The sequence below is a fragment of the Mobula hypostoma genome, chromosome 3, assembly GCF_963921235.1.
Source record: "Mobula hypostoma chromosome 3, sMobHyp1.1, whole genome shotgun sequence".
In the NCBI taxonomy this organism is placed as follows: Eukaryota; Metazoa; Chordata; class Chondrichthyes; order Myliobatiformes; family Myliobatidae; genus Mobula; species Mobula hypostoma.
Window position 1 is genome coordinate 134,651,275 of NC_086099.1, and position 288,358 is coordinate 134,939,632.

General features: G+C 40.7%; 1 protein-coding gene across 1 annotated transcript; it reads right to left on the bottom strand.

Annotated features, from left to right (window-relative positions):
• Window positions 1-16,300: 16,300 nt before the first annotated feature.
• LOC134344263 (aryl hydrocarbon receptor-like) lies at window positions 16,301-227,995 on the bottom strand. The gene is made up of 11 exons (XM_063043763.1): window positions 227,239-227,995; window positions 209,621-209,808; window positions 122,289-122,380; window positions 81,361-81,450; window positions 72,648-72,771; window positions 58,104-58,234; window positions 54,700-54,902; window positions 50,238-50,347; window positions 40,594-40,735; window positions 36,556-38,707; window positions 16,301-21,239 (listed from the first exon to the last, which is right to left on the bottom strand). The coding sequence occupies exons 1-11, from the start codon at window positions 227,292-227,294 to the stop codon at window positions 21,087-21,089; spliced, it is 3,441 nt and encodes a 1,146-aa protein (XP_062899833.1). The 5' UTR covers window positions 227,295-227,995; the 3' UTR covers window positions 16,301-21,086.
• Window positions 227,996-288,358: the final 60,363 nt, after the last annotated feature.

Sequence of the window (288,358 nt, forward strand, 5' to 3'; positions counted from 1 at the left end):
ACATTTTGCCTTATTATTTATTCTAGAGACTTTAGTGCCTTTCTTGCATTTTCCTTCCCTTTTATTTGATCCATACTTTTCCAAGCTGTTGAACTATTTAGTTTTGAGCACAGAGATAGTTATGTGATTTACCACTCCCCTGGTCCCAGCATGGTTCAGGTGGAACTTGTTGAATCAGAACAGTTCCTTCCTCTCCCAGTACTGGTGCCAATATTCCACGAGCTTAAACCCATTTCTCCCGCACCAATCTTTGAGCCACCCATTTAACTCTCTAATCTTACTAACCCTGTGCCAATATACACGTGGCTCAGGTAATAATCTATTACCTTCTGCATTTTAATCTAGACCCTGGCTGCTTAAATTCCCTCAGCAGAACCTCCTTCTTTGTTCTTCCCATGTTGTTGGCAACTGGATCTTTGCCCTCCACTCCAAATTCCTCTGTCTGTCAGATGGGATGTCCTGAACCTAGGCACCAGACAGGCAACACAGACATTGGAACTCTCGATTCTTGCGACATACAATTGTGTCTATTCCCCTGACTACACTGTACTCAGTTACAACTACAGTTCTCTTCTTGGCACTCCAGACCCACCTTGAGTGGCTCCCTGAACCATGGTTCAGATGCTCATATTTCGTACAGTCCCCACTCCCATCCTCACAGAGAGCAATGACCTCAGACCTCCTGGGCAAACTCAAAGGCTGAGGCTTCTCCAGCACTACGTCCTGAATCCCCCTCCTTCACCAACTCACAATCTCACAGACTGAAATTTAACTACTTAATTTAAATAATGGGTGTGACTGCTTCCTGTAGCAGTGTTGAGATAACTCTCGCCCTCTCTGATGCATCACAGTGCTTGAAGCTCAGATTCCAGGTAATCAGTATTGAGCCTGAGTTCCTCCAGCAACCAACACTTGCTACAGATATGGTCATCAAGAACCACAATGGGGTCCACCAACTTCCACATTGTGCAGCTAGATCACTTCCCTATTTAGTTTAATAAGTTGTATTTTGCCATCTTTTTACTTAAATACTATAAAAAGTACGTCCCTGTTCCTACCTGCTACTGAGAATGGTAATGGTAATTTAATTGCATGTCCTGTATCAGATGTGCATTTTTATAGCACCTAGTAGCATTGAAAGATAAATATGACTAATTTTAAGATATGGAAAGTTGGAAATAAAATTATTAGATTTAGTTCTCCATAGTAGGTGACCTATGAGGTACCACAGAAATTCATAACAAGGTCATGCATATGTAACCCAATTATAAAAAAAGATCTTTGACAATATAAGTAAATCTCCAGCAGAATGGCTTGGGTATATAATGAAATGTCTGCTTCATTCGGTACCTCCAGTACTTCATAGCGGCCACTGAGTGTATGCTTGTGACCTTCTGCTGCTGTATCCCATCCACTTTAAGGTTCAACATGATGTGCATTCAGAGATTTTCTTCTGCACACCACTGTTTTAACGCCTGACTATTTGGGTTACAGTTGCCTTCCTGTCAGTTTGAACCAGTCGAGTTATTCTCCTCTTGTCCTCGTTAACAAGATGTTTTGACTCACAGGAATGCTGCTCACTGGATTTTTTTTGTTTATTTCACCATTCCCTGTAAACTCCAGAGACTGTTATGCGTGAAAATTTCAGGCAATCGGTAGTTTCTGAGATAACCCGTTTCGCACCAACCATCATTGCACAGTCAAAGTCACTTAGATCATATGTCTTCTCCATTCTGATGTTTGGTTTGAATAATAACTGAAATGCTTGACCATGTCTATATGCTTTTATGCAATGTGTTGCTGATTAGATATTAATGAGCAGATGTACAGGTGTATCTAATGAAGTGACAAGGAATGTATATTCTCATAATAATGTTATCTTTTTTGTGCTGAAAGTACCTTGCCATCCAACATAGGTTTGCATACAGTTTCTTATTCTATTTGTCTTCCATATTCTCTCTCCACATTGTTTTGTCTGTGTGCCCTGTATTTGTATTTCCATTGTAGCCTCAATTATTGGTTGGCATTGGTCACACCACATTTAGGGTATTGTGAGCAGCTTTGGGCCCCTATGAGACCATAAGACCTAGGAGGAGAATTAGACCATTTGTCCCTTTGAGTTTGCTCCGCTATTTTCCCCAATTTCCTGCCTTCTCCTCATATCTCTTCTTGCCCTGACTAATCAAGAATCTATCAACCTCTCCCTTAAATGTACACAATGGCTTGGCCTCCACAGCCATCTGTGGCAATGAATACCACAGATTCACACTTCCTTGCTAAAAAAAATCCTCCTCATCTCCATTCCAAATGGAGGTCCCTCTATTCTGAGCCTGTATTCTCTGGTCTTAGACTCTCCTACCATAGAAAACATCCTCTTCATATCCACTCTACTGAGGCCTTTCAACATTCAATAGGTTTCAATGATTTCCCAACCCCCTATTCTTCTGAATTCCAGTGAGTACAGGCACAAAGCCATCAAACGCTCCTCATTTGACAAGCCGTTTAAACCTGGAATCATTGTCGTGAACCTCCATTTAACTCTGCAGTTTCAGCAGGTAAGGCCCTAAACTTCTCACAGTACTCCAAGTGAGGCCTCACCAGTGCTTTATAAAGCCTCAACACTACATCCTTGCGTTTACCTAAGACAGGATGTGCTGGCATTGGAGAGGGTGCAGAAGAGGTTCATCAGAATGAGCCTGGGAGTGAAAGGGTTCAAACATCAGGAATGTTTGATGGTTCTAGATCTGTGTTTCTAGAGTTTAGAAGAATGAGAGGGGATCTCATTGAAAACTGATGAATATTGAAAGGCCTAGATAGAGTGGACCTGGCGGGAATGTTTCCTATATTAGGGGTGTTAGGATCAGAATGCACAGCCTCAGAATAGAAGTACGTCCCTTTAGAACAGAGCTGAGGAAAAAATTTAACCAGAAGGTGGTGAATCTGTAGAATTCATAGCCACAGACAGCTGTGGAGGCCTAGTCATTGGGTATATTTAAAACAGAGGTTATTAGGTTTTTAATTAGTAGGAGCGTCAGTGGTTATGGGCAGGAGAATGGGGTTGAGAGGAATAATGAATCAGCCTTGACTGAATGGCAGAGTAGACTTGATGGGCTGAATGGCCTAATTCTGCTCCTATGTTTTATGGTCTAAAACAGCAATCACTCCCCACCCCTGGCCTTCTCTTTTTTCAAATAATCTTGAGGACATTATCTTTTTAAAATAAATCTGTGTGATCCTAATGTGGTCTTTTCTTTTAAATGGATTTATAAACATTCCTTTGTTTCACTCACTGATTGCAATGCAGGAGGCAATACAGCCTATTAGGTTCAACAGTACACACTCATTCTCCATTTATTTCCCTGTAGCATGTTTGTCTCAGTCTCCCTAAGATGTCTATAGACATGCCACCCACCTAATTAATTCTTAATCACTTTATTATTTTGCCACTTACTTATACTAAGGAGTGATTTACAATAGCCAGCTAAGCTAACAATCAATTTGTGTATCTGTGGAAGGGAACTAGGGCACCTGATTCAAACCAAAGAGAATGTGCAGACTGCACAATAGGTAACACCCAAGACGAATATTGAACTCAGATTCCTGGAGTTATGAGGGGGCACTGGGAACTGCTGCACCACTGTGGCTGGTCTAGGGCTGGGATGTTCTTCACCAGCAATGCTGGAAAAATTATTACCCTTTGGGCTTACGGAAGCTTATCATTTTCTTAGCTTTTATTTTTACTTGCTTTTCTGGTATATGTATCCCAATGGTTGAGTTAAAAGTGGAGGATTATCAATGATTATAGAACAATGGAACCTAGGATTGAATATTTGGCTGAGTGGTGTCATAACAACAACCTATCACTCAGTGTCAGTAAGACCAAGGAACTGAGTGCAGACTTTAGGAGAGGAACCCACAGGTCCAGGAGCCAGTCCTCATCAGAGGATCAGAGGTGAAGTGGGTTAGCAACTTTCAATTCCTTGGAGTTAATATTTCTGGGATTTGTCCTGGATCCAGCACATAAGTGCAATTGGAAAGAATGCACAGCAGTACCTCTACTTCCTGGGAGTCTGCAGAGATTTGGCATGACATCTAAAACTTTGACAGACTTCTGTAGATGTGTAGTGGAGAGAGTATTGACTGGCTGCATCATGGCCTAGTACTGAAACACTAATGGCTTTGAATGGAAAATCCTACAAAATGTAATGCATTTGGCCCAGTACATCACAGGTAAAGCTCTCCCAATCAAAGGGCACATTTAGATGAAACACTGTCATAGGAAAGCAACATCTATCATCAGAGATCCCCACCACCCAGGCTATTCTCTTTCCTTGCTGCTGCCATCAGGTAGAAGGTACTGGAGCCTCAGGACTTGCACCACCGGGTTTGGGGACAGTTACTACCACACAACCATCAGGCTCCTAAACAAAAGCGGGTAACTACACTCACTTCCCATCCGTTGAGATGTTCCCACAGTCAATGATCTCATTTTAAGGGCTCTTTATCTTGTTACTTCATGTTCTCATTATTTGTTGCTATTTATTTATATTTGTATTTGCACAGCTTGTTGTCTTCTGCTCACTGGTTGATGTTTCATTGATCCTGTTATAGTTGCTGTTCTATAGTTTTGCTGAGTATGCCCACAGGAAAATGAATCTTAGGGTTGTATATGGTGACATATCGGTACTTTGATAATAAAACTTGCTTTGAACTTTGAAAGTACATGGTTCATTGCAGGTGATATTACAGGTAGGCGGGGTCATGAAGAAGGCTTTTGTCAGTCAGGGCACTGAGTATAGTAGATAGAATGTTACACTGGAGTTGTACAAGATCTTGCTGAGGCTTCATTTGGAATACTGTATTCAGTTTAGGTTACCCTGCCATTAAGATGCCATTAAGCTGAAGGAATGCAGAGGAAATTTATGAGCATGTTTCAAGTACTGGAAAGACTGAGATTATGGAGAGATAGGTATTTTTCACCGAGAAAAATGATTCAAATATAGAATAAACTAAAAGAGGAAGTGGTTGAGTCGGTGCATTTAACAACATTTAAAACACACTTGGACAGGTAAGGTTTAGAGGGATTTGGGCTAAATGTGGGTTAGATGGCAATCTCTGTCAGCACGGACCAATTGGACAGAAGGACTTGTTTCCAGGGAATGTGATTCTAATATTCCGCAGAAAGATGGGTTACGTCTTTTAAAAATTTAAAATTTTCAAAAAAGCTACAGATGTTAAAAATCAGGATGATTGCTGTTTCTTTTAACAATTTTCTGGAACCTAACATTTTATCTTTATTACTTGAATAGTATAGATTCATTTAAGAGAATAAGGGATAGAGGTTATGCTGGCATATTTACCTGGGGAAAGACAGGAGCCACAAGTGTTGAAGTACTGAATGGAATAAGTGGCTCATTTCTATACAGATATTCTATGTAAACTGAAATCATAAAAAGCAGCCAAGGCTGAAGAGAAAGAAAGCTTAAGATTCTGTGCACCATTGTTCCCTTGGAGATGTTGGATTGCTTTGAGGGAGAACGATTTCAAAAGAAGCGAGTGGGAGCAGTTTGGGCATTCTGTGCTCCACAGCTCCCTTGGAGACATTAAATTTTACATAATTAGGCACTTGGAAAGGGCCAGCAAACAGTTCAAAGTTCAAAGTATATATACTATACACAACCTTGAGATTCCTTTCCTCACAGGCAACCACAAAGCAAAGAAACCCAACAGATCTCATTGAAAAAAGACTGTCAAACGTCCAATATGCAGAAAAAAATCAAATTGTGCGAACAATAAAAGTAAGCAAGTAACATTCAGAACTGAAGTTCACTAAGGTGAGCCCACAGCCACAAAGTCAGTCGTCACAGCAGCTGATTCAGGAGCCCACTTATTGCAAACCACAGCCTCAATTCAGCGCAGAGATGAGTAAACCTTGTGCAGCAACGAGCTGAACACCAATCCATCTTTCTCCTCTGGCCCCAACACCCTCACTTTAAATTCAGCCCGGCGCTTAAATCGGCCAAATCATGTGCCATACCCTGCTCTCTGACCCAGGCCTTGCCACTTTCATATGCTCTCACCCCACTGCCTCAATTTGGCCTGTACCAGACCTTTCCAATATGGCTGGCCACTTATATCTGCCAAACAATGGGCTGTCCCTCCCTCTCGGGTCTGGGCCCCTGCCTCGACTGTGTTCCACCTCGGTTCCCTGCTTCGAATCACCTCAAAGTTTGCTCCAACAATGGCAAAACAATGGTTCATTCCCCACTCTCAGGCCTGGGCACCACCACCTCAACATGGCTCATACCTGCCAGGCTGTAACCATCCTACACCTTCAAGTCTTTAGTTCATAATGCAAAAATGCCAGGTTGTACAGATGGTTCAATAGCTCAACTCCGAAAGGGAGGTTACATGCAATTGATTGCAGTGATCATTTCCGGGAAGAAGTGTGATTAATAAAGTAGCTGTTAGTTTTGTTTGCTATCAGCAGGTCATCACTGTGCTTCACCAGTGCCATCTCAAACCAGAAACAAGTTAGGTTTAGGCAGAGCAGCCATTGGGTGAGTGGGCCAGTGTTAGGCAGGTGAGTTCAGGCTTTAGATCAGAGACTTTGCCAAGGAGAGGCAGAGGCTGTATGTGGATTTTTTTTGTTTAGTTCTCTTGCTTTTTTAATGTGCGGTTAAAGCAATGCGGGTGGTTAGGCAGATTAGTGGAATGCACCTCTTGCGGAATGTGGGAAGGCAGGGAGACCTCCAGTGTCCCTGGTGACAATACCTGCAAGAAATGCACCCAGCTATAGCTTCTTTCAGACCGTGTTAAGGAATTGGAGCTGGAGCTGGATGAACTCCAGATTATTCAGGAGACTGAGGGATTGATCAACAGGATATACAGGAGGTAGTTACACACAAGGTGCAGGACACAGGTACCTGTTTCCACTCAAAAACAGGTACATTGCTTTGGATACTGTTGGGGAGATGACATGGCAGAGGAAAGCCACAACAGTCAGGTCTCTTATCATTGATTCTTACTCTGTAGCACACAAGGCAAGGGGGGAGAAGAGGCGAGCTGTTGTGATAGGGGATTCATTGATTAGGGAATGGATAGGAGGTTTTGTGGACAAGAACATAACTCTCAAATGGTTTGTAGCCTCACAGGTGCCAAGGTCAGGGACATCTTAGATCACATCCACAGCTTTCTTAAGTGGGAGGGTGAGGGTGAGGCTGTGGACAGCGTCGGAACCAATGACATGGGTAGGAAGGGTGATTAGGTCCCACATCATGATTCAGGGAGTTAGGTGCTAAGTTAAAGAACCCAACCTCCGGGGTTGTCAGCTCAGGACTGCTACCCGTGCCAGGTGCTAGTGAGGGCAGAAATAGGAAGATTATACAGTTTAATGCATGGTTAAGGACATGGTAAAGGAGGGCTTCAGAATTTTGTCTTTCTTTCTTTCTTTTCAAACCTTTTTATTGGAAAAATAACATGAGTACATCAAAGTAACACCACTTACAATGCCTCAAAAAAAAATTATCTTAAAGATTGAAAACAAAATTTGTGATAACAAAAAAAAGCTACTAAGCAGAAAAGTGAGAAAAAAAGAAGAACCCATTAGGTGTACAACCCTGGAGTCATGTGTCATACAAAAAGTTTCTAAAAATAAACATCAAACCGCCATCAAGTAAAGAAAATATACTAAAAAAATTTACAATTAGATCGTGGAAAAATTATATCAATTAGCTCAAATAATAATAATGAGCAAATGAGCCCCATCTTTTCTCAAAATCAAATAAATGTTCAAAGGTTCGACTTCTAATTTTCTCCAAACTAAGACATAGCATCACTTGAGAGAACCATTGTGACAAAGTGGGAGCTGATGTATCCTTCCACTTCAACAAAATGGCCCTCCCAGCTATCAATGTAACAAATGCAATAACATTTTGGTCAGACACAGCAATACCATGAATATTTTGAGGAACTATCCCAAAGAGCACAGTTAATTTATTAGGTTCTAAATTATTTTTAAGTGCTTTAGAAATTGTTGAGAAAACTGACTTCCAGAACTGTTCCAATATAGAACAAGAATAAAACATATGTGTCAGTGTAGCTATCTCAGTTTTACATCTATCACAATGACTATCAACATTAGGAAAGATTTTAGAAAGTCTCTCCTTTGTCAAATGATAACGATGTACAATTTCAAATTAAATCAATGAATGGCTAGCACAAATTGAAGAAGAGTTAACCAACTTCAATATTCGCATCCAATCCTCTGTCATAAAAGTCAAATTAAGTTCCTTTTCCCAATCCTGTTTAATCTTAGTTAAAGGACGCTTATCCCATTGCAATAATAAATTATAAGTTCTTCCAATAGAACTCTTAATCAGAGGATTCATACTCAGAATTTTGGATCATCTACCAAGAAAGGTGGGACCTTTACAGACCTGAACTGGAGGGTGACTAATGTCCTTGCGGAAAATTTGCCAGTGCTACCTAGAGGCATTTAAACTAGAATTGCAGTGGGATGGGAAGCAGAGCGCCAGAGCAGATAGAGGAGTGGTTGTGGGGAAATATATCGTAAGTCTACATACAAAGTCAGGAGTGCAAGGATTGAGCATGGTGCGACTACTGTGCTGAGTTGTGTATATTTCAAAGCAAGGAGTATCATAGGAAAGGCGAATGAGCTCAGGTCATGGATCAACATGTGGAACTACAACAGTGAAACCATTAGTTAGACTTGGCTGCAGGAGGGGCTGGACTGGTGACTCAATGTTCCAGAATTCCATTGCTTTAGATGTGATAAAACGGGAAGGATTAAAAGAGGAGGGGTGGCATTACCAGGGAAAACATCACAACAGTGCTCAGGTAGGACAGACAGGGAGCATGTATACTGAGGCTATATGGGTGGACTGGCAAATAAGACAGGGAAGACACATTAATGGGATTAGAGGAGCAAATTTATAGAGAGATCGCAGGCTTATGCAAGAAACATAAGGTTGTGATAGTAGGTGATTTTAACTTTCCACATATTGACTGGGACTCACATTTTGTAAAAAGGCTGGATGGGATGGAGTTTGTCAAATGTGTTCAGGTAGCAGTACATAGATATCCAAACTGGAGAAAGTATGATACTAGATCTCATATTAAGGAATGAGACAGGGGAGGTATCAGAGGTTTGTGTAGGGGAATACTTTGCATTTAGTGATCATAATGCCATTAGTTTCAAAATAATTATGGAGAAGGATAGATCTGGTCCCTGGGTTGAGATTCTAAATTGGAGAAAGGCCAACTTTGATGGTATCAGAAAGGATCTGGCAAGTGTGGATTGGGACAGGTGGTTTCCTGTCTAAGGTGTACTTGGTAAGTGGGAGTCCTTCAAAATTGAAATTTTGAAAGCACAGAGTTTGTATGTTTATGTCAGAATAAAAAGCAAGGATAACAGGTTTCGGGAACTTTGGTTTTCAAGAGGTATTGAGGCCCTGGTTAAGAAAAAGGAGGCACAGAGCAGGTATAGGCAAGAAAGAGTAAACGAGGCACTTAAGGAGTACAAGAAATGCAAGTAAACACTTAAGAGAAAAATCAGGAAAGATAAAAGAAGGCAAGAGGTTGCTCAGCAGGCGATGTGAAGGAGAATCCTAAGAGCTTCTGCAGATATTTACACAGTGAACGGTAGGGCACTGAGGAGTGTGGTAGAACAAAGGGATCTGGGAATACAGGTCCATAGTCATTGAAAGTGGCGGCACAGGAACATAGGGTTGTAAAGAAAACTTTTGGCACATTGGTCTTCATAAATCAAAGTATTGAGTACAAGAAATGGGATGTTGAAGTTGTATAAGATGTTGTTGAGGCCTATTTGGAGTATTGTGTGCAATTTTGGTCACCTTACAGGTAGGATGTCAATAAGATTGAAAGAATGCAGAGAAAATTTACAAGAATGTTATTACGACTGGAGGACTTGAGTTATAGGGAAATGTTGAATAGGTTAGGACTTTATTCACTAGAGCATAGATGAATGAAAGGAAATTTGACAGAGGTATACAAAATTCTGAAGGGTATAGATAGGGTAGAATCAAGCAGGCTTTTTCCACTGAGTTTGAGTGGGACTAGGACTAATTGTCTTGGGTTAAGGGTGAAAGGTGAAATTTTTAAGGAGAATATGGGGGGGAAATTCATCATTCACAAGATGGTGAGAGTGTGGAACAAGTTGCCAGTGGAACAGGTAGACGCGAGTACAATTACAAAATTGAAGAGAAATTTGGATAAGTACATGGATGGGACGTATATAGAGGGCTATTTTCCAGGTGTGGGTCGATGGGACTGGGCAGTATAATAGTTCAGCATAGTCTAGATGGTCTGAAAGGCCTGTTTCTGTGCTGTGGTGTTCTATGACTCTGTGTGGCAGGCAAAAAGGAATGGGGTGAGGGGTGATTGATAAATTCGTGGCCTAAGGTAGAAAGAGTCAATTTTAGAAAACCTAGCACATTTATTTTTCTTACATTTACACACTTAGTCCAGCGGTCATGGAGCATACGGATCCCTTCTTTGTAGAAGTCGCTGTCTTGGACCTCCAGAGTGGTCCACAGCATGGGGTGATTGATAAGTTCATGGCCTAAAGGTAGAAGGAGATGAGTCATTAACTTCAAACTTTCTGCATTTTCACTCAAAGAGTTGAACTGCACGTGCATGTAACGAGAGCTGTATAACTCATCTCATTCTACCTTAGGCCACGAACTTATCAATCACCCCTGCTGTGGGCCATCTGGAGGTCCAAGACGCTCTCGTTACATGCACGTACAGTTCAACTCTTTGAATGATAATGCGGAAAGTTTGAAGTTAATAACTCATATCCTTCTTCCTTAGGCCACAAACTTATCAATCACCCCTGCTGTGGACCACTTCGACAAGGAAGGGATCCGTATGCGCTACAACCGTTGAGCTAAGTGTGTAAATGTAGGAGGGGACTATGTTGAGCAATAAATGTGCTAGGTTTTCTAAAACTGACTCCTTCTGCCTTAGGCCAAGAACTTATCAATCACCCCTCGTGGAAACCAAGGTGTAGGCATAAATCGAGAGATGTTGTAATAGCTCTGTACTTCCACCCTTCTTAAAGCTAAAGTGGAGGTGGTTCTGCAGAATTTGCTTGCTTAATATTCTAAGAAATTTCTCTTTAACCTTGTCACACTGTTTGAAATATTTATGTATAGGTGTCATTAATTACGTTTGTCTTGGTAAACCTCAAAACTGATCCTAGCCTAATAGTTCAGCCCGTCTGAGTTAACTGTGATGTCTTGTAACTCCAGAAACTAATCGAACGAAAAACGCGGGAGCCCAGAAGATTCCTGGTCTACTTTATTTTACTTTTCTTTTGTTTAGTGAAGTGCTCACAGATGACGTGGTGGCATAGTGACCTATGTCATTCATGTAATTCTTACATATATCCAGAATTGAATTATGTAAACAAAGGATGCTTAATCAAACAATATATTTACAATGCAACACACACAAAATGCTGGAGAAACTCAGTAGGTCAGGCAACAGACTGAATAGACAGTCAACTTTTCAGATCGAGACCTTTCTTCAGGACAGGAAGGAAGGCAGAAGACACCAGAACGAAACAAAAGGTGGGAAGGTGGGGAAGGAGGCTCACTGCATGGTGATAGGTGAAGCCCTGAGGGTAGGAAAGGTCAGGGGCTGGAGAAGAAGGAATCTGATAGGAGAGAAGAGTGAACCATAGGGAAAAGAGAAGGAGAAGGGGACTTAGGTGGAAGTAACAGGCAAGTGAGAAGAGGTAAAGGTCAGGGTGGGGAATAGAGGAATGGGGGACATTTGTTCGCTGGAAGGAGAAATTAATATTTATTACATCAAGTTGAAGGCTTCGCAGATCATGTTGCTCCTCCACCCTGAGGGTAGCCTCATCTTGGTACAAGAGGAGGCCATGGACCAACATGAAGGAATGGAAATGGGAATTGGAATTGAAATGTTTGGCTACTGGGTAGTCCCACTTATGGCTGATGGAGCAGAGGTGTTCAACGAAGGACTTTCCCAATTTATGATGGGTCTCACCAATGTAGAGGAGGCTGCATCAAGAGCACTGGATACAATAGACAACTGAAGAAGATGTGCAGATGAAGTGGTGCTTTACCTGGAAAGACTGCCTAGGGCACTGAATGGAGTGAGGGAGGAACTGTATGGGCAGGTGTAGCACGTAGACTGCTTGCAGGGATAAGTGCTGCGAGCGAGATTAGTGGGGATGGACGAATGGACCGGTGAATCACAGTGAGCAAACCCTGTGAAAAACGAAGGTGGGGGGTGGGGGGTGGGGGGGGGGAAGTAAGATTTAGTGGTAGGAGATGATGGAATTTGCTGAGGATAATGTGTTGAATGCAGGGGCTGATGTGGTGGCAAATAAGGATGAGAGGAACTCTCACTGTTAAGGTGGCGGGAAAATGGGGTGTGAGGATGTTTGGGTAATAGAGAAGTGGGAGAGGGCAACATCGACAGTGGAGGGAGGGAAACCTCATTCTTTAAAGACAGAAGACATCACAGATATTGTGGAATGGAAAGCTGTGTCCTGGGAACAGATGAGGTGGTGGCAAAGAAACTGAGAGAAGGAATAGCACTTTTATAGGAGATAGGGTGGGAAGAGGTATAGTCAGGATAACTGTGGGAATCAGTAGGTTTATAAAAGATGTTGGTTGACAGAATTTTTCTCCAGAGATGAAGACAGAGAGATCAAGAAAGGGGAGGGAGGTGTCAGAGATGGACCAAATGAATTTAAGGGCAGGGTGGAATTTGAAGACAAAGTTGATAAAATTGATGGGCTCAGTATGGGTGCATGAAGCAGCACTAATGCAGTTGTCAATGCAGCAAAGGAAGAGTTGGGGTTTATTGCTGGAGAAGGCTTTGAGCATGACTGTTCTATGTAGCCAACGAAGAAATAGGCATGGCTGAAACCCATGGTTATCCCTTAAGTTTGGAGAAAGTGGGAGGAGCCAAAGGAAGAATGGTTCAGAGTAAGGACCGGTTCTACCAGTTGGAGAATGTGGTGGCGGATGAGAATTGGTTGTTTCTTTTGTCAGGAAAGAAGCGGAGAGCTTTGAGACCTTCTTGATGGGGGATAGAAGTGTATAGGAACTGAGGATATAGGAACATGGTGAAGATAAGGAAGTCAGGGCAAGGAACTGAAAGTTATTGAGGAGATCAAAGACATGAGAAGTGTTAGGGATATAGATGGAAAGGGACTGAACCAAGGGAAATGGAATGGAATTGAGATATGAAGATACAAGTTCAGCAAGGCAGGAGCAAGCAGAAACAATAGACCTACCCAGACAGTCCAGTCTGTGGATCTTGGGTAGGAGTAAAAAGCAAGAAGCAAGCAGTGCAGGGTAGAGGAACTAAGAGTTTGGTAGCAGTGGATGGGAGATCCCCAGAGTGGATGCGGTCACTGATGATGCCTGAGACAGTTACCTGGTGTTTCGGATTGGGGTCCTCTTCGTGGAATAGATATGAGGAAGAGTTTGAGAGTTGTTGCCTAGCTTCAGCAAAGTAAAGGTCAGTGTGTTATATTACAGAAATATTAAATACACTACACTCCTCCCTGCTTAGCTATTAACTTCAACCCACTATAGAATGCATCCTCACTATATAGACAGCATACTGTATAATACAACAACTATATAGGCATCCATAGCATAGTAAATTTTAAATTGCCCCATTCAGGCCTAAAGAATTAATCACTGTGGAGGATTTCTTACTCTTGTGGGATTAACGATTTTCCTGATTGGGGGGTGGGGGTCACTCTGCTTAGCAGGTGTGACGTGGCTGTAAAACAATCTCAGGTTATGTGGCCTCCTCCATGGTGGTTGTAGGAGTCAACTCTGGGACTGAGAAAGTGGTTCTGACAGCTCTGGACACCTTTCTTCTGGCCGCTTTGTAGCTGCATCCACTACTACCAAGAAATGTGTGCCCATGAATGGTCCGGCAAAATCCACATGAATCCTCTTCCAGGTCAATCCTGGCCATTCCCATGGACAAAGAGATGCTGCTGTTGGCATCTTCTGGACATTTTAGCATCCTGTAGAGTGCATGGCAATCTGCTGATCTTTCCCAGGCCACCAGACAAAGCTTTGAGTAAACACGCCTAGCCAACCGGTATGTACTGTAGCTCCTTCAACACTTCTGCTCTCAGCTTGGCCGCTACAACAGCTCTCAATCCCCACATAAAGTAAGTCCCATCAAGGGCAGGTTCACCTCAGTGCTAATATTTGCATTAGAGAGAAGTGTCCTCTTTTATAAATCTTTCAGGTATTTCCTTTTCCAAGAGTAAATGGGACAATCCATCAGTTTTTCCATAATTAGTTGTCCTTTTGAGTTTGATTTCGTAATTGTGTCCTTGAAGAAACAGAGCCCATCTCTGCTGCTGTTAGTGGAACACCCTTCGGTGGATTGAAAATAGTCATCAGTGGTTGATCATCAATACTGAGGATAAACTCTCTCCCAGCGAGGTACTGCTTGAAGCATTTTACACCCCAAAGCAGACTCAAGCTCTCTCTGCCAATCTCTGTGCAATCTTTCTATGCATTGGTAAGGGAACGTGATGCAAAAGATATGGGGTATTCACTTCCATTGCTCATAACATGTGACATGACTGCACCTACAGTATACCACAAGGCAAGGTGTCATGGGCAAGCTTCACCAGAAGATATAGATCATAATATGTATATAGTGTCTGACCATTTCCTTTACCTTTTGCAAAGCCACCTCACATTGATTTGTGCATTGCCATTTCTCCCTGATCTCTGGCAAAAAATTCAAGGTGTGGACCATAGTAGCCAGGTTAGAGAAATTGAAAAGGGCCACAACTATGCTTCATCCTTTGGCCTTGGGACAGCCACCATTATTTGAATTTTCTCAGCACACTTGCGTAAACTTTTGTGTCAATGGTGTGACCACTGTGAGTAATGCTTGGTTTAAAGAATTCACACTTCTTGTGGGATGCTCTGTACCCATAATCTTCTAAGCATTTTAACACTGTCTTGAGGTTTTGGCGATGTTCCTTGCTATCCTCACCAGCACCAATGATGTCATCCAGGAAAAACTGAGTGCCTGGGCAGCCTTGCAGCACCTGATCCATAGTTTTCTGCCAGAGCGCAAATGCAGATGCTACTCCAAAAATAAGCCTATTATAATGATAAATCCCATTGTAAGTAATGGAACTCTTCTTCCATCTCCATCTGTAGGTAGGCCTCCGCTAAGTCCATTTGGCTGAAGTGTTTCCCTCCAGAAAGATTTGCAAAGATATCCTCTATTCTGGGCAGAGGGTATAGATCTAATTCCAGTATTGGGTTAATGGCGACCTTAAAATCACCACAAATCCTGACAGGTCCATTCCTCTTGGGCATTACCCATGGGCTCCACTCAACCATGGAAAGAATTCCCTCAGCCTCCATATGATCTGGCTCACTGGCTACTTTATCACGAATGGCATAAGGAACTGGTGAGAGCACTTGGCACGGAGAGGAGAGACTGCCTTTTTTAGTCACTGCTGAGGTTGCTCGGCCCGGAGAGGGGAGACTGCTTTTTTTAATCTTTGGTGAGATCACTCTGCAACAGAAAGGGAGAATGTTGCCCAAGTTTTCTGTTTTGTATGTGGACTTTTTTTTACAGTCTTATGGTTTTTTTTTGTCTTCTGTTTGCTGCCCAATCTTTCTTGTATTTTTTGTGTGGGGGTAGGAAGATTTGAGGGGGGGGGGTTTGATGTGTCGGTTCCGTTTTTGTTCCTTTTTTTGTGCGGGGGGGGAGGGATTTGGGGATTGGTAATGATCATGATGCCTTTTTTTTCTTGCTTGGTTTCATAGCTATCTGGAGAAGAGTTGTATACTTTGATAATAAATGAATCTTTGAAATTTATAATCCATTTTGGTTTGGTTGAAGCAGTTCCCCTTCTAAGCAAATTGTATGCTTTTCCAACTATTGCACTCAATAACACTGGCACTCATTTTTCATTGGCCACGTCATTTGCTTTAAAATATTTCTCAATTCTTTCAGTATACATCAGCCATTTATCTGTTGAGCATTGAACGTATTTTATCTTCCCAATGTATCCAGCCACTTCTGATTTATTTATTATTATCATCACCACCAGGTATTAATTGTTCATGAACCCATGAATTTTGTCTGCTCTCTGCCAGCTTTAAAAAAAAAATAGGAATGTCTTTCTCTACGTAGGTAGGCATTTTGGAGTCATTTTAAACCATGCTCATTGCCACAGTTATATTTTGTAACTCCAGAAACTAATCAAAAGAAAAACACGGGAACACGGGGATCAGAGGTCTAGTTCATTTTACTTTCTTTTTCTTTAGTGAGACGTTCACATATGACGTGGTTGCGTAACGACGTGTGCCGTTCATGTACTTCTTACATACAACTCATAATGAATTATGTAAACAAAGAATACTTAATCAAACAATATATTTACAATATTATCCAAATATTACTGAAATATTAAATATACTATATTAACCTAGAGCTTTCTTCGCACATTCTTCCAGAAGAGCATTCCATGGGTCAGATGAACCTTTAGCTATCTATCAGTTGCTTGTCTTTTTAGTTATCAGTGCAAAGGCTATTCAACCATGCATTTCTTCAAAATATTAAATATTTTAATTTCCCCCTTTGCCTTTCTTTACTCATTTGATTAAAATGACAGTCAACCAAGTTCACATTCAGTGAAATTTTATTACGATACTGAAGTTTCACAAACTTCACTGAAGACCATATTTGAAGAGAAACATTGTACAGTTTGTGTGTGAACATGGCAATTTGTGACAGAAAATATACAAGAAACATGTACAGTAATACTGTTTAAACACCATTTTAACATAAAAGGATAGACAGAATCCAAACTACTTCCAAATTTTTAAGCTGCTAGTGCAGTCATCATAGTCTTGCATAAACCATTTTATTAGGCTCAGCTGCTATTGAATGTATAGGACAAAACACTAATAAGCAGCTACGTATGTAGTACAACAAATAAAAATGCTTGTAAGACAGTACATAAGTCATACTGGATATTTGGCACTTAATATGGGATGGTGGTTTGTATTTGGTTTAAAAGACTATAATATGATACAGCTGTATTTCATAAACAGTACAGTAATGATGCTATCCCTTTAATCCCTTAATACAGTGTTTGTAGACTCAGCTCATCATGTTCACAAACATCTTAAATTTTTTTTTCAGGATTTGCAATGGAAATTAATTCTGCACTTCATTTCAAAAAAATGCATTTGATGCTTCTGGCTGCTATTTTTCAGATTAAGAAAGAAGGTGCTTAAATTGAATTCTCTCCAATAAAGGCTCCGACTAATAGTTGTTAGTGTTGATGGAAATGTTGTTCCCTTTATACACAATTAGGCTAATCTGGTAATAGACATTGCAGATGACACGGAAAATAGTTATTTTATCTTCTGTCCTACAAGAATCAACTGGGCCGCTCTTTGTGAAGGTAATTGTTCGAGAATTTCAAATTTCCATCATCTGCAAATATTTAGTTTTGACCTTAATTGCCTATCACAAAACATTGGAAGTTACAAGTATTTGAACAGAGCTATCAAACATGCCAAATGCAATTGAATATGAGGAAGTAATTGTAGGGATGGATTAACGGGATTAAGGCACTAAGAAGGCTACTAGATCTTATACCACTTGACATAATTCTGAAGGAAGGAGGAAACATGGGAATCACAAGCTTCAGATTCATGTTAGGGGACTGAAACGGTGGCTGTGGTAGTTGTAATACCTAAAGAAAGCAAGTGAATTTATAAAGTAAACATTTGCAAAGGATCAAATTACATTACTAAAGTTAAAAATTACGACCACATGAAGAGTTTGACAGCATACTTTTCGGAAACAGATTATGCCGCATTAACATGACGAAGGAAGGGTCTAAGTTGAGACATATTGGCCAAGGATGATAGGAAGTAGATTTGACATACTTCTGGAAACCAAACTGGTAATGTCCTAGGCAATAAGTTTTGTCAATAACAATTTTTAAACAGAATTTTAAGAGATAATTAACATAATCGACATGGAACTTGCCATTGCAGTTTTGTGAGTGGAGGATTGTCTTTGCTAAAATTAAATCTGTGGAGTTGGGTCACCTGCATAATCTGAAGATTTCTGAATTAGCACTGTTGCTGCTTATCACCTGTAACAAGTTCCAGATGGCACAGTACTGTATACAAATATGCAAAGGTGTTGGGAATTGATAATTAATCATAACTAAATAATCTGAAGTATGGCAGATACCCTTCAATGTGATAAGCCAGCATTATTGGTTTAGGTTTGAAAATTAATGGAATGTTTATACTACATGGGCACCTAATACGGTTTCACACAAAAGGAGAGGCCTAAGACAGACACAAGAGGTTCTGCAGATACTGTTAATCTTGAGCAACACACACAAACTGCTGGAGGAATTCAATAAGTCAGTCAGCATCTATGGAGGGGAATAAACTGTCAATGCTTCGGCCTGGGACCATTAATCAGGACTGAGTTCCTCCAGCATTTTGTTTCTGATGCTTAAGACACAGAGCTGATAAATTATTAAAGTTTTAGAAGCCCTATTCTCAGTCCTGATGAAGGGTCTCGGCCCGAAACATCGACTGTTTGCTCTTTTTCATAGGTGCTGCCTGGCCTGGCCTGGCCTGCTGAGTTCCTCCAGCAGTTTGCATGTGCTGCTATGGTTTAGAAGTGTAATGGAACTGTTGAACATATTGCTTTACTGGGGATAAATAATACAACTCTAAGCAAACACGTTAAGTGTTCATAGAATCATGACCTTCTGCAACAGATTCCAAAGCATGTGTGTATGTAACCAGTGTAATCCTTAAGGGAGGTGGAAGAGTTGTATTTGAATGAGTTTCTATTTCAGAGCCTTTTTGTTCTTCCAAATCTGATTTTCAAATGATGTGTTCCATGGAAGTCTTAGTTGTGCTTGATGGATTATAAATGCTTCTAGACTGCAGTATACACATATTGGGTCCCCTGTTAAGCAACAGGCAAACTAAGTTCATGTGACATCCATCCCAAGATATCTTTTTAAACAGTGAGAGTTGAAATGGGGGGAATAGTTTAAAAAACAGCACCATTAACTTTGCATATTACTGTCTTTTGGTTTTTGCATTTGCAACTAGCAGAATTTAAAAATGTAATAAATGCTTCTTAATAAAATTATCTTCACCAGGACCATTTTGTTCAGAAAATGTTACATAATGCACACAGTAAATTTAAATGTAAAAAAATTAGTAATTATCAAAAGAGATACATTTGCATTACTATTTTAAGTCTATAAAATCTGTCCAATAAAGTAATTGCATTTGAAAAGTATATTTTTGATAAACTGTACATGATAGCTTCTAATAACTAAAGCAAAATTGTATTGTAGTTCTTCGTAATTTTGCACTGAATCGATAAGAGCCTTTACTTTAAATGTTTTATTCCCTAAAAGAGTGCAATATACAAAGGATAGTTAGTAATAACTAAGGCTTGGTACTCATGGAAGAACATACTAACTATATCATTTAAGTACAAATAATAATGGGGAATCCCATGCAATAATCCTCAATACTGTCTTGCTACACGTTGCATGCATGCCACATGTGCCAGAGCTAACCACATGTCAAAACCTGCAACACTACCTGATTACAAACCAGGTAGCTGCATAGATTATGTTTTCTATAAATTAAATAAACACGACTATATCATGGTTCCTAGGATCAGGTACAGACTTTCCAGTAATTGATAAGAGATCTCGCTGTGTAATACAATTCCTGGAAGGTAATTTGTTATTTGATATTTTTTTCACATGATAATTTGTGGAAATATCAGTAATTGTAATGACACGTGCTTAACGGGAAAAATATTGATACTATTATTGGAATTTATATTAGTGCCTCTTACGTAAATGGGATTGGGAGAAAATGCTTCCATAGCTGCTCCCTGTATTCAGTGATAATCCCAAATATTAAATATTTGCTGAAATTTTGAACAATTTATCATAACTCAATCATTTTTGTGGAACGGAACTAACTTAGTTCCAAATGAAATATGCAACACAAATTGTATGCAAGTTTTTCAAAAGAAGGTTATAAAGTGATTAAAAACTCTTCACAGATACTATTTCGAATTAACCTAATTGTTGATCTGAGTCTTCCTATCAACTATTTCAGTGCTCCCTATTCTGAATTCCACTTATGCAGTTTCTGCAGGGTACCTTTCTGTCACCAACATTCACAGCTGCTTTATTACTCCAGGATTCTTCAACCTTCTGTTATAACATGTCAGTTGGTGGCTCACAAGTTTTGAAAAAGTCATCAATGGTGTCAAATGTTAGGAGTCATTGGGATGCGAACTTCTACTACAACACTATCACCATGTATGGGAATTACCACAAATATGTAGGATTGTATCATTAAAGACAAAAAAAACCCCAAATGTCTTTTAGATTTACTGCCAACTGCTCTACATAAGTAAAAAAATACCCTTTCATTTCCATGCAGCAGCCTGTCCTTGTGTTACTACTTTTTTTTTAAAGAAGTGCTACAATGTGTATAGTCCTGAGCAGGCAGGTGAAAAGGGAAAATGATTGTCATAATCTGATCTTACATGCACAGTCCTGGAAGGACCAAATCCATTTGGCAAAAGTACATCTGGCAAATTCATGAACACAACCTTTTTACTTTTAGCATACTGGAATAACCAGCTTCTACAGTTGTTGTAAAAGTAGGTTATTTTAAAATTATACCACATCTCCAAGTCCAACCAACTATTTCAAATGAGCTCATTCAATGTGAAAGAACCTATTGACACTTTCAATATGAATTTTTGGAGCGAAAGTACATGCGGGAACCAGACTGGAAATCCAGCTAAAAAGGTCATCATAGTACTTGAAGACTAGAGAGCCCATAATATGATCCAGTACAGTACTGTCTCTTGCTCATTCACATTCTACATACAAATGTCGGTTCCTTCAGCAAGCAACACAAAAAATACTGCCGCACTTGTCACTGGACAGAAATTTCCATGGTTGCCTATATAAAGTCACTAGATGGTTGATTTGAGTAAGATCCAGGATCTCTCAGATGATCATGTGGTGCCTGGAGAGATGTGTGTGTGTAATTTCTGTTACCAAATATACTTGGATAAACTTCATTCCTGTTTCCATCATTGCATCCTGTTTGGATCTGTTGAGGAAAAGAAAAACATGTTTTGGCATTTTACTTATATAAAGGGACCTACTTGTCAACATGAAAGGATACTTATTGGCTCATGGTGAACTAGCCTAAATTTTACAGTGCAAGTCAAACTGTACTGAATTTAGGCACAGACTGTTCCTTTCAAAGTTCAAAGTAAATTTATTACCAAAGTACTCATGTCACCATATTTAAAATTCATTTTCTTGCAGGCATTTACAGAAAAAATAAAATACAATAGAATTTATTGAAAAAAATTGTACTAACAAATACTTATAAACATACAATGTGCAAAAGAGGTTAAATCAAGCAAATAATAAATAAAAAATGTAAATAAATAATACTGAATTGTAGAGTCCATAGGTTGTGGAATCAGTTCAGTGGTGAGGTGAGTGAAGTTATCCACATCGGTTCAGGAGCCTAATGATTGTATAACTGTTCCTATACTCATTGGTGTGGGATCCAAGGCTCCTGTACATTTTGCCCAATGGTAGTAATGACAGAGAGCATGGCCTGGATAACGAGAGTCTTTGATTTATGAATACTGCTTTCTTGTGGCGTCGCTTCTTGTAAATCTGCTCAATGATGGGGAGGCCTTTGCCTGTGATGGACGTGGCTGTATTCACCACTTTCATTAGACTTTTCTGTTCCTGGGCAATGCCCTCCTATATGTCAATTCGTCACTATCTTTGATTTGGCCAACAGCAGTAAACATATGGCATTGGAGTTGTACTTAGCCACACAGTCATAGGTGTAAAGTGAATAGAGCGGGGGATAAGCACACAGCCTTGTGATGAACCTGTACTGACTGGGGTCTGTCAGTGAGTAAGTCGAGGAACCCAGTTACACAGGGAGGTATTAAAGCCTATAGGTCTTGGAGCTTTCTGATTAGCTTTGATGGGATGACAGTGTTGAATACTGAGCTGCACACAAAGAAGAGTCAATTAAATGGAAGCTGCTGTTGACCTGCTGTGATGATAAGCAAATTCAAGTAGATCCAAGTTATTCCTTAGGCAGGAATTGATGCGCTTCCTGAACAATCTCTCAAACCACTTCATCACCAGGGTTTTCAGAAGGCAAGGAGCTGCATATGAAGTTGCTAAACAAGACTCCATGGTGTAATTAGAGGAAAGATACTTATATGGATAGAAGATTGGTTGACTGGCAGGAGGCAAAGAGCGAGAATAAAAGGGGCCTTTTCTGTTTAGATGCTAGTGACTGGTGGTGTTCTCCAGGGTTCGGTGTTGGGACTGCTTCTTTTCATGATATATGTCAATGATCTGAATGATGGAATTGATGGTTTTGTGGCCGGTGTGCGGATGATACGAAGATAGGAGGAGGGGCAGGCAGTGTTGAGGAATCAGGGAGCCTACAGAAGGATGTGGATGCATTAAGAAAATAGACAAAGAAGTGGCAGATGGAGTACAGTGTAGGGAAGTGTATGGTCATGGACTTTGGTAGAAAGAATAGACTATTCTAAATGGGGGGTAGATTCAGAAATCAGAGGTGCCAAGGGACTTGGGAGTCCTTGTGCAGGTCACCTTAGGTTGAGATGGTAGTAAGGAAGACAAATGTAATGTTAACACTCACTGTGAGAGGGATAGGATATAAAAGCTAGGATGTAATGCTGAGACTTTATAAAGCATTAGTCAAACAGCACTTAGAATATGGTGAGCAGTTTTGGGAGCAGTGTTGTATCTACAAAAGGATGTGCTGGCATAACAGAGGGTCCAGAGGAGGTTTATGAGAATGATCCCAGGATTAAAAGTGTTAACATATGAGGAACATTTGAGCTGGAGTTTACAAAAACAGTGTGGGAGCAGCTCATTGTAAGGGTGTCAAAGGCTACGAGGAGAAGGCAGGAGAATGGAATGAGAGGGATAATAAATCAGCCATGATGGAATGGTGTTTATTATCCAAATGGCCTATTCTGCTCTTATCACTTATGGTCTTATGATCACAGAGGATGTAGGTGCTACTGAACAATAGACACTGAGGCAGGTTATCACGTTTTTCTTGGCCACCAGTATGATTGTAGCCTGCTTTAACTTTGAGCTGTGACTCATAATGGGATTCCTATCTGAAGCAAAGGGTAATCGACCAGCCTGGCCACAGATCCAGACCACTGGTTGAGGACCTTGATGGCTGTGACTCTCTGTGGTTGCAGAGCCTAACTGGTGTGAAGATTCAGGGATTTTTCTCATCCAGACGCTACTTGCTCTCCAATATGATGAACAAAAATGACAGGTACAGTGAATAGAGTGAATTATGCAATCTTGCCCATGGCATTGGCTATGTTCGATATGCAAATTAAAGGAGAAGATTTTTTTTCTTTTGACTAACAAATATGTTCCTTGTCAAGCTCCTAAACCATGACTGCAGGCTATAACTTCCCGAACCACAAGGTGCCTTGCCATACTGATAGATCCAGATGCTAATGCCAACATTTGTTTCTGTCAAACAACAGAAATTCTGCAGATGCTGGAAATTCAAGCAACACACATCAAAGTTGCTGGTGAACGCAGCAGGCCAGGCAGCATCTCTAGGAAGAGGTGCAGTCGACGTTTCAGGCCGAGACCCTTCGTCAGGACTAGACTCGGCCTGAAACGTCGACTGCACCTCTTCCGAGAGATGCTGCCTGGCCTGCTGCGTTCACCAGCAACTTTTATGTGTGTTGATTGTTTCTATCAATACATTTTCCTTTCCTTCTCTTTATTTTGGAAGTGCAGCAGAAGACTGCAACATCGAAACATGTAAATATGTGATCAAGAACCTGAAGACCACTGTAACTCACATCGCCAAAGCACAGACCAGGAACAACTCAAAGTCTGGAGCTCTGCCTGCCACAGGTAGATTCCCGCCCCCCCCATTGAAAATCTTGACATCTACACAATGTCCAATGGAGTGAAGCACAAAGCACTACACACAAAAGCCACAAAGAGGATTGGCCCTTCTGGTTGCAACCCCTCAATCTCTAAAAAAGTAAACTAATCTTCAAATCAAGACCTGTTTATACCTCCAACACTATGAACTCTATCTCTAATCCCTCTTTTCCTATTCACGGAGATGCTGGAATACATCCAAAGTTGCGATTTCCCAAATGAAAACGATTACCCTTCATCTCCAAACTTGGGACACAAGTTTCATAAATTTGCAGGACAGTTCAGCAGAACAAGTTCATGCCCAACAAGTAGTTATGGATGTATCTTGATTAGTAGGGGCAGCCCCTTTACTCTCTGGGTGCTGGGCCTGCAACTGCTCACGATATACATTAACAATCTAGAAGAGAGGACCGAGTGCAGTGTATCTAAATTTGCTGATAATACTAAATTGAGTGGAGAAGCAAATTTTACAGAAGATACGGAGAGTCTGCAGAGAGATATAGATAGGTTAAATGAATGGGCGAGGGTCTGGCAGATGGAGAACAATGCTGATAAATGCAAGGTTGTCCAAGGAAAAATGAAAGAACAGATTATTATTTAAATGGTAAAAAATTGCAGCATGCTGCTAGGTAGAGGGACTTGGGAGTGCTTATGCATAAATCACAAAAGGTTGGCTTGCAGGTGCAGCAGGCTATCAAGGAGGCAAATTGAATGTTGGCCTTCATTGCTAGAGGGATTGAATTTAAGAGCAGGGAAGTTATGCTGCAACTGTACAGGGTACTGGTGAGGTCACATCTGGAGTTCTACGTGCAGTTCTAGTCTCCTTACTTGAAGAAGGATATACTGGCTTTAGAGGAAGTGCAGAGGAGGTTCACCAGGTTAATTCCAGAGATGAGGGTGTTAGACTATGAGGAGAGATTGAGCTGCTTGGGACTGTACTTGCTGGAATTCAGAAGCAGAGGAAATCTCATAAAATTATGAAAGAAGTAGATAATTTAGAGGCAGGAAAGTTGTTTCCACTGGTAGGTGAGACTAGAACGAGGGGCGATAGCCTCAAGATTTGGAGCAGTAGATTCAGGATGATGAGGAGGAACTGCTTTTCCCAGAGAGTGGTGAATCTGTGGAATTCTCTGCCAATGAAACAGTGGAGGCTACCTCAGTAAATATATTTAAGACAAGGTTGGATATACTTTTGCATAGTAGGGGAATTAAGAGTTGTGGAGAAAAGGCAGGTAGGTGGAGAAGAGTCCATGCCAAATCAGCCATGACCTTATTGAATGGTGGAGCAGGCTCGACGGGCCAGATGCTTCCATTTCTTATGGTCTTATGTTCTTTCATCAAGGACATAAGGAATAAAAATGGATCAGGCTATTTAGCCCCTTATACTTGCTCTTGCTATTCAATAAGATCAGCTAATCTTTACCTGTGCTCTCCTCCTGCATTAGCGCATAACCCTTGCTTCCCTCCACCTCTTGAAAATACTCAGCAACAAGCTTCTGTGGCCATCTTGCATAGAGAATCCCAATGATTCACTTCCATCTAGATGGGTGTCTACTTTGCTGTCTTAAAAGGTTGACCACTTTTGATGGATCCATGAGCACTGCTTATATACACTTTCCTCTCCCTAGGATATCTGAAACTATGACTCAGACTCTGCATTTACCTTGGCAGCCCTTTAAACATTTGCTTTTTACATTTCAACAAGATCACTTCTCATTTTTCTAAACTCAAGAAAATATAGGCTAAGTCTATTTATTCTTTCCTCTTCCAAATATTTTCCATTCCAGGAATCAATCCCACTGAATATTTGCTATATTTCCTCCATTGCAAGTTTATCATTTTTATACAAGTTTTCAAGTCTCCCACGGGTTCCATGTGATCATATAGTTGAAGCAAAACGTCTCTACGCTTTTACTTACATCCTTTTGTTACAAAGACCAACATTTCACTTAATTTTCTAAATGCTTGCTGAACCTGCATATTATCTTTTAGCAGCTTGTGCACAATGACACCTAGGTCCTGTGAAAAACAATCTTTCACCACGTAGAATATACTGTACTCCCACTTCTGTTTTCTCCAATGAAGTAAATGACGTCACATTATTACATAATATATTCCATTGGCTACGTCCTTCCCCACTCACATAGTCCTTTCAAATCTCCCTAAATTTTCTCTGCATCTCTTCACCTAGCTTGCTATCAGCAAATTTGGAAAAATTACATTTATTTCCTTCATCCAAATCATTTATATAAATTGTGAACAGCTGGGGCCCCAGCATCAATGCTTATGACACTTTATTGATTACAGCCTTCCAACTGAAAATGACCCATTTGTTCCTATTTTCTATTAACTAATCTTAAATCCACAAATGCCCCACTCTTATCGATTCTGCTAATTATAAACAGAAAAAATTCAAAATCATTCAGCAAAAAATTACATTTCATAAATCCATGTTGTCTCAACCCAGTCCTAGTGTTATTTTCCAAGTACAATGTTGCAACTTCTTTAATAATTCATCTCTGCATTTCTCCTACTATTGATCTTAGTTCCTGTTCTCTTTCTCTCTTAGACAGTGAAATTACATTTACAGCCGTCCAATTTGTGAGAACCATTTGAGAATCTATGGAATTTTGGAAGATCCAAACAGTGCATCAGGCACCATGGCAACCCTCTTCAAAACTCTTAGATGCAGGTCATCATCCTTGAGGACTTGCCACCTTTCATCCCGTCAATTTCTCCAACACTTGTCTCAGCTTATGTCTTCGGTCTTAATTACTTCAGATGTATAATCTATTTTGGGAGGGGTTTTTCTTAACAAATAAAATACACTCTTAAAACATAGAAGATAGAACAGTACCGCATAGGAACAGACCCTTTTGCTCACAATGTCGTGCCAAATCAACTAAATTAGTAATCAAATGGCCAACCAGACTAATCCCTTCTGCCTACACTATGTTCATATTATTCCCACATTCATGTGCCTAAATATTTCTTAAAAGCCCCTAATGTCTGTGCCACTAGCAGCACCCCAGGCACCTACCACTCTGTAAAATAAAACTTGCCTCTCACATCTCCTTTGAACCTACCACCTTTTACCTTAAATGCACGTCATCAAGTATTAGAGATTTCAACCTTAAGAACAAGGTTTTGACTGTCTACTCTGTCTACGTCTCTTACATTCTATAAATCTTTATCAGATCTCCCCTCAACCTCCAGTGCTCCAGAGAAAACAACACAAGTTTGTCCACTCTCATGTTATAACACATGCTCTTTAATTCAAGCAGTATTTCACATACTGAGTTGCAACACTTCACATTTGTCCGGGTTAAACTGCATCTGCCATTTCTCCACCCCTATCTCCAACTGAGCTGTATTCAACTGTATTCTTTGTCAATCGCCTGTGCTATTCACAACACTACCAATCTTCATGTCATCTGCAAACTTACTAACCCAGCCATCTACATTTTCATCCAAGACATTTACAAATAGAACACCTCCAGCTAGAATATATCCCTTCAGCCACTGCCCTCTGCTTTCTATGGGCATGCCTGTTCTCAATCAAATCTCTTCTCTACTGATTTCTAATTCTCCAGTACAATTTCTCCTATCTCAATCTGTAAGGAATCCAGAATACTTTCTGCTATCTTTTCCTTTCACATACAGTATCAACTATCTTACAACTAACATTTATATTTCTACCTATTTGCCTTTCATATTCTTCTTCCCATCTCCCAATGAACATTTTGGATCTTATCATCTGATATCTGAAATGTTCCCAAAGTTCAGGGTTTTTATTACAACTTTATAAGTGCTCTTCTTTGATCTAATGTGACCTTTAACTCTGGGCAGCCATGGCGCAACCACTAAGTGTCTTGGGCAGTCTACACACTGCTTTGGGCACCAGCTGGACAGGGCAAACAAACATCGAGAAGTGCAGAGTGAGAGTGGTATCACCATATATGCACATGTAACAAATTAGGCACAGAACACTTAGGCACAGAACACTTAGTAAATTTGATAAACCGTACAAGATATTCTATAACAATGTGATTGCAATTTCTATTTCAAATTCCTTCCAAATTAAGACAATTGCTCTGCAAAGAAACAAAAACATTGATATATGATGCTCATCAAAGTTGCTGGTGAACGCAGCAGGCCAGGCAGCATCTCTAGGAAGAGGTGCAGTCGACGTTTCAGGCCGAGACCCTTCGTCAGGACTAACTGAAGGAAGAGTGAGTAAGGGATTTGAAAGTTGGAGGGGGAGGGGGAGATCCAAAATGATAGGAGAAGACAGGAGGGGGAGGGATAGAGCCGAGAGCTGGACAGGTGATAGGCAAAAGGGGATACGAGATACGAGAGGATCATGGGATAGGAGGTCCGGGAAGAAAGACGGGGGGGGGGGGTTGACCCAGAGGATGGGCAAGAGGTATATTCAGAGGGACAGAGGGAGAAAAAGGAGAGTGAGAGAAAGAATGTGTGCATAAAAATGAGTAACAGATGGGGTACGAGGGGGAGGTGGGGCCTTAGTGGAAGTTAGAGAAGTCGATGTTCATGCCATCAGGTTGGAGTTCTCTAACTTCCAACTTCTCTAACTTCCGCTAAGGCCCCACCTCCCCCTCGTACCCCATCTGTTACTTATTTTTATGCACACATTCTTTCTCTCACTCTCCTTTTTCTCCCTCTGTCCCTCTGAATATACCTCTTGCCCATCCTCTGGGTCCCCCCCCCCCCCGCCACCGTCTTTCTTCCCGGACCTCCTGTCCCATTATCCTCTCGTATCCCCTTTTGCCTATCACCTGTCCAGCTCTTGGCTCTATCCCTCCCCCTCCTGTCTTCTCCTATCATTTTGGATCTCCCCCTCCCCCTCCAACTTTCAAATCCCTTACTCACTCTTCCTTCAGTTAGTCCTGACGAAGGGTCTCGGCCTGACACGTCGACTGTACTTCTTCCTAGAGATGCTGCCTGGCCTGCTGCGTTCACCAGCAACTTTGATGTGTGTTGCTTGAATTTCCAGCATCTGCAGAATTCCTGTTGTTTGCGATATATGATGCTGTTTGACGCTAAGACCATAATACGTATGTATTATAATACATAATACATTAAACCAATCAGAACGAACCCAGTTTGCCATTTGATCATGATTGACTTACTTTCCCTTTCAGCCCCATTCACTTGCCATCTCCCTACAACGTTTGACACCCTTACTAATCAAGAACCTAATAACCGCTACTTTCAACATACCCAAAGACTCGGACTCCACAGCTCTCCATTGCAATGAATTCCAAAATCTTGCCACCCCGGCTTAAAGAAATCCCTCCTCATCTCTGTCCTAAATGGTTCTGAGGTTGTGCCCTTTGTCCTAGACTCTCTAACCATTGTAAACATTCTCTCTGTGTTCACTCTACCTAGGCCTTTCAATAGTAGGCATGTTTCAATGAGATTCCCCCTCATTCTCCTGAACTCCAACAAATACGGGCCCAGAGCTATCAAATGTTCCTCATATAATTCCCAAGAATGTTCTTTCCCAGGATTATTCTCTGGACCCTCTCTAATACCAGTGCTCCCTTCCTTAGACATAAGCCCCAAAACTGCTCACAATATTTCAGACACTGAAAAAGCCTCAGTATTACATCCTTGCTTATAGAACCATAGAAACTACAGCACAGAAACAGGCCCTTTGGCCCTTCTTGGCTGTGCCGAACCATTTTCTGCCTAGTCCCACTGACCCGCACACGGACCATATCCCTCCATACACCTCCCATCCATGTATCTGTCCAATTTATTCTTAAATGTTAAAAAAGAACCCGCATTTACCACCTCGTCTGGCAGCTCATTACATACTCTCACCACTCTGTGTGAAGAAGCCCCGCCTAATGTTCCCTTTAAACTTTTCCCCCCTCACCCTTAACCCATGTCCTCTGGTTTTTTTCTCCCCTTGCCTCAGTGGAAAAAGCCTGCTTGCATTCACTCTATCTATACCCATCATAATTTTATACACCTCTATCAAATCTCCCCTCATTCTTCTACACTCCAGGGAATAAAGTCCTAACCTATTCAACCTTTCTCTGTAACTGAGTTTCTCAAGTCCCGGCAACATCCTTGTAAACCTTCTCTGCACTCTTTCAACCTTATTTATATCCTTCCTGTAATTTGGTGACCAAAACTGAACACAATACTCCAGATTCGGCCTCACCAATGCCTTATACAACCTCATCATAACATTCCAGCTCTTATACTCAATACTTTGATTAATAAAGGCCAATGTACCAAAAGCTCTCTTTACGACCCTATCTACCTGTGATGACACTTTTAGGAAATTTTGTATCTGTATTCCCAGATCCCTCTGTTCCACTGCACTCCTCAGTGCCTTACCATTAACCCTGTATGTTCTACGTTGGTTTGTCCTTCCAATGTGCAATACCTCACACTTGTCAGTATTAAACTCCATCTGCCATTTTTCAGCCCATTTTTCCAGCTGGTCTAAGTCCCTCTGCAGGCTCTGAAAACCTTCCTCACTGTCTACTACACCTCCAATCTTTGTATCATCAGCAAACTTGCTGATCCAATTTACCACATTATCATCCAGATCATTGATATAGATGACAAATAACAATGGACCCAGCACTGATCCCTGTGGCACACCACTAGTCACAGGCCTCCACTCAGAGAAGCAATTCTCTACCACCACTCTCTGGCTTCTTCCATCGAGCCAATGTCTAATCCAATTTACCACCTCTCCATGTATACCTAGCGACTGAATTTTCCTAACTAACTTCCCATGCGGGACCTTGTCAAAGGCCTTACTGAAGTCCATGTAGACAATATCCACTGCCTTCCCTTCATCCACTTTCCTGGTAACCTCCTCGAAAAACTCCAACAGATATGTCAAACATGACCTTCCACGCACAAAGCCATGTTGACTCTCCCTAATAAGCCCGTCTATCCAAATGCTTGTAGATTTTGTCTCTTAGTACTCCCTCCAATAACTTACCTACTACTGACGTTAAACTCACTGGCCTATAATTTCCCGGATTACTTTTCGATCCTTTTTTAAACAACGGAACAACATGAGCCACTCTCCAATCCTCCGGCACTTCACCCGTAGACAGCGACATTTTAAATATTTCTGCCAGGGCCCCCGCAATTTCAACACTAGTCTCCTTCAAGGTCAGAGGGAACACTCTGTCAGGTCCCGGGGATTTATCCACTTTAATTTTCCTCAAGACAGCAAGTACCTCCTCCTTTTCAATCTGTACAGTTTCCATGGTCTCACTACTTGATTCCCTCAATTCCATAGATTTCATGCCAGCTTCCTTAGTAAATACAGACGCAAAAAACCTATTTAAGATCTCCATTTCCTTTGGTTCCGCACAAAGCCGACCACTCTGATCTTCAAGAGGACTAATTTTATCCCTTACAATCCTTTTGCTCTTAATATACTTGTAAAAGCTCTTTGGATTATCCTTCACTTTGACTGCCAAGGCAACCTCATGTCTTCTTTTTGCGCTCCTGATTTCTTTCTTAAGTATTTTCCTGCACTTCTTATACTCCTCAAGCACCTGATTTACCCCGTTTCCTATACATTTCATACAACTCCCTCTTCTTTATCAGAGTTGCAATATCCCTTGAGAACCAAGGTTCCTTATTCCTATTCAATTTGCCTTTAATCCTGACAGGAACATACAAACTCTGCACTCTCAAAATTTCCCCTTTGAAGGCTTCCCACCTACCAATCACATCTTTGCCAGAGAACAACCTGTCCCAATCCACGCTTTTTAGATCCTTTCTCATTTCTTCAAATTTGGCCTTCTTCCAGTTCAGAACCTCAACCCTAGGACCAGATCTATCCTTGTCCATGATCAAATTGAAACTAATGGTGTTATGATCACTGGAACCAAAGTGCTCCCCTACACAGACTTCTGTCACCTGCCCTAATTCGTTTCCTAACAGGAGATCTAATATTGCATCCCCTCTAGTTGGTCCCTCTATATACTGATTTAGAAAACTTCCCTGAACACATTTTACAAACTCTAAACCATCTAGACCCCTAACAGTATGGGAGTCCCAATCAATGTATGGAAAATTAAAATCCCCTACCACCACAACTTTTTGTTTCCTGTAGTTGCCTGCTATCTCTCTGCAGATTTGCTCTTCCAAGTCTCGTTGACTATTGGGTGGTCTGTAATACAATCCCACTAATGTGGCCATACCTTTCCTGTTTCTCAGCTCCACCCATAAGGACTCAGTAGACAAGCCCTCTAATCTGTCCTGCCTGAGCACTGCTGTAATATTTTCCCTAACAAGCAATGCTACTCCCCCACCTTTCATTCCTCTGCCTCGATCACATTTGAAACATCGGAACCCTGGAATGTTAAGCTGCCAGTCCTGCCCCTCCTGTCGCCAAGTTTCACTAATTGCTACAACATCATAATTCCACATGTCAATCCACGCCCTCAACTCATCCGCCTTCCCCGCAACGCTCCTAGCATTGAAATATATACACCTCAAAAGATTTTTACCACCACTCACAACCTTTCTATCAGCAGATTTATTATATTCTAGTCTTCTCAAAATGAATAGTAGCATTGCATTTGCCTTCCATACTATCAACTCAAACCGCAAATTAACCTTTGGGGAATCCTGCACTAGGTCTCTGAAGTCCCTTTGCAGCTCTGACTCTTAATTCATTACCTGTTTAGAAAATAACCTATGCTTTTCTTCTTTCTACCATGCACTTCCCTACTCTATATTTCAATCTACAACTTCTTTGTCCATTTTCCTAATCTGCCCAAATCCATCTGCAGACTCCCTGCTTCCTCAACACTACCTGTCCTCCACCTATCTTTGTACCATCTGCAAACCTGGCACAAAGCCATTTGATTCTATCATTTAGATTATTAACAGATAACATGAAAAGTAGCAAAGCTAAGACCGACTACTGCAGAACACTAGTAGTCAATGGCAGCCAAACAGAAAAGGCCCCCTTTATTCCATTCTTTGCCTTCTCCCAGTCTTCTTCTATCCATGCTAATATTTTTTCTTTAATACCATGGGCTCCTATCGTGTTTACCCGCCTCTTGTGTAGCACCTTGTCAAAGGTCTTCTGAAAATCCAAGTAAACAACATCAACTGACTGTCCCTCATTTATCCTGCTTGTTACTTCTCACAGAATTCCAAAAGATTCATCAGATAAAACTTACACTCAAGTAAACTATGTTGACTTCTGCCTATTTTATCATTTGCCCCCAAGTACCCTGAAACTACATCCTTAACAATTGACCCCTCGATCTTCCCAAACACTGAGGTCAGGCTAACATGCCTATAATTTTCTGTCTTTTGCTTCCATCCTTTCCTAAAGAGTGGAGTGGCATTTGTGATTTTCCAGTCCTCCAGAACCATTCCAAAATCTAGCGATTCTTCAAAGATCACGACTAATGTTTCCACAATTGCTTCAGCTACCTCTTTCAGAACCTAAAGCAACACACACACAAAATGTTGGAGGGACTCAGTTGGTCAGGCAGCATCAATAGAAATGAATAAACAGTCAACGTTTTGGGACGAGACCCTTCTTCAAGACTGAAAAGGAAGGTGAAGATGCCAGGATAAAAAGATAGGAGGGGAAGGAGGATAGTTAGAAGGTTTCAGAATCTGGCCCAGGTGACTTATCTACATTCAGACCTTTCAGCTTTGGTTCTCTTTATCTAGTTCTAGGACTTACTCCAAGATCTGATCACACTTTGTCATATTTATGCAGAAAAAGAGAAAATTCTACAGGGTTCACAAACTTCCTAGCACCACTGAACATTGGATCTTTGAATTTATTGATATTAAGTGATTTGGCATACAAACTTCAAGCACTTATAACCAAGGAACAGCCTGGAAACAATTAAATGGCTATGCTCAAAGAGGTTAGTTGGCTGGCAGCATAGTGGCATCCGCACTGGACTCATAGGCGAGTGGTCCTGGGTTTGAATCTGGCCAGCTCCTTACCCGTTTTATATCCATGCTGGATTAAGCACCGAGCTAGAAATTTGGCTTCATAAGACACAGACGAAAATGCTAAAGAAACAGCAAGTTTGTTGCCGGCTGATGCACAACAAGATGTGGAAAGGAAAAACAATAACAACATTCAAAGTGGGACTTGGAAACTCCACTAAAATATAAAATACAAGTTCTTTTCCATTTATCATTTTACTTGAGAGCAGAAAAGTTTCCAATAATTATTCAGAAAGTCAGAAGGCATGGGATCCAGGGAAGTTTGGCCAGCTGGATTCAGAATTGGCTTGCCTGCAGAAAGCAGAGGGTCGTGGTGGAGGGAGTACATTCAGATTGGAGGGTTGTGACTAGTGGTGTCCCACAAGGATCTGTTCTGGGACCTCTACTTTTCGTGATTTTTATTAACGACCTGGATGTGGGGGTAGAAGGGTGGGTTGGCAAGTTTGCAGATGACACGAAGGTTGATGGTGTTGTAGATAGTGTAGAGGATTGTCAAAGGTTGCAGAGAGACATTGATAGGATGCAGAAGTGGGCTGAGAAGTAGCAGATGGAGTTCAACCCGGAGAAGTGTGAGGTGGTACACTTTGGAAGGACAAACTCCAAGGCAGAGTACAAAGTAAATGGCAGGATACTTGGTAGTGTGGAGGAGCAGAGGGATCTCGGGGTACATGTCCACAGATCCCTGAAAGTTGCCACACAGACGGATAGGGTAGTTAAGAAAGCTTATGGGGTGTTAGCTTTCATAAGTCGAGGGATAGAGTTTAAGAGTCGCAATGTAATGATGCAGCTCTATAAAACTCTGGTTAGGCCACACTTGGAGTACTGTGTCCAGTTCTGGTCGCCTCACTATAGGAAGGATGTGGAAGGATTGGAAAGGGTACAGAGGAGATTTACCAGGATGCTGCCTGGATTAGAAAGTATGCATTATGATCAGAGATTAAGGGAGCTAGGGCTTTACTCTTTATAGTCATAGTCATACTTTATTGATCCCAGGGGGAAACTGGTTTTCGTTACAGTTGCACCATAAATAATAAATAGTAATAGAACCATAAATAGTTAAATAGTAATATGTAAATTATGCCAGTAAATTATGAAATATGTCCAGGACCAACCTATCGGCACAGGGTGTCTGACCCTCCAAGGGAGGAGTTGTAAAGTTTGATGGCCACAGGCAGGAATGACTTCCTATGACTCTCTGTGCTGCATCTCGGAGGAATGAGTCTCTGGCTGAATGTATTCCTGTGCCCAACCAGTACATTATGTAGTGGATGGGAGACATTGACCAAGATGGCATGCAACTTAGACAGCCTCCTCTTTTCAGACACCGCCGTGAGAGAGTCCAGTTCCATCCCCACAACATCACTGGCCTTTCGAATAAGTTTGTTGATTCTGTTGGTGTCTGCCACCCTCAGCCTGCTGCCCCAGCACACACCAGCAAACATGATAGCACTGGCCATCACAGACTTGTAGAACATCCTCAGCATCGTCTGGCAGATGTTAAAGGACCTCGGTCTCCTCAGGAAATAGAGATGGCTCTGACCCTTCTTGTAGACAGCCTCAGTGTTCTTTGATCAGTCCAGTTTATTGTCAAAGTTGGAGAGAAGGAGGATGAGAGGAGACATGATAGAGGTATACAAGATAATAAAAGGAATAGATAGAGTGGATAGCCAGTGCCTCTTTCCCAGGGCACCACTGCTCAATACAAGAGGACATGGCTTCAAGGTAAGGGGTGGGAAGTTCAAGGGGGATATTAGAGGAAGGTGTTTTACTCAGAGAGTGGTTGGTGCGTGGAATGCACTGCCTCAGTCAGTGGTGGAGGCAGATACACTAGTGAAGTTTAAGAGACCACTAGACAGGTATATGGAGGAATTTAAGGTGGGGGCTTATAGGGATGCAGGATTTGAGGGTCGGCACAACATTGTGGGCCGAAGGGCCTGTACTGCGCTGTACTATTCTATGTTCTATGTAATCATTATTATATTGTATTGATGTCATTTTTACATCTAGTTAAAAGACTTAATATGAAAGTGTAGTGGTGCTGTTAACGGACAAACAATCCAGACTCCTCATCAACATTCATATGAATACATGGTCAAATCTCTCATTAGCAATCCCAAAAGTTGAACTTACTTGAAAAATGTGAAAAAAAACAGTATAAAGGCTGCTACTAATGAAATTAAGTATTACAATCACACAATTGTGTTCCCATGAAATCCTAACAGTTCACTGATATATTTCATGGAAGTAAACGCAGTCTTGCAGTGAGAGCACCTCCAGACCCATGACAACATGACCCTCTATAAAGCAACATAGTAAACCATCCAGTTCCACCAATACTTTCCACATGGCTATTAGGGATAGGCAAGGACTTTTAGCCTTATTAGCTAACCTCACATTCCAAGAATAAAGTATAAGAAAATAGTGTTTACCTTGGGTAAAAATTGCTGTTGGCCTGAATCCGTTTGATTGAATTGCATTGTATCTATACAGGACAAATCACTTTCTGTTAGACAGGGAATCATTGACATGGCACCTGTGTAACATGCCTGTGACGTAATTAAATCCATTGACGGGTTTACAGCACCACAGTCTTGTTTCCTTGAATGCTGCTCTATGCAATCCAGGTAGTCTTCCAGGCCATTTTCCGCATTACTGTTCTGTATGTGAAACCCATCAACCGGCACATCTGTTTGGCTGAAGTCAGAACGTTGGTTTAACTCAGCAGCTCTCCGATGGTACGCAATGGCTTGTGGACATGCTGAGGTGGTAACGTTAAGCTCAGGTTTGTATTGGAACCCTGATGAAGTGCTGTCTGAACCAGATAACCCAAACTGCTTTCCCTGATTATTAACAAGACTTTCACTGCCAGGGTTCCAGTTTGAGAGAAGGCCATTGACTTTCATGAGCTTCATCTTCTGGCACAGTTGCTGCTGATGCTGATAATGCTGCATTTGAGCTTGCTTTCGCTCTTGTTGGTAATGTTGTGACAAAAGTGGCTGCTGCACATATTGTTGGATTGGAGGGTGCTGCTGCAACAAATGTTGGGTCGCTTGTTGTTGTGGCTGCTTCTGTTGCAAGTGCTGAAACGAAGGTTGCTGGGGATGTTGCAAGCTTTGCCATGGAAGTGGCTGCTGTTGTTGCAGGTGCTGCACCGGAAGTGGCTGCTGTTGTTGCAGGTGCTGCACCGGAAGTGGCTGCTGCTGTTGTTGTTGCAGGTGCTGCACCGGAAGTGGCTGCTGTTGTTGCAGGTGCTGCACCGGAAGTGGCTGCTGTTGTTGTTGTTGCAGGTGCTGCACCGGAAGTGGCTGTTGTTGTTGTTGTTGCTGCAGGTGCTGCACCGGAAGTGGCTGCTGTTGTTGCAGGTGCTGCACCGGAAGTGGCTGCTGCTGTTGTTGCAGGTGCTGCACCGGAAGTGGCTGCTGTTGTTGTTGCAGGTGCTGCACCGGAAGTGGCTGCTGTTGTTGTTGTTGCTGCAGGTGCTGCACCGGAAGTGGCTGCTGTTGTTGCAGGTGCTGCACCGGAAGTGGCTGCTGTTGTTGTTGTTGCAGGTGCTGCACCGGAAGTGGCTGCTGCTGTTGTTGTTGCAGGTGCTGCACTGGAAGTGGCTGCTGCAGGTGTGGCACTGATGGTGGCTGCTGTTTCTGCTGCAGGTGCTGCACTGGAAGTGGCTGTTGCAGATGTTGCATTGGTAGTGGCTGTTGCAGATGTTGCACTGGTAATGGCTGCTGTTGCTGCTGCACTGGAAGTGGCTGTTGCAGGTGTTCCACTGGTAGCGGCAGTTGTTGCTGCACTGGAAGTGTCCATTGTAGGTGTTGCACTGGTAGTGGCTGCTGTTGCTGCATATGTGTTGGAAATTGGGGTTGCTGCTGTTGTTGCAAGTGTTGTGACTGAGGTTGTTGCTGCATCTTGCAACCTAAGTTCGAATCAAATGGTTTCTCTGACAAACAGCTTGAAAACATGCAGTCTGATCTCTTCTTCAGTGATTCCTGAACATAACTTAGAATTTCATCATTCAGTGTAATGTTATTAATGTCTCCAGCCTCATCCCAATGAACCCTCAGGAATGTCTCATCCTGGCATATGAGATCAAAGTCTTCTAATTTTATATCAAGGTCTTTCATAGTGTTATAAAGTTCACTGCTAATGTTATTTGCCAAAATATCAATATTATTTTCAGGAGCAGGGAATGTCTTTTGCTGCTGAGTGCAGTCGATGTTCCTAATACTGTTATCTTCACTGAACAGAAGTTCTTCCCAACCACATAGATATGCATCACTTAATTCTGTATCTTTACTCTCATTAAAAAAGGCATTCTCAAGACCACATTTTTGATGTTGTGAAGGATCAGGTACATACAGTGATCTATCTTGGCCTAACATGACACCAAGAAGGGAGCTTGGATCTACTGATTCCAGCTTTCTGAATGTTTCTGTCTCTGTTGTGTGAGTGACCTGACTATTTGTAGGATTTGTTAATCCAAGCATTGTACAGTTTCCTTCATATAGTAATGCTTCTCCTGTTGCAAAATTAAAAGGCAATTGCAGAGTTCGTTTTTGCAAATTCTCTTCCCCTTCCTCATCGCTGAAAAAGCAAAAAAAGTCTATAGTTATTACAAAGAATTACAATACATCCAAGAACTAATATAATAGTGCCCTAAAAGAGCACTGAATTGATTTCCAATGAAAAAATTATTCTAGCCTTTGCAGGAAATGGGGGCTAGATAGAAATTTGAGGGCTCCATCACCCTCACCTAGCCTGTCGATAAATCTCATTACCTGTATTGCCTTCCTGTCCTTACAAATCCATTGCAGATATGGAGGCCAGCTGAGCTGATCTTCCAAACCCGAGAATTATCCTCTGAAGCAGCAAGACATCTGGTTTTGAGATCCACCTCCTGCAGACAGCTGGTTATCAGAAGGCTTTGGAACTAATTTAACATACAAACCTATTGTATTATGGAATTCTTGAAGGTTGGGAAAAATGAAATTAAGGTATATTCTATACACCCAGTGGCCACTATACACAGTGACAATAAAGAAGGGCAAAGATGTCAAGGAGCCAGTGCAGAGCACCCCTGTGATCATCCCCCTCAACAACAGGTATATTACTTTGGATACTGTGGGGGCAAGTGTTGACCTATCAGAGGAAAGACACAGTGGTTGGGTCACTGGCACTGAGTCTGCCTCTGTAGAGGAAACATTTTGTATCTAGTGATCATAACGCCATTAGTTTCAAGGTAATAATGGAGAAAGATAGGTCTAGTCCTTGGGTTGAGGTTCCAAACTGAAGAAAGGCCAGTTTTGATGGTATCAGAAAGAATCTGGCACATATGGATTGAGACAGGCTGCTTTCTGGCAAATGAGTACTTGGTAAGTAGGAGGCTTTCAAAAGTGAAAATTTTAAGCGTACAAAGTTTCAAGTTTCCTGTCAGAGAAAAAGGCAAGAATAACAAGTTTAGAGAACCTTGGTGTTCGAGAGATATTGAGGCACTGGTTAAAAAAAAGAGAGGTGCACAGCAGTTATAGGCTGGAAGGAGTGAATGAGGTACTCGAGGAGTACAGTCGGCCCTCCTTATCCGCAGGTTCCGCATGCGAGGATTCAACCAACCGCGGATCGGGAAAACCCAGAAGTTTTCTCTTCAGCATCCACTGTTTGAGCATGTACAGACTATTTTTCTTGTCATTACTCCCTAAACAATACAGTATAACAACTATTTACATAGCAAGCACAGGAATGTATTTACATTGTATTAGGTACTATAAGTAATCTAGAGATGATTTAAAGTACAGGCAGTCTTTAAGTCGGATTTGTACGTAAATCCGAACAGGCACATCTGGTATTATTTAGCATCAGTGAATCAAACGTTTGTCTTAGTATATAGTATATATTTTACCTTTCTATGCATAAAAACACTTAAGAAACGTATGTATTTCAATAATTAAAACACAGTGTTGCTTAGTAATAATTGTAGCTTTCATCGGAGCAGGGCCTTTCACATGCTCCATTATTCTCACTTTATCCTTTAAAATTACTCTCAAGACCAATCACATTTACTCGTTAATTTTCATCGTATTCTGATCTATATTTCTAGGTTCTACCACAGATCTCCACATTAAGGGCCTTTTGACAGTGGCTAATTAAGTTACCAATCAGTTTAGGACATGTGAGGAAACTGTGTAATCACAGAGAGAATGTATAAACTGTCTGCTAACAGCACTGCAAGGCAATACTAAACTGGACCACTGGACCTACAAGAAAGCAGCTTTTCATGCTGTACTGATTTGACACCCCAAAATGTAACGGGCAGGTGATTATTTAACAATGAACATTAATTAAGCCAAAATTAATCTAGATACATTTTCCCTTCCCCTGAGAATTTTATTCCTGAAGGATTAGTTAGCACCTTCTCGCACTATAAAAGCTTAATATACAAGAGGAATTAAATGTGAACATCTTTTAGTACTTACGTGAGAGGTCTTTGTGTGGCTATAATATAATCCGGCTTTCCATTTTTGTATCCCAGTCGTGCACTTGCTTGCACCCAAGTCCACCTATTCTCTTTGGTCAAAAGCCTGAAAACAGTCATTCCACTTTCCCCTGTCTTCATCACTGAAATACAGAAACCAGGTAGAAGGAAGTGTTACTGAAGGCCAAGACTCTCAAATAAATTATATTTAAGACACTTGAAGTATTGTCCAGCGAAGGGGCACAGCAAAGTGATGATGGTACTAAACAGCAACTCCTGCGCTTGCATTTTTGAAAACAGCTCTTTTTCTATCTTTGATATCTCTTTTTTTTCCCCTTTTTCAAAGTTCTTTTGAAGACCCTGGAGTTACACTCTGACTTTGGTTTTTTGCAGGAATGAGACCCACTCTCAGGGCCTCATGACCAGCTGCTTTTTGATATCCCAAGGGTGCGGTCTGGAAGACCAGCATGCCTGCAGGGTGCTGGATTTTTGTAGCTCTGGAAATAGGCTGATTCAAGGCTGGTGCCACCGACTGAGGTGTCGCAGTTGAACATGGAATATCCAGAGCAGCGAATTAGTTGCCATGGGCTGAGTGTCTAGAGACCTGAGCTTTTCTGGGGCCGACTCTCTGGGCGCAGAGCTTGGAAAAAGCAATGCAACAGACTTTTAACATCATAAATCAGCCAGTTGTTTATGTCTCCTTAGTCGCTGTGAAATGGGGACATCCCTTTTTCTCTTATTAGGGGGAGAGAGAACCTGTGGTATGTTGAATTATCTATTCCTAGTGGGGTGGCGGGAGGATGGGGTGAGAGCAGATGTATTACCTACCTAGGAATAGGGTTCCCCTTGTCCTCACCAAGCTAGGAATAGGGTTCCCCTTGACCTCACCTGCTACATGTGCTCTCACCCCATCCTCCTGCCACCCCACTAGGAATAGGGTTCCCCTTGTCCTCACCTACCACCCTACCAGCCTCCGGGTCCAACATATAATACTCCGTAACTTCCGCCACCTCCAACGGGATCCCACCACTAAGCACATCTTTCCCTCCCCACCTCTGCTTTCCGCAGGGATCGCTCCCTACGTGACTCCCTTGTCCATTCATCCCCCCCATCCCTCTCCACCGATCTCCCTCCCGGCACTTATCTGTGTAAGCGGAACAAGTGCTACACATGCCCTTACATTTCCTCCCTTACTACCATTCAGGGCCCTAGACAGTCCTTCCAGGTGAGGTGACACTTCACCTGTGAGTCGGCTGGCGTGATATACTGCATCCGGTGCTCCCGATGCGGCCTTCTATATATTGGTGAGATCCGACGCAGACTGGGAGACCATTTCGCTGAACACCTACTCTCGGTCCACCAGAAAAAGCCGGATCTCCCAGCGGCCACATATTTTAATTCCACATCCCATTCCCATTCTGATATGTCTACCCATGGACTCCTCTCCTGTAAAGATGAAGCCACACTCAGGTTGGAGGAACAACACCTTATATTCCGTCTGGATAGCCTCCAACCTAATGGCATGAACTCTGACTTCTCTAACTTCCCCTAATGCCCCACCTCCACCTCGTACCCCCTCCGTTATTTATTATTATATATATTCTTTTTCTCCCTCTCCTTTTTCTCCCTCTGTCCCTCTGACTATACCCCTTGCCCATCCTCTGGGCTTCCCTCCTCCCCCTTTCTTTCTCCCTAGGCCTCCCGGCCCATGATCCTCTCCTATCCTTTTTGCCAATCAACTGTCCAGCTCTTGGCTCCATCCCTCCACCTCCTGTCTTCTCCTATCATTTTGGATCTCCCCCTCCCACTTTCAAATCTCTTACTAGCTCTTCTTTCAGTTAGTCCTGACGAAGGGTCTCGGCCTGAAACATCGACTGTATCTCTTCCTAGAGATGCTGCCTGGCCTGCTGCGTTCACCAGCAACTTTTATGTGTGTTGCTTGAAATTCTAGCATCTGCAGATATCCTCGTGTTTGCGAGCTCAAGATTACAACTAATGAGATCAAGGCCTTGATCCTCATCAAATTTACTGGGAACAAACCCACTGAAGGCTTTCAAAAAGTAATTATGTAGACACCTAGGACACAATCTGCAGGGCAATGGGGTAAAAGCAGGGTAATAGACTGTATTGCTCTAGAAATGACTCTGGTTGGGGTGATGATTATAAGAAAGAACCATATTCACATTAACCATAGTACAAAGATCAGGACCTTTGGCCCATGTCTGTGCGACCATTCCAATCCAAACTAATCTCATATGCTTGCATATGGTTTACTACATACCTCCATTCCCTGCCTAGTCACGTGCTTGTTTCAGTACTTCCTTCAATATTGCTACTGTATCTGCTTCCACAACCTATCCTGGTGGCATATCCCTTCATCAAGCACACTCTATGCAAGCAAAGCTTTGCCTTGTAAATCTACCTTAAACATTTCCTCTCTCACTTTAAAGATGTGCCCTCTAGTATTCAAAATATTCATGCTGCAAGAAAAAAATTATGTACGTCTGACATAATTTTCTAATCTTCCATCAGTTCTCCTCTCAGTCTCCAATACTCCAGAGAAAACAGCTCAAGTTTGTCCAACGTTTCCTTATAGCTAAAGTCCTGGCTGAACACATCTTAGTTTGGAAAAGGGCAGAAAAACTGAAATTGCAGAAATATTAACCATAAGTTTAAAACCTACCTGGATATGCCTAGAGGTCTTTTGTTGGTGAGGCAGTGGGACATTTAAAAAGAGCTTGGGAGCTTTCAGCTTCTTTTCAGTATGGCAAACAGCGTGGGACCAATAAACAGAAAAGAGCTGTAAGTGGAGTGGCCCATGTTGGAGTGGTCAGGCTTTGCTTCAATGAGCATAGGTGAGAACAGGCTTGGGCAAGCATAGGCAGAGGTTCTAAGTAAGGAAGTTTCTAGAATGTTTTTTTTTTATTAGTACATAGCTAGTGTGGTGAGAATGGATCTACATGTAGTGGTATGTTCCTTGGGTGAGATGTGGGAAATTTAGGAGACCTCCAGTCTCCCTGACAACTACATCTACACTAGGTGCACTGAGCTGCAGTTCCTTGGAAAGCATGTCAAGGAACTGGAAGGGCAGCTGGATGAACATAGAAAATAGGTGCACAAGTAGGCCAATCGGCCCTTCGATCCTGTACCGCCATTCAGTATGATCATGGCGGATAATCCAACTCAGAAACCTGTACCTGCCTTCTCTCCATACCCCCGATCCCTATAGCCACAAGGGCCATATCTAACTCTCTCTTAAATATAGTCAATGAACTGTCCTCAATGGTTTCCTGTGGCAGAGAGTTCCACAGATTCACCACTCTCTGTGTGAAGAAGTTTTCCCTCATCTCAGTCCTAAAAGGCTTCCCCTTTATCCTTAAACTGTGACCCCTCGTTCTGGACTTCCCCAACATTAGGAACAATCTTCCTGCAACTAGCCTGTCCAATCCCTTTAGGATTTTATACGTTTCAATCAGATCTCCCCTCAAGCTTCTAAATTCCAACGAGTATAAGCCTAGTCAATCCAGTCTTTCATTATATGAAAGTCCTGCCATCCCAGGAATCAATCTGGTGAACCTTCTTTGTACTCCCTCTATGGCAAGGATGTCTTTCCTCAGATTAGAGGACCAAAACTGCACACAATACTCCAGGTGTGGTCTCACCAAGGCCTTGTACAACTGCAGTAGTACCTCCCTGCTCCTGCACTCGAATCCTCTTGCTATGAATGCCAGCATACCATTCGCCTTTTTCACCGCCTGCTGTACCTGCATGCCCACTTTCAATGACTGGTGTATAATGACACCCAGGTCTCGTTGCACCTCCCCTTTTCCTAATCGGCCACCATTCAGATAATAATCTGTTTCCCTGTTTTTGCCACCAAACTGGATAACCTCACATTTATCCACATTAAATTGCATCTGCCATGAATTTGCCCACTCACCTAAACTATCCAAGTCACCCTGCATCCTCTTAGCATCCTCCTCACAGCTAACACTGCCGCCCAGCTTCGTGTCATCCGCAAACTTGGAGATGCTGCATTTAATTCCCTCGTCTAAGTCATTTATATTGTAAACAACTGGGGTCCCAGCACTGAGCCTTGCGGTACCTCACTAGTCACTGCCTGCCATTCTGAAAAGGTCCCGTTTATTCCCACTCTTTGCTTCCTGTCTGCCAATCAATTCTCTATCCACATCAATAACTTACCCCCAATACCATGTGCTTTAAATTTGCACACTAATCTCCTGTGTGGGACCTTGTCAAAAGCCTTTTGAAAATCCAAATATACCACATCCACTGGTTCTCCCTATCCACTCTACTAGTTACATCCTCAAAAAATTCTATGAGATTCGTCAGACATGATTTTCCTTTCACAAATCCATGCTGACTTTGTCCGATGATTTCACCGCTTTCCAAATGTGCTGTTATCACATCTTTGATAACTGACTCTAGCATTTTCCCCACCACCAATGTTAGGCTAACCGGTCTATAATTTCCCGGTTTCTCTCTCCCTCCTTTTTTAAAAAGCGGGGTTACATTAGCCACCCTCCAATCCTCAGGAACTAGTCCAGATCTAAAGAGTTTTGAAAAATTATCACTAATGCATCCACTATTTCTTGGGCTACTTCCTTAAGCACTCTGGGATGCAGACCATCTGGCCCTGGGGATTTATCTGCCTTTAATCCCTTCAATTTACCTAACACCACTTCCCTACTAATATGTATTTCCCTCAGTTTCCTCCATCTCACTGGACCCTCTGTCCCCTACTATTTCTGGAAGATTATTTATGTCCTCCTTAGTGAAGACAGAACCAAAGTAATTATTCAATTGGTCTGCCATGTCCTTGTTCCCCATAATCAATTCACCTGTTTCTGTCTGTGAGGGACCTACATTTGCCTTAACCAATCTTTTTCTTTTCACATATCTATAAAAGCTTTTACAGTCAGTGTTTATGTTCCCTGCCAGTTTTCTCTCATAATCTCTTTTTCCTTTCCTAATTAAGCCCTTTGTCCTCCTCTGTTGGACTCTGAATTTCTCCCAGTCCTCAGGTGAGCCACTTTTTCCGGCTAATCTGTATGTTTCTTCTTTGGAATTGATACTATCCCTAATTTCCCTTGTCAGCCACGGGTGCACTACCTTTCCTGATTTATTCTTTTGCCAAAGTGGGAAGAACAACTGTTGTAGTTCATCCACGCGATCTTTAAATGCTTCCCATTGCATATCCACCGTCAACCCTTTAAGTATCATTTGCCAGTCTATCTTAGCTAATTCACATCTCATACCTTCAAAGTTACCCTTCTTTAACTTCAGAACCTTTGTTTCTGAATTAACTATGTCACTCTCCATCTTAATGAAGAATTCCACCATATTATGGTCACTCTTACCCAAGGGGCCTCTCATGACAAGATTGCTAATTAACCCTTTCTCATTGCTCAATACGCAGTCTAGAATGGCCTGCTCTCTAGTTGGTTCCTCGACATGTTGGTTCAAAAAACCATCCCGCATACATTCCAAGAAATCCTCTTCCTCAGCACCCTTACCAATTTGGTTCACCCAATCTATATGTAGATTGAAGTCACCCATTATAACTGCTGTTCCTTTATTGCACACATTTCTAATTTTCTGTTTAATGCCATCCCCAACCTTACTACTACTGTTAGGTGGCCTGTACACAACTCCCACCAGCGTTTTCTGCCCCTTAGTGTTATGCAGCTCTACCCATATCGATTCCACATCCTCTCGGCTAACGTCCTTCCTTTCTATTGCGTTAATCTCCTCTCTAACCAGCAACGCTACCCCACCTCCTTTTCTTTCATGTCTATCTCTCCTGAATACCGAGTATTCCTGAATGTTGAGCTCCCATCCTTGGTCATCCTGGAGCCATGTCTCTGTGATCCCAACTGTATCATATTCATTAATAACAATCTGCACTTTTAATTCATCCACCTTGTTACGAATGCTCCTTGCATTGACACACAAAGCCTTCAGGTTAGTAGAGAAAATGAGGAGGTAGTCACAGATAAGTTGTAGGAGCCAGGCACCCTGGTGACTGTCAAGAGAAGGAATGGGACTAGGCAGCCAGTGCAGATTACCCTGTGGCTATTCCCTTCAATAGTGAGTACGCTGCTTTGGATTCTGTTGCAGAGGAAAGCCGCAACAACCAGGTCTCTGGCATTGAGTCTGGCTCTGTGGCTCAGAAGGGAAGGGGGGGAAGAACAGGAGTACAGTGGTATTAGGGGATTCCATAATTAGAAGAGCAGAAAGCACACTCTGTGGACATGAATTAGACAGTCGGGCATGTTGTGTCCCAGGTGCCAGGGTCATGAATGTCTCAGATTGAGTCCACAGCACTCTAAAGAGAGGGTGAACAGCCTGATGTTGTGATACATATTGGTATCAACAGCATAGGTAGGAAAAGGGAAGAGGTCCTGAAGAGAGAATATAGGCAGTTAGACAGTAGGAAATCTCTGGATTACTTTCTATGCCACATGCCCATGAGGGCAAGAATAGGATGATTTGGCAGAAGAATGTGTGGCTGAGGAATTGGTGTAGGGGGCGGGGTTTCAGATTTCTGGATTATCTGGATCACTGTCAGGACAGGGACAAATATACTTGTGGGCAGGTTTGCTAGGGAGGGTTTAAACTAACTTGGCACGGGGATGGGAACCAGAGTGATAGGGCTGAGGATGGGGCAGTTGGTATACAAGAAGAGCATTTGATAGCTTTGGGCCTGTATTCACTAGAATTCAGAAGAATGAGGGGTGACCTCATTGAAATCGATCAAATGGTGAAAGACCTTGATAGAGTGGATGTGGAGAGGATGTTTTCTATGGTGGGGGAGGCCAAGACCAGAGGGCACAGCCTCAGAATAAAGGGGCTTCCTTTTAGAACGGAGATGAGGTCAGGGCATGAAGAGATACAGGCATAAGGCAGGAGATTGGGGCCGAGAGGAAAATTGGATCAGTCATGATGAAATGGCAGAGCAGACGTGAAAAGGCCGAAGTTCTAATTCTGCTTCTATATCCTATGGTCAGATGCAATGCGTAGTGAGACTGTGAGGAAGGACAGGCAAATGATAGGGCAAAATTGCAGTCAGTGAATGAGCTGAAGTGTAATGGCTGGTAAAAACCAAAAAGGATGATGAATACAGGACTGAAAGTGTTACCTTCGAATGCAGACAGTATATAGAACAAAATAGATGATCTTGTGATGGAGTTAGAGACAGGCAGCCGTGATGTTATGGGCATCTCTGAGTTGTGGCTGAAAGAAGATTTGGTTGGAAGCTTAATATTCACTGTTTTAAAAGGACAGACAGGTAGGCAGAGTGGGTGGGGTGGCTCTGTTGGTAAAAAAAAACAAATCAGATCCTTAGGAAGAGGTGACATAGGATCGGAACATGTAGAATCCTTGTGGGTAGAGTTAAGAAACTACAAGGATAAAAAGACCTTCATGGGCAATATATATAGGTCTCTAAACAGTAGCCAGGTTGTGGACTATAAATTACAACAGGAGATAGAAACAGCATGTAAAAATGGCAATGTTGTAATAACCATTGGGGATTTGAATATACAGGTAGATTGGAAAAATACAGTCAGCGCTGGATCCCAAGTGAGGGAATTGGTAGAGTGACTTCAAGGTGGCTTTTTAGCACAGCTTGTGATTGAGCTTATTAGGAGACTGGCAATTCTGGATTGGATGTTATGTAATGATCCAGCTTTGATTAGGAAGCTTAAGCTACAGGGACCCTGAGTGATCATAATATGATAGAATTCACCCCGAAGTTTGAGAAGGAGAAACTAAAATCTGATGCATCAGTATTACAGTGGAGTCAAGGCATGAGACTAGAGCTGGCAAAATTGATTGGAAGGGGACACTAGCAAAGATGACGACAGAATAGAAATGGCTGGTGTTTCTTGGGGAAATACGGAAGGCACAGGAAAGATACATCCCAAAGATGAACAGGTCTTCTAAATGGAGGATGAGGCAACTGTGGCTGATGAAGGTAGTCAAAGACAACATAAAAGCAAGAGAGAGAGCACATAATACAACCAAAATTAATGGGAAGCTAGAGAACTATGAAGCTTTTAAAAACCAACAGAAGGCAACTAAAAAAAAAAAGAAATATGAAGGGAAGCTAGCCAATAACATAAAGGAGGATACAAGTTTTTAGGTATATGAGGGGGGAGAGGGGGGAGAGGGGGGAGAGGGGGGGGGGGAGGGGGGAGGGGGGAGAGGGGGGAGAGGGGGGAGAGGGGGGAGAGGGGGAGAGGGGGGAGAGAGGGGGGAGAGGGGGGGAGAGGGGGAGAGGGGGAGAGGGGGGAGAGGGGGAGAGGGGGGAGGGGGGGAGAGGGGGGGAGATGGAGAATGAATGTCAGATCACTGGAAAATGCCACTGGAGAGATAGCAATGGGGGACAAAGAAATGGCAGATGAACTTAATGAATTTTGCGTCAGTCTTCACTGTGGAAGACACTAGCAGAATACCAGAAATGTAAGAATGTCAGGAGGTAGAAGTGAGTGTCACCACAATTACTAAGGAGAAGGTGCGTGAGAAACTGAAAGGCCCAACGGTAGGTATGCCATCTGCACCAGATGGACTACACCCCAAGGAACTTAAAGAGGTAGCTGAAGAGATTGTGGATGCCTTAGTAATGTTCTTTCAAGAATCACTAGATTCTGGAATGGTTCCCGAGGACTGAAAAATTGCAAATGTCATTCCAGTTTTTAAGAACGGAGGGAGGCAGAAGAAAGGCTGTGTTCAGTTAGTCTGACTTCAGTGGTTGTAAAGATATGGGAGTCTATTAATAAGGATGAGGTTGCCAGGTACTTTGAGATACACGATAAAATAAGCTAAAGTCTCCGTGATAAATCTGTAGAAATCTGCTGGAGTCTTTGGTGGTATACCAAATGTCCTTAAACTCCTCATGAAGTATAGCTGCTGATGTGCCTTCTTCGTGACTGCATCAATATGTTAGGATCAATCCTTTGAGATGTCAATGCCCAGGAACTTAAGCTGCTCCTCCTCTCCACTGCTGATCCCTCAATGAGGACTGATGTGTTCTCCTGACTTCCCCTTCCTGAAGCCCACAATCAGCTACTTGGTCTTACTGACTGAGAGGAAAACTGTTACTGTGACATAACTCAACCAGTCCACCTATCTCACTCCTACATTTTTATCTCCATCATTCTAGTTTATTACAAACAGTTAACTTCATCTCTGGTAACATCTCCACTCGGGTGATTGTGATTGCTGGGTATAAGCCATCCCTCTTCTAAAAATTTCTCCAACACCAATTCTAGTGCCCAAGGAACCCAAATCCTTTCTTTCCTCACTATCTCTTCAGCCACGCTTTCATATAGTTCATCTCCCATTAACAGGCTTACTGGCACTTGGCATTGCAAGTAACCTTGAGATCATGACATTTAATTCATCGCTTCACTCCTTAAAATCAGCTGGCATTACCATATCCCGTGTTGGATCTACACAGTGGTACAAATATGCACCATAACCACTGGTTGCTTATCCTCACCCTTTTCATTGTTTTTGACACCCTTCGATTGACCCTGTGTGATTGGACAACTTGATGTCTTTTTTTTTACCTAGACAGAAATAAGGAAGTGCACTGGAGAAAACCAGAAGACTACTTACTTCGGACGTGGTTTTCTGCGCAGTACATCATGTCAGCTGCATGAATAAACTGATAGCCAGATCCCCGCATGCATAATTCAGCATCTGTGTAACCCAGGACTATCTTCCCTCTGCAAGCAAAATAGAACAGTATTTTTCTTTGTGCATACCTGCCACATTAGAATACATACATGCTATTAGTTTTCCAAAATGAAATTATGTCAGTCAATGAAACTTTCTCCCTTCAAAATTCATTGAGATAAACTTATTACTATTTCTAATAGTCACACATTAGCCAAATATTGCTTACGGGATCTGAAATCCCATGCTATAAATAGTAATTTTCCAGCATATAAAACCAATGCATGTAAAGAACAACCCAAATGGAATACAAACCACCCAAATTAAAATTAAACAATTAAACAATTGTAGACTCAGGGTGCTAGCTGCCAGCACAGCAACTTGTACCTAATAGTTACACCAGTCCACAGAAGATGATGTAAGAAGACAAACCTAAACTGAACAGGAAATGTAAAAGAGGTTAAATAATCTGAATACTTGCATAGATCCAGTCATAGTGTGTTCCCCTGTTGAAGGAAACTTAAGTGCCTCTACAGACTAAAAAGCAATAAAACTTCACTTCTTCACTTGCTAGAAATCTGAAACATGATTGCGATACTCGGCAGGTCAGGCGCCATCGGTGGAAAGAGAAACAGAGTTAACAGAGATTTCATTCCTATCAATGATAACCCTGTTTCTCTCTCTGCAGATACTGTCTGATGTCAAGAATATTTCCATCATTTAGTACTTTTATTTCATAGTCCTACATATTACATACAGCAAAATATGGCTCCTTTATTCAGGAAATACAAAGGTAAGTTAGCCAAACTTATAGCATATTGTTGAATTTTAACAAAATTCAAACTGTCCCAAAAACTGGCCAAGCTCTGCTGTAGCAGGTTTGACCTGAAATAGCATTCATGTGCCTTTGCATTTGTCAGCAAAGAAAAGTAAAAATCAGGCTACTCTTTTTTTTAAAATAGGCTGTACCAATGTGCAAAATTATTTAAAACGCAAGCATGATGTTTTCTATATTTAACAATTTAACTTCAATTTAATTTCATTTTCAGAAAATTCTAAAAGTTTATGAATATTAGGGACATACAAACACATTGAAATTCATGACAGATGACAAAGTTAACGAGTTTGGCCTTGCCATAATCAACGTTTTTTTTTAAATAAAGATGAGTTTATCCTGCCCTGCACTCATATCTCAGTCAGTCCAATAGAAGCTCTGCTGCTTTGCTCTTGGCTGCAAGATAGTCTCACCCAGCAAGATCACTTCAGTAAGTGTAGATCAATTAAGTGCCTGACGATGAAGTTCAGTGATGAGTGCTGGCAGTGAGCCACATTCAGCAAAATATGGGTCAGCGATGAAGAAAAATAAATTGAGTCACATCTGAGGTATCAGACGACTAGAGGATAAGCGATATTGAACCTTTACTCGAGCAAGGGGAGCTTGGATAAGCCAGTGAGCTTACATTCATGGTAGGAAAGTTATTTGAAGGGATTCTGAGGGACATGTTTTATGTGCATTTGGAAAGGACTGATTAGAGACAGCATAACTTTGTCCATAAGAAACTTGAATTTTTGATGAGGTGACCAAGAGAATCGAGGGGGACAGGACAGTAGATGTCACCTACGTGGACTTCCGCAAAGCTTTTGATAAAGTCCTGCGTCGTAGGTTAGTATGGAAGATTTGAGTACTTGGGATTCAGGGTGAGCTAGCCTGAAAGAAGTAACACAAGCAAACAGTGTGCCGAGGAAGGCTTATTGTTTGCCGGCCTTCACAGGCTGAAGCATTTAATATAAGAATTGGATGGTCATGTTACAATTGTACAAAATGTTGGTTAGGCTGCAGCTGGAACTTTGTTTGTAGTCATGGTTGTTACACCACAGGAAAGATGTTTTTATGGCAAAGAGGGAACAGAAAAGATTAACAAGGATATTGCCTGTTTTGGAATGTTAAGAGATACTAGAAAATATTGGTTGACAGGGTATGTCTTCTTCCCCTCTGCCTTCAGATTTCTGAACAGTTCATTATTTTTCTTACACTAACTTATTTATTTTGTAATCTGTAGTAATTTTATGTCTCTGCATTGTTTATGCAAAACCTCAGAATTTCATGTCATATAAAAGTGACAAAAAAACACATGTTTATTTCCCTGGGAGAAAAGGAAGCTGTAAAATGACATAATAGAGTCATATTAAATTATGAGAGGTGTAGATAGGATAGATAGTCAGCATGTGTTTCCCATATTAGGCATATCTAAAAGTAGAGCTCAAAAGGCTTAAAGTGAGAGAGAGAATAGCTATAAAGGGAATCTGAAGGGTAAACTTTTCACACAAAGTGTGGTTGTATTTAGAAATGAACTGCCCGAGGAGGTGGTGAAGGCAGGAACAGCAGCAACATTTAAGTGGCATTGAGACAGGTACCAGAATGAGCCAGGCAAGTGGAAATAGTACAAATAGATATGATGGTCAGCATAGACACGGTGAGAGAAGGGACTTGTTTCTATGGTGTACAACTCCATCAGTCTAAATAAAATTTATATTGCTACAGTAGTTCTGTTAGGGAAACACCAACATCTCTTTATTTCTATTCAGCATTATTCCCAAAATGCAATTAAAATGAAAGACCAGTTAATATGTTTTTGGTGACCTTGGCTCCGCCCCAAGAACCTATCTTCTATTAGCAATCACATTCTGATACATCTCAATATCCATTTACATCAGCAGTCTATCACATCATTTCATGGATTGATGCAAGTTAGCTGCCCATCCCAAAGATATGCCAAAAAATCATATATTGTTATTTAACTTATTATATTTTGACATGTTTCCTCTTTGTCACGATGATTATTTTGAATAACTCTTTTAAATCTATACTATTCATCCCTATAATCACTGAAAATGTCATTTCTATACACCTGTATACCTCAAAACCATGCTATTCTTAATTATTCTCTCTAAGCCTTTCTTAACAAGCTGATTAAGTATCATATGTCATTCTTGTTTCTTCTTTGTGCTTTGGCTCTTGGTAGGGCCACTCATGCCAAACAGGTCAAAGGACAGAGGGTAGACAAAGAGCGGTCCATCAGTCCTCCAAGTTCAAGGGTTTAACGATGCTGAGGATGTTCTATGAGTCTGTGGTGGCCAGTGCTATCATGTTTGCTGTTGTGTGCTGGGGCAGCAGGCTGAGGGTAGCAGACACCAACAGAATCAGCAAACTCATTCGTAAGGCCAGTGATGTTGTGGGGATGGAACTGGACTCTCTCACGGTGGTGTCTGAAAAGAGGATGCCGTCTAAGTTGCATGCCATCTTGGATAACGTCTCCCATCGACTACATAATGTACTGCGTGGGCACAGGAGTACATTCAGCCAGAGACTCATTCCACTGAGATGCAACACAGGGCGTCATAGGAAGTCATTCCTACCTGTTGCCACCAAACTTTACAACTCCTCCCTTGGAGGGTCAGACAACCTGAGCCAATAGGCTGGTCCCGGACTTATTTCATAATTTACTGGTATAACTTACATATTACTATTTAACTATTTACAGTTTTTTATTAATATTTATTATTTATGGTGCAACTGTAACGAAAACCAATTTCCCCCAGGATCAATAAAGTATGACTATGACTAATTCAAGGCTGACTGGTAAAACAAACTGTTACAGAAACAGCAATGAAAAATCCTTCGACATTTGTGTGCAACGGTATTCCTGAGTCTTCACATGGAACTTGCATGACTGAGAGTAGTGAAAACTGAACTACTGTATGCTGAAGGAAGCCCTGAACACTGCCAAAGACGGAGGACCTTCATTGCTGCCCAAATCGTCAGTGGCATAACAGGCAGTAGAGAGTTGAATATTCTGTGCTTTTACACCTCGCATCTACAGGCTATATAATTAGTATTCATTTGTCCTTTCTGTAATATCTGTGGCTCATACACCTCAGAATTATTAGATTGTGGATTATACAATACTAAGAAAATAACACTAAATTTGCATAAGCTGGATGTTCTCCAAACTGTGCAGAGTACTTAATATATAGTTATGAATTTACTCACCATTTGACATCCTGATAGGGATGTTGTATTACTTAATATTTGAATGGAGTTACTAAGGGGTGTAACATTTTTATTGCCACATAAACTCATCTGATCAACATTTCTAATCTGTACCTCCATTGTGACTTAGCAAAATGCTACCTCACTTTTAACTTGTTTTCAAAATTTAATTGCTGCTTATTCATCTATGTTTAATTACATGATAAGTTACTTGGTATTCTAAGGACCTGACATATTGAATAATTTCTGCCATTCAAAAAGTATCGACAAATTAAAGCAAACAACGCAAATGTGTAAGGTTTTAATAATTATAAATTGAACTTTATTTCATAGTAAATATTTTCTACTTACTTAACATCACAGCCCATTGGTGTGAAGTCTAATTTGTGTTTAGTCCTGAAAATTAAATTTTTGGTTCGGATCTCCAAAATGGATGGAGGCTGCAGAGGGGTTGCTATTGCAAACAAGGCCAACTGTGGGGGGATAATTGAGCCATCTTTTCCCTTCATATTCTGTTCATAAAGAAACTTGAGTCTACCTTGAAAATTCATAGCCTAGAAGGAAAGAGTTAGAAATTAGTTGGTGCAATACTTCTAATCCAGGTTATAACAGTTAAAAGCAAATTAGTAGAAAAAAAGGACAAAGGCTTTGCCATAACTGAAGAATTTGATAAAATTGTTTTACAAGAAAAATAAAAATGAATTTCTTTACATGATGGCATGAATTATAGTAAAGGGATCTGGGAATCCTCAATATTTGCCCATATTGCTCATACCAAAACAGATTTTTAATCCATAGTGAAGGCATTTATAGATTTAAAAGCATTCCTTAATTTTCAATTTTACAATAGCTGCAAACACCTTTTAAATAAATTCAACACTGTGCATCAGAAAGCAGAGCTACACAAGTATAAATATGCAAACACAAAGCTCCAATAAGTGCAGTTCTGGTTATCAATTTGTAATCCTCTTTGGTTAGATGTGAAGTTTAATAAAGGGGAAAAGGTATCAATGTACAGTATTTAACCACTGGCAAGTCTAACTGACACTGATGATGAGAGCATGATTATTGGCATTAATTAGTTTTTAGGGAAGTACATGTTAATCACAGAAGTCAGAACTGACTTGGGAGAATGTGCAGCCAACTTCATTAGTATTTTATATAAAATAGTGTGCTGATGAGGGTAATATAAAAGCAAATTCTGCAAATGTTTGAAATCTGAAGTAAAAGCAGAAAATACTGGAACTACTCAGCTGGTCAGGCAACAACTTTAATATAGCCTGCATATATTCTAGTTAACATTGTCAAGGATCTCCAGGACAGACTGGTTGTGGAAGCCATATCTAGGCAAATGGAATTAAAACTGCATTAAAATTGTTTAACTGGGAAATAGCAAAGGAGAAAGGTCAAAAGAAGATACTCAGATAGGTACAAAAAGAGCAAATGGAATTCAATCTGCAGGAACAAATAAGGCAAATCCTCCCGGGAGGGGGGAGAAGATGGCGGCACAACGGCAGCGTGCGCGGCCTCTCTGGTGAATGACATCTTGTATCTGTCAAGTAGGGGACCGTGCACAATTCTGACTTGATGGAGACAGACGTGACAGTACGGAGGAACATCTGGAAAACTTCTGAAATGCCCGCTTTGCTGCCGCTGCTACTGTGTGGTAACCGGAATCTCCAGAGCTGAAGGCCCCGAAATCCTCGGCTTTGCGTGCTTCAGTGGCCGGGGAGAGGTCGAAGGCGCTCGGCAGAGGATGGCGCTCGGGAGGCTGTATCGGAGAGGCTGGTTGGAAGCTCGAAGTTTTTGGACGGATGGACAGAGGCAGACAAAAAAGAGGCCTTTCTATCATATATTGCCCACCATGTTTCACCCTTCCTCAGTCACAACAATCTCCTTAAGCTCCTACTTACCACTCCACTCCTCCAGTAAATAATGGGCATCTTTCCTGTCAGCTCTCAGTTCTGATAAGACTTTGAGCCAAAACGTCAAAAATTTATTTCCCACTACAGATGCTGCTTGAACCAATGAGTTCCTCAAGCAGCTTGTTAATTGCATGAGGTGTTGTTTTACTATAAGTTCCATGTTTGCACCACATCTTGGAGAATTATTCCTCCAAAGTAATTAGTGAAGCTTTTTTTAAAATCAGGAATAAATGGTTTAACCAAAATAACTTCTGCAAGTATTTCCATTCTAGAAATCCACCCTTTTAACAAACTGCAACTTTCACATGGATTTTATCTGGAATTATATGTATTAGACTATAACTTGATCCACGAGCAACTTTATAACGTCGATGATGTCTGATATATCTGGTACTCCTGATATGACTTCCTCTATATCAGTGAGACGCGACATAAATTGGGCACCTTCACTCCATCCGGAACAAGCAGGACTTCCTGGTGACATTTTAACTGCAATTCACATTCTCATTCTAACATGTTGGTCCACAGCCTCCTCTACTGCCACAATAAGGCCACTCTCAGGTTGGAGGAGCAACACCTCGTATTCCATTCAATCTGACGGCATGAACATCAATTTCTCTAACTTCCAGTAAATTTCACCCCTCCCCCTTCTTCCATTCCCAACTCTGGCTCACCTCTTACCTCTTCTGTTCTCCTCACCTGCCTATCATCACCCCATGGACCCTCCTCCTTCTCTTTCACCCATAGCCCACTCTCCTATCAGATTCCTTCTTCTTCAGCCCTATATTTTTTCCACCTATCACCTCCCAGCTTCTCACTTCATCCTCCCCTTCCCCTACACACCTGGCTTCACCTATCACCTTCAAGTTTGTATTTCTTCCCTACCCCCCACCTTCTTATTCTGGCTTCCTCCCCTTACCTTTCCAGTCCTGATGAAGGGTCTCATCCTCAGATGATAATTATTTATTCCTCTATATAGATGCTGCCTGGTGGGCACAGTTCCTCCAGCATTTTGTGTGTGTTATTCTGGCTTTCCAGCATCTGCAGAATCTGGTGTTTAACATCAACTATACACTTCTACCTGGCCTTGAACCTTCAGAACAAGCATACATCAGGGCAGTGAAGGAAAAAAGGCTTCCTGTATAGGATCTCCTTAATCAATAGGGCAGAAAAATATTGAAGTTAACTGCACAACTATTGAGTAAGAACTGTGAATAGAGTTGCAGAATTCTGGCGCAGGCATACAAATGAAGAGAGGGAAGGGATTATTGACTTAATGGACACAGAGTTGGGTGAGGAGAATGAGAGTGGAGAAGGGGTGAAGAGAAACGAGGCAAGAAAAATAACACAAAGGTTTCAATTTTAAATTTTGTTAATAATCTCCAACAGCAGCTGAAAATCCAAGGGAATGTTCATTTCAATGATTAATAATAATTAATATAATACATGGAATTTTGAGTAAAGGATCACAAACCAACTTTTTGGAGCGAATTTTGTCCTTCTCTACAGAGAAGTCTCACTGCACATGAAGTGTTTAAAGATCAAGTCAAATAACCAGAAACTGTTTTTATACCTTTTTTTTAAACAGGTGTTGCCCAACTCCTCCTTGCTCAAGATACTTTAACATTTGAGAAAAGATCATTTATTTTTATTGAATAATTTGTATCTTATGTGAAAATCCCTTAGGATTTTATAATTCTAACCAATACAGTTCATGAGATGATAGCATTGGTAAAACAAGGCTACTTAGTAAATAGTTATTGTTAAATAACTTCACATGAAAACTGCAAGATAAAAAAGAAAATGCACAATGTCAAAAGATAACTTTACCAGAAATCCAGAGGAATTATCCAGGAGACATCTTAACCTGCATACAAAGTTTCTTTCCAAAAAAGGCGACTTTTCTGGGGGAAGCTGCTCGGGACTATAATGGCTCATGGGCATTGGAAGTCCATTTTCACCTGAATAAACGATAGTTTCATGAGACATACACCAAGAATGTATGGAAATATAAAAGTAAGGCTTCTTTCCTAGGACTTCCTATTTTCACACTTTGTCCAAATTAAGTAATATCGAGAACAGCTATGAGCATCTGTGCTAGAAATCAGATTGGATATAGAATTGCAATCTGACCTGAGAGAACCTTTATAATCCTCACTCTCATCTATCTCTCCCTCTTATGCAGCTCACGCTTCTCTCAGTCTGCTGGGCTCTGTTAACCTCCATCGACAAGTCACAGTCAGATACACTGATTATGAAGCACAAATATCTAAGATAATCCAAAACTAACACATCATTCTAGGGCAAGGTATATGGGATCAAATCAAAGCAACATTTTTTCACAAATTAAATGCTACATTGTCATTTTGAATCTTAAGCAATTTAAAGGCAAGATTATCATTACTGACTGACAGTATCAACAGCAAATTACCATGAATGATTCCCACATTCTCACAATACATATACTATAAAAAGTGGGTATTTGGAATGGGTGGTTGAAAGAAAATACTGTATATTACAAACAAATATGCATTGGTAACTATAATTCAAGTAATTTAGTTACCTCCTTCAGAGAGTACAACAAATCATTTGATTGCCCAAAGAGAAAGGACAGTGCTTTTTAAGACAGAAAAATATTGGAAAGATATTTTTGACATTATTTCCACGGTTTTGAATATAGACTTACAACCTCATCCAATTACTGCTATTTTTGGATTACCAATGATAGATTCAAATTATTTCACCTCTTCAGCACGTAGGATGATTGCATTTCTTACTCTAATGGCTAGAAGATCCATTTTGCTGAATTGGAAAGAGATTAACCCCCCTACTGTATTTCATTGGTTTTCACAAACTATGGTATGTTCGAATTTGGAAAAAATTAGAAGTGCGGTTTATGACCCTTCTATTAGATTTGAAAAAACTTGGGAGGCCATTCATTCAGCATTTTCATTTGATGTAATTTGACTATTTCCAAACTTGTTTTATTTCTCTGTACTGTTGGTTGAGAGGAATGGAGTCGTCGACACTAAGGTTTTCTTCTTTCCCATTTTTAAGTTGTTAGTATTGCCCAAGTCTTTTAGTTTAGTTCACTAATTCTGTTTAGTTTAGTGTTTTTTGGGATGGGGTTTGTTTTTTCTCTATTTTTTTTTCTTTTTCATGATTTTTCTTCAGTTTTTTTTGCTTTGTATTATTCATTGTTATTCTACACGATTGGGAGCTTCGTCAGTTTATACTATATGGTTTTACACTTACTCATTTTAAGTGTAACAATGTATCTTCTACTACTTGTATTTTTGCTTTGTTATGTTTTCATTTTATGAAATTAATAAAAAGATTGAAAAAGAAAGAAAGACAGAAAGAAGTAAAGGAATTTCTTTGCAAATGGGCCAATGAGCAGAAGTACATTCAGTGGCCACTTTATTAGGTACTCCTGTATGCCTGCTCATGTGGCAGCAATTCAATGCATAACAGCATGCAGATTTGGTCAAGCAGTTCAGTTGTTGTTCAGGCCAAAACTTCTGAACAGAGATGCAATGTGACTATTGAATAACTGTCGGTGCCAGATGGGGTAGTTTGAATATCTCAGAAACTGCTAAACACCTGGGATTTTCATGCATAACAGGCTCTAGACTTTACAGAGAATAGTGCGAAAAACAAAAACATTCAGTGAGCAGCATTTCTGTGGACAGAAATTACTTGTTAATGAAGGAGGTCTGACTGTGGTGAGACTGGCTCACGCTGACGAGAAAGTGACAGTAACTCAAATAGCCACGCATTATGACAGTGATGTACAGCAGAACATCTCCAAATGCGCAACACATTGAATCTAAGAGTGGATGGGCTACAGCAGTAGAAGTCCACATGAGGTTCCACTCCTGTGAGCACTTTGTTAGGTATATTTCCTGTACCTAATAAAATGGCCACTGACTGTAATGCCAGATATTGTGCTCAATACTAAATGACAATACAGACGAAACACTTTGGCAAAACTCAGATTATTGCATAGAAAGGATTTTAAAAACAGATAATTAAAATTCCAACTTGGCTGTTTTTGAAGAGAAGCATCTCATTTGAAGTTTTGCAAAATGTGTCATGTTAAAAAAGTACTTTATGGGCATTTGCACCTATCTAAGCAGGTGAATAGAGATGCTGCTCAATATCTTATTGATAGACTATCTCTGGAAAATGCAGCCATTGCTTAGTGGTGAATTGACCTAGGTTATTTGCTCAACACCTGAGTATAAACAACAAAGTCAAGTTAATAATCGGAAAACCCAAGAGTAAAACAATGTACGGACTATTAAATAAAATGAAAAATGAGAACAAATCCAGTATTAATAGTACTTGTATCTTTTCCCAATTATTGATCAGTCATATTATATGCTTCTGGAATTTTTGCATATTTTATTATCTAAAATTGCTTTACTTAGAAAGAATAATTAAATATTGGACGTCAAGAATTTAAAATACATCACTTCTACACCTGCATGAAAATGTGCATCCTAAATAGAAATAGCTACTAAGTATTTACACAAATAAGACCCCCAAGACATAGGAGCAGAATTAGGCCATTCAGCCCATCGAGTCTACTCCACCATTCCATCATGGCTGATCCCAGATCCCACTCAACCCCAAACACCTACCTTTTCACCATATCCTTTGATGTACTGACCTATCAGGAAACGATCAACTTCGGCCTTAAACATACACACAGACTTGGCTTCCACTGCAGTCTGTGGCAGAGCATTCCACAGATTTACTACTCTCTGGCTAAAAGAATCCTCCTTACCTCTGTTCTAAAGAGTTACCCCTCAGATTTGAGGCTGTGCCTTCTAGTTCTGGATACCCCCACCATAGGAAATATTCTCACCACATTCGCCCTATCTAGTCCTTTCAGCATTCAGTAAGTTTCAACGAGATTCCAACACATTCTTCTAAATTCCAGTGATTACAGGCCTAAATTTGCCAAACACTCCTCATATGTTAATCCCTTTATTCCCAGAATCATTCTTGGGAACCCCCTCAGGGTTCTCTCCAACGACAACATGCCCTTTCTGAGATATGGGGCCTAAAACTGTTGACAACACACTAAGTGCGGCCTGACTAGTGTCTTATCAAAGGTCAGCATTATCTACTTGCTTTTACATTTTATTCCCCTTGAAATAAATGCCAACATTGCATTTGCCGTCTTTACCATAGACTCAACCTGTAAATTAACCTTCTAGGAGTCTTGCACAAGGACTCCCAAGTCCCTCTGTACCTCCGATGTTTGAACCTTCTCCCCATTTAGTTAATAGTGTGCACTATTGTTCCTTTTACCAAAATGCATTATCACGCATTTCCCAACACAGTATTCCATCTGCCACTTTTCTACCCATTCTTCCACTTTGTCTAAGTCCTGCTGAATCACATTACTTCCTCAGCACTACCTACTCCTCCACCTATCTTCGTATCATCTGCAAACTTTGCCACAAAGCCAACAATTCCATTATCTAAATCACTGACAAGCAATGTGAAAAGCAGTGGTCCCTATACTGCCCCTGAGGAACACCACCAGTCCCTGGCAGCCAACCAGAAAAGGCCCTTTGATTCCCACTCGCTGCCTCCTGCTTGTCAGGCATTCCGCTATCTTTCCTGTAACACCATAGGATTTTATCTTGTTAAGCAGCCTCATATGTGGTACCTTATCAAACATCTTCTGAAAATCCAAGTAGGTGACATCCACTGCCTCTCCTTTGTCCACCATGCTTGTTACTTCCTTGAAGAACTCTTAACAGGTTTGCCAGGCAAAATTTCCCTTTACAGAAACCAGGCTGACTTTGACTTATTCTATCATTAGTCTCCCAGTACCTTGAAACCTTATCCTTAATAATAGACTCCAACACTTTCCCCAAACACTGAGGTTAGGTTAACTGGGCTTCAATTTCCTTTCATCTGCCATCCTCCCTTCTTAAAGGGGGAAATGGTGTTTGAAATCTTCTAGTCCTCTGGGACCATGCCAGAATCAAGTGATTCTTAAAAGATCATGACCGATCTCTTCAGCAACCTCTCTCAGGACTCTGGGATGTAGTTCATTTGGTCTAGGTGACTTATCCAACTTAAGAGCATTGAGTTTGCCTGACACATTTTCCTTTGTAATAGCAATGGTACATTCCTGTTCCCTGGCACTCACGGACCTCTGGCACACTGCTAGTGTCTTCCACAGTGAAGATAGATGCAAAGTACCCATTAAGTTCATCTGCCCTTTCTTTGTCCCCCAATACTACCTATCCAGCATCATTTTCCAGTGGTCCAATATCAACTCTCACCCCCTTTTTACTCTTAATATAACTGAATAAACTTTTGGTATCCTATAGTCATAGTTATACTTTATTGATCCCGAGGGAAATTGGGTTTCGTTACAGTTACACCATAAATAAATAGTAATAAAACCATAAATAATTAAATAGTAAATTATGCCAGGAAATAAGTCCAGGACCAGCCTATTGGCTCAGGGTGTCTGACCCTCCAAGGGAGGAGTTGTAAAGTTTGATGGCCACAGGCAGGAATGACTTCCTATGACGCTCTGTGTTGCATCTCGGTAGAATGAGCCTCTAGCTGAATGTACTCCTGTGCCCAACCAGTACATTATGTAGTGGATGGGAGATATTGTCCAAGATGGCATGCAACTTGGAAAGCATCCTCTTTTCAGACACCACCGTCAGAGAGTCCAGTTCCATCCCCACAACATCACCGGCCTTATGAATGAGTTTGTTGATTCTGTTGGTGTCTGCTACCCTCAGCCTGCTGCCTCAGCACACAACAGCAAACATGATAGCACTGGCCACCACAGACATCCTACTTTATATTAAAGGCTAGTCTGCCATCATATTTAATCTTTTCCCTTCTTATAGCTTTTTTAGTGCCTTTCGTTGGATTTTAAAAGCTTCCCAATCATCCAACTTCCCACTTACCTTTGCTACTTTATATGCCCTTTCCTTGGCTTCTATGCAATCCTTAACTTCCTTTATCAGCCACTGAATGCTACCCCTGCCATTTGAGAACTTTGTCCTCTGTGGGGCATACCTACCCTGAGCCTTGTGAACTAATCCCAGAAACTTCAGTCATCTCTGCTCTGCCGTCATTCCCGCCAGTATCTTGCTCCAATCCACCTGGGAAAGTTCTTCTCTCACGCCTCTGTAATTCCCTTTATTCCATTGCGATATTGATACCTGTGAGATATGCTTCTACCTCTCAAACAGCAGTATAAGTTCGATCATATTATTATTATTGCCTCCTAAGGGTTCCTTTACATTAAACTCCCTAAGATGATCTAGGTTATTACACTATACCCAATCTAAGATAGCCTTTCCCCGAGTAGGCTCAAGCACAAGCTGCTCTAAAAGCCATCTCATAGGCATTCAACAAATTCGCTCTCTTGTGATCCGACACCAACCTGATTTTCCCATCCATTACAATTGTGTCATTACCCTTATTACATGCTTTTTCCAGTCCCCTTTGCAATCCCAACCACACATCTTGGCTACTATTTGGAGGCCTAAATATGATGCCCACAATGTTTTTTTAAAACTTTGCTGTTTCTTAACTCCACCCACAAAGATTCAACATTTTCTGTCTGACCCTATGTCACCTCTTTCTAAAGATGTAATTCCATCTCTTACCAACAGAGCCACACCACCACCAAGGGGTTCCTGCCTGTCTTCTTGATACAAAGTCTACCTTTTGATGTTTAGCTCACAACTATGGCCTTCTTTCAGCCACAACTCAGTGATGTCTACAACATCATACTGACAAATCTCTATTGTATCCACCTCCACCACCGTTGCTGGCAGCCCATTCCACACACTCACCACTGTCTACGTAAAAAACTTACCTCTGACATCTTCTCTGTACCCACTTCCAAGCACCTTAAAACTGTGCCCTCTCATGTTATCCATTTCAGCCCTGGGAAATAGCCTCTGACTATCCACACGATCAATGCCTCTCATCATCTTATATAGCTCTATCAGGTCAGCTCTCATCCTCCGTCACTCCGAGGAGAAAAGGCCAAGTTCACTCAACCTACTCTCATAAGGCATGCTCCGCAATCCAGGCAACATCCTTGTAAATCTTCTCAGCACCCTTGCTACATTTTCCACATCCTTCCAGTAGTGAGGTGACCAGAACTGAGCACAGTACTCCAAGTGGGGTCTGACCAGGGTCCTATACAGCTTTAACATTACCTCTTGGCTCTTGAACTCAATCCCACAGTTGATAAAGTCCAATACACCGTATGCCTTCTTAACCACAGAGTCAACCTGCACAGCAGCTTTGAGAGTCCTATGGACTTTGACTCCAAGATCCCTCTGATCCTTCACACTGCCATTAATACTATATTCTGTCATCATATTTGACCTACCAAAATGAACCACCTCACACTTATCTGGGTTGAACTCCATCTGCCACTTCTCAGCCCAGTTTTGCATTCTATCAATGTCCTGCTGTAACCTCCGACCACCCTCCACACTATCCACAACTTCCCCCAACCTTTATGTCATCAGCAAATTTCCTAACCCATCCTTCCACTTCCTCAACCAGGACATTTATAAAAATCACGAAGAGCAGGGGTCCCAGAACAGATCCCTAAAAGCACACCATTAGTCACTAACCTCCATGCAGAATATACCCATCTACAACTACCTTCTGTGTACAAGCCAGTTCTGGATCCACAAGTAAGGCCCCCTTGGATCCCATGCCTTCTTACTTTCTCAATAAGCCTTGCACAGGGTACTTCATCAAATGCCTTGCTGAAATCCATATATACTACATCTACGGCTCTACCTTCATCAATGTGTTTAGTCACATCCTCAAAAAATTCAGTCAGGCACGACCTGCCTTTGACAAAGCCATGCTGACTCTTCCTAATCATATTATGGCTCTCCAAATGTTTATAAATCCTGCCTCTCAGGATCTTTTCCATCAACTTACCAGCCACTGAAGTAAGGCTCACTGGTCTATAATTTCCTGCGCTATCTCTACTCCCTTTCTTGAATAAGGGAACAACATCTGCAACCCTTCAATCCTCTGGAACCTCTCCCATCCCCACTGATGATGCAAAGATCATTGCCAGAGGCTCAGCAATCTCCCTCGTTTCCCACAGTAGCCTGGGGTAGAGCTTGTCTGATCCTGGTGACTTATCCAACCTGATGCTTTCCAAAAGCTCCAGCAACATCCTCGTTTTTTAATGTCTATATGCTCAAGTTTTTCAATCCACTGTAATCCTCCAATCACCAAGTTCCTCTTCCGTAGTGAATACTGAAGCAAAGTATTCATTAAGTACCTGCACTTGCACTATCTCTTCCAGCTTCACACACACTTTTCCACTGTCACACTTGATTGGTCCTATTCTCTCACATCTTATCCTCTTGCTCTTCACATAGTTGTAGAAAGCTTTGGGGTTTTGTTTTCCTTAATCCTGCTTGCCAAGGCCTTCTCATGGCCCCTTCAGGCTCTCCTAATTTTATTCTTAAGCTCCTTCCTGCTAGCCTTATAATCTTCTAGATCTCTATCACTACCTAGTTTTTTGAGCCTTTCGTAAGCTTTTCTTTTCTTCTTGACTAGATTTTCAACTGCCTTTGTACACCATGGTTCCTGTACCCTGCCATCCTTTCCCTGTCTCACTGGAACGTACCTGTGCAGAACGCCATGCAAATATCCCCTGAACATTTGCCACATTTCTGTCATACATTTCCCTGAGAACATCTTTTGCCAATTTATGCTTCCAAGTTCTTGCCTGATAGCTTCATATTTCTCCTTACTCCAATTAAAGGCTTTCCTAACTTGTCTGTTCCTATCCCTCTCCAATGCTATGGTAAAGGGATAGAACTGTGATCACCATCTCCAAAATACTCTCCCACTGAGAGAACTGACACCTGACCAAGTTTATTTCCCAATACCAGATCAAGAACAGCCTCTCCTAATGTAGGCTTATCTACATATTGTGTCAGGGAACTTTCCTGAACACACTTAACAAACTCAACCCCATCTAATCTCCTTGACCTACAGAGATGCCAATCAATATTGGGGAAATTAAAATCACCCATCACGACAACACTGTTATTACTGCACCGTTCCAGAATCTGTCTCCCTATCTGCTCCTCGATGTCCCTGTTACTATTCGGTGGTCTATAAAAAACACGCAGTATAGTTTTGACCTCTTCCTGTTCTTTACTTCCACCCAGAGACTCAGTAGACAATCCCTCCATGACTTCCTCCTTTTCTAGTGCCACGCCCCCACTTCTTTTGCCCCGCTCCCTGTCCTTTCTGAAACATCTAAAGCCTGGCACTCCAAGTAGCTATTCTTGCCCCTGAGCCATCCAAGTCTCTATAATGGCCACAACATTATAGCTCCAAATACAAGATTAACCCCATCATCCCTGTCATCTCGTAAACCTCTTCTGGACACTCTCCAACACAAGCATATCTTTTTTCACATATGGGGCCCCAAATTCCTCATGATATCCAAATGTCCTCTAACCAATGACGTAAACCCTCAGCATTACATCCTTGCTTTTATGTTTGTCTTCCCAAAATAAATGCTAACTTTGCATCTGTCTTTCATACTACTGACTCAACCAGCAAATTAACCTTTTGGGAATCTTGCACGCGGACTACAATGCCTTTTTGCACCTCTGATTTCTGAATTCTCTCCCCATTTAGAAAGCAGTCAACATCGTTATTCCTTCTAGCAAGGTGCATGACCACACACTCCCCTAAACTATATTATATCTGCCAATCTGAATGGGTGAAATTCCATAGAACAACTGGCTATAATGCATAGGTCGTCTGTACAACTTTGTTTAAGATGTCCAGAGTTGAGGGAAAGATTAATGTTTGCATAATAGATGATGAGAATAAAATCAGAAAGTAAATCTTTAATATGCTCATATGAAGAGAAAATTAAGAGTATTTGAAAGAAGTGAAGTCTGCTAAGAGAATTTAAGATTAGAGCTGAATGGCCAGAAGTAATTTTTCTTTCCATTTCAGTTCTCAAGTGGCTTTATCAAAGATGTAAGTAAAACATTTAAAGCATCATTTTGAAGACATTGGTAATAAAATCAAAAATCATAAAAACAGCAAGTGAATCAGAGAAAGCAGGTATAATTACTTTACAGTGATTTCTTTGAGCTACAGATGTGTTAAAGCTTGAAAGCGAGAGAGCAGAACAAAATATATTGTATAAACATAAAGGTGTCATGTGTCTTATGATGCACTAAGTTTTGCTATTTTTCTAATTGCATATTGTGCACACAGACAAAAGACATCAGATATTATATACTTTCACATATTTAATAACTAATAATTATACCATCTCCATTTGAAAGCAAAAGACAAAACATAACCTGCTAAGTATTTCCAAACTTTAAAAAAAAATCTAAGCAGACTGTCACACTGACATTGTATATCTGGTTAAGAGTGGTATTTCTATTCCTTGAGACTTCTACAGCTATGCCGTAGATATGCTGATCTATCTTTAGTGACTAGAGGGTACCATTTCCAGGGTGTGTTTATGATTATAGTTAAAATAAAGAGTCCAGCAGGTGAGCAAATTTGCAGATTTTTTTTAGAAACTGCACAACTCTCAAACTACGGTCATTATGACAACACTAGAACCTGAATCTATTTGAGGCTGTGCATCATTATTGAATTGAGTATAAAGTAGTTCTGCCCAAATGAGTTACTTGCCTAAACCATTGTATCAGCTTACAGTTTCTAAAGTGGTATTGCATGATTTGGAGCTTACCGTCTGTGCTTAGTTTAGCCAGCAGCTGTTGTGAAAATGCACATTTATGAATAAACTTACTCCAAAGTTGGGGTAGTGTTTAAAAGTATTTCAAAATTAGCAAGTCTACAAATACATGAGTCCTAAAATAATATTTCTGGAACTCTTATAAGTTAAACTATTATTGATATATCATGTTTAGAAAGATAATACATTTTTTAAGACCATGTTCATGGAAATAATTTATCTAGTGTATTTTAAAAACTCTTTGTGCAAATTACTCATGCACTCGTTTTGCAGAGGAGTTTTCGACAATCTTGACTTACTTCCACTCCAGCTTTCTAGAGCTGAGGTATTTGATGAAATCAGTGTGGGAATCACAAATTGTTCTGTGGATGAGGTTGAGGCTGACAAGTGGTTAATTTGTGATGTAGTGGCATATTTGTTGTTCCTGCTGTAGACAGACCAGAACTTAGGATCACATTGGAGGGCAGGGATCACTGTTGTCTGTTAAACCGTGGGTTGTGTGCCAAGTCAAAGGTCTTGATCTTCTGTTATCCTTTTTTCTCTTAGAAGATCAAAGGTTGTGCTGGTACATTGAAAGTGATGGTGAATTTCATCATTGGTCTGCCTTTGATGAGAGATGGCTTTTGACATTTGGGAAGTAGTCCAAGTTTTCGAGCACCTAGTTCTGCACCATATAGATGCAGTACAGAGTGAGATAGCAGAAGCATGTTTGTGCAGGACAAACATGCAGATATTAAACGCAAAGCATCAATCTTGTATGTTTCAATGAATGAATCAACAACTGCTTGGAGCTCAGCATTCAAGCTTGTATAAACAAGTTTTCGTGTCCATCTCTCTTTTAAATTAAAATACTACAAACTGAATTTTCTTTAACTATCTAATAACCCTCTCATCCTAGTAATTAACTCATAAACCTCTTCTGCACCTCTTCTGAAGGTGTTTGATAAGATCCTGCACAGAAGTTGGTCAACAAGGTTAGAACACATGGATTTGAGGTGAATTTACTGGCATGGACTGGGAATTAGTTATCAGACTAAAAACAAATAGTGAGATTGAAGAGATAACTGTCAGAATGGCAAGCTGTAAGTTGCGGCATACCATAAAAATTGGTTCTTCATATTTTACATTAATGATTTTGTGGGCATTGTAAATGAGGCATGATTGTGAATACAGAGAGGATTTAAAGAGGCCAAACGGGACTAGTTAAGGGACAGATCACTATATTCGGAATATCCAGCTCCTGTTCTATGTGTTTGTAGACTCGACACTTAGTGAGCTGGTCCAGTAACATTTCCGGTGAACATTCATCCCTTGGATTTTTGAAGGTGACAAATTCAGCAATAGTAACATTGTTAAATGTCATAATCTTTGCTTGTTGGAGATATTCATTGCCTATCAGTTGAATCATGCAAATATTATTTGCTACTTAATCAGCCAAGACTCATCTGCAAATATATAGGTCATTTATTATATAATTTTTGCCAAGAACAATCATAATATTGGATAGACCATGATATAATGGTGATGATTACCTGATTATTATTATTTGCTTGTAGAACAAAACATTACATAATCAGCAACAACCTGGTGATTGTGTTCCAGCTGCAACTTATCTCCCCTTCTGCCTGACAACTCTAACCAGTGAACACATTTCCAACCAATTTCCACTGACTACATTTGTGGTCCAAGCCTAAGATGCTTTTTTTTGTAGTCATGCAAAAGTAGAAATATCAGCAGAACAAAATAAAATCATCTGGAAATTCATTTACACCAAGGAAGGTGTTTTAATGGAGCAGTATCTGAGGCATTTTTGAGGTGCAAACATGCTGCTGCAAAGCCCAATTTAAAATGGTGGACAGGACAGCAGACCTTGCACATTAAATTCGCTGAAAGGCCCATCCTCAAAATGTTCTAGCACTGTAGACCAAGAACGGTAAAACAGTTTACTGTTACGAGAAATGTTGGAGAGGGATCAAGGGAAGATAGAAGTATAATCAAAGATAGGAAAGTGGAGATATGGGGATCTTAAGGACACTGCTGTGCCATTGGCTGTTAGGCAGCGAGTTTTGCAGTTGAGTTGGGGAGCTGAATTTAAAGGAGAGCAAGTTCAAGGTCACAAGAGGGAAAGCTGCTATCAGAAAGTTTTAAAAACTTAAAAGGCATTTATTTGTAACTGATTTCAAGCATCAGAATTTACCAACTGTTACTTTTTAAGTTAATTTTCATTATAATGGACCTCAAATTTGTTGTCAAAGCCTGCTTTTGCAAAGTTGCTTACATTTCTAAACAGACACCTTACACTTAAGTGAGTATAGGTGCACATTCCTTTATCCGACATTCTGAAATCCAAAAAGCTCCAAAAATTGAAGTTTTCTTTCACACACAGCTGATGTCACTCAGGTGTGACGCAGAGACTGCCAGATGTCAGTTATGGCTCAGCGCTTGTACTGGTTACACGTGCATTTGCAGTTCGCTGATATTTTGTGTTCATTTTTATGTGTTATTGAATGTTTTTGTTGGAAATAACATTTTTTCTTGTCATTATTCCCTAAACGATACAGTATAACAACTACTGACATAGCATTTACATTGTATTAGGTATTATAAGTAATCTAGAGATGATTTTAAGTATACAGGAGGATTTGCGTAGGCTTGGTGCGCCACCGGGTCCTAAAGTCCACCACACTGAGATCGGTTAAATAAGGGACTTGAACATACATGTGTTTTGGTATCGGTGGGGTGGGGGGAGGGGGGTCTGAAATCCGAAAAGTTCTTAATTCCAAAATGCAACTGGCTCCAAGGATTTCAGATAAGGGATTGTGGACCTGTACTGGAGGAATAGGGATGATATGTGCATTGTACTGTAAATCACTGCACATACATGAATCACCCCTGCTTTAGTACGCCATACATAAATCAACGTGTTGGGATGTATGCAATAAACAGGATTAAATCCTGTTCTGCAGCTCATTTAAATATTGCCTGATGCACTAAAACACCTGAGCCAATTTATATATGACTTCTTTCCCTCTTTATGATAATGACATTAGTGCAAATTATGCAACTGAAAAACAAGGAAACAACGACCACCCAGTCATTCTGATATCCACCATCATGAAGCACTTTGAGAGGCTGGGCATGGCGCGCAGTAACTCCAGCCTCCTGAACAACTTTGACCCACTGCAATTCTGGTATTCGTCTCCTGAGCATCTGGACAGTAAATACATCTACATTAGATGATCGTTTATTAATTACAGCTCCATCTTCAGTGCTATAATTCCAAGAAAATTCATCACCTAACTCTGTGACTTGACAGTCAATTCCCCTCTGTTCAACTGGATCTTTGACTTCCCAACCAACAGACTGAAATCTGTAGGGACAGGCAGAACACCTCCATCATGCGTATTCAGGACACTGTTGCTCCACAAGGTTGTGTCGTCAGACCCCTACTCTACTCCCTGTGCACTCACGACCACATGGCTAGATTCTGATCTAACTCCATCTACTTGTTTGCAGGTGATACCACTGTAATGGGTTGTACCTAAAATAATGAGTCTGTGTACAGGAAGGAACTAGAGATTAGTAATGTGGAGTCATGACAACAAACTTTCCCTCAGTGTTGGCAAAAGAGCTGGTCGCTTACTTTAGGAAGGGAGTAGTGCACATACTCCTGTCTTCATCAACACTACTAAAGTTGAGAAGGTTGAGAGCTTATGTTTCTTGGAGTGAACATCCCAATAGCATATCCTGGTCCAACCAAATCGACACTATAGCCAAGAAAGCTCACCAACAGCTCTACTTCCTCAAGAGTCTCAAGAAATCTGGTATGTCCCTATCGACCCTTGTAAAAAGACCAAACTTGTATTTGCCTCTTGAATTACTTGTCGTATGTGGTGCTTATTTACATAGGGTTGCTGGCTAGGTTTCTTAATGAAAGGAAATCTGATTTTACTGTTTGAAATATTTCACTTATATTACTGTTTTTATCATAATTTTTAAAATCAGTTTTTAAAATTTGTTTAAAAAAACTAAACTATTTAGACAACTCACCCAAAATGCTGGAGGAACTCAGTCCTGAAGAAGGTTCTTGGCCCAAAACATTGAGTTTATTCATTTCTGTCTGGCCTGCTGAGTTCCTCCAGCATTTTGTGTATGTTGCTTAGATTTCCAGCATCTGCAGGTTCTCTCTTGTTTGTGATTAAACTATTTAAAAACTTCCTTGGGTGTACAGGATCAGCTAATTAGTCCTCTATATCCAGAAAAGGGAAGCAGGTGCAGGCAGTAGGGTTATATTCTGGGCAGTAGGCTAGATTTAGCCAAGTCCAGACCCCTGAGCCAATAACTATAATATTTATATCTTGTTCAATTGAATGCTGATAAAAAAACAGAAAAATTAAAAAAAAAGCTAAAATACCTATAACAATTGTCTAATTCTATTGTCTATGTATTACTGATACAAGTTACAATATGCTTTTCAAGGAGTGGATTTGTAGAGATCCAAGTAAATTGAATGAACCCTTACTTCTGCTCCGGATGGGAGTTTTGCTCTTTATTTGACATTTCAAGTGAAACAGTAGGATTACCTGGATGCACTTTGCCCAATTCAACATTTGATTCTGGGTTCAGAGCCCAATGAAGTTGTCGTCGAAATTCACCTCTATCTTCAGTATGGATCAATTCAAATACACTTTGATGGATGATATCAGACTAAGGACAGAAAACAAACACAACATTTGAATTCAACTTTATCACTTCTGTTCAACACTTTTCAGTCCTGACCAAATAATTCTAATGGAGCTAACTTAAGCATTTAAGGTGAGCGTGATAAAAGTTAGTAGAACAATTATCATTCAGGAAGAAAAGTTTTAACTGTATTTTTCTTCATAAAATACAATCACCAAGTTGATTCTACTTTGCTTATAGCTCATAACTAGAAATTCTGAGAAAAATAAACAGTTATGTGGCTGTGTTCAGTGGTTTACTTTTGGTAAACCACTGAGTCTCTTGAGCATCCGGATACTAATCTATTCAATGAAAGCTGGTTATAAACTATAAGCCATTGAACGATTTTAACATACTGTACCCATACTGTAGGTCAATGTTGCTCATCACTTCCTGTCAATGACCTTATGCACAGACACTGTTGTGCCTAGCAGCACTTTATGGATATACAATCAATCTATCTACATATAAGCTATCTTATGTATTTATATTTATTGCGTTGTTTTGTATTATTATTGTGTATATATCTTATTGTTCCTTTTCGTGCTGTGTCGAATCCAGAGTAACAATTATTTCATTCTCCTTAACACTGGTGTACTGGAATTGACATTAGGAGTTTTGATTGCTTTAGGAGTTTAGGGAGATCTGGTATGTCACCAAAGATACTTGCACAATTTCTACAGATGTACCATGGAGAGCGTTCTAACTGGCTGCATCACCATCTGGTATGGGAGGGCAGGGCTATTGCACGGAATCAAAATAAGCTACAGAAACTTTCAAACTTAGTCAGTTCCATCATGGGCACTAGCCTCCACTGTATCCAGGACACCTTCAAGGAGCAATGCCTCAAAAAGGCAGCATCCATCATTAAGGATCCCCATCATCCAGGATATGCCTTGTTCTCATTATTACCACCAGGAAAGAGGTAAGAAACCTGAAGGCACCAATTCAACAATTTTCGAATGGGCATTGAACCCATGAGCTCTACCTCACTACTTTTTTATTTCTATTTCTGCACTACTCATTTAAGTTGACTATTTAATATAGATACTTATTGTAATTCACATTTTTTCCCATTACTATGTATTGCACACTACTGCTGCAAAGACAACAAATTTCACAACGTGCCAGTGATATTAAACCTAATTCTGATTGTGACAATCTTGAACCCTCATGCATGTCAGCACCATGCAAACATAAACACCATACTTGGAAGTAGGTACAGAGAAGATGTCAGGGGTATGTTTTTTTTACACAGAGAGTGACGAGTGTGTGGAATGGGTTGCTGGTGATGGTGGTGGAGGCCGATACAATAAGGTCTTTTAAGAGACTCCTGGATAGGTATATGGAGATTAGAAAAATAGAGGGCTATGGGTAACCCTAGGTAATTTCTCAGGTAAGGACATGTTCGGCACAGCTTTGTGGGCCGAAGGGCTTGTATTGTGCTGTAGGTTTTCTATGTTTCTATAAACTGTATTTAAATTACAGTGAAAGCTTGGTTACACTTAACATTATTAGTTCAAAGAAAATATAACAGATAGTTCACTTAAGTTAATGATAGATGGCATTAATGAAGTAGTGTCTGGATTAGACGACTCATATGCCTGGAATTTAGAATTTACCCATTTCTAGTGTGCTAAATAGAAGCTGTATGTGGTACTAAATCAAATCTGAAATATCCAAAAAGTGCAAAATTAGAATATTATTGCACAGAGACAGTGTTATTATTTTTAAGGGCATTAAAATTGACCTAAGGGATTCAGCAGGGAATTACGGTGGAAAGCGGTAGATAGGAAGGAGAAAAAAAAGAGGGAGGTTGGAGACAGATAAGAGCATGTCACCAGGTAAATGATGGCAATGCCAACCTAGACCAATGGCCAATGATATTCTTTGATCATAGATACTGTCTGGCACCAATGATTGGCGAGCAGCTATCAGAGCTACCGCAGGGCACCAAGAAAGTTGATGAACACAGAGAATTGGGGTCCAAGTCCACGGTTACCAGAAAGTGATGAAAAAGCCAAAATTGCACATTTACCATCATAGATAAAGGGATGGAAAACTAGAAATAAGACTTTAGGTGGGAACTTTGAAGAACACTGGTTATGCCACACTTGGAATTCTGTACACAGTTCTCATCAGCACCCTTGGAATTGTGTACCTATACTAGAGAGACTGCAGAGAAGATTCACCTTTAGTTTTGGGGAGAGACTGAATAGGTTATGCTTAATTTCCCTGGAGTAAAAAAAAACTGAGGGATGGCCCTGAGAGAAGCATACAAAATTATGAGGGAGTAGACAGACAAGATCTTACTTCTCCCAAGGCAGCAGCACCAATAAAAGAAGAACAAGATCAGAAGGAGCTTTAAAGGGGATCTAAGCGTTTGATATCTGAAATGCACTGCCAGATCAAATGCAATTACTATGTTTAAGATGCATTTATACTACACTTAAATAGGCAAGGCATAGGAAGATATGGACCTAGTGTGGGCAAAAAGATCAACATATATATGGTTGGGCTGAAGGGCCCATTTATCTGCATTACAATTCTATGACTCTGAGTAAGGGACGGTGAATATAATTATAACAGTGATTATATCAAAGTAATATTATTCCTGAGGTGCACTTTGACTCATGCTTGGTACATTCATTCTATTGCCAGTTAATTGCAAAGGTCTAATTTCTGTTATTAAATAATTAAACCAGCTAACCACACTAATAACATCAGCACACGCAAGCACCACAAATGGTAAGTTGTTCAACGTCATAGTGTAAATCAGCGCAGGAAGTGACTAGTCCAATTTCCTGATGGTAGGACTTCTGCCGGAAATGATCACAAAGAGTTCAAAACAATAAGTTTTGCCTTTTAGGCATGACTTATACAGAAGACAGAATAACTGGATTCAATTTCTAGAGTAGCATACTGTCATGTGTGAAGCCAAGCAGAGCTGCAGAACGGATGATGGTAATGAGAGAGATAACAAAAGACAATGGAGAAACATTCAAAATGCTAATAAGAGAGAAGAGAGAGATTAAGGAGAAAGAGACACAATTCAGATGTTGGCGTCTGCCACAGACCGTTTGCTTTGAACCTGAACTGTTTGAAGTTTGATGGACAGGTGATACCCCATCAGGGGGGATAAAAATAGCGGGTTTGCTAAGGCACCACACACGCCACAAGACCCTGGAAAGAGCAGTGTGCCCCACAAGTTGATGGAGTTTGGAGGACCGGTTCGCGGGAATCAGTCAGAGGCTCACAAGGGGTAAAGGTGTGAACGTCATCACAAAAACTGATGCTTACCCCATCCCAAGGGTAGATGATTGCATCAATAAAGTGGGGAGAGCTAAGTACATCACAAAGATCGATTTGCTGATCGGTGTGTTCCTTTAACCAACCGGGGTACAGAAATCTCAGCATTTGTCACTCCATCCGGGTTATACGAGTATAATGTTTTACTTTTTGGCATGAAGAACGCCTCAGGGACCTTCCAAAGGATGATTAATTCAGTGATAAAAAGGTTAAAGAACGCAGAAGCGTATATTGATGATTTAGTGGTCTGGAGTGACACGTAGGAGGAGCAGGTTGTGGCAGTAGAGGAACTGTTTAAACGGCTGTCTGAAGCCTACCTGACAGTGAACCTTGCGAAAAGTGAGTTCGGCCACGCTAAGGTCACATATCTGGGGTATGTGGTAGGGCCTTGAGAAGGTTTTTGGCGATGGTGGGGTACTATCGGAAGTTTTGCAAAAACTTTGCGGATATTACCCTCCCTCTTACTAAACTCTGGCCGAAGAATGAGAAGTTTGTGTGGAACGACCTTTGTCAACAAGCCTTCGAGAGTCTGAAGGCGATTCTGTGTCACCACCCTGTATTGAATGCTCCTGACTTTTCAAAACCCTTCTCCCTAGCAACAGATGCTAGCGACGAAGCGGCAGGGGCGGTGCTGTTGCAGACAGACAAAGAGGGAATTGAACACCCAGTGGCTTATTTTTCTAAAGAGTTTAATGTCCATCAGAGAAATTATTCGCTGTGGAGAAGGAATTACTGGCAATCATTCCGGCATCACAACATTTTGAGGTTTATATTTGTCCGGCACGGAAACCACTGATAATTTACACTGATCACAACCCATTAGTGTTTTTGGCCACAATAAAGGATAAAAACAAATGCTTGTTAAGTTGGAGCCTGGTATTACAGGAATTTGATATAAAGATAAAACATATAAAAGGAACCGACAATGTGATTGCTGATTGTCCGTCCAGGTGTTAAATCTCAAAGTTCTCTGTATTAGCCGAATAGCTGATGACTACCTGTATATTAGTGTGTATCTTATAATGTGCATTCATGCCCAAAATTTTTACCCCAGTAAAAATCCTTTTAAGGGTGGGGGTGTAATGTGTGAAGCCAAGCAGAGCTGCAGAATGGATGATGCTAATGAGAGAGATAACAAAAGACAATGGAGAAACATTCAAAATGCTAATAAGAGAGAAGAGAGAGATTAAGGAGAAAGAGACACAATTCAGATGTTGGCGTCTGCCACAGACCGTTTGCTTTGAACCTGAACTGTTTGAAGTTTGATGGACAGGTGATACCCCATCAGGGGGGATAAAAATAGCGGGTTTGCTAAGGCACCACACACGCCACAAGACCCTGGAAAGAGCAGTGTGCCCCACAAGTTGATGGAGTTTGGAGGACCGGTTCGCGGGAATCAGTCAGAGGCTCACAAGGGGTAAAGGTATGATCGGTGGGAACCTGGTGTGTGTCCGCCCTTGCCTGGGTGCCGGGTTCACCATGGAAGAACGTTCGCATCCGGAATGGAGGGGTCACAGTTGGTGACCATAGCTGGATCAGAAGGCATCGAAAGGTTTGCCTGAAACCAACTGCATCTCTCACTCTCTCTCTCTCCCTCTCTCCAACGGTACAACAACAGCGATTACTTCGAACTGCACTAGACTGAACTGAACTCTGCTTCACCTTAACACTGATCATTTTACCCCTAGACTGCCATTTATATCCATGAAAATCCTGCCATTTATATCCTGTTACATTTATATCCTTGCGGTTAGTGTACTGTATTACTTATTTCTTTAATAAAACTTTCTTAGTTCCTAGTAATCACAGACTGCAACGAGTGTTCCATTTCTGCTGGTTTGGCAACCCAGTTATGGGGTACCTAACAATACACAAACTCAGCAGGCAGGCAACATCAATGGAAAAGAGTTAACAGTCAACATTTTGGCCCAAAACATCGACTGTTTACTCCTTTCCATGGATGCTGCACGGCCTGCTGAGTTCCTTCAGCACTTTGTTTGCATTATTTTGGATTTTCTTGTTTTGTGGTTCAATTTTTAGACACCAATTCCTTAGGGTGACATCCATTTGATTGTGATTTATTATTAATCAACACAACATATAATTAAAGCAAATGACTACTGAAAACTCCAAGAGCTGCTGCTAAAAGGGCTGAAGTGTTGAAAAATATTCACGCACTGCAGTTCTGCTTCAGTAACATTCTTCGTCTTCACAATGTTAATAAAGGGAACAAGTTGTATTTGTTTGATGACAGAATAAAGATAAAGGGAAAAACAATAAGAAGCAAGACTAAAATGACTAAAGCAACTAGAAATAGAAGTACAACAATGGAAAATTGCCTTGGAAGGTTGACCATTCATCAATCCCTCTGATGAAGGATCATCAAACTACAACAGTAGTTACTTTTTCATTCATAGTTGATATCCGAGCTGCTGAGTAACCATCAACCATCAGGCTTCTGAACCAAAGAGATAACTTCATTCATCACTGAAACGTTCCCACAACCTGTGGACTCACTTTCAAGGACTCTTTGTCTCATGCTCTCAATATTTATTATTATTATTATTATCTTTCTTTTATTGTCAATTTGTCGTCCTTTACACACTAGTTGAACACCCAAATTGATGCAGTCTCTCATTGATTTTGTTATAGTTATTATTCTATGGATTTATTGAGAATGCCCAAAAAGAAAATTACGTTGTATATGGTGACATATATGGACTTTGATAATAAACTTACTTCAAACTTTCAGTATTGCCACCATTCACGTTAGTTTAAAATTCAAAGATGGTTCAAAGAGAGAAGTGGGGATTGAATGCTCATTAATAGCTCCAAAGTGATGGCATCAACATTCATTTCTTCAACTTCCAGTAATTCCTCTCGATTTCCTTCACACAGACAATGACATATTCAATGAGATGCCACTGGAAGGCTGGTTCACAGGCAGCCATAACTCAGTTTTTGGCAGACTGGCGTCAAGAGTCCAATGGCATGGAGTGCAAGCAACTCGGTATCCTTCACTGCAACAGCCTTCCTCCACCCTCACTGCCATTGTGATGTGTCGTCATCTTCTGCAGTTCCACCGCTGAGATCTTGGTTGGATTGCACTTTATCTGAAATCTCCCTCTTGAACTTACTGCCATGGGTGAACCTACCTCAGAGGGAACTCTACAGGGAGCTAAACTCCAGCCAGCATTGCTTTTGGGATCTCAGAAACTCACAGACCTCACACTTTGTGATGTGAATATCACAAGGGCCATGATTGGCACAGGTGACTGCTGAACCTGTTTGCTCTACCTTGTCCAACAGCCTCATGAAAAAGAGGAAGGTTCATAAGAAGACTAGGCCAAGAATAAAACTTGCGAGCCTGCTTGGCACTGCCACCTAATAACACCTTCAGGCATCATTTGGGGTAAAACCTCCAAACAAATATACACCACCATTCTATCATATATTATCAAGCTAACTTAACCTGATAGCAGAGTAGAAGCTTACACCAATCATCCTCAAACATGCAAGAACTTTACCGTAGGCATATTGTTTTAAAACATCAAAACGCTATGCCATTTTATGCTACTATTTTAATAATTAAATTCAAGATAACAGACTGATCTGTTTTGCCTGAAATGTTTGACAATTAGAAGTAAATGAATAACCATATTTTGGAATTTTTTTCATGGTGTTGTAATTGTTGATTTTCACTCAATTTCAGGGTTTAATATTATGGCAAAGTAAACAGCAAAGATTGGAATAGCTGGAGCAATGGCCATTCTTCTTTATGCATTACATACTCTTACATATCCAAAGGACAGATGGCAAATCACCTGCAGAGTATGTCAATCCCACATTACCAAAATCAACCATCTTAGGATCACACCACAGGTTGGTGTGAAAGCATATTGTTCTCAATCCTCAGGGACTCCCATAGAAGTCTTTGCATGATGGGGCTCACACTTCTGAAACTTTTACTCAGGCTATGTACAGCAGCCCCTTTCAGGTTACAGGACTTCTATGCAGAAGAGTGTATGCTGGTTAACATTACAGTAAAACTTCAGTCTCTGTGGGAATGGTCAATTAATTGAAAAGGGAATGTACACTGCTTTCTTTTGATAAGCAATTCTAAATGTGTTTGCAGTTGAGATTTGTGGAGGTAGTATTTCCAAAATATGCGGCATTGTTAATGACTAGTGTTTTGAGAGATACCCGTGAAGTGCTATTTAAGGTAACTAAATTATAGGAAATGAGATGAGGCAGAAAGAATAAAAGATAATTTAAATTTTAAAACTTTTGTTTTTTGTAGCTGGCATCTTCAGGAAAGAAATAAATATTAAGAGATTCCAAAATACATTTACATTGTGAATTAATAAAATATTAGAAACCATGATCAAAATTACTGAAATTACAAATATTTAGACATTTCTATTACTTGGCAATTTTTACAAAAAAGCATTTAAGGCTGTCTTTGGAAAAATGGGGGTAAATGGAATCATTGTGGATGCATCATCTAATTTATGAGCTCCATCACTGGCACTGCTACTGTAAGCAGGCTAACTGGCAAATTTATGTGATGAGCAAGCAGATAGTAATCAATGGACATTTTTGGGGATGATGGTTGTCCCACATTACTTGACACAGAACTGTCCCTTTGCCTTATTGGCACACACCAATCCAGCTTAATTTATAATAATACAAAAAAGGGTTAAGCACATAGCTGAAAAATTGGGATTGAATGACATTCACTGCTTCCTGCTCCAAATATTCCCCACATCTATTCATTTATTAACTATACTTTGTATTGAACAGTGAGAGATTTGCAATTGTAACTAAGAACAAATCAAGAAAATAAGAAAACTAAAAGACAAAGAAAACTTCTAGTCCTGTAACTCTGAATACATTGTAAAGTGAGCCAGTTTACACTGGCTCACCAGACAACTGCAATAACATTTAACTTAGTAACAATAGAGCCTACCATGTATGGTCTTTCTTAGATTTTGAGTGAAATAATAAATAAATAGTAATTTTGAAACTTTGCCAAGCATAAATGCTGGAAAATAAACAATTACGTTGACTGGCAACAAATTATATCTCAGCTACAGTTAATAGTAAAGGAAATACCAAAGCAATTACATTCCTGGAATCCAATTTGAATTTTACACGCAAAGGGTAACATGCAAACTTTGAACATGAACAGAGAAATTGAGAACTCTGATAACAGAACTGCTTATTTTTGAGATCCTTACACATTTTAGAAAAAGGAAAACATACCTGGTGAAATCCTAGATAGTCCTGAATGGTAGAAGATGTATAAAAAATTAAGCCTTCAGCTGTTACTACCAGCACAAATCCATTGAGAGCCTGCAAAGTTAAAGAATAAGGCCAGTCATTGTTGAGTAAGGCCAATTATAAGATGGCTGTACTACTTTCAAACTGGAGGCAGCTCATAGATTCAAAGTAGCCTATGTACAGAAACAGTCCCTATAGTCTCACCTCTTGTCCCCTCAAGAGCTTTCCACTATTTGCAAGGCACAAGTGATGGAATATATTCCATCTGCCTGGCTGAGTGTAGTTGCAAGCAGCCCCTCCATTCTAAACATAATACAATTATTTTAAAAAAAGAACTAAAATTGATTGTGGACTTCAGGAAGTGAAAGTCAGGAGAACACACAACAGTACTTATCAAAAAGTCAGCAGTGGAAAGGATGAGCAGCTTCAACTTCATGAGCATCAACATCTCAGAGAATATATCCTGGGTCCAACACATTGATGCGATCACAAAGAAGGTACAGCGATGGCTATACTTCATTAGGGGTTTGAGGATATTTGGTATGGTCACCACTCTCACAAATTTCTACTGATGCACTGAAGAGCATTATGACTGGCTGCATCATTGCCTGGAATAGCAGCCCCAATACAGATGGTCGCAAGGGTCCACAAAGGGTTGTAGATTCAGCCAGCTCCATCACAGGCACAGTCCTCTAGACCATCAAGGACACTTTGAAAAGGTGGTGCCTCGAGAAGGCAGTATCCATGGCATCCACCATTAAAGGTCCTCACCATCTGGGATACGCCCTTTGCTAATTACTACCATCAGGGAGGAGATACAGGAGCCTAAAGACCTGCACACAATGTTTAAGAAAAGCTTTTCCCCTCCTGCATCAGATTTCTGAATGATCTATGAACCTTGCTATTCTTCTTTCACACCATTTATTGTGATTATTAGTAATTTTTGTGTCTTATACTATATTGCTTCCACAAATTTCAGGACATATCCATAATAATAAACTTTATTCTGACTCTCTCTACCATAATCTACAAAATGTATGCCAATTGCTTGTCCAGACTATTCCAAAAACACTTTCCAAATTCATAATCTCTACCACCAAGGAGAAGTAGGATACGATAAAGGGGAACACCACACTTTCTGACTCTCTCCCCATTTCTCCCTCCCAACTCTAACCTCTGATTTGGAGACAGGCCCAATAACAACGAAGCGATGACAAAAGAGCACCATTAGACTAGCTTCACCAGAATAACTGTAATAGTTCAAGAAGGTGACCCTGTCGCCTTCTCAAAGGCTATTAGTGAGAGATAATAAATGATGGATTTGTAAGCAGAGTCTAGATCCCTGAACAAAAATAATTTTAAAAAAGTTTTATGTGATTCATTGCCATACAGATTAGAAAATTTTAGTCTCATTCTTTTATACCATATTAGTAGATTACAGTGAGGCAACAGCTGCCTGCAATGATTAAAGGAAAGGAAATCACCTACGGCAAATGCTTTTTATCCAATCCAGACATTTCCTTGGAAAATGAAAATCATTTTGGGTCTAGCTATAGTCTAGCCATATCAAAGTATCAGTCAAGACCTTAGTCTAAGAGCAACATAAAAAAGTCATTTGAAATATCCAAGTTGTTCTCAGCCATACTAAGCTTTCAGCATTCCACAAACTATAGCGAGGAAATTGGGAGGTGGGGGGAGGGGGGAGAGAAAATTGTGAATAATAAGTAGGAAGTCTCTATGTCTCAATGTAATAAAATAATCTACAATTACACTTAGTCAAAGAAACAGAAAATACCAAATGCAATTAGTGGATTTACTTTAAAAAAAACTCTGGATGAAGGAAACCATTTAAGTAACAAAAATATAACATGAAATCTATTTTTGATAAAGTCTTTATTTGGCTCATGTACATCAAAACATACAATGAAATGCTTTAACCTTGGACTAATTTTACGAAACAATTTTAAATCACAGTTCCAAGAGGAAAATCTAATTCTTAGATATTTCATTAATAAAACACTGAGTAGACGATTCTTAAAATAACATCACCACCTGTAGTTTTCCCTCTGAGTTGCACACATGACCTGACTTGGTAATACAGTGTCATTCCTACGTTGTCATTTGGTCCGGATCCTGCATCCTGCAATATCCTACCTATAACCAAGAGGACTATGCCAACACCCTCTGAACGATAATTGGGATTTGACATTGAAGTTTGTAAATAAATGCAACAATGCTATTTAAATATCAAAAGGTGAATACAGTAAATAAAATTAAAATTATTACTTTGCTGATCAGCAATATTCCGAATTTTTGTATTGTAATCCTAATGCTGAGCAACACAGCACAGCCACACATTACAATGACAGACTTTAATGAAACAATTTTAAACTAATAGTTCTGTGCTAGTCTGTAAAATAATGTGCAAAATGTCAAACAATGTAGGTTAGACACATCGCTTGTAAACTATGTAATTCAGACATCCCACCTCTCCCGGAAGTTCCGGGAGCCTCCCGCATATGAATCGTGGTTCCCTGATGCTCGCAAATTATATACAATATCACGGAAATCAATTTTTTTGAGAGCGAGCAAGAGAAAGCAAGCGAGAGAGCGCGAGAGCAAGCGAGAGAAAGCAAGTGAGAGAGCGAGAGAGATAAAGCAAGCGAGAGAGCGAGAGAGACAGAACGCACGAACGACGAGAGAGAGAGAGCGCGCCACGGCAGAGTGTTCCAAAAAAGAAAGAAAATATAAAACGTACGTCACCCCAGACTACACTAAAGTGTACCCCTGCCTAATAGGGGTCAAAAATAATGACAGTGTTGCTCGCTGCACTGTTCGCAACAGGGACTTTTCTATTGCCCATGGTGGGTTAAAATGTAAAAGACATGTTGAGGTGAGTTTAACAGGTGTCATTTGTTCATTAGCGCAGCTAACATTATTTAAACTAGCTGGCTAGCTGCTCAGGAACTACTCTATTGCAGACATCCCACCTCTCCCGGAAGTCTCCCGCAAATTGATGGTGCTACCTCCCTGAAGTGAGTTTTTGCAGGGTGGGATGTCTGGTAACTTAGACTTCTATCTTAACTGAAGATGACCAAGTTAACTGATGAGACTGGAAAGGATAAAGCAATTTTACAATAGAAAGCTATCAAAAAATAATTTAAAAAAGAAAATTAAAGAAACGCACAAGAAATTCTCAAAGGAAGGTGACATTGAGTGCTGAAAAATACATAGCTAGCAAAAACCGAACTTGCTGGAAATACTTACAAGAAGAGTGCAGTCTCTAACGAGAGTTAATATCTCAGGTCACCAGGAAGCTTTTTGATCCGAAATAGTAACTCCCTTTCCTCAGTGAAGTGTTTCCAGCATTTTCTATATTTATTTAAAATTTCCAGGATCAGATATTTATTTTTTGATGTTCAATATATTATAAATATAATGAGCACAATCCATTACAGTTTTGAAATATCTGACAGAAATATTTTCAAAATCTTTTGACAGCAGAAAGCTTAATGACAATCATCGTGAGAAAGCAGAGCTAATGGAGGTAGTAATAGGAGTAGTGTATAACAACTATTGTTATAACAGTTACAAAAGAGTATAACAAATTGGGCTGGAGTAGGTGTAAACAGAAGGAGATATAATTTAACTGAAATTAGCAGAACAAAGACAAACGTCTGTTATCAGGGCTAAATCATTGATAATTACATCAGATTTTTTGTATTAAACCATGGACATATGAACATCCTACAGTTGCAAGCCTTTTCATGTTCCAGCATGATAAATGCTACACCATCATTACAAATGCAAAATCTGGACTGAAACTTGTACAAAGAAGTAGTCATCAAATAGAATCGGCTTCTTTAGAGATGACAGGAACATCCAAGAAGCAAGAAATTAAATAATTTTACCTCAGAAAATAATGGCCTAGATTTTAGGAAAAAATGTATTTAGATCTCTGAATAAAAGTACCACACAGTATTTAAGATCGCTCACAACACAGCTGTCATTGTCTAAATCAAAGGTGATGACAAATCAGCACATAGGAGGGAGACTGAAAATCTGTCTGAACGATGCTATAACAACAATCTCTTACTCAATGTCCCCAAAACCAAAGTGCTGATTATTGACTTCAGGAGGATAAAAGAAGAGGTCCATGAGCCAGACTTCATCAGGTGACCAGAGGGTTAACAACTTTAAATTCCTCTGTGTTATCATTTCAGTGGATCAGTCCTGGATCTAGCGCGTAAGTGCCATTACCAAGAAGGCATGGCAGCTCCTCTACTTTCTTAGAAGATTGCCAAGATTTGGCATGTCACCTAAAACTCTGACAAACATCTATAGATGCACAGTGGCATAACAGGCTGGTATAGAAACACCAATGTCCTTGAACGGAAGAGCCTACAAAATGTACTGGACACAGCTCAGTCCATCATGGATAAAGCCATTCCCACTACTGAGCAATGACTAGAGACTGAGCGCCCAGCAATTGCATAATTGATTTATCATGCAACTGCCAGGATGTAAAAGGCAATTAAATTGTCTACAAACATTAATGTTTCATTTAATTTCATTACAGGAAACCCAATAAATTCACAACAGAGTTCCGGCACATAGTAACAAAGCCATATTTTTAACAGGTGACTTATTTTATTGGAATATGGCTCATTTATTCAGGGTAGTAAAAGGCTATATGTTAAGATATTTATTTTATGAGTTGCTTAGGCCTGATATAAACAGATTTAAAGGAAATTTTAAAAATATAACCACAAAAGGATATAATTAGGATGTTGTTTGCTGTGATAATTGTCAATCAGTAAAATAATGAAGATTATTTGTAATGTTGCAATTTATGCCTGTCAATTTGACGCCACTCTAAACCATAAATTCAAAGGCTGAAATTGCTTATCAATATTAACAAGGAGAGATTCTGAAATTGTGACATATATTTGATGTCAGCAATATGGCAATGCTAGATATTTCAATTGGGTAACTAATTGGGTCAACACTGAGCATATGTGTCAAACAGCAATATTGCAGATAAATGATACAAGAAGGAGATACAGAAGCCTGAAGGCACACACTCAGCGATTCAGGAACTACTTCTTCCTCTCTGCCATCCAATTTCTAAATGGACATTGAACCCATGAACACTTCCTCACTACTTTTTTCTTTTTTTTTTGCATGACTTACTTTAACTTGACTATTTAATACACATATACATAGTTACTGCAATTCTGTTTTCTTTTCCCTCTGTATTTACCATGTATTTCATTGTACTGTTGCCGTTAAGAAATTTCATGACATTCTTTATGCCAGCGATATTAAAGCTGATTCTGAACTGATAACATTATTTAGGACATTCAATCAGATTATCATTACATAACATAAAACCATTAGGCATTGTTCAGTGAGCGCATCAGCAGCTAATAAAGCTTTTAATAGACTTTTTATTAAAAATGAGAAAGGAAATGAGAAAAAAATTTGGTAGAAGGGAAGAAGAGAGTGAGCAAAAGAAAGAATTTGAATTGGTTTGCTATTGTCAAGTATCCTAAGGTACAGTGAAAAACTTACTATTCATATAGATTCTTTCAATACACAGTGCATTAAGGCAGTACAATTTAAAACAATAACAGAATATGGAATAAAGTGTAACAGCTACAGAGAAACTGCAATGCAGGTACACAGTAAAGCATAAGAACACAACGAGATAGATTATGAATCAAGAGTCCATCTTACTGTCTAAAGAACCATTCAATAGTAGCGAAATAGTGGGGTAGAAATTGTGCCTGATGGTACATGCTTTCAGGCTTTTATATCTTCAGCCCAATCTGAGAGGAGAGAAGAGAGAATGTCTGGGGTGAGTAGTGTCTTTGATTATACTGGCTGCTTTACTGAGGCAGCAAGAAGTATAGACGGAGTCCATCCAGGGGAGGCTGGATTTCATGACGTGCTGAGCTGTGTCCAAAACTTTGCAGTTTCTTGGCATTTATGTGGTTGGACCAGGACAGGTTATTGGGGATGTTGGCTCCTGGTGACAGACCCTCCAAATAAGGATTGAGGATGATCTGCCCTGAAACATGTCCAAGAGCGTGCAGCTGTGATAGCATTAAGTACAGTGAGGGACTTTTAGTCATCTTTGATGTCTCTAACATTCAAAGACAATCAAAAAGAGAAAAAAAGTGAATTAATATACAATTTATTTTAAGTGAAAGTGCTTAACTGTGTATAAATCACATACACATAATGAGTATAATAATAATAATAGTAAGCAAAAGGTCGAGAACTGGCTGGAAAGTGATGGTGGGGTCCAGAGTGTATTGATGCAGCAGGGCCTGGGTCTTAGAGTGAGGAACAACCTAATGTTTGGACAATTTAATGCCAGGCCGGATGGATTGAAAAGGCAAGGTGTCAGGGCTGGAGGAAGAGTTGGGCAAGTTCTGCTTGCTGCTCCATGACATCTGTTCCGCTCCTTGCCTCTAATAAGTCTGAAGCTGTGGGCCTGCTCCAGGCTTCGTGTCTGTGAACTATGCCACATTTCGTTCTGCTGTGTGATGATCTGAGGCTGAGGCTGTGGACCTGGTCCAGCTGCTCCGGGTTTCATGTCTACGAGTTCCGCGACGTTTTGCTTTGCTGTACGATGAACTGAGGCTGAGGCTGTGAGCTACTCCGGCTGCTTTGGGCTTCGTGTCTATGGACTTACTTTCATTCTGAATGCTGTTGCTATTGTTTGCTTTTACTGTTGGCATGATTTGCATTTTTTTCCATTCTCTGTGCATTAGGGGTCTGTTGGTCTTTTAATGTGTTCTTTTGGGTTTCTTGTTTTTGTGGCTGCCTGCAAGGAGACGAATCTCCAGGTTCTATTATACATACTTTGATAATGAATGTACTTTGAACTTTGATCAATAAAGGAACTTACTTTCTCCTTCTTCGATATTTACTGCCCAAAAAATCCTGCAAAGAGATCGTGACTCTTGTTACAAGTCTGACAGAAAATTCCCCTGAGTAACTGGTGGAAATCCTAGCAACGTGGAGCTATCCTGTCAATTCAATAATGGTGCATTTTAGCAGATGTAGAACCACCTGTTCTTCAATAAACTTGGTGTTTCTGGATTTGACAACATGTAACTAGATAGGTAGATACTTTACTGATCTCAAAAGGAAATTATAGTGTCACAGGCGCATTAGAAGTGCACATATATACACATATTAGAAGAGAGGTAAGAAAGAATCAAAACTAAGTTGCTTAAACAGTCTAACAGGAGGGGATCATCAATTCCCCCGATATAGTTTGACTCATTATAGAGTCTAATGGCTAAGAGTAAGAATGACCTCATATATCGCTCTTTGGTGCAGCACAGTTGCCTTAGCTAGTTGGTGGTGGTTAAATTTGGAACTAATAACTTAAGTGTAGAAAGCAGAAAACAGTGTTAAGGCACAGGGTTGCTTTTACTCACATAACACCAACTAATGTGCTGTAGAAGCACAAAGTGTTTTAATTCATAAATAGTATTCATGGTACAAACAGCAAACAGGCAGGTAAACCTTAGATGTCTGAATGCTCTGAGTGCTACGTGTTTTTTTTATTCTTTCACCTGAGGTGATTCTAAATAGAGTTAATTATCAATTGGGAAATATTTCAGAGCTCAGTTTTCATCAGTCACACAGCACAGAACAGTCACTTCATCCTAATTAGACCATACTAGCTAAATGCCTGTGCAAGCTCAGCTTATTTGTCCATATTTGTCCAATATTCTTTTAAACTTGTCACATCCTTAAGTCTGTCCAAGGTATCTACTATGACACTGCATCATTACAAGAGGTTAATAAAGAACAGATCCACTTAATGCAACATGTTGCTACTGCCCAGGTTCTGTGCCTTTACAACCAAAGGGCCAATTTTTAATGGTCTTTTCAATAATTTTAATGAATTAGTTCTAAAAATTATTCTTACTATCAATTAATGACAAAATTTGCTTTTAAATCACAAGCAGTTATTTTAATTTCTTACAAGGATATTTACATTACTTTCCCATAATACTTATAGTTTATTTCAGAAATAATGCTCAAAACTCAAAATCCTTCTTCAGTTATTCCATAAAGCCATAGAAAAGTATAGCAAAGCCCTTTGGCCCATCTAGTCTGTACCGAACCATTTAAGCTGCCTAGTTCCTTTGACCAGCACCGAGACCATAGCCCTCCATACCCCAACCATCCGTGTACCTATCCAAACTTCTCTTAAATGTTGAAATCGAGCTCACATGTGCCACTTGTGCTGGCAGCTTGTTCCACACTCTCATGACTTTCTGTGTGAAGAAGTTTCTCCTCTTGCTGCCCTTAAACTTTTCAACTTTCACTCTTAACCCATGACCTCGAGCTGAAGTCCCATCCAACCTCAGATAAAATATATGCAGAATAAAATGCAGTCAAATATAACAGGGTACATTTTGTCCATTTTCTAGTTAGCAAGCAAACTCAACAAAATCATTAGTTTCACCACAGTTCATCCTACTGCTGTGTACATACATCTATTGATGCTTCTGGACACATCTTCAGTGATGTTCCTGGAATCATCGGGTGTTTCAGGTCTTTCAACATCATACAACTTCCTCCAGGTGACCCAGCCGGGGCTGATCAGACCCCAGCTTGTGTCCAGATGGCTAGCTACTTATGACTCCATGGCTCCCCTCTTTTGAGCCACAGCCATCTTGAGGCCCTCTCTGCCACATCGGTGGTACTGCGGATGGCTCTCCTCTTCCTCTCTCCCTCGATGCCCAAAATGCTGAAGGCTCTAACTAAAGAATGGGCTACGAATTCCCTACAACCAACCTCCACTGGGAGACACCTTGCTCTCCATCCAGCCTGCTGACAGTTGCTGACCAGTCCTGCGTACTTGGAGAGCTTCCTTTCAAAGGCCTCTTCCAAGCTATCTTCCCATGGGACTGTCAACTCCAGCAGCACCACTTGCTTAGTCGACTCAGACGCTAGGACAATGTCTGGTCGCAGGGTGGTGGCTGCGATATGGTTGGGGAACTTCAGCTGTCCTTCGAGGTCCACCAACAGCTGCCAGCCCCTTGCAGAGGTCAGAATGCCTGCAGATGTTCTTTTGGCAGGTATTGGCTGCTCCCCAGCTCTGACAAAGACAATGGTCTGCTTGGAGGGTCGGGACCGTTTCGCCCACTCAACTCCTGCGCTGACGGCTTCAGCGATGGTCTTCAGGACCTGATCATGCCTCCACCTGTACCGTCCCTCACCAAGTGCCCTTGCACAGCCGCTGAGGATGTGCTCCGGGGGTTCCTCGCTTGGAGCACAGTGGGCACACAGATAACTCTGCCTTGCCCCATGTGTGCAGGTTTGATGGGCTTGGAAGCACGTCGTACACTGCCTGGATGAGAAATTGGATGTGGTGTCCAATACCCTTTAAGTATAAAGGGTATTGCATGAACACAGAGGTAGCACCGCAGATTAGCAATAGCTGGAAAATGTTTGCAGCTTTCGTCTATTGAAGTAAACAATTTTATATCAAGAATTTATCAGTACTTTGCTATTGTTTAAGTTTATTTTATTATAATTATGAAATCAAATTAGTACATAACCACATGATGAGCAAAATAATTTGGTTGAAATGCAAACATACAACCTCAGTACTTTGAGAAAATTAAGCAACCATTTTAGAAGCAAAGAAAAAAATGACAAATTTGTTCTGTGCTGTCATACAGGTTAAATTTCTATAGCAACATTTTGCTTCAGAAACTGTTCAATATATATATAACATGTACATTAAATACAGTTCTCCTAAAAATTCATGTAAGTCAGTTTTCATGGCATTAATGTTTCAAACAATGACACAATTGAATAACTATTAGAAGCTTGTTTGAAAGACTAGAAAATGTTTTGCCTTTCAAAACAGTTGTTGAATGGTAGACTACTTTTTAAGGAAAGACTTCAAGAGGGCCAGACAGACCATTCTGAAAATACTGCGCTGGATAAAAACAATATTGCATCTTGCAAATGACTATATTAGCATAATGTTGCTTTCTTAACGTGGTTGCTTTCATTTTAATTGTTTTTTTGTATATTCTTTTTCAGATTTATTATAGCTTATGTTGTGAATTTTTTTGTTTTGTGACAGCAGCACAGTGTAAGACTTAACAAATTACAAGTTAACAATAAAAAGTCAAATAAATACATAGTACAAAGGCAGTAGTGTTCATGAGTTCATTCAGAAATTTGATGAAGAGGGGAAGAAGCTGTTACTAAAACATCTTCAGGCTTTTGTACCTCCTCCCTGATGGTAGCAAAGGAACAGGGTTATGTCTTGGGTAGTGAGGGCCCTTAATGATGGATGCTGCCTTCTGAAGATATCTTCAATGGTGGGGAGGATTGTATCTGTGATGGAGCTGGCTCTTATTATTCTGTGTGTTGGAGCCTCTATATATACCAGGTAGTGATGCAGCCAGTCAGAGTGCTCTCCATGGTACATTTGTAGAAAGTTGCATGAGTCTTTGCTGATGTACCAAGTCTCCTTAAATTCCTAATGAAGCATAGTCACTGGCACACTTTCTTTGTGATTGCATCAATACAATGGGTCCAGGATAGAGCCTCTAAGATGCTGACACCCAGGAACTTGAAGCTGCTCACCCCTTCCACTGCTGACCACTTTACGAGGATTGGAGTAACACACACAAAATGTTGGAGGAAGTCAACAGGTCATATAGCATCTATGGAGAGGATTAGCCAGTCAACATTTCATCAGGATTGTTGAATGGGCCCTAATGTTTACTCCTATCTGCAGATGCTGCCTAACCTACTGAGTTCCCCCAACACGTTTTTGTGCGGTACTCCAGACTCCCAGCATCTGCAAAATCTCTTGTGTTTATGAAGACTGGTGTGTTCTCCCAACTTCCCCTTTCTGAAGTCAACAATCAATTTCATGGTTTGGCTGATGCTGAGTACAAGGCCATTGTTTCAACATCACTCAACCAATTGCTTAGTCTCATTCCTGTATGCCTCCTCATCACCTTCTAATATCCTACCAACAAAATTTATAGATGATGGTTGAGCTGTGCCTAGCCATATATGTAGCCACTGAACTAATATCCAGCTAATGTACACAGGAATCCCTAGATGGAATATTGTTAGTTTTCAACAAATTAAAATATTTACAAAAAGGCTATTTTATAATCAGATTTGTTTTGACTTCCTTCATGATGCACAATAACAGAAGTTAAAACTACCCACATTGGTTGGCATCAAATGTAGTATCTTTACAGAAATGTGGCACAAGCTATTCTTGGGTAAAAAGCTCTATATGATTTTACTTTATTTTTCAGAAAGAACTGTCTGCTATCCACTTTAATTTTTCATTGTGGCAAGAGTCAGTGTGATGTATTATCATATATTTTTGATTTGTCAGGGCATTAACCTTTGTACCTAATTATGGATGGTATTAGGTGGAAAAATAAACAGCTTTAAAAAATATGTTCTCTGGAACTTTTCTGGAGTTACTTTGAGATCTCTTCAGCTGGATAGTACAGATGACAAAGACTAGAACAGCTCAGTTCACAAATCAGAGCAGTTGAGAAGTGTTGTTTTTTTTTTAGGTACGTCGCATCTGGAGTTTCTCTGGTTAGCGGATGATTTCCCACCACGCCTCTCTGACATAGTGAGGAATCGCATATGAGGCAAGTTACAGCAGTGGTTTGCCATTGCCTTCTGCCGAGTGAGTTTCCCAAAAGATCACCAGCTCGTAACCCCGCACGGATGGAAAGCGTGCAGGGGAGCCGGCTGGCTGGATTCGAACCCAGGACCTTTCGTCCCGACGTCCGACGCTGATGCCACTACGCCACCAGCCGGTCATAATAAAGTTTACACAATTAAAAAGCAATAGCTGTGACAATATTTATGGATTTGAAATTAAGGTACAAAATGCTGGAAGCACTTGGCAGGTCAAGCAGCATCTATGGAAAGAATTAAGGTGTTCCATGTCTGAGAACCTTCATCAACTAATCAGATTTTCAGACTTTAAATATTAACAAAGTTCCTCTTTCACAGATACTGCCCGACTTCCTGAATGCTTAACCATTTTTTGATTTTAATTTCACATTTCCAGCATGGGCATTTTTTATTTTCTTGAGGATGTCAATCTTACACAGTTGAAGCATAATCCCCCTTCCTTTGTGATATATATTGACCCCTTTTATTGCTAACCTTGCTTTCTAAACACAGCCACAACTTGTAAGATAAAAGACAGATGTAAGTAAACCTCCAGCTAACAGTTTAATTCTTGTTGTAAAGGGAAATCTGTCTTCAATTCTTAAAATGTATACAGAAAGTAGTAATCAGCTTTGAGTTAAAATATAGCTTTGCAAATAAGCTCTGTATATTGCTTCTCAAGATGCAGTACAAGACAATGGGTTGTTTAATTTGGGTTCCTGCAAACAGACAAGCAGACTCTGAAGTTGCTTAGTGCAAAGAAGCTTGTAGAACAGATGGATAGTACCATTTAGCACATAAATAACTGATGGGTTTCTAGTATGTAGGGTTCACGTACTCAAGGAAGTTAGATTTATAGTATTCATTGTGAATTGCAAACATTAAACAAAGATCGATGTCTCCCAAAACTGTTTTTAGTCTGTTAAAAGGATCCTTTCAGGAAAAAAAAGGGTATAAATGTAGAGAGCAGTTCAGGCTTACTAGGAATGGAGTAAGGAGCATCAAGACAAAGCCATGAAAGAAATAGAGGGTGAACAAGAATTCATTCTTGTAGCTTCAGTTTCTGCAACAGACAATTTGTTTGTCTGCAACTTATTGACATGTATTTTAGTTTATAAGAACTGCACGTCTGCTCTTGAAACCCTTTATCACTTAAGTTAAAGAAATCATTTGTGCTTTGTGCTTTAGAAATGATTCGTGTTTTAGAAATCTGTGTATTTGGAAATGTTTAGGATAGAAATCCTCTGAGTTTTAAATGTGTTTTAAGAATGTTGTGTGGATTTAAATTCTAACATTGAAAATAAATTAACTGTCAGCTTGCACCTCTTGAGGTAGCCCATTGTGGATTTTGAGGTGTGTTTAGGTTCATTATCCTGTTGTAGAAGCCATCCTCTTTTCATCTTCGGCGTTTTTACAGACGGTGTGATGTTTGCTTCCAGAATTTGCTGGTATTTAATTGAATTCATTCTTCCCTCTACCAGTAAATGTTCCCTGTGCCACTGGCTGCAACTTTATTTATTTTTTTTTCAATTTGGACATAATCTTATTTCTTTTAATTGGATTCAAAACCCCATTAACATTATAGGAAATTATTTTTACCAATTCAGTTTGCATTTTTCTCTAGTAGAAAAAAAGCACTCTCCTTTTCTAACCAAACAGTAAGCAATCCCTTCTCAACAGTAAACCAAGACATATAACCACACCCTAGACATTTCTGAACAGTCCCCTGACCTAAGCATCATCGAGAATCTGTGGATAGACCTCAAAAGAGCAGTGCATGCAAGATGACCCAAGAATTTCAGAGAACTAGAAGCCTTTTGCAAGGAGGAATGGGTGAAAATCCCCCAAACAAGAATTGAAAGACTCTTAGCTGGCTACAGAGAGCATTTACAAGTTGTGATACTTGCCAAAGGGGGTGTTACTAAGTACTGCCATGCAGGGTGCCCAAACTTTTGCTTTGTGTCCTTTTCCTTTTTTGTTATTTTGAAACTGTAAAAGATGGAAATAAAGAAGTTTTCTTGCTTAAAGTATTAAAAAAAAAATAAATTAACTGTGTTTTAATCTACTTTGTTAGTTGGAAGCATCTTCTCCTTGGTAGGGACAGGGGACTAACCTCTCAAATAGTGAGGTATTGGCAGCCAAACCTGTCATGGAGAATGAACAGGCAACTAAAGTAGTCTTTGAAGACTGGGTAGTTATAGTGTAATCTTCCTTTAGTGACAGTATCCATGATTATTTATATATAATTGGTTTAAACCTTTGTGGTCAGCAACCCAATACCATTACACTTTTAACTTTGTTGTATATAAGTGGTGATAAATCCCAAACAGGGAATGGAATTAAATAGAAAATTAGGGATGTATGCATTAAGGGTAGAACTCTGATAATCAATCGTTTTCCTCTACATACAACTTAGATGAACCACATTATAGTGCAGTAATTTATGCAAAGCATGTGATAATTCACTGAGAAACTGCCTTGAGGAAATGCTAGTCAAGACCTGGTATTGTGCAAAGAGAAAGTAGTGTGGAATTCCGTGGGAAATAATGAGAATAAGATAATAAATTTCTTCATTAAGATGGAGAGTGTAAGGTTGATTCTGAGAGTGAGGTCCTGAATCCAAATAAAGAAAGCTCTGATGGAATGTGGTTTGTGTTGACTGTGCTAGAATGGGGAACATTACTTAAAGGGTTGATAGTTGATAGGTATCGTATAATATTCAAAGAATGTACAGTATATGCAGATTTTAACACTTCCATGCAGTGGGCCAGAGGATTAGGAACAATTTTAAGTTCAGCACAGGAAGAAAAAAAAGATTAAAAGAATGAAAATGGTGTACAAAAACAAACTTGCAGGGCAAAACCAGCAGAACAATTGAAAAGGTGGTGACAAATCAGCATATAGCTGGGAGACTGAAAATCTGGTTGAGTTGTGCCACCACAACAACCTCTTACTCAATGTCAGCAAGACCAAGGAGCTGATTATTGACTTCAGGAGGAGGAACCAGAGGTCCACGAGCCAGTTCTCATCAGAGGATCAGAAATGGAGAAGGTCAGCACTCTTAGTGTTATCATTTTGGAGGAACTGTCACGGGCCCAGCATGCAAGTGCAATTATGAAGAAAGCATGGCAGTGCCTAAACTTCCTTAGGATTTTGCGCAGATTCTGTGTTTTTGGCAGATTTATTGCTTATTTATTTAATATTAATATTATTTCTTTTTCTATTTCCACAGTTTGTCATCTTTTGTGCACTGGTTGAATGTCCAAGTTGGTGCAATCTTTCATTGATTCTATTATGGTTATTACTCTATTGTGGATTTGTTGAGTATAGCTGCAAGAAAATTAATCTCAGGGTTGTATATGGTGACATATGTACTTTGATAATAAATTTACTTTGAACTTTGAAACACGCACAGTGGATTCTAGTTAATTGGGACACATTGGATGAGTACATTTTGGCCCAATTAACTGACTGCCCAATTAGCCAAAGTTTCATGGAAATAGTTAAAAAGGTATAAAAAGACAAACTACCATTTAACGAGAAACAAATTTTGTATTTAAATCAACCACAGAATAAATTAGAACACTATCACTACTACTACCACCATACTATAAACTTCTATATTAGTTCCTAATAGTTATCGACGGGGGAATTAGTCCTGTGTATGTTGCTGTGTTCTTTTAAATTGACTGTAAATGAACAAAATCAGTGCAGACATCTCCTGTAGATAATGATTTGCCTTCATACAATGCTTTCGAAGATTGCATCCTCCAAATCTTCGTTTTAATTTTAACATTCAAGATGACTGTTGATACCTGCAAATTCATCATTTCACTTTCACTCCCAGTTGTTTCTGGCCTCTCCAAGGCTGAATGCTTGAAACCACAGTGAACAAAACAGTTCTAAGTTGTCTTACTGCATACTTCTCATCAGTTACAAAAATCACTGTGTTTTGAACACAAACACTGATATCTGCAGCTACTTAAAAGCTGTTTGCTCTAAGCACGGTGTAGTATCTAATGGTCACACAATTGCATGCGTTTGACCTTAGAAACTGTTCAGCAACAGTCTCCCGTCCCAACTAAGTGGCATAGTATCCCAAATAAACAAAGGGAATTTTGGCTTTTTTTTTGGTAAGTTTTGTTCTTTAGGAGTAGTCCTATATAAGTGGCTGCCACAATTAACTAATGGATCAATTAACTGGAATCCACTGTATTTGGGTTCCACCTTCACTAATAAGAAAACAAATGACTTTGTCAGATATGTTGGGGGACCTAGATTCCAGCAAGAGGGAGAAGCTGATGGAAATCAGTATTAATAAAAAATGGAGTAGGGAACTTACTGGGACAAAAGGCTTACAGATCCTTCACGTCAGAAAATCTACTTGCCAAAGTGCTAAAAAGAAGTAGTGCTTCAAAATGAATGCATGGGTGGTCACCTTCCAGAATTCTTTTAACACTGGAGCAATTACTACAGATTGGAAGATGGCAAATAGAACCCCACTAATTAAAATAGAACAGAGAGAGTAAGAAGGAATGATCGACTAGTAAACCTAACATATAGAGTGAAGAAACTGCTAGAAGCCATAATTAAAAATTTAACAACAGAACAACTGGAAAGCAAAACAAAACTGGACAAAGTCAGTATAGGCTCATCAAAGGAAAATTATGCTTAACAAATATTTTGAAGTTTTCTTTGAGGATGCAAACAATAGAGTGGATAAGGTAGAACCAGAGGATGTGATTCCTATGGGCTTTCAGAAACTTTTGATAAGTCCTTCATAAAAGTTTGGTGTACAAAATTGAAGCACATGGGATTGCAGCAAATGTTGAGGCAGAGACTGAGAACTGACAGACAAAAAAAAAGTAAGAATAATTATTTTTTCTGGGTAGCAGGCAGCACCTACTGGATTTCAGGAGGGATCTTGGATCCCAATTTTTCACAATATATACCAAATGTAACATCTCCAAGTTTTCAGAAGCTACAGAGCAAATGCAAGTTCTTTAAAATATGAACTAAAACTCTTGTCTTTTACATATTTCTAATTAGCTTTATCTCAATACATCCTTGTGCAGTTGGATCCTCTAATTCCTCACTTGCAACCTCCAGTCAGTTCGGGATTGGCAATATCTCCTCCACGACCTCCATATGCACAGATGCACCATAAGGCTGTGTGCTTAACCCCCTGCTCTGTTGACTTCACAGTCATAACTGTGCGGCTAAACACAGCTCCAATGTCATATTTAAGTTTGCTGATGACACCACTGTCATTGACTGAATCAAAGATGGTGACGAGTCAGCATATAAGAGGGAGATTGCAAATCTGGGTGAGTGATGCCACAACAACCTCTCCCTCATTGTCAGCAACACCAAGGAGCTGATTTTTGACATCAGGAGGAAAAACTCAGAGGTCCATGAGCCAGTCCTCATCAGAGGATCAGAGGTGGAGAGGGTCAGCGACTTTAAAATCTTCAGTGTTATCATTTTGGAGGACCAATCCTGAGCCCAGCCAATGTGTACAATTACAAAGAAAGCATGGCAGTGCCTCTATTTCCTTAAGACTTTGTAAAGATTCGGCAAGATATCTAAAACTCTGACAAAATTTTATACATCTGTGTTGGAGAGTATATGGACTGGCTGCATCACAGCCTCCTATGGAAACACCAATGGCCTTGAACAGAAAATGCTAGAAAAAGTAGCTGGTAAGGCCCAGTTCATCACGGGTAAAGCCCTCCCCAGCATTGAGCACATCTACATGAAGTGTTGTTGTAGGAAAGCAGCATTCATCATCAGGGATCCCCGTTAACCCAGGTCATGATCTCTTTTCACTGTTGCCATCAGGAAGAAGGTGCAGAAGCCTCAGGACACACAGCACCAGGTTTAAGAACAGTTATTACCCCTGAATCATCAGGCTCTTGAACCAGAGGGGATAACTTCACTCAACTTCACTTTCACCATCGTTAAAAAATTCCTACAACTAATGGACTCACTTTCAAGGACTCTTCATCTCATGTCCTCGATATTTATTGCATATTTATTTATTATTATTTCTTTCTTTTTGTATTTGCAGATTGTTGTCTTTTGCACAGTGGTTGAACACCCAAGTTGGTGTGATCTTTCACTGATTCTATAATGATCACTATTTTGTTATGGATCTATTGTGTATGCCCATGAGACATTAATCTCAAGGCTTCTTATGGTGACAGATAAGTACTTTGATAATAAATTTTGATCTTTGATATGCTGATTTTACCTTATTAACCTTTAAATCATTCATTGTCATTTTAAACATTTGCGTACAATTTTCTAACCTGCCACCCACCTTGCTGCCTCACATTTTCTTCTTTATTTGATAGCACTTTGAACTTCTTTAAATACCACTGATGATGAGCTTCCCTTTAGAATTTGTCTTTCTTTTCAGAATATATGTATTTTGTGCTTTCAGGAAGATCTACTTAATTGTTTGCAGTGTATTTTGGCAGACTAATTCCTTAACCTAATTTGCCCGATCACTTGAGCTGGTTGAGCATTCAGGTCCACATGTTTCCCCCTATTTAAATTCAAACTATTAGCCTTGGACACACTCCTTCTCAAACGGAATGTAAAATTCAATGGCACACGAGTGCTGCTATCACGCTGTGGTTATTAATTAAACCTAACTCAGTGCACAATGCACAGATCTAGTTTGGCTTCTCTATTTCATTTAGTTATGCAAAGATAGCTAGGAGTTCAGAAGATTCAATAGAATTAATTATTTTACTTGTAGGTAAAGAATTAAGTGTAATAGACTTTGAAAGTTGACTATTCAATTGTTGTTTATTACACAGAGTAGATTGATATAAATATTAACTCACAACACAAACAATATCAAATTACTGTGGTTAATACAACATGCACTTCTAAAATGCTCTTTACTGGTAGGTTTATATTCACATTAAATTAGCTGCAATTTTGGATACATCCCGCATTCAATTTAACTGTGGCCAAGAAGGAAATGCCATTTTCCAGAACCTGCATGAATGATCCACATCTAATCACAATCAGGTTTATTATCACTGACGTTATGTCATGAAATTTGTTTTGCAGCCGCAGTACAGTGCAATACGCAAAAAATAACCACGAGTTACAATAAGAACTTTGTACTTATTAAGTAAATAGTGCAAAGAGAGCAGAAATAGTGGACTGTTCGGATGATAAAGAGTAATCTTAAACCAATTCTTTACAACTTATAATAAAATCCTTTAATTCAAAAATTGCTTTCAATAACTAAATCACATTATTATTGTTGGATACCTAATAACTTGTCTAACATTCGAGATCTTGCAACAATATTTTCTGATCTTTAAATGTTAATATAATTTTCTGCTCAACTGCTCAATAACATTAACTGAACTGCATTTGTCAATTCCATGTCAGTGAGCAATTTGGTAACTGCTACTGGTACACTGAGAAGATAATTATTCTGACGGGAAGAGGAGTTGGAAGAGATTGAGCACAAGCATGAACACTCAGCAACGTCAATGGCTGCAATTTCCTGTCACAAAAAAAATGAATCAAAATTACTAAGAAGATGGATAAACAAAGTAATACATTCAGGCCGTTATGAAAAAACAACTATAATATTGCCATGTGTATAAACGCAGTAACTGAGAGAATTCTTGAAGCAAATGTTGTAACCTGTGCCTATAAATTCTAGTGCAGCTCAGAGAATGATCTAGCTCTTTCCATCAGTGAACTTGGTTAGGGATCAGCAAAAAAGATCTGATGGGGGAGTGTGGAGTAGAATTAAAATAGCAAGTCCAGTCAAACTAACAGAGGAGTGGTCTTAGGACTGGATTCAACAGAGAACACAGGGAAAATTGGGGAACTGCAACTCTAACAACCACAAGGTTGAAGTTGGCCAATGTCTCTTGCAATGTCCACCTCCTCCCCCCTCACCATTCCACAACCCCTCTCCACCTGGCCCAAGGTGTTCTCCTAAGCTTTTCCTTCACTGATCCCTCACTACAATTCACCTTGTCACCTTCTTTGCAACCATGCTTCCCCTGATAATTGGTTCCCCAGCAGTGTTCCCTTTCACGTTACTTCCAAAGCAAAAGTCTCTGTTCATCAATCAAATGCTCAGCTCCAGTGCTAATCAACCTTCCTGCCGTGCACTTGGTTGTCTCTGTGTTTCCTCCTTCTCCCTCCCCACCTATTTCCCCTCCACAATCTTGCTCCATTATTTCCACTGCACAACACCACAGGAGCTCAGACAGGAAAGGTTTCTGTGCTTGTCTGTGTATCTCATACCTCAGGACCAACAGAATCTAGCGTGTCATCTGAAAATGTCATGAGTCTCTCACGGAGCACTGCTTTAACATACATTTACAGTAATTTTCTATTCCAAAATGCCCCTATAGTTCAGATGACACTAAGTTTCTGTTCTCAAGATGAAAATTCAGCTGCTTGTACGCAGTTAGGAAACAATTTGATAGCAACGGGAAAGAGGATGATTGTTTCAATATTAATCAGAAGAGCCATAACCTTACATTAACCTTTTGAGTTCACTCAACATTCAAGTTTCCTGAGGAACATCAACAAATCAGGAGCAGGTCTGATATAATGTCATCTGGTTAGAGGACAGAAACAGAGCACGGGCTGAATTACGAAGCAAAAATGATCTACTAGAAATACATTTTCCTCTACACACATACAAAAACCCCAGAAAACTGAATTGGGGATTCAGTAAAATGGATTTGCAGTTTACAAGTGATCACATGGATTTAAGAAATAGGCTGATTGCCCATTGTGCTTAATCTGCCATCCAATAAGACATTAAGTGATCTTTTACATCAGTGTTACTATCCTGCACTAATCCCACATCCTTAATATTTATCTGCCTCAAATATATCCATCCATTAAACTCCACAAGAACAGAATTGCTAAAATTCACTATTCTCTAGGAAATGCAACTTCTTTTCACCCCTCTCCTAAATAGCCAACCCTTTTAACTAGTCATGTGATTTCTAATTCTAAGCATTCCAGCCAGGAGAAACATCCATCCTGGCAAGTCCCTAACAACATGGCACCTTTTCATGAGATCACTATAGCAGAGTACAGGCTCAGTCTAATTAATCTGCCCTCATCACCCACCCCAGAAACCAACAACCCACTGAACCTTTGCCTTACTCTCTCTCTCACACACAAATAAATTATTTCTTAGGGAGATCAGAATTGTACAAAGTATTTCTGAAACTGTCTCAACAGGCCCCATATAACTGGAGTAAGGCAACTCTATGCATACACAAATCACACAGAGGAGAACATACCATTTATAGTAACACACATAAAAAGGCTGGAGGAACTCAGAAGGTCGGGTAGCATCTACAGAAATGAATTAACATTTGTCATCGTGGGCCGAGAACCTTCATAAGGACTGGAAAAGTAGGGGTAATATACCATATTAAGAAGGTCTGGGGGGTGGGGGGAGGGGAGGAGGACAAGCTACAAGGTGATAAGTGAAGCCAGGTGTGTGAGGGAGGAGGGATGAAGTAAGAAGCTGAGAGTTGATCATTGGAAAAGGCAAAAGGCTGAGGAAGAAGAAATCTAATTAGAATGGAGAGTGGACCATGGGACAAAGTTGCCCCAGGGGAAGGTGACAGGCAGGTGAGGAGAAGAGATAAGAGGCCAGAGTGGGAATAGAAGGAGGAAGGAAGGAAGGAGAGGGGGAAAATAACCAGAAGGAGAAATCGATAGTTCATACCATCAGGTTCGAGGCTACCTAGATGGAATATGAGGTGTTACTCCTCCAACCTGAGAGTATCTCGTCGTGGCAAAAGAGGAGGCCAAGGACCACATGTCAGAACAAAAAAGGGGATAGGAATTAAAATGACTGGCCACTGGGAAATTCCACTTTTAGCAAATGGAGCAGAGGTCCTCAACAAAACTGTCCCCCGATTTACGTCAGGTCTCACCAAAATAGAGGAGGCTGCATCAGGAGCACTGTACACAACAGATGACTCAAACAGACTCGCAGGTGAAGCGTTGCCTCAGCTGGAAGGATGCTTGGGGCCCCTGAATGGAGGTGGCGGTGTATCGACAGGTATAGCACTTAGGCTGCTTGCAGGGATAAGTGCCAAGAGGGAGATTATTGGGGAGGGACGAATGGACAAGGGGATAGGTGCCAGGTGGGAGATTTATAATGCTGTGATAAATTTAAGGCTCCGGCTTGTAAATTCCAAGGAATATTTACACTAAAAGCATGCCAACCGATCAGCTTTTCCAACAAGAAAGTGTCTAACCACCTACCCTGACAGTCAATAGCATTTCCACTACCAAATTCCCTCAAGTAGTTTTCTATTAACATGACTCTCAACTGGACCAACAACACAAGACACTTATGGGTGTAAGGCTGCATATCCTTCCGCAAGTAAGGCAGAAGTCAGGAGTGTGGCAAGTACTCTCCACTTGTCTGCATGAGTTCAGGCCAACAATGCTGCAGCAGCTCAACAATATGTAGGACAGAGAACGGACTTGATTTTCCTCCATTAATCAACCTAACAATTCATTCTGTCTACTGCCTGTGCAACACGCCTGCAGTAATATAGTAATATACCAAACATACACCGATATTGCCCCCCCCACCTGCAGTCTCTACTATCAAGATGCCCTGCGTGTATCTCTGAATGAATTTTTTTTTCAAAAAGTATGGATAAAAAAATGTGATGACTAAAAGATTTGTGGTGCCTTTCCCACTCAAAACCTCAGAAGAGTATTGTGAGAACTGAAATTGCGCTCATAATGTTCTTATAATGATTGATGAGAGATTCTGGAATAAATGGATAAAGTGCTTAAGAAAATGATACCAATTGAAATACTACAATAGGGCAACAAAAAATCAACTTAATAACAGCTAAAGATACAGGTAAATCCCAAATAATTGCATTATAACTTATCAAGAAGGTGAAAACATGTAACGGAAACAACTTGGTACATGAATCCTTCCATGTACAGTACATGTGTATACTGCATACTTAGTTGTAAACCAATTTGCCTGCCTTCCCATCTGTTACAGAGCAGGATGTAGGGGTAAACTAAAAGGAATGTTTCCATAATAACATTTCTTCATACAGGATGTTAAACAGGATTGCTCTACAATGATCTTTTTTGCAGATTTAAAACTTCTGACATGGTAGGTTATCAAAGTATTAATTTCTATGAATTGACAAATAAAGTGAAGCAGAATTTGGTGCATATGCAATGTGGTTTAATATTTATACTTAGATTCCATTAACGCCCAATCTGTCTCAAGGATTAAGTAAATAAAGCTAGAAATCTTAATGTTTTTTGAAGTCTCACGCACTTTATATGTAAAACGCTATTTAGCGTATTGTAGATTGAAAACACAAAACAAAAACAGCAGTAGTAATAGAGCTTCAAAGCCTCAACACTTATAAATAAGTCACAATCAAATAATGTTTGGATAAGATTTCCCCTGTACAGCAACTCTTACTTGATAAGTCACGCAAGGGCTATTTATCTGCACTCCCAATCAATAGAGTTCATGGTGATTGCTGTGATAGCAAACAGAACATTAAAAACTTGGCAGACAAGCAGATAGGTTTGGATTACATTCTACAGTCCCAGACTGAGAGATTTTGCCTATGTTTGATTCATAAAAAGCAATAAAAGAAGGCTGTTAACTACTTTTACTAATAAAATTTCATTTGATAGAAGCAATCAACATTAATCACCTTAACCCATTATCCACCAGCAAGGCAAAGCATTAACCATCATCCTGGAAATTCATCCATGCTCAACAGTATTAAATTTGCCACGTAGAAACAACTATGAGACTACATCACTTCTGTACTTCGTAGTACCAAATCCGACTGACTGCTAGTAATTTTTCCTTTTACAGCCATCAACAGTTGGTGATTTTCCAGGCAATGCTTTTCCACACAAACTCTAATGTTGCCTTTCACTGATTCAGACTTTTGCCCTATGATTAATGATTTATTATCATAATTAGCAGTATTACTTTTCTCTATCATGCTTAGCTTTTTGTCAGTCAGTTTGAAGTTATACATCATCTTTAAGATGAATTATCTTAAGGTGTCTTGCAGAAGCATATGGGCACCAGGATATTGAGGGAATGGCAGCATAGTTTATTGAAAAGGAGAACTTCGAGCGGGGTCTTCATGGGAAAGAGGATCATCTAAATAGCCTAAGAAGGGAGTTCCACAGAACAGGTTCTAACCATTTTCTTATGTCCTCAGCTTCATGATTTGGACATTGACAGGAAGTTCAGTCAGTAATGATTGTCCTTCCCTATTTTTTCCTTGAGAAGGTAATGGTAAGTGCCTTCTTGAATAAGTTCAGTCCTACTGTTGAAAGTATTCACCACAGTCCTATTAGGCCGGCAATTCCAGAATTTAGACCCGATGGCATTGTACTCCTAGTCCTATGGTTCAGAAAAGAGATGCTGCATGACTTGGGGTGAAAAATGCCATTTAGTCTTCTATTTCATGATTGCACAGGTTGCAGATACTCCTAACACATCTCCTCCAGGATCTCCATCAGCATAGGTACACCACCAGACTATGTGCTTAATTCACCTTACACGCCATATTTGTGTTTGCTGATGACAACACTGTCCTCGACTGAATCAAACATGGTGATGAATCAGCATATAGGAGAGAGTTTGAAAATCTGGCTGAGTGGTGCCACAACAACAACCTTTCACTCAATATCAGCAAGATCAAAGAGATAATGATTGATTTGAGGAGGAGGAAACAGAGGTGCACCAGCCCTCATTGGAGGATTGAAGGTGGAGAGGGTCAGCAACATCAAGTACCTCGGTGTTATCATTTCTAGGAATCTGTCCTGGGCTCAGCACATAAGTGCAATTACAAAGAGAGCCTGGCAGTGCCGCTGCTTCGTTAACAACTTACAAAGTTTTGGCATGACGTCTAAAGTTTTGACAAACTTCTATAGACTTGTTGTGGAGAGTATACTGACTGGCTGCATCACAACCTGCTATGGAAACACCAAAGCCCTTGGATGGAAAATCCTACAAAAAGTAGTGGATGTGGCTTAGTCTATCATGAATAAAGCCTTCCCCACCACTGAACACATCTACATGGAGAATTATCACAGGAAAGCAGCATCCATCATCATCGAGGACTTTTACCACCCAGGTCATGTTCTCTTCTCACTGCTGCCATCAGGAAGAAGATGCGACAGTCTCAGGACTCACGTCACCAGGTTCTAGGATAGTTATTACCCCTCAACAATCAGGCTCCTGAACCAGTGGGAATAACTTCATTTAAATCACTTGCCCCATCAGTGAACTGTTCTCACAACCTATGGACTCACTTTCAAGGACTCTTCATCTCTTGTTCTCGATATTTATTGCGTGTTTACTTATTATTATCTTTCTTTTTGTATTTGCACAGTTTGTTTTCTTTTGCACACTGGCTGTCAGCCCCATTGGTGCAGTCTTTCATCAATTCTATTAGGGTTATTGCATTTATTGAGTATGCCCACAAGAAAATGTATCTCAGGGTTCTATACGGTGATGTATAGGTACTTTGATAATAAAATTACTTCGAACTTTGAGATTTGGGAGATGCTGCTGCTGCATCTTAGATGAGTTACTGCAGTGCATTTTGTAGATCACATTTGCTGCAATCACTGTGCACCAGGTGTGGAAGGAAGGAATGTTTAGGTCGGTTGAAGGAGTGCCAATCAAATGAGCTGTTTTGTCCTGATTGGCACAGGGCTTCTCCATAATATTCTTTATTTGGTGGAAAGACTTAAGAGTATCAGAGGGAGAGTTATTCAACACAAGATGCCTATCCTCTGACCTGCTCTTGAATTACAGCTGGAATAATACCCAATTCCATACACTTTGTTGCTTTCAGCAGTCTTCAAGTGCTTCCTTATTTCATTCGGTAAATTAAATAAACTGGTGACTGGCTTCTGTGATCAAGGAGACTGCAGGAGGAAGCAGTGATGAATTATCTATCACTGATGAACAAGAGGGATATGACCATGAAATTGCTACTTATTGCAGTACTCTTCATTTCTACTGCATAGGACTGTAGGCGGCAAACAAACTTCCTTGCTTCTGTTGACCTGATTCTATGCGACTTCATGGAACTCAGAGATGATGTTCAAGATTCCAAGTGCTACTCCTTCCATCCTGTATACTAATGCCAATCATACCTGGTTTGGTCTGTTGTGTAGTGGAGGAATATGGCACATTCTTTGGAGGATACCATTCTATGAGTATGACTATATACAGCTGTTGGAGCCTTAGGACTCAAACCACTAAGCTCAGGAACAGTTACTACCCCTCAACAATCAGGCTCTTGAATCAGAGGAGATAACTTCACTCAAATACGTTTGCCCCATCATGAAGTGCTCCCACAACCTACAGACTCACTTTCAATGACTCTTGATCTCATGTTCTTATCTTTATTGATAACTTATTTATTATTTTGGGTGGCAGGATAGAGCTGCACCTCTACCAAAGGAGGCATCTCCACTAGCCTACAGGTCACCCCTGGGCAAGGTGAGGCACCTGATTAGCCTCCTGATCGGGATCACATGTAACCATGTGAGTAGGTGGTGGATGGTTGTATGAGCAGAAGGTGCACATCACAAGTCCTGGTTATGCCAGCACTGATGCCAGGCAACCTTTGAAGAGTGTTGATAATGACTGGGATCACCTGTCTTGTAAAGACACTTCCCAGATGAAGACAATGGCAAACCACTTCTGTAGAAAAATTTGCCAGCAATCATGGTTATGGAAAGACCATGGGCGCCCACATCATACAACATGACATATAATGTATGGGCGATTTATTATTATTGTTATTATTTCTTTGTGTGTTTGTACAGTTTGTTCTCTTTTGCACAATAGTTGTCTGCCCTTTTGGTGTGGTCTTTAATTGATTTCATTATGGTTAATCCACATATTGAGTAAAAAAAAGAATCTGAGGGTTGTATACGAGGAGTGATTGATAAGTTCGTGGCCTAAGGTAGAGGGAGTCAGTGTTTGAAAACCTAGCACATTTATTTTTCAAAACATAGTCCCCTCCTACATTTACACACTTTTCTCTCTCTGGCTATCCATCCCATAGGATGATGATGGCTCCTTTCAGTCAGTTAGTGGGGTTTGATATGTGCGTCCTGGAGTGGCTGTACAGGCCGATCCTTGACAGGCACTGCTTGCCACATACTTGGCAGGTGAGGCCTGGAGTGGCACAGGGGCAGAAGCTCTGTTGTGGCGCTTCCTGTGCCTTTCCTCTGTTGCCTCGTTGAGCTTGTTCTCAGCAGCGTCCACAACTTTTCTGATGGCGTCCCTCCACTGTGAGCTATCTTGAGCCAGATCCTCCCATGTTGATGGGGCAAAGTCAGTTCTCTTGAGGCTCCTGTGCAGAACATCCTTGTACCGTAGTTGTTGGCCTCCTTGTTTACAGGTACCACTGGACAGTTGGCCATACAAGATGACCTTGGGCAATCTTGCGTCAGGCATTCTGACAACATGTCCTGCCCAGCGCAGTTGGGCTGACATCACCAAAGTTGAAACTGCTGGCATTCCGGCTCGAGAAAGGACCTCGGTATTGGAGACCTTGTCTCGCCAGGTGATCTTCATCAGAGAACGTAGGTGACACTGCTACAGTTGGTCAAGCTGGCGTAAGTGTTTCTGATATGGGCACCATGTTTCACATCCGTATAACAAGGTTGATATGACAACGGCCCTGTATACCTTACACTTGGTGGCCAACCTGATGTTCTGTGACTAAACTCAATCTTTCAGCTGATCAAAGGCAAAGCAGGCTTTTCTGGTTCTTGACTCAATCTCTACATCCAGAGAAGCTGAGGACGTTATTATGCTGCCCAGGTAGCAAAACTTGTTGACAGCATTGAGACGAGTGAATCAATGAGCACAGTTGGCTCTTCGTAACTTGAGCCAGAAGCCGGTTGGTACAAAACTTCCGTCTTTTCAGGCTGATTGTCAGTCCAAAGCTTTTGGCTGCACTGCCAAAGCAACTGGTGATCTCCGGTGAGTCTGAGAGAGTGGGCAACCAGCGCACAGTCATCAGCAAACTGTAGCTCATGCGTCACAATGTCCCTGACTTTTGTTTTTGCTCTCAATCTTGTGAGGTTGAGGAGCCTGCCATCAACCCTTGTTTGTAGGAAAACCCTGAATTCAAGTCTGATGTGGCATCCTGAGGAACAGCAGCGAAGAATAGTCCAGAGTAGGTTAATAACTCGTCAGGGGTGATTGATAAGTTTGTGGCCTAAGGTAGAAGATGAGTTATTAACTTCAAACTTTCTGCACAATCACTCAGAGTTGAACTGCACGTGCATGTAACAGGAGCTGTATAACTCATCTCCTTCTACCTTAGGCCACAAACTTATCAATCACCCCTGCTTTCTGCAGGTCCAAGATCTGTATGCGCCATGACCGCTGGACTAAGTGTGTAAATGTAGGAGGGGACTATGTTGAAAAATAAATGTGCTAGGTTTTCTAAAATTGATTCCTTCTACCGTAGGCCACGAACTTATCAATCACCCCTTGTATAATGACATATATGTACTTTGATAGTAAATTGGCTTTGAACTTTCAATTACAATCAAGCACTTACCTAATAATTGCCTAATACTTACATTGAGGAGTCTTTACCCATCGAATGTTAAAAAGTTGAGAACAGGCACAAGTTGTAGAACACCACTCATTGCAATGTAAATATATGGTTATAAGGATCAAAATTAAGTTTCTAGTGTTTCACAATTCTTTTGAATTACTTGATTTAAATGTATTCAATTGTTTTTAACTGTTTTCAGTGAAAGTGAAAGACATTCATGTGTATTCAAATTGTTACTCAAATTTAAAATCTGGATCGCCAGCTGACCTGAATTTCAATATATTTTTGGTAATATTTTTCGGCCAGAGCATTTTTCAAGAACTACTACACGGGTAGTAGAATGGCAAGCTTGATATTTAACTTTAAAAATAGAGCACTCAAGTACATACAATAGCATTTTGCCTTCTGTGCTTTCATTTACTTCCAGAAAAAAAAGCATTTCCTCAGCGAACAGTCAGGATGAGATGGCAGTTGGTTTTGTTTAAATGAAGGGAGCTGGCATAAATACCAAACCCTGCAATATAGGGCACCACCGGGGTTGAAAACCCCATACTCAAGTTAAGGAGTCATAATGAAGTGATGACAGGTGATCTTTTTAAAAGGTCTGCAGATGGTGAAAGGAAGTACAGACTAACAGGAACTAAGGAGTCAGAGACAAAACATGGATGTTTCATTTGAACTACAGGATATTGTGAAGGAAGAACATATTTTAATCTGTAACTGGTGCTAAAGAGACAAAGAAAAAAATATTACAGAGGAGCAAACATTTTTATGTTTTCTTTTAAATTTACACCCACATATTAAGGTTAAATAAACATTTGCAAATAGCACATTAGAAAGCTGCCTGGTCAGATCAGATGCCTTAGACAAATCTTTCTCAAGTTTCATGGAGTGCAATATTGCTGAAAAATATCAAAAATGAAAGTAGTAATAGGGTATTCAATATATCAACCTTAGTTTAGTGGTTGAACTCTTAAAAAAAAACTATAATTAAGATTCCAGTGTGGCTATTAAATCTTACAGCTGAGACAACAGCAAAAAAAATGACAAACAGAACATTATCTGTAGGTTATTCTGTTGGATGTATACCACTGCTATGGTCTTGCAAATATCCAACATATTGTGGGATAGCAGGTGTCACGTGCAGCTTACTGAAAACTTCCATTAACAAATGTGCTTTTTGGGCTTCCTCTCACTGGGACATTAAAATTTTACTTTAACCTTTTAACCTCATTGCTTATTCATTGAATCTCAATAATATTGTTGTTGAAGTCTTTTAAATGTATCATTTTTAATTCTGGACTAAGTCTAGCTCTCTAAACTTGAGCATTGCTGAATACAGAAACAGTACAAAACAATTGAAAACTATTATACCCTTGTCATCCATGCCCCAAATCATCTGACATTGTGAAAGCATTTCTCTTAATAGTGTCAATATCACTTGAAATGCATACTCAAATTCTTCAGGTACTTGTGGCTACCTGATATATTGTTCATTTCTTTACTGCTATACTACACCCATGCTATAATGCTACAAGTGAACAACAATGATGTAATTAAGATATTGTGCTCACTGCTAACACTAACCAGAATACAGTAGGTATTGATTTTATATTCTTTACAAATTTAAACTTTTGTCTTGGCAGTAAATGCGCACACAGATATTAGTTCAAGTTTTGTCATTTATAGGCCTTCAGAGCAGGTTTAACAAGTTTAATAGAACCATTTATTCCATTTATTTATTCTCCATTCTCATTTTCTTGCTACCACTGAGTATAATTTCACTGGCTATTAATTTGAATGCATAAATTTAATGGGACAGATCAGCCATGATCCTAATGGATGACAGACCAGGCTTCACAGGCCAAATGTTCCTATTTATTGCTTTTTATAAGTTCTTAAGAAGCCTATCTTGTTCAATCATATATGTGGTGCATGACATTCACATTTCCCAGTCTTTGATTATCTTCACAATTCCTTTAGCAGAAATGAATGTAATCATCCAGTTACTGTACATCAACTGAAAACTGAATCACTCACTATGAAAGTATAGATTGAGAACAGAATTACTACTTTAATTCTCTGTTAGGCCACAATGATTAAAAATATTAACATTATTATTTTATTAATTGAAATGCTACTGTTATGTATTTAATACTTCAATCGTATTTGAGTAATCTTCTGAATTCAGAAGTTTATAAAGAGTGAGAACTGGGTGACAATAATGTTAAAAAAAGCAGAAATGGCTGGCTAGATCAGAAAGTTTGACGCATTTGATTACACAACGTGTAATTGGCTCATGTATGCTGAGCTATGAGAACAGTATTTTGAAGCAAATGAGAAGCAAGTACCAATTTTATTGGGTTTACTGGGTTTAAAGGCATACAGTTTGCTTCCAAGTTTAACTTCTCCAACCAAATCATCAGAAATCAGCTTTGCTGATGTTGTAAAAGTAATGCGGGAATACTTTGAAACAAAGCTATTGTTGAAAGTAGAACAGTTTAGGTCTCAAACAGAATCAAAAACAAGGGGAATCCATTTCAGGTTACATGTCTGAATTGAAGAGATTGCCTGACCATTGTCAATTCAGTATTGGGCTTAATGATGCATTGAGAGATCATTTCTTAAAAATCTTAAAGCATTCAGAAATGGCTCCTAACTGAAGCACAACTTACATTCAAAAGATCATTTGAAATTGCTGCTTCAATGGAAACCACAGACAGAGATTCAATTGAGTTGCAGACAGGAATGAAAGTGAGCTTGAGAAAAATTGCAGTGTCTAAACAGAAACTGGTCTGGCCTAACAAACTGTATTACCATGTGGCAGGGGTTTACATACACCAGACAGTTGCAGGTTAAAAGGTGATATTTGCAGATAATGTAACAAAGTAGGACACATATGAAGAGCATGTTGGACATAAATAAAAGGACTGAACAGGGAAGAGAAAGAGCTAAAAAGTCAAGTTATAGTTTCAAAAAGAGCACTAATCTGCATACTGTTGATGATAAATCTGATAATAATGGAAGTGATGCAGGTCTGGATACCCTTGAGATTTCAACAGACGATAGATGCAGGAGTAAGCCATTCGAGCCAGCACCGCCATTCACTGTGATCAGTCTGATCATCCACTATCAGTATCCGGTTCCTGCCTTATCCCCATAACCTTTGATTCCGCTATCTTTAAGAGCTCTATCCATCTCTTTCTTGAAAGCATCCAGAGACTTGGCCTCCACAGCCTTCTGGGGCAGAGCATTCCATATATCCACCACTCTCTGGGTGAAAAAGTTTTTCCTCAACTCCGTTCTAAATGGCCTACCCCTAATTCTTAAACTGTGGCCTCTGGTTCTGGACTCACCCATCAGCGGGAACATGCTTCCTGCCTGCAGAATGTCCAATCCCTTAATGATCTTGTATGTTTCAATAAGATCCCCTCTCAGCCTTCTAAATTCCAGAATATACAAGCCCAGTCGCTCCAATCTTTCGACATATGACAGTCCCGCCATCCTGGGAATTAACCTTGTGAACCTACGCTGCACTCCCTCAATAGCAAGAATGTCCTTCCTCAAATTTGGAGACCAAAACTGTGCACAGTACTCCAGGTGTGGTCTCACCAGGGCCCTGTACAGCTGCAGAAGGACCTCTTTGCTCTTATACTCAATTCCCCTTGTTATGAAGGCCAGCATGCCATTAGCTTTTTTCACTGCCTGCTGTACTTGCATGCTTGCTTTCAGTGACTGATGTACAAGAACACCTAGATCTCGTTGTGCTTCCCCATTTCCTAACTTGACTCCATTTAGATAATAATCTGCCTTCCCGTTCTTACCACCAAAGTGGATAACCTCACATTTATCCACATTAAACTGCATCTGCCATGCATCTGCCCACTTACCCAGCCTGTCCAAGTCACCCTACATTCTGATAACATCCTCCTCACATTTCACACTGCCTCCCAGCTTTGTGTCATCGGCAAATTTGCTAATGTTACTTTTAATTCCCTCATCTAAATCATTAATATATATTGTAAACAGCTGTGGTCCCAGCACTGAACCCTGCGGTACCCCACTGGTCACCACCTGCCATTCCAAAAGGGACCCGTTAATCGCTACTCTTCGTTTTCTGTCAGCCAGCTAATTTTCAGTCCATTCAGTACTCTGCCCCCAATACCATGTGCCCTAATTTTGCCCACTAATCTCCTATGTGGGACTTTATCAAAGGCTTTCTGAAAGTCAAGGTACACTACATCCACTGGCTCACCCTTGTCCATTTTCATAGTTACATCCTCAAAAAATTCCAGAAGATTAGTCAAGCACGATTTCCCCTTCGTAATCCATACTGACTCGGACCAATCCTGTTACTACTATCCAGATGTGTCGTAATTTCATCTTTTATAATTGACTCCAGCATCTTTCCCACCACTGACGTCAGGCTAACCGGTCTATAATTTCCCGTGTGTAAACTAACAATAGACAAGAAATATAGCTTACATCAGAAGTGAATGACAAATTAATTACAATGGAACTCTATACTGGTTCAGCTGTTTCAGACATTTCACAAAATGAGTCTGAGTGGAATTTCAAAGCTAGCAAACTGAAGCCTACAGTTATTCAACTATATAACTCCTGTGGGAATGACATTTATAACAGTGAAATACAACAAACAATAAGCCACATTGAGCTTGTATGTGGTAAACACAGAAGGACCAGCATTCTGGAATCATAATTGGCTGAGACAACTACAACTGATTGGAGACTAGTCTACAATTTGCAAGCCACACCTTCTGCAATGAAGCTGTATGAAAGCAAATTAACAAAGGTACTGGATGATGCCTCAACTGTCGCCATGCCAAACACCATGAACCACAGCCTGACAGAGGACAAACAAGTGCTGGTACCAAACTCCATGCCTCTGGTTGGAGACCATATTGGACCAGGGAAAGACTATGCTGCTCAGAGGAATTGTGGAAGTGACGAAAGCAGTGGTCCAAATACAACTGTTTTGTAGGCAACATATCCGAGAAAGCTTCTGATATCCATTCTTTAAGGTTATTACATGAACTTGAAGCAGGAAACAAAAATGCTGCTTGTAAAGTAGGTGCAAAACCAAAGCCCAGTTGGATGACTGGTAGGCCAAAAAGAAAGGAGTCAATGGAGATACAAAAACAGAGGAATCATCAAATGATTTTGAGAATGTGGAAACCAAGAGAAGAGATTAGTTGTAAAGGGAGCAATAGAAGGATTAATAGGAGAATATGCCAGTAAACTAAATGCATCGTCCCAAGTGCACAAACTAGAAGTAGAAAAAGGAAGGAGAAGAAAGGTGTCCAAAGCAGTCAGAACCACATCCTGCAGTCTCAGAATCAACTCCTAGAATCACCATGTAGGAGGCCCTAGAACCTGAGATTGCTTTCATAGCCACAAATTTCACCTGCCAAGTAGAGTGACCCCCACCCCCCTTGTCAGGTGATATGTTATCCCACAAGAGTAAGCATTCCTCCACAGTGATTAAATCTTTTAGCATGAATGGGACAATTTAAATTTTACAATGCTGTGGATATCTGTATATAATAGTTGTATTACATAATATACTGTGTATATCACTGAGATGCATTCTCTATCGAGTAGCTACACAGGGAGGAGTATGCATTTTTAATATTTCAATAATATTTGAATAGTCTTGTATATATTGTTTGATTAAGCGCTCTTATTTGTTTAAATAATTACAGGTTATAAGCAAAACATGTGAATCGCAAATGTCATCACGCTACCACGTGATACATGCGCACCTCGCTTAAAGTAAACGCGAAGTTACACCCACATTTCAGAATCCTGCATCTTCCTTTGAAATAGTTAAATGTTTTGAAGTTGTAAAATATAACGAATACTACATGCAAGATTTTCAAGAGAATGGGAAAGTAACAAATTCTCTGGCTTTCATTCATTGGCAATCGGAATTGGTTCAACCTGCCTCTGAAGCAGCCACCCTATTCATTTTAGAAGTGCGGAGCAATAGCTTTTAAAGGAGAAAACATGTATTAGGGTGGTAACATAAGTAATTTAGATAAACCACTTTAAAATTATTGGTTTTAAATGTTTATTCTTTTCTAATTTTAAGACATTTTAAATTCTTTAGTTGTCTGATTTTTCAGATATAGTTTTGGAATGATCATGAATTGAAGTTTAATACAGAAATAAGTCAACTTGGCCAGATTGTGTGGGTTAACGGGCCCTCCTAGTTTTTTCATGGTTGAGACTAGATCGGATATCCATTTTAATGGTACTTAGATGACTAACACCCTGTTGTCAAGAAAGTTGGGCCAGCATTTTGTGGGAAGATAAATGCTGGAGAATCCACAAAAGTTTGGAATTTTTCCCACAGATGGCTTGTCACTGACAGGAAATTCTGCCCAATGTTATCCTCACATTCCTCTGTGCAAATTGGCCAAGATTATATCAGGCACAAGTTCATCAAACAATTGTTAGCAGTAATCCTTTAAGCATACCAATTTTGCAAACATCACAATTGATAAAATGTTAAAGAATGTGGCATTTAAGTTATGATGCAATTAAAAGAAGAAAATCTTGCATGGCATTAGAAGTACTTTACAACAAATCCAGTAAATTCTACAGCCAATCTATTTGCAGTCAGCATCTCTAAATTACAAATTCATAATAATCTGATAATCTACTTGATTTATGTTGGTGCAAGACAAGCATTTAATATGACGTCAACAACTCCTCTGCTTTATTTTTCCAGACTGGTGTCATAATTTGTTAGAGCGTATGAGTTTACATAGCACAGAAATGAGTCTTCAGCCACTATGTCTGCTATTAAACAACTATCGAAACTAAAGCTTGATACCACTGTTCACGCAAAATGCTGGAGTAACTCAACAGGTCTGAGAGCATCTGTGGAGGGAAACAAACAGTCAACTTTTCAAGGTGAGACTTTTCACCAGGACTGGAAAGGAAGGGGGCAGAAGCCAGAAGGAAAAGGTGTAGGGAGCAGGAGTACCATCAACTTGGCAGGTCAAAGGTGAAATCAGGTGAGGGGGAAGGTGGGTTGGTGGGTGGGGGAGGGGTAATGATGTGAAAAGCTGGTAGGTGATAGATAAAGAACTGAAAGAGATGGAAACTTATAGGAGAGGACAATGGAAAAGGAAAGGAAGGGAAGGGAAGGAGGTGGAAAACCAAAAAGAGGTGAGGGCAGGTCAATATGGTGGGCTCGAGATTCCCAGCATTTGCAGCATCTCCTGTGTGGTCTGAAAATGTGAAAGGGCCTCTTTTTAATCTGAAAGATGAAACTGGCAGGAGTGCATCATTCCCCACGTATTCCCCAAAGAATCCACTGAGAACTATGCATACAAATATTTGGATTAAGAGTTTGCATCTGGAGTCTTCTGCCTCAGATGTATGAGCGCTATAACTGAGCCACAGTAGACAATTAGAAATGAAACTAATTTATCACATACATACATATATACAAACACATAGTTTAAGGTATATAAGGCTCTAACATCCTGGCCAAACATATTAGAATTTACAGCTTTGAACTACAGTTTATTACTAAACAAGATCTCAGTGTAAACAGTGCCATTGTAGGAAGGTGCGGATCAGGGAAATAGGAGTCAGCACTTGCCTGTGCATGTCTGAGAATCACACAGCAGCATTAACAGACTACTGTATGAGTAATGCAACAGGCTGCGTAATGACTTTAGAACTGGAGTACATCCTTCTGCTATTCAAGAAGCAATTTTACTTTGTTTCAGAAGCTGTATTTGGAGCATAGCTTGCTATGTATCAAAACGTATCACCTGTTGTGTCAGTATACGCTTCTAAAGCATAAAAACAACTTTTAATGTAATTAGAATGAAATCCGTTGGATTCCACGCTACTGAGTGAAAACATCCTTGACAATGTAAAAAAAGGTGCATGCAGATTTCAGTGCTTAATTTAACAGAAAATGCACTGAATAATTAATGCCCACTGTTCCTCCTATTTTATTTTTCTTAGCCTAGCAGCATGAATCATTACAACCTATCCTCGTTATATGCGAGGAATATGTTCCTCGAAGTTGATGCATAATGTGAAATCGCATAATGTGAATAATTATTTAAATGGAGAAAATAGGGATGCGTTCCAGAGGGCTTCCTAAATATGTTTTATCTGTAATTTATTCACATTTACATACCAATACGACACAAAAGCAGTACTACAAGACAACTTTTGTATTATATTTAATTAATTTAAGGTAATATTCAATGTAATAAATCATAGTAAGTTAACATCCACTGGTGTACAGTACTCACCAACAGTGGCAGGTGTGTTGACTCCGGGAGATGAGTGGTTGTTGTGGTGTCGGGCAGCTTTACACGGATAAGGTGGATGGTTGTGGTTGTCAGGATCATATCAAGCACCGCAAGGGGTGAAGGAAGACTCACAGAACTCTTAGAACTGCTGGCAGCAGAAGATTACAGCAACTTGAATAATGTGGTGGGAGTTGTTTGCTTGGCAGCATTTTGTTTTTCCAGCATAAATTTGCTTGTAGGGAAGAAGGGTTGACGACAGTGAACGACTGAAATGCCTACTCCGTTCTAAACTTGGGTCCATGTCCATCGCCATTTGTGCCAAGTGTTCCGACTTCCGCCATTCCCTCACCGTTGGTAAGCTCCCGGGATTTTCAAAATCGTCCGTTGCTTGCAGCATCTGAGAGATAGTTCGCCGTAAAAAAAATGTATGCCTTGAATGTGGATTACCCCTTGGTCAAGTGGTTGAATCAGTGATGTTGTGTTAGGCGGCAGGAAACACTCTGTTATGTTAGGATGAATGCTGTCCAAATGTTTAGGATGGGCTGGCGCATTGTCAAGCAACAAAAGAACTTTAAAGGCAAGATTCTGTTCCCATCAGTAGCGTCCCAGAGCTGTGTTACCTTCAGCTGATGCCGCACTGTTTACAATTTCCAACTTTTTTTCCAAGTGTTAAAGCGGTTCTCTGCCGCTCGGCTGACGGCCCAAGACATGACATCGGACGCTTAGGAGGCATAGTTAAATATTTCAAGTACAAAATCACTGCACCGTAGGTAAAACCAACAAAAGTTTAAGATCGCGCATCCACACCTTGCCAAAACCAATGCGAGAGTGACAGGAGTGAAATTGTGAGGCGTGCACACCTGACATATTGGCGGGAAGGCAGTGCTCCTCGCATAACTGTGAATTTTGGACGCATATAATGAGACGTTGGTAGAAATATGTTCCTCTCATAACTGTGAATCTGCATAGGTTGAAGACGCATATAACGAGGATAGGGTGTATATCTTGTATTTAGATAATGAAAGCACATTCAGTATATATAAATGACAATTTCCCCTTATACCCCATTGCAAATATTCTGTAATATCACATCTCTCAATGTTGCCATGGCACTCAAATATTACAAAATAAAACAAAATGTGCCAAAAATGCTATTTGCAAACATTCTACTGAATTTGAGTAAAGCTATGTCCAAGAAATATCACAATACCAAATGCAAAATATCTCACTGCTAAGAGTAGCTGCTAGTGTTCAGTCGGTGTGGTCAGGCTTCTCCAGACTGTCCAACCAACAGATGACCAGAGAAATTAATTTCATCTTGCAAAGCAGAAAAGAGACTTCACGATTCCTGCTGGGTACCCATTTTTACCTGAACTTCTATACAATATTTTGGAAGTGAAAAAAACAGAACTGACATCTCTTAATCACACGAAAAATTGTTTTAAGCGCTCAACAAGCACCCATTGAAACTTTTCACACCAAGGAACGCATTTCCTGCCACAAATTTCAATCAGTTCAGATGGCATTTAAAGCACTTAATTTGCTTTGAGAATCAATATTAAAAAGTGAGTTTTATTTTAAGAATCATAGTAGTAACAATTCAAATGTTGATGACACTTGAGCCAAGTTAAATTCCTGAGAAAAAGTGAAGCTAGCTCTTCACGAGCACAGCCAACTGATAGAGAAAAAAAAATACATTGGCATGTACATTCATCACCACATCCTTCATGGAAAAGCCCTTAGGTACTCTAAGGCAACCAGCTGTAACTGCTCTGGTTTAAAGATAAATTCGTGCAAATACCTACAATCATATTGAAGCTACAAACTTTACAACAAAAAGACAGCATTATTTGATGGAAAATCATTGAAACAAACCAAATTTAAGCTTGAGTCTCTGTACCCAAAATATCATTCTCCATAACTTCCACAATCTCCAAGGGAATCCTACCACTAAGCACATCATCCCATTTCATAGGAACCCTCTGTATGTGACTCTTTGTCCACTCGTCCCTCCCCACTGATCTCCCTCCTGGCATTTATCCCTGCAAACAGCACACTTGCTACAGGTGCCCATTCACTTTCCGTCATCATTCAGGGTCTCCAAACAGTCCTTCCAGGTGAGTCAACACTTCACCTGAGAGTCCTTCAGGGTTATCCATTGGGTCCTATATTCTCAGTGCGGCCATCTCTACTTTGATGAGACCCAACACAGACTGGGGGACCACTTCATTGAATACCTTTGGTCAGTCAGCTGCAAAAGACAGGATATCCAAGTGATCACCCATTTCAATTCCGCCTCCCATTCCCATTCTGACCACTGTCATGATGAGGCCAAACTCAGGATGGTGGAGCAACACCTCATTTCTCTTCTGGATAGCCTCTAACCAGATGGCATGGACATTCATTTCTCTAACTTTCCAGTAATTTCTTACCCCTCCGTCCTTCTCCCTTTTTCCATTCCCCATTCTAGTTACCCTTGCACACATTCTCTTCACCTGCCCATCACCTTCTTCTAGCTCCTCTCTACCTCCCTTTTCTTCCATGGTCTATTATCCTCTCCTGCCGGACTGCTTCATCTTCAGCACTTCACCTCTTCCACCTATTACATCCCAGTTTGTTACTTCACACCTGCACCCTACCCATCCACTTCTGCCTTCACCTGGCTTTTCCTATCACATGCCAGCTTATACAGTCGGCCCTCCTTATCCGCGAGTTCCGCATGCGCGAATTCAACCAACCGCGGATCGAGAAAACCTGGAAGTGCCCTCCCAGCACTTGTTGTACGAGCATGTACAGACTTCTTTTCTTGTCATTATTCCCTAAACAATACAGTAATACAACTATTTTACATAGCATTTACATTGTGTTAGGTATTATAAGTAATCTAGAGATGATTTAAAGTATACGGGAGGATGTGCGTAGGTTATTCTGGATTGGGATCGGAAAAAAAACAGAAGTTCTCTTACTAAGTAAGTCAGAACAGGTACATCCAGTATTATTTAGTGTCAGTTAGTCAAACGTTTGTCTTAGTATATCGTATATATTTTACCTTTCTATGCATATAAAATACTTAAGAAACGTATGTTTCAGCGCCGGGCTTGGGAACGGAAGTTCCCGAGTTCGATCCACTGACAGATCGTTCCCAGGTTCGATCCAGTGACAGATCGCTCCCGAGTGCGCTGTCCATCCCTGTCAGGTTGATGTGAAGGATCAAAAACCCAAAACCCCAAAACCCAATAATTAAACCACTGCGTTGCTTAGTAATAATTGTTGCTTTAATCGGGCAGGGCCTTTCTCATTTTATCCTTTAAAATTGTTCCGATCGTTGACCAACTGTAGCCTAATGCTTTTCCAATGACTGATGGCGTTTCACCTCTTTCTGATCGCTTTATTATTTCCACTTTATTTTAAATCACGATCGTGATTATTTTCATGAACAGAAACACTGTGGATTCAGAGCTCCTCCACCAGGTCCTAATGCCCACCGCACTGAGAAAGGTTAAATAAGGTGCGGGGTTGCGCTGGGTCCTGAGGTCCACCGCATTGAGACAGGTTGAACAAGGGACTTGAGCATCCGTGTTTTTTGGTATCCGCGGGGGGTCCCGGAACCCATCCCTCGCGGATAAGGAGGGCCGACTGTACTTCTTCCCCTCCCCCCACCATCTTATTCTGGTTTCTGTTCCTTTCTTTTCAATCCAGATGAAGAGTCTCAGCCCAAAATATTAATTGTTCATTCCCCTGGAGTCCCTCCAGCATTTTATGCATTTTGTTCCAAGATTTCCAGTATCTGCAGAATCTTCAATGTTTACAAATTTAAGCCTCTATTGTTTACCAGATGTCATCAGTTAACTCTTAAATAATGCTTTGGTAATGAAAGTTAACGTTTTTCTCCCCAGATGTTACCTGGCCTTATGAGTATTCATACCTTTTTGAATTCTTACTTTAGACTGCAAGTTACCTGGCTTACCAGGTCCTGTGTCACTACATCATAAAAAATTTGAAGTACATTTTTTTTTAAATATAGAAACAACTATAATCCACTTTTTATTATGCTAATAGGCACAAAAAATATTTCAGATTACTGTGCAACTCCTGACAAATCTACTAGCAGCAAGACAGTGTACAAATACCTCAAAGTTAAAAAAAAGATTGTTATAATTCAGATAACCACAGCAACTTACAGATTGGTAACTTCATATTATGGCTGCTGCTCTTACACCTTTAAAAAAATCCTTAGCTATCTTACTTGCAGCAGAAGTTCTCCTTCTTGAAGATGCTCACTTGGTTGAGGTTGTACACAATTTTCATGGATACCATTCCCATTAGATTTCAATGTAACTGGAGAAACAAAAGTGAAAGTAATTGTTGTTACTTCACAATATAAACAATGTAGGTACAGTACTATCACTCTTAAAATAAGATAAGCTTACAAAAGTACTTACTTCATTATACCCCAAAAGGATTGGCACATGGTATAATTGATTAAATATACTAAATAGGTAAAAGAACTGAAGTGCATACGGCTGGGCGATCTGGAAAACCGTGTAAGGAATGTGGAGCAGCAGCTGGATGACCTTTGACTCATAAGGGAGAATGAGGCAGTCATAGATGAGAGCTACAGGGAGGTAGTCACACCTAGGCTGTCAGAAGCAGGTCGTTGGGTGACAGTCAGAGGGGGTAAGCGAAGGTGAGTAGACAGGTAGTGCAGAGCACCCCTGTAGCCACTCCCCTGAATAATAAGTTTACCGTCCTGGATACTGTTGGCAGGGACGACCAACCAAGTGTGAGCCACGGTGGCAGGGCCTCCGGCACTGAGTCTGACTCGGTGGTGCAGAAGGGTGGGACGGAGAAGAGGAGAGCTGTCGTCATTGGAGACTCTATAGTCAGGGGAGCAGACAGGAGATTTTGTGGACGTGAGAAGGACACCTGCATGGTTTGTTGCCTCCCGGATGCCAGGGTCCGGGATGTCTCTGACCTGGTGCACGACATCCTGGTACGAGAGGGAAAGCAACCAGAAGTCGTGATACATGTTGGGACCAATGACATAGGCAGGAAGAGGGATGAGGTCCTGAAGTGTGAGTTTCCGGAACTAGGCAGAAGGCTGAAGAACAGGACCTCAAGGGTGACGTTCTCAGGATTGCTGCCAGTGCTACGTAACAGTGATGGTAAGAATTGGAGGAGATGGCAGTTGAATGCGTGGCTGAGGAGTTGGTGCAGGGAGCAGGGTTTTAGATTTTTAGATCACTGGAATCTCTTCTGGGGAAGGTGGGACCTGTACAGATCGGATGGGTTGCACCTGAACTCGAGGGGAAGCAATATCCTTGCAGGTAGGTTTGCTAGCATGGTTCGGGAGGGTTTAAACTAATTTGCGAGGGAGATGGGACCCAGAGCGATAGAGCAGTGAAAGAAGTGCATGGAGTAAAGCCAGATCTAACATACAGAGAGGCTTTGAGGAAAGAGAAGCAGAATAAACGGTGTAAAGACAGTAAGGTAGAATGGCTGACATGTGTGTACCTCAATGCAAGAAGCATCAGGAACAAAGATGATGAACTAAGAGCTTGGATACATACATGGAATTATGATGTAATGGCTATTACAGAGACTTGGCTGGGACCAGAGCAGGAATGGATTCTCAATATTCCTGGATTTCAGTGCTTTAAAAGGGATAGAGAGGGCGGAAAAAGGGGAGGAGGGGCGGCATTACTGGTCAGGGATACTATTACAGCTACAGAAAGGGTGGGTAATGTAGTAGGATCCTCTTTTGAGTCAATATGGGCGGAAGTCAGGAACAGGAATGGAGCAGTTACTCTACTGGGGGTATTCTATAGGCCCCCTGGTAGCAGCAGAGATACAGAGGAGCAGATTGGGAGGCAGATTTTGGAAAGGTGCAAAAATAACAGGGTTATCATGGGTGATTTTAACTTCCCTAATATTGATTGGCACCTGATTAGTTCCAAGGGTTTAAATGGGACAGAGTTTGTTAAGTGTGTCCAGGATGGACTCCTGTCACAGTATGTGGACAGGCCGACCAGGGGGAATGCCATAATAGATCTAGTACTAGGTAATGAACCGGGTCAGGTCACAGATCTCTCAGTGGGTGAGCATCTGGGGGACAGTGACCACCGCTCCTTGGCCTTTAGCATTATCATGGAAAAGGATAGAATCAGAGAGGACAAGAAAATTTTTAATTGGGGAAAGGCAAATTATGAGGCTATAAGGCTAGAACTTGCGGGTGTGAATTGCGATGATGTTTTTGCAGGGAAATGTACTATGGACATGTGGTCGATGTTTAGAGATCTCTTGCGGGATGTTAGGGATAAATTTGTCCTGGTGAGGAAGATAAAGAATGGTAGGTTGAAGGAACCATGGGTGACGAGTGAGGTGGAAAATCTAGTCAGGTGGAAGAAGTCAGGTGGAGTCGCGATGTAATGATGAAGCTCTATAAAACTCCGGTTAGGCCACACTTGGAGTACTGTGTCCAGTTCTGGTTGCCTCACTATACGAAGGATGTGGAAGCATTAGGAAGGGTGCAGAGGAGATTTACCAGGATGCTGCCTGGTTTAGAAAGTATGCATTATGATCAGAGATTAAGGGAGCTAGGGCTTTACTCTTTGAAGAGAAGGAGGATGAGAGGAGACATGATAGAGGTGTACAAGATAATAAGAGGAATAGATTGAGTGGATAGCCAGTGCCTCTTTCCCAGGGCACCACTGCTCAATACAAGAGGACATAGCTTTAAGGTAAGGGGTGGGAAGTTCAAGGGAGATATTAGAGGAAGGTTTTTCACTCAGAGAGTGGTTGGTGCGTGGAATGCACTGCCTGTGTCAGTGGTGGAGGCAGATACACTAGTGAGGTTTAAGAGACTACTAGACAGGTATATGGAGGAATTTAAGGTGGGGGCTTATATGGGAGGCAGGGTTTGAGGGTCGGCACAACATTGTGGGCCAAAGGCCCTGTACTGTGCTGTATTATTCTATGTTCTATGTTCTAAATAGGTGAAATAGGTAAAGAACAATGTGGTTTTGTGAAAGACAAAGGTACAAGAAACACGGTTATTGATGTCAAGGATACTATCAGAAAGAGCAATTCAAGTGCAAAGAGATTTGTTTGTTTTATCGATTACACAAAAGCATTTGATTAAGTGAGGCAGAATAAGTTATTTGAAATATTACAGGAAACTCTAGATCTAGATTTGAAAGACCTCCACCTAATCAGAAATCTGTACTGGGAACAAACCGCCACTGTAAGAATAGATGGAGAAGTGAGTCAGTTTACAAAAATCAGGAGAGGCATTAGACAAGGGTGTGTTTTCTCCCTTGGTTTGTTTAATTTGTACAGTGAAACAATATTACAAAAAATAAGAGACATCTTGGAAATCAAATTTGGCGGTGAAAACATCAATAATTTTAGATATGCGGATGACACTGTGCTAATTGCAAGTACGGAGGAAGAACTACAAAACTTAATTGATATAGTTGTTGAAGAAAGTGCAAAAATGGGTCTATCTGTCAATTACAAAAAGACAATGTATGGTGATATCTAAAAAGGAGAATCCTATCTGCAGGCTGAGAATAAATGGGGAAGACATAAAACAAGTACAGAACTTTTGCTACTCAGGAAGCTGGGTGACATCAGATGGCAGGTGCAACATGGACATCAAAAGAAGAATAGGGATGGCAAAAGACACCTTTACGAGAACGAAGATTATACTGACCAACACTCAACTAGGCATGACAGAGTATTGAAATGTTACATTTATCCAGTTATGTTATATGGCTTAGAATGTTGGACAATATCTAGTAACATAAGGAAACGAATTGAAGCAGCAGAAATGTGGTTTTTGAGGAGGATGCAAAGAATATCATGGACGAAATGAGTATCTACTGAGGATGTCATGAACAGCAAGCATAAAAAGAGAAATAATGTATGAGATCATGAAAAGGCAATGTACCTTCACTGGACATGTGATCAGGAAAGAGGAGTTAGAATGCACGATAATTATGGGAAAGATTGAAGAGAAGAAAGCAAGAGAATGGCAAAGACAAATGATGATGGAGACAGCAGCCAGAGAACTGGAAATGAACACCAATGAATTGATCCACTTGACCCGAAACAGGAGTGCGTGGGCCATGGCAGTCAAAGCTCAAACTGGGCATGGCACCTGATGATGATGATACTAAATAAGCTAGACTCTCGCACATCTAAAACCACCACATAAGTCAAAAGTCCATACATCATCATAGAAAATAAAAAGTGATGAAGTAACGCACATAAAATGCTGCAGGAACTCCGTGGGTCAGGCAGCAGTCTGGTCATTCAGTCCTGAAGAAGGGCCTAGGACCGAAACGTTGACTGTTTATTTGTTTCCATCGATGTTTCCAGACCCGCTGAGTTCCTCACAGCATTTTTTCTGTGCTGCTTTGGATTTCCAGTGTCTACAGACTTTCTCATGACAGCGATGAAATAATTTGCTAAGGGTAATCAAACACTTTAAACGCGAGCCTTTAGAGCAAATACTGTTCTTACACCTGCATGACTCCATGGAGATATTCTTAAAGCATCACAGAAGGATCAGCACAGAAATGGACCCTTTTGTCTCATTTCACCCATGCTGACCATGACACCCATCTCTGCATTTGCCTACGTTAGATCCGTATCTCTGTATGTCTGCTCCACCCAAATACCTGTCCATATATCTTTTAAAGATTGTAATTGGATCTGCCTCCACTACCTCATCTGCCAGCTTGTCTCAGATATTCACTGTGTGGAAAAACGTACCCTTCAGATTTTCTTTAAACTTCTGTCCTTCATCTTAAACCTGTACCCTCTACACTCCTCTGCCTGAGGAAAAAAAAACTCTGTCTGTTCTATTTATGTCCTTCATAATTATATAAACCTTTATAAGGTCATCCCTCAGTCTCCTGCATTGCAGTGAGAAAATAACCCAGCCATTTCAAGCCCTCTTGATAACTACAGCCCTCTAATTCCAGACACATCCTGGTGATTCTGTTCTACACACTGTCTATTGCTAGCACACCATTCCTGTAATTTTACTTAAATCACCTGTCTGTTAATCCGTATTTTATTTATGGAATTGAAAATTTAGATCAGCATTCTTTGTGCATAAATGACAGCTTCAAGAGCAGCTGATTTAGTTTAGTGGAATGATATATTTAAAAATTCTATCTATGACAGCAGTTTAGTGGCTGTGGAGTGAGATACAATCTCCTCTCCCCGCCCCCCCCCCAAATGAAGGAGATTTAATAAACTCATGAAACTGGCTAAGTAAAATTAAAAGCCTTTCAACCAGTTAAAGCTATTTAGCCAGTCAGTGGTGTAGTGCAATCAGCAATGGACTTCAAGGCAAATGCTTTGGGTTCAAATCTGGCTGCCACCTCGGACATTTTCCATCTGTGCTGGGTAGAGCATCAAGCTAGCAACTCACAAAACAGACAAATGTTAAGGAACCAGCAAAAAAAAATGCTGCCCGATGCAGCACAAGGCACGAAAAGGAGCAACAAATGTACACACAGCTCAAGCTATAAACTGTCAAGGACAAAATTATGTGGAATTCTTAAATTAGAAATTAACTGTCAAGAGGAGAGATATTACAAATATCAATTTGAGTAAAGACAGAGGATTGACTTTAATTAATAATTAACACTGAACAGTTCCCACAACCTTTGGACTCATTTCATCTCATATTCTCAATATTTATTATTATTATTTATTTCTTCTTTTGCGTTTGCAGAGTTTACATTGGCTGGTTGTCCATCCTGCTGGGTGCATTCTTTCACTGATCCTATTATGATTCTTGGATTTACAAGAGTATGCCCACAAGAAAACAAATCTCTGAGTTGTATGTGGTGACATTGATGTACTTTGATAATAAATTTTTTTTGAACTTTAAAACAGTAAACATGAAGATGTGCTTGGAGGCACCAAAAATAATTCATGCAGAGCTTTCATGCCCTTTGGAATAAAGTTTTGGAATAAAGTTTAGCAATACCATTGCAGTTGGACATGTACAGTATCCCAATTCATTATCAATCTAGCAGTCAACCTAAAAAATGTGTCCACGCTTGTCAAAACAATATTTTTATTAAGTCAGTTAAAAGCATATCAAGTGAAAATTTATTTGTATACCATATTGAATGTATTTCAATGCAAATTAATACTCCTTTAAACTATCCATCTGTTGGCAAACAAAAAGAAGAAGGGAACTGAGATTATTTTCTGGCAAAGCTCAGAAGTAAACAAATAATGAAATTATTTGCAAATCATTCTGTTATTTTCAGAACTAATTGGAACCTCATTCAACCTCAGTCAGGAAATACAGTGGAATCTACATTAAGTCAAAAAAGCCAAATTTAAAATAACTATTATTGCTTCAGATTTATAAAGATGAGGAAGAAATCATTATCGTATTGAAAATAAATTCATGGTCCCATGAATGAACAAGCTTTCATGAGAGTTGATGAACAATTGAAGCCATATATTTATTGCATGCACCAATGATGGATGGGAAATGGATTTTGAAGTGACAAAATATCACACGATTCAGTTGTTAAAAAGTGGTATTGCAGCAGCAAGTCATCTTAGACAGGGGTCCCCAACCTTTTTCGCACTGCGGACCGGTGTAATATTGACAATATTCTTGCGGACCGGCGTAATATTGACAATATTCTTGCGGACCGGCCGACCGGGGGGGCGGAGGGTTGCCAACGAACAAGAGTAGCAGTCAAATGCGTTGTTTACCCAAAAGACTACAATAACCATGAAGCCTTGCACGGGCACCAATGCGCATGCGCGTCGTGACCTGCCGATTCCCCCCCCCCCAAGCAAATCCTTTTTGGCGATTCTGTTCGTGGGGGTGGGTGTTAATCACTACCGAACTATAGGTAATAAGTGGGTAATACCCTCAATTCTGTTTCTAAAAGGGTTTATCTAACGAATTTAATACTAAACACACAGTGCATATTTTCCTCGCATGGATATGATGATGTCAATTATCACGGGAGCTTGGAGTGTTGAACGAACTTCCAGTAGAAGTGGCAGAAGCAGGTTCGATATGATCATTTAAAGAAAAATTGGATAGGTATATGGACAGGAAAGGAATGGAGGGTTATGGGCTGAGTGCAGGTCAGCGGGACTAGGTGAGAGTAGCGTTCGGCACGGACTAGAAGGGCCGAGATGGCCTGTTTCCGTGCTGTCATTGTTATATGGTTATATAGATCACTTATAAGTCAATAGCATCATAACATTTTAAGTAACATTTGGATATTAAACGCACAGCACATATTTTCCCCGTATGAATATATAAAATCATTGCAACACACCAATATCGCTGAATCAGTGGGATCCCTGGGCTTGTTTCCCTGCAACAACACCGTCCTATCAAGGGGTGATGGGAGACAACGATACTCGAAGGGGGTTCCTGATGTCCAGTCTATTTCGCAGTTTAGTTTTAGTTGCATTCATTGCAGAAAACTCTGCTTAGCAGAAAAATGTTGGAAATGAAAGCAACGTTTTCAGTGCTTTTGTGGCTATCTCAGGATACTTAGCCTTGACTTTGATCCAAAATGCCGACAGAGATGTTATGTCAAACATACTTTCCAGCCCGTCGTCATTTGCAAGCTCAAGGAGTTAATCGCCTTTCCGCCCTGATACGGATGACGCGCGGGTCATGACCTCACATGTGTAATGGCTGATCAGTGGCCGTGACAGGGAATGAGGAAAGGTGCAGCTGACCAAGTCATATCGCTTCCTCGCGGCCCGGTAGCGTATGCTCTGCGGCCCGGTGGTTGGGGACCACTGATCTTAGAGATCCATTCAGTTGCATGAAAGGAAAGGATTTTCCCATTTTAGAATGGAACACTTGTGCACTTGAACATAATATAAGGGCTGCCCCTTCAGGGCAGAACAAGTAACTCTGGCCCTTTCCAGAAAGCCTTAATATATTCCATAGTGTCCCTAAAGGTTGGCTGAGCAGCCATGGTAAGCAGAGTCAGGGCAGCATTTGCTTAGACTAAAACACACCAAACGCTCAGTCACATCCATCTATTGCCCCATAGCACGAATTTATCACTTGGTTATTTCACACAGAGCAGCAAGTGCTGGGACTAATTAAACCAACCCTTATGGAAGCTATTACTGGGAAATATAAAACTCGTCATTCACTCGACAGGCCTTCAGGACAGAGAGTCTAAGAGAATCTCACTCTCTTGACAGAATGTTTTATACTTTTTAAACACAAGGTGTTTAGGTGGTAGGATTATGCCTTTAACAATGTGTTAATCAAGGAAATGTCCACTGGGCTATTAAAACAAAACCTTCATGTCATTTTAAAAGTTTCATCCACCAAGCAAGTAATCTGATCAACGGTTCTTGCTAGCTACCCCCCACTCCCTTGATCAGTCACTATACTGCACTGAAAACACTTTAAACCACTTTTTATAATGCTGTTTATATTGTAAATACATGCTAGTATTTATGCATTTACACACATTTTATTCCACATCTGTATTTTAACCTCTAACATTATTTTATATGATTTTTTATAATTGTTGAAGGTTGCTGTTTTTGTTGCATATCACAATAAAATACTGCAGCAAATTCCTGATACATGTAAATATATATGGTGAATAAAGTTGATCCTTGATCCTTAATACCTTCCTTGATCTCTTTTCGAGCTTTTAATGATTATTGTCTTCTCCTGTGTAGTTCCAGTGCGACAGAATCAAAATATCCCACACCTAATGATTGGTTTCACTATTTATAAAGTACCATTGGAAAGTAAATTTATACTGCAAAGCACACATCATAAATGCAAATAAGTATTTTTCCTTAAATCTAACCAACTGGAAACAACAAACTAAATTTGTAAAGCACTTTACAGCCAGCATGCACACAAACTCTGCGCAACTGCGGACTTGATAAATCTTACAGATTCAGAAGAGTAAATAATTAAAAATCAAAGCACCAGTTGAGTGCCAAATGCTTCTTTATTAAGAAATGTAAGCATAATCATTTACATTGGGCTGAAATAAATAATGCTGCATATTTAATAAAATGAAAATTCCAGGACTGATATTTAGTTCTGATCAGCACATGAACTGAACCAGAGTGTACAAACTGTGAGAGCACATTCGTTTTGATAGCGGTCTGAAGAAACCCAAGTTCAATTACTTTGTGTCATTTAACAGTTCTTTATGGTTATAATTCTGCCCATTGTTCCTTTGCAGCAACTCGGCAGGAAATAAGAAACCCATTAGTTCCCCTCTATCTGCACATTAATATAACATTCCACATAAGTGAAAATTGATATGTTACATTTACAACAAAAATACATCAACATTGTTGGAGAAAAAGGTCACTGTAGACCTTTTTTGCTATTGTTTGGACTCATTAGATAACTCTGGATCTTTGTTCCTGTCTTGGGCAGAGGGGGGACATGTTGAGAAGAAACTCAAACCATTTAACTTCTAACTGCTAAGTCTTTCTGATGTTAGAAGTTCCATAAATGAAAAAATGTTTTGAGAAAACAGTAAAAGAATCAGTTACAAAAATGGCATTGCTTCTAATTGTACAGTTCAGTATATTTTAAAATTTAATATAAAGATAAAAGAAAGACTATCAGTTTTCTATTGATGCACAGTGGGTTTAATTGGTTCCTGCAAATTCAGAAAAAGAATTTCTCAAGTGACTTCAGAGAATGGAGATTCCAACAATATGCCCGAAAGGAACATACTGTAGACAATGGAAATCTAACATAATTTTTTTTTATAAGTTCTGAAATTTAAAAAAGCAGGAAAAAAATTCAAAATACTGTAGATTGCAGTGCTGGAAATTTGGAGCAACACAGTAAAGAGCTGGAGGAACTCAAGGTCAGGCAGCATCTATGGAGGGAAATGGACAGTAAATATTTTGGGCTGAAATCCTAGTTCTGATCTAGATGAAGGGTCTTGACCTGAAATGCAAACTGATTACTTCCTCCATAAATATCAGAAATACCCAGTTCTGATAAAAGATCACCAACCTGAAACACTAAATCTGGTTCCCTCTCTGCAACAGTTGACCAATCTATTGAACACTTCCAGCATTCATCGCTTTTACTTCCAATGTTATATTAATTATTAATTCACACTTAATATTTAATGCAACACATGGTGCCAAATGAAAAGGAAGGGGTAAATCATAGAATTTTACTTATGCACAAAGATTCAATATTTCCATGTAAGATTATAGACCAGACAAAATCTGTGATGATGCTCACTTCAGATGCAGCTTGACATAATGATTTCCAGCATCTTCTGATTTTATTCCTGATCCCAAGCCTACACACAAATTTAATTTGCTTAATTTACTCATTTCTTTTACATGTTCTATACCTTTTACAGAACATTTCTGCAAATTAATTTTTTTCCACAAATTAAGAAAATACAACATGAGGTGTTATAATATTCACTGCATTAACTTGAACACAAATCTAAGTGGGATTTTAATTAGGTTGGCAAGGAGGTTTACTATTTTAGAATGTTTTGGGAGGAACAGGACATGACCGTGATGGCCAAACAACTGCATGGGTAATTACAGGCACAAGAAAGCAAATTACTAGAAATGGTCAAAATCTTATGTATGTGTGGAAAGTGCTAGAAATATTCAAGCAGGTAGAACATACAAACAGAAAAAAAACAAGATTTCATGTTTAGTATTCAATACAATTCAAGTTTAATTGTCATTCAACCACACACACATGAACACTCAAGAACCTAGCCAAACGAGACAGCGCTCCTACACAATCAAGGTGCTAAAACACATCACCAACAGTCACACACAAGAATACATTCACGGAATAAAAGAGTCCCTCCCCCTCCCCCATGACTCGATGCCCAGTCATCGCACATACAAGTCAACAAACTCGTATAGAATATCAGTAAAATACAACGATGCAGAATATGCATGCAAATAGCCCTGACCCCCCAGCCCACCAAGAACATCTGACAACCCGCCCCCGATGTCCACTAGGAAACACTGGCTTTAAAGCCGATTCCTCGCATATACAAGCACATATAGAATATTACTAAAAGTACAGCAACGCAAAATATACAAGTATATAGTCCAGAACTCCCAGCCCATTGAGGTAATCTCTCAACTAACCCCGACAACCAATGCCTGCTAGGCAATACTACAGCTTAGAGGCCCAGTCCTCACATATACAGGCATATACAGACACTAGTAAAAACACGAGACAAATATATATGTATATTGTGGGTATGTTGGCTTTTCATCAGACCCGGAGATGAAAGTCAAGAGATGTGATAGTTTTAAACTCCAGTCACGATGGTGCCAAGCTGTGGTCTCCATTGCGATTGTGGCTCATACTTTTAAGTTCATAGTGATCATTTTGGGAACAGAGAGGGGAGCTGGAGGTCAAGTTAGGGTTTAGGTGCAATGCTGCGGGGAAATTAGTAGTCAGGCCACAGTCTAAGTATCCGTTCCATGTGATGCAGATGAGTGATGAAGGACATCTATAGACTAGGTATTCACTCCATGCTCGAAGGTAGAAATGTCAACATGGGCTTGAAGGGGGACATCAGTGGATGTTTGGCTGTCCCAGTACGGTGGGTCCCAGAAGGCATGAGGGTTGGTGTGCTTGGCGATTCTACTTTTTCCATTATTCTTCTTTTCTTAACATTATCATAGTCTTTCCTCGTGTTCTTTGAGCCTGGAGTTCAAGGTCCCATCACAGTCCAGCCCAGGGGTCAACATCAAAGATGGTCTATTAAGGTCCACAAGCGAAAGCCTGATGACTGAAGCCTGGATGCTGGAGGACTTCCCTGGAGTTGCAGGACTGCATGTTCATACTGGTGGGTGGGAGGGAGGAAAGAGGTGTGTTTCATTGTTGTTGTTTTGTTGCTTGTTGTGTTGTGTGTTGTTCTGTTAATAATTGTGAGAATGCAATGTTGGCACCAGAATTTGTGGCAACACTTGTGGGCTGTGCCCAGTACCATCCTTAGGGGTGTTGGTTGTTTGCATAAATGACGCATTTCACTGTCCACTTAGCGGCCACTTTATTAGGTACCTCTTGTACTAAGTATGTTCATGGTCTTATGCTGCTGTAGCCCATCCACTTCAAAGTTCGATGTGTTGTGCGTTCAGAGATGCTCTTCTGCACACCACTGTTGTAACATGTGATTACCCGAGTTGTTTCAGCTTGAATTGCTTGGCCATTCTCTTCTGACCTCTCTCATTAACAAGACATTTTTGCCCACAGAACCGCTGCTCACTGGATGTGGGGTTTTATTTGCACCATCCTCTGTAAACTCAAGACTGTTGTATGTGAAATTCCCATGAGATCAGCAGTTTTTGAGATATTCAACCTACCATGTCTGGCACCAACAATCATTACACGGTCTAAGTCACTTAGATCTTAGATCACTTTTCTTCGGCATTCTGATGTTTGGTTTGTACAATAACTGAACCTCTAGACCACATCTGCATGCTTTTGTGCACTGAGTTGCTACCACATGATTGACCAATTAGCTATTTGCATTAACCAAGTGTAACAGGTGTAACTTATTGTGTTAATATATCTGTAACACTACAGTCTTGATGAATTTGTGACTTTAGTAAAAGGAAATGAAACAAAATGGAGCTTATAAAATCCAAAGATACTTTGCAGTTTGGATGGGAGGCTTACAAATCTATGTGCAATTTATGATAGGAAGCTGAGAGATTTTTTTTATGACAGGAGATACATTTTATGGCGGGGGGTAGATGCTTTGAAACCAGAGGTAAACAAGACTCAGCTTCTAAAGAACAAATGTCAGAACAAAATAAATAAGGCGATAAGATATAGGAGCAAAATTAGACCATTTGGCTCATCGAGTCTGCTCTGCCATTTTATCATGCTGATTCAATTTTCCTCTCAGCCTCAATCTCCTGCCTTCTCCCTGTATCCCTTCATGCCCTGACCGATCAAGAATCTATCAACTTCTGCCTTAAGTATACATAAAGACTTGGCCTCCACAGAATTCCTACAGATTCGCCACTCAAATTCACATAATGGAGGAGCTATGGAACCTAGCAAAGTAATCACTGTTCTCTGTAAAAAGTATAAACGTGCTTTGTTTGAGACATAGGATCAAAGCTATTTTCCAGACGCTCATCTGCAGATAGAACTTCCCTTGCAAGTACAACAATAAATGAGCTATAATGTAACCCACTCTGAATTTGTTTTTGGTGGTTTCTGTATATTATAAGACCTAGCAGAATGGTACACGGCACTAATAAAGTAGCCACTAAGTGTGTGTTTCACTGCGCATGCAATAGATAAATCTAAACTAGAATTACCAAGCAAGGGAAAGAGGAGGAAAGAACATGAGAAAAGAAAAATAAACAAATTCAGGGTCTCAAGATACATTATGGTAATAATTCTGTCATAGTGATGCATTACGGCAGAATTATTACCAACAGCTGCTAAACTCAGTTGAGGTCCACTGAAACAAAGAAAAAAATCCCCATAAGTTATGCAGCAAATGTGAAATGAGAAACAGTATACAATCAATGAAACGTTTAAATTTAACCTTAAATGTTACACATATGTTATACTCTTCATAAAATACTAAAATATAAATAGTAAAATATAAAAATGCTTTATTTTTAATTAGAAAAATATTACCAAGACTCCATGATTCCTCTACTTAGTCCTATCTTCCTTTCCTATAACAATACCATCATTAAAAAATGAATATATTCAGTAGAAAGATGCAAGCAACTTGTGGAGAGTTTTATCTTAACTTCCAAATATTCTGACTGAACAGCTGACATAACTTTGGCAAAGGGTCTAACTTAAAATCTAAGTAACCAACTGATGAGAAAATTACACTACGACTGTTTGTACCCAAGTGAAAGCATCAGCATTCAGACAAAATCGAGCAATGACTTGGAACTTCAAGTGCTATTGATGATCAGCTCTTCCCATGAAAATATGCTCTGGACATACATGGACCTCTTATCCCGGCAAAAATGAGCAATAGATGCTGCCACATCTGTTACTCTGCTCAGTCACTGAGGAGTCCAAACATGGAACTGCCTTGCTATAGGATCGCCCAATGTGATTCTGGGATCAGACTTTCTGAGTTTGTACCAGTAAAAATGTGGAATGTATATTTAACTTCAGAAATAAGTTATTGTGGTTCAGTTTTGTTATGGCTTTGTAGATGTTTTAACATTTTTCTAATTAATATTTTTACTATTTTTAAATGTCGCTGGATGTCAGAGATTATTAAATACAGAAAAATAAAAGAATACATCACTGGCTTTGAAGCTAGTAGAAGCTCCACTTCTACTAATGCTTTCTATTGAAGGCACTGAAGGCATTTCAAGGGCAGAGCCACCCAAGTCCTGGATATCACAAAAGTGCTACTTTGCCTTGCTAGATTGCCTTCAGAGTGCAGAAAGTCAGCTTCCTTAGTCTTTTGCATACAGCCCAGGTAAGAATTAGTTAGTGGGTATGCTGTCAGTGAGCCTACTCCAACACAATTCCGACCATTAACATTATGAACTTATCAAATACATTCAACATTCCAAAACTGTTCACAAAGGTACACAAATACACACACAATAACATAGTTTTGGAAAATAATAGAAATGAACAAAATCTTGGTCAGAGGTTAAATAAACTATTCAACCATTTGATTTCCAAGTGGTAGAGTCTAACATGCAACTAAGATTAGCAAAACATGGCTTTCCCAATTATAATGTATACCTCCTGTTTGCACTGCTGATTGTAAGAAATGTTTCAGTGAGACAAATATCACATTAACCACTTTCTGCATTGTTAGCATGGATAAATTTTGAACCAAATCAAACAGAAAACACAATAACTGCTCCAGCAAGTCTTCGTGGTAGAATACTATCCCTGTAACACTGATATCCATTGTTCCCACATCTGGTTGTCTAGCAACTGTAGTCATATTCAAAATAAACATCACCAAAAGTAAACAAAGCTTAAGAATTAGTTAATCCTACATACAAAGATACCATGCTCACCATCAAAGTATAACAACAAATCATTTGAATTATTCCCTGTTTGCTCATGATGAATTACCTCAAAGAAGCAGCTGTAGGTCTCTAGTAGAAATAATGTACCTATACCCATTTTTATGGCAGGGCAGGAAGAAGAAGTAAAGTTAGAGATTGGAGGGATGACGTAGAGGTAGAGAGGCTGATTGACATTTAAAAACATGCACAGGGTAGTCTAGTATAATAATGCTGGTAACAAGTAAATAGATTGAGGACAATAGATCCTACAGCATTTAAGCAATCAGTGTCTAATTCACACAAGTTTTGCACCTAATATTTGTCAAGGTACGTTCCTTTGGAAATAATACATAAATGCAGAAATACAACTTTACTTTCAAAGGATTAATATGAATTTGTTTCAATTGAAAATATTTATGATGCATTAATGAAACAAGATTTATCAAAGAACAGTCATGGCCAGAATTCAGACTGGCAGATCAATAAATAGAATGCACTATTCTTTAGCTCTACCCTTGTCCATTTTCGATGAGGAAGGCAATTCAGTGATGGTCGGGAGCATAATGGTGTACTACAAGCTATACAGCATTGAATCCCTGTGTGAACAGTGCAAGCAACTGAAATCTTTGGTATTCAATCAGATTGAAGTATTGATTATAAAGACTCTATTTTTGAATAAAGTATTTTTGAATTACCAAATTCAATATGAAATGAGGTAGAAACAGCACCATTGAAACAATGTTAGAAAGACTACTGTAATTCGTCCAGTTTCACATCAGAAAGTAGTTTTTATTTACATCCAAGTTTCTGAAGGAATAAGGATCCATATCTTTACAGGTCAATTTCCAGTACATATCACACGATAAATATTTTTGAAATAGGAGTCAGGAGATAAGGCATTCTGTTCTATTTTTGGACATCTTGTTCCAGATGTTCTCATTTAATTACCCATCTGAGTACAATAATGTTTAGCTTGCTACCTTTTATTCTACAGTAAATTCTGGGACATAATGTTCATTGAGAGATAAGCATCAATTCTTTTGCTAGCCAATCAGTCTAATATGCTGTACATTCCACTCAGCCATGATGTATTGTTCAAATTCTACCCACATCATGTTATTGATATTCCAGAAAATGCCACAGAATCGTTGAGAACATCGGCTGATGCTTCTCACAAAAAGGCAGGAAGTACATCCTTTATTCAATCTTACAGTCAATCAATAATTTCTGTAATATAGTATCTTTGATTACATTATTTATTCTAGCATCTTAGGGATACAAGTTGTTTTTGTAAAATCTGCTCTTTATTAATGTGTATATGTAGTTAGCTTCTATCTTACCTTTTCTGAGGAATCCATAAAGCAGATGATGAAGTCAGAGAATGTGTTTTAAAGGACATAACTAACCTTTGGAAATGTCTCCGGGTTGAGTGAATGGCAGGCAGTGGAACTCAACACATTTGTGGCAAAGATCCAGCAAGTTAAAAATAGAAACAGAAAGCTAGGTGTTATTATGGATTATGGCACTGAGTGACTTAGGACCAAAATGCTCGAGAAAGGAAAGCTCCAAAATAAAAAAAAGCAATGGTTTGACAGGAATACTGGATTAGACAAAATTATGGATCATTACTACTTGACTGACCAAAAAATGTCATTCCAAGATGAAAAGCTAGAATCCTTTTACTTTCCATGTCTAGTCTACTTGCAACTCTTGATCCGTACCAATCTAAATCTTAAGCTTTGAGGTAGCCTAGAAAAATACTTACCTGAATCAACCTGCTAAAAGGGATGTAAAAATGGACAAGTTGCTTGTTGTGTTTATCTAATCACTTTATAAACACTTTCTCATGTGTATAATTGCTTGCTGTGATCTAATCTGAGATATGACAAAGGGCGCCATAGTGGCGTAGCAGTTTGTGTGATGCTATTACTGCTTGACGCAGGGGTTCAGAGTTCAGTTCCAGCGTCGTCTGTAAGGAGTCTCTCCAAATCCTCCCAGTGGGATGTATAGGTTTTCCCTGGGTCCTCCGGGTTCTTCCTACTGTCCAAAGATGTACCTGGTACACCTGGGTAGAGCTTAGGAGGAATGATGGCACCTAACAGCGACTCCTTTGCTTGCATCTTTGGAAACAGCTCTATTTCTACCTTTAATATCTTTATTTTTTCCTTTCAGGGATCCTGATCTGGAGTTACACGCAAGCTTCAGTTCTTTGCGGGAATGGGACCCATTCTCGGGGTTCAACGACTGGCCGCTATTCGACATGCCAAGGGTTTAGCCTGAGAGTCTTGATCGTGTTCAGAAGCCTAAGATCTCGGGGCTCTAGAGACGGGCAGATCGAGGGTCAGTGTCACGGCCAGAGACTCGTGTGTCGTCGGGAAGGATGGAAAATCTTTTACTGTGGGCCCGAAGATCCGGGTTTTTGCGATCTTTGGACACAGAGCTCGAAAAAAGCATCGAAACGGACTTTTAAGATCATAAACCAGCAGGTTGTTGTTACATCTCCCGCCTGTTGTGCAAATGGAGGGATACCTTGCTCTCCTTTGCCAGAGAGGGGGAGGGAGGAAGGGAGAGGGAGCGGGGGTGGGGGGAGGAAGAGAGAGAGAGACAGAGAGACAGAGAGAACGAGAGAACCTGTGGGTTGTCAAACTCAGATAGCTTATGGGATAACTGCAAGGTCTGTGCCTTTGCTATTGCTTAGCACACGCTTGGGCTCCGTGATGGTACCGATGCTTGTTTTTTTTTTGCTAGTGGGGGGAGGGGGAATCGTTGCTCGCTGCAGCTTACACGCGGGAGTGGGGAGCTGGGGAGGACTTTGGGGTTCTCAAGTTTAACTGTCGTTCATTCTTTGGGGCACTTCTCTGTTATCGTGCATGTTTTGTGAAGAAAAAGCATTTCAGGATGTATATTTGTATACATTTCTCTGACATTAAACTTGACCTTTGAACCTTGAACCTTTGGTAGGTTAATTGGTCATTGTAAATTGTCCCATGATTAGGCTAGGGTTAATCAGGGTTGTCAAGGATTGCTGGGGCGGCATGGCTTGAAGAGCCAGAATGGCTTACTCCATATTGTATCTCTAAATAAAATAGACATTCAGTTCAGCTAAAGCTGAAAAATCCCACCCCGCCACCCCTAATGGTATATGGTCTACTGTTAATGCTGATACTAATTCTGAGACTGTCGTAAGTCATCGGAGTGATGCTGATGCTCTTCATCAGTCTTTGGAAGTATTCTTTTCAACCAAAAGACAAGGGAAGATGAGGGAAAGATACTAAGTCATGAAAGAGCAGGCTAGAAAGTGTGTTCCCAAATATTCCACCATGGCTGATGCTTATAGCTTTCGATTATTCATAAACAAAGGATCCTGATCATTAATCAACATGCTGATAACGAACCACTTCTCAGGCTTCCAGCCAGGTACAAGTTTCAATTACAACCAAAGTTTCAATGAGAAACTCTGCCACTGTCATCAGGTATGTTGCCCGGGCATGTCTAGTCTGGCAGTCTTTATACCCCCTCCCCATCGTCCACCCCTCCTCATTAGATAAGGACTATCCAATCAGGTTTCTACTCTCCCACCTTGTTTACAATCAAATTCCAGTTCCCACTTAGAGCGAAACCCTCGATTTTCTTAAAATTCATTTCCTCTAGTTTTATTTCAATAGCTTCCTTCACCAGGTGGTCTCAAAAGCCATTGGAGCAGCACAGTAGTTTTGTGCCATCGAAGTCGATCCTCTGGCTATTGCGAATGTACTGTTCTACTATAAAACTATTGTGCCACCTGGTGAAGGAAGACATTGAAATAAAACTAGAGGAAAAGAATTTTAAGAAAAATGAGGGTTTCACTCTAAGTAGGAACTGGAATTTGAGGGAAAGAATTTGAAGAAACTAATGGAAAAGAATTTTAACAAAGACAAAGGTAAGAACTGGAATCTGATTGTAAACAAGGTGGGAGAGTGGAAACCTGATTGGATGAGGACTAACCAATCAGAAGGAATGGACTACAGGGGTCAAAATACCACCAGACTGGACATGTCCAGGCATCATTCCCAATGAAGATGGTGGAGTCTGACAACAAAACATCAGTTATAATTGATGCTCATACCTGGCTGAAAGCCCTCGGAGAGTTTATTTGGCACATACACCAGGAAAGCACTAGATCCTTTTTCAACATGCTAACATTTCATAAAATTACATAGAACAGAAATATTAAATTAATAATTACACAGCAGAGAAACTGCCCATTCAGTCCAACTAGTCTATCCTGGTGGTAGTCTGACTTTACCTCTTGTAGCATCTTCCAACATGTTTCTCCATTCCTTCGTTCGTAAAGCTTCCTTCTGAAAGTACCCACCTTTTCTGCCTTATCCTTTTTCTACAGTAGCAAGTCTCATATCAAAGCCACACTTCATGTATCGAAATTCCTCTTCACTTCCCTACTCGGTGAATTATTAATTATACTTTATTTAAGTCATATGATATAGAAAGCAATCAGACCATTTATCCTATTGAGTCTGCTCCACCATTCAATCATGGCTGATTTATTTGGTCTCTCAACCCTATTCTCCCACCTTCTCTTCATTACCTTTGACACCCTTACTCATTAAGTACAGCAACTTCTGCTTTAAATATACCTAATGACTTGGCCTCCACGGCTGTCTGTGACAGCAAATTCCAAAGATTCACCATACTTTGGCTAAATAAATTCCTTTTCATTTTTGTTCAAAAGGCTATCATTCTATACTGAGGCTATGCCCTCTTGTCGTAGACTCTCCCACTAAATGTTAACCAAACCTTGGATTTGGATTTCCCTCAACTGGAAGCACATTCATCCCTTTAAAATAATAGATTGCTAAAGACTCCCATCAGAATATCTCTAAGCCTCAAATGTAACATCCCAAGATTTTCTCATGACATTTTCTCTCAGCTACAGTTTCTTCCAAGGGACCATATTTCCACTCCCTTTTTAATGCAAATCAGAACCGCACAAAGTATTTGATATGCAGCTTGATTAGGGTCTTATTGTAATTGAACCAAACTTCAATAGGCCTTGACAAGATGTCCTTCCACCTCATGTTATTTGACAGTGCTTTACTGCACAGATGGCTGACATCCCTCAATGGGTCCTGTCTGGTGTGTAAACTGGCCTCATTTTCATCTTTCCAGCCTAAAAATAGAGAAGACCAAAAAGCTGGCAGGAAGTGGGAATTAGAAAAAAATATCAAAGGATGTTTCGAAATAACATTAGGTAATTTCTATCTTCATTTAATATCTCCACATTAGTGGTTAATATTTTGAGCATCTAATTAATTGGGAATTTAATCGTTACAATATTCATTTCACCACTCTCCCCAACAATCCACCATCAATACGTAGTCCTAAAGTGAGTCACAGACCCCAAGTGTTGCTAACATCACACTCACCTAGAAGCCTACTGATACTCAGCAGTCCAGTTACATTAGAAAACCTCAGTCAAGATTTTTTTTTACTTTTCACACTTATTGGACAAAATTCTGCAGGAGTTGCTATTTGTGTCATGTATATTTCCTGAGATTTTTGCTATAAAGTTATTATTTTGTTAATTGAGTCAAGCCAAATGTTCAATGTTCAAAGATATTAGGAAGGACATGTCAGACAACTGCAGGTAAGTTAGTGTAGCTTCAATTCAAACAATCATGGAAAAAAAATCAATAGTCACTTAGAGAAGTTTGAGTCAGTAAAGGAGAGCTTGAATAGATTTGTTAAAGACCTAACTTGATAGATTCTACAATGGAAAAGGTTAATGTCAAGAATACAGTAAAATGTTGTCTAAGTTGAATTTTAGATGACATTTGATAAAGACCTCCACAAAAGGATGATTAACAAAATTTATGCCAATGGAGTTAACATCAGTAGTAGCATATCTGGAAGATTCACTTAAACATATAAAGTATATACTCATGGTAAATAGTTCTTTTTCAGACTGCAAGAATGGTAGACTGTCTTTGTCCTCCAGGAATTAGAATTGGACCCTTTTTGTTATATGCAAATGACCTGGATATAGATGTGAAAAATTTCCAAATTCACAGGTATAACCAGATTTATGAGGCAATTAATTTCAGCAATTTTCCAAGATCCAACTTGAATACAATTAGTTTTTCTCCCTGCTTTCATAAACAAGATATAATATTGCACAAATTTTACAGTGCATTTTTCCTTTGCGTTGACTTTCTCACAAGCATGTGAAGGGTTACCTCATTCAGGACATAATGTGAAAACAACATGTCCTTTAGATTTTTATAAATGCATACGAAGTGATTGACTTCCATCAACACAATCCTCTATGCTAGCTTTGACTCTGTGAAATAGTTTCTTTCTCCCACCACCTCAAATTCCCTGCCCACAAAATCCCTAATTGTGATTGATCACTTTTGCTTAAGAAGAAAAGCTGAAAGCCTTGACAGAAGTTTAAAAAGAAACATTAAGAAGATAAAGAGAAACCACAGAATCAAAAGAAAGATTTTAAAAAGTTGTATATGTTTTGGAAAATTAAAGTCGGAAAGGACACAAAATGATGATTGCGATAGTTACAACTGATGACAGAAGCTGGTGGAAGTTTTGCATAACTGTTTCCTTGGTGACCAGTGGTGCACCTCAGGGATCTGTTCTGGGACCCCGACTCTTTGTGATTTTTATAAATGACCTGGATGAGGAAGTGGAGGGATGGGTTAGTAAGTTTGCTAATGATACAAAGGTTGGAGGTATTGTGGATAGTGTGGAGGGCTGTCAGCAGTTACAGCACACATTGATAGGATGCAAAACTGGGCTGAGAAGTGGCAGATGGAGCTCAAACTCAGATAACTGTGAAGTGGTTCATTTTGGTAGGTCCAATATGATAGCAGAATATAGTATTAATGGTAAGACTCTTTTGGCAGTGTGGAGGATCAGAGGGATCTTGGGGTCCGAATCCACAGGACTCTCAAAGCAGCTGCACAGGTTGACTCTGTGGTTAAGAAGAAGGCATACGGTGTATTGGCCTTCATCAATCGTGGAACTGAATTTAGGAGCCAAGAGGTAATGTTACAGCTATATGGGACCCTGGTCAGACCCCACTTGGAGTACTGTGCTCAGTTCTGGTCGCTTCACGACAGGAAGGATGTGGAAGCCATAAGAAGGGTGCAGAGGAGATTTACAAGGATGTGGCGTGGATTGAGAGCATGCCTTATGAAAACAGGTTGACTGAACTCGGCCTTTTCTCCTTGGAGCGACGGAGGGTGAAAGGTGACCTCATAGAGGTGTATAAGACGATGGGAGGCATTGATCATGTGGATAGTCAGAGGCTTTTTCCCAGGGCTGAAATGGTTGCCACAAGAGGACACAGTTTTAAGATGCTGGGGAGTAGGTACAGAGGAGATGTCAGGGTTAAGTTCTTTTACTCAGAGAATGGTGAGTGTATGGAATGGGCTGCCGGCAAAGGTGGTGGAGCTGGATACAATAGGGTCTTTTAAGAGACTTTTGGATAGGTACATGGAGCTTAGAAAAATAGAGGGCTATGGGGAAATCTAGTTATTTCTAAGGTAGGGACATGTTCGACACAACTTTGAGGGCCAAAGGGCCTGTATTGTGCTGTAGGTTTTCTATGTTTCCATGTTTCTAAATCTAGAAGCTAACACAATTGACACTGGGGGGTGTTGGAGAAAATTGAGAACAGTTTAACTTGTGTATTTAAAGTTTCAGTCCTCATGAAGGGTCTCGGCCCAAAATGTCAACTCTTTACTCTTTTCCATAGATGCTGCCTGGCCTGCTGTGTCCTTCCAGCATTTTGTGTGTCTTGCTAATATTTTTTCTTGCTAATTTCTTTTAAATTAGTTTTATGTTTTGGAGTAACATAATAGTGATGACGAAGAAGTTTTAAACAAACTCGAGACAACTATCTACTTGTTGAAGCAAAGCAAGATGCTCGAGCTTAAAAAAACGCAGCACATGCTTCTTTTGCAGGAATAGATATAGTCGAGTTTTTAAAAAAGGCAGAAAACAGACAAATTCATGGGTTCATAAACAGAGTATAGGGTGATAATAATCATAAATAACAAAAAAGAACAGAAATGGCTGGCTACCTCGGAAAGATTGACATGTTCGATTGCATAATAGATAACTAGATTTCGAATGGATTGAGCAGTACATTAAAGCAAATGAAATAGTCAATGAGAAACAAGTCCCAATTTTACTGAGTGTATTAGATTTAAAGGTATATGGTTTGCTTAGAAGTTTGACTGCTCCAACCTAACCAGCTGAAATGAGCTTTGCTGATTTTGTGAAAGTCATACAGGAACATTTAGAACCAAAACCATTGCTGCTTGCAGAACACATTAGGTTTCATAAGCAGATTCAAAAGGAAGGGAAGTTCATTTCAGCAAACATGGCTGAATTGAAGATGATGTCTGAGCATTGTCAGTTCAGTAATGGGTTTAATGATGCACTGAAATATTGGTTAGTTTCACAAACTAAGCAATGAATCTAAAAACAGCCCTTAACTGAAACACAAGCAGTTAAAACTGACAGACGTAACAGTGAAATACAACAACCAATAAGCCACATTGGGCTTGTATGCGGTAAAAATAGGAGGGCCAGCATTGTGGGTACTTGAGTGGTTGAGACAACTACAACATAACTGGAGATCAATTTGCATACCACATCCCCTATGACAGTCAAATTAAATTGAATTATGAAAGGCAATGGATGCTGCCACAACTATCTCCATGCTGTACACCAGGAACTGTTGCCCCACATAGGGCAAACAGGTGTTGGTGCCAACTTCTGTGCCTCTGATTGGAAAGCAGATTGGACCCCTGAAGGACCATGCTGCTCAGAGGAATTGTGAAAGTGTTGAATGCAGTGGTCCAATTACAACAACTTTTGTGTACAACATTTGTAAGTTTCTGATATGTTAATCACACAGTTACTTGCAAACTGTGACTTTGTTTTAAGCTGGAAAAGAGTGCAAGGATCTTCAAGAAAGCTGCAAACATCCAGCATTTGTGAGTATAAGGAACAGTATTTATTCTGTGTGCATTAAAGTTATTGCATGAACTTCAAGTGGGAGACAAACAGCTGCTTCTAAAAGTAGATGCAAAGACCAAAGCCCATCTGGATGAATGGAAGGCCAAAGAGAAAGGAGTCAATGGAGTATGAAATCAGAGGATTCATCAGATGATGTCGTGGATGAGGAAACCAAGGGATGAGATCAGATCGTAAAGAGAACAATAGCAGGACTATAAAGTGAATAATTTAGTGAACTAAATGCAGCTTCTGAGGACCAAGATACACATCTGAGAGAGAAGAAAAAGAGAATGCAAGAAAGACAGGAAGTTGAAAAACAGAAGAGATAGAGAGAATGATCATGAGTGAAAAAGAGAAAGGCGTGAAAGAGAGAAGGAACATGAGAAAGAAAATGTGCGGAATGAGAAGAGTGGGATCAGGACCATGAGTGGTATCTTGAGAAAGAACCAAGGATAAGGAAAGGGAGCACAGCTGAGAAAGGGATCGAGAACAGGATAAAGAGAGAGGAAGAAGCCAGGATGGGGATAGAAGCAAGGATCAAAGTCAATCCAGAGAGAACAGCTGAGAAAAGGAGAAGAAAGGGGTTCAGAGCAGTCAGAACCACTTCCTACAATCTCAGAGTCAACTCCTACAACCACCATGGAGATGGTACCAGAACCTGAGAATATTTCACACCTACAAAGCAGAGTGATTACCTTTGTCAGGAAAAACGTTATCTCACAAGAGTAAAGAAGCCCACAGATACATACATATACATATTAAAACCAGATTTTCTCCAAAATCCCATTATTTAACTTTAGTCAGGTTTATAAAGTCGGTCTTATCCATTATTATAACTAGAATTATTTTATTGTTTCAATGACAAATTCCTCGGTTCAGTTTAAATCAGTAAAACTGCTCTGGGGAAAAAAAAAATAAAACCCAAGCATAATGCAGCATGTGCCAAAATTATGTTATCTGAAAAGATTCAACTCTTAGAAGGATCATGTTTAAACAACTTAGTCACATTATTAGAATCATTTTAGAACATGAAGAAGATCAAGTCAGTCTAAGAAATTACGTTTACAATTTTAGAAACTAGATACCTAGACCCAAGGTTAATATATGGTTTATGCTCCACATCAGCATTCTATCTATTCTGATGTATCCATATGATGTCCAGTTGGCACGATGTTAGATGAGGGTCAACCATTGATTAACTGTATACAAGTTACTAACTTTCTTTGCAAATCAACAAAAATCCATGCCTACCTTTTCATGTGACATATGGAATAGTTTTTAGAGTCACAGTTGTACAACACAGAAACATTTCCTTCAGCCCATCTCATCTATGCTGACTTTTTTTGTCCACCTGCACTAATCATTATCCTCCTTATCCTTGCATATTCAAGTGTCCATCTAATTGTTTCTTAAATGTAGCAATTGTATCTGATTCCACCACCTCCAGTGGGCAGAACATTTGAGATTAAACCCATTATAGCTTGTTTGTGACACATTCACCAATGAAAAAAAATACCTTAAACTATCTATCCCATCTACGGCTCTCAGGTCAATATATCCATATCAAAGTCAACTCTCAGCCTTCTTCACTCCAGGGAAAATAAACCTTGCCTATCCAATCTCTCCTTATAATTAAAGAGTTCCAATTCAGGCAATGCTCTGCAGAATCTCCATTGCATCCCTCTGCTCCTCTCCACCTTCTGCATTTCGGTTCAACTCCCTTAATTATTGTATTATATTGACAGGAACATTACTGTTGCTTTCTGCGTTCATACAAAACTAAAATTTCATTACTTTTTCTGTCAATTTCTACTCCGATTTTAAAGTCACATGGCCCATCTCTGATGGATCTTTTCTTGTATCTTTACCTCTCTGTCTCTGATAAAGCCTAACCACAAATATCCATTACAGACCTATAAATATCCATAGCTATGTTGACAATACTTCATCTCATTCTGCATCTCAACGACTCCATTGCTTTCTCCTAATTCTTCATTTCCCATCGTATTTGCACAAACGATGATATATTCTGCATTGGTATCCCTGAAATGTTTTTTCTTCTTACTGAAGCATGACTTCCATTCTATTATAGTGGACAAAGCACTAGACCGCAGCTCATCTATTTCCTGCAGCTCTGCTCTCACACCATCCCCTCCTGGACACACCAAAAACAGATTTCTCCTCATCCTCATCTTTGGCATTCAATGGATCATCTTTCTCAATTTCTGCCAGCTACAAAAATACACTGCTACCAGTTATTTCTTTCCTTGCTCAAGGAGGATCCTGATTTAGATGATACTTAAAAAAATCACAAACAAAAATATATCAATTCAGAACAGATACAGCAGGGAGCAGAAAAACAAATTTAATTAAATTTAAAAGTAAGCCTGTAGGTATGATGGAAGTCAGAGCACTGGCTTTAGTTAAGAAACTCAAAAATATTTTGAGTTTACCTGACTTCTCCCACCAAAGACACAAATTGCTTTTAGATCATAAGACCATAAAACACAGGAGCAGAATTTGGCCAATCAGGCCATTAAGTCTGCTCTACCATTCAATTGTACCCGATTTATTTTTCCCTCTCAGCCCCATTCTCCTGCCTTCTCCCATTATCTCTGGTTCTCAAGTTCCACTGCACTTCCAATTTCTGAATTCTCTCCCCGTTTAGCAAATAGTCTGCGTCTTTGCACGGTATTCCATCTGCCATTTCTTTGCCCATTCTCCTAATCTGTCCAAGTCCTCTGCAGTCTCCCTGCTATCTCAATACTGCCTGTTCCTCCAACTATCTTTATATCATCCACAAACACGACCACAAAGCCATCAGTTCTGTCATCCAGATTGACATACTTCTGTGAAAAGTACTGGACGCAATACCAACCCTTGTTATGAGTTACAAAACATAACAATCCCAATCTGATTTCCCCAGTCTATCTGCATACTGAAGTCTCGTATGACCAGCACAATGTTGTCTATTCCACGTCATTTTTTATATCCCTGTTGCTATTTGTACCCCACGTCCTGGCAACAATTTGTAGGATTGTATACAACTTCCATCAGGGTCTGCTTACCTTTGCACTTTCTTAACTCTACCTACAAGGATTGAACATTTTCTGATCCTATGTCACTTTTTTCTAAGGATTTAACATACTTTTTTTAAACCAACAAAGCCAGCCACACCCTCTGCTCAACAGCCTGTCTTCTCAAAACAACGAATGTTCTTTGATGTTAAGTTCCAGCTGTAATCATATTTCAGCCACAACTCTGTAATGCCCACGTCATACCAGCCAATTTCTAACTGCGCTGCAAGATCACACTGTATACGTCATTCCATATACGGTGTACATTCAAATAGAACAGCTTCAGCTTCTGTTCCCCAATTTTTCTGCTCGTTGTCTGAAGTAAAATTCTTATCCATTTCGAAACAATGCTTTAATTTTTATTCTGGGGACTTCAGTAATCTTTTTTGCACTCCGTTTCCCTTTTACTTTCCCAGTCTGTTGAACCCATACTCTGTTTAAAACCCTGGTCATGGATTTGCCTGTTCGCAGCGTGGTTCAGGTGGTTCCCGCTCCACAGGAACAGTTCCCTCTACTCTCAGTACTGCTGCCGATGTTCCACACGTTCAAACCCACTTCCTGACATCAATCTTTGAGCCACAGAATTAACTCTAATGTTATTGACTTTGTGCCAAATTGCACATGGCTCAGGTAACAAACCCAAAATTATTACCTTTTCAGTTCTGCTTTTTAATTTAGTTCCTAGCTGCTCAGATTCCCTCAGCAGAATCTCTTCCCTTGTTCTACCTATGCTGTGGTACCCACATGGACCACAACTACTGGATCTGTCCTGTCCCATCCCTAACTACACATCAGGTGAGATGTCCTGACCCAGACAATACAGCCTGTTGGACACTTCATCCTTGCAATGGAGAGTTGCCTTCTTTACTAAGCCAATGACAACTACATTTCTGTTCCTTCCTCCCCTCCTTCAATGGCTTCCTGAACCACATTGTCACAGTTAGGTTTCTCATCCTTCCTACAGTCCCCCTTTCACCCTCACAGGGAGCAGCTATCTGACCTGTTGGGCAAACTCAAGTGCTGAGGCTCCTCAAGCATTATCTCCCACCACCACCTGTTTCACTTGCAGTTATACTTGCTTGTCCCTAGCCATAGACCAAATTTGAAGTAGTTAATCTAATGGGTGTGACTAACTCCTGAAACACAGTGCCCCCTCTCTGATGCATCACCACGTTTGAAGTTCAATTTCCAAGTGATCAGCTTTAAGCCTGGGTTCTCCAAGCAACCAACACCTGCTACAGATGTGATCACCAGACATGAAAATAGGATCATGCAGTTAAACACATCACCTCATCCTACAACCCTACTTTATTCAATAATTGTAATTTATTTTAAATTACTGTTGTCAGTAACCTCATTTACACTGGTATACAAGGCATTCTGTGGCACGTGGCCACATGGTTAGGGCGTTGGGCTCAGGATCTGAAGGTCGTGTGTTTGAGTCTCGGCCAAGGCAGCGTGTTGTGTCTTTGAGCAAGGCACTTAACCACCCACTGCTCCAGTCCACCCAGCTGAAAATGGGTACCAGCAAATGCTGGGGGTTAACCTCACGATAGACTGGCGTCCCGGGGGGGGGGGTGGAGGGGGTTGTCTTGTACTCTCAATTGCTTCACACCAGCCTGATGGCCCACAAGGCTCAGGACAGACTTTAACTTTAACAAGGCATTCCATGTTGTTTAAAGAGGAAAGTTTAAGGGTCTTACCTGGTCCTCTTCAAAGCATTCTCCTGAAGTGAAAGTCTCAAGTCCCACACTTACACTGGACCACTGCAATAATGGCTGCTCCACTTGAGCTTACCTTCATTTGTTGGTAACTGCTACCCAATTAGCCAATCAGCCAATCAATTGAGACTTGTTTTAAACCTTTCCTGCTTTCAATCCTGTAAAACAAAACTCACCAGCCAAGCAACTTACTCTCAATCTTGTGAAGTGAAACTCACCAGCTCTCACCCCTTGGTCACCACTAGTCAGAAGCATCTTGACATTCAACAAGAGGGGTGTGGAAAACTCTCAGTAGCGCCATTATTATGGGAAGGGGAGGCCATGTGCCGATGTAAGGGCTGGTAGCTTTGCTCCCAAAAATGTGGCGTTGGTTGTACTTTGTCCAAGAGTTACAATTTGCTAAGTTAGAAATTCAGCAATCACCGAAGGTTTCCTCTGATCTCCATCTTTCTAACCCAAACAGTTCCAGCTACTATTGACTACAGCAGTAATGGATCAGGTGAGTATAATAAAATAAAAAGTTACATCCACACTGCAAAATTTAAACTTTTTTTTTCTTCATATAGTGTGTGCCTTTCATATGAACTGAACAAAATCTTTGTCTTTTCAGTTGCCTAGGTCAGGATTTCATGGGCTGTTAAAGCTATACATTAAAAAAGACAGTCTGCAAATCCATGTCTGCCCTTATTTCCATTCTGTTTTCCCCAGCATTCATCATATTTGACATGATGATGCTATTTTCCATGTCAATGTTTGTAATAGGTCTTCAACTTATCAGTCAAGCATTCCACTCCCCCGCAGAATGGTCTCCAATCAAATCAGCTGTCAATCAACACTTCAGCTCTCACTTTCCCTTCCACTCCCAGTATCCTAACTGTTTCTTTGTCCTCACTTTCACATCCACCAGCCTGCACATAACATCATTCAGCCTCTGTTATATTTCACATCTCCAACATGACCATCTTCCCTCGCTTCAGCTTTCAGAATTCCAAAGGAACTATTGCCCAGCTGCTTCACGCCCTTCTTTCCCACTGTTTGAATATGGTCACTGTTAGATACGTGAGTTCTGACCAAAGAAAAATTGGCTGGAGTCACTTAGCACTTTACTGCAAGGTTACTTATTACAATTCTCAAAAATCAAAACTTGCAAAATTAGTGAAAAAAATGCCAATATTTACAAAATGATAACTACAAGAAAACATTAATAGCTCTGTACTTATCCTTGCCCAGTGTGAATTCCTGTCAGACCCCCTCTCTCAAACTGAGGGCGATGAGCTCCCTTTATTAGGTGCCAGGACAGAGCATATTTAATTACCAACTAAGTTAAATTAAGACTACACATGAATTAGAGTATGATGCACCCCACAATGTAGTCACAATCATATTACAAAATAAACAGACTTATCTATGTTAAATACAGTATACGAACATATACAATTTTACACATCCCTATTACTAAATAAATGGAATACTCTGCTGTGTATGACAAGAAACGCAGCATAAAGCCAACCTGAATGCATCAGTTCTGTTTAGAATTATACTGTTTAGAATTTGGTGTCTGACTTTGAATATATGCAGTAACGTAGAGGGAAAACAGTGGGATAATTATAATATACTAGAGAAGACACTGAAGTGCGAACAATCACAACAACAGAAGAATGACAAGGCAATGACATTGGTCAAGCAGAATGCTGCAAGTCTAATTCACAGTTTATTGACAAACATGGGGGCAGATGTGGAGAGCTGTGTGGGCTCAGTCATAGCAAGGACTAGGCCTCAAACCGCAGTGCCACTTCATTGCAGCCGTCCAGAGAGAGGAAAGAGTGCTAGAGGCATGTGGTGCTGCATCTATGCTGGAGTTGGTGCTGCTTCCAGTATTCGTTTGGCAGAAGACAAGATGTATTGTGTTCAAATGCAGTCTGCTGCAACATTCATGGTCTCAGGGATTTGGACTATTGTTTTTGTGTGGCTATATTTTACTGAGGTCTTGTATGTGCTATGTGTGCCTTGCGCTGTGAATAACTGTTTTGCACCTTGGCCCCAAAGTAACACTGTTTGGCTTGGCTGCATTCATGGGTATTCATTTATTGTTGAATGACAATTAAACGCAAACTGGATTTACTCTGCTTCTCTCAGCATATTTGTTGCCTAGCATGCTGGGTTGCAGTCACTCTTTTCTCATTGTATTTTTGCTTTAGCAGTTCTTTTTCTAAATTGTTTTCCCTTAGTTCTCACAATTGTCCTTCACTTCTGTTGTTACCCTGTAGTACACAAACCAGTATTTTCAATGGCTCAGGCAACACACATAAAAATTGCTGGTGAACGCAGCAGGCCAGGCAGCATCTAGAGGAAGAGGTACAGTCGACGTTTCAGGCCGAGACCCTTCGCTAGTCCCGACGAAGGGTCTCAGCCCGAAATGTTGACTGTACCTCTTCCTCTAGATGCTGCCTGGCCTGCTTCGTTCACCAGCAATTTTTATGTGTGTTGGTTGAAATTCCAGCATCTGCAGATTTCCTCGTGTTTGCGTTTTCAATGGCTCGTCTGTTGCAGTTTTACTTCACATACTATTTCCCAATTTGAGGCTTAAATTATTTTTGATCATTCCTCTTCCATCTGTAAGCCTAACCTGGGCTGAACCTGCATGATATCACACTGATTAACAGCTATCACTTTCCCACTCACTATCTGAATTCCAGCTTTGTTTTCAGATAGAAAATCAGTATTTAAAAAAAACAATTCTATCTTTCTGCCAGCTATCTTCACCAAGTTCCATTTTCCAAAAGGCCACAGAACAGAAGCAGAATTAGGCCATATGGACAACCATGCCTCCTCCACTATTCCATCTTGGCTGATTTATGATCCTTCTCAACCCCACTCTCCTGCCTTTTTCCCGTAATTTTAGATGCCCTGACGAATCAAGAACTTATCAACGTTACTTTAAATATACCCAATAACTTGGCCTCCACAGTCGTCTATGGCAATGAATTCCATAGATTCACCACCCTCTGGCTAAAGAAATTCCTTCTCATCTCTGTTCTAAATAAATATCCCTTTATTTTGAACCTGTGCCCTCTGGTCCTAGGCTCCCCCACTACAGGAAATATCCTCTCCACACCCACTGTCTTAGTCATTCAATATTCGATAGATTTCAATGAGATACCACCCCCCACTCCCCGCCTCACCATTCTTCTAAACTCCAGCGATTACAGGCCCAGAGCCATCAAAAGTTCCACACATATATTAACCCTTTCATTCCTGGAATCATTCTCATTAACCTCATCTGGACCCTAACCAATGCTAGCACATCTTTTCTTAAGCTAAAGGGCCCAAAACTGTTCACAATACTCCAAGTGCAGTCTGACCAATGCCTTATCATATCAGATATCTTTCTTTCCCTATAGATCCGAACTATCTATAGAATATATAAAAGGAAGCCTTACACATGCAGCTTCATTTCATTGGCACAGATTATTAGAAAGATTGGCAGCACTAAAACATTAGGACTGATTTGTCTGAATGTTGGACCTGTAAATGTATAAATCCTTGGTCAAATCACACATGGAAGCTATTTTGTGCATGTTAGATCATGCTAGCAATAACTTTCAGTTTGAGTTATGGCCACAACAGAATAGGTTCAGGCACTTCCTTGGCATGGGTAATATTTGCCTGGCATTAGTAGAACAGCTAATTACATCATTTCTCAAGGTAAATGCTTTCTCCATTGCCAGCTGAAACTGAAGTCTGATTCTTAACTCACATGGAAAAAGATTAAGAGCCTACCACACACGATTTGGGAGTAAAATGGCAATTACAGGGTCGACATTGTCACATCAACATCCTGCACACACCTGTCTCAAAGGCTCATATTTATATCATTGATTTCCCCAGAGGCCACTTTACTGATCACAGCCATTTTTAAATAAAAAGCTGCACTCTGCAATCACCGAATCAGCTTGCACACCACGCCCCCCGCCCCCCACCAGTAAACTTGATGTGATGTGGAGCCACTCATGTTGCAGGCGTCCAGTTAGACTCTTCATGGTGTTGACTGGGCGCCAGACACATGGGAGAATGGCACGTCCCTTCTCCCTATATTTTCCATGACAGCCTTTTCTGCGGCTCTATTACAGCTCCCATAGGGAGAGCTCTGTTAAACGCTGTTTCATTTCTCTGTCACCAGAATGGCAATAATGTGGCAGCTAGAAGCAGCTCGCATACAAAAGCATGTAGTTCTCATTTTAGCCCAGGAATCTCTGCAAAATGCCACAGCATGATGTTAATGTATTTTTATCTAATGTTTCTTCTAGGGATCTGAGTGGGAGTAGGTGCCAAACGCATCATATTTACCAATCAACACAAGTTGATTGCCGATTTCTAAACATGTTTTTTGATAAAAGAGGAGTAGATGCACCCCAGGTCTTGTTAAAGCTGTGTACTTCTGCACAACATCCAATCTGTTAAACTGTTGAGTACAAAGTACATAGTAAATTTATTATCAAAGTACATATATGTCACCATATACAATCCTGAGATTCATTTTCTTGTGGGCATTCTCAATAAATCTATAGAATAATAGCCACAACAGAATCAATGAAAGACTGCCTAATATGGGTGTTCAACCAGAGTACATTAGACAACAAATAGTACAAATACAAAAAGAAAGAAATAATAATAATAAATAACTATTGAGAGCATGAGATGAAGAGTCCTTGAAAGTGGATATATTGGTTGTGGCAACATTTCAATGGTGGGGCAAGTGCAGCTGAGTGAAGTTATTCCCTTTGGTTCAGGAGCCTGATGGTTGAGGGGTAATAACTGTTCCTGAACCTGGTGGTGTGAGTCCTGAGTCACGTGTACTTTCTTCTTGATGGCAGCAGCGAGAAGAGAGCATGGACTGGGTAGTGGGGGTCCCTGATGATGGATGCTGCTTTCCCGTAACAGCATTTCATGTAGATGTGGTCAGCGGTGGGGAGAGTATTGCCCATGACGAACTGGGCTATATTCACTACTTTTTGTAGGATTTTCTGTTCAAGGCCATTGGTGTTTCCATACCAGGTTGTGATGCAGCCAGTCAATATATTCTCCACTACACACCTGTAGAAGTTTGTCAAAGTTTTAGAAGTCTGTCAAAGTTTTAGAAGTCATGCAGAATCTCTGCAAACTCCTAAGGAAGTAAAGGTACTGCCGTACTTCCTTCATAATTGCAAATATGTGCTGGGCACAGGAGAGGTCTTCCGAAATAATAACACGTCAGCAATAATTCTCATCAACAAACAATTAATATCTGAGTATGCAAGTTGCTGAAAATGCAACCTGAAAACAACAGGAAATAGGACACCCAGGAGTAAGCCAGCTGTTTGGCTGTTGGAAGCTAATTTGGGCAAATACCTTTACCAAAATCCAGGAGGGGGAAAACGGAAATACAGTGTTAAAGAGACAAAAGTAAATCTTGGACAGAGGAACAGACTTTCCTCAATCCTCTCTTGATATCTTATTTATAAATAATTATAAAAGTGCAACCTTAAGGCACAATGGGGAGCTTGGCTAAGTGAGGAATTAAAGAATTTATTTGATTGCATTTGGTTTCAAGCCATACATGTGCTGGTTTGTCTGATAAGTACAAATCAGAATCTTCAGTTCTGTAATTACCCACAGAGACATCACAGAACTGAGACAGTTTGAAAATACGTAATTTGTTAGTGTGAGCTATTTCTGTCACATATTTTATTTTGTAATTTATTTTTAATGCAATCAGTCCCCTATTAATCATTTAGAAAAAATAAAACAACAAGAGAAAATCTGCAGATGCTGGAGATCCGAGTAATACGCACAAAATGCTGGAGGAACTCAGCAGGCCTGGCAGCATCTATGGAAAAGAGTAGAGTCAACGTTTCGGGCTGGACAGTCGACGTTTCAGGCCGAGACCCATTAGGTTGATGGAGACAAGGGGCACAAGCAATACTTCACAAGATCGGAGGTCTATACAGAAGAAAGTGCTGGGAAGAGAGTAATGACTATAACATCAAGAAAGCAGAAACTATTGAACAGAAACTGTACAACAGAATTTTTGTGAGTTGTCACAATATTCCTCACAAGGATAGCAGATTGGTGAAAAAAAACAAGCTGCTGGAGAAACTCAGCAGGTCAGTTAGCATCAGTGGAGGCAAAAAGGATGGCTGACATTCTGTGGTGAGATCCTGTGTCAAGACTGCTGTCTGGTAACTGGGAGGATTTAAACCAAATGAAATCAGGACGTCCTACACATCTTAGAAGACACACTACTGCAAAGATAACAGAGCAGAAATGGACAGAAACAGAGTCCCAGAGTCCCATTTCATGTGCAAAGTGGCAATTCCGGACTAAATGTGAACCAAAAGAGGGGTGCTCGACAACTGTGGCAGGGCTTGAAATCCGCAGAAAGCATGGCCCAGACAGCATACCTGTCTGAGTACTGAAGATCTGTGCTAATCAACTGGCTGGATTATTTATAGACATTTCCAATCTTCCACTTCTGACAGTCTGAGGTATCCACCTGCATCAATTGTACCAGTGCCAAAGAACATGGTAACCTGCCTCAGTGACTGTCATACTACAGCACTTAAATCCCCCATGATGAAGTGCTTCAAAAAGATTGGTCACAAAACTCTCTGTCTGAGGAGTAACCTGGATCTGCTCCACTTTGCCTACCATCACAAAAGATCAACAGCAATTGCCATTTCGTTGGTTCTTCACTTAGCTCTGGAACAGTAAACAAAGAAGATGCACTTCATTGACTACAGCTCATCATTCATCACTATCATCCCATTGAAAATCATCAATCACTAAAGCTCCAAGACCTGGGCCTTGGTAACTCCCTGTGTTCCCTGATTTCCTCATTGGCAGACCCCAGTTAATGTGGATTGGCAACAACATCTCCTCCACATTCATCAGCAGCACAGGGGCACCACATATCTGTATGCAGAGCCCCCTGCTATACTTACATTATATTTATATGATTGTGTGGCTAAGTACAGATCTAATGCTGTATTTAAGTTTGCTGATGACACCACTGTTATTGGCCAAATCAAAGGTGGCGATAAATCAGCATACAGGAGGGAGACTTAAAATCTGGTTGAATGGTGCCACAAGAACAACCTCTCATTCAACATCAGCAAAATCAAAGAGTGATTATCGACTACAGGAGGAAGCAGCTAGAAGTCCATGAGTCAGTCCTTATTCTGGTAATGGAGGTGGAGACCGTCAGTAACTTTAAATTCCTTGGCATTATCCTATCAGATAGTCAGTTCTGGGATCAGCACACAGATATCAACACAATGAAGGCATGACAGAACCTCTACTTCTTTAGAAGTTTGCGTAAATTTGCCTTGTCACCAAAACCTTTAACCAACTTCTATAGACACACAGTGGAGAGTATCCCAAATGGTTGCATCATAGTATGGCACAGAAACATCAATGCCCAGGATCAGAAAAAGATACAGAAAATGGTGAATACACACCAGTCCATCACAAGTAAAGTCCTTTCCACCAATGAATACATTTATATGGAGCACTGCTCCATAGGAGTATCCATCATGAAGAATCCCACCATTCAAGCCATGCCTTTTTCTCACTACTAGTATCAGGCAGGAGGTACAGAACATTTAGGTCCCACATCACCAGGCTCCTGAACTGGAGTGGATAACTTAGTCCACCACAACTCTGAAATGATTCTATGATTTCCACACCGGATCACCTGGACAACAGCAATACTTATGTCAAGCTGCTGTTTGTTGATAACAGTTCAATGTTCAACACCATCATACTCTCAGCACTAATCAACAAGCTTTAAAATCTGGCTCAGTACCTACCACTGCAACTGGATCCCTGGGAGACTATGGATGGTTCAGATCAAAAATAATACTGTACCTGCTGCTCGCTGACAATCAATACAGGAGCACCTCAAAGATACATGCTTAGCCCACTACCCTACTCTCTCTAATCCCATGATGGAATGGCTAGGCACAGCTCAAACACCATCTATGAATTTGCCGATAATACGAGTACTGAGGCAGAATCTCAGATGGTGATGAGGATGCAAACGGAAGTGAGGTACTGTGGATTGTCTGATTGAGTGGTGCTGCAGGAACAACCTTGCACTCACTGTCAGTAAGACCAAAGAAGTGATTGTAGACTTCAGGAAGTGGAAGTTGGGACAACACACACCAGTTCTCATCAAGAGGTCAGCAGTTTAAAGGGTGAGCAAGTTTCAAGATCCTGGGTGTCTGAAGATCTATCCTGCACCCAACATATTGATGCAGGTACAAAGAAGGCATGACAGTGATTATATTTCTTTAGGAGTTTGAGGAGACTTCATATGTTACCAAAGACTCTTGCAAATTTCTTCAGATGCACTGTGGAGAGCATTCTGGCTGGTATAGAGGCACCAATGCACAGGATCAGAAAAGAACTGCAGAGGTTTGTAAACTTAGCTAGCTCCATCATGGCCCTAGCCTCCCTACATCGAGGGTATGTTCAACAGGTGATGCCTCCAGAAGATGGCTTCCATTATTACATGACATTTCATTACTACTGTCAAGGAGGAGGGACAGGAGCTGGAATAATAGTTGACTTTGCTCTTGTTTTGTTACTTTTATTATAAACTTAATTATAAACTGGTAAACTTAATGGATAATTAATTTGCAAAGAAAGCAACATTGTGCAAAGTACAATGATAAAGGCAAGCCGAGTTTTCCACGTAGTAATGGCAATTTACTTGAGGTTCCCTAAAATTTTGGACATTTGTCTCTTAAGAATTACACTATTTCTTTTAATGAAATACAAACCAATGATTAAACTTGACATTAGAATACTATTCAAATTAAATATAACTACTCATCAGGGATCAGTAAATATACTGTCAACAGATGTTGCCAAAAATCCATAATAAATCAACCAACTCAAAGAAAATAACAAACTATCTTCAACATTATATACAAATAGGAACTTTGATAAACAAAGGGAGACTAAATCAGGACAAGAGGCATGGGAAGCATTGCTGGACTTGTTTCCAGAAAATAAGATAGGTACATCTGGGAATCAGGTGATCATAATACACGTTCAAAATAAATAGCAGGTTGCGAGCCACAGCACGATACAAATTGTCAATTGACAAGACATGATTTCAATAGGAGGAGAGCATAATTGGAATAAAAAGTGAAATTAAGCAATGGGAGGCCTTTAAAGTTATGCTTCAGTGTCTGTACATTCCACCATAAGGGAGAATGCTGGAGAATTTCAAGTCAGAGCTGCTTGATCAAGTAAAGCAACATACAGAGAAAAACAGGAGCAGGAATTTTTTTTAAAAAAACATATGGCGGACACCAGGTTGATTACTGAAAGTTTAAAACGGGAAGTTAAAAAGGAAATAAGAAATAAGAGAGAAGAAGAAAGACTGGCAACAAGCATTAAGATGAACCATAAATATTCTCTAGGCAAATGCACTGGAAAAGGATTGTAAGAGCAGAGATGGGGTCAATCAGAGATCAAAAAGAACACCGTTTCATGCAGAGGACATAACTGGAGTATTAAATGAATACTAATGAAAATGTTGCTATTGGTGTTCCAAGGGAAGATGCATTTGAAATTCTGGATCTTCTAACAGGTGATAAAGACAGGATATTGAAAAGTCCCAACAAGTTATCCGCTTTCATAGTCATAGTCATACTTTATTGATCCCGGGGGAAATTGGTTTTCGTTTAAATAATAAACAGTAATAAAACCATAAATAGTTAAATAGTAATATGTAATTTATGCAAGGCAATAAGTCCAGGACCAGCCTATTGGCTCAGGGCGTCTGACCCTCCAAGGGAGGAGTTGTAAAGTTTGATGGCCACAGGCAGGGATGACCTCCTATGACGCTCTGTGCTGCATCTCCGTGGAATAAGTCTCTGGTGGATGTACTCCTGTGTCCAACCAGTACATTATGTAGTGGATGGGAGACATTGTCCAAGATGGCATGCAACTTAGACAGCATCCTCTTTTTAGACACCACCATCAGAGAGTCCAGTTCCATCCCCACAACACCACTGGCCTTACGAATGAGTTTGTTGATTCTGTTGGTGCCTGCTACCCTCAGCCTACTGCCCCAGCACACAACAGCAAACATGATAGCACTGGCCACCACAGGCTCGTAGAACATCCTCAGCATCTTCCGGCAGATGTTAAAGGACCTCAGTCTCCTCAGGAAATAGAGACGGCTCAGACCCTTCTTGTAGACAGCCTCAGTGTTCTTTGACCAGTCCAGTTTATTGTCAATTCGTATCCCCAGGTATTTGTAATTCTCCACCATGTCCACACTGACCCCCTGGATGGAAACAGGGGTCACTGGTACCTTAGCTCTCCTCAAGTCTACCACCAGCTCCTACGTCTTTTTCACATTAAGCTGCAGATAATTCTGCTCACACCATGTGACAAAGTTTCCTACCGTAGCCCTGTACTCAGCCTCATCTCCCTTGCTGATGCACCCAACTATGGCAGAGTCATCAGAAAACTTCTGAAGATGACAAGACTCTGTGCAGTAGTTGAAGTCCGAGGTGTAAATGGTGAAGAGAAAGGGAGACAAGACAGTCCCCTGTGGAGCCCCAGTGCTGCTGATCACTCTGTCAGACACACAGTATTGCAAGCACACATACTGTGGTCTGCCAGTCAGGTAATCAAGAATCCATGAAACCAGGAAAGCATCCACCTGCATCGCTGTCAGCTTCTCCCCCAGCAGAGCAGGGGAGATGGTGTTGAACGCACTGGAGAAGTCAAAAAACATGACCCTCACAGTGCTCACTGGCTTGTCCAGGTGGGCATAGACACTGTTCAGCAGGTAGACGATGGCATCCTTAACTCCTAGTCGGGGCTGGTAGGCGAACTGGAGGGGATCTAAGTGTGGCCTGACCATAGGCCGGAGCAGCTCCAGAACAAGTCTCTCCAGGGTCTTCATGATATGGGAGGTCAATGCCACCGGTCTGTAGTCATTGAGGCCGCTGGGGCGTGGCGTCTTCGGCACAGGGACGAGGCAGGACATCTTCCACAGCACAGGAACCCTCCGGAGCCTCAGGCTCAGGTTGAATACATAGCGAAGTACTCCACATAGCTGAGGGGCACAGCTGGGATTTCAATGGGATGCATCCTGGATGCAAGATGAAGTAGTGAAGTTCCGGCCACAAATCCATGAATAATCGCTGTGGACTGGAAAATTGCAAATGGTGCACCTTTGTACAGGGAAGGAAGCAGGAATAAACTGAGTAACGACAGACCTGTCAGTTTACCTCAATGGCAGGGGACATTCTGGAAACAAAAATCAGGGACGGAATGTTGGAAGCTGAAGCCACTGTGCAGACAGTGGGGTTGCTGTGTGGCTCGAACACCAATAAGAAACACTACAGTCAGATAAGTTCTTAGCCAGAACCTGATATATAGTAGGTGTCAGCAGTGTAACTAGATGTATGGATGGGTAGGAAACACCAGGGCTTTAGGAATGTGTATAGGATTAATAGCCAGACGGCAAGTATGGATTGAATATTTATTTCAGTTTGTTTTGACAATTACCCTCCTCAGGTGAAAACATAAATGCATTAGTAGTTAAAGGACACACCACTTTATTTTGATTTTGACTCTCCGGTGCATAAACACATCTATGCATGATAAAAGTTCTTTGTTAAAACAGAACATATGTACGTTGAAATGTACCTGGAAAACAACTGCTGGGGAGAGTCCTTGGGACAGCACCAAAGAAAATGAATAAGGAAATGGATATTTGGCAGTACAAAAACAGAGGATAGACATTATATAGATAGAAAGTGGTCTAGAAAATATATATAAACGAACAGTATGCCAATACTAAAGACAAGCTAAAGGTCATACATACACACCAAGTGACAGTGTGATTAACATGAGAGTGAGCAAGAGCTCAAGAAAAAGCAATTATGATAAATGAAAATTCTGGAGAAAACCACGAAAAGGATTATACAGAAGCTTGGCTACAATATGGAGATGCACAAGAAAGGGAGAGCACAGAGTGAGAGAGACATATTTGATGATGGATCAAACACATGACAAATCCGTTCATCATCATTAATGCCTTTGACTTCTCTTGAAAACAGCATCAAAAAACTGAAAAAAATTGTATAATATATTGTTCCATCTGATATAAATTAAGGCTGAATTTACAATCTGACAGGGGAAGAAATATCTCAAAAGCAAATGAATCTTTTATTATGGAAACTTTCAGGGTAAAATGCCAACTTGATTGGCACAGGTTTCACAAACCAAACGCTCAGTTTTTGTGTTATACCCTTCCATGTTTTATATAAGTGCATTCATTCGGGTGGTGGAGCAGACATAAGGTCTCTGCCAAAAGTGTAAGGAGTTCCTTCCTTCTGCTAGCCTGCAGGTCACCCTTGGGCAAGGTTGGCCCCCGATCAGGGTCATGTGAAGCCATGGATGGGAGCAAGTGCTGGATGGCTGTATGCGCAGCTGCTGCACATCTGAAGTCCTGGTTATATGACCACTGATGCCCAGCAGACGATCTCTGAAGAGTGTTGCTGATGGCTGGGGTCACCCATCTTGTAAAGACACTGATAGCAAACCACTTCTGTAGAAAAATTTGCCAAGAACAATCATGGTCAAGACCACTATCGCTCACATCATATGACATGGCACAGAACGGATGAATGAATGAAACACAGTCATACAAGGTATGATCTCTTTTCAAACCAGTGGCTAGATTCCAGATTGAGGCTTCCAACCTTTTGACTTTGAAAATTTCATTATGTTACGTACCCCGTAACTGGGTTGCCAAACCAGCAGAAATGGATCACTCAGTTGGAGTCTGGAGTACTAGAACTAAGAAAGTTTTATTAAAGAAACAAGCAACACAGTAATCGAAAGGATAATAAATGCAACAATTCAACAATGATAACCACACATGTGCACAGAATTAAGATAACAGCATCAATCAAGCTCTATCGTTGTCTAGGGGTAAATGACCAATTTCAAAATGACTCAAAGTTCAGTCCAGTTAGTAGTTCAGTTCGCAGTAATCGTTGCCATGGCGATGGACAAGGTGGGGGAAGAGAGAGAGAGAACAGGAACAACTGATCATTCAGAACGGCTTCACTCACAGACCAGCGAGATGGCTCACAGACCGGCGGGATGGCTCACAAGCAACTTTTGGGCGGGTCCTTGGTGATGTCACCTGAGGTCACCGACTGTGACCCCTCCTCCAGATGCGGTCGATCCTCTGCAGTGAACCCGGCACCCAGGCAAGGGCGGACACACACCGGGTTCCCGCTGATCGTACCTTTCCACCCTTGTCGTTGTCTGGCACTTCTCACCCACTCGTGAGAGGCGCACCGCTTCCAGGGTCTTGTTACCTCGGGTGGCGTGTGTCCCTGTCTTAGCGAACCTGTCCCCTTTTTATCCCCCTGCTGGGGTATCGCCTGTCCATCACTTCAAACAGTTCAGGGTTCAAAGGGGGAGCCGCTCCAGACAGCTCCCTCTCCCACGTCCCTCCATTACACATCTCCAGACGCTGCTCCATTGTTCCTTAGCTCTCCTTCCCCTGAGGGCAGGTGGCAGACCAACTGCTGATGCCACTGATGCTAGCCCAGGCCAGCAAACATCTTAATTTTATGTGTATTCTCGTAACACTTCCCCCCTTTAAGGATTTTTACCGGGAGGTAAAAATTACAAACATGACTACATTATCTGATACATACACAATATACATCTTTAACAGTTATTTAGCTAATACAGAGAATTTGAAGCTGTCAACACCTTGACAGACAGTCATCACATTTTCTGTTCCTTTTACACGTGTTATTAATAATCCCTTAGACCAGGCTCCAACTCAGCAAACTTCGTAGTGGCCAAAAACACTGATGAATTGCGACCAATGTAACCTCTCATTTGGTTTTGTCCCGGACCACAACAACAAGGGTCGTCCCATTCCGGCTCAGTTTTCTCTCGCAAGGGCTTAGTAGGAGGGGGACGGGTATTGACCGCAGAGTTATTGCAAAACTTCCTGCAGTACCCCACCATCTCCAAAAGCCTTCTGAGGGCCCTCTTGTCTGTCGGGGTTGGGAGGTCAGCGATAGCCTGCACTGTAGCTTGCATCACTGCCAGCTGCCCCTGTGTCACCACAATTCCCAGGTAAGTGACCCTCGTGTGGCCGAATTCATTTTTTTCAAGGTTCACTATCAAACTGGCTTCAGACAGCCGTGTTAAATTGCCAATACACACCTCTGTGTTCATCAGCCCTTTAGTCACTGAATTACTCGAAAAATATGGGTGTTGTTTACTTGGCTGCCCTATTGTAACCACAATCACCCAACGTCCCAGTTCTTTGCATTTCCTCGGGACAATCAAACACATAGGTGCGAGTCGTTTAATTACTCCTTCTAAAGATTCGCTTTGTTCGGGGATTAAGGGAGAGACCTTATCAGTAGACCTGGCCAAAACAATAGCCTTCTCCCATCTGACCGATCCCATCCTAATCTTTTCAAAATGGTTTTTTTCTCTTATCAGAGGGCCCCTAGCTTCATTGATTTCCACGCTAACACCGACTAGGTTTGTTAGCATATCAAAAGCCGGTGACCGTCTCAGTTCGCGTCGGTCATGATCAATAACATTTTTCCCCCTGGGCAGCCGGTAAATCTCTTTCATGATTCCACCAACTGTTTCTTCCAGCACCGCAAAATGTCCACCGGGGGGTACCTCGTGGGCCATGTTAAAAACCTCATCCCCATAACTCTTTTGCACCACCCCCCATTCCTCATCTGCGGGTACTGTACTTGATTTCCCTTTCTTCCTTAGCACTTCCTCATCCGCACAATAGCTTGTCAAGGCTGTGTCAGAGAGAGCGGTCTCGGCAAAAACCATCACCCCTCGTCTCGCTCCTGCGTCTGCACAAATTCTTTCCTGGCTACTGCTACGTCCGTCCCAGCTCCCTCACTACCTCTTATCTCACTACACCCTGTCTCATACAAGGTTGGCAGAAATGTTTCAGCCAAATTCACCATCGCGGGCGGGGCCTCCATGCTGGCAGGCTGACCCGTCAATCTCACGACTGGGAACACGATTCCTCCGGCGATGTCATTACCGAGCAAGACTTCCACGTCTTTCATCGGTAATTCGGACCTCACCCCGATCGTGACTAGTCCAGAGACCAGGTTGCTCTGTAAATGTATCTGGTGCAAAGGGACCGACTCTGTCCCTTCCCCAACACCTTTGACCTCTACCTCCCCAGTCTGGGTCTCTGAGCTAAACTCTAATACACTCTTCAGTATTAGTGACTGACACGCTCCCGTGTCTCTCCAGATCCGCACTGGAACTGGTTTTAACCCCTCCTTCACTGACACCAGTCCGGCCGAGATAAACCTCTCGCGCCCTTCCTGGACTTTTTCAGACCTGTCCTTCCCTAGCGGTTCGCTTAACAGCTCGATACAGCCATTCAAAATTTCCGCTTTTCCTTTCCCCGTCGCCTTCCTTGGGGCCAAGCACCTGGACGCAAAGTGTCCGACTTTCCCACAATTATAACAGACGACCCCAGGAGACTTCCTACCAGACTGCTCCCGGTCTACCTTATCCTTTTCACTAGTCCCCGGCTTACTTTCTGACTTTTCCGGCGGACTCTCCCCGCCGTCCTGACTACCCTTCTGGTAGCCTTTACTCGGGGCAAACTTCATTTTATGCGTCAACGCATACTCATCCGCTAACTTAGCAGTTGCGGCTAACGTGGCTGCCTCTTTCTCATCGAGGTAGGGTCTCATACCCTCAGGGACACAACCTTTAAACTGCTCAATCAGAATCAGCTGCAGCAGTCTGTCATAATCCCCCTCTACCCCCTTCGAGGCGCACCAACGCTCACAATATGTTTGCATCTCACGAGCAAACTCCAAATACGTGCGGTCCCACTGCTTCCTCGCATTCCGGAACCTCTGCCGGTATGCCTCCGGGACCAACTCATAAATCCTGAGGATGGCCTCTTTCACCACCTCATACCTCTGGGCATCTTCCGCGGATAAAGCTGAGTAAGCTTCTTGGGCCTTCCCTTTCAGTACACTCTGAAGTAAAACAACCCACTTATCCCTCGGCCATTCCTGACTTATAGCCACCTTTTCGAAGTGGAGAAAGTACCGATCCACGTCGGTATCGTCAAAAGGGGGAACCAGCCTTACCTCCTGGGTCGCCCGGAACCCTCCACCTTGGTTCGGCACGAGCCCCTGCTCGGCCCTTATCTTTAACTTCTCCAGCTCAAATTCCCTTTCCCTCTGTTTCTCCTCTCTCTCCAACTGTCTGTCCCTCTCTCTCTCTTCTCTCTCCAACTGTCTTTCTCTCTCTTGCCTTTCTACCTCTTTCTCTCTCTCCCGCCTTTCTAACTCTTTCTCTCTCTCCCGCCTTTCTAACTCTTTCTCTCTCTCCCGCCTTTCTAACTCTCTCTCCTGCCTTTCTAACTGCTTCTCATCGTGTTCTAACTGCCGTACCCGGAACTCGTGCTCGAGTCTCAGTTTTTCAAGCTGTACCTGTACCGCGTCTCCAGCAGGTTTTTCAATAGACACCTCCCCCAGCTCACCTTGGGGAAACACACCTTTAGATACATAGTGCTCTACAATAGCTCTGTGTATCTCCTCTCTCCTCATTGTCGACTTCACCTTGGCAAGATTCACCCGTTTGGCCACAGCTATCAATTCCGATTTCCTGGCATCCTCTAATGCCTCCAAGGTCGGCGCCTTTATAAATTCCTCAACCTCCATTTCTGCTGTTTGTCTTTTCTTTCTTTCGGGAATTTTAACCCAATCAATTTACTCCGTCCCAAATTTAGCGTTCAAAATCCCGGACGAGCCCCCACTTATGTTACGTACCCCGTAACTGGGTTGCCAAACCAGCAGAAATGGATCACTCAGTTGGAGTCTGGAGTACTAGAACTAAGAAAGTTTTATTAAAGAAACAAGCAACACAGTAATCGAAAGGATAATAAATGCAACAATTCAACAATGATAACCACACATGTGCACAGAATTAAGATAACAGCATCAATCAAGCTCTATCGTTGTCTAGGGGTAAATGACCAATTTCAAAATGACTCAAAGTTCAGTCCAGTTAGTAGTTCAGTTCGCAGTAATCGTTGCCATGGCGATGGACAAGGTGGGGGAAGAGAGACAGAGAGAACAGGAACAACTGATCATTCAGAACGGCTTCACTCACAGACCAGCGAGATGGCTCACAGACCGGCGGGATGGCTCACAAGCAACTTTTGGGCGGGTCCTTGGTGATGTCACCTGAGGTCACCGACTGTGACCCCTCCTCCAGATGCGGTCGATCCTCTGCAGTGAACCCGGCACCCAGGCAAGGGCGGACACACACCGGGTTCCCGCTGATCGTACCTTTCCACCCTTGTCGTTGTCTGGCACTTCTCACCCACTCGTGAGAGGCGCACCGCTTCCAGGGTCTCGTTACCTCGGGTGGCGTGTGTCCCTGTCTTAGCGAACCTGTCCCCTTTTTATCCCCCTGCTGGGGTATCGCCTGTCCATCACTTCAAACAGTTCAGGGTTCAAAGGGGGAGCCGCTCCAGACAGCTCCCTCTCCCACGTCCCTCCATTACACATCTCCAGATGCTGCTCCATTGTTCCTTATCTCTCCTTCCCCTGAGGGCAGGTGGCAGACCAACTGCTGATGCCACTGATGCTAGCCCAGGCCAGCAAACATCTTAATTTTATGTGTATTCTCGTAACAATTAGTACACCAGGATTCACATGCAGCTAATTTTGTTTTAGGTTACTGAAAAGGGAAGTGGCCCAATTCTGTGCCAAAATCAGTGCAATTAACATTGTAACCCCTCTTTCAGGTTAATATCCTGTCTAGTAGTTTGCAAAACTGAAAGCAAGAAAAATTACAAAAATCTGTTTTGCCATGCAAATGTTTCTCTCCCAGCCTTATATAAGTGCTTTATACAACCTTAAGACTGTGTTCTAGCAGAGCATTAAGATGCTATCTCTGCTAGGCTGAACCACAGTTTGCATGCAAACCTAAAACATGGCTCTAGTGCTGGCCTATTTCACCTTTGGGAATTAGTATCCAAAGTTTAGCCAAACAGGTCAAAGTCTGCAGTTTAAGCCAATAACTATCAATTTTTTTCATAGCCCTTTTGTAGTCAAGAGTTCCTATGTCTGAGATTATTCACACAACAAAGCTTTCCCTTCTTCCTGTAACTTTCATAATTAATGCTAACCTCTAATACAAATTACTATTTGTAACCACTTGATGGATTTCAATCTCTAGAAGAATTTTAAATTCTAGTATTAGAAAATAATGGCAAATAGCATGCAGATTAATTTTTCTAAGTCATCATTAGCAATTGTAGCTACTGTTAAAGAAACTGCTTAAGATATAAAAATCAATTTGGTTTTAGTGTTGAGTCTTAATCTCCCAAATAAACCAAGGGTTCCCATACTTAAAACATCAATTGAATTTGTCAGTCCAAATCAAAAAAAAGAAATCACAATCCAAATGTTTCCTAGAGCTATGGTAAAACAGACAATAAACTATCTTTCTGTTCCTTTTATGGTACTTTCATAGCTTTCAAAGATGCAACATCTTGATAATGACAAACATCACAAATATCCATTAAACTAACCTGATTTATATATTATCTATTGCTATAAACTATCAAACATTTTCTGTGCTTATAGGACTCATTTTCTTTTATTTTCGCAAGAGATATTTCTTCAGGAGTTTTTTTTTAATTAATAAAAAGGTAGGGAAGTGGAGTCATGGTCTAGAGGAATTGGCAGATATACTTCAAACATCAGTTCAAAATTGCTTTCAAGACAAGATCTATTTTTCAAAATGCAGAGCTGCTAGACCTCATGTAGATTATTTTTAGTAACTGATACACATCAATCAGACTCTATTCACGATAACCTTTATTTATGTAAAACAATTAAAAAGTGTGTCATTCACAATACATTTTACAGAGGAGGAATTAAAATTTACAGGCAACTGTAATTTTGACTTTTCTTTTGGTACTGCTTCAAATGAAGTAGATTAGCATTAGCCTTATAAATGCAAGACAGGTAGCAGATTTGTTTGGACTCCAGTGAAAGCAACAATAGAAGTGTTTGTGAAAAAGTGCACAGCAGTGTTCTATCTGTAGAGACTAAAGAAGAAATGCATAACCAAAAAAAAATCAGCTAGGGATTCCCCAAACCATTTGCAAAGTCATCACAGAGTTATAAGCTTCTTAACATGCAAAAAGGCTATCAACTCAGAATGTCATGTCTTTAAAATCAAATCAACATCCTTTCTGGTTGGCTGCCAGTGACTAGTGGTGTTCTGCAGGGGTTGGTTTTGTGACCGCGTCTTGTCACATTATATGTCAGTGATTTGGATGAAGGAATTGATGGTTTTGTGGCTAAGTTTGTGGATGATACAAAGATATATGGAGACACAGGTAGTGTTGAGGACGCAGAGAGTCTGCAGAAGAATTTAGACAGATTAGGAGAATGGACAAAGAACTGGCTGACGGAATACAATGCACGGAAGTCTATTATCATGCACTTTGATAGAAGGAATAAACTATTTTCTCAATGGGGAGAAAATTTATTTAAAGTTAACTTGTAAGTTGAGTCAGTGGTAAGGAAGGCAAATGCAATGCTAGTATTCATTTTGAGAGAATTAGAATATAAAAGCAAAGATGTCAAGCTGAGGGTTTAAAAGGCATTGGCCAGATCACACTTAGAGCATTCTGAGCAGTTTTGGGCTACTTAACTAAGAAAGGATTTGCTAGCATTGGAGAGGGTCCAAAAGAGGTGCACAAGAACGATCCTGAGAATGAAAGGATTAACATATGAGGAGCATTTAATGGCTCAAGCCTATACTCGCTAGAGTTTAAAAGAACCCGGCGAGAGGGGGGCAGGAGAGAAATCCCATTAAAACCTATCATACATTGAAAAACTTAGATAGAATGGATATGGAGCAGATGTTTCCTATAGTGGGGGAGTCTAGCACTAGAGGGCACAGTCTCAGGACATGATGGCATCCCTTTAGAACAGAGATGAGGAGGAATTTCTTTATCCAGAGCGTGGTGAATCTGTAGAATTCAATGCCACAGATAGCAATGGAGGTCATTGGGTATATTTAAAATGGAGGTTGATTGGTTCCTGATTTGTAAGAGCATCAAAGATTACGGAGAGAAGGCAAGAGAATGAGGTTGGGAGGGACAATAAATCAACCACAATGGACTGGTGGATGAGACCAACAGACTGAACAGGCTAATTCTGCTCCTACGTCCTATAGTTCTCAAAAAACAAACACAAAGCACTCTGGCCTCTGATACAATAGATGTGGTATTAGAGCTTGTATATTCTGCAAAAAAAACAAGTGCACTGAAACTCCAATCTTAGTAAAAGTCCTGATTTTTATGTGGTACACTTCAGAGCAAATGGAACACAGTCAAAGGTATATTTACATATTTTTGAACCTGACACATTACAATATAAATTGTTGCAGGATTTTCAATCAAAACTGAGTTCACATAATTTTAAAAGTAATATGAATAAATATATTTTAGTGTTTAATTTTTATCAAAAAATACCCGCACGACAAGTTACAAAGTTCAAAGTACATTTATTATGTATACAACCTTGAGATTCATCTCCTTACAGATAGCCACAAAACAAAGAAGCACAAACAAACCCATTAAAAGAGGACCATCAAACACCCAATGTGCAGAGAAGGAAAACAAATTGTGCGAACAATTAAAGTACGTGAATAGCATTCAGTACTTAAGTTTTACAAAAGTGAGGCCACAGTCACGAAGACAGCCATCACTGAAGCAGGAGAAGGCCACAGCCTCAGTTCAGTGCACAACTGAGTAATCATCAGGGAACTGAACTGAACACAAGAACACATTCTATTTAATTCATCATTCATAATAGAATCCCAATATTTCCAAATCTCCAAGAGTATAATAACATTTATTAATAATAGTTATTAAACCATATTTTGAAATCAAATATACTTTAGTAATAACTTGTCAAGTGTTTATTCACTGCTAAATTATCACTGAGTTATGAATGAAAATCATGGGATTTATTCTTTCTTCCCCAATGTAAAGATGATGCAGTACAATCTCCTGAAAATACATTGCAAAACAGGCACTCATGCACTATAACTAAGCTAATCATTGAACTGATTGTTTAAAATCTTTGGCAAAAGATAGTAAAGATTGCAGATCAAAACGGAATTTGTTGTATATACTCAAAAACATATTATGCTACACAAAAAATATTTAGAGATAGATCCTAATGAAACAAACCCTCCTATGAACTGCCAGATAGGAAACACTCATCATAGATTCGTTTTAATTCAGATTATTTCTTCCAGCAATCCTTACTAAAGAACAAATGTGATTTACCTGTACCCCCAACTCAGACTCCGTACCTCTGGCAACATTGCAACAGTTTGGCAAATTTCATGCCGCAGTGGTTTTCATGAGTAATGAAGATAAAGAAAGGGAAACACTGGTTGATACACTGCAACAACGTACAAATAGGCTCTTAGGTCATGCACTGAAGAAAACTCTGGTTGCAATTACTGGCGACCAAAAATTAAGTGAACTATTTTTGTCAGAGAGAAATCTGCAGTGTGCCCTTCCAAATCAATATCCACAAGGGACAAAAGCAAATGAACACTGGCCTCCAAGTCCTCTGCTGAGAGAAGCTTCAAAAGTGCATTGATATTAATCACAGTGTAGAGAAAGGAAATTGGCAATGGAAGCATGTTTGCAGACTCCATTTAAATTGCACTCTGCTGCTCTCGGAGACAGTCCAGTATTTATCAGCATTTTATGGTTATGTGCAAAGCACACAGCTGTACCAACTTGGAAGTATTAAGCATTCACTCTTCCCTCATGAACTCTAAAAAGGCAAGTTAGTAAGTAACACTGAATAGGCAATAGAAAAAAAATCATACCATAAACATTACGAAATAATGAATCATTAAAAAAGTTGTAATTCCTGTACAAGCCTTCACTGAACAACATCCGTACTATCAAAACACTATTAAACCTGTTAGCTTTCCAATGGTTCAACATTTTTGAGCATCTTACAGCACTAAATGTTTTAATCTGTGAGCCAAGTTGATTATAGCAATGACTGAAAATAGCCTTAGCATCCATGAATGTGGAGTACATCACAAAGAATGAGAAATATTGCAGCTAAATTTTTTGGGGGGAATTTTATTTCCTTGAATAAATATTGGGAATAGACTTAGCTATACTTTCTCTTCCAGCAATGTTAGGGCCTGCTACAATCTATAAATAAGGAAAACATACTTGTCCTAGACCAGGACCAATGGTGGTCAACTAAAATAAATGAACAAAAAGGACAGGCAAAGCGGTATGAAAGGAAAGGTAGAATGAATCACAGATGATCATTCTGCACAGTGTTACTACATCATTACAATGACAGTATATAACATACACCAGCATAATTGTAACTGTCAAATTAAATACTCATTACAAACAATGTACTTCAGAAACAAGATCAAGTATTTATAAAAAATCTTTCTTCTGCACGTTTGTAGAACAAAAAGAAAAAACAGACAAGGCTAACAATATTTTAAGCAATACATTTAAATACTTATGATAATATAATATGTCCCTGTAACTTCTGACATTGTAAGTAGTAGGAATATTTATTTAACCAGCAATCCATTTTAAAATAGCTTGTATATTTTCTGGATATCTTTTCAGATATATGCTTCTAATCTTTCCCACTATCAAAAAGTTATCCAGTTACTAAGTAGAACAATATAATTTTTTTAAAGTTTAAAAAATGCACAGCTTGAACTGAAAATAAGATAATTTGAAGTTGTAATCTCTGCTTCACACAGCTTGCTAATCACTTAAAATGGTCTCCCTATGGGTTGAGGTCAAATAAAAAATATGATAAAACTGCTAATATTGACAACCTTCCCAATTAATCATTATTGGTTTTAGTCTTTTATCTCCTGTGACAATGTTATTGTATACGGCCCTGGTGAGTAAAATAAATCTCAATAGGAAGGCAGAACTATTAGGGAGACTAACACCACATGGTAACTTTTCTCACCACCAAACAGCGAGTGGTGATAGGTATGCTGACGCTTTGGGGTTGTTTTTGTTTCATTCTCCCTTCCTCTATTCCCTACCCCCCCCCCACCACCAGATCTGAGTCATAGAGAAAAGTGCATAAATAAGCATACACCTCACCCTTGATGGACCTTTTTTGATACAGTAACAAATAAGACTGTGCTGGTTCGGTACACTATTTTGAAATAGTTTATTTTTATGGGAAAATGCACAGCTCTGAAATTGTGCTTAGTAGTGTCTTGTTAAAAGGAGGAAGATGTAACTATATAAAAAGTTAGCTTTGTCCAATATAAAACTAGATGATGAAATACTTACCCCATTTGATTTTTTCTCTTCTCCCCAAAGAAAATTATTTGGAAATAGCAGAAAAGCTCAGATTTGCTACAATGTTCCTATGGTTCAGGTGAAAAACACCAAAAATACTATAAACTTGGAGAAATGAACCAAACTTATAACATTTTTGGGCCCTTATGTGCCAGTTCCAAAATGGCTAGCTGCAAATCATCCATGAAAGCTGAGTATATAGTGAAAGATATTTCTCCCCTACATTTTAAAAAGAATAACCCACTGACTCTCTACATGTATTGGTGCAGAACCATGCTACTTTAAAAACAAATCACAGCACATCCACTTCACCTCTTTGCAGAAAGTTCTGCAACAAATCATTTGAAGTAACGCATTTAGAAAAGCAACATGCTCTTTGCATAACTACTTGATAAACAACTAATTTTATGGCTAAAATCAGAAATCTGAATTTTTAATTCTGTTCATCTTACCCTTTTCAAGAGGCGTTAACAGCATGTTCTCTACTGTAAATGATTAAACAATAGAAAGCCTTAGCAGTAGAATAAATTTCAAATGAAAGCACATCAACAAGGCCCAATTCAAGCTTGAGGAACAACATGAGCATGTATCAGTCTTCCAGAATCAAGAGCAAATATACCAAATTTGATAACTAGTTCTTACCACCTGTATTCCAACTGGCCATTTATGCCAATTGCCCATCTGAGATTTTTGCTCAGTTTTTCTCTTTGCATTAGCACAGCCTGGGCTTGAATATCCCTTTGAGTAATTGGATCCTGGATTTCTTCACTTGTAGATGCCAGTCAGTTCAGATCAGCAAAAACATCTCCTCCCGAATCTCCATCAGCACAGGGGCAGCATGGGGATGTGTACTTTGCCCCCTGCTCTACTCGCTTTACACCTATGACTGACTGATGTGGGCTGTATCAAAGCGGGTGATGAATCAGCATGAAAATTTGGCAGAGTAGTGTAATAACAACAACCTCTCGCTCAATGTCAATAAGACGGAGGAACTGATTGTAGACTTCAGGAGAGGGAAACCAGAGGTCCACGAGCCAGTAATCATCATAAGATCAGAGGTGGAGAGGGGCAGTAACTTTAAGTTACTCGGTGTCACCATCTCAAAGGACCTGTCCTGGACCCATTATATAAATATTATTGCAAAGAATAACATTTTCCTCAGGAGTCTGTGGATATTTGGCATGTCACCTAAAACCCTGGCAAACTTCTATAGGTGTGTGGTGGAAAGTGTGCTGACTGGCTGCATCATGGCCTAGTGTAGGAACACTAATGCCTTTGAGTGTAAAATTCTACAAAAGGTAATGGATTCAGCCCAGTACATCACAGGTAAAACCCTCCCAACCACTGAGCACATCTACATAAAATGTTACCGTCGAAAAGTGGCATCCATCATCAAAGATCTTCACCACCCATGCTCTTTTCTCGCTGTTGCCATCAGATAGAAGGTACAAGAGCCTCAGGACTTGCACCACTACATTGAAGAATAGTTACTAGCCCTCAACCATCAGGCTCTGGAACTGAAGAGGATAGCTACATTCATTCAGGACTCTGTTATATTGTTATTTCGTGCTCATTATTTATTGCTATTTATTTATATCTCTACTTGCACAGTTTGTTTACAGTTAACAGTTTCTGAAGTTAATGGTTTACAGTTACTGTTCTATAGATATGCAAGTATGCCACAGGAAAAAGAATCTCAGGGTTGGATGTGGTGACATCTATGTACGCTGATAATAAATTTTACTTTGAACTTTCAATGCCCGACCTGCAGCCATACTACCAGCAACACACAACACAGACAAATATGCATAATCCATCTGCGACCAAGATAAAGTGCTTTGAGAGGTTGGCCATGAAGCATATTAACTCCTGTCTTGGAGCCACTTCAATTTGCCTACCGTCACAGCAGGTCAGTAGCAGATGCTATTTCAGTGGTTCTCAACTCAGCTATGGGACATCTGGACAGTGAAGATGCATATATCAAGATGTTCTTCATTGACCACAGCTCAGCATTCAACACTACAATTTCCTTGAAACTAATCAATAAGCTTCAAGACCTAGGCCTCCATACCTCCTTGTGCAATCCTCAAATTCCTCACTTGTAGACCCCAGTCATTATACATTGGCAACAAGATCTTCTCCACAAACATCATCAGCACAAGGCTGTGTGCTCGACTCCTTCCTCTACTCGCTTTGTACTTATGACTGTGAGGCAAAGTACAGCTCCAATGCCATATTTAAGTTTGCTGACGACACCATTGTACTTGGTCGAATAAAAGGTGGTGATGAATCAACATATAGGAGGAAGATTGAAAATCTGGTTGAATGGCGCCACAACAACAACCTCTCTCTCAATGTCAGTAAAACCAAAGAGCTTATTATTGACTACAAGGGGGGAAATCAGGGGTCCATGAGCCAGTCTTCATTAGGCGATTGGAGGTTGAGAGGTTAAATTGCTTGGCGCCATCATATGGGTCCTGGGACCAGCACGCAGTTGCCATTACAAAGAAGGCACGGCAGCACTTCAACTTTCTTAAAAGTTTGCGCAGATTTGGCATGTCATCTGAAACTTTGACAAATTTCTACAGATGGGGAGTGGATAGTATTCTGACTGGTTGCATCACAGCATAGTATGGAAACACCAACAACAAGAACAGAAAAGCCTGCAAAAATTCATGGATGCAGTACAGTCCATCAGAGGAAAAGTCCTCCCCACCATTAAGCAGATTAACGAGGCACTCTGCCACAAGAAAGTAGTGTCCATCACCAAGGACCCCCACCACCCAGGCTCACTTCTCCCTGCTGCGTTCGGGAAGGATATACAGGAGATCTAGGTCCACAAGTTCCAGGTCTCCTAAACCAGCGTGGACAACTTTACTGACCTTAATACTGAACAGATCACTAAACACAAGCTAGGATTCACAGAACTCTAGATCTCATGTAATTATTAATTTATTTTCATATTTGCACAGTTTGCCTTCTTTTACACATTGGTTGTTTGTCAGACTTTGTGTGTAGTTTTCATTAATTCTATTGTTTTTCTTTGTTCTACTGTGGATGCCTGCAAGAAAGTGAATCCCAGGTGACATATAATGAATTTACTTTGAGCTTGAACATTATCTCATTTAATCTCACCCTACCAAAGGTATTCCCTTTGTCCTCTCCATTTCTCAACCACTTCTCTGTAACTTAAAGCTAACTTGTTTTTGCTCTTTCCCCATATAACTGAAGAAATGGCTTGGTCTAAGATGTTAACTCAATTTCCCCTTTCACAAATGCACATATGTTGGGTATTTCTAACTTTCTCAATTTTTAATCAATTGCTCCAACTTAAGCAACTTAAGACCTTGATTTCATCAAAAAATACTGTAAACTTCAGTGGAAGGGAGGCATCAAGGACCAAAACTGCAATATACAGTAATATAGCAGAAATAGTGCATAAAAGGAAAAAGAACTGAGTATTCAGTAGATCAGCCAGCAACCATACAGTGAAAGCCATCGATGCCATCACTAGGCACAGTCCCTCCTTCTTCTTTTTAACCTCCTCCATTATCCAGGGAACCTAACACTACATCCGGTCAAATCAATGATTTGTTTTGAAGATATTACATTCACATTTCATGTTGTGAACTCCATAACATTGGGGAATAAGATAAAAATAGGACGGTCACTTTGCAGATATTGATTAGCTTTGTCACATGTACGTTGAAACATACAGTAACGCTCATTGAGCGTCAAATCAAATCAGCCCATTAGTGTCACCATGCCCCCTGTGCCAACATTGCATGCCCACATACAACTCACTAACCCCATAGTCATGGGGAGAACATACTACAAAAATTCCTTACAGACAGGGGCGGGAATCAAACCTCATGAGCGCTGGTTCTGAAATAGCGTTACATAGCACTATGCCTTTACCCAACTCTCAGCAGATTCATTCAGACCTACATTCGATTTGTTATAGGTTACCAGAGCTTTGAGTTGCATGCCATTTTAATTCTTCATCTGATTCCCACTCTTGACATCTGTTTTTGATATCACACCATTACAATGAAGCCCAACACAGACTGGAGAAAAGAATCTAAACTTCCACCTTTGCACGTCACAATCTTCAGCACCTGATACTCACTCAATTTTTAAAAATCAGCCAATTAGGTCTTGTGTACCCAGACCTTCCAAGACTGTTGACTTGCTACTGCTGCACCTGCAGAATTCAAATATTGCAAATTAACCAGCAACACTTTTTCAACTCGACTCCATATTGTAGCACTGCTGAACTCAAAACTATAAAGTATTACCCTACAAGCACATCATCAAAGGGTAAATCTTAAACCATTCAACTTGTTCTTTTCAGTCAACAGACTTCTAGGTGCTAAAACTCTATACGGGTCCAGAATCAAAAAAGTACAATCTAGAGAATTTATCATAGGGATGCCTCCAATAAATTGACACAACAGACAAATCTACAGCATTGTTATTCAACTGGAAAACACCAGCACCCCCACTTAATTAAGGAAAATAGTTCACTCCTGTGCATTAATATTTTTTTAAAATTGTGTCAAAATGATATTTCAAAACTGCCTCAGTTAATATCTTGAAAATGCAGCAGTAAATTAAAATACTTTATTCTACGTTTGGCCTTCATACAGATCTAAGACTAACACTGACCTTTTTTTTCACTTTATAAAAGGTACATTTGAATTTTTGGACAAAATGTAAGGCATTCATGTTTTTAAAATAATTCTTGTAAAAGCTACATGGATAAAGAACACTGACCAACTTTTCAAAAACACATCATTCATGATGTTTTGAACAGGCTCACCAAACAAGTGAAATAAATATTTTTGAAAATTTCTGCGAAACACTTTGAAATAGCTGTTTCAGTATCTGGCACTGCTTACCGATATCACCTTTTGTTAGTAGATGCCATTACATGGGATTTGCAAAAAATACCACCCTGACTGGACAGTTTGAGTCATAAGAGCAGGCTAGATTGGCTCAGAATTTTCCCTTGGAAAGTAGGAGGCTAAGGAGTGATTTTTGATAATGAGGGACATTAATAAGGTGAATAGTCAAAATAATTTCCCCATGGTAGAAGAGTCCAAACTACAGAGCACACATTTAAGGTAGAAAAGAGTTACAAGTGATGCAAGGGACACATTTTTCCACACAGAAGGTGGAGCATATATGGACCAAGTTACCAGAGAAAGTGATAGAAGTGAATAACATTACATCATTTAAAACTTATTTGAACAGCTGTATGGATAGGAAAGGTTTACAGAGATAACACAGGCAAATAGAAGCAGCTCAGACAACTTTGTTAGCATGATGAGTTGACTTGTTTCCATGTTCAGTCTGCTCTTGACAACCCTTCCCTCATATCTCTGTACTGGGCTTAATATGTGGACAGAGTTAAAGCACTTAATTAAGTTTTAGATCCAAGGTGTTCACCTTCAACCTATATCTGGATTTCTAGTATGCTATGATCACTACTCCCGAGGAAATTTGTAAATACAGGATCTCATACTAATTCTATTGAAGTCAATTCAGTTGAGTCAAGAGGCATACAATAATGATCTGAGTTGGACATACTTCTCATCTGACCCTTTGATGAAAAGCAACAGCTTTTCATCAACCACAGCTGTTGCATCTAAAGCAAAAGTCCTCATTCAAAATGATGGCAAACAGTTTGTTTTCAATAACTTTAGTTAAGGTTAATAGGAGATCAATGGTGCTAGAGAATGGTGACTTGTTCTATTATGATCGATCTTCTCCTTAAAATATAAACTCTATGATTCTAAGGAGGCCTTGCACTTCATTGTCTGCCGGTACTTCACTTTGTCTGTAATACCTTTACTCTGAAATCTTATTACTTTCCCTCGTACATACTCAATGCACTGCTGCAATGAAATAATCGGAATGGATGGCGTCCATACTTTGGTACATGTGGCAATAATAAACCAACTTCTAATCTGCACTTTCTGTCCCTTCCTGTCATGCTTTGATTTACATTCAGCACCTGTGCTACTGCTCTCTTATTTCCTTTTGATTTGTCAAGCTTCCTGTCACTTGAGCTCCTGCCCATTTCTGATTGATTTCAGGTCTCATCTTTAATCACTGATATGCGATTTGACCATCCTGACAGAGTGGCTCTCTCTTCACCCAGTATAGTTGCTAATGTTCCATAAACCCATTTCTTCCGCACTATTCTCTGAGTGACGCTTAAACTTCTCCAACCTCATTTACTCTCTGCTAATTTGCACATGGCTCATTTTCATTTACAAACATACTCTGATGACTTGCTACTTTAGAATTCTTATACAAGTGCAAATTGTTGTCCAATAATAGCGTAATAGTTGCTTTAGGTCTAACGCCTTCTACAAACAAGCAGCTTTTTTTCCCCAAATCAAATCTATACCTGTAATGGCAGTTGTGGTTAATACTAACGCAATTCTAAATACAGAGCCAGAACAATTTCAGTTCTGACTATTTGCCAGTTCCCATATTAGAAAATTAAAAGCTGCATTCCCCCACTGCAACAAAAGAAAGTAAGAACAATAAAACACATCAAGAGAATTTGTCTCGCAGTCTGTCAGTCACCATGTAAACACAATGTGTTTTTTTTAAATACAGAACATTAGAGTTACATGAGCAAGACTGTACATCAATTTCCTCTCTGTAATGGGTAGTCATAGAAAACTTCAGCACAGAAACAGGCCTTTTGGCCCATCTGGTCCATGCTGAGCCATTTAAACTGCCTACTTCCATCACCCTGCACCGGATCCATAGCCCACCCTATCCCTACCATCTATGTACCTATCCAAATTTCTCTTAAACATCGAAGTCGAACTCCCATGCACCACTTGCACTGGAAACATATTCTACACTCTCTTGACCGTATGAGTGATGTTTCCCTTCATGTTCCCCTTAAACTCTTCACCCTTAACCCATGACCTCTGGCTGTAGTTCCACCCAACCTCAGTGGGGAAAAAAGTCTGTTTGCATTTATCCTATCTACACCCTTCAATTTTGTATAACTCTATCAATTCTTCTCTCATTCTTCTACATTCCAAGGAATAAAGTCCTAACCTATTCAATCTTTCCATATAACTCAGGCCCTCCACAATCGGCAACATTCTTGTAAATTTTCTCCGTACTCTTTCAACCTTATTTACAGCTTTCCTGTAAAGTCACTTGGGAAAGGCTGGTAGCCGGTCATTGACATCAGGCAGGGGGGGTCGCACATATTCATATTTACATCAATGGTGCTGCGGTCAATAGGGTTGAGAGTTTAAAATTCCTAGGGGTGAACACTACCAATAACCTTTCCTGGTCTAACCACTTTGATGCCATGACCAGGAAAGTTTACCGGTGCTTGCACTTCCTCAGGAAGCTAAAGAAATTTTGCATATCCCCTTTGGCCTTCACCAAATTTTAAACTGAGGAACCATAGTAAGAATCCTTTTCGGAAGCATCATGTCTTGGTATGACAATTGCTCCATCACAACTAAAAGAAGGGTGCAGAGTGTTACGGACACAGCTCAGCACATCACGGAATCTATCCTCCCTCCCATGGACTTTGTCTTTCTCCTCACGGACTCTGTAGAGCAGCCAACATTATTAAAAGCACCACCTACCGCGGATGTTCCCCCTTCTCATCCCTCCAAATGGGCAAAGATACAAAAGCCTGAAAGCACATACCAGCAGCATGAAGGACAGCTTCTACACTGCTGTTATAAAACTATTGCATGGTTCTCCAGTATGATAAGATGTTCCCTTGACCTCAAAGTCTACCTTGTTATAACCTTGCATGTTACTGTCTACCTGTACTGCACGTACGCTCTACTGTAACCCTCTATTCTGCACTCAGTTATGACTTTTACCTCGTACTACCTCAATGCACTGTTGTAATGAATTGATCTGATGGACGGTATGCAAAGCTAGTCTTTCACTGTACACGTGACAAGAATAAACTATTTTACCATCCTTCCTGTTAAACATGAACCCTTGTCACAATCTCATTTCAGCAACCAGCAAGATGACTAATATAAAATAAATATGCAAATTAGAGCAGTCACTTAATCAAACACTCACAATTTAACATGATGACTAATTAATATGCCCACATTTAAAGTATTTCTAATGTGGTGAAAATAAATTAAAATTAGATTTTGGGAGATAAAGAAGTCTGAAGCTACCATCTGGAAGTCCGTATGGGCCACGGCACATTGCTCCAACTACCACAACCAAGACTGTTGCTTGGGAACATACCTACCACCCATCCTCACTCGGCCCAACCAACATCCAGCACTCATCCCCACCGCTGGGCTCTACCCTGCCAATTCCTATCAAAAGGGTCTTTAACTAGACTGTCTCTGCTCTAATCCTGCATGATTTGCCACCGCTCAACACCCAATTCCACTCCAAATGGAGTAAGCCCACACCTCAGCTCCCACTGATGGATCCCTGCCTTTTGATTCCTTATTGTGAATTACAGCACATCCCTATCCCCACACCCTCTGCCAGACACACATAATGCTAATATCTACTGAGTTGCCCAACTGATTTAGAGTGCTAATGTTGCAGTCACGGCTTAAATTAAGTGTACTTTTGAGATGATCAACCAGTAAAATCAAATGTCAACACTACATTAGCATCAATGCAAGGATTATTTGCCCCTTGTAAGGCATGAAAATGCCCAACGCAGGCCTCTCATGGTCTGAGTCGACATTACCTCCCAAGGATTACAAACATTTCCACGTCAACCAGCTAAATAGGACCCTGGTCAGACCCCACTTGGAGTACTGTGCTCAATTCTGGTCACCTCACTACAGGAAAGACGGGGAAACCATAGAAAGGGTGCAGAGGAGATTTACAAGGATGTTGCCTGGATTGGGGAACATGCCTTATGAGAATAGATTGAGTGAACTCGGCCTTTTCTCCTTGGAGCGACAGAGGATGAGAGGTGTACAAGATAATGAGAGGCACTAATCGTGTGGATAGCCAGAGGCTTTTCCCCAGGGCCGAAATGGTTAGCACGAGAGGGCATAGTTTTAAGGTGCTTGGAAGTAGGTACAGAGGAGATGTCAGGGGTAAGTTTTTTTTTAAAAACGCAGAGAGTGGTGAGTGTCTGGTGGAGGCGGAAACGATAGGATCTTTTAAGAGACTTCTGGCTGGCTACATGGAGCTTAGAAAAATAGAGGGCTTTGGGTTAAACCTAGGTAGTTATAAGGTAGGGACATGTTCGGCACAGCTTTGTGGGCCGAAGAGCCTGATTTGTGCTGTAGGTTTTCAATGTTTCTAACCAATAAAATGAAAAAGCATACCATTAAAAACAAACTATATAAAAATGGATATGTTGTCCCATTGTAATAGATCACTTACTGTGAATCAGATCTACTTCAATTAGAAAAAGTTGTTTTAATATCACTTGAATCTAATCATTTATTTTTTCCAAAATGCTATCTATTCCTGATAACAATATTCTAAGACAGAGTAGAGATAATTGTGTAATACTGTCAGTTATGCCTGATTGCCTTGCTGCACATTAACAATAGCAAAAGGCACTATCGTTAACATGCAACAAGACAATCAAAGTCAAAATTTATCACCAAAATATGTATATGTTAGCATATACTACCTTAAGATTCATTTGTCTTGCAGGCACTTACATGAAAATAGTACAACCTCCAGTGCTTGAATTTCTATTCTGCTTAGAATGAGAAGTTGCTGCAATATTTTAATTAAACTTTGTTTTCTCTTCTCCTTAATCAAACAGATTTCACAATGTATTTACATTATTAGCTGTGCAAACCATTGTTTGCTGCATACATACAATTTACTTCATTACATCAAATTCACTGGCTAGAGTTCTCAGTACAGTTTGTCTAAAGTTTAAAATTGTTTTCCCTCGCAGTTCATTAAAATTTGCCTGTAATTCCACACAGCTTCCACTTCATTTCTTCAACAAGTATGATCCTGATCTCCTCGGAAACATACCAACTGGCAAAACTGTTAAACTGACAAGAAAAAAAGGAGCTGGGGCAACACTGATGTTTCATGCTACTCTAGCCAGCGAATATTGTCTGTAAGTTATTACTACTTAGACAAGTCCAAAAACTGAACGACAGACATGGAACCATGCGCAAAATTTACAAGAAAGAAAAAGTACAAGAAACATGGAAACAGTAAATGCTCCATGACTATGCATAGACTATGCCAAATATAATGTAGCATTCAACAGATGTCATATTTTCAAATGACGTGAACAAATTAAATCCTTTTATATCAACTGGATATATTAAGCCATTATCCAGCAGATAATCTTCGGTTTCACGAGATGATATTTTGTATAATTTACTGGCATGTTTTAGCTCTTTCAAATCGTTAAGTGAAAAAAATCTTCAATTCTAATAAAGAACTGTGGAAAATTAAAGCCAGGCCAGTTTTTTTTAAATGCTCATGCTAAGTGCTCATGACTGTTTTGCCACCCACAGCTCCAATCTCCTAATTAAATTTTCTGTTGAAACTATATTGATTGGTCTTATCTCAAATAATACCGAGGCAGCCTACAGAGAAGAAGTCATCACCTTGACACAGTGAGGGAGAGGTTATTTTCTTTACACCAAAGTTGGAAAAACAAAGGAGTTGGTTGTGTGACAACAGAAGGAATGGAGACAAGCTTACCCCAATTGACATCAATAGATCTGGGTTTGAGAGGGTGAACAGCTTTAAGTTTCTCAGCATAAACATCACCGAGGATCTCACGTGGTCTGTACATACTGGCGGTGTGGTGAAAAAGGCACAATAGCGCCTCTTTCACCTCAGACGGTTGAAGAAGTTTGGCATGAGTCCCCAAATCCGAGGACTTTCTACAGGGACAAAATTAAGAGCATCCTGACTGGCTGTATCACTGCCTGGTTTGGGAACTGTACTTCCCTCAATCGCAGGACTCTGGAGAGAGTGGTGCAGACAGCCCAGCACATCTGTAGATGTGAACTTCCCACTATTCAGGGCATTTACAGCAATAGGTGGGTAAGCAGGGCCTGGAGGATCATTAGGGACCAGAGTCACCCCAAATACACTGTTCTAACTGCTACCATCCCGGAAATGGTACCGCAGTATAAAAGCCAGGACCAACAGAGTCTGGGACAACTTCTTTCAACAGGCTCTCAGACTGATTAATTCGTGCTGATACAGTTGTATTTCTATGACTGTCCTGTTGGACGTACTATTTATTACAAATTATAAACTGCACATTCAGACAGAGACACACTGTAAAGATTTTTACTCCTCATGTATGTGACGGATGTAAGAAATAAAGTCAATTCAATTCAGAAAGCTAGAAACATAAAAGTTTTGGAATGAAGATAGAAGATAGATTAGAAGAAGAGGCAAAGAAGTGGTAGACTGAATACTGTTTCAGGAAATGTATGGGCATGCACTTTGGTAGAAGGAACAAAAGCATTGTTGAGTTGGTGGTCGGTGGTGAGGAAGGCAAATGCAGTGTTAGCATTCATTTCAACAGGGCTGAAGTATAATAACAAGCATATAATGTTGAAGCTTTATAAGTCAATGGGGAGGCCTCACTTAAGAGTAATGTAAGCAGCTTTGGGCCCCTTATCTAGGAAAGGGAGTGCTGACATTGGAAAGGGTTCAAAGGAGGTTCACAAGAATGATTCCAGGAATGAAAGGCTTATCATATGAGGAGCGTTTGATGGTTCCAAGCATGTACTCCTTGGAATTTAGAAGAATGAGGGAGGATCTCAAACTTATTACATGAAACCTATGGGAATCAGGATAATAGAGCGCAAGATGAACGAGCAGGTTTACAAGTAGATGATGGTTGTAACATGAATGTAAGAAAGGACAAGCCAATGACTGGGTACAAATGCAGACAGAAAAAAAATGTTAAATTGTACCACAGAGGCAAAATTCAAAAGGGCGAAAAATGCAGGACTGAAGGTGCTCTATTTAAGTGTGCATCGCATTCGGAATAAGGTGGACAAACTCACAGCACAATCAGAGATTGGTCGGTATGACATTGTGGGCATCAGTGAGTCATGGCTGAAAGGCAGGCAGTGTTGGGAGCTGGACATCAAAGGATATACTTGTATTGAAAGGACATGCAGGAAGCCAGAGGCGGTGGTGTGGCTCTGTTGGTAAGAGATGGAATTACATCTTTAGAAAGAGGTGACAGAGGGTCAGATAATGTTGAATCTTTGTGGGTGGAGTTAAGAAATTGCAAGGTAAAAAAAACATTATGGAAAGCATATATAGGCCTCCAAATAGTAGCCTAGATGTGGTGTTAAGATTACAAAGGGAGCTAGAAAAGACATGCAATAAGGGTAATTACACAATTGCAATGGGGAACTTCAATATGCAAGGGGATTGGGAAAATCAGGTTGGTGTTAGATCACAAGAGAAGGAATTTGTTGAAGGCATATGAAATGGCTTTTTAGAGCAGCTTGTGCTCGAGCCTACTCAGGGAAAGGCTATCTTAGATTGGGTGTTGTATAATAACTCAGATCTTATTAGGGAGTTTAATGTAAAGGAACCCTGAGGAGACAGTGATCATAATATGATTGATTTCATACTGCAGTTTGAGAGGGAGAAGCATAACTCACATGTATTTGTATCACAATGGAATAAAGGGAATTACAGAGGCATGAGAGAGGAGCTTGCCCAGGTGGATTGGAGGTGGGTACTGGTGGGAAACATGGCACAGCAGAGATGGCTGAAGATTCTAGGAGAAGTTCACAAGGTGCAGTATAGATATGTCCCACAGAGGAAGAAGTTCTCAAATGGCAGGGGGAGGTAACTGTGACTGGCAAAGTTAAGGACTACATAGAAGCCAAGGAAAGGACATAGAAGGTAGCAAAAGTGAGCGCGAAGTTGGGTGGTTGGGAAGCTTTTAAAATCCAACAAAAGGCAATGAAAAAAGATATAAGGAAAAGATTAAATAAGAGGGCAGACTAGCCAATAATATAAAGCAGGATACCAAAAGTTTTTTTTTACAGTTATATAAAGAGTAAAAGGGAGATGAGAGTTGATATTGGACCACTGGAAATTGATGCTGGTAGTAATGGGGACAAAGAAATAGCAGATGAACTTAATGGGTACTTTGCATCTACCTTCACTGTGAAAGACATTAGCAATGTGCCAGAGGTCTGTGAGTGCTAGGGAGCAGGAGTGAGCGCCATTGCTATTACAAAGGAAAAAATGCCAGGCAAATTCAGAGGTCTTAAGGTGGATAAGTCACCTGGGCCAGATGAACTACATTCCAGAGTCCTGAGAGAGGTTGCTGAAGAGATAACAGATGCATCAGTCGTAACTTTTCAAGAATCACTTGATCCCGGCATGGTCCCGGAGAACTGGAAGATTGGAAATATCACTCCACTCTTTAAGAAGGAAGGAAGGGAAAAGAAAGGAAATTAGAGGCTAGTTAGCCTCACATCAGTGGTTGGGGAAGTGTTGGAGCCTATTATTAAGGATGAGGTTTTGAGGTACTTGGAGACTAATGATAAAATAAGCCAAAGTCAGCATAGTTTCTGTAAAGGGAAATCTCGCTTGACCATCTGTTAGAATTCTACGAGGAAGTAGCAAACAGGGTGGACAAAGGAAAGGAAGTGAATGTCATTTACTTGGATTTTCAGAAGGCGTTTGATAAGGTGCCATACATGAGGCTGCTTACAAGATAAAATCCTATGGCATTTCAGGAAAGATACTGGTACGGATAGCGGAATGGCTGACAGGCAGGAGGCAGCGAGTGGGAATAAAAGGAGCCTTTTCCGGTTGGCTGCCAGTGACCAGTGGTGTTCCTCAGGGTTCAGTCCTCGGACTGCTGCTTTTCACATTGTTTGACAACGATTTAGATAAATGAATTGATGACTTTGTGGCACAGTTTGTCGATGATATGAAGCTAGCTGGAGGGGTAGGTAGTGCTGAGGAAGCAATACGATTGCAGCAGGACTTCAGACAAATTGGAAGAACCGGCAAAAAAGTGGTAGATGAAATACAGTTGGGAAATTTATGATGCTGCATTTTGGTCGGGATATCCAGAACTAGAGGGCACAACCTCAAAATTGAGGGGGCGACCCTTTAGAACAGAGGTAAGGAGGAATTTTTTTTTAAACCAGTAAATCTGTAAAATGCTCTGCAGTAGACTGCGGTGGAGGCCAAGGCTGTGCACATGTTCAAGGCGGAAGTTGATTATTTCCTGATCAGCCAGTCATTAAAGGATATGAAGAGAAGGTAGGTACATGGAGTTGAGTGAGATCCAGGATCAGCCATGATGGAATGGCGGAGCAGACTCTATGGGCTGAATGGCCTAGTTCTGCTCCTATGTTTTATGGTCTCCTTGGAACGTTGAAAGGCCTATAAATGGTTGACTTGGAGAAGATGTTTCCTATAGTGGGCAACTCTAGGACCAGAGGGCACAACCTCAGAATAGAGGGGCATCCTTTTGGAATGGAGATGGGTGGAATTTCTTTAGCCAGAGACTGGTGACTCTGTGCATTGATGGCTGTGGAAGCCAGCTCAATAGGTGTATTTAAGGAGGATGTTGATGGATTCTTGATAAGTCAATGTATGAAAGATTATAGGAAGAAGGCAGGAAGAAGGGTTGGAAGGGATACATATCAGCCATGATCAAATAGTGGAGCAAATACAAAGGGCCGAACGGCCCATTTCTCCTTCCATGCCTTCTGGTCTGATGATGCCTGTTGATATCACAAAGATCATTTGTCACTGATGTTACACTTTATGTCATCAGTTGATGGAATTTCTATTATAATTAGTCAAAAATTCAGTAATTACCAAAGATGACTAATAATAAGTACTTTATTGATCCCGAGCAGGAAATTATTTCACTACAGCAGCAATATTTACAAACTTACTTAGCAATAATAATAATAACTAAAGTACAGAATATACACAATAATTTACAAATATGCAATATTGCTGTGCAATAATGTAAGAAATAATAAAACAGACTATTGAACTATGATGCGTGTTCTCCTGTTGCACAGAGATGAACTGTTGTATATGCCTATTGCATTTAGTAGGAAAGGTTTTCTGCAGTGATTCTCGAGACAGCAAGGCTGAATGAGCTATTCCAAAGGGTGCTCCATTGCTTATTCAGTAGGTCATGGAGAGGATGAATCTGATTGTCCATAATGGATAAAAGTTTGTTTAGTGACCTCTTCTTTATCACAATTTTCAGGAAAAAATACACATACACACATACACACACACACACATATATATGTATTACAATGCCTTCAGCCATCTAGTAGAAGCAACAATTAAGAGATTGAGAAAAGGGTCAGAATGTGGAAGAAGATTGCTGGCAGAGAAAAATGCATTTTAAACTTCGTTAAAACAAAACTTGGGCTTCTAACAACGGTTCACAAGCATGACTGATAACGGTAATACATCTTGCAAGCTGTAATCATAGAAAGATAGTTAAGGTCTCAAGAAGATACAAATTGCCCAAGGTATATGCGACTGATAGTTGGGTGCCAATGTGGATGGCTTAGTCAGTTGGCATGGCAATATCTAGCATTTTGTGGGAATCCTATAGAGAGATTTCGGCACCCAAAGCTTTTCTTTCCAATTTAAATATGCATCTTATGCAACAAGTCTTATACAAGAACACATACAAAAAAAACAATCAAAAGCCATGTGCAGGATTGCAATAGAAGTAAAATATCTTCTGCATTTCATTCACCTTTGTACTTCTATAATAAAACAACTTAGGCAACATTGGTACCATTGAGTCAAGTTTAGAAGTAGCTTCAGCTGAAGTCACGCAGAAGTGTTACAATAGTCAGAGACAGAAATTTTTTGGATGAGATATTAAAAATAAATTTACAATTCCTCTACAGATTAGCATAAAAGACCATGTGGCATCATTTTTAAGATGATTGAAGTGTTTTCCCAAATGTCTTAATCATCTATCTCTCAACAAACATCACCAAAACAAATAATCATTCATTTTTTACCAAGTTGTACTGTGGAATTTTTCTTGCATGAGAAGACTTCAGCCAGCAAATAGTCTGGAATGACAATACATTCAGTGTTCCAAGAAATTTCATAAGATTCAAAAATCCTCAAGATTTAGAAATATCTGGCAAGTTTGACCACATTAAATCACTGTCACTTTTTCCATTTCATGCAAACTGTTGCTAAATGGCTGACAATGGTTCAAAGCACAGTTAAAATAAAATTTGGAGCTAGTTTTTGGATGCACATACGTTTGCACATATGTGCAGTCAGAGTGTTGCTTGTATTTTTCCAACCAACATCATTCCGGTTTAAATGTAGCAATTTTAAAGAAATTGACCCTGAAGTTGACTATTCACCAGCAATAATAAAAACAGAAATTGGGCAAATTGCATTATATTAAATATGTGACATAGTGGTTTTGGAAAATTATATTCTTCATTACAAAAACCTGAAGGAAGATGGTATTAAACCGACCGAAATACAAAAATGCTTTTAACAATAACATAGGCATTCATAACTTACTGTATCCACTTTGGGAATTTATTTCCTGGTTATTTCAGTACTCTTGCACCTTTTTAATTTCAACTTACATTCATTTTTAGTTGGCTAAACCAAAGCAATTTCAAGTATTGTCCTTAACTGCAAGACTGAGGATTATCAGAGCAACCACATCTCTATTATTATGCTTTGTTTTTGCAGTGAGCTTTTCATTTGATGGATAGGGATGGGCAACTTAAAAACTGTTAAACGCAAGTCCATTTTGCTGGCTTTCCCAGGCAAGTCCAAAACAACTAGTTTGCTCTGTTTAATATGGCAAAAAAACTATGGTAATCTGCTTCACTAAGAATCCTTTACTATTGAAAGTTACAAGCTGCAATTTTGTTTTGCTTTGCCTCCTCCATTGACACCTTCCTTTGTTCTAATGCCATCTCTTGTCCACATGTCACGGCTTGATAAAAACCACAAAGTTCCACAATATCAACTACCCCTGGTTTAAGATTACCTAAACCAAGACAACATTACTTGTGTAATAATTGCTCCAAGAAAGCATCATTCTGCAGGTATGAAATATAAAAGTAGAATTTTCATTACCATATTATTTCACACAACATTGAAGATATGTGAACTAAATTCAAATTTTATATGTTTAGAACTTTTGAAGGAGTTTAAAATAACGTTTTGCTAAATTCTGTCTTAACTCAAAGTGTGATATGGTATACTTCTGAGTGTTTGTAAAAAAATGTTGCTGTACACTCACTGAAAACTGCACCACCTCACATTGCAATTTGGATTATGCCTCATCAGAATAGCAATAATAGTTTCTGAATTCATGAAATACAAGATTCCTACCACATTCTTTTATATTCTCCTTCCTACATTCACCCACCCTCCATCAAACAAGAGTAAACTCACTCCAGCACATGGTTGTACTCAGATCAAGAAACAGAAAAATAACAAAAATTAAAAAAAAACAATCATCCATTGCCATTTGCTGTTTGCTTTTTGAGAAAGTACAAATGAACAGATCTTTTCTGTGTATTTTGACTTCCAACTGGGATGAAACTATGCACAGAAGATCTAAGAGGCTCTAAAAGGAATATAGATGGATTACATGGGTGGTCATTGATATATGTAATATCATTCAAGAAAAGTGTACATTTTTTAAAAAGTTATTTGCCCAATGGCAGAAAACTCCAGAAAACAAAAAAAAAGACAGAACTTTAGGATGTCTTGCATTTAACTACTATTTTGTCTTAGCTGAAATATCGTTCTCAGGTTAGGTGACAAAAGCATTAGAATTGACTCTAAATGTTATTAGATTTATTGCTACTATACAGTCACTCAGATAGGAGATTAAGCTGCAAGAGTTGGAAGTTTAAAAAAGCATAATGACTTTTAAAATAATGATGATACTAAACTTAATTTACATAAATGAGCTACTTGAGCTGCTTCAATTAGGAAGGAATAATATGTTACACATGGACAGCATTAACTTATACATTCAGTGACCACATTTTAGGTACACCTGCCTATTAATGCAAATATCTAATCAGCCAATCACATGGCAGCAACTCATTGCATAAAAACATGCTGACATGGTCTAAAAGTTTCAGCTGTTGTTCAGACCAAACAGGAAAATGGGGAATTAATGTAATCCAAGTAATTTTGACCATGGAATGATTGTTGGTGCCAGATGGAGTGGTTTGAGTATCTTAGAAACTGCTGATCCCCTGGGATTTTCATGCATAGTCTCTAGAGTTTACAGAGAATGGTGCAAAAAAACAAAAAAATATAAAGGGTCAGCTCTGTGGGCAAAAATATCTTGTTAATGATAGACGCAAACATGAGGAAATCTGCAGATACTGGAAATCCAAGCAACACACACAAAATGCTGGTGGAACGCAGCAGGCCAGGCAGAATCTATTGGGAGAGGTACAGTCGACGTTCCGGGCCGAGACCCTTCATCAGGACTAACTGAAGGAAGAGCTAGTAAGAGATTTGAAAGAGGGAGGGGGAGGGGAGATTCAAAATGATAGAAGTCTTCTCCTATCCTGACGAAGGGTCTTGGCCCGAAACGTCAACTGTACCTCTTCCAATAGATGCTGCCTGGCTTGCTGAGTTCCACTAGCAATTTGTGTGTGTTCCTTTAGTTAATGGAAGAGGTCAGAGGAGAATGGCCAGACTGGTTCAAGCTGACAGGAAGATGACAGTAACTCAAATAATCACGCAATACAACAGTGGTGTCCAGAAGAGCATCTCTGAACACACACAGGAGATACCTAATAAAGTGGTCACTGAGTGTATGTTAGAAAGCATTGCTTTTTGCGAAGGTTTACTGACCTTACTGAGTTTTGTAATATGATTATTTTACTAGACAAGCAGAAATTTCTGACGCATTGATCCTGACACACAAGTTTCCATCATGGAAATATCTTTTTTTAAATCAAGTACTGAAATTAATCTGGATTTTCTGTATCACCAAAAATAATCATAAAGCCATGGGATTTCTGAGAAATTCATCTGATATACTAAATTTCTTCAGATTATGTCAAAGAGGTAGATTTTAATGGGTGCCATAAAAAGGAGTTAAAGCAACAGAAGTGCAGAGTTTAAAAAAGGGAATTGTAGAGCATAGTGATTTGGCAGCCAGTCGTAAAAGGCAGTGGTTACAGCAATTTGAAAAAAAAAGAAAACTAGTCATTCAACTCATGAGGGACATCACCAAGACTTTTTAAACTGAAGGTGATTTCAAAAACACCTCCATTTGCGAGGGATCAAGGAGAGAAGCAAATCCTTACCTAATTTGGCTTCTGTACTAGGGATGGGCTATGAATGCCAGTAATGTGTGTGTGCAGTGAACAAGCAAGTTCCAATACTGGAAGATAATTGCAAATTTGCTACAAGTATTAAGAAGCCAGACAGGGACACCAAAGCTGAAATTCCAAGAGAATTACTCCTAAATTGGATTGTTTTTTTCCTGATTTTATGTCATCTTTCTTAGGAGACTGCATGGATGATACTGGGAGGCAGCTGGGGGTCAGAGAGTGCATTAACAGTATCATTACAGTATAACAGTCTCAAATTGCCAAGCTAGTGAAGTTCAAGTCTTTAAAGTGCAAAACAATGTCTTCTTCTCAGCTACGTGAAAATGGAAAAAGGGGGAAAAAAAACTCCAAGCCAGAAAAAAGGGCAGGGGAATGACAGCCATCACTCAAAACAGCCACAGATATCTGCTTATTTTCCATTTTATTAAATTCCTCCTTGGACGATTACGAAAAATATTATGTGTCTGACCAAAGTAAATCTCATTCCTTTATTTTAGATTATACCAGTCAGGTCTTGGTGATACATGTGGGAAATGGAAGACCTGAATCGCCTTAAGTGCTGGATTGAATTTTTTTTTGTGGGAAGAGCGCAAAGCATTGCCAGCACATGTTAGAGAGATGAGATGAGAGCCAACCAACCAACATGTTTCTTTTTGAAAGAGAGCAGCAGCAAATACAAAACAATATTACATAGAACTCCATGTCGCAAAGGTTAAGACGACGACAGAGCATCTCTAAAAGCCTAAGATCATGCTCATTTAACTGAGGGTGGAAGATGAGGGTTATTGCAAGGTATTGAGGGAGTAGAGTAGAATAGTTACCAATGGATTATTTGAAATTACCACCCTCTAACATTAATCCTAAAGCCCAGTTCAATTATTCAGTAGGTTGAATTGTGATCCTCCATGCCTACACTAAAGACTTTGAGAAACATTAACCAAAGAACTGACTGCTGTTTTTATGATGAGTGCTTTAATGATTCATTTCTGAATGGATTTTTAAAGTACAAATAGTATTTCTCTGAATCAAACATTTTCAACTGCTCAAATAGAATTAAGATACCCAAAGCGATACAATGACTGAGTTTCAGCTTCCAGTGCTGTCCATGATGAGTTTGCAGGATCTCTCTCGAATCATGTAGATTTCCTTGGGGTGATCTGATTTCCATCAACATCAAAAGGAGATGTGGACTGATAAGTTTATTGCCCACTGTAAGTTATTCTTAGATGTGTTGGCTGGTAGAATTAAGGTGGATAGAATGTACTGTGAGTGCGTGGCCTCCGTCAGTCATGGTCGACCATGGGTACTGTACCTCTGGTAGTCACTGGTTTGTCAAGCAGCGTCGACTGTGGCTATTGAGGCCAATCCTGGAACGGCAGGCTCTGCCACAGTTGCTGCATGTGTAGGGCATCGTGGAATTGTTGTCCACTGTGCTCTCCGTTTAGCTCTCCGCTCCTCAAACTGACTCAGGATCACTCTTTCACCTTGCTCTAGGTGTTGCTGAAGAGCACCTCGTCATTTGTTACGGTCGTTTACTGTATCCCCTTCCAGCACTCTGTGTTGATTTTTTAAGGCTTTCATGTCATGCTTGCAGAGGTCCTTGAAGTGAAGCTGGGGTCTACCAACGTTCCTCTTGCCTGTTGCTAGTTCTCTGTAGAGGATGTCCTTTGGCAGTCTAACATCCTTCATACGACGGATGTAGCCCAGCCAGCGAAGTCTGCGTCGTCTTAAAAACGTGAAAATTGTGGGAAGTCCAGCGTGGGAGAGGACCTCAGAGTTTAGGACTTTGTCTCTCCAGGTGATGCCGAGGATGCAGTAAAGGCTGCGCAGGTGAAAACTATTGAGTTTCCTCTCCTGCTTAGAGTAGATGGTCCAAGTCTCGCTACCATACAGGAGAGTGTGTACTACAGGGAAACTTAGTGGGGAGAAAGGGTTTGCTTTATGAGCGTGCACACATTTGATGGGCCGAGTGGTTTTTTTCTACATTGTAAGAAAATAAGGAAGAATATTCAGCTTCCACTTTCCTTCCCATAACCAGATTTGAGTTCAGTGCCCTTTCCCAAAAATTGTATGAGATAAACAGCAACACAAGAGGCACAGGTCAATGGCTCACTAGCTCCTGTCACATTAAAGCAGTTTCCTGTCTCATGTAAATGCTGCTCAACTTACAACTCGGCCGATGATAAAACTCCCTACTTCCGGAAACAACCACCCTGTGAGATGCTACAAGTAGTCTTAGCTCACAAACAAAAGTTTGCAAGTTAATTGGACACAAATTTTAAATATTTACTCACATTAATTGTACTATTCCAGAATTCAAGGAGGAAGCATTTTCATATTAAAGCTGTTCAAATATTATACTTCCTCTTTTTTAAAAAAACAGAATAGACGATTTTTTTTTAAACCTAAAGTTAGTTAATCTGCCTCACTTCCACACAGATTTTTTTAAAACCCCAAGCTATGCAATGGTTTTAATTGACCTGGTAATATCCCAATTAAAAATGTAACATGGTCATATTAGAAACAAGAAAAGTTGAGAAGGCATTAAAGACTCAAGACGGTAATTTTAAAGGCTATCTTTTTAAAAAAGGGTCAGCAGCTTAATGAAGTTAAAGATGGAGAGTACTAACGGGCTTATTTTCTCAAAAAATACAGATCCTTCTTTGAAAACCTCGAGGCATTTCCTCCGTTTAAATATCAGTGCTATTTTTAGTAAGCTACATACAAAAGGTATTTACTGAGCCAGATGCACCAATACATTTCATACAGCTTTCAATTTAATCAATTGTTGCCCTTTGATTCAAAACCATCCCCTCCACTCCAACCATAAGCCCAACCAAACTATCCTTGAACCTTTCCAAAAACAGCCAAATTATTTATGATCCCACAAGTAATGACATATATATTACTTGCTTAGCCATGGATAAGAAAGAACCTAACCCAACAGCAGGTGGACATTAATCACGGCCACAAAGAACAAAAGGCTTTGGCTGGAGTTTCCTCATGACATTTCTCTGCAGCACTCCAACGCCACTCATCTCAGATCAACAAAGTTCTATAGACTGGAGATCAAATCTGAATCACCTACAGTTTGCTGAATGAATTCTGCTTAGAGCAAGAGTTCCCAACCTGGAGTCCACAGATTCCCATTGGTTAATAGTAAGGCTCCATAGCCTTAAAAAAAACATCAGTAACCACTGGTTTAGAGAAACACATGCAAAATGCTCCTGGAACTCAGCAGGTCAGGCAGTATCTATGGAAATTTAAATAAAGAGTCAACATTTCAGGCAAAGACACTTCTCCAGTTCTGTTTAGAACCATCTTTTTAAGTAACACCCAAAAAGAAACCATTAAAAATCTGTACTGACTAACATAGGGGCAAAGTGGTGAATGAGTTCTACTAAATGCACAACATTCAACAGAAAATCTATTAACTGAATTACTCCACAAAAGAAAGATGAAGCAATTTGAGGATAAGCTTCTTCGTTGCATCTCCAATAACCGTTTACAGTAGTTACATGAACAATGAGAAAGTCTGAAAATAATCATGGCAGATCTTCGAGAGGTTTAATCATCACTGATCACATTTACTTATTATGACCACTAAGGAGGCCAACGGTCCATTGTGGCCTACCTGATTTCAACTCCCAGCTGTCCCCCAAACCTCCTCATGTATTTCTACATAACCCTGCAAATTATGCTTTCAAGTTGATACCCCCAGCTCTCTTTATTCTTTGGCCATTTAATGTCGTGAAGGGATTCTTTACAATGGTCAATTAACTCACCACAAAAACATTGGGATGCAAATAGAAATCGGAGCAAATGACAAAAGCCCATGGATCACCCGCAACGTCCACACAGACAGCGTAATGATCAGGATTGAACCTGGGTGACTGATGTCAATTTTGTTGGATCACCTCCAGATGCAAAATGAGTCAGCATTTTCAACTAGTATTTAAATATTGCCAATTAATAACAGGAGATTGAGTAGCTTGCAATTCAGATTTGTTTCCTGCTTCATGTCAAGTTAAGCTAGCTTTGATTTGAGGGTGAAGTAGGTGAAAGAAAGATTGCAGTATGTAGACTAGGGGTGCAGAAGGCACACTGAATATGACAGCTGAAATACAAGGACAGGGAAATCCAACATGTCCCATAGAAACATTTTCCGTGCATTTTTAATTCTGTCCCACAATCCTAAAATTTCAAAATCACATATTGTCAGCAAACTTAAATAGAAAGAGTATGGGGAGAGGTGGAAGGGTAATTATTTTAGGTTTGGATTTCTCTGGTCTCACTGGGACTAACTGTAGTCTTCCTCTTTTTAATAGCAGAAAATCACAACCCATAACTAGCTCCTCTGCAAGAATAATCTAACATTCATACTGTTTGAAGTGAATTTATTTTATAAAGTAACTGACCTTCACACAAAATAAAAATCATACAATCAAGTCTTGAAGGGCACCAGCAGAAAAAGCTTTCAGGAAGTAGTGTCTGAGAAGAATAGACACCTAGTCTGGCACTCTGCCCTCAGAATCAGACAATTAGCCACAACATTACTGATAGATTAATATCTCAAATCTCACTTTTGAAACCACAGTATAAAGATTGAATTGAAGGCAATTTATACATCATAGCTGAGGCCTGCTATCGTCAGAGGGTCACCAAGAATAGTTTTCCTGTACGCTCTACCCAAAAAAAATTGAGCTCTTAACAAGTTTGCCTCCCATTTCAGGAAGCCTCATTGGTAGGCCAGGAAGTTTTCAGCAGGATGTCAGAAGATTGAATGTTACAAGAGAAGGTAGGGGACGTCAAGGAGGGGGTAGGAGAGGGACCAGAAGTCAAGGCAGAGTAAGACAGAGTGAGATGGGAATGGAGGTTGGGGAAAGGAGATATTGAGTCAGAAGCCAGTTCAAGACAGAGAGGAATCAGGATAAAGAGTGGGTTGGGAGATACATTGTAACCCAAAATTTCCCCATAATCTTCTACTGAATAATTTTTTGCTCTGGGCTTTTAACCCCTTGGCTATCACATTACATGTAACCCCTATATAATCTTTCTTACTTTATAATCTTAAAAGAAGATTCTCCTTAGTTCTGTTCCAAAGAAAACAACACTCGTTAATTCAATCATTTCTCACAGCTTTAAGTTTCCGGTCCCAGCAATATCCCAGCAATCACAGCTTTCCTGTTGGGTCACCAGAACTATATGCAATGCTTAAGCAATTGCCTGGCCTGTCAGATGCAGTCCAGGCATAACTTCACTGCTCTTACATTGTGTCTTGCTGTTCTAAGGTCAGATTTCATCGACCCCCTTTTATTACTTACTCAAAAAATTCTATCAAGTTGGGGTGGCACGGCTAGTTACGCTTCTGCCTCACAGCTCCAGCAACCCAGATTCAATGCTGATCTTCGGTGCTCTGTGTGAAGTTTGCACAATCTCACAAGGAATTAATGGGTTTTCCTCAAGCATTCTAGTTTCTGGTGACATCCCAAAGCATACTGGTTTGCAGACTTAATTTCAGAATTACGTGATGCAAATATGGGAAGAAATGGCTATAGGGAAAATTAGTTGGGAATGGAACTGCTTTGGGATTTGCTATAGACTCAAGAAGCTCAAAAACCTTGTTTTTATCTTAAGAAAATATGGAAATCACTTAGTTACACATGACCTTCCATTAACAAATCTAATATGCGTGGCACAGATGAAATTGAGCCTTTGTAAATGAAGGTACATACTACCCTGTACAATAGTTTCTATATTTTGCCCACTTCAAAATTAAACTAAATGGCCTATGGTTACCTATATTATCTCTTAATTTGTATTTAAACAAAAACAATGGCATGGCATTAATAATTCTTTGGCACACTCCTGCTGTCAGAGCCTCTACGATTTCCTCCCCTGCTTCTTTTAACAGCCTGGGATGTACTTAAGTCTGGCTTAATAATTTATTTAAAGCTGATAAACTCCTAATCCTTCCTCTTTTACTCTGCTTATCTCATCCACAATTTAACATAATAAGAAAATGAAGAAATAGGTATAGAACTAGGACTCTCAACTCCTCAGGGTAGGTTTGCCATTCAATATGATCATGGCTAATATTCCCAGGCCTCATCTCTTCTCCTGTGCCACTCTCCGACAGTCCTCAATTCTAAGATCTTTTAAAACTTATCTACTTCCTTTCCCCAATCATCTACCCTCCACAACCTTCCAGGGTTCAGAATTACAGACATTTCACTGATAGTTCCTTGATTGGTTGATTAGTTGAAAGTGTATCCTTGGTCATGACTAACAAGGTATCCAGACAATCCCTAGTTTCTCAACACCATTTTTCCTAAACCCTTTTCAGTCTCCAAATTTGCACACTGCTTATTCTTATTAAACTTATACTAGATATAGAATGTTCAATGACATTTTGAAACGTCTGATTCCTGTTAAAGTGCTATTTCCCAGAAAATTCTTTCATAAACCGAAACAGGCAGATCTTATTGTTGTATGTAACATTAAATTGGGCATTTGTTCACATATCCACACCATCAATCTCTGTAAGATTTCATTAGTCCGGCAATGGCTTTACTCAAGACCTGCTGAAACTCTCAAGTTCTTATTAACTCTAGATGACTGTTCCTGTGCATTCCTTTCACACTCATCAAGAGACCATAAGACATAGAAGCAGAATTAGGCCATTTGGCCCATCGAGTCTTCTCCGCCATTCAATCATGGCTGATCCCCTTTTCCCCACTCCTCAGCCCGACACCCAGCCTTCTCCCCATAACCTTTGAATCTGTGTCCGATCAAGAACCTATCAAGCTCTGCCTTAAGTTTACCCAAGTACCTGGCCTCTACAGCTGCCTGTAGTAATAAATTCCACAAATTCACCACCCTCTGGCTAAAGAAATTTCTCCGCATCTGTTTTAAATGGATGCTCCTCTATCCTGAGGTTGTGCCCTCTTGTCCTGCAATCCCCCACCATGGGCGACACCCTTTCTACATCAACTCTATCTAGGCCTTTCAACATTTGAAAGGTTTCAACGAGATCCACCCGCCCCCCCCCACCCATCCTTCTAAATTCCAGTGAGTACGGACCCAGAGCTATCAAATGTGCCTCATATGATAACCCTTTCATTCCCAGAAACATCCTTGTGAACCTCCTTTGAACCCTCTCCAAAGAGATTATACGAAAAGTGGTTGCCCACTTCCTAACTCCAAGTCTTGCTCATTCATAAATGTTGCCCTAAAATAGCTCCTAGCAGCATCTCAACATCAACTTCTTCACACCTGTTTTCAAATCCTTTCTCAGTGTTGTTTCTCTCTGCCTTTGCAACCTATAATGAGGCTATTTCAACATATTGCAATTGTTGTAACAGGACATTTGAAGATCTTCACAATTTTCTATCATACAGCACAATTCACCAGGTTTTTCAATGTTTTGATGTACTTGTGACAAATAAAGCAATTACCAATATTTGCATCAGCTACTATTTACTAAACACAAAATAATCTGCAGATGCTGGGGTCAAAGCAACACTCACAACACGCTGGAGGAACTCAGCAGGTCGGGCAGCATCCATGGAAAAGATCGGTAAGCGTTTCGGGCCGGAACCCTTCGTCAGGACTGCAGAGGGAAGGCACCCTCTCTAGACTGAGACCGCTCTTACTGCCGCTGGATCCTACCACCCGTCTTATTCTCCCACTACCCTTTTTCCTCCCCGCGACTCCCAACCTTCCCTCTACCCCTCATCGCCCCTCCATTCCTCTGATCCCTCATCCTCCCCTAACCCCACTCTCCCTGAATATCCCAACCCCCCTCTCCCTCCTGAGACCTCCCACCCTTCACCCTCCTTCGACCCCAGCCCCAACCCTTGCCGTGTCTTCACCATCCCCTCTGACCTTCCCCTCTCTGAGGCAGAATGTTCTGTTCTTAGCAAGGGCCTCACTTTTGTCCCCCTCCGTCCACACCTCAGTGAGTTCCGTGCCCGCCATGACGCTGAACTCTTCTTCCGTCGCCTCCGTCTCCGAGCCTACTTCTTTGGCAAGGATTCCCCTCCCCCTACTGAAGATCCCCTTCTCCTGTCTAAAACCCTCCTCCTCCTCCTGGACACCCCGCCTGGCCTTCTACCTGCACTTGATTTTTTTTATCTCCAACTGTCACCGAAACATCAACCGTCTCAACTTCACCACTCCTCTCTCCTGTTTCAACCTCACTCCCTCTGAACGCACTGCCCTCCACTCTCTCTGCACTAATCCCAACCTCACCATCAAACCTGCTGACAAAGGTGGTGCCGCAGTAGTCTGGCGGACGAACCTCTACCTCACTGACGCCAAACGGCAGCTCTCTGACACCATCTCTTACTTACCCCTGGAACAGGACCTCACCAAAAAACATAGGGCCTCTGCCCCTTCCCTCTACAGTCCTGATGAAGGGTTCTGGCCCGAAACGTCACCAATCTTTTCCACGGATGCTGCCCGACCTGCTGAGTTCCTCCAGTGTGTTGTGAGTGCTACTATTTACTAAGGTGCCCACACAGAACTCTGGGGAACTCAAATTCATTGTCCCAAACCTCTCTCAGGCACAACCTCCTCCTCATGAAGCTCCAGTATAGGACAGGAGGCAAAGGCCATTTTTGCACAAGACAACAAATCCATTTTATTTTCTTAAATAGAAAGGAAACAGCTGAATTTGATCACAAATTTTAATATCAAAGTATACTCTCTGACTAGGTGAGGCCTCCCCTTACCAAAGAATTGCAAACAAGCCTTGCAATTAATTCAAGGGCATTTACTTTATTCTATACATCAGTAGTAATTCAATAAGCTACCAGAATTCCTGCATACTGTGATACTGTCTAGATCAGGGGTCCCCAACCTTTTTTGCACCCCAGACCAGTTTAGTATTAACAATATTCTTGCAGACTGGCTGTCCGGCCGGGGTGGGGGGGTTCAAGTAGGGTTAAACTCACCTCAACATGTCTTTTACAGTTAGGGTTGCCAACTTTCTCATTCTCAAATAAGGGACAAAAGTAGCAGTCAAATCTTGGAACACTTTACCCCAGGAGAGACTACCATGACCATGAAGCCTTGCGCAGGCACCTGTGTGTGCATGCGTGACATGCACGTGATATGCGCATGCGCGTACGTGCTGATTTTTTTTCCCCCCACAATCGGTTTTGCCTTCATCTTCCCAACTACACTGTACGTACATTATTTCTACTTTATATAGGCTGTGTATTTATCATATAATTCCTGCATTTACTACATGTTAGTGTTATTTATTTTTGGTTTTATGTGTTATAGTCATAGTCATAGTAGTCACAGTCATACTCTATTGATCCCGAGGGAAATTGATTTTCGTTACAGTTGCCCCAACCAAGAATAGAGTATAAATATAGTAATATAAAACCATGAATAATTAAATAGTAATATGTAAATTATGCCAGGAAATAAGTCCAGGACCAGCCTATTGGCTCAGGGTGTCTGACCCTCCAAGGGAGGAGTTGTAAAGTTTGATGGCCACAGGCAGGAATGACTTCCTATGATGCTCTGTGTTGCATCTCGGTAGAATGAGTCTCTGGCTGAATGTACTCCTGTGCCCAACCAGTACATTGTGTAGTGGATGGGAGACATTGTCCAAGATGGCATGCAACTTGGACAGCTTCCTCTTTTCAGACACCACCGTCAGGGGGAGGGGGAGGGGGAGAAAATTTGGTATGATCTGGTAGATTATTTTTTGGGTCTGGGAATGTTCAAAATTTTTTCCCATATAAATTAATGGTAATTGCTTCTTCACTTTACGCCATTTCAGCACGAAAGGTTTCATAGGAACGCTCTACCTTAGCGGGGGAAATATGGGACAAGGGCAGTCCCGTATGGGACAAACGAATTTAGCTCAATATACGGGATGTCCCGGCAAATACAGGACAGTTGACAACCCTATGTTCAAGTTCAACAGTACATGACAGGGAATGAGGAAAGGTGCAGCTGACTCATATCGTTTCCTCGTGGCCCGGTAGCACATGCTTTGCGGCCCGGTGATTGGGGACCGCTGATCTAGATTACCTACCAGCAAAGCTGACGTCATAATAAATGCGCAGTACTGAAACAATAATGAATCATTTTCTATAATTAGGAAACACAACGAACATCATTTCTGAGAAATTGCCTCATGTATACCCTTTTGAGAAAACAACAAGAAATAATTTATAAAAATTCATTATATTATTGATGTGAAATAGATTTTAGCTGAAGCTAAACCAAATAACTGTCAATTCATTTTGAATATACAAATACAAATTATCTGGACCCAAAATGCTTGGTATGCACCTACAAAACTACTACACAGACACACACATTACTCAAATATCTGTATTACTTAACTATTAAACTAGTAAACTATTAAAACTATTTAACTATTAAACTATTAAATACCCAGCTTACATCACTGCTTAGCTGTAAACTTCAACTCAATAGAGAATGCATTTCAACTATATACACACAGTACTACACGTGGCCAAGTGGTTAAGACGTTCGTCTAGTGATTTGAAGGTCGCTGGTTTGAGTCTCATTTGTGGCAGCGTGTTTGTGTCCTTGAGCAAGGCACTTAACCACACATTGCTCCAGTGTCTGTGCGAGGAGTGGTGCCCCACACAGACTTCCAATCTGCACCTTGTAAGCAAATGGAATCTGCGCCAGGGTCTGAGTCAACGTTCTCCTCCCCACTAGATAATACAAATACTACATACAGACATCCACAGCAGAGTAAATTTTAAATTGTCCCAATCAGGCCTAGAGATTTAATTGCTGTGGAGACAATCCTACCCTTGTAGGATAATGTCCTTCTTGGCTAGGGAGGTCACTCCACTATAAGGTGAGACTCATGCCTGTGAAAACAATCTCAGACTCTGGAGCATCCTCTGTGGTACTTGCACGAGTTGACTCTGAGACTGTAGGAATTGGCTCGGACAGCTCTGGACACCTTTCTTCTTCCTTTTTCTTCTTCTAATCTGTGCATCTTGATCTTGGGAATGTACAACAGTTCAGTGGTGTATTCTCTTACTAATCATTCTATTGCTCCCTTTACAACTGATCTCTCCTATTGGTTTCCTCATCCATAACATCATCTGATGAATCCTCAGTTTTCGTATCTCCATTGATTCCTTTCTTTTTGGCATTCCATTCATCCAGCTGAGCTTTGGCCTTTTTATCTACTATTACAAGTAGCTGTTTGTCTCCCACTTGAAGTTTAAGCAATAACCTTAATGCATGCAGAGTAGATTTGGGTTCTTTATAATCACAAACCTTAGCGTTTGCAACTTTCCTGAAACTCCCTGAACTCTCTTCCATCTTAAAACCAAGCCTCACTTTGCAAATAACTACCTGATTAACCCATCAGAAGCTTTCCCAGATACATTGCCTACAAAAACTGTTGTAGTCGGACCACTACTTCTGCCATTTTCATGATTCCTCCAAGCAGTATGGTCCTTCCTCGGTCCAATATGCTTTCCAACCAGAGGCATAGAGGTTGGCATCAACACCTGTTTGCTCTCTGTTGAGGAAAAACTCATGGTGTACAACACAAAGACAGTTGTGGCATCATCCAGTACCTTGCTTAATTTGCTTTCAGATGGCTTTATTGCAGGAGATATAGCATGCAAATTCTGGCTGGATCTCCAAGCAAGTTATAGCTCTCTCAGCTAATGACATCCCCACAACGTTGCCCTCCTGTTTTTACCATATACAAGCTTAATGTGGCTTGTTGGTTGTAGTATTTCACTGTTATGAATGTCATTCCTACAGGAGTTATCTTTTCTCCCATACAAGCTCTTAGTTGCATGGATCTGCAGGATTTAAACTAAATTTGAAATGTCATTCAAACTCATTTTTTAGAATGACTGAAACAGCCGAACCAGAGTCTAATTCCATTTTAATTAATTCACCGTTCACTTTTGGTGTAAGCCACATTGTTTGCCCATTGTCAGCTTTCAAATTGTAAATGCAAGTCTAGCCAGCCCCACGTCATTCTCAGCATTATCAGATTTTCCATCAACATCATTAGACTGGTGTCCCTTTTGAAACTGTAACTTGATATTTTAGCTTTTTCTCTTCCTTGAGCAGTTCATGTATTTTTTGTCTGCTAACATGATTTTTGTATGTGACCTACTTTATTGCATTTTCCACAAGTTTTGCCTTTAAATGTGCATTTGTTTGATGTATGTGAGCCCCTGTCACAATAGCACAATTTGTTCAAGTTAGCTGGTTTCTGTTCAGACGTTGCAATTTTGTTCACACTCACTTTCATTCCTGACTGCAACTCAATTGTATCCATGTCTGTGATTTCCACTGAAACAACTATTTCAACTGCTCTTTTGAATGCAAGCTGTGCTTCAGTTAGGAGCCATTTTGAATGCTTTCTTATAAGATTTCACAAACTAAACAATCACTCAGTGTATCATTAAGCCCATTACTGAACTCACAATGCTCAATCTCTTCAATTCAGCCACGTATGCTGAAAGGTCTCTCCTTTTTGGTTTCACTTATGAAACCTAAAATGTTCTGCAATCAATAATGGTTTCAGTTGTACGTGTTCCTGCATTACTTTTGCATTATCAACAAAGCTAATACCTATTTGTTTGGTTGAATCAGACAAACCTTGAAGCAAACTGTATGCCTTTAAACCCAATGCATTTAGCAAAATTGGTACTTATTTTTCATTGATTACTTCATTTGCTTCAAAATACTGTTGAATTTGCTCAGTATGTAAAATCCAGCTATGTGTTGTGTAAACAAACTTGTCAATCTTTCCAATGTAGCCAGCCTTTTCTACTTAAATTGATTGTTATCACCCAGACTCATTCTTTATGAACCCATGAACTCTTCTGCTTTCTGATTTTTTTTAAAAGTCGATCGTGCCTTCTCTTGAAAAGAACACGTGCTACGCCGCTTTTTGTTTAAAATTCGACCATTCTTTACTGTGTTTTTTTGTAGTTCGAACGTCTCACTGCACTTTAATATATCGGCAGCCATCTCAGGTTCATTTTTAAAAAATACGTATCAAATCAGCTACTACGTTTACTGATGATATGAATACATAAAATCAGCATATAAAGCAAACATCTTTGCCAAATTGGTAATTATACAATCAAGCGTTTTGTTTCTATTAAAGACAATCAGAATTCCAATAGGAGAAATATAAAGAGCATTCACTGAACTGTTTTCAAAGTAGAAGCAGTAGGATGGAAAAGGAACTGGCCAGCCCTCAATAGTTTCAGTTACTTCAAAACCAACGTTATGCATACTGATATAATAGATTTATTGTTCATATTATAATGCACCTTTCAATCAAGTCTGCTAATGTGGATAGTTAACTCGGATTTACAAATATATGCACAGAAATTCCAGTCATCCAAATTAATCATCTAAAATTTTGTCTTCAATGTTGACAAAAGGCATATATGGATTACAACACACATTTTTTAAAAAAATCAGAATCAAGGAATACACATGGAATTTAACCACACAATTGAAAAATCAAGACTATTTTGGCATTAGACACAATATTAAGATTTCACCAATCTCAAGGCTGATAAAACCTCATAAAAATTGAACATTTCAGGTTCAAATGAAAATAAAGATAACTGCAGATGCTGGAAATCTAAAATAAAAAACTCAAAATACTGGAAACATTTCAGATCCTTCAGCCTGTTAACCTAACTGCATTACTTTTCATTGTAATTCTAATATCCTCTGTATCTAATTACAACCTTAATGTGAACTGATATGTTAGAAATACCTTAATTATTAATACAAAGCTGATATTTTCAAGGAAAACAGTTTATGCAAAATGAAAAACTCTGATATTTTTTAGAAATAGTAATCCGGCACACTGTACTTAAAACGCAAGAGATTCTGCAGCTGTTGGAAACCCAGAGTGAAAATGCTAGAGGAACTCAGGTCAGGCAGCATCTATGGAAATGAATAAACAGTCACCGTTTTGGGCTGAGACTCTTCATCAGGACTGGATGGAAAGGGGAAATCAGCCAATTACCTTTTATACCTATCACCTCCCAGCTTCTTACTTTATCCCCCCTCCCCCGCCCACCTGGCTTCACCTATCACCTTCTAGTTTGTACCCCTCCTGCTATGCTTTGTAACTCCAGAAAATAATTGAAAGGAAAACACAGGAGACGGGATATTTGTGTACTTGGTTTTTCTTTTAGTGAGGCATTCACATATGACACAGTGGATTAATGAAAAAATGCTATTCACGAACTGTATTTCTTATATATAATCCATAGTGAATTACATAAACAAAGGATGCTTAATCAAACAACATTTATACAATATTATTCAAATATTGCTGAAATATTAAATGCACTATAGCTTCCCCTCCCACCCCCACCATCTTATTCCAGCTTCTTCCCCTTCCTTCCCAGTCCTGATGAAGGGTCTAGGCCCAAAATGACAACTATTTATTCATTTCAAAAAATGCTGCCTGACCTGCTGAGTTCCTCCAGCATTTCCTGGGTGTTGCTTCATTAAATATCCATTGTTTTTTTCAGTTAATACATCTTCCTAAAGACAAACTATTGCATAAAAAGACATACCTGAGATCTGCAGAGAAGCAACTAATTTTTTTTAATATAGAAAAAAGGCACAAACTGTAAAATGCATCCAAATTTGTTAAAAACCTTACTATCTCTAATCCACAGAATTTATGCCCTATAATGCAGAGCAATTCTAAAGAAATATCCGTAATTACATATGGAAAAACACATGATCTTAATTAAAATATCTACTTTTCCAAATAAATAGTTTTCTATTTTAAACAGTTTTTGCATTTCACACACCAAACTTCCTTTGTTCAAACATTTTCTACCCCAAGTGCAATGATGCATAGTTCCAGCAGTCAGAAGTCTCTTGCCTTCTCCTCTCCATTTTCTCCTTTACCAATCGTCCACAGTAGATATAATCATATTAATAAGTACTTTATTGATCCCAAGTGAGTTGATAATATTGTACTTTTTAACAATTTCCCATGAGTCAGAAAACTTGGTCACTTGATTACAAAAAATAGAACCTCACTGGAGGTTGAGATTTAAAAGGCAAGTAATGGTCTTATGCCTAGCTTCTGGTATTCCCCATCCTCTCCCATCCTTGCACCTTACTACCATACAATAAAAACAAGCACTTCAGTTTAGAGAAAAATCAAGAAAATGAAATTAAGATTCAGAAATCCATAGATTTAACTCACTGTTTTGAAACAGGACTCACTATTTTGAAATTATAATTGTTGCTTCCTGCCATGTAGTTGTTAACTTCATGCTCTTACATTTCAGGAATACACCAGACTGCAATCTAATAATAGAAGTAGTTCTGAAATTCTTCAGTGACAAATTTAAGTTAGCTGCTTTTAATTGAGCCATATGAAATTATATCCTCTGCAATCCACTGGCTCTGAAAAGTGTAGTAATATCGTATTTACATTGGAAAAATTGAGCTTAAAAGAGCATTCATCATTTGTTACACAAGAAAACCAGTCAGGATGTTGAGAGTTTTCATAGTATTTTACGTAACAATAGGAGTTAAAACAGCCTAGAAAAGCAATTACATACTGTTCACACTGTAAAACATTCTCTAAAATCTTGCTAGCTTTGTTGGAGTAAACTTGGATTTAACCATCTGTATTCATAAAAGGAAATCTATTTTCACAGCAAAAGAAAGCTTCCCTTTCAGTATACCAGAGTTCAAGATCATGTGATAACATTTAAATTTTGCTTTCCGCAGGAATTCCACACCCCCTTTTTGTATCCTGTTATTCACAAGAGTATTTTCCTTTTGGTTAACAGCAAGAATATGAAATGTATGTCACCAGGTGGTCTTACCATTAAAGAAACTTTTAGCTCGGAGATAACTGACACTGAGCCGGAGAACAGAGAGCTTGTCCAATTTCGATACAACATCCTGTGGGAAAGGCAGGAGGTTGGCTAGACGTTCTAGCTCTGCATTCAGTCGGTCGCGATGCCTTTTGGATGGATTTGACTTTGCTCCTTCAGGTGCCAAGGATTTTACGCTTAAAGTAAAAAGAAAATACTGTTGTATTACTATGATTTTTTACTCTCCATTCATGAATTTCAAAGCATCACAATGTTATTTCCAACTGTGTCAAATTTGAAATTTAATAGTATATTAAGTACCTCCATGGGCAAAGTGGATAAAACCCAGTCACAATTAACTCATGAGAATACAGTTAAAAATAATCATACATAGACTTTACTCCTTAACATGCATTAAATGCTACAAATGAAGTGCAATATTTTACAATAATTCAAGTGTGCAACACAAATTTCATCAATTTAGGAATCCAATTCTTAACCCTTCACCAATTGTAATATATTGGATACCGGTTATTTAAAAAGTCTATAAATGGAATTTGAAGAGGAGGAATATGAGTGAAGCTTTTCAAAATTACATTGTGGTTGTTCAGGGTTAATGTCCCCACCACTCTCATCCCATTAAGACAGCAAAATGTTATTTTTAAGGAACCAAAAGTGATTTAGCTCAATCTAAAGCAAGGTCTTGAATCCAACAAAGCAAAGTATGCAAGAGTGACGCATGAGCACTTAGAACCAATTTGCAAACGTGGTACAAAAAGGCAAACAATACACGTGATATGTTTAACCTTTCTGAAGGCTTATAATAAGATGCCACACAAAAGATTACTAAACAAAATTAGGGTGCAAAGTGGAAGCAGTATACCAAAATTGAACAATGATTAACAGAAAGACAACAAGTAAAGAATAAACAGATCATTTTCAAGTTGGAAAGCTGTGATTTGTCAGTTGTTACAGAGACTGGTCCCGAATCTTCTACTGTCAGAACTACATCAATGAATATATAATGATATTATATATTTTATACAATAATATATTATAAACTATATCTATGAAAGAGAACACAAAATTATAGTTTCCTGAAGATACAAAGCTGGATGGTCATGTGGGTATGAGAATGAAACAGAGGGACATGTGGACAGGTTCAGTAAACATGGAATGTGAAGTAATGGAAGAAAAATAGGAAGTTGTTCACTTTGGTAAAAAAAAGGAAAACATAACTTTTCTTTAAATGATCAGAAACTGAAAAGTATCAATGTTCAGAGGGAACAGGTGCTCCTCTATACAAATCATTAACTAAGTTATTCAGGTTAGGAAAGCAAATAGTAATTTAGCCATCAATTAAAATAGAGTGAAAGTATCCAGCTGAAATCATATGGGGTTCTGGTGAGATAGTAACTGGAATATAGTGTGTAGATCTGGACTACCCTCTAAGGAACAACATAAAATAACTTGAACAAAGGCTCAAGGGGAGGAGGAGTGGGGAAGTTTCCTACCAGGAGAGATTAAGCATTATGAAACTAGGTTCTCTAGAGCTTCAAAACAAAAAATAAGAATTAATTTCAGTAATATTTGCATCTTTAAATAAGGCTTAACAAGGTAGACACAGGGATGATGCTTCCCTTGTGTGTGTCCAGAACCAAGATTTGAATAATATTTTGACCACTTAGAGCTGAGATGAAAAGAATTATGTTGCCTAGACAGTAGTGAATCTTTACACGCCCACACCCGAGGGCTGTGGAGGCCCACTCACTCAGTATATTCAAGTCAGAAATCAACAGAATTTTGGATATCAAAGGAACAGAGGGATCCAGGGTTTTGCAGCAAAGTGGTGCTGATGTAAAAGACAGCCATAATCGCAATGAATGACAGAGTAGCCCTGAAGAGTCAAATGTCCAAACACAGAAAAAAATTTTTGCAGTATGTACACTTCCCTGATGTGTTGACACACTTGCATCTTGGTTAATAAGTAATATAATTACTGTCTAACATTGCAAAATATAATTGTGGCATGGAGCATAAACAAATAGAATTAAAATTATATGCATGTAATTTAATTATCCACAGCAACCTTCACCCAAACAATGAGCTTGCCTCTTCAATCACAAAATGCTTAAGATGAGGACCTAATGCATTTTATCATGACCATGCTAGCTCTCTACCAGAGTAACTCATTAGTTCTACCCCAGGACACTTTTTGAGGCCTTGCAAAACCTTTCCTCATCATAAGTTCATTCAAATGTCTTAAAGGCCATAGCAGAACCTGCTTCCACTCAATAGTAGGCATGCATTCTGGATTCCAAACACATGATGTGTAAACAATTTTATTTTTCTTATTTATACACATCATCCATTCCTTGACTCATCTTTGAAAACTACCTCTCACTATCCACTCTATCCTAACCCCTTATCATAATTCAATCAGATCTCCCCTCTGCCTTCTCTTAAAAAAAAATTTGCCCAGATTCTCTTTTCTAACTGCAGATTCTCATCCTAGGAACCATTCTCATATTTTTTCTATACCTTTTCTAAAATCTTAACATTCTTCCTACAATGGATGAGATCAGAATCAAATATGTCAAAGTCAAAGTAAATTTATTATTAAAGTATGTATATGACATTATATACTACCTCAAAATTTATTTGCTTGCAGGCATTTACCAGAAAATAATGAAATACAATAGCATTAATAAAGACTGTCAAAGATCAACAACTAATGTGCAAAAGAAGATAAAAGTGTGTAAATAAAAATATATATACTGAGAACATAAGTTGCAGAGTCCTTGAAAGTGAGTCTGTAGGTAGTGGAATCAGTTCAGAGTTGAGGGAAGTGAAGTTATCCATGCCAGTTCAGGAGCCTGATGGCTATAGGGTGATAACTGTTCCTCAACCTGGTCACGTGGGACCCAAGGTTCCTGTATCCCCTACCCAACGACAGAGCAAGTAGACAGTAGGCCTGAATGGTGGGGGCTCTTGATGATGGATACCACTTGCCTGTGGCAGCACTTCTTGTAAATGCAGTCAGTGGTGGGGAGGGTTTCGCCAGTGATGGACTGAGACATATCCACCTCTTTCTGTAGAATTGACTGAGACATATCCACCTCTTTCAGTAGACATATTTCATAAAAGTTACTGAAACATGTCACTTTGATCTCAAATATAGTAATCTCTGGAGTAGTCCTAGTGCCACGTGTTAGTCAAGGCAGGAATAGAACAGATGAATGTGTGGCTGAGGAGCTAATGCAGCCGGCTGGCTTTCAGGCTTCTAGATCGTGAGTATATCTTCTGGGACAAGAGAGATGGGTTGCACCTTAAATAGAGAGAACTACTATACCGACCAGGAGGTTTGCTAGTTCTGCTTTGGAGGGGACTCACACTAGTTTGGTAGGGGAATGGGAACAGAGCACAGGTCAGAAAATGAAGAGATAGAGAAGAGGGTAGATACCATCACCAGTAAGTCTATAGTGAAGGGCAGGCAGAAGCAAGGTGGTAGACACAATGTTCTGGATGTGTAGAGGTGTGTTTATTTGTATGCTCAGAGTACTAGGTAGGGCAAAGAGAAAATTTTGAGCATGGATCAGTATATAGCACTACTAGATGATGTTGAAGACATACTTGATTGAGGGAGAGGCAGGACTGGATGCTTAATGTTCTGGGGTTTCAATGTTTTAGAAAAGACTGAAATGGAAGCCAGCAAGGAGGGTAGAGGGAAACTGCACTATTAACCAGGGAAAATATCAGATCTGCACTCAAAAATAAGAAAAGTGCAATCACTCTGAAAAGATGTACAGACAGATTAGGGAAAGGTGTAAAAACTTAAGTTTTAAAATGGCTAAAAATTAGGATAACTCTAGACCTTGTGGGAGATTATTAAATTGGAGCAGAACAAATTACAAGAGTATTAGGTAGGAACTAGATTGGAATTAGATGTTTATGGACAAGTGGGATAAAGCTTCAGTTATTCCTATCATAATGCCATATGATAGCCAGTTACCATGTCAACATGAGTTTTGCGGGTAAATGCAGAAAAATTCTGATATTTACCTCTTAATTGCCAGCAAAAATTGGGTAGAAGACCTTAACTTACCCTGTAGTGGTAGGTGGCATATCAGTAAATACACCCTACTGCTGGATTCTCTGTGATACCTAATGGCAAGTCTGACCCATGCTAAGCTTCCTCAGTATTTACTTTCAGGAAATTTGCCTCCTGAACCCTAGCAGACCTGGTCAGAATTCTCTCCAACACTGGAGGTTCCATGGTTACAGAAAGGAAAGCACAAGGGACAACGTATTTTCTTAAAAAAAAATTAAATAATTCAAAAATAATTACTTAGGTAAGCTTTAAGAGATTTTAGTTAATTGGACCTTTTTTAACTTAAAAAGATATTTTAAATAGTATCTAAACGTTTCTGTACTTTGAGGGTATTGAAACATTTAAAAGCTTTTCCAGTTTTGACAGCTAACAAAACTGGGCTGGCTTTCATAGTTTCATAGCAATGATTCTTCAGCAAGACAGCCATGCTACCAGTCAGGCCAGCAAGTGAGCTCTCGGTACTCAGACCAGGTTAAGTTCAGGAATGAAAGGAACGGTGGCAGTGGACAGCAACAAGAGGTATAGCCCTCTGTCACTAAGAACTGGCCTTGATATTGCTGAAATTGCTTGATTTAAGATTTTTAGCTGAAATATTTCTCGTACACCTCTTTCTTTTGGCGAGCCTGTCTTTTCAAAGCTCTGGTTGCCATTCTGCAGGCATCTTTTTTTGAGGGCTAAAGCTGCTAATCAGGTCATATTTTAATGCTAACTTGCTTTAAGGCTCTTGATCTCGGTAGCTCATAATTAATACCCGTCCACTATGTTTGAATAATTCCTATCCACCTATATCCTGGTTCACTTTCAAAATCTGCTACTCACTTCTTTGCCAGTACTAGAAGTTTAGCTGGAAATGTGTCTTCTCCTTGCACTTTCTAAACAGACTACAATGGTAAAGAAAAACATTTGCTGTGTCCTGGGAACCCATGCTTATATTGATAGGCACAAGAGGGACTAGTACGACACAAAGAAGTAGGAAGAAAGCAGAGGATAGGAACTGTAAGTTCTAGTTGGGACAGGAGAGCATATGTTGCAGAGCAAGGACGAGACACAAAAAGAAGGGAGAATTGGAAGTGAAGGGACAGCAAAGAGGGGAAAACAAACAATGTTGAAAAGACTACAGAAGAGTGATTATTCACAATGCCAGCACTGCATCACACCCACCAGTGGAAAGTGCAATCTGAATGCTCACTATTACTTCATCTTCCAATGCCCACCAGGAAATAATAGAAACAGGGGGCAAGGCAGTGAAGCAATGCATATATTAGAGGGGCAAACAGAGGAACAAGATACACATACAAATAAAAACACAGAAGAGGTAATAATTACAAATGTATAAAATTGAAGTAGGTGGACATTTAATATATTTAAATAATCTACCTCATTACATAGGTTTCTTTAAAAAAAAATGATCAGAAAACATTCATAAGAAAGAAATTATTTGCGAAGTACAGCTATGACATGCTTTATATGGAACCAAAATTCAGTGTTTAATGGTTTGTCAAAGCACACGCATTTCTAACCACAACTAACCAAAATGGTATTTGCATTTTGAATGTGGGAAGAGCTTTCCTAGCACAACTTTATAGCAAAGACAACATCACTGTTTGAACAGTTTCCCTTCACTTCACCATTGGCATGTAGAAGTGCAGGAAGGCAAAGGAGTCCAAACCAAAACTGGACTACCTCCCCAGCAGATCTCCCATAGGTTTTTGCCTGAAAGGTTGCATGATACACAGAACATTCCCTTGCAAGGAATCATTAGAATCTGAAATGAGCCATGTAACATCCTACTGTCAAGATGCCAATATGGCGCATTTTCTTATAAAAAGCTTGGGTAAGAGCTCATTATTTAGCAAAGGGCTGCTCTTCGGAAACTGCTTTCACATCCAGACCTGCAACAGTAAGTGGCCATTTTTATCCTGACACTTAATACAGTTGATACATAGTGATATCTGGAATGTAACATACCTGTGCAAATTTTTAAAAATACACAGTTTAATAAATAGTGTCACAGAATTATTGCAACACTATTTAGGGGGGGTAAAGCAGGAAGGCCCTGAAAGTTAGGAATAACTGTTCTGTACATCTCAGTAATGGCCAAAGTTTCAGGATTACTCACACTTAAATATTTGCCACATACATGATTAAAGATTAAGCATTAACAACCTGGCCATATCTTACGGGCCATGAACACATTCCCCTGATCTGACCTGGGAAGATTCCAAGTGTCTTCGGGATGGAACGCAACATGTTAACAAGCAAACTTGAGTAGTTTCAAAGGTAATTTATGGAAGTACAGATCCACAGCAGTCACTTTTAAATCTACTAAAAATAAAGCTGGCTAACAAAACAGAAATGCTTTCATATTGAAAGATTTACTATTTAAGACCGTCTTAAAGCACAAATCTGAGGCAATGCAAGGGCAATTTTAATCTGTGCCCAGTCCATGCTAAATCAAGTTTACCATATAGCATATCAGTGCAAAGGATCTCAGTAATAATGCCTGGGAACCTTTCTCTATGATGAAGGCATAAACTGAAAACAGAACTGTCCCATAAAGTTCTCCAGGATGAAATTACTCAGATAAGAATTCAGACACAAACACATGATTATTGTTTAAGTCCATTGAGGTTTCAAAGCCATTAACTTTCCAAAGGTTCCTTATAGGTTATTCCAGTGGGTAATTAGCAGATATGAAAACCTCTGCAACAAATGACTTTGTAATAATGGTGGAAGTTGGAAAATGGTCATCTGATCGACTTAAAGATGCTAAACTTTAAAGTTGTGTTTGAAGTCACCAATTACAAAAAACATTAATTAGATCCATCACCAAGGAAACATACAGTACAGCAAAAGACCAGGACATTCATCCTTCGTGCTTCTGCCAGTTTTCCTCAATCTGAGCTGATCTATGCCTCCACTTTTATTTACCATTTTTCACCAGTATCCTGAGGTTCTTACCAAACAAAAATCATTCTGTCTCGGCTAAGCTCTGATTTTGTGCCCTTATTCCGTGTTCACTCAATAAAAGAAGTGACAACATGGCTGGAGCTAGAAACAAATTTCAATAACTTTAGATGCCTTGTTGAGATTATCCTTCAATTTGCCAAAGCACAAAAATATACCCAACTTATCTCTCAATGATTCATTTAAGCAATGGTACCATTTTGGTGGAACTAGTAACCCATCTCCAAAGTTAACATACTTTCCTGAGCCAATATACCCAAAATTCAATTGAGCACTCAAGTTAAGAACTGATCAGTGATCTATATAATTAAAAGTAAAAGTTCATCATTTTTATTCAAACCCCAACACTTTCAATGAATCTCACTTTAAAAATAACAAAAACTTCAAAGTCAAAAAATCAAATCTGCCTCTTGTGATATGGCTAGGTTAAATTTTAATCATCCATTTTCTAATAGGCTGGAAAATTATCTTTTGTGACCAAGTGAATAATTATGAACTGAATGAAAGCTTGTTGCAGAACAGATAAGAGTATATTAGCAGTATAGTCACAATTTATCAAATAGGGTGATATGATAAAACATAGATGTAAAGCACAAAGTAAAAATGAATAAGCATGATTAAGCAGCTCTTTATCCAAATATCATTACAACATTATCTAAATACTCAAGACCAAAAGGTGCACTAAATATCATGGAGTCTTCAGTGTTTCAACAAGGGCAATCACTTAATGAAGATTAATGGAAATTAACACTGGAAGTAGCTGCAGTTACTGAAAACAATCTTCATAATTACACAAATAGAGATTGTGTATTTATTTTAATTTATTTATTGAGATACAGCGCAGAATAGGCCCTCTGGCCATTTGAGCTGCACCTCCCAGCAACCCCTGATTTAACCTTAACCTAATCAGGGCAATTATAAATACATCTTTGCATTCTCACAATCCATAATTGGCAAAAGAGCAAATACTGTTTAGGAATGTCTGTTTGGTTCTATAGCAGTTCCACTGAGGAAAGGAAGATTAAGATAATCACAGTCTTAATCTTGCTTGCCATATTCATCTGTTTGCAATTGATTCCTGCAGTATCGCTTAAACGACCTACTTTTTTAACCACTCAGCTCCTTCCCTCCCTTCTCTATCGAGCAATAGTCTTAGCCTTCCACACCACCCTCCTCTGCAGCCAAGATGAGAAAGTCTCTTACAACAAACTGAAAAATCTATCAAGAACCTCACTTTGTACTGTTGAGATCAGATTGATTGTTTTCTAAGTTGCTGGTGAACGCAGCAGGCCAAGCAGCATCTATAGGAAGAGGCGCAGTCGACGTTTCAGGCCGAGACCCTTCGTCAGGACTAACTGAAGGAAGAGTGAGTAAGGGATTTGAAAGCTGGAGGGGGAGGGGGAGATGCAAAATGATAGGAGAAGACAGGAGGGGGAGGGATAGAGCCAAGAGCTGGACAGGTGATAGGCAAAAGGGGATACGAGAGGATCATGGGACAGGAGGTCCGGGAAGAAAGACAAGGAGGGGGGGGGTGACCCAGAGGATGGGCAAGAGGTATATTCAGAGGGACAGAGGGAGAAAAAGGAGAGTGAGAGAAAGAATGTGTGCATAAAAATGAGTAACAGATGGGGTACGAGGGGGAGGTGGGGCCTTAGCAGAAGTTAGAGAAGTCGATGTTCATGCCATCAGGTTGGAGGCTACCCAGACGGAATATAAGGTGTTGTTCCTCCAACCTGAGTGTGGCTTCATCTTTACAGTAGAGGAGGCCGTGGATAGACATGTCAGAATGGGAATGGGATGTGGAATTAAAAGGTGTGGCCACTGGGAGATCCTGCTTTCTCTGGCGGACAGAGCGTAGATGTTCAGCAAAGCGGTCTCCCAGTCTGCGTCGGGTCTCACCAATATATAAAAGGCCACATCGGGAGCACCGGACGCAGTATATCACCCCAGTCGACTCACAGGTGAAGTGATGCCTCACCTGGAAGGACTGTTTGGGGCCCTGAATGGTGGTAAGGGAGGAAGTGTAAGGGCATGTGTAGCACTTGTTCCGCTTACACGGATAAGTGCCAGGAGGGAGATCAGTGGGGAGGGATGGGGGGGACAAATGGACAAGGGAGTTGTGTAGGGAGCGATCCCTGCGGAATGCAGAGAGGTGGGGAGGGAAAGATGTGCTTAGTGGTGGGATCCCGTTGGAGGTGGCGGAAGTTACAGAGAATAATATGTTGGACCCGGAGGCTGGTGGGGTGGTAGGTGAGGATCAGGGGAACCCTATTCCTAGTGGGGTGGTGGGAGGATGGAGTGAGAGCAGATGTACGTGAAATGGGGGAGATGCGTTTAAGAGCGGAGTTGATAGTGGAGGAAGGGAAGCCCCTTTCTTTAAAAAATGAAGACATCTCCCTCGTCCTAGAATGAAAAGCCTCATCCTGAGAGCAGATGCAGCTTTCAAATCCCTTACTCACTCTTCCTTCAGTTAGTCCTGACGAAGGGTCTCGGCCTGAAACGTCGACTGCACCTCTTCCTATAGATGCTGCTTGGCCTGCTGCATTCACCAGCAACTTTGATGTATGTTGCTTGAATTTCCAGCATCTGCAGAATTCCTGTTGTTTGATTGTTTTCTTACTGCACTCCAATCCACTATTAACTCTCACTCTCAGTTAAACTTTCCATTCTCTGTCCCACACCACCCACTGCCAGCAAGTAAATCACTGGCCTTCTTCACATTCCACAATTCATAACATCAGTGTTTGAATTTACATTCTGATGCACTATCAATTACTCCAAAAGACTGGAAGTAGAGTAAATACTGAAAGGCTTTTATTAACAGTAAAATGGATCCACGTCCATGCTGTATGTCTGTCCTGGACTGTGGGAGGAGCAGTGACACAATCGCCTTTATTCAGGGGTCTGTGGGAGAAGCCACAGGAGCAGTCAGCAGAGGGGCATGTCCAGCCATGTCCAGACAGATAACCCAGTTACAACCTACATACATGGTTTACCACACATTCCTGCCCATATTCTACTTCAGATCAAGGCCCCTCACTCATCTGCACTGACATAAATTAGATCTAGTCTAACAATCTTAAATTATTCCATTTTCCCACCTTCGGCTTAGCCAATTCCTCCAGCCTAATAACCCTCTGGGATTGGTGAATCATTATTTTTAGCTTTTATATCCTACACTCCAAAATAACCCCCCTGGTCTTCTCCACTGTGCCTATCATTTGTTAGCCCTTTAAGATTCCATATACATAGATTAACTAGCACAGAATGCACTTGTTTAGCCCAAAACATCCATTGGGAAGCTACAGCCTACTCCAATCAAACTTCTTCATCAATATTTATTATGTAAATTTCTAATCCCTTCTCATTCAGGTCTTGTTCATCATCCTCTTAAAAAGCATCTACACTGTTTCTCCAAGTCCACCTTCTCACCAATATCAGGCAAAGGAATTTCCCTCAGATTCCTATCGGGTTTATTGATTTCTGTTTTATGCTGACAATCATAAATTATGCTCTTCTTTCTTGTTTACAAGTGGAAGCATTCTGATTGCATATCCATTCTATGGAAACCTCTCAAGATCTGAAGATCTTTAATAGGTCACTCCTATTTTCTTTTCTCAAGACTAAAATGCCAGTCTGATCATCCTTTCCTGATGTCACATTTCCAACATCATCCTTTAGCTCCTTTCTGCATCTTCTCCAGTACTTCCATATTCAAGAAATCTTTATATTAAAATATCCTTATATTAATAATATTAAGATAACCTTATAATATTAATCGGGGAATTGAATGCAGGAGTAAATTTATCTCACCACAATTACGCATAGACTTGGGAAACTACACCTGAAGTTTTCTCTATGGTTTTGGTCCTCTTGCCTAAAGAAGGATGTACTTGTCATAGAAGTACACCAAGGGATTACTAGCCTGGTTCCAGCAACGGCAGATTGCCATACGAGGTGAGAATGAATAGATTAGACCCAAATTCTCTGTTCAGCGGACTGAACAGTTGCTTTTATGGTCTTCTTATTTTCTTCTCATCATTATTATTTTTGAAACATAGTCACTTCAGGAAACCAAGACACCAATATTTGTTGAAAACAAAAAATGTGATGACGAATCAACAATTTTTCTTGGTCTGACTGAAGTGGAAATATTGATATAGATGGCATACTGTATGTCTGCCCAAGAGAAAATATGTTAGACTATTTTGTTTCACTTCTGCTCTAAAACTTGGCCAACTGCATCAGCTGTAACTATTAACATTTTGATCTCTTCAGCCTTACAATGTGTTTGACCACCACTACCCTTTTACTTCTCAATTCTCTGAACTGCAGGATTTCAACTGATAGTTCCAACATCACCCATGACAAGAAACCATGGCACTTTCCACCCATTTTCATTTCCTCCCTCCAGCCAATCACACCACTTCAGAACCACAAAAATAGGCAGTGGTTCATTTTCACTCTTATCTACAGATCTCTGCTATGGCATCATAACACCAAAATCCACCTGTCCATTACTACCCTCACCCACAACCACGGACAGTCAGATGCACTGTCTTTATTAAGAGAGTCGCAAATACCTTAACAAACATCAGAAAGATCAGAGCCAAGTCATTATTTTTTAGGACTTCATTATTATTCCAAACCACAAACTCAGGCTAAATTAGACAATTAAGAGTGACTCAAACTACAGATGACTTTTGAATCCCATGTCTAAACCTACAATTAAATCATTTATTGACTCTGCACTTGCTGAAAATCCATCCACACTTTTGTCACTTTAATTTTACCATTCTCCCCAAATTCACCTCAATGGATTTCACTTCAGTGTAACAAATTATGCACAGAGTCCCAAATACAATCCTGTGACTCTTGCCCATATTGAACATGGATCTTCATGTTTCTGTCATATCTTTGCATTTTGCACTTACATCTCCCTTGCCCTTCCAAACCAACACAATCCATTTTTATCCAATGTTAATGTCAGAGCCTTCAGCTGCTCCAGACCAATTTTCAGAAATTCTTCCTTACCAATTTTAAAATTTTTCCTACAAACCCATTCTCTTGTCCAGCCTCTTGCACCACGAATGGCATCAATTCTTTTGGTTTCCACCTTGTGACGTTTACCCACATTTAGAGGAACACAATACCAGATACTAAATATTTAACTATGTGATCCCCTTAAAGCAGTTTTTGAGGATTCAGAAGCAGGCTCTTCAACCCAGTGAGTGTGCTCTGACTGAACACACACCTTTCCACTCCAGCAATTCTCCCCACATTTTCAGCAATTCTTCTCAACCTCTACCCTCATCGATATTTTAAAGCTAATTTACAGCAGCCTCCCAACTTGCACACCTTTTGGTTAGAGGAGGAAACCAGAGTACCCAGACTTCCAGTCTGTGTGCAATTTGCTCTCTGTGAGCACGTGTGAAACCCATGTGGTCACAGAGAGAACACTTCCACACAGACAGAGGTCAGGACTGAACCTGTTGCATTTTACTCAACAGTTCTACCTTCCTACAATTTCCTTCATCTGACCATCCCTAACGAAATTCAGATATATTCTAGTCTTCTCCGTGGATTGTCACCTTGTCGTGGTGGAGAAGCTTGTGTGGTCCTGTGATCCCGAGAGCAATGCCGTCTGGAGCTATGCTCCTGGTAGGGTCACCCATGGCGGTAAGGTCGAGGGTGAGGTCCCTGACAAAGAACAATCCAACCAAGACCTCAAGGGTGGAACAGGCAAACGAAGTTACTTTGAACTCAACGGCTGTGAAGGCAGATGAAGGCTGCAACAAATCCATCAGCTCCGATCGTCATGTCCATGCCATTGGAATCAGTTGGTTGATTTGTGAAGTATTGTGTGCTTCTTGGAGTGCAACATCAAGTACACGTTAAACAAATATACGCACAGGCGTCTTTGCTCTGTGGGCTACTTCTTCAGAATGAAGACCATCATTCTCGACCTCGAGGGATAGCCATGAAGACAACGACATTCTAGTGCCAAGCAGAATTCATGGAATTCTCAAATTTCTGAGACAGCAACTTCTACAAAATCTTAAAGTTCAAAATTAAAAGTGGTTCAATGTGGAAAAACTGAAACTTCTTCAGTCTACAAAATGCAATCAGTATCACCATTGCATCTGTACAATCTTTTTTTCTTGTGGACAGTAAAACTACTCTCTCAGTAAGTCACATTCAATTTCAAGTTAAAGTCCAAGTCCAAGTGTAATGTCATCTGACTGTACATATATACAATCAAACAAAACAATGTTCCTCTGGACCACAGTGCACACACAAAACCTATATCACACGTAGCACATAAAACAAAAGATTATCACAAATATGTTAATAAAATATAATTCAATGTGCATGTAGTGTGCAGTGCAGTAAACAGCTCACTGTCCTAGTGACGAGACCTCGGTAATGGCAGGGTATTCATTAGTCTCACAGCTGAGGGAAGAAGCTGTTACCCAGTCTGGCAGTCCTAGTCCTGATGTTCTGTACCTCCTCCCTGATGGTAATGGGTCAAAGAGATTGTGGGATGGATGGTGGGAATCCTCTACAAAGCTTTGGACATTTCATATCCAAAGCTCCCAGTATATGTCACAAACAGGGGTGAGGGAGACCCCAGTGATACTCTCAGTGCTTTTTTTTTTAAATTATCCTCTGTAGGGTCTTGCATACCGATGCCTTGCAGCTTCCGTACCACACAATGACGCAGTCAAGCAGGATACTCTCAATGGTGCAGCTGTAGAAAGTTGTTAAAATGGGTAGAATGGGAGTGGGGGTGGGCAGGAAGCCATGCACGCCTCATTCACCTCAGAAAGTGCCCTCCTGACAAATGAGGTGGTGCTGGGGGTCCAGGTTAGATCATTATATGCACACCAAAAAACCTGGTGCTCTTCAATCTCTCCATGGCAGAGCCATTGATGTGCAATGGAGAGTGGTCAACCTTCACCTTCAAGTCCACAATCATCTCTTTTGTCAGGTCCACAATGATACACTGGCTGTTGTTCTAACACCATTAGACAATCTCTCCACCTCCTGTCCATATGCTGACTTATCATTTGTTGTTGATGAAGCCAGCCACTGTTATATCATCAGTGAACTTGATGACGTGGTTTGAGCTGGATCCGGCAGCAGAATCAAGTCAGCAGCAGACTGAGCACATAGCCCTGGGGGAGCACTGGTGCTCAACGTGATGAAGCTTGGGATGTTGCTGTCAACTTGGATCACTTACCCAGAGAGGGGTATTGAGTCCCAATTGAGGATAGTTTACCCACCAGCCTCCAAGGGATGATTGTGTTAAACGTCAAGCTGAGTTGACAAACAACAGCCAGGCATTGTTTTCAAGGCAGGACAGGATCAAGTGGGGGGAGGAAGTTACTGGAAAGAGCCCAATGTAGCTGGAAGGTGGGATTTTATATGATCCATTACCAGCTGCTCAAGGCACTTCATGATTGTTGAGGTCAGTGGCATGGGCGCTAATTGTTTAGGCCAGTCACTGATTACTCAAAACAATTCAATAACTTTGATAGAAAAAAAATGACAAAATAATATCCACATTAACCTGTCTTATCTAACTACAGAGTAATTTCATTACAGCAGACTGCTTAGCTATGCTCATTTCTCTCCTTCACATTACACAAATATTTATCCCCTCCACTTCCGCCACAGAACTGTTATCCTTTTTAAAGACTACATTGAAATGTAAGCAAAAATAGTGCAATTGCTAACGACAAATGTATCATGTTCAGCTGCCAATCACAGGTAGGAACAAAATAAAATGAGGCCCAGTGGATACCTTCAGGTAAAATATCATATTCTTCAGCTAATAATCACAACATATTGCATCAAATGTAATCTTCCGTATTTTGCAGAATTATATATGTGAAGGTCCCTAAAATTATATTTAAAGTTTTTCCATATTTGTTACAGAGTATCTGCCAAGGAAAAAAATCCTAAATATCAGAAGGCACCCATTTCTCAAGTTATCTATACATTTTCTAAAGTTGTTACAAAACTAGATGCAACTTCATGCAACTGCGTAACGTAAACAATTTTTTTTGCAAGAGTCATTACAGTAGGATCCAAAATGTTTTGAATTTTGCAGAACTAGAAAAATGTTCAAGACTCTGAAAGAACTAATACCCTCCTCTATCCAGCCAGCCTAATGGAACACCACATGGAAGATGCATCTATGGCTTGATTTTATGTAGATTCATACCAAACAGATGAAAAATGCATGCATATGTGGTCAGTTTTTATTTAAAAGTACTTTTAAGAAAGAAATGTGTATTGATGTACACTGGATTGCTTCCAACTCATTATTAGCAACAGTAGATTCATATGTTAAGTTGGGTGCCTTATAATGGCTTCTCAGTGCAGCTGCCAAATTCTGCCCTTTACCATAGGTGGCATTATTCCAATAAATCAAACTGTACTGACTTAGCAGATATAAAGCACATGGGCTGTTTTCTCTGTACCCATAAAATTCTGATTGAGCGACCGACACTGAACTACATAAAATTTAAAATTTGCATCTTGCATTTATGTAGTGTCTTTGACAGAGGAGTACGTAAATCAAATAGATGGATTTTAAAACACTATGTCACTTCACATTCAACAGAAAAACAAACACGCATGGAGTCTTGTACAACCAATTACCACTGTATCTTTAAAACCTGCATTTACGTCAGACTTTACAAGTAAAGACTTCCTCTACTTTTACGAGGAGGTACAGAGACATCAGAATAAATTTCCTTCCTTTCTCTTTTCTGTTAAGTAGAACTTGGGAGCTGGGTTGCCAAATGACAATAACTTCAACAACAGTACATCAAGGGCAAAATTTAGATTTTGAGTTAAAGGCCCAAAAACTGACTAATGTTATGTGACTGAGCAGTTTAACAATACATTCTTGCAAAATTGCTGTGTACATAAATCTACTGATGTTTCTCAACACATCTTCAGTGATGTTCCTGGAATCATCAGGTGTCTCAGGTATTTCAACATCATACAACCTCCTCCAGGTGACCCAGTCGGGGCTGATCAGACCCCAGCTTGCGTCCAGATGGCTAGCTACTTATGACTTATGCAAAATTAATTGATACTGGAAGTTCCAAAACTCTGCTGTCACAAATAATTTGGGACATTATTCTAGTTTAACCCCACATGAACAAATCTTTCACTTATGGTCAGGTTTACCAACATAGAGAGCCTTCAGAGTGACAAAAATAAACTTGTGTTTAATTTCCAGCCAAAATCACATAGTTGAGGAGGCATATTATGAAAATTGAACAATTCCCATTTCACTGTTATTTAAGAAATTGTTCCACTCACAAGCATAAAGGAAGTATGACTGACAAAAATACTTCTAAAAACAAGTATGGCAGTAATTGTTTTTACACATATTTTGTGTACAAAAAGATGTGGTAAAGGGTATATGTCACATTAATCATTATATAAATGTAATTTATTTAAGCACTTAAAGTGTCGCAAATCATGAATATGGTAGTTCCAATCCTGTCACCACGAAACTTCCCCATCTCCACATGGAAGGGAGGGGAGGCAAAGATATCACATGTAATATTTTTGAAGGGGAAATTAAATGATAATGATCACCTCATAAGTATTTACTTCTTCTTTACCATTGTCTATCCTACCAAAGAAAGGGCAAAATCACTGTTAGTTTTGTAGATGTTCATAACAAAAAAATCATCGAGTTTATTCTGAGTTATATTAGTTTACATGGGGAAAGCGAATACAAACGGCATTCACTCAGAGAAGCAGTATTGCATAAATCTGATATCTTAATATCTTTGCTGAGCGTGTTACAAATTACTGAACGAACATACTTCACCACTAATAAATCCTATTGTCTAATATTATTCTCTTCCAAATTTTAACAGCTGGAAAATTCATTATGTTAAGACAAACATGTTTTGTGCGTTTTTATTCACCAAAGCTTGACGCCAGACTGATAAGTGTATCGCTGGAACTACCGTTTTTGTTTTTTTTGGTGGTGGTGGGGGGGGGGGTGTGCTGGTGTGGGTTTAGATTTCAAGAGTACAATGTTTACTTTCTGCTCCATACCTGTATTTCAATAAAACTCACGTCTGGAGATGCCCGTAGGTTTTGTTTATCGAACAGTCGATTTTTTGGGGGGTGGGGTGGTTTCCTACAGATTTTACCGGAATGTTTTCAATAGTTTTGTCTACTGCAACATGATCAAGAACGGCAAAAATCCCGAGGCAACTCATTCGGTCTAAATGTAAAAAAAATTACAGCGCACAGAATCACCAATAACTATTAATAAATAACTGCTGATCAACAAACTAGAAGAAATTATGACCTGACGAGATCAGAATGTACTTTTGTAAACACTGAAGGAATAGATGGCAAAATAAGAAAACAAACAAGAATGTCAACAAGAATGCGGCACTTCGGAGACAGGAACGGGCTGCATAGTTGGCAGCAGCGGCGCTGTAATTTCGTCGGCGACTCTGGGGCACAATGTTTCCAGGAAGAGCAAAGTGACACTCCTTACCTCTTCTGAACTGGCTTTCGCCGCTTGCGGCTGGCGTAAATACTGGTTGAGTTCATCTGGGAAAAAAAAGGGCGCAGGAACCTTTCTCTCTCCCTCGATTCGGAATGTTTGCTTCTTTTGCCCGCAAGATCTTTGTTTTTAACAGTAATTCAACGGGGCTCCGACAGCGTGGCAGTCAATGGGCCAGAGCACAGGTCAATCGAAGAAAGACGACTGAAAAGCGCAATCTCCGCTTCTGCTTCTAGTGCTACTACTGCACACACACAGACGCAAGCTTCTTCCTTATTAGACAGAGACGGGGGAGTGGGCGGGGTTGCAGAAGTAGCTGTGGCCGCTCGATGGAGCACCAGAGTCGGGGAAGGAGGTTGGGTTATGGGCGACAATGAGCACGAATCAGCTCCGCGAAGGACGGGCCGAGGCACAGCTGTGCCGACCGCCCTCGCTGCTCTTTTCTTTAAAAATTAAATTGCTGGGGGGAAAAAAGGGGGAGGCTGGCCTGTCGTCACATCGCCTTGGCGCACTAGCGCAGGGCCTCTGCTTTTGTTTTTGCTGCGTCGGCGAACTTGGCTTCACCTGAACCGAGCTGAGGTGCGGCCCAGATCGGAGTCAACCTGACCCCCAGCCGGCGACGACTCGTTCCTCCGCCCTATCCGGACACAGTCTGAGAGGATTCACAGTGTTAGCTCGGGCGTTTGCTCGTAGTATACGGGCACGGCGCTCGGGGAAGCCATCCTCTCAAGGCGGAGCGCTCGGTTAATGTGCCCTTTGCTCCTTTCTCTGATCGCTAAGAGCCCGCCCAGGAGCCTGTGACAAGGTCAGGTTCGTAAGCCATCGTTAAAATCTGATTGCAAAACGAACAACTTCAAAATGTTGGTACTTTCAGAAGCTGAAAAAAGAATCATAGATGTGAAAGAAATGATGTAACAGTGTTTCAACATATTGTGGATAAAACCATGTAAAAAATAGCTCGGATAAATTGATAGCTTCTTCTCTCTCTCCAACCTCCCAATTTTCCCAAATCCCTGAATGCACTTTTGCCTCCCCAATCCGCTCGCGTTTTGTTTGAATTTCTCCGATCCGGTACCAATTAGTCTCTTATCAAAAGTACAGATAACTTCCTGGGTGATTGGAACATTAGAAACAGTAATGGAAATAGGCCAGTTGGTCCCTTAAACTGTATTCGTAAAATCGTCTAATCCAGGCCTGGCCTCCATCATGATCAGTGACGCCGCCTTAACAATTCTGGGAGGTAGAACATTTCTCAGACTCATCAGCCTTTGAGAGGAGAAATTCACCCTCATCCTAATTCTGAAACTATGCCCCTTGGTCTCAATAGCAACGCTGAATTAGATATCCTTTCATTGTCCAATCTGCCAATCTTTCTGGCTGTCCATCCCATAGGATGATGATCGTTCCTTTCAGTCAGTTAGTGGGGTGGTACCCCTCTCCTCAGAAAGGAACAGTGAGTGGATTTTAGGTGAGTAGGGGGTTGCACAGGTCCAACCCAACCTCTCAACACCTCCTCCCAGATCCAGCGGCATGGTGAGGTCCAAGACAGCTGGGGGAAGTTTTGTTGCAGTGAATGGCCAGACCAAGCTTCAACGCAAGGGATGCCCTTTCCGCGCTTCACGGCACATGTTTGCTAGATGGCCGTTGACCTTACGAGAGGGTTCATCCGCCCTTTGACAGGTCTTGTTTTTTGTCCTGCAGGGTGTCTAGCCACCCTCCCCATCAGGCAAGCCTGGTGGGGAAGCCAGTTTAGATGCCGACCATGTGACCATTGCAACAGGTAGTACTGGGTTACATGGTACCAGTAGCACTCAGTCTGCCAATGCATATACCATCAAGAACATCTCATTCTTGTAAGCTCGAGTACAGTCCCAAATAGCCTGACATAGATTAACCTTCCTTTGAGGAATTGCAATCAGTGATGTAAATGCATCTAATGTGTCATAAAAGTATCATATGCTAAATGTCAATCTTCTAAATAAAATATATTTTTTAATTTGTGGTAATACTACTTTGTGTTGTGTGTGAGTTAAGTGTACCGTGTTGTGCACCTTGGTCCAGAGGAATGTTGCTTCATTTGGCAGTATACATGAATACAGTGGAATGACAATAAACTTGAACTAATGAATCTTCTCTGCACAGTCTCCAACGCAAGTATATAATTCTTTAAGTATGTAGACCGAAATTGTACTCAGTACTCCAGATGAAGCTTCACTATGCCTCGTTAAGTTGCATCAAAACTTACCCATTTTTACAGACCATATCTCTTGCTATGAATGTGAAGCTGCTTGCTGCAACTGCATACCAACTTTTTGTACTTCATATAATCAGACCTCCAGATCCATTTGTATCTTAGCATTTTGTAGTCTCATTCTATTAAATAACAACAATGGTAAACCAACCTTCCTGTCCTTTTCAACTTGTCTTATGTCTGAGTTTTTTTGTCATAGTTGACCACTCAATCCTCGTCATACTCAATTCTGCTATTGCACAACTGGGAGTAACAACTACACTTACTTAGTTTCATTATTAACTATCCAGTTATGTCAAGGATTTTACCCTAAATGGCGTCTTAAACCCAGACAATTATGTCTGGTATCACTAAAAGTATTTCCTTGGCCCTTTCTCATTTACATGCTTCCCCTCAATATCAGCATGTTAAAAAGTTTCCACATACGTGTGAGAAATACCCATATTATCATCACTAGCATACGTCTCAACTCATATCTGCATTTCTAAATTGTCATACAGATTGATTGATTAATATTAAATAACGGATAATTTCTTACAACTAAACTTTGGGGAGACTTTTGCCTTTGTAGTGTGAGGCTGAAATGATGAAATTATTCAGCACTTGCTGTTAAACTGAAGATGGAAGAACATTAGCCTACATGTCTACTTCAGGAAGTCAAGGAAGTTTGAACAAGCACCACTACTCATAAACGGTAAAGCAGTGGAAAGGGTCTCCAGCTACAATTTCTTGGGAGTGGTCGTCACAAAGGAGCTGTCTTGGACCACCAACACCTCCTTGATAGCAGGGAGGGCTCAGCAGCACCTATACTATCTTAGGAGTTTAAAGAGAGCAAAGCTGCACCAAAAGCCACTGGTAAACATTTACCAATGTGTAACTGGGAACATACTGAAGGTGGGAGCCATTTATCTCTTCTGTCAGTCTACATTGTACTTTGCGTTGTGTTTATTTATTATAGGTTACAGTAAATTGTCATGTGGGTTGGGGTATTGTAGAAGCAAATGAGTACAGTCACATATTCACGGTTTGTTCTCAGTAGTTTAGTTGGCGGGGGGGGGCGTGAGCCAGGGTGAATATTTTTTTGTTGACTGCTAATTACTCCCATTTCACTTATTTCATTATTTTGCAAATTCTATTAACTTGTTTACGCTACCTTCACTTATTTCGGTTATTTCACTATCACATTAGTTTCTTTATTGCTATACAAGTTTGTTCTTTGCCAGTTTTGTAATAAAGGATCAAATGTATTTCTTTTTACTTGGAACTCAGTTATTTGGAAGGGCATCATACAGTCCCTCACTCAGTCTCTCAGCAATTTTGGTTTGTTTTCCAAATAACTGCTACACTGACCTGCTACATGACAGTATGGTACACTAGCTGCAACAAGATCGAACAGAAAGCACTTCAACAAGTGATCTGGATTGCAGAGAACATCACTGGGATACAAATATCATCTACCATCTACAACTCATGCAGTCTACAGTGGGCTTGCAACATTGTGATGGACTCATTCTGCCCCTGTTCAATCTTATGCTATCCAGCAGGAGATACAAAAATATTTCTGCATGGACACATCCAGACTGAAAACGTTTTTCTCCTCAGGGCTGCTGTGCAATTGAACAATTAACCTACTCCCCGCCACACTTACCCATACTCCATAGGCATCATGGATAATCTCTAATTGTAGTACACGGGCACGTGCAATAATTGGGTTTAAATTTAGCAGCTACCTTCCTTTGATTTCAGAGCTCTTTGCTGTTTTAAATTTCAATTTTAATTCTTGATCTTATTGTATTTTATAACATGGGCATGTGCAATACTTGAAAGGGCAGTCATTGTTTCTTATAATTTTAGAGTTGTTTGTATTTGATTCAATTTTAAGTTAGATGTCATTCTAAATAACTTAGCCGTTATTCTAAATTCCGTCATTGTGTTCTTAGTAATTGAATTGCCAATACGCTGTTTTGCACTGAATGGAATAGCACTGCAATTTCGTCCTCAGCAATGACAATAGAGCTCTAATAATAAATGATGAAGCAAATAGGACAGCATGGTAGCATAGTGCTTAGCACATAGCTTTACCTCGCCAATGATTACTGAGCGGGGTTCAGCTCAGGTGGCTTTCTGAAGGAGTTTGCATGTTCTCCTAGTGACCGTGTATGTTTCCTCCAGGTGCTCAGTTTCCTCCCACCTTCCAAAGACGTACTGTACAGTCAGGGTTAGTGAATTGTGGGTATGCTATGTTGGTGCCAGAAGTGTGGCCACTGAGTAAAATTCTCACTGATTTGATGTGGCATGAATGTTGCATTTCACTGTATGTTTTGATGTTTTGATGTACCTCTGACAAATAAAGCTTCTTTAATCTGTAATATTTCACTGCCCGAGTTCATCTCCTGAAACAACCCAGCACTTCAGAACAAAATTATGTCTATAAGTCTTACCTGTAACCATACTGACCATACAGTCCACACCAACAGTCCACACCAACACTCCACATCACATTCAGCAAAACGTCATTGCATAATCTTGTGTTACCATACCTTCAGATACTGGATTTCTCTCCTTAGCTTTCTCAGCTGCACTGCTCACTCCTCCTCATCTGTTTGCATTGGATCAATATACTGTACGTCTGCATTTACAACTATACTTTATCTCTCTTTGAAGGCATTAGGATCTTCCTCTGATTACAAACCCAAGTATAATTTATGCTTTAAATTACTTGTGAACTCTGTCCATGTGCAAGCCTAATTCCTAATCTCCTTTAGGTATTAATTTGCAGGAAAAAGCAGTGAATAAAGCTAATGTATTGAGCTCAGCCATCACACTTAGTCACTTGCTCTCTCCCAATCAAATACCAGGCAAGGCTAATGGAGGAGTAAGCTTGACTTTATTTGTCTCAGCTTCAGAATATTGCAAAGGAGTTTGCAGCCAATTTAGTCTTTGTGGTTATGTCAGGAAACATAGCAACTGATTTGCACAGGTAATCTCCACAATGAAATTACCAGAAAATTTCTTCAATGATATCAGTTGATTAAATACATGTTGGACATTTATCTATTACATTTCCCATGAGTTTCTTCAATAGTGCCATAGAATCCTTTCATAATTGCATGAATTCAGCCATAACTATTGTCACGGGCATACATACGCAGGTTTTAAGTGCCTTTCTGCAGCACCATAGCACAATACATTAAAAGGCATGGATGAATATGTTAAAGTGAATGTAAATTTACATAACTTATATGTAGGGAAAATAAGTATCAAAAATAAACATAAACACACATTGAGCAAATATGTAGTCTGAGGTAGGGTTAAGGTTTGTCAGGTTGGTTCAAGAACATGCTTGTAGTCAGGAAGAAGCTGTGCTGAACCTTGAGCAGTGGGTTTTCAGGCTCTTGTATCTCTTGCCTGATAGCAGCAAAGAGTAGAAGGCATGGCCTGAATCGCAGGGGTCTTAGAGGATGGTTGATGTCATCCTGAGACATTGTTCCTTATAGATGTTCTCAATGGTGGAGAGAGCTGGACCCATGATAGAACTGGCTGCGTCCACTACTTTCTGTAGCCTTTTGTGTTCCTGAGCACTAGCCCATGATGCATTCCACTGTACATCTATAGAAGTTTGTCGGTCTTCCGTGACATGCCACATCTGCTTAAACATCGAAACATAGAAAACCTACAGCACAAATCAGGCCCTTCGGCCCACAAAGCTGTGCCAAACATGTACTTACCTTAGAACTAATTAGGCTTACCTATAGCCCTCTATTTTTGTAGGCTTCATGTATCCATCCAGGAGTCTCTTAAAAGACCCTATCGTTTCCACCTCCACCACCGCCGGCAGCCCATTTCATGCATTCACCATACTGCATAAAAAAACTTACCCCTGACATCTCCTCTGTATCTACTTCCAAGCACCATTTCAGCCCTAGGAAAAAGCCTCTGACTATCCACACGATCAACGCCTCTCATTATCTTGTACACCTCTTTCAGGTCACCTCTCATTCTCTGTCACTCCAAGGAGAAAAGGCCTAGTTCACTCAAACTATTTTCATAAGGCATGTTCCCCAATCCAGGCAACATCCTTGTAAATCTCCTCTCCACCCTTTCTATGGTTTCCTCGTCCTTCCTGTAGTGAGGCGATCAGAATTGAGCATAGTACTCCAAGTGGGGTCTAATCATGGTCCTATATAGCTGTAACATTACCTCTCGGCTCTTAAACTCAATCCCACAATTGATGAAGGCCAATGCTCCATATGCCTTCTTAACCACAGAGTCAACCTGAGTAGCAGCTTTGAGTGTCCTATGGACTCAGACCCCAAGTTCCCTCTGATCCTCCACACTGCCTAGAGTCTTGCCATTAATGCTATATTCTGCCATCATAGTTGTCCTACCAAAATGAACCACCTCACACTTATCTGGGTTGAACTCCATCTGCCAGTTCTCAGCCCAGTTTTGCATCTTATCAATGTCCCGTTGTAAACTCTGACAGCCCTCCACACTGTCCACAACACCTCCAACCTTTGTATCATCAGCAAATTTACTAACCCGTCCCTCCACTTCCTCATCCAGGTCATTTATAAAAATCACGAAGAGTAGGGTCCCAGAGCAGATCCCTGAGGCACACCACTGGTGACCGACCTCCATGCAGAATATGACCCGTCTACAACCACTCTTTGCCTTCTGTGGGCAAGCCAGTTCTGGGTCCACAAAGCAATGTCCCCTTGGATCCCATGCCTCCTTACTTTCTCAATAAGCTTGGCATGAGGTACCTTATCAAATGCCTTGCTGAAATCCATATACACTACATCTACGGCTCTACCTTCATCGATGTGTTTTGTCACATCCTCAAAAAATTCAATCAGGCTCGGAAGGCACAACCTGCCTTTGACAAAGCCTTGCTGACTATTCCTAATCATATTATGCCTCTCCAAATGTTCATTAATCCTGCCTCTCAGGATCTTCTCCATCAACTTGCCAACCACTGATGTAAGACTCGCTGGTCTATAATTTCCTGGGCTATCCCTACTCCCTTTCTTGAAAAGGGAACAACATCCGCAACCCTCCAATCCTCCAGAACTTCTCCCGTCTTCATTGATAATGCAAAGATCATCGCCAGAGGCTCAGCAATCTCCTCCCTCGCTTCTCACAGTAGCCTGGGGTACATCCCATCTGGTCCTGGTGACTTATGCAACGTGATACTTTCCAAAAGCTCCAGCACATCCTCTTCCTTAATATCTACATGCTCAAGCTTTTCCGTCTGCTGCAAGTCAGCACTACAATCACCAAGATCCTTTTCCGTAGTGAATACTGAAGCAAAGTATTCATTAAGTACCTCTGCCATCTCCTTCGGTTCCATACACACTTTTCCACTGTCACACTTGATTGGTCCTAATCTCTCATATCTTATCCTCTCGCTCTTCACATACTTGTAGAACGCCTTAGGGTTTTCCTTAATCCTGTTCCCCAAGGCCTTCTCATGCCCCCTTCTGGCTCTCCTAATTTCATGCTTAAGCTTCTTCCTGCTAGCCTTATAATCTTCTAGATCTCTGTCATTACCTAAGAAAGTGGAGAGACTGGCATGCCTTCTTTGTGATTGCATCAATGTGTTGGAGCCAGAAAAGGTCCTCCAAGATGTCAACATCCAGCTGCTCACCCTTCATCAATTTTAAGGGCACCAAGCACTTTTATCATCAATTGTGACAAACTGAAATGGGCCCTTTGAGAAAATAAAATACATTATTGATTTGCACACATTTTTGTGTGCATATCTGATTAAGAATAAATTATAATTTTAAAACTTGGGCAACGTTGTTAACATGACAGAAAAAGACAAGTTTAACTATAGAGGGTAATTACTGAATTGTTTTATTATAACAGATAATTGCAATATTTTTCTATTGGGTGCTGAGGTATTTTTAAGGGAATAATGGAATAGAAGACCATCTTAAATAGATGGAAATGTGATTTAACCAGTTGATCCAGTTGCACATAAAGAACCTCCGAGCATATAAAAGAGAAGCAAGTATGGGCCAATTAATCCCTTGGGATACTTCACCATTCTTCAAGTTCATGATTTGTCTTTTACTTCCATACAGTTTTACAACAGCAAACCGATCCTGCATAAAACCTTTATTATCAAACCCTCTATCAATCTCAGTCTTAAATATACTCCAAAACTAAGCCAGCATAGCCTTCTTGAAAACGGGTTTCCAAATATTCACTATCCCCTGGTGAAGAAATTTCGTAAGTGACAGACTGAGAACACTGGCTTCAGACTTCCCAGACACGGGAAATATCAACTTTGTATCTACCATGTCAAGCCCAAAAGGACTTTTTATGTTCCAAAGAGATCAGTGAGAATTCTAGCTCATACAGAATATATGCTCATTCTTCTAAACCTGCCTTCAAATGATCAATCTAAGAATCAACCTGGTGAACTTCAGTGCTCTTTATCTATTGCAAGTTTGTCTTTCCTTAGGTTGGGAGACTGGATCTGTACAAAGTATTCCAGATACACTCTCACCAAAGCTCTATATATCTGAAGTAAGATGTCTCTACTCTAGTACTCAAGTCCTATTATAGCATATTGTTCACCTAATTAATTACCTACTATACCCACATATTATCTTTAAGTGGTGCACATGCTAGATCATCCACATTCCTCTGAATGCTAACACCATTCACTGCCATCATTTAAAAAGATCATGTTTGTTTTATTTATCCATCAAAATGGATGATGTCATCTTTTTTCCACATTACATACCTTCTGCCTTGCCCTTTATCTATTTCCTTCTGATGCCTTTCTTTATCTTCATCATAGTCCATACTGCCACCTAGCCATGTATCATAAATGCATAAAAATAAGTTAAAATTGCGCCCCTCATTTAAATCATTGATATAAATTGTAAGCAGCTGGAGCCCCAACAATAATCCCTGTAATATTAGAGCCTTCCAACCCAATAGTGACTTGTTTGTTCCTTTTCTCTGTTGTCTGCCTGTAGACATCAATGCATGTACATCTCTGACCCAAATTCCATACACTCTTCTTTAATAGTTGCAGTTTATCAAAGGCATTCAGAAAGTCCAACAACAACACTACAACTGGTTTGACATTATCTATTTTGTAAGTTACAATTTCACAAATATCTAACGGATACATATAAGGATCATCTCCTCATTGGCGGCATCCGTATGTCTCAAGAGGTGATGGCGTAACAGTTTTTCTGATTGTTCTTGAGATTGTAGACTTGGAGCAATTTGCACTTTCTAGAGTGGCTGTACAGCCCCCACTCTCGAGTGGCAGTCCCTTTCGCAGCGGCTGCAGGTGAAGGAGGAACATGCTTTGGGTGATGTAGCTCTGGCTTTTCTTCTGGTCTTCTTGTTGATGAGCACGTTAGTCATTGCTATCTCAGCACATTGTACACCACTTTTGACTGAGGCCCTCCATGATGTCTGGTCTTCAACTATTTCCTCCCGTGTATTGAGGTTGATGCCTGCCAGCTTCATGTCATGCTTGCAGTGGAGGCATGACTTCCCCGTGGGGGTAACCCTCACTCAGCTCCCCATTCAGCAGGTCCATGGGAATGCGTCTCTGGTCCATCCGTTTGACATGGCCCAACCATCTGAGGTGTATGTGGCTGGGTAGTGTGTGGATTTTGGAGGTGTCAGCCTGTTGCAGAACCTCTGTGTGGGTGATTCTGTCCTGCCAACAGACGTGCAAGATGCACCCAAGGCAGCGTAGGTGGAACGCTGTCTCTTGACTGATGTATGGCGTCCAAACCTCGCTGGCATAGAGGAGTGTGCTGAGCACATACACCTGGTACACATGCAGCTTGGTCTTCTTTGTCCACTGTCTGTTCTTCTACACTCTCTTGTTCACTCTGGCTATGACAGCTACAGCTTTGGCAATCCTGCTGTTCACCTCCGCTTCGATGGACAGGGAGCTGGCGATGGTTGAACAAAGACAGGTGAAGCAGTCGACTGCATCAAGAGAGCAACCATCAATGGTGATGTTTGGGGGATATTCAGCAGCCTGGGCCATGACGTTTGTCTTCTTCAGACTGATGATTAACCCAAGCTCCTTGCAGGCATGGGTAAAGCAGTTAATCAGTTGTTGGGGGGAGTCCACCTTCCATGTGTGACGTCAATGCTGCATCGTCTGCAAACAGCATCTCGAGGGCTGTCCTAACTTTCGTCTTGGAGCACAAGCAAGCGATGTTAAACAACTGGCCATCAGCTCTTGTGCGAAGGTAGAAGCCTTCAGTGCAGTCTGAGAAAGACAGTAAGGAGCATGGAGAAAATTCCAGAGAGGGTCGGTACCAGGACACAACCTTGTTTTACTCCACTGCTCACTGGGAAGGCATCAGAAGTTGCTCCATTGAAGCAGACAGTGCCATGCATGTCCTTATGGAAGGAGGATATGATACTGCACACTTGGGAGGCAGCCAATCTTTAGCAGGATTTTGAAGAGTTAGTTTCTGCTCACGAGGTCGAATGCCGTGGTCAGATCAGTGAAGGCTGTGTACAGTGGCTTCTGCTGCTCTGAACACTTACCCTTCGGCTGGCACAGTGAAATCATGTCCACTGTGCCTGCTCTGAACCCATACGGGGACTCTGGGTAGATTCTGGATGCAAAGGTCTGAAGTCATGCCAAGACAACGCAGGTGAACACTTTCCCCACAATACTAAGGAGGGAGATGCCACAGTAGTTGTTATAAATAACTATGGTCGCCCAATGGTTTTTGTACAGTGTGGCAGTATTAACATCTCGCATATCTTGGGGGACATGGCCTTTCTCCCAGCAAAGGCACAGAAGCTCGTGTAGATGATGCAGCAAGGCAGGCTTCCCATTCTTCAGGACTTCAGGGGAAATTCCATCTTTCACTGGGACTTTCCCACTGTCAAGACAGTCAATGGTTTTGCTGAGCTTTTCCGTAGAGGTAGTAAAAAAAAAACTGGCTTTATACTCTGAGGCAATAAGTATAAGAGTTGTAACATCATATTGCAGTTGTACAATATACTTGTTAGAACTCACTTAGAGTACATTGTAGACAGCTGGTTGCCATACTACAGGAAAAACACAGTGCCAAAAGAGAGAGTACAGAAGAGATTCATCAAGACATACATGACAATCAGAAGATGACTAAAGTGATCAGGGATAAAAGAGGAAACATATGTATGGAGTCAGAAGTCATAGGGGAGGTTCTTAATGAAGACTTTGCTTCAGTATTCACCTTTGGAAATAGCTCATAACACGGGAACAAAGATCTCAATAAATGGCCAGTGAACATATGTGCACAGAACAACCTCTGCACTGCCCACACTGTTTGGATATCCTTGAAGTAAAACTCCAATGGTATGTTCACGTTTGAAACCATCTGCATTACACTATAAAATTTTATCGTACTGCAGGACTATTAACACAGGAACTGATGGAGTTACTGCAGTGATATAAATAAAGAATAATAAGCTTCAACTTGCAAAAATTTTTAATATTTTCCACTCCTGCTACTTGTTCTATACTCCACAAATTACACGACCATGCCTTGATAGGAAATCAAACATCACACCTTTCCCTCCCTCTGCATCCTGCCTCCAATCCAATCACTAATCTCCACCTTCAAGCCTGCCATCACTTCCTCTGTTTGGGCATCTGAGAATGTTATTGACTAGAGAAAAAACAGAAGTTCAGAAGATGAAGATTATGAGTTCAAGTGTACGGGAAATTAGCTACTTCCAGGCAGAAATTCCACTTTTCCAGTTTTCTTCCCTTTTCTGTTCTCTGGTGACTTGCACATTCAAAAACATGAATAATTATCACCTTATGTGCAAGATCTGAGTGCACCAAGCAGCAGCTACTTCAGTGTGTACAAACATACAACACTTGGATTTCTGATGCTACCTGCCAAACTTAATGCTTCCCAGGATTAACACATTGTAAGTGCCTTGAATTAACTTGAGTATAACTGCGTATTTGGAAACTTAATTGGTAGGAAAAGAGCAAATAGAAAAGTACAGAGCATGCTTTCTCTCTGATAATATTCCAGAGAGAGGACAGATTCACTGAAATGGAACATAAAATAAAGTAAAATGTTATCATACATAGCTTGGTAATTTGGTGTAGCCAAAGCTTTTTTTTTCTTTTATTTTCTTCGAGCTTTAGATCACTGCTTCAATGTATATGATCTTCAACCTTTATTACTTTATGACTCTTTCCTCCTTCCGGTCGAGATCGTGCCTGTGTACAACAGTTGACATCTTCTGGATAAACTATGAAACCATTTATTTTCCTTCTTTTATGTCTTTTTATGTTTTATGTCTCGAACATGATTCTGCAACTGTTGGGACTTGTGATTTGCAGTTTGGAGAGCGTTTGAGTGTTGCAGCACCCTGCTGTCTCTGAGAGGATTCTGGCAGGCAGAGGCAGCGAATGCAAACCTCATGGCGAGGAGTCTGCAGTAAGGAGGAGCAAGCCGATTAAAGCTCACACTGTTCGCCGATTAAAGCGATGAGGGAGATTGAAACATGAAGTGAATACGGAGGGATCACTCTGCTGCCGGAGAGGGGAGAGGCTGCCTCTGTGCCCAGATAATGTTACCCAGGTTTTCAGCATTTTGGATATGGATATGGATATGGACTTGAACTATCGACAATGGAATTTTTTTCAGTCTTATAGTTTTTTATATTCTGTGTTTTTCGCTGATCTTTCTCATTTTTTATGTGTGGGGGAGGATGGATTGTGCACTTGTTCCATTTTTGTTTGTTTTTTTTTGCAGGGGAGGAAGGATTTGGGAGTTGAAGATCATGCTGCCATTTTATTCTTTCTCGGTTTCATGGCTATCTGGAGAAGAAGAATTTCGGAGTTGTATACTTTGTAATAAATGAATCTTTGACCTTTGACAATGATTGTCTTAGTGTTGGTTCTCTAAAGCAGTATCACAGAATGGACCAATAGCTGAAAATTTTACACCTACAGTTGCAAGCAAGACAGCAACATCCCTTTAAGAGCTGTTGGGACACCTAGCTGACTATACATGATACATCAAAGTTCTCCAATTAATATGTTATTTTGCATACCTGCATTATCCAGAAAGCTCAATATTTGTAATACTGTTTCAGATGAAAGAAATTATTGGTCCAGTTATCTCTGGGCTGATTAAGAAAAAAGATTGTTTCAAACTCCCCGTTTAATATTTATTGCAAAATAATATAGACCATTGTTACATTTATTAAAAAGAAATGGATGTTATGCAGCATATTAAATTCATGATTTTATATTAGTTACAGTTTATGATGCATGACCTGTGATTATCTAATTCTCATAGTTGTGAAATTAAAGGAAAACAGTTGTATTTGATTAGAGTAAATATTTGAGGATCAGACTCTGTAAATATTGCAGTCTAAAGTAGGTTGCATAAGTGGTTTACATAGCTTGGATTGAGAGGGAAATTCTGGAGGTAAGTTAACATTGCGGAACAGCAGCTTGTTAACCTTGCAAGCAGAAAATGCTGACATTGCTTTGCAGGTCAGGCAGCAACTGTGGATTGAGAAACAGAGTTGTTGTTTTAGGCTGACTAACAAACCTTATCAATCAGCAGCCAAGCTTTTCAGATGTTACTTAAGCAGCGTTTTAGAGCTTCCAATGGCCAAATTCAAGTGAGTGTTGAGAACAAGGCACTGTGATCATATCATCTTGAGTCTCAGAATACCAACAATCTGCTCCTCAAAGACCTGCAGTGAGACAAAGTGGAGAAACAGAGTGGAACGTTGCACAAGGCACCACCCAACACATGAAATGTGTAGAAGACTGAGCAGCAACATCTCCAAAGATATGGCGTCCCATGTTAAGTTGTGACAGATATTTGCAGCCTATCGGAGGCATACCTGTTGCTGCTAGCTATGCATTGCTAGTGACAATGACTTTTGGTATTACCCTTAACTTTTTCATCATAGCTTTGCAGACGCTCATAATTTACTGTATTATTAGGTCTGAATGAAAAGGTTGTTGGGTTTGATTTCCCACAAGTGCAGGGAATCACTGACTATAGCCCTGTGGCAGTAAGGGCACCATCAAACCATCCAAGATGTTAATATCCGGCTGGTGTGCAAGAACCCGACACTCATACAGTTCAGTGCAAGATTACCTGGCAGCTGCTGCAATGCTTTTGTCCAGCCACAGGCTGCACTTACTGAGCTACAACACAATTCCAGACTGGCCGTTAGCCAAGGGACTGTTCAACTGAAGGTGTCAGACCTGCTCTATCACTGAGTAGGTTATAGGACAACCATTCCTAGAAATGCTGCAGTGTGCAGAAGAGGCAAAGTCTGACCACCCACAGCCGTGCCTCCCAGCAATCCCCTGACAATTTAAAATGACCAATTAACCTACAAACTGGTATGTCTTTGGACTGTGGGAGGAAACCGGAGCACCTCAGAATCAGAATCAGGTTTACTATCACTGACGTGTGAAATTTGTTAACTTAGCAGCAGCAGTTCAATGCAATACATTATAAAGAAGCAAAAAAAAAGATAAATACATAAGTAAATCAATTGCAGTATACATATATTGAATAGATTAAAATCGTGCAAAAAATCAGGAATACTACATATTAAAAAATGTGAGGTAGTGTCCAAGGGTTCAATGTCCATTTAGGAATCGGATGGCAGAGGGGAAGAAGCTGTTCCTGAATCACTGAGTGTGTGCCTTTAGGCTTCTGTACCTCCTGTCTGATGGTAACAGTGAGAAAAGGGCAAGCTGTGGGTGCTGGAGGTCCTTAATAATGGACGCTGCCTTTCTGAGACACCACTCCTTGAAGATATCCTGGGTACTTTGTAGGCTAGTACCCAAGATGGAGCTGACTAGATTTACAACCTTCTGCAGCTTCTTTCAGTCCTATGCGATAGAACCCCCATACTAGACAGTGATGCAGCCTGTCAGAATGCTCTCCATGGTACAACTATAGAAGTTTTTGAGTGTATTTGTTGACATACCAAATCTCTTCAAACTCCTAATGAAGTATAGCCACTGTCTTGCCTTCTTTATAACTACATCGATATGTTGGGACCACATTAGATCCTCAGAGATGTTGACACTCAGGAATTTGAAACTGCTCAGTCTCTTCACTTTTGATCCCTGTATGAGGATTGGTATGTATTCCCTCGTCTTACCCTTCCTGAAGTCCACAATCAACTCTTTCATCTTACTGACATTGAGTGCCAGGTTGTTGCCGTGGCACCATTCCACTAGTTGGCATATCTCACTCTTGTACACCCTCCCATCACCACCTGAGGTTCTACCAACAATGGTTGTATCATCAGCAAATTTATAAATGGTATTTGAGCTATGCCTAGTTACACAGTCATGTGTATAGAGAGTAGAGCAGCGGGCTAAGCACACACCGCTGGAGGAAACCATGGGGGAGAATGTACAAGCTCCTTACAGGCAGATGCTGGAATTGAACCTGGGTCACCTCTACTGTAAAGCATTGTGCTCACTACTATACTACCATGCTGCCCTGCCACATCACCTCTCAGCCTTGTTTGCTTCAGAGAAAGAAAATTTAACCTATTCAGTCTCTCCTTATAACTCAAAACCTCCAATCCAGGGAACGTCCTTGTGAAACCATTCTGCATTCTTTCCAGTTTAGTCACATGCGATGACCAGAAATGCACACTACGTACTCCAAGCACTACCTAACCAGTGTTTTGCAGATGTTGAATCTCTTGTTCTTAAAGTCTCTGCCTCTTATTGACAACAAGCCACTGAGCATTTTCTGTCAATCTGTGGAGCTTGGTTGTCCTGTGTCCCACTCAATGCAACATTCATACTGAGGGCAATTCTTTTTTAGTGGGCTTATTAATTCATATTGTTAATTATAATGGTTGGTATATCTATACCTCTGTATTATACTGCTCCTCTACTACATTTTGGCTCTTATTTTCCAAATGAACTGTACAATTTATCCACCAAAATATATCACTTGACATCAACATTGAAATAATTATGCCAATGAGACACAGACCTTACACATTTATTAATGCATTCTAGTATTTCATGACAATTTTCTCTTTTGTAAAGTGCACCCTCAAATTGCTGTTGTTTGCAAATTTTGAAATGGTTATTTTAAAATTTACAAACAACAATTTGAGGATGCACTTTATACACTTTCAACTCATAATTTCAAGTCATAAGTTCTGAACTATAATTGTTTCAGCATTGATCATTTCTGAACTGTTACTGGTCTGGAGAGTTATTATCAATGGTCAGTCTTTGCTTTCTGATGTTATTACTGGTAAGGTTTGTCTCCTAGCTCTATCACACTCTGATCTCTTATGTTATCAAAAGGCAAGTGTGCTATATCCATTGCATTACTCTGCAAACATCAAAATCACTGTTCAAGCATTCACATGTGTGCAGACTACTTACTTTTATATTTTGCTTTCTGGTTACTAAACTGAAATAAATAATCAAGCATCCTATGTATAGTCTTTACACTATTTAATCAAATTTTCATAATGTTGACACGTTATAACATTTTAGACATATAATCTGATATTGTTTATTTACTTAACATCCAAATATTGTAGAAATGCAAAAGATCCCTTATTAGTACAGAAAAAAAACCGTATTAGCAAAGATCTCTGTTAAGGTACTAGCACCATTATATTGCAAATATTATTGTGTACGTAAAGTCATTATTCACTTCTTAGCAAGAAAAAAATCACTTATGAGAGGTGGCCTTTGATGACTAACGCAGAGAAATATCTGATTATAACCCAAAAAAACAAACACTAGCCTTGTAGGGAAACACACTTAAGATACCCTGGGAATTTTCTATTACATACAGAAGAAAGTTCTTGCCAAGTTAGTGGTACAATAGTTCTTCCGAAAATGAAGCAGTAAAACAGATGCCTGCTAGATTTTCATATGGTGCAATATTTAAGGTCAGAGAGAAATGATGCACTGAACATCTTGTTGAAATCCAAGTACATAACATTTTTGGTGTTATCAAAAAGAAACAGTATGATTAGACAGATGTTTCCAATTAACTATCTTTCTCAAGTAAAGTGAAAGGTTGTTGGTATAATGACTGAACAAGGTCTTGTTTTAAAGAGCTATGCTGAGTGGATTCCATGAGGAGAATCAAGGGTCAAAGTGCACTTGCCAAATTATAAATTTATGCAGTTCAAACTCAATAAAATGTATAATGAGTCATGACATTTACAAAGGTAATCGGGCAAACGAAGAAAAATGTCTAAATATGGACATTTCAGCAGCATTGAGTCGTCTTTGACAACTTTCATATTTCATTACAGCTATCAGCACCTCACCTTTCATTAAAAGCAAATCAATGCAACTTTCAATTCATAGCATCCTTGTTTTTTTTTAAAACACATTACAATTGGAAATTAATTTCTAGGTTAGTTAGTTGTCTGGCATGCTAATAGTCATAATGAGTTTGAACTTCTGAATATCATCACACATATCGTTACATTTTTGAGATTTACACCATATATTGTGTCTTCCTGAATGTAACAAATGGACATGGAATCATCAAATCATGCAATGATATACTGTGGAGGTGGCTATTAAGGCTATCTGGTCTGTTTTTTTTTGGTGTACATATTTAATTAATTCCATTCCCTCACCCACTACCCACCCCACCATAATTTCCTTCAATTCCCTACTTACCCTTCAATAATCACCCAATTCCCTTGCAATATTATAAGCGACACAGGTGATAACAAGGCTTTGCTCCCAGATGAGCTCATTGCCTTTTATGCTCACTTTGACCATCAAAACATGAAGCCACCTTCATGAACTCCCATAGGCTCCAATGACCCTGTGATTTCAGTCTTTGAGGGCAACATGAGAGCATCCTTCATAGGAAGACTTCTTTAACCTCTTGCTTCTGCATGCTCCAATACCCACCTGCTTCAAGCAGGCTTCTATTATACTGGTGATTATTGACTTCAGGAGGAGGAAGCGGGAGGTCTATGACCCAGTCCTCATCAGAGGATTAGGGGTGGAAAGAGTCAGCAACTTTAAATTCCTTGGTGTTATCATTTCAGTGGATCTATCCTGGGTCCAGCATGTAAGTACCATTATGAAGAAAGGACTGCAGTGCCTCTACTTTCTTAGAAGTTTGCCAAGATTCAGCGTGACACCTAAAACTTTGCCAAACTTTTGTAGATGTATGGTGCAGAGTATATTGACCGGTTGCAGCATAGCCTGGTCTGGAAACACCAATGCCCTTGAACAGAAAGTCCTACAAAAAGTCATGGATATGACCCAGTGGATCATGGGTAAATCCCTCCCCACCATTGAGCACATCTACACGGAGTACTGTCACAGGAAATCAGCATCCATCATCAAGGAGCCCCATCACCCAGGCCACGCTTTCTCCTCACTACTGCCATCAGGAAGAGGGTACAGGAGCCTCAGGACTCACTCCACCAGGTTCATGAACTGATCTTACCCTCAATCATCAGGCTCTTGAACCAAAGCAGATAACTGCACTCAACTTCATTTGCCCCATTACTGAAATCTTCCCACTGAACTGGCCTCTCTTTCAAGGCATCTTCATCTCATGTTCTCAATATTTATTGCTAGTTATTTATTATCATTATTTTTCCTGTGTCGTTGTATTTGCCCAGGAGTTGTTGTCCACCCTGTTGTGGGTGGTCTTTCTTCGATTCTATTATGTTTCTTGTATTTACTGTTATTGCTTGCAGGAAAATTAAATTCAGGGTTGTCTATGGTGACATATATGTACTTCAATAATAAATGTACTTCAAACTTTGACAATTGAATCTGCCACCACAGATGTTTTGGCAGCATATTCCAGATCACAACAACCTATGGCAAAAAGAATTACCCTGCTATGATTGGGTCATTTAGGAATCATCTTATATAGGGTGATAGAGTCAAAGAGCACTACAGCACAGATACAGGCCCTTTGACCTATCTAGTCCATAGCAAAGTATTAGTCTACCTTTTCCCATCGACCCACCCATGGACCATAGTCATCCATACCCATCCCATCCATTTACTCCTCAAAACTTCTCTTAAATTTTCAAATCAAACCCAAATCTACCACTTCTGTTGGCGGCACACTCCACACTTTCACCACTCTCTGAGTGAAGTTCCCGCTTATGTTCCCCTTAAATATTTTACTTTTCATCCTTAACCTATGACCTCTAGTTCTAGTCTCACCCAACCTTAGTGGGAAAAAAAGCTTGTTTCCACTTACCTGATCTATACTACTCAAACTTTTGTATATCTCTACTAAATTAGCCCTCATTCTTCTATTCTCCAGGGAATAAAGTCCGAACCTATTCAAGTCCCAGCAACATCTTTGTAAATTTTCTCTATACTCTTTCAATCTTATTGATATCTTTCATGTAGATAGGAGACCAAAACTGCACACAATACTCAAAATTAGGCCTCAGCAATGTGTCATACAACTTTGACATAATGTTCCAAATCCTGTACAAAGTATTTTGCTTTATGAAGACCAAAGTGGCAAAAGCTCTTTTTACAACCCTATTACCTGTGACACCACTTTCAAGGAATTATGGATCTGTACTTCCAGATCCCTCTGTTCTTCCGTACTACTCAATACCTGACCGCTCACTGTGTAAGTCCTACTCAGGTTTGTCCTCCCGAAATACAACATATCACATTTCTCTGCATTAAATTCCATCTGCCATTTTTCAGCACATTTTTCCAGCTGGTGCAGATCCTGCTGCAAGCTTTGATAGTCTTCCTCGCTGTCCACCACGCTCTCCATCTTGGTGTCATCCACAAATTTGCTGATTCAGTTTACCACATTATCATCCACATCATTGATAAAGATGACCCAGCACTGAAGCCTGTAGCACGCTACTTGTCACACGCCTCCAGTAGGAGGGTAACCATCTACTACCATTCTCTAGCTTCTCCCACAAAGGCAAAGTCTAATCCAATTTACTTTCTCATCTTAAATGCCAAGCTATTCAACCTTCTTGACCAGCATCCCACGAGGGATCTTGTCAAAGCCCTTGCTAAAGGCCATGTAGACAATATGCACTGCTGTTCCCTCATCATCTTTTCTGAAAAGCTCCTCAAAAAACTCTTCGTAAGCTCAGTTAGGCAAGACCTAGCACACACAAAGCAATGCTGACTATCATTAATCAGTCAATGTCTATCCAAATACTTATATATCTGATCCTTTAGAATAGCATCGAATAACTTAACCACTACTGACATCAACTCATCGAACAGTAATTTTCTGGTTTATTCTTAAAGCATTTCTTAAACAACAGAACAACATTAACTATCATCCAATTGTCCAGCACCTCACCTGTGGCTAAGAATGTTTAAAATTTCTCTGCTGGCCACCGGCAATTTCTGCACTAGACTCTCACAACATCTGAGAGAACACCTTGTCAGGTCCTTGTTTATTCATCCACATTTCCATCACGACAGCAAGCACATTATGCTCTGTATGTCACAGTGGGGGGCGCTGGGAACGGACCCAAATGCAAGACACAGACACTGAAGTACAAGGAACAGGACTTGACTAGAGTAGGGACATGACAGGATACAGACAAGGAGCAGGGACAAGAATGCAGACTTGGGCTAGGACATGGACAAGACAGGGAATCCGGACAAGGAACTATGCACTAGGAGCCTGGGCTTGGGCTCCGAGCCAGGGACTTGATAAGGACCCAGAACCTGGGTCTTGCCTCAGGCTCAGGCCCCAGAACCAGGCAAGGACATGACATGACTATAGGACAGGACATGGCTGGGGTCTCGGGTCTCGGGTCTCGGGTTTCTGGTCTCGAGGCTTGAGGCTTGAGGCTTGAGGCTCGGGTCTTGAGGCTTACGGCTGGGGTCTCGGGTCTTGAGCTTGGAGACAGGCTGGGGTCTTGGGTCTTGAGGCTGCAGGCTGGGAGCTGGAGTCTTGGAATGTGGAGGCTGATAACTTGGAGGCTGAAGCTCAGCGACAGACTGGGATCTGTACATCAACATAGAGCCAGGACTTATCCTTCTAAAAGCCAGGACTCCTCTTTAACATGATACTAACATGAGACTGGACAGTACATAGATATAGAGCCAGGACTTATCCTGAGACAAGCCGGGACTCAACTTTATCTCCACACTGAGGTGGGACAGGTCCATCTGTCGGGTAACGGCAGAACGGCCAGACTTACCCAACAGAGGCAAAGACAAGACAAGACAGGACCCCCCCGCAGGGCACGGCAGAATGGCCTGACTTACCCCACGGAGGCGAGGACAAGACAAGACAGATCCTCCCACAGGGCAATGGCAGAACAGTCTGACTTACCCCACAGAGGCAAGGACAAGAAGAGACAAACACCGAAGAACGACAGACAGTTCCATCTCTGCATCGGGGTTGCTCCGAGTCGCAGTTCAGCCAGTAACCTCAGCTGACTACAGAAACAGCCAGATCCTTACCTAGCTCGGAGTGGCTGGCAGCCACTCAGTTGGCTCGGGAAACAGCCGAATCCATACCACAAAGTCCGCTCCGACTACTGACAGCAAGGGTCCAAGAGGGGATGGTTCCCCAACACGGCCTAAAGATGGCAATTGGCTGCTCTAGTCTTCCGCTGGCAGGTTGCTCCCAGGAAATCCTGACAAGACAAACCAGCCGCCCACAGCTGTCCTCAAGGCTACTTATATTCCAAGCCCCAAGATGGGAATCAGGTGTCTATAATTAACTCAACCAAAACAAGGGACAGCTGGAAGACCCGGAGTCCTGAGTCCACAGACTGGACCGTGAACCGGAAGACGGACATTACGGACCCTACCATGACACTGTAATTAGTATATGATCCATGACCTCTCTGCTGCCTAGCATCCATGTCTTCTATCACTGATCATGATTGTGGATGCTTCTATCAATATCTCTTGTCCTTCATTTTCTACAAGAAAAATGACCCCAACTGCCCTAATATTGCATTCTGGGTAGTGTTCATCTCTTCTGAGGCCTCTCTAAAGGGTGATTTCTGAATTGAACATTAACATCCAGTTTAGCACGAGTTTAATTTTGCTTTACATTCCATTCTTAATAAACCTTAAGATCACATATATTCTTTGATAGCCTTTTCAGATCAATCTGCCACCTTCAATAATGTGTGCATGTGCACTCCTGTTTAAAATTGCAGCTTGTAGTTAATAATTGTTTTCTTCATTCTTCCCACAAAAATACATTCACTGGCCACTTTATTAGTTACAGGGAAGGAACCCGGTGTGGTCCTCTGCTGCTGTAGACTATCCACTTCAAGGTTCAATGAGTTGTGCTTTCAGAGATGTGTTTTTGTTTTTCACACCATTCCCTGTAAACTCTAGATACTATGGTGCATGAAAATCCCAGGAGATCAGCAGTTTCTGAGATAATCAAACCACCCCATCTGGCACCAACAATCATTCCATGGTCGAAATCACTTAGATCACATTTCTTGCCTAGTCTGATGTTTGACCTGAACAACAGCTGATCCACTTGACCACGTCTGCATGCTTTTATGCATTGAGTTGCTGCCACACGATTGGCTGATTAGATATTTGCATTAACGAGCAGGTGAACAGGTATGCTATTATGTGGCCACTGAGTGTATCAGTTCACTCTTCTCTGTGTTAAGTTTCATTTAATTGGTTCAATAAGTTCAATAAGAACATTTAATGTCAGGGAAATGTATATAGTATACATCCTGAAATTCATTTTACTGTATTTTTTCCCATTTTACCTGTCTCTTTACACCTTCCTGAGGATTGTTACTATCTTGTTCACTGTTGAAGATTTGTATTAACGGATGACTCCAAAATTATGTGCTGCACACCTGCCAGATCATAAATATATAAAACAAAGACCGATAGACCTTGTGTTGCACTCTAAGAGATAAAACCATATACTTATTTGAAGATCATAACGCAATAGTTCATTATCTTTACTTCTGCTGATAAATTTTCTTGCACTTTGTCAAACTCTTTTTATAAATTTACACTCGGTGGCCACTTGTTAATCATTAATTGCTCATCATTTGTTTGTAAGTACCTTGGCAATATTCTCTTTACTGAGGTCATATACAAAGTACTTATTCAATACTTCAAGATTGTGTACCTTTTCTGCTAATAGGAAAACACTACCAAAACTGAAGGAGGGACACAAACAGTTTTTAAGCTTTTCCTTCTGCTACAGTCATTTGACCCTCTATCTTTCGATAGAAAGAGCAAGTATAAATTTTATCTGCAGAGGATCTAGGATTTGAACCGTACGGCTTTTCACAAAAAAATGGGTGTATAAAGCATTTACAACTTAAGGCAGTTAATTTCTATTCACTTTGAAAAGTTAGAATGATGAATGAACCACTAATCCTGATTATGTGCTATCAAAAACAGAAGCCCACTACTGAGAGAGTGAAGCTTGCTACAGCTTGAAACCAGAATACTATCCTTCTGGGCCAGCACAACACTGGAATATCGATGTGCTGGTTGGAGAGCTGAAAGCTGTCAACAAGAGTTTTGAACTAAATACATGGAAACCAATATAATATTCTTGAAGACCCTAAGCTCTTGTCATTTGCACAAGTTCTGTAACTTCATGGACCACTCACCCAAAGTTGATTATCAGTATAACTAATCTAATAAAATTACAATGATATATTAATTTCTGTAATGGACTATGAGTTTCTGCATAATAAAAGTGAGATGATTTATAAAATCACACACTATAAATGTAACACAGGTAGTCTTCTCATGGAGAAGAACTAATCAGTACAAATTTGGGGAAGAAATTTATCAATAGGTTTAAGTATTTGTTGCAGTCCACCAAATACTCAATCCCATTATTTCTCTTACATTTATTTGAATATTCAAAGATAAATAGCAACTGTAGTTTTGAATCCAACCATCTAATGGAAAATGAAAATGTTTCAACCTTGTGGTGATGAAACTGTATCCACACATTTTCCAAGTGGGTTCCTAAAAAATGAAGGTTTTGTACTGGAAATGATTGGCACACTCTGTACATGTGAAAAGTCAATTTCCTTAGGAAGGACAAAAAGTATTCACATTCAGGGTAAAGAACATATGAAGGCATTGCAGCTGGCAGTAAACCACTATAGTAAATTGCAAATTTTGCTTATGGTAATATGATTATGAAGGCATATGAAATTATCTAGCATTGATCAAGTGTTTATTTGCATGTTGAATTTCAAATGGTTTCTGCAGCAGACTTGGAAGTTCCTATGAAAACACATGTTCTTGAGGTTAATGCCCAGCAACACTTGCTCCAATAGGAATCACATGAATCTTTGCGGTAATGCTAAAGCTCTGAACTCTTGTTTTAGGTATTTTCAACATTCCTGCTGACATCTTAAAGAATATAAAAGGTTGAAATAAGTACTATTTGAGAGTTGCAAAGTTGAGGCAAATTACTGGTTCCCTATAGTGGTTAGATCTTGGTTGAAGTCAAGGCATTCTTATTTTAGTACATCTTGTTTTGATTCAAAGCCAAATAATACAATGAGGCTTATACTCTCTGGAATTTAGATGATTGAGGGGGGATCTTATTGAAATGTATAAAATTCTAAAGGGATTGGACAGGCTAGATGTAGGAAGATTGTTCCTGATGTTGGGGAAGTCCAGAACGAGGGGTCACAGTTTGAGGATAAAGGGGAAGCCTTTTAGGACCGAGATGAGGAAAAACTTCTTCACAGAGAGTGGTGAATCTGTGGAATTCTCTGCCACAGGAAACAGTTGAGGCCAGTTCATTGGCTATATTTAAGAGGGAGTTAGATATGGCCCTTGTGGCTAAAGGGATCAGGGGGTATAGAGAGAAGGCAGGTACAGGGTTCTGAGTTGGATGATCAGCCACGATCATACTGAATGGTGGTGCAGGCTCGAAGGGCCAAATGGCCTACTCCTACACCTATTTTTTTCTATGAGGTCTTTCAAAACCAGGAAATCATCGATTATCTGCATTTTTGTATCACCCCCATTTAAATGGCATAGCTTATGTCATTTAATCAGTCATGAGGTATGAGATCCATGGAAACTTGGTTCCATGAAGTTGGAATTGTCTAACCATATAGCAGCAGGTGTTTGTAGGTGGATCATATTGTGCATGTAGATCTGTGGCTAGTGGTGTTCCACAGGGATCTGTTCTGGGACTCATGCAAAATGTGATTTTTATAAATGACTTTGATGATAACACAAAATCATGGTAATGTTGTGTGGATAGTGTAGAAGATTTTGTAGGTTACAACAGAATATTGATAGGATGCAGAGTTGGACTGAGAAGTAGCAGATGGAGTTCAGTCTGGGAAAGTGTGAATTGATACACTTTGGAAGGTTGAACTTGAAGGCAGAATACAGGGTTCATGTTGGGATTCTTAGCAGTGTGGAGGAATAGAAGGATCTTGGTGTCCAAGTCCATGGATGCTTCTAATTTGCTATGCAAGTTGATAGGGTGGTTAAGAAGACATATGGTGGTTTGGTCTTCATTAGTTATGGGATTGAGTTCAAGAGCTGTGAGCAAATATTGCAGCTCAATGAAATTCTGGTTAGACCACAACTGCAATCTTGTGCTCAGTTCTTGGTCACCTCATTATAGGAAGGAAGTGGAGTCTAAAAAGGATGCAGAGGTGATTTACTAGGATTCTGCCTAGACTGGAGAGTAGTTCTTATGTGAAAAGGTTGACTGAGTGAAGTAAGGTTTTTTTTCTTGGAATGAAGGAGGTTGAGAGGCAACTTGATAGAAGTGTATAAGATCATAAGAGCCATGGATCAAGTGGACAAACAGCGTCTTTTTCCCAGGGTGGCAATGGCTAATAGCAGAGGACATCCTTTTAAAGTGAGGGACGGAAACTTTAGGGGAGATGCCATATGTACATTTTTTTTCCACAGAGTGTAAGTGCCTGGAACGCACTGCCATTGGTAGTGGTTGAGGCTAATACATTAGGGCTGGGTTGGCAAACCTTTTTCCAGAGTGTGCCCAAATTGGTGATAATCTCCTAAGATATTCTCTCGCATACCATGATAATTTTGAGCAGAGAGTATTGTTGATGAATGAATGATTAATAATAATTATGGACATTATTAAGGATAAAGGAAGAGTCCTAGAAAACTGCCTTTGACTATCCACATGATCAAAGCCGCTCATCATCTTATACACCTCTATCAGGCCACCTCTCATCCTCCGTCACTCCAAGGAGAAAAGGCCGAGTTCACTCAACCTACTCTCATAAGGCATGCTCCCCAATCCAGGAAACATCCTTGTAGATCTCCTCTGCACCCTTTCTATAGTTTCCACATCCTTTCTGTAGTGAGGTGACCAGAACTGAGCACTGTACTCCAAGTCGGGTGTGATCAGGGTCCTATATAGCTGTAACATTACCTCTTGGCTCTTAAACTCAGTGCCATGGTTGATGAAGGCCAATGCACCATATGCTTTCTTAACCACAGAGGCAACCTGCACAGCAGCTTTGAGTGTCCTATGGACTCGGACCCCAAGATCCCCCTGATCCTCCACACTGCCAAGAGTCTTAGCAATAATACTATATTCTACCATTATATTTGACCTACCAAAATGAACCACCTCACACTTATCTGGGTTGAACTCCATCTGCCATTTCTCAGCCCAGTTTTGCATCCTATCCAGGTCCTGCTGTAACTTCTGACAGCCCTCCATGCTATCCACAACCACTCCAACTTTTTCAGCAAATTTACTAATCTGATCAGCTCCCCAGGAGGCACTTATGGTATGAGGTGCACTTTGGCTTCGCTCCATTCCTTTTACTTTTTTTTTAACCAGTAACCACCCTTATCTATTCTGTTTATACCTACACTGAAGGGTCAATACCACAGATATATCTTTGAACTTTGATTTTAACTCATTGGAAATGCTGACCAGAGGGCGAGAAGGCAAAAACGGTAAAGATTCTGACAGTAACAGAAATTTACTAACCCATCCCTCCACTTCCTCATCCAGGTAATTTATAAAAATCTCAAAGAGAAGGGGTCCCAGGACAGGTCACTGAGGCACACCACTGGTCACCAACCTCCGTGCAGAATATGACCCATCTACAACCACTCTTTGCCTTCTGTGGGCAAGCCAATTCTGGATCCACAAAGCAATATCCCCGCGGACCCCATACCTCCTTACTTTCTCAATAAGCCTTGCATGTGGTACTTTATCAAATGCCTTGCTGAAATCCATGTACACTACATCTACTACTCTACCTTGGCTCGCTGGTGGCATAGTGGCATCGGCACTGGACTTTGGAGCGAAGGCTCATGAGTTCGAATCCATCCGGTTCCCTTGCATGCTTTCCATCTGTGCTGGGTTGAACATCAGGCTAGCAACTCGGCCTCATAAAAATAAGAAAGCCTGCTAAAAAAATGGCGTCAATGATGGCGTTCCGATGACTCCACTCGGAGTTAAGGGCTTTCTTCTTCTTCTTCACTGCTCTACCTTCATCAATGTGTTTAGTCACATTCTCAAAAAATTCCATCAGGCTTGTAAGGCATGATCTGCCTTTGACAAAGACATGCTGACTATTCCTAATCATATCATTCCTAATCATAAATCTTGCCTCTCAAGATCTTTTCCATCAACTTACCAACCACTGAAGTAAGACTCACTGATCTATAATTTCCTGGGCTATCTCTATTCCCTTTCTTGAATAAGGGAACAACATCCGCAACCCATCAATCCTCCAGAACCTCTCCCGTCCCCATTGATGATGCAAAGACCATTGCCAGAGGCTCAGCAATCTCCTCAATCACCTCCCACAGTGGCCTGGGGTGCATCTCGTCTGGTCCCAGTGACTTATCCCACTTGATGTTTTCCAAAAGCTCCAGCACATCCTCTTTCTTAATGTCCACATACTCAAGTTTTTCAGTCTACTGTAAGTCCTCCCTACAATTGCCAAGATCCTTTTCCATAGTGAATACTGAAGCACTGTATTCATTAAGTACCTCTGCTATCTCCTCCGGTTTCATACAGACTTTTCCACTGTCATACTTGATTAATCCTATTCTCTCATGTCTTATCCTCTTGCTTTTCATATACTTGTAGAATATCTTGGAGTTTTCCTCAATCCTGCTCACCAAGGCCTTCTCGTGACCCCTTCTGGCTCTCTTAATTTCATTCTTAAGATCCTTCCTGCTAGCCTTATAATTTTCTAGATCTCTATCATTACCTAGTTTTTTGAACCTTTTGTAAGCTTTTCTTTTCTTCTTGACTAGATCTTCAACAGGCTTTGTACATCACAGTTCCTGTACGCTACCATCCTTTCCTTGTCTCATTGAAATGTACCTATGCAGAACATCACGCAAATATCCACTGAACATTTGCCACATTTCTGCCGTAGGTTTCCCTGAGAATATCTGTCCCCAATTTATGCTTCCAAATTCCTGCCTGATAGCCTCATATTTCCCCTTACTGCAATTAAAGTGCTTTCCAAACTTGTCTGTTCCTATCCCTCTCCAATGCTATGGTAAAGGAGATAGAATTGTGATCACTATCTCCAAAATGTTCTCCCGCTGAGAGACCTGACAGCTGACCAGATTCATTTCCCAATGCCAGATCAAGTACAGCCTCTTGTAGGCTTACCACTTCATATTGTGTCAGGAAACCTTTCTGAACACACCTAACAAACTCCACCCCATCTAAACCCCTTGCTCCAGGAAGATGCCAATCAATATTTGGGAAATTAAAATCTCCCACCATGCTAACCCTGTTATTATTACACCTTTCCAGAATCTGTCTCCCTATCTGCTCCTCGATGTCCCTGTTACTGTTGGGTTGGCTATAAAAAACACCCAGTAGAGTTATTGACCACTTCCTGTTCCTGACTTCCACCCACAGAGACTCAGTGGGCAATTCCTCCATGACTTACTCCTTTTCTGCAGCTGTGACACTACTTCTGATCAGCAGTGCCATGCCCCACCTCTTTTGCCTCCTTTCTGAGACATCTAAAGCCTGGCGCTCAAAGTAACCATTCCTGCTCCTGTGTCTCTGTAATGGCCACAACATCATTGCTCCAAGTACTGATCCACGCTCTAAGCTCATCCACTTTGTTCATGATACACCTTCCATTAAAATGGACACATCTCAAAGCATCGGTCTGAGTGCATCCCTTCTCTATCACCTACCTATCCTCCCTCTCACACTGTCTACAAGCTTTCTCTATTTGTGATCCAACTGCCCCTTCCTCCGTCTCTTCAGTTCAGTTCCCACCCCTCAGCAATTCTACTTTAAACTCTCCCCTATGGCCTTAGCGAACCTCCCTGCTAGGATATTGATCCCCCTCAGATTCAAGTGCAACCCATTCTTTTTGTGCAGGTAACGCCTGTCCCAAAAGAGGTTCCAATGATCAGAAATCTGAATCCCTGCCCCCTGCTCCAATCCCTCAGCCATGCATAAATCCTCCACCTCTCTCTATTCCTATACTCACCGTCTGAGCCAGAGGGCCAGACTCTGTGTCAGAGGCACGGTCACTGTTGTTTCCTCCAGGTAGGTTCCCCCACCCTCCCCAACAGTACTCAAACAGGAGTACTTATTGTTAAAGGGACAGCCACAGAGGTACTCTCTAATATCCGACTCTTGCCTTTCCCTCTCTTGACTGTTATTCACTTTTCTGTCTCCCAAGGCCCCGGTGTGACTACTTGCCTATAGCTCCTCTCTATGATCTCCTCACTCCTGGTGGGGGGGGGGGGAGGCGTGTACTCCTAAAAGTTACCTTTGCAGTACAAATACTTTGAGATTATCACGATTATGAGCCATTAGTTCTTGCATTCTTTCACCCTACCACCTGTTCTTTTGCTTATGAGTTTCCTGTTGAATTCCAGTGTCCAAGAAGAGCAGGATGAGCTGCCTTAACGTCTATCATCCAGTAGCACTCACATCTACGGTGATGAAATGCTTTGAGAGTTTGGTTATGGCTGTAGCAATGAGAGATTGAAATGTCTTTGAACACACCCGCCAGTTGGTTGGCACAGGTTTTTGGAGCCTTACTAGGTACTCCAAAGGAGCCTGTCACCTTGTGAGGGATCCCCCTCTTGAAAGGCAGCCTGATGTCAGCCTCTGAGGCAGCGATCATAGAACAGGGGGCATCATCAAGCTACCAACTATCTCTTTCAGAATGATAGAGCACATTTCAAGAAGATGGCATTCTGGTTTGCACTTCCAAAAGGAGGTGTGCCCTTTCCTTTTGAGCACACTGGTGTGTTGCAGTGAGGGCCGTAATGCCTTAATTAGAGTGTCAGTGCTTCTAAATGTTGATAGTAACAGTGCAGTCAGGCCTGTCACAACTCCAACACGTCCATGAGGGCCCTTATGTTTCAGGTCCCTACTTCACATTGAGGAGTCTCATTTATTTTAATGTGGTTTGGATGACAATAGAATAAGGTCTTGATCCAGTGGCAATGGGGTCCAAGATGACCTAGAGAGCAAGCTCTACTGCATGGACATTAACACCCACAAATAAGTTGTCATGTGTGTTGGTACCTATGCACTCAAATACGGATACAGTTACCCCTTGTAGTGGGGAATGTGCAGGAGTTCCAACTCCCCTGTCCACCACCCAGTTTCTTTTGATTCCTTTCACCCTTAATCATTGCCATCCCTACACCTTTCTTCCTCAATCACTGTCACCATCCCTCTAACCTAAAGATTCATCCCTGTCTGTTTCATGTCCTCTGCTAAAACACAGAGCTGACTTGGGCTTTCTTAGCTGGCTTCAAGGGGCAGTAATTGTTTCAAAATGGGTTCAATAACCTCACTGATCTGTCAAAACTGGTAATGATATCAACATTATGTTGTAAGGGATCCTCTCTCTAAACCAATGTTCCAATGATTAGCACCTTTTAATGTGTACATCAGGTTTCTTTGACATGAATAGAATCTTGCCAGTGACGTTCCTATAAATTTTCCTATTTATTGTAGGAACTATTTGGAACATGTGCCATGCTGTCATCAATGGGTTATATAAGGTGTGAAAAGGAAAGTGTTGTCTGTCCATTTAGTAACTTTGGCTTGATTTGCAGAAACAGAATTCAAGTTCAAGTCTATTATCATTCAACTGTACACATGTGTACATCTAATCGAAACAATGTTCCTCAGGAACAAGATGCAAAGCACATATATAGTAGAATATTAACACAATAATATTAACAGATAAAAAACTATTCTGTGGATGTACATATTGGCATAAAGTGTATATACAGCATATAGTTAAATATACAACAGAATACTGCTGCTAGCGCTGTCATAAGTAATATGCACTGAGTGGTAGCAGAGTGTTCAGAAGTCTCCCAGCCTGGGGAAAGAAACTGTTACCCAACTTGACAGTCCTTATTCTTATACTGCAGGTACCTTCTGCCTGATGATAGGAGGTCAAAGAGATTGTGGGACAGATGGGAGTTGATCCTTGAAAATGCTGTGGTCTCTGCAAATGCAGCACTTCTGGTATATGTACTGGATGGGGAGGGGTGGGGTGGGGAAGAGATCCCAATGAGTTTCTCAGCAATCTTCACAATCCATTGCAGGATATTGCAGTCATATGCCCAGCAATTCCCATATCAGATGGTGATACGGCTGGTCAAGACACTCTCAATGGTGCTCTGGTAGAAAGTGAATGGGATTGGGGAGCCTCACTCTCCTCAATCTCCTCAGGAACTGGAGGTGCGGAAGTGCTTTCTTGACTAAAGAGGTGGTGTTGAGGGACCATATGAGATCATATGTAATGCGAGTCAAAGAAACTTGGTGCTCTGAACTCTCTCCACAGTCAAATGGCTAACCGCTTCCTACTGCACATTGATTAGCAGTAGGGAGTGGTCACCTATTTAAAGTGCAATATTACAGTACTGTATATCAACAAAGACAGTGATAATAGAAGGAAGGATTCAGAATAATGTTACAGGATAGAAAGAAAAGGAAAGAAGCACATTCATTATCTGTCAATGTCCCAGAACACTTCACATTAAATGAAATTGTTGTCAATTTTGCACAATATAAAATAAGCTCAGCAAGCTCTGTGGGCTGTTAAGGTGCAGTAACCAACTGTATCCTATATTTTGAGGCCCAAGGTTAATCCTGATCTTGGATGGTGCTTGTGTGTATTTTCTCTGTTTTCCATGTGGTCATTAGGAGCTCCAAAATCCCACCATATTCACAGACTGTACATACTGGTGGGTTAATTGGTATCTGTAAATTGTAAAGGAGGTGTAAGGCACTCCTTTCCTCCACTAGCCTGCAGGTCACCCTTGAGCAAGGTGTAACATCTGCTTAGCTCCCTGCCACCCCAACCCCACCGATCAGGGTTACATGAAGCCATGGTTGCAGGCGGTGGATGGTCGTATGAGCAACTGGAGCATATCACAAGTCCTGGTTATATGACATCTGACACCAGGCTGACAATCTCTGACAAGTGTTGATAATGACTGCAGTCACCCTTCTTGCAAAGATACAGCCCAGAAGAAGGCAATGGAAAACCATTTCTATAGAAAAATTTGCCAATGAACAATCACAGTCATGGACAAGACCATGATCACTCACGTCATTCGAAAGGGCACAAAATGAAAGAACAAAATTGCCCATAGGCAATGTGCAAAATAATGATAATGGGTGAATGAGCCCACTTCCAAGCACTCCAGCAGTGGCTAACCAGGGCCCTTGCCGATGGGAGCTCCACTGTTGACTCCTCCTCATGGATAATAACCAGAGGACAAATTCACTGAGGTGTGGAGGAGGGAGCAGAAGGCTCACTAGAAGTGGGAGACAAATGGTGGGATACAGTCCTACACAATGTCCTAAGGGAAGCCATGGGGGCAAAATACATGTTGGAGACCCAGGTCTACTGTCTCAGCAGCTGATGGAAGTTTGGGGAGGGCAATGAAGTGGCTGCCTTGGAGAACCAGTGCTCCACTATCATGATCACTGTGGGCCCAGTTGGAAGATGGCAAACCCACGATGAAATCCATGGTGATACAGGACCATGGGCATTGAAGGAGCAGGAGCCCAGAGAGCCATTAGTTGGAGGAATTGGACTGGGCTCATTGAGGGCAGGCAGCAACTAACATAATGTACATCTGTGATCAAGCTGGGCCACCAGAACCAGCATTGCAGAAAGTCAGGAGACAGTCGTGCACTTGGATGGCTGGAGAGGGGTGACGAGTGGGCCCACTGGGATGCCTCAGAGCTCATGGATGCCAACACATACACACAGGTGTGTTGGTAGAGCAGGCTCGTGCTGTAGACCCTGATGGATCAAGGTCCCAGATGATCAGGGTGAGGATCTGAGAAGATAGGATGATGGGCTGAATGTAAATCTCTGCTGGGTCGAACAGTGGGGCAGGCCATCCACCTTAGTGTTGTTGTAACCGGATCAGTGGGATATGGTGAAGTTGAATTTTTCCAAAAGAGGGCCCCGTGAGCCTAACATGGGTTGAGTTGCTGAGTTTGCTGTATGACCCTGAGGTTCCAGTGGTCAATCCAGATCAGGAAGGGCTCAGTACTTTCCATCAGCTAATGTCACCATTCCTCCAAGGCCCATTTAAGGGCGAGCAGCTCCCTTTCTCTTACTATGAAGAGTTGAACTTGCACAAGAAGAAGGCACAAAGGTATGTCTCCCCATTCGGTCCTCACTTGCAAAGGATGGCCCCAGCACCCATGGAAGATGCATCCATCTCTATCACAAAAGGTTTAGAGGGGCTCAGAGGTGGAGAATGGGAATGGTGATGAAGCATCTTTTGAGCTCCTCAAAAGTGTGGCCCGCAGCTGTAAACCATGTTACCCGCAAGGTAACTGATTTGATGAGGGAGGTGAGAGGATTGGCAATTTGGCTGCATTTCCTAATGATATGGCGGTAGAAGTTGGAGAAGCCAAAGAAGTGCTGTAGCTGTTTGAGGGAGTGCGGTCAAGTCAAGTCAAGTCCAGATTGCCATTCATGTATGCTGCCAAATGAAACAATGTTCTTTCAGATGCATATATGTGTACCGTTGAACGACAATGAACTGAATTTGACTTGACCACGCTCCCTCAAACAGAACACCATTCAATGATGGTGCACATTTTTTCTGGGTCCACGGTTATGCTTTGGAGGAGAAAGGACATAACCCAGGAAGGAAATGATTGAGGTATGCCATTTTTTCTTATTTGCTATACATTTGGTTTCCAAGGAGATGCTGAAGGAGTGAGCGGACATGACAGATGTGGTCATGGGGGTCCTTGGAGAAGATGAGGATGTCATCGAGGAAGACAAACACATACCTATGTGGCTCTCGTTAATGAAGGTTTGGAAAACAGCTGGATTGTCAGGAAATTCAAAAGGCATCACCAAGTACTCGTAGTGACCAGTGGGTGTTATGACACCACCTTCCACCTATCACATACTCATTTTACTGTCTCTTTTTACAGCACTTTTCTCCTTGAATTCTGTTTTAAGTTATTAGCCTTTTTTTAATTTGTCAGTATCCTGAAATTGATATCGCATCAACACTAATGTACTCAAGTCACATTTTCAAGAGTTTTGCTTTGTGATTGCAATCTCTGAGTTAATGTTGAATGTAAATTTTGGTGCTGATATCATCTATTTTTCTGCAGTTTTACCATATCAACTCAGAGTAAACCAATATTCTCACTACCATGGCAACATATCCAAAAAAAAGTTATTTTTCTCCACTGATGCTATTAGAAATCTGATAATTTATTATTCTGATGCTTCATGATCTTGCTGTATATAAGATGATTATCACTTTAACTATGTCACAGTAACAAAGTTATTGGTACTTTGTTGGCTGAGCAGTGCTTAGAAGTTGTGTCTTTAAGTACCAAAATAAAATGCCTTACTTATTTTCCTTTTACACTTCATTGTAGTGAAAATAGAAGATCATACCACGATGTCCACTAAGTAACTTTCTTCTGACTGATCTAGTACACAAACAAGACCTGTTTTGTCTATCTGACTTCAAAAAGCTAAGTCAACAATTACTTGAACACAGCTGTCATGATTACCTCTGGCTACATAAGTATCAGGATCAAGCACGAATCAATATGTAAATATTCAGAAACAACTTGTTAATAATCAGCATCTGCTAAAGTCACATACACATCAAATGCCTTCTTACTAGGTGTCTCTAGCAACAGGACGGGTTAACCCCTCACTAACAAGTCAGTTGACTCAGTGGTGAGAAAACACCTTTCTTGAACTCCGTATGTCTAGGGTCGATATGAATTTGGTCCCACCAGACCAGGAGGGCCAGAATGTTTCAGCTACACCCACCCCAATCTGAGCGAGTACTGTATAAATGCTGCCCACTTGCAATTACCCATTGATAAGAAATTACAGATGGTACATCACATACAATTATAAGAAAGGTGTATTTATGAATGTCACTTAATCAAACAGTTATTAAAGAAGAAATACAAAAAATAAAATGGCCCAATATAATTAAGATAGACAAATGCTCACAAAGTTGGAGCTTAGATCTTCCAACAGCTGGAAGATCACAGTGCCATCTCCTTGATCGAATCCTACTGCTGGTTTTCTCTTCATCTCCCTCCAAAAGAACCTTGACCCCTCGAGTGTCCATCACAAAACCTCTCTGCCCAGTTTTCTCTAGAACCTTCTCCCAATTCCACCATCCTAACTGACTGACTCGGCATTCCTAAACTGAACATCACAACCTTATCTTTAACAGTAACCCAGACACTACCAACAGAACACACTGTTCCTACAGAAACTATTAAATGAACTACTCTACGGCATTAGCAGTAAAAACTTAACCAGGATGTTACACTCTCACCCCACTAAAAATAAACAGGTTGTCATGACTTTGGAATTTACCATCTGATCAGTTTTCAAAGGAATTTAGCCATGTCAGGATCTCCAATCCATTTGTAAATGATAGTGAAATATCTCACTAGGGTGATAAGCCTGTTCCCCCGGTGCGTCATAGACCAGCCTATCTGTGGATTTCTTGACTCTCTGAGACTTCCTTATCCCATCCTCAGCTTCTTCAGCCTTAAGTTCTCCTGTGGATCTTTCCTGTCTACTTGGGGTGCCTCCCCTGTCCATCACTCAGGCCTTCCGGAAACTCAGATTCCTCTGTCACTTGACTGTGCTCAGCTGCATCCTCAATTACATTACCTAGCATCAAGTCTGCCTGTCCACAGCCCTCACCCCTACTACCTCTGAGTCAGCATGGGGAAGTTCAAGAATTTCTTCATCAATTATTGGGGATTTTGCATATGGTAATGTATACCACACCCCCATTTCCTCACCATCTGAGTCTATACTGCATTCAGTGGCTTGGACCCTTTCAGGTCTCTCCACTGATTGCCTCTCTGTTCTCCACTTCAGCAACACATCCTCCGACCAGGTGTGGGGGCCATGTCAGGCTCTGGGTCAACACGTACCTCCTGCCCTAGAGGTAAAAGATGATTCTGATGGAGAATTTTGGCAGGCCCATTCCCCTTCCCATCTTTTGGCTCCATCAGGAAAACTGGCACATTTGGCATCTGACTCTCCACTTCGTAGGGCATAGCCACCCAGCAGTCAGCCTACTTATGCTTCCCTGGTAGCCCAAAATTCCTTCTTAAAACTCTCGGCATCATTTGGGAGAACCTAATCTTTTGATCATATTTCCTCTTTTTTCCTTAATTCTGTTTGTCGCAGAGATGTCTACTTGTACAGAAGCTTTTTGCAATTCCCTCCTCATGTCAGACACATACTCAAGGTAGGTCTTCTGTGGCAGGTCTTTCCCACCAATCCCAAAACAGAGGTCTATAGGCAAACAACAGGAATTCTGCAGATGCTGGAAATTCAAGCAACACACATCAAACACACGCAGCAGGCCAGGCAGCATCTCTAGGAAGAGGTACAGTCGACGTTTCGGGCCGAGACCCTTCGTCAGGACTAACTGAAGGAAGAGTTAGTAAGAGATTTGAAAGTGGGAGGGGGAGGGGGAGATCCAAAATGATAGGAGAAGACAGGAGGGGGAGGGATGGAGCCAAGAGCTGGACAAGTGATTGGCAAAGGGGATATGAGAGGATCATGGGACAGGAGGCCCAGGGAGAAAGCCAAGGCTTGGGGGGAAACCCAGAGGATGGGCAAGGGGTATAGTCAGAGGGACAGAGGGAGAAAAAGGAGAGTGAGAGAAAGAATGTGTGTATAAAAATAAATAACAGATGGGGTACCAGGGGGAGGTGGGGCATTAGTGGAAGTTAGAGAAGTCGATGTTCATGCCATCAGGTTGGAGGCTACCCAGACGGAATATAAGGTGTTGTTCCTCCAACCTGAGTGTGGCTTCATCTTTACAGTAGAGGAGGCCGTGGATAGACATGTCAGAATGGGAATGGGATGTGGAATTAAAATGTGTGGCCGCTGGGAGATCCTGCTTTCTTTGGCGGACAGAGCATCGGTGTTCAGCAAAGCGGTCTCCCAGTCTGCGTCGGGTCTCGCCATTATATAGAAGGCCACATCGGGAGCACCGGACGCAGTATATCACCCCAGTCGACTCACAGGTGAAGTGTTGCCTCACCTGGAAGGACCGTTTGGGGCCCTGAATGGTGGTGAGGGAGGAAGTGTAAGGGCTTGTGTAGCACTTGTTCCGCTTACAAGGATAAGTGCCAGGAGGGAGATCAGTGGGGAGGGATGGGGGGGGGTGAATGGACAAGGGAGTCACGTAGGGAGAGATCCCTGCGGAAAGCAGAGAGAGGGGGAAAGGGAAAGATGTGCTTAGTGGTGGGATCCCATTGGAGGTGGCGGAAGTTACGGAGAATAATATGTTGGACCCGGAGGCTGGTGGGGTGGTAGGTGAGGACCAGGGGAACCCTATTCCTAGTGGGGTGGCGGGAGGATGGAGTGAGATCAGATGTGCGCGAAATGGGGGAGATGCGTCGGCAATCTCACTTCATGCCTGAATATCAAATCGTATGGTGAGTATCCAGTAGCTTCATTCTGCGCAGCAGTGGACAAATGCTGACTCCATTTGTTCTTCTTGCTGATATCCAGGGTTCTGAGCATGTCATACAATATCTGGTTGAACTTCAATAACTCTATGGGGGCAATAACTCTTCTGGGTGCTCTTTATAACAATAGTAACAGAGACATCGGGGAGCAGATATGGAGGCAGATTCTGGAATGGTGCAATAATAATAGGGTTATTGTGATGGGTGATTTTAACTTTCCTAACATTGACTGGCATCTTCTTAGAGCAAGAGGTTTAGATGGGGCGGAGTTTGTTAGGTGTGCTCAGGATGGTTTTCCGACACAATATGTAGATAAGCCAACTAGAGGAGAGGCTATACTTGATCTGGGGATTGGGAAATGAACCTGGTCAGGTGTCAGATCCCTCAGCGGGATAGCATTTTGGAGGTAGTGATCACAATTCTATTTCCTTTAGCTTAGCACTGGGGAGGGATGGGAACTGGCAATTTGGGAAAACGTTTAATTGGGGTAGGGGGATATGATGCTATTAGGTAGGAACATGGAACACAAATTAGGAGCAGATGTTTACAGGGAAATGCATGGCAGAAATGTGGCAAATGTTCAGGGAACATTTGCATGGCGTTCCGCATAGGTATGTTCCATTGAGGCAGGGAAAGGATGGTAGGGTAAAAGAATCATGGTGTACAAAGGAAGTAGAAAATCTAGTTAAGAAGAAAAGAAAAGCTTACGAAAGGTTCGATAAACTAGGTACTGTTAGAGCTCTTGAAAATTACAAGGGTCCCAGGAAGGAGCTCATAATGCAATTAGGATAGCAAGAAGGGGCTATGAGAAGGCTTTGGTGAGCAGGATTAAGGAAAACCTCAGGCAGTCTCCGGGCATGTGAAAAGCTGTGTGAGAATAGGACCAATTAAGTGTGAGAGTGGAAACATGTGCGTGGAGCCGGAGGAGGTAGTGGAGGTACTTAATAAATACTTTGTTTCAGTATTCACCAGTGAAAAGGACCTTGGCAATTGTTGGGATGACTTACAGCAGACTGAAATGCTTGAGTGTATAGGCATTAAGAAAGTGGATGAGCTGGAGCTTTTGAAAGGTATTAAGTTAGATAAATCTCTGGGAGTAGACGAGATATACCCCAGTCTACTGTGGGAAGCGAGGGAGGAGATTGCAGAGCCTCTGGCAATGATCTTTGCATCATCAATAGGGACAGGAGAAGTACCAGAGGATTGCAAGTTTGCAAAGGTTGTTCCCTTGTTCAAGGAAGGGAGTAGAGAGAACCCAGGAAATTATAGTCTAGCGAGTCTTACTTCAGTGGTGGGCAAGTTGTTAGAGAAGATCCTGAAAAACAGATTTATGAACTTTTTGGCAATTGCCTCTGATCTGGGCCGACATTTACGTGCCAGGCGGCACCTAATTAGTTAGCTTGTTTATTTCGGCTTTTTTCTCAAAGATGTGCTGTGTGCGTTCTGGCTACCGCTATACTGCTGCATTCCTCGCGGCAATGTATCGGTCCGTGGCCCGAAGGCTGGGGACCACTGTACAAAATCAAGTGGCCCCGCACTCTGTAAATGGGATAAGAAAACAACTCTCACAGGCAGTGTCTTCCTCCAAATATATCGAATGCACGACTTACAGTACACTTCAACCTCAGGCTTCATTCGGAGCTAGCAGAACTGATCTTGGACCAATATGTAGATCCTGTCAAACCCCAAATGACCTGAATCATCATAAAGAGACTTTAACATAATCCTCCAATGCTTTTCAGGCAACTGGGAGCACTGAGACCTGTTTGGAGGCGATGTGACCCTGTATAGAACCCGGGTCCTCAACTCCAGTTTGTCCTATTCCCTCATCAGTAGGGATATGGTAGGATGTTCTGTCTTTTCAACTTGGGCCATATCCCCTTCTGGAACAGCTGACCAGATGGTACCTATACAAGGGTCATCTTGCTGAGCTGCCGCCATTTCCCTAGGGCTCAAGGCAGGCGACTGCTTCGTATTCAGAGCAGCCAGGTTGAACTAAACTTGTGGGCTGGCACAACCAGAAGCTCACAAATGCTCCACTGCTCTATCCTGCGCTTGCCTTGCCTCTGACAGGTACATTGCTTTAGCTCCAGGTGCAGGGACACTTTCCCACTCGCTATCCATTTCTAGCCCTTTATGCGCTCATGGGGACAACGCATCCTCATCAATGTTCCAGCTGCCCGGCCGGTACTTCAGGCTGAAATCATATGGAGACAACGCCACCAGCAAACGATGGCCTGTAGTATCCAATTTTACCTGTCAGGATGTAAGTCAATGGATTGTTGACAGTCCTCACCTTGAAGTTGGCACCATATAGATAGTCACTTAACCTATCCACCACAGCTCATTTCAATGCCAGAAACTCCAATTTGTGCGTGGGGTAGTTTTGCTCAAAGGGTGACAGACTCCAGCTGAGCACCAGTGTTGGCCTTTGCAAACCCCCACTTGCCATATGTGTTGCAGACAGATGCCCGCTGAGAGGGTTCAGGGGGCATGCTACATCAAGATCAGGGCATAGGGTTTCAAGCAGGCTTCAATTGTACTGGTGCCCAAGAAGAACGTGGTAACCTGTCTAAATGATTATCACCCAGTGATGAAGTATTTTGTGAGGCTGGTGTTAAAGCAGATCAGCACCTGTCTGAGTGGTGACATGGATCTGCTCCAATTCACCCACCAAAGAAACAGGCCTAGAGTAGATGCTATCTCGTTGGCTCTTCACACAACCCTGGAACATCTGGACAGCAAAATGCATACACCAGGATATACTTCATCAATTACAGCTCGGTATTTAACACCATCATCGCTCAAAGCAATTCAGCAAACTCAGAGACCTGGGCCTCAATAACCCATTGTGCAATTGGATCCTGGATTTTCTCACCTGTAAGCCCCAGTCAGTTCAGATTGGCAAACACATCTCCTCCACAATCTCCATCAGCACAGGAGCACTGCAGGGATGTGTGCTTAGCCCCCTGCTCTACTCGCTTTACACCTATGACTGTGTGGCTAAGTACAGCTCCAACGCCATATATAAGTTTGCTGAGCGCACCACAGTTGTGGACTGTTTCAAAGGTGGTGATGAATCAGCACGAAGGAGGGAGATTGAAAATTTGGCTTAGTGGTGTCATAACAACAACCTCTCACTCAATGTCAACAAGACCAAGGTACTGATTGTAGACTTCAGGAGAGAGAAACCAGAGGTCCATGAGCCAGTAATCATCAGAGGATCAGAGGTGGAGAGGGTCAGTAACTTTTAATTCCTGGTTGTCACTATCTCAGAGGACCTGTCCTGGACCCATCATATAAATATTATCGCAAATAAAGCACGACAGCGCCTCTACTTCTTCAGTCTGCAGAAGTCTGGCATGTCATCAGGAACCCTGGCAAACTTCTGTAGATGTATGTTGGAAAGTGCGGTGATTGACTGCATTATGGCCTTTGAGCAGAAAATCCTACAAACTGTACCCAGGTACATCACGGATAAAACCCTCCCAACGTCTGAGCAGATCTACATGAAATGCTATCATAAAAAAGTAGCATCCATCATCAAAGATCCTCACCATCCTGGTAATGTTCTTTTCTCGCTGCTGCCATCAGGTAGAGGATACAAGAGCCTCAGGACTCACACCACCAGTTTCAAGAACAGTTGCTACCCCTCAACCATCAGGCTCTTGAACAAAAGGTGATAACTACACTCATTTAAGGACTCTCATCTTGATATTTCATGTGCGTTATTTATTGTTATTTATTTATTTTATCTGCATTGGCACAGTTCGCTTACAGCTTACAATTTCTGATGTTTATAGTTTGCAGATCCTGTTTACAGTTACTGTTCTATAGACTTGCCAAGTACGCCCACAGAAAAAGAATCTCAGGGTTGTATGTGGCAACATGTATGTACCCTGAAAATAAATTTTACTTTGAACTTCATTAAAATATGTTGCAGTACAATACTAAGTTACCGTAACCTTTCATAGCATATATCACATGGTATCACTAAAATTATCTAATTAAGAAAACAGTGGCAATTTCATGCTTTTCAAACTGCAGGCGCATGGTTAAGTGTTTGCTCACTGGCTTAATTACAACAGCAGGAAACTCTTTGAAATGAAAAATTGAATGTACCAGGAGGCAACTCACATGTACCAAATAAAGAGACACTTCATGAGACAAGATCGCACAACTTTTAAAGTCAGATGATGAATTTAAAAAAGCTGAGGAGCAGATTTTAAAGGTGGGGGAAGGGGAGAGAGAAACACAAGGTGATAGGTGAAACCTGAGGGGGGAGGGATGAAGTAAAAAGCTTGGAAGTTGATAGATGAAAGAGACAAAAGGCTATGGAAGAAAGAAAAGGGGAGAGGAGCACCAGAGGGAGGTGATTGGTGTGCAAGAAGATAAGGGCAGAGGGGGAAAAGGGGATGGGAAATGGTGAAGGGGTGGGGGGCAATACTGGAAGCTCTAGAAATTGGTCCCCCTCAGTGTGGCCTCATCGGTGGACATAACAGAATGGGAACGGGAAGTGGAATTGAAATGGGTGACCACTGGGAGCTCCCACTTCTTCTGGCAGATGGATCGTAGGTGCTGGGCGAAGCGGTCTCCCAAAGGGGTATAGTCCAGCTAGCTGTGAGAGTCCGTGGTTTATAATAGACATCAGTGGATAAGCTGTCTCCAGAGATAGACAGTGAAATCAAGAAAGTGGGGAGGGGCAGTGTTAGAAATGGACCAGGTAAATTTGAGGGCAGGGTGGAAGTTGGAGGAAAAGTGGATGAAGTTGATGAGTTCAGCATGGGTGCAGGAATCTGCACCAATTCAGTCATTGATGTAGCGTAGGAAAAGTGTGGGTTGGTCGCCAGTGTAGGCTTGGAACATAGACTGCTCCACATGGCCGACAAACAGGCAGGCATAGTTGGGACCTATGCGAGTGCCCATGGCTACACCTTCTGTTTGAAGGAAGTGGGGGGAGCCAAAGGGGAAATGACTTAGAGTGAGGAGAAGTTCTGCTAGGCAGAGGAGAGTGGTCGTGGAGGGTAAGTTGTTAGGTCTAGTGTCCAGAAAGAAGTGGAGAGTTTTGCGGTCTTCCTGGTGGGAGATGGAGGTGTATAGGGACTGGACATCCATAGTAGAAATAAGATGATGGGGGCCAGGGAAAACGATATCATTGAAAAGACCCAGAGTACTTGAAGTGTCATGGGTGTAGGTAGGAAGGGACTGAACTAAGGGGTATAAAACAGAGTCGAGGTATGCAGATATGAGTTCAGTTGGGCAGGAACAAGCTGAAACAATGGGTCTACCTGGACAAGCGGTTTGTGGATCTTGGGTAGTAGGTAGAAACGGGATGTGCGGGATGCGGGAACTATGAGGACGGTGGCGGTGGATGGGAGATCCCCAGAGTCAGTAAGGTTGGTGATGGTGTACCCATTCCTATGAAAGAATAAGCCTCTGGTTTTATAGGTTCAAGCCATGGAAATGTTTTTTTTTCTCAATGCAGGCCACCACCACTTTCAGTTTTGACCAAGAGTATCCCATATTTTGAATGCATTTGTTTTAAAACCATATTATTTGTTAATGCATTTCAAATACAAACAAATCCAGTATTTTTAGATGTCAATATAATAAAATCAACTCCATAAAGTGCTTTACTTTCATTGTTGAATGATGTAATTTGGATATTTCAATGCATAAACAGACAGCAAATTAGGGTCTTGGCATGAAACGTTGACTGTACTTCTTCCTATAGATGCTACCTGGCCTGCTGCGTTTCACCAGCATTTTGTGTGTGTTGCTTGAATTTCCAGCATCTGCAGATTTCCTCGTGTTTGCGAGCAAATTATATTTACATTTTCCCATTCCCATGGAAGACTGCATTTGCTAGATTATGTTGCTGCTGTTCTGCACTTGTAAGAATAATTTAAATCTAAATACCCCAGTAGAATTGAGTAAAGCATGCTGACAGGACATCTGACAATCCAGTTTGTTTCCATTCTCTCTCTTCACCCAAGGGAGAGGTATAGGCAAGTAACTGCACTGTATGTCAAAGCTATCTGTCTTGAACAGGGAAACAACTGTTGTGTCATCATCTTGAGGCACAACAGCTGGCTTATTGCCTGAAGAAAGTGAATTTTCTGCTGTCTTTAGTCTTAATCATGCCCATACTTAGAAAGTAAGTGGGCCAGTGAAGATGTTCCAGTCCACTCTTGTTACATATCAAAGCTCTTACCTCTCAATCACAGACTTTATTTTATAACCGCCCCCAACTCTCCCTATATCTTTCCAAGCTAGCTGTTTCCACACTCTTAAACACAAGGAATTCTGCAGATGCTGGAAATTCAAGCAACACACATCAAAGTTGCTGGTGAACGCAGCAGGCCAGGCAGCATCTCTAGGAAGAGGAAGTCCTGACGAAGGGTCTCAGCCCGAAACGTCGACTGTACCTCTTCCTAGAGATGCTTCCTGGCCTGCTGCGTTCACCAGCAACTTTGATGTGTGTTGCTTGTTTCCACACTCTCTCTGGTTAGTTGTCCCACACAAATATGCTTGTCCCTTGATATGGAATTTTGCACGTCATCGGTTAGAAATTGAACAAGTGTTAATGATTCTAATAAACATTAATAGTAAATGTGATAACTTAAGTATAAGTACACATTTATGCCTTCTGAAAGGATCATAGCAGCTACATTCGATAAATGTTATGTTGCGTAATTGGTGTAGTTAATCTTAAGTGTGCTTTTCTGGCTGATTTCTGTTTGCTCCACCATGGAATGGAAAACTCTGTGGGAATAAATAAATGATGCAACATCCCAATCATTAGAGAATTGGTAACATAGCAAGATCCTGGCATTTGCTGCATGTTTACTCTTGGGGTATACTATATGGAAACAAGACAAATAAACACGAAAGGAATAGATTAAGTTGAACGACGGAGGCCTGAGCTGCGAAATGGTCTGTCGCCTTCCCCTCACTGAGACTATACTCATAGATGACACTATATGATGATGGTGCAATGTTGTAACAGAAGACATAATGCAACGATGATATCAAACACAGAGGACGCCAGCACTCTACACACAGGCAGAAACACAGTAGTAACATAAAAGAATGACACTACTTTCCAGTCTTTAAATTAGTGTCTTTTAAAATTTCATGAAATACAAAAAAAAGTAAATTTTCAGCAGCTTCAATTTTTACAATTGTTTTCTTACACTAAACTGCAAACATGGAATAGATTTTATATACAAATCAGTGGCCACTTTATTAGGTACACTATGCAAATATTTAATTAGCCAATCATGTGGCAGCAACTCAACACATAAAAGCATGCAAGCATAGTCAAGATGTTCAGCTACTGTTCAGATCAAACATCCAAATGTGGAAGAAATGCGATCTAACTGACTCTGACAATGAATGATTTTTAGTGCCAGACGGGGTAGTTTGAGTATTTCAGAAACTGCGAGTTGCCTGGGATTTTCTTACATAACAGTCTTTAGAGTCCACAATGAATGGTGTAAAAAAAACAAAAAAATTCTAGTGAGCGGTAGTTCTGTGGGTGAAAACATCTTGCTAATGAAAGAGATCAGAGGAGAATAGCCATACTGGCTAATTTATTACTTTTCTCAACCCCATTCTCCTGCCTACTTCCTGTAAAGTTTTACACTCTAACTAATCAAGAAAATATCAACCTCCTTCTTAAGTGCACCCAATGACCTGGTCTCCACAGCCATACGTGGCAACAAATTCCATGGATTCACCACCCTCTGGCTAAAGAAATTCCTCCTCGTAGTCATTCTAAATGGATATCCCTTTTTTCTGAGGCTGTGGCCTCTGGTTCTAGACTCCCTGACTATAGGAGACAGCCCCTCCACATGACCTCGATCAAGGCCTTTAAATATTTGATAGATTTCAACCAGATTCCCCACTCATTCTCCTGAACTTCAGCACATACAGGCCTAGAGCCATCAAATACTCCTCATACGATAGCCATTCATTCCCTGAATCATTCTTGTAAAACTCCTCTGAACACTCTCCAATGCCAGTCTGTAATTTCCTAGATAGGGGGCCAAAAACTGCTCTCAGTACTCCAAGTGAAGCATCACCAGTGCTTCATGAAGCCTCAGCATTAAGTCCTTGTTTTTATATTCTAGTCCTCTCAAAATGAATGCTAACATTGTATTTGTCTTCCTCAACACTGACTCAACCTACAAGTTAATCTTTAGTGAATACTGCATGAGGACTCTCAGTTTATTGGCACTGCAGATTTTTTAATTTTTTTCCCCATTTAGAAAATAGTCTGTGTTTTCTTTCCTTCTACCGAAGGAAGTCCATAGCCATATACTTCCCAATACTGTATTTCATGTGCCTCTTCTTTGCCCATTCTCCTAATCTGTCTAAGACTTTCTGCAGCCATTTTGCTTCCTCAACACTATCTGACCCTCCACCTAACTTTGTATTATCTGCAAACTTGGTCACAAAGCCATTAATTCCAGCATCCAAATTATTCACATAAAATGTAAAAAGAAGCTATCTCAACACTGACCCTTGTGGAACACCACCAGTTACCAGCAGCCGAACAGAAAAAGTTCGCTTTATCCTCACTGTTTGCTTCTTGCCAATCAGCCAAGCTTCTAGCCATCCTTCATATCCTTCCTGTAAAACCATGAGCTCTAATCTTGTTAAGTAGCCTCATGTGCAGCATTTTGTCAAAGGCCTTCATAAAATCCAAATACACAACATCTAGTGAATCTCCTTGTCTATGCAATTTGTTATTTCTTCAACGAATTCCAACAGATTTGTCAGGCAAGATTTTCCCTTATGGAAACCATGCTGACTTTGGCCAATTTTGTTATGTGCCTCCAAGTACCCCAAAACTACATCCTTAACAATCACCTCTGACATCTTCCCAACCACAGAGGTCAGACTAACTGTTCTATAATTTTCTTTCTTCTGCCTCCCTCCTTTTTTGAAGAATGGAGTGACATTTGCAATTTTCCAGTCCTCCGGAACCATGCCAGAATCTAATGATTCTTGAGAGCTCATTACTAATGCCTCCACAATCTCTGCAGCTACTTCTTTCAGAACACTGGGATGTGGTCCATCAGGTCCAGGTAACATAGCTACCTTCAGACCTTTCAGCTTCCCCAGCACCTTCTCTCTAGTAGTAGCAATAGCACTCACTTCTGCCCCCTGACACTTTTAAAACTCTGGCATACTGGAAATGTAATCCATGATTAAGACTGATTCAAAATACTAATTCAGTTTTTCCACAATTTCCTTGTCCCCCGTTACTACCTCTACAGACATTTTCCAGTGGTCCAATATCTACTCTCACACCATTTTATTCTTTGTATAGCTGAAAAGACTTTTAGTATCCTCTTTGATATTATTGGCTAGCTAACCTTCATATTTCATGTTTTCTCTACCAAGGGCTAATTTAGTTGCCTCTGTTGATTTTTAAAAGCTTCCCAGTCCTCTAACTTCCCACTAATTTTTGCTCTTTTATGTTGTCTTTGATTCCCCTTGTCAGCCACAGTTGTGTTATCCTGCCTTTAGAATACTTTTTCTTCTGTGGGATGTAATTATCCTGCATCTTCTGAATTGCTCTCAGAAACTCCGTCCATTACTGTTCTGCCACCATCCCTGCTAGTGTCTCCTTTCAGTCAACTTTGGCCAGCTCCTCTCTCATGCCTCTGTAATTCATTTTATTCTACTGTAATACTGATATAAACAAGAGAAAATCTGTAGATGCTGGAAATCTGAGCAACACACACAAGATGCTGGAGGAACTCAGCGGGCCAGACAGCATCAGGTATAGTCGACTTTTTGGGCCGAAACACTTCAGCAGGACTGTGATACTGATATATTTAATTTCAGCTTCTCCCTCTCAAATTGCAGGGTTGAATACTATGATTTTTTGTTTACTGCCTCCTAAGGTTTCCATTACCTTACAGCCCCTAATCAAATCTGGTTCATTACACAACGCGCAATCCAGAATTGCTTTTCCTCTAGTGGGCACAACCACAACCTCCTCTAAAAAGCAACCTTGTAGGCATTTTACAAATTTTCTCCCTGGGATCCAGCACTAACCTAATTTTCCCAATCAACCTGCATATTTGACCTCCCACATCATGAAGACCCTGGAGAGACTTGTTCTGGAGCTGCTCCGGCCTATGTTTAGGCCACACTTAGATCCCCTCCAGTTCGCCTACCAGCCCCGACTAGGAGTTGAGGATGCCATCGTCTACCTGCTGAACCGTGTCTATGCCCACCTGGACAAGCCAGAGAGCACTGTGAGGGTCGTGTTTTTTGACTTCTCCAGTGCGTTCAACACCATCTGCCCTGCTCTGCTGGGGGAGAAGCTGACAGCAATGCAGGTGGATGCTTTCCTGGTGTCATGGATTATTGATTACCTGACTGGCAGACCACAATACGTGTGCTTGCAACACAGTGTGTCCGACAGAGTGATCAGCAGCACTGGGGCTCCACAGGGGACTGCCTTGTCTCCCTTTCTCTTCACCATTTACACCTCGGACTTCATCTACTGTACAGAGTGTTGCCATCTTCAGAAGTTTTCTGATGACTCTGCCATAGTTGGATGCATCAGCAAGGGAGATGAGGCTGAGTACAGGGCTACAGTAGGAAACTTTGTCACATGATGTGAGCAGAATTATCTGCAGCTTAATGTGAAAAAGACTAAGAAGCTGGTGGTAGACCTGAGGAGAACTAAGGCACCGGCGACCCCTGTTTCCATCCGGGGGTCAGTGTGGACATGGTGGAGGATTACAAATACCTGGGGATGCAAATTGACAATAAACTGGACTGGTCAAAGAACACTGAGGCTGTCTACAAGAAGGGTCAGAGCCGTCTCTATTTCCTGAGGAGACTGAGGTCCTTTAATATCTGTCGGACGATGCTGAGGATATTCTACGCGTCTGTGGTGGCCAGTGCTATCATGTTTGCTGTTGTGTGCTGGGGCAGCAGGCTGAGGGTAGCAGACACCAGCAGAATCAACAAACTCATTCGTAAGGCCAGTGATGTTGTGGGGATGGAACTGGACTCTCTGACGGTTGTGTCTGAAAAGTGAATGCTGTCCAAGTTGCATGCCATCTTGGACAATGTCTCCCATCCACTACACAATGTACTGGTTGGGCACAGGAGTACATTCAGTCAGAGACTCATTCCACCGAGATGCAACACTGAGCGTCATAGGAAGTCAGTCCTGCCTGTGGCCATCAAACTTTACAACTCCTCCCTTGGAGGGTCAGACACTCTGAGCCAATAGGCTGGTCCTGGACTTACTTCCTGGCATAATTTACATATTACTATTTAATTAATTATGGTTTTATATTGCTATATTTATACTCTATTCTTGGTTGGGGCAACTAAAATGAAAATCAATTTCCCTCGAGATCAATAAAGTATGACTATGACTATGACAATGACTATGACTATGACTATGACTATACTGAAGTCCCCTATGACTTTCGTAACTTTGTCCTTTTAACATGCCTTATCTATCTCTTGTCTTAATCTGTAGCCCACATCCTGGCTACTGTCAGAGACCTGTATATAACTTCCATCAGGGTCTTTTACTCTTGCAGTTTTTAACTACCTACATGGATTCTACATCTTCCGATCCTATGTCATCCCTTTCTAAGGATTTGATTTCATTTTTTACCAACAGAGCCAAGCCAACCCTCTGCCTACCTGTTATCCTTTTAATGCCATGTGAATCCTTGGATGTTATGCCCCCAACTATGATCTTCTTTCATCCATAACTCAGTGATGCCCACAATAGCATACCTGTCAGTCTCCAACTGCACTACAAGATCATCTACCTTTTTCTGTACATAGCGTGCATTCAAATATATCACCTTCTGTCCAGAATTCATCACTCTTTTTGAGTTTATCCCTATGTTAGACAGCAACACATCCCACTCGCTGCAACTTTGTCCTATCAACGGCCTGTCCTTCCTCACAGTCTCACTACACACTGCATCTGCCTGTGTATCAACTGCCCTCTCCTCAGCCCTATCACTCTGGTTCCCACTCCCCTGCCAAATTAGTTTAAACCCTCCCCTACAGCTCCTGCAAACCTGCCCACAAGGATATTGCCCCCACACCAGATTCCGGTGCAACCTGTTCCTTTTGTACTTGTCATACCTTCCCCTGAAGAGATCCCAATGACCCAGATATCTGGAGCCCTGTCTCCTGCCACATATTCATCCTCAGCCACATGTTCATTTGCCAAGTCATCGTCTTCTTCCCCTCAGTGGAACGTGGCACAGTCAGCAATCCGGAGATTATTACTGTGGAGGTTCCGCTTTTCAGCTTTCTAGCTAACTACTCAAATTCCCTGTTCAGGACCTTCTCTCTTTTCCTACCTACATAATTGATGCCAATATACACCAAGACTTCTGGCTGCTCACCCCCTTCTTGAGAATGCCATGGACCTGATCTCAGTTGTCCCTGACCCTGGCACCTGGGAGGCAACATTCCATTTTGGTGACTCTTTCGCGTCCACAGAGACTTGTGTCTATTCCTCTAACTATGGAATTCTCTGTCATTACTTCAGTCCTCTTTTCTCCCCTTCCCATCTGAGCCACAGCACCAGACTCAATGCCAGAGACCCAGTCACTGCAGCTCCCACCTGGTAGTTCATCCCACTCAACAGTATCCAAATGGTATATTGAGGGGAATGGCCACAGGGGTACTCTGCACTGGCTGTCCATTTCCTTTCCCTCTCCTGACAGTCGCCCAGGTCGTTGCAATAGGAGTTTTATTGAGTGGTGGGTTGCATTAGGAGTTCAGGAGATGCAAAGCCACTAAAGAACATCACTGGTAGGACAACTTGCGAGGAGATAAACTGCTGGGATGACATTTTCTGATGGTTTTCCTGAAGAAACTATCAGTATTGTGCAGCTGAGAGAAGTGCATCAATTCTCCCACATAGAATGCGAATAAACAGTGTAAAGTTAGTCCCAGGTCCACTCTCTATTATCGTGAACTGGCAGTGCAAACTCTTAAAATAGCATTCAAACTCTGATCTGCATTTTAATGAAGCATGCTGCCTTCTTATGCTTTGTCGGGTAGGATAAAATATTCAAGGACACCATCTAAATAGATCTAACCCTCTCTACTTTAGATTAAAACCGGACATATTATATTTGAGCATTTTATCGACAGATTTAGCCTCCCAGCTGAAATTATTAATTCTAAGCAAGCTACTTATTTTTGAACTTTGGAAAGTAAAGAGTTAGCAGTTTCTGAAGATGACAGATCAAAATAAATCATGGCTTTGCTAATCACAAGTCCAATTCTCATAGTTAAAAGGATTTAATTACCATATGCTCCTTGACTATGCCACCACTGCAGTGCCATTCTCATCCTGTATATGCATAATTTCAGTCATTGAAAATAAGGTATAATGCTACTTCATTTTTCTGTCAGATTAAGAATTTATTTGAAAGGAATTAAACATATCCTTCAGAGAGCTGACTGATCAGATATGTTTATCTTCTGTCAAGCTATATTTAAGTCATTTAGTTTGTTCAATTTACTTTTAACTTTGAACTTTTTTAACTTTATTTACTTATTTCAATGCTGTTTTCTAAAATGATAACATTAGCGAGAAAGTCATAGGAGTGACCTTTAAGTGCACTCTTAAAGAATGGTTAGGGAATTCTAAATTGCCTGGGAATTATACATTTAGAGATTTAAGTATTTGGTAACAAGAAAATAGGCACTTTAATTTTTTAAGATGAATAGAACTTAGGCGTAATCTTTTCTGAAGTTAACCTTGAATTGAAGTAAAAAGATTGCCAGCAGGGTGTTGAAGTTTGTCATGGATGAAAATTTCAGCAGAAAGTGGACTAAGGACGGCTTGAAAGTGATCTTTTAGAGGGAACATGTTCATTTTGATTTATAAAAACACTCGTTCGATTTTAGAGTTGTAGTTGAAGGATACAGAAAGGCCATGAAGGATATTTGCAGTGCAAAGTAGTCTTCCTCATATTTTGCCATGTAACTCTTTAAAGTAGTAAAACTCACTAAAGTCAAGTTGCTATAACAATGGTTTTTTAAGTGCTGAATATCAAATACATAGCATACAATATTTTTGGTTACTGCACAGGAAACAAGCAAATGCATTTCAAAAACTAGGCCATAAAATATCTTTCTTTCTATGCTCATGGCTAAAATCTGAACTGAATATGAGGAAATATAATTGTGCTGATAATAACTAAATAATTCCAATGATTATTATAGCTCTAAAGGCATATTACGTGCACAAATTTAAACATTCTAAATTGAGAAGTAAAATATTAAGATGAATAGAAAAGGTAGATTGTGTTACATTTATATGTGGTTTTTATCATTACAATAGGAAGTATAACACTAAAACATCTTTAGCACAGTGAAATATTTCAATGTAGTTTATATGAATGCCAAAGAAGAACAAGTTAGGACAGGTCACAAGTTGCTTTGCCAGAGACAACTGTGATGCTCTTGAAGGAGGGGAGAAAGGTGGAGACTCAGGACAGTTTAGCACAGGAATACCAAACTTGAAAGTGAAAGGTATAACTGCAAATGATGCAACAATGTGAGTCAAGGTGTGAGTTTGTGGATTCCATGTGGGTTGCAGGACAGTGATTAGAGAGAGGGAGGGGTGAAACTTTGAAGGAATTAAATCACAAATTTAAACTGAAGGCAATGCCAAATAAATCCAGTGAATGGGTAAATGGGGCTGGATGCAGACACAGACTGAGGCAAGAGTTTATGCGTATTGAAAGACAAGGCTGCTGGCCAGTTAAACAGTCCACAGCTATGAGGAAGCATACTATCAGTAGATAGATGGATGAAGAGATAGAAGTTGGTATGCTAGATGCAAGGTATGTTATTAGATTGGGAAGTCAGCTCAAGCATTGAAACAGTCAAGCTAATCCTCAAATTGTGATAGTGTCAATATCACAATCCAGAACATGAGAAATGGAAGCAAGAACAGTTTGTTTCCCCCATCTGCCATGCCCACGAGTACTTAGTAAGATCATAGTTGATCTTACGGAACAGCGGTACTTTCCTACATAGAATCATAGAGTTATAAAACACTACAGCACAGAAACAGGCCCTTTGGCCCATCTAATCTGTGCCAAACCATTAATCTGCTTAGTGCTATTGACCTGCACTTGAACCACCGCCCTCCATACCCCATTCATGTACCTATCCAAATTTCTCTTAAATGTTGAAATTGACCCTGCATCCACCACTTGTTCCATACTCTCACCACCCTCTGAGTGAAGAAGTTTCCCCTCATGTTCCCCTTTAACCTTTTACCTTTCAATCTTAATCCATGACCCCATGACCTCTAGTTCTAGTCACACAAAACCTGCTTGCACTTATCCTATCATAATTTTAAATCTCCCCTCGATCTTCTAAGCTCTAGGGAATAAAGTCCTAACCTGTGCGGCCTTCCCTATAACTCAGGTCCTCAAGTCCCGCAATATCCTTGTAAATTTTCTCTTACTTGGTCAATGTTACTTACATCTTTCCTGTAGGTTGGTGACCAAAACTGGACATAAAACTTAAAATTAGGCCCTACCAATGCCTTATACAATTTCAACGTAACATCCTACTCCTGTCCTAAATACATTTATATGGTACATTAATGTGCCAAGAGCTTTCTTTACAGTCCTATCTAACTGTAACACCACTTTCAAGGAATTATGGATCTGCATTCCCAGATCCCTCTGTTTTACAGCATTCCTCAGTGCCCTACTGCTCACTGTATGACCTACCTTAGTGGACCTCCCAAATTGCAACATCTCACAATTGTCTGCATTAAATTCCGTCTGCCATTCTTCAGCCAATTTCACCAGCTGGACCATTTCTCACTGCAAGCTTTGATAGTCTTCCTCACTGTCCACTACACCCCCAATCTTGATGTTATCTGCAAGTTTGCTGATCCAGTTTACCACATTATCATTCAGATCATCAATAGAGATGACAAATAAGAATGGATGCAACATTGATGACTGTGACACTCCACTAGTCACAGAACTTCAGTCAGAGACGCAACCATCCACTACCCCTCTCTGGCTTCTTTCATGAACCAATTTCTGTTCCAACTTATTACCTCATCTTGAACACCAAGTGACTGAACCTTCTTATCTCCCATGCAGGGCCTTGCCAAAGTCCTTGCTAAAGTCCAGGTAGACAACTTCCACTGCCTTGCTTTTACCAACATGCCTGGTAACTTCCTTGAAAAACTCTGTAAGTTTGGTTAGACATGACTTACCACACACAAAGGCATGTTGACTATCCCTAATCATTCCTTGTCTATCCAAATATTCATATATCTGGTCCCTTAGAATGGTTTCCAATACCTTTACTACTACTGATGTCAGACTCACTGGCCAATACATTTCCTGCCTTATTCTTAGGGCGTTTCTTAAACAATGGAACAACTTTAGCTGTCCTCCAATCATCCAGCACCTCATCCATAGTTAAGCATGTTTTAAATATTTCTGCTAAGGCCCCTGCAGTTTTGGCACTAACTTCCCACAGGGTCTGAGGAAACACATTGTCAGGCTCTGGTGATTTATCTACCCTAATTTGCCTCAAAACAGCAAGCACCTCCTCCTCTAAAATCAGTTTTGGGTCCATCATCTCACAGCTGCATTGTCTCACATCCATGGACTCTGTGTCCACTTCATGAGTAAATACAAATGCAAAATATCCATTTAAGACATCACCCCTCTCCTTCGACTCCACAGACAGATTACTACTGTGATCTTCCAGGAGACCATTTTTTTTCTTTGCGATCCTTTTGCTCTTAATATATCTGTAGAAGCACTTAGGATTCTCCTTCATGTTGTCTACTAGAGCAATGTCATGTCTTGTTTTTCCTGATTTCCTGATTAAGTGTTCTCTTGCATTTCTTATACCCCTAAAGTACCTCGTATCTTCCTGCCTCGCCACACTATGCGCCTCCTACTTCTTCTTAACCATAGCTTCAATATCTCTGAAAAACCAGGTTTCCCTAAACTTGTTATGTTAGCCTTTTCTTCTGACCGGAACATGACAGGAACTTTGTACTCTCAAAATTTCACTCTTGAAGGCCTCCCACTTACCAGGTACACTTCTGCCAGAAAACAACCTGTCCTAATCCACACTTGCCAGACCGTTTTTGATATAATCTGAATTGGCTTTTCTCCAATTTGGAATCTCAACCCAAGGACCAGACTTCTCCTTTTCCTTAATTATCTTGAAACTGATGGCACTATGATCACTAGATATAAAGTGTACCCGGCTGTCTCGTATATGCCACGGGTAGAGTAACAGCAGATGTTTCTGGCTCGTCTAGTGGTGTGTTGACACGCTCATGATCATGTCGTGACACCAGGGTCTTGGTAGTGGATTCCTCCAAGTTTTGGTATTTAAGACAATCTACCAAAATATGTTCAGGTTTACTCCTCTTATCAAAGATAAACCTCTTTTCTTCCTGTTCCAAAACTCAGAACAGGCCACTGTAAAGGGGACTAAGGAAATGGTGGTGTGCATCATGGTGGATGAAAACAAATGAGGCAGAATGTAGGACAACAGAAACCCAAGAGTGCTGGTACGCCATGATGGGAGGTAGGAATAGGTGCAAAGGAATTGAATTTACTGAGGAGGGTGGAACACTGTTGAGAGGCCGATAAGGCAGTCATGGCATCAGGAATGAAATCACATGGCACTCGTAACAGCTGCCATATACCAACTCAGCTGCGGATGACTGCAGGCCCTCTTTTGGAGCAGTTGTGAGCCCCAGCAGGACCCACAGGAGATGATCGTACCAACATTCATCGGTCAAGGAAGCCCTCGGGGCAGCCTTTAAGTGGCGGTGAAACCACTCATATAGGCCATTGGACTGCAGGTTATATGCCGTGGTCTGATGTAGACTAACACCAAGATTCTAAGCCATCACAGCCCAGAGATCTGATATGAATTGGGCACCGCAGTCAGCAGAAATATCAGATGGAGTGCCAATCCGAGCAACCCAGCTGCCGATCAGTGCTCAGGCAATGTCTGCGACTGTTGTTGATGCTAGGGAGATGACCTCTGGATAGCTGGTGGCACAGTCCACCATGGTCAGGAGGTGCCTAAATCCGCGGGGTGGGGGGAGGGGTAAAGAAACAACAAGGTCCACATTGACATGGTCAAACTGTTGCTGAGGGACCACAAAAGATGCCAATGACACCTGGACATGATGGTTAATCTTCATCCACTGGCACTCCCCACAGGCTGCACTTCAATCACGTACGCACTTTCTAAGGCCATGCTACACAAATTTTAATGCAACCATTTTCTGTGAGGCAACCTGGCCCGGATGCGAGAGGCCTTGTCGGGGTCAAAGCAGTCCGCCTCCAGTTTGCGGGCACCATGGGGTGAGAGCGACTGGTTGAGACGTTGCACAGGAGAGAAACCTAACTTCCCCAAACTTAATGCCAGCCGACTACAGGGCTGTGACTGTTCTTCGGTATGCCTGGACCTTTGGGTCAGTAGCTTGGTCGACTGCCATACCAGCATGGTCAACTCTTATATGGCTGGCCGTGAGAAGCAATTCACCATGGCATTATTTTTCCCCTTGATATGCTATACAGCATATCAGTTGTGAACTCGGATACGTAGGCCAGTTGGCATCGCTGCTGTGCTGACCAAGGGTCTAATATTTTGGCCATCATGTGCACGAGGAATTTGTGGTCAATGAACGCTGTGAAATGGTGACTCTATAGAAGAAAACAAAAATGGTGAACAGCCAGATAGAGACCGAGAATCTCACGGCCAAAAGTGCCGTACTTCCTTTCGGGGGGACAAAGCTGCCGAATGAAGAAGGCAAGAGGCTGCCACACACCTCCAACCAACTGTTCGTGCACAGCAGCCACAGCGTTATCTGAAATGTCAGTAGTAATAGCTTCAGTAGGGTCACATTGGGAAGATATAGTTTGGTATCATCAAATGCCCTGAAGTCAAGCACTTGATTAGGCATATTGCCTTTAAGTGCTGTATACAAGGAGAACATAAGTTTGGCAGCTCACAGAATAAAGTGGTGATAGAAATTCACCATGCCGAAAAACTCCTGTAGTTTTTTAGTAGTGCAGGGAGGAGGGTGATCTATAATAGCTGCTACTTTTGATGAGAGGAGTTTCACACCTTCTGTGGAGATGCGATGGCTGAGAAAGTCAATGGTTGACAACCCATACAGGCACTTAGCATGATTAATAATCAAACCATGTTGGCTTATGCGTTGGAAAAATGTGCAGAGATGGAATACGTGTTCGGATTTGGATGCATTGGTGACAAGTATGTCATCTAGGTAAAGAAAAAAATAATCTAAGTCTTTTAACACAGAATTCATCGGCCATTGGAAAGTTTGTGCTCCATTTTTCAGCCAAGTGGCATGCACAGAAGCTCAAAGAGGCCAAATGGGGTTATCACAGCTGTTTTGGGAATGTCCCTGAGCACACAGGCACCTGACAGTAGCCCCTAACAAGACTGACTCTGGAAAAAAATTAACTTTCTGACTAAATGTGCTGAAAAGTCTTGGATGTATGGGACGAGGTAATGATCAGTGGTGGTGGCCTTGTTAAGGTATTGGTAATTGCCACATGGGCAGCAACCACCATCAGACTAAGGGACCATATGGAGGGGTGAATCCCAGGGGCTATTTGACCAGTGTACAGTGCCAAGTCTTTCCATGTTGGCCAACTCAGCCTTTGCGTTTGCCAGCTTTACAGGGTCTAGTCTATGAGTATGGGCATGGACTGGTGGACCAAGTATAGATATGTGGTGTTCCACCCCATATTTTGTGACTGTAATGGAGAATGTAGGCTTAGTGAGGTTCGAGAATTTGCACAGCAGTCGAGTAAACTCGCATGCAGCAGAGCATGCACTTGTCAAAGTCGTTAGGGGGAACTTACTGGGAAGCAGGGTAATGACCCAAAGTCCTTGACGTCTGTAATGTATGGATCTCTTTATTTTATGGTCTTTATTAATGACCCCCGCCCCATTAGAACTATGTTTGGATCTGTTATCTGTGTGTGTGCTATTGTCTACACACACATTGTTCTCTCCCTCTCTCTCTCTCTCTCTCTCTCCCTCTCTCTCCCTCTCTCTCCCTCTCTCTCTCTATCTATCTCTCTCGCTGCAATGTGAATACATCAGGTAAAGCCATCTCCTACATGCATGCTTTTATTTAATTGATACGTAGTTGTGCACAGACACAACAAATTGGCAACAAGTATGAACTTGAATGTCACAAAATACCACAAACTGCTCTGGGAGTTACGGGATGAAACAGCAAGTGTTAAATAGTACGAGAAAGCCGAAGGGTGCGTGAGTAGTAGTGAAAGGTGCACTGAATTTCAAGTAAAAATAAAGTGGCCATGACTTCATTGGGGAAAGTTGATGAATTTGATAGCGATAAAGCCTGGGAGTCATAGAGCGAGAGTATTGAACTGTATTGTAATGTGAACAACGTGGAGGAGCAAAAGAAAGCCCTACACTTCTTAGCTTAATGGGTTCAACAATGTACAGTTTCTTACACAACCAAGAAATACCTGTAAAGACAGCAAGCAAGGCATCCAATGAAATTATTACAATTTTACAAAATCACTTGACCCCTAAACTGGTGGTTATAACTGAGAGATTTAGATTTTACAAAAGAAACCAGTCAAAAGGTGAAAGCCTTTCTGAATACATTGTAAACTTTCCTGGAACTCTGACTTTAGAGATGAATATGAAGGGATAGGCTTGTATGTGGCATGCACAGTTAAAGCACTCAAATCAGGCTACTGGCAGAAAGAGACCCAATCTTAGAACAGGCATTGACCACTGCAATATCATTAGAGACTGCAGGAAAGGATGTAGCAGAACTAAAGAAAAGGAGGTTAGAATATGAAATGCACAAAGCATCCCTGAATGGTTCAAAAAGCCAAAAATGTTATTGATATGGCAAATCCGCTGATTATGCAAATGACTGTTGGTTCAAAGAAGAAGTTTGCAGAAAGCGTCACAGACAAGGTCACGTAGAGAGAGTGTGCATGTCAGACAAAAAGCATAACCAAGTGAAAAGTCTTAAGTACAAAGCAGCAAATGCATAAAGTTACCTAATGTAAAACAGAATCAAACAACATAGAGTCTGATAAAGGTGAACTGTCATGCTTGGAACTTCATTATATAAATGAAGCAGATCACAAAATCATTTGGTTCACAATAGATGTGTCTGGTGTAAAACTTCCAGAGGATGACTGTAACAGACTATTTTCTAAGATACCATTAGAGAAGATCTCAGTGATGCTGAAGACTTACATAGGTGAAGAAGTGTTTCCCAAAGGCAAACTGAAAGTAACTGTGATGTATGGAGGCCAAACACATCAGTTAAAGCTTAAGGTTTTGAAAGTGGAGGCCCAGTACTTTTCAGACAGGAACGGTTGAGAAAAATCCAACTGGACTGGCACTTAATCAAAGCTCTCATTGTGACATCAACATGCAACAGCAACCCAAATGGTAGCACTAACCAGAGACTGGCACAGCTGCTTAATGCTAATGAGTAAGTGTTTGAGAAGGGGATTGGTAAACTCAAAGGCAAGAAGACCAGAGTTGAACTGGATGAAGCAACAACATCAAGATTCCATAAAGCACGTCCAATGCTTTACACAATATGTCCTAAAGTGGATGCTGAACTCCAGAGTTTGGAGGCATCTGGAATTCTCTTCAAGGTTAAGTGGAGCAATTGAGCCATACCCTTTGTTCCCATGATCAAGAAAGGGATGGCTGGAGCTGTTCACATATGTGGGGATTTCAAGCTGAGCATCAACATATCATGCAGTATCCCCTGCCACAAAGAGAAGACATTTTTGCATCTTTGGCAGGCAGGAAGAGATTTCAGAGATGGATTTGTCACAAGCCTATCTGCAAATAGAGATTGAGGAATCAAGCAGGAAGTTCCTCACTATCAACACTCACAAGGGACTGTTCCAGTATAATCATTTTGCCTTTGGCATCACATCAGCTCCAGCAATTTGGTAAAGAGCAATGGATCAAGTGCTCCAAGGTATCCCAGGAAAACAATGTTACTTAATACCATCATTGTGACTGGCAAAAATAATGAAGAACACCTCTAGAACCTTGGTAAAGTACTTACCAGCAGTGCTGTAGCCACACAAACCCCGGAAAAAGAGTCACAACTCAGGTCATACTTGGGCCTTGTAAATTATTACCACCGGTTTCTCAAACATTGCTACAGTGCAGCATCCATTGAATGCACTGTTACAAACAGGAGTAAATTGGGAATGGTCAGAAAGATGTGACAACATTCAAGGAAACAAAGAGACTAATAGCATTCGATGAACTGCTCACCCATTAGGACCCATCCCTGCCCATCAGACTGGCATGCAATGCATCCCATTCTGGCATTGGAGCTATTTTGACACACATTATTGAAGATTAGATTAGATTAGATTAGATTATGAGGACACGCAGTCCTCTTTTATTGTCATTTAGTAATGCATGCATTAAGAAATGATACAATGATGGATCTGAAAGTCAGTTTGCATTTGCTTCAAGACCACTGATGTGCGCAGAATGCAACTATGACTGATTGACTGAGAGCCCATTAGTCTAGTATGGGGAATAAAGAAGTTCTACCACTACCTCTATGGACAAAAATTTTTGCTAGTGACAGCTCACCAGCCCCTGATGTCCATTTTCAATCCCAGGATGGGAATTCCAGTGATAAATGCTACCCAGCTCCAACGCTGGGCACTATTCCTAGGAGCACACTCTTATGACATAGAGTTCAAGGGTACCAAACAACACAGCAATGCAGATAGCTTGTCACGTCTTCCAGTATTGGCAA

Bases quoted from the DNA above. Each gene is read 5' to 3' on its own strand.
- LOC134344263 (XM_063043763.1), bottom strand. From the start codon at position 227,294: ATGAACTCAACCAGTATTTACGCCAGCCGCAAGCGGCGAAAGCCAGTT. The intron at 122,381-209,620 runs GTAAGACCACCT...TTGTTTCTCCAG, and splicing joins AGCTAAAAGTTTCTTTAATG to TTACATTGAAATCTAATGGG. The intron at 38,708-40,593 runs GTAAGTACTAAA...TTGCTTTTTCAG, and splicing joins GCCACACAAAGACCTCTCAC to CGATGAGGAAGGGGAAGAGA.